The sequence below is a fragment of the Toxotes jaculatrix genome, chromosome 13, assembly GCF_017976425.1.
Source record: "Toxotes jaculatrix isolate fToxJac2 chromosome 13, fToxJac2.pri, whole genome shotgun sequence".
In the NCBI taxonomy this organism is placed as follows: domain Eukaryota; kingdom Metazoa; phylum Chordata; class Actinopteri; family Toxotidae; genus Toxotes; species Toxotes jaculatrix.
The window spans coordinates 241063-523352 of NC_054406.1; the positions used below are offsets into that span (position 1 = coordinate 241063).

A 282290-nucleotide genomic window follows, 5' to 3' on the forward strand; every position below is an offset into this window, starting at 1 on the left:
GTTTTTGAGCTCGAAAAAAATTTTGACTTTTTTTGACCGAACAAAACGGCATACTATACTATGACGTTTTTTATGACTTTTTGAGGCCGAAAAATTTTTTGACTTTTTTTGACCGAAAAAAACGCCATACTATACTATGACGTTTTTTATGACTTTTTGAGGCCGAAAAATTTTTTGACTTTTTTTGACCGAAAAAAACGGCATACTATACTATGACGTTTTTTATGACTTTTTGAGGCCGAAAAAATTTTTGACTTTTTTTGCCCGAAAAAAACGGCATACTATACTATGACGTTTTTTATGAGTTTTTGAGCTCGAAAAAAATTTTGACTTTTTTTGCCCGAAAAAAACGCCATACTATACTATGACTTTTTTTTTGACTTTTTGAGGCCGAAAATTTTTTTGACTTTTTTTGCCCGAAAAAAACGGCATACTATACTATGACGTTTTTTATGACTTTTTGAGGCCGAAAAAAATTTTGACTTTTTTTGCCCGAAAAAAACGGCATACTATACTATGACTTTTTTTTTGACTTTTTGAGGCCGAAAAATTTTTTGACTTTTTTTGCCCGAAAAAAACGGCATACTATACTATGACGTTTTTTATGACTTTTTGAGGCCGAAAAATTTTTTGACTTTTTTTGCCCGAAAAAAACGGCATACTATACTATGACGTTTTTTATGACTTTTTGAGGCCGAAAAAATTTTTGACTTTTTTTGCCCGAAAAAAACGGCATACTATACTATGACGTTTTTTATGACTTTTTGAGGCCGAAAATTTTTTTGACTTTTTTTGCCCGAAAAAAACGGCATACTATACTATGACGTTTTTTATGACTTTTTGAGGCCGAAAAAAATTTTGACTTTTTTTGCCCGAAAAAAACGGCATACTATACTATGACGTTTTTTATGACTTTTTGAGGCCGAAAAAATTTTTGACTTTTTTTGCCCGAAAAAAACGGCATACTATACTATGACGTTTTTTATGACTTTTTGAGGCCGAAAATTTTTTTGACTTTTTTTGACCGAAAAAAACGCCATACTATACTATGACGTTTTTTATGACTTTTTGAGCTCGAAAAAATTTTTGACTTTTTTTGACCGAACAAAACGGCATACTATACTATGACGTTTTTTATGACTTTTTGAGGCCGAAAAATTTTTTGACTTTTTTTGACCGAAAAAAACGCCATACTATACTATGACGTTTTTTATGACTTTTTGAGGCCGAAAAATTTTTTGACTTTTTTTGACCGAAAAAAACGGCATACTATACTATGTCGTTTTTTATGAGTTTTTGAGCTCGAAAAAAATTTTGACTTTTTTTGCCCGAAAAAAACGCCATACTATACTATGACGTTTTTTATGACTTTTTGAGCTCGAAAAAAATTTTGAATTTTTTTGCCCGAAAAAAACGACATACTATACTATGACGTTTTTTATGAATTTTTGAGGCCGAAAAAAATTTTGACTTTTTTTGCCCGAAAAAAACGGCATACTATACTATGACGTTTTTTATGAGTTTTTGAGCTCGAAAAAAATTTTGACTTTTTTTGCCCGAAAAAAACGGCATACTATACTATGACGTTTTTTATGACTTTTTGAGGCCGAAAAAAATTTTGACTTTTTTTGCCCGAAAAAAACGGCATACTATACTATGACGTTTTTTATGACTTTTTGAGGCCGAAAAAAATTTTGACTTTTTTTGCCCGAAAAAAACGCCATACTATACTATGACGTTTTTTATGACTTTTTGAGGCCGAAAAAATTTTTGACTTTTTTTGCCCGAAAAAAACGGCATACTATACTATGACGTTTTTTATGACTTTTTGAGGCCGAAAAAAATTTTGACTTTTTTTGCCCGAAAAAAACGGCATACTATACTATGACGTTTTTTATGACTTTTTGAGGCCGAAAAAATTTTTGACTTTTTTTGCCCGAAAAAAACGCCATACTATACTATGACGTTTTTTATGACTTTTTGAGCTCGAAAAAATTTTTGACTTTTTTTGACCGAAAAAAACGGCATACTATACTATGACGTTTTTTATGACTTTTTGAGGCCGAAAAAATTTTTGACTTTTTTTGCCCGAAAAAAACGGCATACTATACTATGACGTTTTTTATGACTTTTTGAGGCCGAAAAAAATTTTGACTTTTTTTGCCCGAAAAAAACGCCATACTATACTATGACTTTTCTTTTGACTTTTTGAGGCGTAAAAAATTTTTTGATTTTTTTTGACCGAAAAAAACGGCATACTATACTATGACGTTTTTTATGAGTTTTTGAGCTCGAAAAAAATTTTGACTTTTTTTGCCCGAAAAAAACGCCATACTATACTATGACTTTTTTTTTGACTTTTTGAGGCCGAAAAATTTTTTGACTTTTTTTGCCCGAAAAAAACGGCATACTATACTATGACGTTTTTTATGACTTTTTGAGGCCGAAAAATTTTTTGACTTTTTTTGACCGAAAAAAACGGCATACTATACTATGACGTTTTTTATGACTTTTTGAGGCCGAAAAAATTTTTGACTTTTTTTGCCCGAAAAAAACGCCATACTATACTATGTTGTTTTTTATGAGTTTTTGAGCTCGAAAAAAATTTTGACTTTTTTTGCCCGAAAAAAACGGCATACTATACTATGACGTTTTTTATGACTTTTTGAGGCCGAAAAAAATTTTGACTTTTTTTGCCCGAAAAAAACGCCATACTATACTATGACGTTTTTTATGACTTTTTGAGGCCGAAAAAATTTTTGACTTTTTTTGCCCGAAAAAAACGCCATACTATACTATGACGTTTTTTATGACTTTTTGAGGCCGAAAAAATTTTTGACTTTTTTTGCCCGAAAAAAACGCCATACTATACTATGACGTTTTTTATGACTTTTTGAGCTCGAAAAAATTTTTGACTTTTTTTGACCGAAAAAAACGGCATACTATACTATGACGTTTTTTATGACTTTTTGAGGCCGAAAAAATTTTTGACTTTTTTTGCCCGAAAAAAACGGCATACTATACTATGACGTTTTTTATGACTTTTTGAGGCCGAAAAAAATTTTGACTTTTTTTGCCCGAAAAAAACGCCATACTATACTATGACGTTTTTTATGACTTTTTGAGGCCGAAAAATTTTTTGACTTTTTTTGACCGAAAAAAACGGCATACTATACTATGTCGTTTTTTATGAGTTTTTGAGCTCGAAAAAAATTTTGACTTTTTTTGCCCGAAAAAAACGGCATACTATACTATGACGTTTTTTATGACTTTTTGAGCTCGAAAAAAATTTTGACTTTTTTTGCCCGAAAAAAACGGCATACTATACTATGACGTTTTTTATGACTTTTTGAGGCCGAAAAAATTTTTGACTTTTTTTGCCCGAAAAAAACGGCATACTATACTATGACGTTTTTTATGACTTTTTGAGGCCGAAAATTTTTTTGACTTTTTTTGACCGAAAAAAACGCCATACTATACTATGTCGTTTTTTATGAGTTTTTGAGCTCGAAAAAAATTTTGACTTTTTTTGCCCGAAAAAAACGGCATACTATACTATGACGTTTTTTATGACTTTTTGAGCTCGAAAAAAATTTTGACTTTTTTTGCCCGAAAAAAACGGCATACTATACTATGACGTTTTTTATGACTTTTTGAGGCCGAAATTTTTTTTGACTTTTTTTGCCCGAAAAAAACGGCATACTATACTATGACGTTTTTTATGACTTTTTGAGGCCGAAAAAAATTTTGACTTTTTTTGCCCGAAAAAAACGGCATACTATACTATGACGTTTTTTATGACTTTTTGAGGCCGAAAAAATTTTTGACTTTTTTTGCCCGAAAAAAACGCCATACTATACTATGACGTTTTTTATGACTTTTTGAGGCCGAAAAAATTTTTGACTTTTTTTGACCGAAAAAAACGGCATACTATACTATGACGTTTTTTATGACTTTTTGAGGCCGAAAAAATTTTTGACTTTCTTTGACCGAAAAAAACGCCATACTATACTATGTCGTTTTTTATGAGTTTTTGAGCTCGAAAAAAATTTTGACTTTTTTTGCCCGAAAAAAACGGCATACTATACTATGACGTTTTTTATGACTTTTTGAGGCCGAAAAAAATTTTGACTTTTTTTGCCCGAAAAAAACGGCATACTATACTATGACGTTTTTTATGACTTTTTGAGGCGTAAAAAATTTTTGACTTTTTTTGCCCGAAAAAAACGCCATACTATACTATGACGTTTTTTATGACTTTTTGAGCTCGAAAAAATTTTTGACTTTTTTTGACCGAAAAAAACGGCATACTATACTATGACGTTTTTTATGACTTTTTGAGGCGTAAAAAATTTTTGACTTTTTTTGCCCGAAAAAAACGGCATACTATACTATGACGTTTTTTATGACTTTTTGAGGCCGAAAAAAATTTTGACTTTTTTTGCCCGAAAAAAACGGCATACTATACTATGACTTTTCTTTTGACTTTTTGAGGCGTAAAAAATTTTTTGATTTTTTTTGACCGAAAAAAACGGCATACTATACTATGGCGTTTTTTATGAGTTTTTGAGCTCGAAAAAAATTTTGACTTTTTTTGCCCGAAAAAAACGGCATATTATACTATGACGTTTTTTATGACTTTTTGAGCTCGAAAAAAATTTTGACTTTTTTTGCCCGAAAAAAACGGCATACTATACTATGACGTTTTTTATGACTTTTTGAGGCCGAAAATTTTTTTTGACTTTTTTTGCCCGAAAAAAACGGCATACTATACTATGGCGTTTTTTATGACTTTTTGAGGCCGAAAATTTTTTTGACTTTTTTTGCCCGAAAAAAACGGCATACTATACTATGTCGTTTTTTATGAGTTTTTGAGCTCGAAAAAAATTTTGACTTTTTTTGCCCGAAAAAAACGGCATACTATACTATGACGTTTTTTATGACTTTTTGAGCTCGAAAAAAATTTTGACTTTTTTTGCCCGAAAAAAACGGCATACTATACTATGACGTTTTTTATGACTTTTTGAGGCCGAAAAATTTTTTGACTTTTTTTGCCCGAAAAAAACGGCATACTATACTATGACGTTTTTTATGACTTTTTGAGGCCGAAAAATTTTTTGACTTTTTTTGACCGAAAAAAACGCCATACTATACTATGTCGTTTTTTATGAGTTTTTGAGCTCGAAAAAAATTTTGACTTTTTTTGCCCGAAAAAAACGGCATACTATACTATGACGTTTTTTATGACTTTTTGAGCTTGAAAAAAATTTTGACTTTTTTTGCCCGAAAAAAACGGCATACTATACTATGACGTTTTTTATGACTTTTTGAGGCCGAAAATTTTTTTGACTTTTTTTGCCCGAAAAAAACGGCATACTATACTATGACGTTTTTTATGACTTTTTGAGGCCGAAAAAAATTTTGACTTTTTTTGCCCGAAAAAAACGGCATACTATACTATGACGTTTTTTATGACTTTTTGAGGCCGAAAAAATTTTTGACTTTTTTTGCCCGAAAAAAACGGCATACTATACTATGACGTTTTTTATGACTTTTTGAGGCCGAAAATTTTTTTGACTTTTTTTGACCGAAAAAAACGCCATACTATACTATGACGTTTTTTATGACTTTTTGAGCTCGAAAAAATTTTTGACTTTTTTTGACCGAACAAAACGGCATACTATACTATGACGTTTTTTATGACTTTTTGAGGCCGAAAATTTTTTTGACTTTTTTTGACCGAAAAAAACGCCATACTATACTATGACGTTTTTTATGACTTTTTGAGGCCGAAAAATTTTTTGACTTTTTTTGACCGAAAAAAACGGCATACTATACTATGTCGTTTTTTATGAGTTTTTGAGCTCGAAAAAAATTTTGACTTTTTTTGCCCGAAAAAAACGGCATACTATACTATGGCGTTTTTTATGAGTTTTTGAGGCCGAAAATTTTTTTGACTTTTTTTGCCCGAAAAAAACGGCATACTATACTATGACGTTTTTTATGACTTTTTGAGGCCGAAAAAAATTTTGACTTTTTTTGCCCGAAAAAAACGGCATACTATACTATGACTTTTCTTTTGACTTTTTGAGGCGTAAAAAATTTTTTGATTTTTTTTGACCGAAAAAAACGGCATACTATACTATGACGTTTTTTATGAGTTTTTGAGCTCGAAAAAAATTTTGACTTTTTTTGCCCGAAAAAAACGCCATACTATACTATGACTTTTTTTTTGACTTTTTGAGGCCGAAAATTTTTTTGACTTTTTTTGCCCGAAAAAAACGGCATACTATACTATGACGTTTTTTATGACTTTTTGAGGCCGAAAAAAATTTTGACTTTTTTTGCCCGAAAAAAACGGCATACTATACTATGACTTTTTTTTTGACTTTTTGAGGCCGAAAAATTTTTTGACTTTTTTTGCCCGAAAAAAACGGCATACTATACTATGACGTTTTTTATGACTTTTTGAGGCCGAAAAATTTTTTGACTTTTTTTGCCCGAAAAAAACGGCATACTATACTATGACGTTTTTTATGACTTTTTGAGGCCGAAAAAATTTTTGACTTTTTTTGCCCGAAAAAAACGGCATACTATACTATGACGTTTTTTATGACTTTTTGAGGCCGAAAATTTTTTTGACTTTTTTTGCCCGAAAAAAACGGCATACTATACTATGACGTTTTTTATGACTTTTTGAGGCCGAAAAAAATTTTGACTTTTTTTGCCCGAAAAAAACGGCATACTATACTATGACGTTTTTTATGACTTTTTGAGGCCGAAAAAATTTTTGACTTTTTTTGCCCGAAAAAAACGGCATACTATACTATGACGTTTTTTATGACTTTTTGAGGCCGAAAATTTTTTTGACTTTTTTTGACCGAAAAAAACGCCATACTATACTATGACGTTTTTTATGACTTTTTGAGCTCGAAAAAATTTTTGACTTTTTTTGACCGAACAAAACGGCATACTATACTATGACGTTTTTTATGACTTTTTGAGGCCGAAAAATTTTTTGACTTTTTTTGACCGAAAAAAACGCCATACTATACTATGACGTTTTTTATGACTTTTTGAGGCCGAAAAATTTTTTGACTTTTTTTGACCGAAAAAAACGGCATACTATACTATGTCGTTTTTTATGAGTTTTTGAGCTCGAAAAAAATTTTGACTTTTTTTGCCCGAAAAAAACGCCATACTATACTATGACGTTTTTTATGACTTTTTGAGCTCGAAAAAAATTTTGAATTTTTTTGCCCGAAAAAAACGACATACTATACTATGACGTTTTTTATGAATTTTTGAGGCCGAAAAAAATTTTGACTTTTTTTGCCCGAAAAAAACGGCATACTATACTATGACGTTTTTTATGAGTTTTTGAGCTCGAAAAAAATTTTGACTTTTTTTGCCCGAAAAAAAACGGCATACTATACTATGACGTTTTTTATGACTTTTTGAGGCCGAAAAAAATTTTGACTTTTTTTGCCCGAAAAAAACGGCATACTATACTATGACGTTTTTTATGACTTTTTGAGGCCGAAAAAAATTTTGACTTTTTTTGCCCGAAAAAAACGCCATACTATACTATGACGTTTTTTATGACTTTTTGAGGCCGAAAAAATTTTTGACTTTTTTTGCCCGAAAAAAACGGCATACTATACTATGACGTTTTTTATGACTTTTTGAGGCCGAAAAAATTTTGACTTTTTTTGCCCGAAAAAAACGCCATACTATACTATGACGTTTTTTATGACTTTTTGAGCTCGAAAAAATTTTTGACTTTTTTTGACCGAAAAAAACGGCATACTATACTATGACGTTTTTTATGACTTTTTGAGGCCGAAAAAATTTTTGACTTTCTTTGACCGAAAAAAACGCCATACTATACTATGTTGTTTTTTATGAGTTTTTGAGCTCGAAAAAAATTTTGACTTTTTTTGCCCGAAAAAAACGGCATACTATACTATGACGTTTTTTATGACTTTTTGAGGCCGAAAAAAATTTTGACTTTTTTTGCCCGAAAAAAACGGCATACTATACTATGACGTTTTTTATGACTTTTTGAGGCCGAAAAAATTTTTGACTTTTTTTGCCCGAAAAAAACGGCATACTATACTATGACGTTTTTTATGACTTTTTGAGGCCGAAAAAAATTTTGACTTTTTTTGCCCGAAAAAAACGGCATACTATACTATGACGTTTTTTATGACTTTTTGAGGCCGAAAAAATTTTGACTTTTTTTGCCCGAAAAAAACGCCATACTATACTATGACGTTTTTTATGACTTTTTGAGGCCGAAAAAATTTTTGACTTTTTTTGACCGAAAAAAACGGCATACTATACTATGACGTTTTTTATGACTTTTTGAGGCCGAAAAAATTTTTGACTTTCTTTGACCGAAAAAAACGCCATACTATACTATGTTGTTTTTTATGAGTTTTTGAGCTCGAAAAAAATTTTGACTTTTTTTGCCCGAAAAAAACGGCATACTATACTATGACGTTTTTTATGACTTTTTGAGGCCGAAAAAAATTTTGACTTTTTTTGCCCGAAAAAAACGGCATACTATACTATGACGTTTTTTATGACTTTTTGAGGCCGAAAAAATTTTTGACTTTTTTTGCCCGAAAAAAACGCCATACTATACTATGACGTTTTTTATGACTTTTTGAGCTCGAAAAAATTTTTGACTTTTTTTGACCGAAAAAAACGGCATACTATACTATGACGTTTTTTATGACTTTTTGAGGCCGAAAAAATTTTTGACTTTTTTTGCCCGAAAAAAACGGCATACTATACTATGACGTTTTTTATGACTTTTTGAGGCCGAAAAAAATTTTGACTTTTTTTGCCCGAAAAAAACGCCATACTATACTATGACTTTTCTTTTGACTTTTTGAGGCGTAAAAAATTTTTTGATTTTTTTTGACCGAAAAAAACGGCATACTATACTATGACGTTTTTTATGAGTTTTTGAGCTCGAAAAAAATTTTGACTTTTTTTGCCCGAAAAAAACGCCATACTATACTATGACTTTTTTTTTGACTTTTTGAGGCCGAAAAATTTTTTGACTTTTTTTGCCCGAAAAAAACGGCATACTATACTATGACGTTTTTTATGACTTTTTGAGGCCGAAAAAAATTTTGACTTTTTTTGCCCGAAAAAAACGGCATACTATACTATGACGTTTTTTATGACTTTTTGAGGCCGAAAAAATTTTGACTTTTTTTGCCCGAAAAAAACGCCATACTATACTATGACGTTTTTTATGACTTTTTGAGCTCGAAAAAATTTTTGACTTTTTTTGACCGAAAAAAACGGCATACTATACTATGACGTTTTTTATGACTTTTTGAGGCCGAAAAAATTTTTGACTTTTTTTGCCCGAAAAAAACGGCATACTATACTATGACGTTTTTTATGACTTTTTGAGGCCGAAAAAAATTTTGACTTTTTTTGCCCGAAAAAAACGGCATACTATACTATGACTTTTCTTTTGACTTTTTGAGGCGTAAAAAATTTTTTGATTTTTTTTGACCGAAAAAAACGGCATACTATACTATGACGTTTTTTATGAGTTTTTGAGCTCGAAAAAAATTTTGACTTTTTTTGCCCGAAAAAAACGCCATACTATACTATGACTTTTTTTTTGACTTTTTGAGGCCGAAAAATTTTTTGACTTTTTTTGCCCGAAAAAAACGGCATACTATACTATGACGTTTTTTATGACTTTTTGAGGCCGAAAAATTTTTTGACTTTTTTTGACTGAAAAAAACGGCATACTATACTATGACGTTTTTTATGACTTTTTGAGGCCGAAAAAATTTTTGACTTTTTTTGCCCGAAAAAAACGGCATACTATACTATGACGTTTTTTATGACTTTTTGAGGCCGAAAATTTTTTTGACTTTTTTTGCCCGAAAAAAACGGCATACTATACTATGACGTTTTTTATGACTTTTTGAGGCCGAAAAAAATTTTGACTTTTTTTGCCCGAAAAAAACGGCATACTATACTATGACGTTTTTTATGACTTTTTGAGGCCGAAAAAATTTTTGACTTTTTTTGCCCGAAAAAAACGCCATACTATACTATGACGTTTTTTATGACTTTTTGAGGCCGAAAAAATTTTTGACTTTTTTTGCCCGAAAAAAACGGCATACTATACTATGACGTTTTTTATGACTTTTTGAGGCCGAAAAAATTTTTGACTTTTTTTGACAGAAAAAAACGCCATACTATACTATGACGTTTTTTATGACTTTTTGAGCTCGAAAAATTTTTTGACTTTTTTTGCCCGAAAAAAACGGCATACTATACTATGACGTTTTTTCTGACTTTTTGAGGCCGAAAAAATTTTTGACTGTTTTTGCCCGAAAAAAACGCCATACTATACTATGACTTTTTTTTTTACTTTTTGAGGCCGAAAAAAATTTTGACTTTTTTTGCCCGAAAAAAACGCCATACTATACTATGACGTTTTTTATGACTTTTTGCGGCCGAAAAAATTTTTGACTTTTTTTGCCCGAAAAAAACGGCATACTATACTATGACGTTTTTTATGAGTTTTTGAGGCCGAAAAAATTTTTGACTTTTTTTGCCAGAAAAAAACGCCATACTATACTATGACGTTTTTTATGACTTTTTGAGCTCGAAAAATTTTTTGACTTTTTTTGCCCGAAAAAAACGGCATACTATACTATGACGTTTTTTATGACTTTTTGAGCTCGAAAAAATTTTTGACTTTTTTTGACCGAACAAAACGGCATACTATACTATGTCGTTTTTTATGACTTTTTGAGGCCGAAAAATTTTTTGACTTTTTTTGACCGAAAAAAACGCCATACTATACTATGACGTTTTTTATGACTTTTTGAGGCCGAAAAATTTTTTGACTTTTTTTGACCGAAAAAAACGCCATACTATACTATGACGTTTTTTATGACTTTTTGAGGCCGAAAAATTTTTTGACTTTTTTTGACCGAAAAAAACGGCATACTATACTATGTCGTTTTTTATGAGTTTTTGAGCTCGAAAAAAATTTTGACTTTTTTTGCCCGAAAAAAACGGCATATTATACTATGACGTTTTTTATGACTTTTTGAGCTCGAAAAAAATTTTGACTTTTTTTGCCCGAAAAAAACGGCATACTATACTATGACGTTTTTTATGACTTTTTGAGGCCGAAAATTTTTTTGACTTTTTTTGCCCGAAAAAAACGGCATACTATACTATGACGTTTTTTATGACTTTTTGAGGCCGAAAATTTTTTTGACTTTTTTTGCCCGAAAAAAACGGCATACTATACTATGACGTTTTTTATGACTTTTTGAGGCCGAAAAAAATTTTGACTTTTTTTGCCCGAAAAAAACGGCATACTATACTATGACGTTTTTTATGACTTTTTGAGGCCGAAAAATTTTTTGACTTTTTTTGCCCGAAATTATCGGCATACTATACTATGACGTTTTTTATGACTTTTTGAGGCCAAAAATTTTTTTGACTTTTTTTGACCGAAAAAAACGCCATACTATACTATGACGTTTTTTATGACTTTTTGAGCTCGAAAAAATTTTTGACTTTTTTTGACCGAACAAAACGGCATACTATACTATGACGTTTTTTATGACTTTTTGAGGCCGAAAAATTTTTTGACTTTTTTTGACCGAAAAAAACGCCATACTATACTATGACGTTTTTTATGACTTTTTGAGGCCGAAAAAAATTTTGACTTTTTTTGACCGAAAAAAACGGCATACTATACTATGTCGTTTTTTATGAGTTTTTGAGCTCGAAAAAAATTTTGACTTTTTTTGCCCGAAAAAAACGGCATACTATACTATGACTTTTTTTTGACTTTTTGAGGCGTAAAAATTTTTTTGATTTTTTTTGACTGAAAAAAACGGCATACTATACTATGACGTTTTTTATGAGTTTTTGAGCTCGAAAAAAATTTTGACTTTTTTTGCCCGAAAAAAACGGCATACTATACTATGACGTTTTTTATGACTTTTTGAGGCCGAAAATTTTTTTGACTTTTTTTGACCGAAAAAAACGGCATACTATACTATGACGTTTTTTATGACTTTTTGAGGCCGAAAAAATTTTTGACTTTTTTTGACCGAAAAAAACGCCATACTATACTATGACGTTTTTTATGACTTTTTGAGGCCGAAAAAATTTTTGACTGTTTTTGACCGAAAAAAACGCCATACTATACTATGACGTTTTTTATGACTTTTTGAGGCCGAAAAAATTTTTGACTTTTTTTGACAGAAAAAAACGGCATACTATACTATGACGTTTTTTATGACTTTTTGAGCTCGAAAAATTTTTTGACTTTTTTTGCCCGAAAAAAACGGCATACTATACTATGACGTTTTTTCTGACTTTTTGAGGCCGAAAAATTTTTTGACTGTTTTTGCCCGAAAAAAACGCCATACTATACTATGACTTTTTTTTTTACTTTTTGAGGCGTAAAAAAAATTTTGATTTTTTTTGACCGAAAAAAACGGCATACTATACTATGACGTTTTTTATGACTTTTTGAGCTCGAAAAAAATTTTGACTTTTTTTGACCGAAAAAAACGGCATACTATACTATGACGTTTTTTATGACTTTTTGAGGCCGAAAATTTTTTTGACTTTTTTTGACCGAAAAAAACGCCATACTATACTATGTCGTTTTTTATGAGTTTTTGAGCTCGAAAAAATTTTTGACTTTTTTTGACCGAAAAAAACGCCATACTATACTATGACGTTTTTTATGAGTTTTTGAGGCCGAAAAAATTTTTGACTTTTTTTGACAGAAAAAAACGCCATACTATACTATGACTTTTTTTTTGACTTTTTGAGGCGTAAAAAAAATGTTGACTTTTTTTGCCCGAAAAAAACGGCATACTATACTATGACGTTTTTTATGACTTTTTGAGCTCGAAAAAAATTTTGACTTTTTTTGCCCGAAAAAAACGGCATACTATACTATGACGTTTTTTATGAGTTTTTGAGGCCGAAAAAATTTTTGACTTTTTTTGACCGAAAAAAACGCCATACTATACTATGACGTTTTTTATGACTTTTTGAGCTCGAAAAAAATTTTGACTTTTTTTGCCCGAAAAAAACGGCATACTATACTATGACGTTTTTTATGACTTTTTGAGGCCGAAAAATTTTTTGACTTTTTTTGACCAAAAAAAACGCCATACTATACTATGTCGTTTTTTATGAGTTTTTGAGCTCGAAAAAATTTTTGACTTTTTTTGACCGAAAAAAACGCCATACTATACTATGACGTTTTTTATGACTTTTTGAGGCCGAAAAAATTTTTGACTTTTTTTGACAGAAAAAAACGCCATACTATACTATGACTTTTTTTTTGACTTTTTGAGGCGTAAAAAAAATGTTGACTTTTTTTGCCCGAAAAAAACGGCATACTATACTATGACGTTTTTTATGACTTTTTGAGCTCGAAAAAAATTTTGACTTTTTTTGCCCGAAAAAAACGGCATACTATACTATGACGTTTTTTATGAGTTTTTGAGGCCGAAAAAATTTTTGACTTTTTTTGACCGAAAAAAACGGCATACTATACTATGACGTTTTTTATGACTTTTTGAGCTCGAAAAAAATTTTGACTTTTTTTGCCCGAAAAAAACGGCATACTATACTATGACGTTTTTTATGACTTTTTGAGGCCGAAAATTTTTTTGACTTTTTTTGACCGAAAAAAACGGCATACTATACTATGACGTTTTTTATGACTTTTTGAGGCCGAAAAAATTTTTGACTTTTTTTGCCCGAAAAAAACGCCATACTATACTATGACTTTTTTTTTTTACTTTTTGAGGCGTAAAAAAAATTTTGATTTTTTTTGACCGAAAAAAACGGCATACTATACTATGACGTTTTTTATGACTTTTTGAGCTCGAAAAAAATTTTGACTTTTTTTGACCGAAAAAAACGGCATACTATACTATGACGTTTTTTATGACTTTTTGAGGCCGAAAAAATTTTTGACTGTTTTTGCCCGAAAAAAACGCCATACTATACTATGACTTTTTTTTTTACTTTTTGAGGCCGAAAAAAATTTTGACTTTTTTTGCCCGAAAAAAAACGCCATACTATACTATGACGTTTTTTATGACTTTTTGCGGCCGAAAAAATTTTTGACTTTTTTTGCCCGAAAAAAACGGCATACTATACTATGACGTTTTTTATGAGTTTTTGAGGCCGAAAAAATTTTTGACTTTTTTTGCCAGAAAAAAACGCCATACTATACTATGACGTTTTTTATGACTTTTTGAGCTCGAAAAATTTTTTGACTTTTTTTGCCCGAAAAAAACGGCATACTATACTATGACGTTTTTTATGACTTTTTGAGCTCGAAAAATTTTTTGACTTTTTTTGACCGAACAAAACGGCATACTATACTATGTCGTTTTTTATGACTTTTTGAGGCCGAAAAATTTTTTGACTTTTTTTGACCGAAAAAAACGCCATACTATACTATGACGTTTTTTATGACTTTTTGAGGCCGAAAAATTTTTTGACTTTTTTTGACCGAAAAAAACGCCATACTATACTATGACGTTTTTTATGACTTTTTGAGGCCGAAAAATTTTTTGACTTTTTTTGACCGAAAAAAACGGCATACTATACTATGTCGTTTTTTATGAGTTTTTGAGCTCGAAAAAAATTTTGACTTTTTTTGCCCGAAAAAAACGGCATATTATACTATGACGTTTTTTATGACTTTTTGAGCTCGAAAAAAATTTTGACTTTTTTTGCCCGAAAAAAACGGCATACTATACTATGACGTTTTTTATGACTTTTTGAGGCCGAAAATTTTTTTGACTTTTTTTGCCCGAAAAAAACGGCATACTATACTATGACGTTTTTTATGACTTTTTGAGGCCGAAAATTTTTTTGACTTTTTTTGCCCGAAAAAAACGGCATACTATACTATGACGTTTTTTATGACTTTTTGAGGCCGAAAAAAATTTTGACTTTTTTTGCCCGAAAAAAACGGCATACTATACTATGACGTTTTTTATGACTTTTTGAGGCCGAAAAATTTTTTGACTTTTTTTGCCCGAAATTATCGGCATACTATACTATGACGTTTTTTATGACTTTTTGAGGCCAAAAATTTTTTTGACTTTTTTTGACCGAAAAAAACGCCATACTATACTATGACGTTTTTTATGACTTTTTGAGCTCGAAAAAATTTTTGACTTTTTTTGACCGAACAAAACGGCATACTATACTATGACGTTTTTTATGACTTTTTGAGCTCGAAAAATTTTTTGACTTTTTTTGCCCGAAAAAAACGGCATACTATACTATGACGTTTTTTCTGACTTTTTGAGGCCGAAAAAATTTTTGACTGTTTTTGCCTGAAAAAAACGCCATACTATACTATGACTTTTTTTTTTACTTTTTGAGGCGTAAAAAAAATTTTGATTTTTTTTGACCGAAAAAAACGGCATACTATACTATGACGTTTTTTATGACTTTTTGAGCTCGAAAAAAATTTTGACTTTTTTTGACCGAAAAAAACGGCATACTATACTATGACGTTTTTTATGACTTTTTGAGGCCGAAAAATTTTTTGACTTTTTTTGACCAAAAAAAACGCCATACTATACTATGTCGTTTTTTATGAGTTTTTGAGCTCGAAAAAATTTTTGACTTTTTTTGACCGAAAAAAACGCCATACTATACTATGACGTTTTTTATGACTTTTTGAGGCCGAAAAAATTTTTGACTTTTTTTGACAGAAAAAAACGCCATACTATACTATGACTTTTTTTTTGACTTTTTGAGGCGTAAAAAAAATGTTGACTTTTTTTGCCCGAAAAAAACGGCATACTATACTATGACGTTTTTTATGACTTTTTGAGCTCGAAAAAAATTTTGACTTTTTTTGCCCGAAAAAAACGGCATACTATACTATGACGTTTTTTATGAGTTTTTGAGGCCGAAAAAATTTTTGACTTTTTTTGACCGAAAAAAACGCCATACTATACTATGACGTTTTTTATGACTTTTTGAGCTCGAAAAAAATTTTGACTTTTTTTGCCCGAAAAAAACGGCATACTATACTATGACGTTTTTTATGACTTTTTGAGGCCGAAAAATTTTTTGACTTTTTTTGACCGAAAAAAACGCCATACTATACTATGTCGTTTTTTATGAGTTTTTGAGCTCGAAAAAATTTTTGACTTTTTTTGACCGAAAAAAACGGCATACTATACTATGACGTTTTTTATGACTTTTTGAGGCCGAAAAAATTTTTGACTTTTTTTGACAGAAAAAAACGCCATACTATACTATGACTTTTTTTTTGACTTTTTGAGGCGTAAAAAAAATGTTGACTTTTTTTGCCCGAAAAAAACGGCATACTATACTATGACGTTTTTTATGACTTTTTGAGGCCGAAAAAATTTTTGACTTTTTTTGCCCGAAAAAAACGGCATACTATACTATGACTTTTTTTTTTTACTTTTTGAGGCGTAAAAAAAATTTTGATTTTTTTTGACCGAAAAAAACGGCATACTATACTATGACGTTTTTTATGACTTTTTGAGGCCGAAAAAAATTTTGACTTTTTTTGACCGAAAAAAACGGCATACTATACTATGACGTTTTTTATGAGTTTTTGAGCTCGAAAAAAATTTTGACTTTTTTTGCCCGAAAAAAACGGCATACTATACTATGACGTTTTTTATGACTTTTTGAGGCCGAAAATTTTTTTGACTTTTTTTGACCGAAAAAAACGGCATACTATACTATGACGTTTTTTATGACTTTTTGAGGCCGAAAAAAATTTTGACTTTTTTTTACCGAAAAAAACGCCATACTATACTATGACGTTTTTTATGACTTTTTGAGGCCGAAAAAATTTTTGACTTTTTTTGACCGAAAAAAACGGCATACTATACTATGACGTTTTTTATGAGTTTTTGAGCTCGAAAAAAATTTTGACTTTTTTTGCCCGAAAAAAACGGCATACTATACTATGACGTTTTTTATGACTTTTTGAGGCCGAAAATTTTTTTGACTTTTTTTGACCGAAAAAAACGGCATACTATACTATGACGTTTTTTATGACTTTTTGAGGCCGAAAAAAATTTTGACTTTTTTTGACCGAAAAAAACGCCATACTATACTATGACGTTTTTTATGACTTTTTGAGGCCGAAAAAATTTTTGACTTTTTTTGACCGAAAAAAACGCCATACTATACTATGACGTTTTTTATGACTTTTTGAGCTCGAAAAATTTTTTGACTTTTTTTGCCCGAAAAAAACGGCATACTATACTATGACGTTTTTTATGACTTTTTGAGGCCGAAAAAATTTTTGACTTTTTTTGACCGAAAAAAACGCCATACTATACTATGACGTTTTTTATGACTTTTTGAGGCCGAAAAAATTTTTGACTTTTTTTGCCCGAAAAAAACGCCATACTATACTATGACTTTTTTTTTTTACTTTTTGAGGCGTAAAAAAAATTTTGATTTTTTTTGACCGAAAAAAACAGCATACTATACTATGACGTTTTTTATGACTTTTTGAGGCCGAAAAAATTTTTGACTTTTTTTGCCCGAAAAAAACGGCATACTATACTATGACGTTTTTTATGAGTTTTTGAGGCCGAAAAATTTTTTGACTTTTTTTGCCCGAAAAAAACGGCATACTATACTATGACGTTTTTTATGACTTTTTGAGGCCGAAAAAATTTTTGACTTTTTTTGACCGAAAAAAACGCCATACTATACTATGACGTTTTTTATGACTTTTTGAGCTCGAAAAAAATTTTGACTTTTTTTGCCCGAAAAAAACGCCATACTATACTATGACGTTTTTTATGACTTTTTGAGGCCGAAAAAAATTTTGACTTTTTTTGCCCGAAAAAAACGGCATACTATACTATGACGTTTTTTATGACTTTTTGAGGCCGAAAAAATTTTTGACTTTTTTTGACCGAAAAAAACGGCATACTATACTATGACGTTTTTTATGACTTTTTGAGGCCGAAAAAATTTTTGACTTTTTTTGCCCGAAAAAAACGGCATACTATACTATGACTTTTCTTTTGACTTTTTGAGGCGTAAAAAATTTTTTGATTTTTTTTGACCGAAAAAAACGGCATACTATACTATGACGTTTTTTATGAGTTTTTGAGCTCGAAAAAAATTTTGACTTTTTTTGCCCGAAAAAAACGCCATACTATACTATGACTTTTTTTTTGACTTTTTGAGGCGTAAAAAAAATGTTGACTTTTTTTGCCCGAAAAAAACGGCATACTATACTATGACGTTTTTTATGACTTTTTGAGCTCGAAAAAAATTTTGACTTTTTTTGCCCGAAAAAAACGGCATACTATACTATGACGTTTTTTATGACTTTTTGAGGCCGAAAAAATTTTTGACTTTTTTTGACCGAAAAAAACGGCATACTATACTATGACGTTTTTTATGACTTTTTGAGCTCGAAAAATTTTTTGACTTTTTTTGCCCGAAAAAAACGGCATACTATACTATGACGTTTTTTATGACTTTTTGAGCTCGGAAAAAATTTTGACTTTTTTTGCCCGAAAAAAACGGCATACTATACTATGACGTTTTTTATGAGTTTTTGAGGCCGAAAAAAATTTTGACTTTTTTTGCCCGAAAAAAACGCCATACTATACTATGACTTTTTTTTTGACTTTTTGAGGCGTAAAAAAAATGTTGACTTTTTTTGCCCGAAAAAAACGGCATACTATACTATGACGTTTTTTATGACTTTTTGAGCTCGAAAAAAATTTTGACTTTTTTTGCCCGAAAAAAACGGCATACTATACTATGACGTTTTTTATGACTTTTTGAGGCCGAAAAAATTTTTGACTTTTTTTGCCCGAAAAAAACGCCATACTATACTATGACGTTTTTTATGACTTTTTGAGGCCGAAAAAAATTTTGACTTTTTTTGCCCGAAAAAAACGGCATACTATACTATGACGTTTTTTATGACTTTTTGAGGCCGAAAAATTTTTTGACTTTTTTTGACCGAAAAAAACGGCATACTATACTATGACGTTTTTTATGACTTTTTGAGGCCGAAAAAATTTTTGACTTTTTTTGCCCGAAAAAAACGCCATACTATACTATGACTTTTTTTTTTTACTTTTTGAGGCGTAAAAAAAATTTTGATTTTTTTTGACCGAAAAAAACGGCATACTATACTATGACGTTTTTTATGACTTTTTGAGCTCGAAAAAAATTTTGACTTTTTTTGACCGAAAAAAACGGCATACTATACTATGACGTTTTTTATGACTTTTTGAGGCCGAAAAAATTTTTGACTTTTTTTGACCGAAAAAAACGCCATACTATACTATGACGTTTTTTATGACTTTTTGAGGCCGAAAATTTTTTTGACTTTTTTTGACCGAAAAAAAACGCCATACTATACTATGTCGTTTTTTATGACTTTTTGAGCTCGAAAAAAATTTTGACTTTTTTTGCCCGAAAAAAACGGCATACTATACTATGACGTTTTTTATGACTTTTTGAGGCCGAAAAATTTTTTGACTTTTTTTGACCGAAAAAAACGGCATACTATACTATGACGTTTTTTATGACTTTTTGAGGCCGAAAAATTTTTTGACTTTTTTTGACCGAAAAAAACGGCATACTATACTATGACGTTTTTTATGACTTTTTGAGGCCGAAAAAATTTTTGACTTTTTTTGCCCGAAAAAAACGCCATACTATACTATGACTTTTTTTTTTTACTTTTTGAGGCGTAAAAAAAATTTTGATTTTTTTTGCCCGAAAAAAAACGGCATACTATACTATGACGTTTTTTATGACTTTTTGAGGCCGAAAAAAATTTTGACTTTTTTTGACCGAAAAAAACGGCATACTATACTATGACGTTTTTTATGAGTTTTTGAGCTCGAAAAAAATTTTGACTTTTTTTGCCCGAAAAAAACGGCATACTATACTATGACGTTTTTTATGACTTTTTGAGGCCGAAAATTTTTTTGACTTTTTTTGACCGAAAAAAACGGCATACTATACTATGACGTTTTTTATGACTTTTTGAGGCCGAAAAAAATTTTGACTTTTTTTGACCGAAAAAAACGCCATACTATACTATGACGTTTTTTATGACTTTTTGAGGCCGAAAAAATTTTTGACTTTTTTTGACCGAAAAAAACGCCATACTATACTATGACGTTTTTTATGACTTTTTGAGGCCGAAAAAATTTTTGACTTTTTTTGACAGAAAAAAACGGCATACTATACTATGACGTTTTTTATGACTTTTTGAGCTCGAAAAATTTTTTGACTTTTTTTGCCCGAAAAAAACGGCATACTATACTATGACGTTTTTTATGACTTTTTGAGGCCGAAAAAATTTTTGACTTTTTTTGCCCGAAAAAAACGGCATACTATACTATGACTTTTTTTTTTTACTTTTTGAGGCGTAAAAAAAATTTTGATTTTTTTTGACCGAAAAAAACGGCATACTATACTATGACGTTTTTTATGACTTTTTGAGGCCGAAAAAAATTTTGACTTTTTTTGCCCGAAAAAAACGCCATACTATACTATGACTTTTTTTTTTTACTTTTTGAGGCGTAAAAAAATTTTTGATTTTTTTTGACCGAAAAAAACGGCATACTATACTATGACGTTTTTTATGACTTTTTGAGCTCGAAAAAAATTTTTACTTTTTTTGCCCGAAAAAAACGGCATACTATACTATGACGTTTTTTATGACTTTTTGAGGCCGAAAAAATTTTTGACTTTTTTTGACCGAAAAAAACGCCATACTATACTATGACGTTTTTTATGACTTTTTGAGGCCGAAAAAATTTTTGACTTTTTTTGCCCGAAAAAAACGCCATACTATACTATGACTTTTTTTTTTTACTTTTTGAGGCGTAAAAAAAATTTTGATTTTTTTTGACCGAAAAAAACAGCATACTATACTATGACGTTTTTTATGACTTTTTGAGGCCGAAAAAATTTTTGACTTTTTTTGCCCGAAAAAAACGCCATACTATACTATGACGTTTTTTATGACTTTTTGAGGCCGAAAAAATTTTTGACTTTTTTTGCCCGAAAAAAACGCCATACTATACTATGACTTTTTTTTTTTACTTTTTGAGGCGTAAAAAAAATTTTGATTTTTTTTGACCGAAAAAAACAGCATACTATACTATGACGTTTTTTATGACTTTTTGAGGCCGAAAAAATTTTTGACTTTTTTTGCCCGAAAAAAACGCCATACTATACTATGACGTTTTTTATGACTTTTTGAGGCCGAAAAAATTTTTGACTTTTTTTGACCGAAAAAAAACGGCATACTATACTATGTCGTTTTTTATGAGTTTTTGAGCTCGAAAAAAATTTTTACTTTTTTTGCCCGAAAAAAACGGCATACTATACTATGACGTTTTTTATGAGTTTTTGAGGCCGAAAAATTTTTTGACTTTTTTTGCCCGAAAAAAACGGCATACTATACTATGACGTTTTTTATGACTTTTTGAGGCCGAAAAAATTTTTGACTTTTTTTGCCCGAAAAAAACGGCATACTATACTATGACTTTTTTTTTTTACTTTTTGAGGCGTAAAAAAAATTTTGATTTTTTTTGACCGAAAAAAACGGCATACTATACTATGACGTTTTTTATGACTTTTTGAGGCCGAAAAAAATTTTGACTTTTTTTGCCCGAAAAAAACGCCATACTATACTATGACTTTTTTTTTTTACTTTTTGAGGGGTAAAAAAAATTTTTGATTTTTTTTGACCGAAAAAAACGGCATACTATACTATGACGTTTTTTATGACTTTTTGAGCTCGAAAAAAATTTTGACTTTTTTTGCCCGAAAAAAACGGCATACTATACTATGACGTTTTTTATGACTTTTTGAGGCCGAAAAAATTTTTGACTTTTTTTGACCGAAAAAAACGCCATACTATACTATGACGTTTTTTATGACTTTTTGAGGCCGAAAAAATTTTTGACTTTTTTTGCCCGAAAAAAACGCCATACTATACTATGACTTTTTTTTTTTACTTTTTGAGGCGTAAAAAAAATTTTGATTTTTTTTGACCGAAAAAAACAGCATACTATACTATGACGTTTTTTATGACTTTTTGAGGCCGAAAAAATTTTTGACTTTTTTTGCCCGAAAAAAACGGCATACTATACTATGACGTTTTTTATGACTTTTTGAGGCCGAAAAAATTTTTGACTTTTTTTGACCGAAAAAAACGCCATACTATACTATGACGTTTTTTTTTTACTTTTTGAGGCGTAAAAAAAATTTTGACTTTTTTTGCCCGAAAAAAACGCCATACTATACTATGACGTTTTTTATGAGTTTTTGAGGCCGAAAAAATTTTTGACTTTTTTTGCCCGAAAAAAACGGCATACTATACTATGACGTTTTTTATGACTTTTTGAGGCCGAAAAAATTTTTGACTTTTTTTGACCGAAAAAAACGCCATACTATACTATGACGTTTTTTATGACTTTTTGAGGCCGAAAAATTTTTTGACTTTTTTTGACCGAAAAAAACGGCATACTATACTATGACGTTTTTTATGACTTTTTGAGGCCGAAAAAAATTTTGACTTTTTTTGACCGAAAAAAACGCCATACTATACTATGACGTTTTTTATGACTTTTTGAGGCCGAAAAAATTTTTGACTGTTTTTGACCGAAAAAAACGCCATACTATACTATGACGTTTTTTATGACTTTTTGAGGCCGAAAAAATTTTTGACTTTTTTTGACAGAAAAAAACGGCATACTATACTATGACGTTTTTTATGACTTTTTGAGCTCGAAAAATTTTTTGACTTTTTTTGCCCGAAAAAAACGGCATACTATACTATGACGTTTTTTCTGACTTTTTGAGGCCGAAAAATTTTTTGACTGTTTTTGCCCGAAAAAAACGGCATACTATACTATGACGTTTTTTATGAGTTTTTGAGGCCGAAAAAATTTTTGACTTTTTTTGCCAGAAAAAAACGCCATACTATACTATGACGTTTTTTATGACTTTTTGAGCTCGAAAAATTTTTTGACTTTTTTTGCCCGAAAAAAACGGCATACTATACTATGACGTTTTTTATGACTTTTTGAGCTCGAAAAAATTTTTGACTTTTTTTGACCGAACAAAACGGCATACTATACTATGTCGTTTTTTATGACTTTTTGAGGCCGAAAAATTTTTTGACTTTTTTTGACCGAAAAAAACGCCATACTATACTATGACGTTTTTTATGACTTTTTGAGGCCGAAAAAATTTTTGACTTTTTTTGACAGAAAAAAACGGCATACTATACTATGACGTTTTTTATGACTTTTTGAGCTCGAAAAATTTTTTGACTTTTTTTGCCCGAAAAAAACGGCATACTATACTATGACGTTTTTTCTGACTTTTTGAGGCCGAAAAATTTTTTGACTGTTTTTGCCCGAAAAAAACGCCATACTATACTATGACTTTTTTTTTTACTTTTTGAGGCGTAAAAAAAATTTTGATTTTTTTTGACCGAAAAAAACGGCATACTATACTATGACGTTTTTTATGACTTTTTGAGCTCGAAAAAAATTTTGACTTTTTTTGACCGAAAAAAACGGCATACTATACTATGACGTTTTTTATGACTTTTTGAGGCCGAAAATTTTTTTGACTTTTTTTGACCGAAAAAAACGCCATACTATACTATGACGTTTTTTATGAGTTTTTGAGCTCGAAAAAAATTTTTACTTTTTTTGCCCGAAAAAAACGGCATACTATACTATGACGTTTTTTATGACTTTTTGAGGCCGAATAATTTTTTGACTTTTTTTGACCGAAAAAAAACGCCATACTATACTATGACGTTTTTTATGACTTTTTGAGGCCGAAAAAATTTTTGACTTTTTTTGACAGAAAAAAACGGCATACTATACTATGACGTTTTTTATGACTTTTTGAGCTCGAAAAATTTTTTGACTTTTTTTGCCCGAAAAAAACGGCATACTATACTATGACGTTTTTTCTGACTTTTTGAGGCCGAAAAAATTTTTGACTGTTTTTGCCTGAAAAAAACGCCATACTATACTATGACTTTTTTTTTTACTTTTTGAGGCGTAAAAAAAATTTTGATTTTTTTTGACCGAAAAAAACGGCATACTATACTATGACGTTTTTTATGACTTTTTGAGCTCGAAAAAAATTTTGACTTTTTTTGACCGAAAAAAACGGCATACTATACTATGACGTTTTTTATGACTTTTTGAGGCCGAAAAATTTTTTGACTTTTTTTGACCAAAAAAAACGCCATACTATACTATGTCGTTTTTTATGAGTTTTTGAGCTCGAAAAAATTTTTGACTTTTTTTGACCGAAAAAAACGCCATACTATACTATGACGTTTTTTATGACTTTTTGAGGCCGAAAAAATTTTTGACTTTTTTTGACAGAAAAAAACGCCATACTATACTATGACTTTTTTTTTGACTTTTTGAGGCGTAAAAAAAATGTTGACTTTTTTTGCCCGAAAAAAACGGCATACTATACTATGACGTTTTTTATGACTTTTTGAGCTCGAAAAAAATTTTGACTTTTTTTGCCCGAAAAAAACGGCATACTATACTATGACGTTTTTTATGAGTTTTTGAGGCCGAAAAAATTTTTGACTTTTTTTGACCGAAAAAAACGCCATACTATACTATGACGTTTTTTATGACTTTTTGAGCTCGAAAAAAATTTTGACTTTTTTTGCCCGAAAAAAACGGCATACTATACTATGACGTTTTTTATGACTTTTTGAGGCCGAAAAATTTTTTGACTTTTTTTGACCAAAAAAAACGCCATACTATACTATGTCGTTTTTTATGAGTTTTTGAGCTCGAAAAAATTTTTGACTTTTTTTGACCGAAAAAAACGCCATACTATACTATGACGTTTTTTATGACTTTTTGAGGCCGAAAAAATTTTTGACTTTTTTTGACAGAAAAAAACGCCATACTATACTATGACTTTTTTTATGACTTTTTGAGGCCGAAAAAATTTTTGACTTTTTTTGCCCGAAAAAAACGCCATACTATACTATGACTTTTTTTTTTTACTTTTTGAGGCGTAAAAAAAATTTTGATTTTTTTTGACCGAAAAAAACGGCATACTATACTATGACGTTTTTTATGACTTTTTGAGCTCGAAAAAAATTTTGACTTTTTTTGACCGAAAAAAACGGCATACTATACTATGACGTTTTTTATGACTTTTTGAGGCCGAAAAAATTTTTGACTGTTTTTGCCCGAAAAAAACGCCATACTATACTATGACTTTTTTTTTTACTTTTTGAGGCCGAAAAAAATTTTGACTTTTTTTGCCCGAAAAAAACGCCATACTATACTATGACGTTTTTTATGACTTTTTGCGGCCGAAAAAATTTTTGACTTTTTTTGCCCGAAAAAAACGGCATACTATACTATGACGTTTTTTATGAGTTTTTGAGGCCGAAAAAATTTTTGACTTTTTTTGCCAGAAAAAAAACGCCATACTATACTATGACGTTTTTTATGACTTTTTGAGCTCGAAAAATTTTTTGACTTTTTTTGCCCGAAAAAAACGGCATACTATACTATGACGTTTTTTATGACTTTTTGAGCTCGAAAAAATTTTTGACTTTTTTTGACCGAACAAAACGGCATACTATACTATGTCGTTTTTTATGACTTTTTGAGGCCGAAAAATTTTTTGACTTTTTTTGACCGAAAAAAACGCCATACTATACTATGACGTTTTTTATGACTTTTTGAGGCCGAAAAAATTTTTGACTTTTTTTGACAGAAAAAAACGGCATACTATACTATGACGTTTTTTATGACTTTTTGAGCTCGAAAAATTTTTTGACTTTTTTTGCCCGAAAAAAACGGCATACTATACTATGACGTTTTTTCTGACTTTTTGAGGCCGAAAAATTTTTTGACTGTTTTTGCCCGAAAAAAACGCCATACTATACTATGACTTTTTTTTTTACTTTTTGAGGCGTAAAAAAAATTTTGATTTTTTTTGACCGAAAAAAACGGCATACTATACTATGACGTTTTTTATGACTTTTTGAGCTCGAAAAAAATTTTGACTTTTTTTGACCGAAAAAAACGGCATACTATACTATGACGTTTTTTATGACTTTTTGAGGCCGAAAATTTTTTTGACTTTTTTTGACCGAAAAAAACGCCATACTATACTATGACGTTTTTTATGAGTTTTTGAGCTCGAAAAAAATTTTTACTTTTTTTGCCCGAAAAAAACGGCATACTATACTATGACGTTTTTTATGACTTTTTGAGGCCGAATAATTTTTTGACTTTTTTTGACCGAAAAAAACGCCATACTATACTATGACGTTTTTTATGACTTTTTGAGGCCGAAAAAATTTTTGACTTTTTTTGACAGAAAAAAACGGCATACTATACTATGACGTTTTTTATGACTTTTTGAGCTCGAAAAATTTTTTGACTTTTTTTGCCCGAAAAAAACGGCATACTATACTATGACGTTTTTTCTGACTTTTTGAGGCCGAAAAAATTTTTGACTGTTTTTGCCTGAAAAAAACGCCATACTATACTATGACTTTTTTTTTTACTTTTTGAGGCGTAAAAAAAATTTTGATTTTTTTTGACCGAAAAAAACGGCATACTATACTATGACGTTTTTTATGACTTTTTGAGCTCGAAAAAAATTTTGACTTTTTTTGACCGAAAAAAACGGCATACTATACTATGACGTTTTTTATGACTTTTTGAGGCCGAAAAATTTTTTGACTTTTTTTGACCAAAAAAAACGCCATACTATACTATGTCGTTTTTTATGAGTTTTTGAGCTCGAAAAAATTTTTGACTTTTTTTGACCGAAAAAAACGCCATACTATACTATGACGTTTTTTATGACTTTTTGAGGCCGAAAAAATTTTTGACTTTTTTTGACAGAAAAAAACGCCATACTATACTATGACTTTTTTTTTGACTTTTTGAGGCGTAAAAAAAATGTTGACTTTTTTTGCCCGAAAAAAACGGCATACTATACTATGACGTTTTTTATGACTTTTTGAGCTCGAAAAAAATTTTGACTTTTTTTGCCCGAAAAAAACGGCATACTATACTATGACGTTTTTTATGAGTTTTTGAGGCCGAAAAAATTTTTGACTTTTTTTGACCGAAAAAAACGCCATACTATACTATGACGTTTTTTATGACTTTTTGAGCTCGAAAAAAATTTTGACTTTTTTTGCCCGAAAAAAACGGCATACTATACTATGACGTTTTTTATGACTTTTTGAGGCCGAAAAATTTTTTGACTTTTTTTGACCAAAAAAAACGCCATACTATACTATGTCGTTTTTTATGAGTTTTTGAGCTCGAAAAAATTTTTGACTTTTTTTGACCGAAAAAAACGCCATACTATACTATGACGTTTTTTATGACTTTTTGAGGCCGAAAAAATTTTTGACTTTTTTTGACAGAAAAAAACGCCATACTATACTATGACTTTTTTTTTGACTTTTTGAGGCGTAAAAAAAATGTTGACTTTTTTTGCCCGAAAAAAACGGCATACTATACTATGACGTTTTTTATGACTTTTTGAGCTCGAAAAAAATTTTGACTTTTTTTGCCCGAAAAAAACGGCATACTATACTATGACGTTTTTTATGAGTTTTTGAGGCCGAAAAAATTTTTGACTTTTTTTGACCGAAAAAAACGGCATACTATACTATGACGTTTTTTATGACTTTTTGAGCTCGAAAAAAATTTTGACTTTTTTTGCCCGAAAAAAACGGCATACTATACTATGACGTTTTTTATGACTTTTTGAGGCCGAAAAATTTTTTGACTTTTTTTGACCGAAAAAAACGGCATACTATACTATGACGTTTTTTATGACTTTTTGAGGCCGAAAAAATTTTTGACTTTTTTTGCCCGAAAAAAACGCCATACTATACTATGACTTTTTTTTTTTACTTTTTGAGGCGTAAAAAAAATTTTGATTTTTTTTGACCGAAAAAAACGGCATACTATACTATGACGTTTTTTATGACTTTTTGAGCTCGAAAAAAATTTTGACTTTTTTTGACCGAAAAAAACGGCATACTATACTATGACGTTTTTTATGACTTTTTGAGGCCGAAAAAATTTTTGACTTTTTTTGACCGAAAAAAACGCCATACTATACTATGACGTTTTTTATGACTTTTTGAGGCCGAAAATTTTTTTGACTTTTTTTGACCGAAAAAAACGCCATACTATACTATGTCGTTTTTTATGACTTTTTGAGCTCGAAAAAAATTTTGACTTTTTTTGCCCGAAAAAAACGGCATACTATACTATGACGTTTTTTATGACTTTTTGAGGCCGAAAAATTTTTTGACTTTTTTTGACCGAAAAAAACGGCATACTATACTATGACGTTTTTTATGACTTTTTGAGGCCGAAAAATTTTTTGACTTTTTTTGACCGAAAAAAACGGCATACTATACTATGACGTTTTTTATGACTTTTTGAGGCCGAAAAAATTTTTGACTTTTTTTGCCCGAAAAAAACGCCATACTATACTATGACTTTTTTTTTTTACTTTTTGAGGCGTAAAAAAAATTTTGATTTTTTTTGCCCGAAAAAAACGGCATACTATACTATGACGTTTTTTATGACTTTTTGAGGCCGAAAAAAATTTTGACTTTTTTTGACCGAAAAAAACGGCATACTATACTATGACGTTTTTTATGAGTTTTTGAGCTCGAAAAAAATTTTGACTTTTTTTGCCCGAAAAAAACGGCATACTATACTATGACGTTTTTTATGACTTTTTGAGGCCGAAAATTTTTTTGACTTTTTTTGACCGAAAAAAACGGCATACTATACTATGACGTTTTTTATGACTTTTTGAGGCCGAAAAAAATTTTGACTTTTTTTGACCGAAAAAAACGCCATACTATACTATGACGTTTTTTATGACTTTTTGAGGCCGAAAAAATTTTTGACTTTTTTTGACCGAAAAAAACGCCATACTATACTATGACGTTTTTTATGACTTTTTGAGGCCGAAAAAATTTTTGACTTTTTTTGACAGAAAAAAACGGCATACTATACTATGACGTTTTTTATGACTTTTTGAGCTCGAAAAATTTTTTGACTTTTTTTGCCCGAAAAAAACGGCATACTATACTATGACGTTTTTTATGACTTTTTGAGGCCGAAAAAATTTTTGACTTTTTTTGCCCGAAAAAAACGGCATACTATACTATGACTTTTTTTTTTTACTTTTTGAGGCGTAAAAAAAATTTTGATTTTTTTTGACCGAAAAAAAACGGCATACTATACTATGACGTTTTTTATGACTTTTTGAGGCCGAAAAAAATTTTGACTTTTTTTGACCGAAAAAAACGGCATACTATACTATGACGTTTTTTATGAGTTTTTGAGCTCGAAAAAAATTTTGACTTTTTTTGCCCGAAAAAAACGGCATACTATACTATGACGTTTTTTATGACTTTTTGAGGCCGAAAATTTTTTTGACTTTTTTTGACCGAAAAAAACGGCATACTATACTATGACGTTTTTTATGACTTTTTGAGGCCGAAAAAAATTTTGACTTTTTTTTACCGAAAAAAACGCCATACTATACTATGACGTTTTTTATGACTTTTTGAGGCCGAAAAAATTTTTGACTTTTTTTGACCGAAAAAAACGGCATACTATACTATGACGTTTTTTATGAGTTTTTGAGCTCGAAAAAAATTTTGACTTTTTTTGCCCGAAAAAAACGGCATACTATACTATGACGTTTTTTATGACTTTTTGAGGCCGAAAATTTTTTTGACTTTTTTTGACCGAAAAAAACGGCATACTATACTATGACGTTTTTTATGACTTTTTGAGGCCGAAAAAAATTTTGACTTTTTTTGACCGAAAAAAACGCCATACTATACTATGACGTTTTTTATGACTTTTTGAGGCCGAAAAAATTTTTGACTTTTTTTGACCGAAAAAAACGCCATACTATACTATGACGTTTTTTATGACTTTTTGAGGCCGAAAAAATTTTTGACTTTTTTTGACAGAAAAAAACGGCATACTATACTATGACGTTTTTTATGACTTTTTGAGCTCGAAAAATTTTTTGACTTTTTTTGCCCGAAAAAAACGGCATACTATACTATGACGTTTTTTATGACTTTTTGAGGCCGAAAAAATTTTTGACTTTTTTTGCCCGAAAAAAACGGCATACTATACTATGACTTTTTTTTTTTACTTTTTGAGGCGTAAAAAAAATTTTGATTTTTTTTGACCGAAAAAAACGGCATACTATACTATGACGTTTTTTATGACTTTTTGAGGCCGAAAAAAATTTTGACTTTTTTTGCCCGAAAAAAACGCCATACTATACTATGACTTTTTTTTTTTACTTTTTGAGGCGTAAAAAAATTTTTGATTTTTTTTGACCGAAAAAAAACGGCATACTATACTATGACGTTTTTTATGACTTTTTGAGCTCGAAAAAAATTTTTACTTTTTTTGCCCGAAAAAAACGGCATACTATACTATGACGTTTTTTATGACTTTTTGAGGCCGAAAAAATTTTTGACTTTTTTTGACCGAAAAAAACGCCATACTATACTATGACGTTTTTTATGACTTTTTGAGGCCGAAAAAATTTTTGACTTTTTTTGCCCGAAAAAAACGCCATACTATACTATGACTTTTTTTTTTTACTTTTTGAGGCGTAAAAAAAATTTTGATTTTTTTTGACCGAAAAAAACAGCATACTATACTATGACGTTTTTTATGACTTTTTGAGGCCGAAAAAATTTTTGACTTTTTTTGCCCGAAAAAAACGGCATACTATACTATGACGTTTTTTATGACTTTTTGAGGCCGAAAAAATTTTTGACTTTTTTTGACCGAAAAAAACGCCATACTATACTATGACGTTTTTTATGACTTTTTGAGCTCGAAAAAAATTTTGACTTTTTTTGCCCGAAAAAAACGGCATACTATACTATGACTTTTTTTATGACTTTTTGAGGCCGAAAATTTTTTTGACTTTTTTTGCCCGAAAAAAACGGCATACTATACTATGACGTTTTTTATGACTTTTTGAGGCCGAAAAAATTTTTGACTTTTTTTGCCCGAAAAAAACGCCATACTATACTATGACGTTTTTTATGACTTTTTGAGGCCGAAAAATTTTTTGACTTTTTTTGCCCGAAAAAAACGCCATACTATACTATGACGTTTTTTATGACTTTTTGAGCTCGAAAAAAATTTTGACTTTTTTTGACCGAAAAAAACGGCATACTATACTATGACGTTTTTTATGACTTTTTGAGGCCGAAAAAAATTTTGACTTTTTTTGACCGAAAAAAACGCCATACTATACTATGACGTTTTTTATGACTTTTTGAGGCCGAAAAAATTTTTGACTTTTTTTGACCGAAAAAAACGCCATACTATACTATGACGTTTTTTATGACTTTTTGAGGCCGAAAAAATTTTTGACTTTTTTTGACAGAAAAAAACGGCATACTATACTATGACGTTTTTTATGACTTTTTGAGCTCGAAAAATTTTTTGACTTTTTTTGCCCGAAAAAAACGGCATACTATACTATGACGTTTTTTATGACTTTTTGAGGCCGAAAAAATTTTTGACTTTTTTTGCCCGAAAAAAACGGCATACTATACTATGACTTTTTTTTTTTACTTTTTGAGGCGTAAAAAAAATTTTGATTTTTTTTGACCGAAAAAAACGGCATACTATACTATGACGTTTTTTATGACTTTTTGAGGCCGAAAAAAATTTTGACTTTTTTTGACCGAAAAAAACGGCATACTATACTATGACGTTTTTTATGAGTTTTTGAGCTCGAAAAAAATTTTGACTTTTTTTGCCCGAAAAAAACGGCATACTATACTATGACGTTTTTTATGACTTTTTGAGGCCGAAAATTTTTTTGACTTTTTTTGACCGAAAAAAACGGCATACTATACTATGACGTTTTTTATGACTTTTTGAGGCCGAAAAAAATTTTGACTTTTTTTTACCGAAAAAAACGCCATACTATACTATGACGTTTTTTATGACTTTTTGAGGCCGAAAAAATTTTTGACTTTTTTTGACCGAAAAAAACGGCATACTATACTATGACGTTTTTTATGAGTTTTTGAGCTCGAAAAAAATTTTGACTTTTTTTGCCCGAAAAAAACGGCATACTATACTATGACGTTTTTTATGACTTTTTGAGGCCGAAAATTTTTTTGACTTTTTTTGACCGAAAAAAACGGCATACTATACTATGACGTTTTTTATGACTTTTTGAGGCCGAAAAAAATTTTGACTTTTTTTGACCGAAAAAAACGCCATACTATACTATGACGTTTTTTATGACTTTTTGAGGCCGAAAAAATTTTTGACTTTTTTTGACCGAAAAAAACGCCATACTATACTATGACGTTTTTTATGACTTTTTGAGGCCGAGAAAATTTTTGACTTTTTTTGACAGAAAAAAACGCCATACTATACTATGACGTTTTTTATGACTTTTTGAGGCCGAAAAAATTTTTGACTTTTTTTGCCCGAAAAAAACGCCATACTATACTATGACTTTTTTTTTTTACTTTTTGAGGCGTAAAAAAAATTTTGATTTTTTTTGACCGAAAAAAACGGCATACTATACTATGACGTTTTTTATGACTTTTTGAGGCCGAAAAAATTTTTGACTTTTTTTGCCCGAAAAAAACGCCATACTATACTATGACGTTTTTTATGAGTTTTTGAGCTCGAAAAAAATTTTGACTTTTTTTGCCCGAAAAAAACGCCATACTATACTATGACGTTTTTTATGACTTTTTGAGGCCGAAAAAATTTTTGACTTTTTTTGCCCGAAAAAAACGCCATACTATACTATGACTTTTTTTTTGACTTTTTGAGGCGTAAAAAAAATGTTGACTTTTTTTGCCCGAAAAAAACGGCATACTATACTATGACGTTTTTTATGACTTTTTGAGCTCGAAAAAAATTTTGACTTTTTTTGCCCGAAAAAAACGGCATACTATACTATGACGTTTTTTATGACTTTTTGAGGCCGAAAAAATTTTTGACTTTTTTTGACCGAAAAAAACGGCATACTATACTATGACGTTTTTTATGACTTTTTGAGCTCGAAAAATTTTTTGACTTTTTTTGCCCGAAAAAAACGGCATACTATACTATGACGTTTTTTATGACTTTTTGAGCTCGGAAAAAATTTTGACTTTTTTTGCCCGAAAAAAACGGCATACTATACTATGACGTTTTTTATGAGTTTTTGAGGCCGAAAAAAATTTTGACTTTTTTTGCCCGAAAAAAACGCCATACTATACTATGACTTTTTTTTTGACTTTTTGAGGCGTAAAAAAAATGTTGACTTTTTTTGCCCGAAAAAAACGGCATACTATACTATGACGTTTTTTATGACTTTTTGAGCTCGAAAAAAATTTTGACTTTTTTTGCCCGAAAAAAACGGCATACTATACTATGACGTTTTTTATGACTTTTTGAGGCCGAAAAAATTTTTGACTTTTTTTGCCCGAAAAAAACGCCATACTATACTATGACGTTTTTTATGACTTTTTGAGGCCGAAAAATTTTTTGACTTTTTTTGCCCGAAAAAAACGGCATACTATACTATGACGTTTTTTATGACTTTTTGAGGCCGAAAAAAATTTTGACTTTTTTTGCCCGAAAAAAACGGCATACTATACTATGACGTTTTTTATGACTTTTTGAGCTCGAAAAAAATTTTGAATTTTTTTGCCCGAAAAAAACGGCATACTATACTATGACGTTTTTTATGAATTTTTGAGGCCGAAAAAATTTTTGACTTTTTTTGCCCGAAAAAAACGGCATACTATACTATGACGTTTTTTATGACTTTTTGAGGCCGAAAAAATTTTTGACTTTTTTTGCCCGAAAAAAACGGCATACTATACTATGACGTTTTTTATGACTTTTTGAGGCCGAAAAAATTTTTGACTTTTTTTGACCGAAAAAAACGCCATACTATACTATGACGTTTTTTATGACTTTTTGAGCTCGAAAAAAATTTTGACTTTTTTTGCCCGAAAAAAACGGCATACTATACTATGACTTTTTTTATGACTTTTTGAGGCCGAAAATTTTTTTGACTTTTTTTGCCCGAAAAAAACGGCATACTATACTATGACGTTTTTTATGACTTTTTGAGGCCGAAAAAATTTTTGACTTTTTTTGCCCGAAAAAAACGCCATACTATACTATGACGTTTTTTATGACTTTTTGAGGCCGAAAAATTTTTTGACTTTTTTTGCCCGAAAAAAACGCCATACTATACTATGACGTTTTTTATGACTTTTTGAGCTCGAAAAAAATTTTGACTTTTTTTGACCGAAAAAAACGGCATACTATACTATGACGTTTTTTATGACTTTTTGAGGCCGAAAAAAATTTTGACTTTTTTTGACCGAAAAAAACGCCATACTATACTATGACGTTTTTTATGACTTTTTGAGGCCGAAAAAATTTTTGACTTTTTTTGACCGAAAAAAACGCCATACTATACTATGACGTTTTTTATGACTTTTTGAGGCCGAAAAAATTTTTGACTTTTTTTGACAGAAAAAAACGGCATACTATACTATGACGTTTTTTATGACTTTTTGAGCTCGAAAAATTTTTTGACTTTTTTTGCCCGAAAAAAACGGCATACTATACTATGACGTTTTTTATGACTTTTTGAGGCCGAAAAAATTTTTGACTTTTTTTGCCCGAAAAAAACGGCATACTATACTATGACTTTTTTTTTTTACTTTTTGAGGCGTAAAAAAAATTTTGATTTTTTTTGACCGAAAAAAACGGCATACTATACTATGACGTTTTTTATGACTTTTTGAGGCCGAAAAAAATTTTGACTTTTTTTGACCGAAAAAAACGGCATACTATACTATGACGTTTTTTATGAGTTTTTGAGCTCGAAAAAAATTTTGACTTTTTTTGCCCGAAAAAAACGGCATACTATACTATGACGTTTTTTATGACTTTTTGAGGCCGAAAATTTTTTTGACTTTTTTTGACCGAAAAAAACGGCATACTATACTATGACGTTTTTTATGACTTTTTGAGGCCGAAAAAAATTTTGACTTTTTTTTACCGAAAAAAACGCCATACTATACTATGACGTTTTTTATGACTTTTTGAGGCCGAAAAAATTTTTGACTTTTTTTGACCGAAAAAAACGGCATACTATACTATGACGTTTTTTATGAGTTTTTGAGCTCGAAAAAAATTTTGACTTTTTTTGCCCGAAAAAAACGGCATACTATACTATGACGTTTTTTATGACTTTTTGAGGCCGAAAATTTTTTTGACTTTTTTTGACCGAAAAAAACGGCATACTATACTATGACGTTTTTTATGACTTTTTGAGGCCGAAAAAAATTTTGACTTTTTTTGACCGAAAAAAACGCCATACTATACTATGACGTTTTTTATGACTTTTTGAGGCCGAAAAAATTTTTGACTTTTTTTGACCGAAAAAAACGCCATACTATACTATGACGTTTTTTATGACTTTTTGAGGCCGAGAAAATTTTTGACTTTTTTTGACAGAAAAAAACGCCATACTATACTATGACGTTTTTTATGACTTTTTGAGGCCGAAAAAATTTTTGACTTTTTTTGCCCGAAAAAAACGCCATACTATACTATGACTTTTTTTTTTTACTTTTTGAGGCGTAAAAAAAATTTTGATTTTTTTTGACCGAAAAAAACGGCATACTATACTATGACGTTTTTTATGACTTTTTGAGGCTGAAAAAATTTTTGACTTTTTTTGCCCGAAAAAAACGCCATACTATACTATGACGTTTTTTATGAGTTTTTGAGCTCGAAAAAAATTTTGACTTTTTTTGCCCGAAAAAAACGCCATACTATACTATGACGTTTTTTATGACTTTTTGAGGCCGAAAAAATTTTTGACTTTTTTTGCCCGAAAAAAACGCCATACTATACTATGACTTTTTTTTTGACTTTTTGAGGCGTAAAAAAAATGTTGACTTTTTTTGCCCGAAAAAAAACGGCATACTATACTATGACGTTTTTTATGAGTTTTTGAGGCCGAAAAAAATTTTGACTTTTTTTGCCCGAAAAAAACGCCATACTATACTATGACTTTTTTTTTGACTTTTTGAGGCGTAAAAAAAATGTTGACTTTTTTTGCCCGAAAAAAACGGCATACTATACTATGACGTTTTTTATGACTTTTTGAGCTCGAAAAAAATTTTGACTTTTTTTGCCCGAAAAAAACGGCATACTATACTATGACGTTTTTTATGACTTTTTGAGGCCGAAAAAATTTTTGACTTTTTTTGCCCGAAAAAAACGCCATACTATACTATGACGTTTTTTATGACTTTTTGAGGCCGAAAAATTTTTTGACTTTTTTTGCCCGAAAAAAACGGCATACTATACTATGACGTTTTTTATGACTTTTTGAGGCCGAAAAAAATTTTGACTTTTTTTGCCCGAAAAAAACGGCATACTATACTATGACGTTTTTTATGACTTTTTGAGCTCGAAAAAAATTTTGAATTTTTTTGCCCGAAAAAAACGGCATACTATACTATGACGTTTTTTATGAATTTTTGAGGCCGAAAAAATTTTTGACTTTTTTTGCCCGAAAAAAACGGCATACTATACTATGACGTTTTTTATGACTTTTTGAGGCCGAAAAAATTTTTGACTTTTTTTGCCCGAAAAAAACGGCATACTATACTATGACGTTTTTTATGACTTTTTGAGGCCGAAGAAATTTTTGACTTTTTTTGCCCGAAAAAAACGGCATACTATACTATGACGTTTTTTATGAGTTTTTGAGGCCGAAAAAAATTTTGACTTTTTTTGCCTGAAAAAAACGGCATACTATACTATGACGTTTTTTATGACTTTTTGAGCTCGAAAAATTTTTTGACTTTTTTTGTCCGAAAAAAACGGCATACTATACTATGACGTTTTTTATGACTTTTTGAGGCCGAAAAAATTTTTGACTTTTTTTGCCCGAAAAAAACGCCATACTATACTATGACGTTTTTTATGACTTTTTGAGGCCGAAAAATTTTTTGACTTTTTTTGCCCGAAAAAAACGGCATACTATACTATGACGTTTTTTATGACTTTTTGAGGCCGAAAAAAATTTTGACTTTTTTTGCCCGAAAAAAACGGCATACTATACTATGACGTTTTTTATGACTTTTTGAGCTCGAAAAAAATTTTGAATTTTTTTGCCCGAAAAAAACGGCATACTATACTATGACGTTTTTTATGAATTTTTGAGGCCGAAAAAATTTTTGACTTTTTTTGCCCGAAAAAAACGGCATACTATACTATGACGTTTTTTATGACTTTTTGAGGCCGAAAAAATTTTTGACTTTTTTTGCCCGAAAAAAACGGCATACTATACTATGACGTTTTTTATGACTTTTTGAGGCCGAAGAAATTTTTGACTTTTTTTGCCCGAAAAAAACGGCATACTATACTATGACGTTTTTTATGAGTATTTGAGGCCGAAAAAAATTTTGACTTTTTTTGCCCGAAAAAAACGGCATACTATACTATGACGTTTTTTATGACTTTTTGAGCTCGAAAATTTTTTTGACTTTTTTTGTCCGAAAAAAACAGCATACTATACTATGACGTTTTTTATGACTTTTTGAGGCCGAAAAAATTTTTGACTTTTTTTGACCGAAAAAAACGGCATACTATACTATGACGTTTTTTATGAGTTTTTGAGCTCGGAAAAAATTTTGACTTTTTTTGCCCGAAAAAAACGGCATACTATACTATGACGTTTTTTATGACTTTTTGAGGCCGAAAAAAATTTTGACTTTTTGAGGCCGAAAAAAATTTTGACTTTTTTTGCCCGAAAAAAACGGCATACTATACTATGACGTTTTTTATGACTTTTTGAGGCCGAAAAAATTTTTGACTTTTTTTGTCCGAAAAAAACGGCATACTATACTATGACGTTTTTTATGACTTTTTGAGCTCGGAAAAAATTTTGACTTTTTTTGCCCGAAAAAAACGGCATACTATACTATGACGTTTTTTATGACTTTTTGAGGCCGAAAAAAATTTTGACTTTTTTTGCCCGAAAAAAACGCCATACTATACTATGACGTTTTTTATGAGTTTTTGAGGCCGAAAAAATTTTTGACTTTTTTTGTCCGAAAAAAACGGCATACTATACTATGACGTTTTTTATGACTTTTTGAGCTCGAAAAAAAATTTGAATTTTTTTGCCCGAAAAAAACGGCATACTATACTATGACGTTTTTTATGAGTTTTTGAGGCCGAAGAAATTTTTGACTTTTTTTGCCCGAAAAAAACGGCATACTATACTATGACGTTTTTTATGACTTTTTGAGCTCGGAAAAAATTTTGACTTTTTTTGCCCGAAAAAAACGCCATACTATACTATGACGTTTTTTATGACTTTTTGAGCTCGAAAAATTTTTTGACTTTTTTTGCCCGAAAAAAACGGCATACTATACTATGACGTTTTTTATGAGTTTTTGAGGCCGAAAAAAATTTTGACTTTTTTTGCCCGAAAAAAACGCCATACTATACTATGACGTTTTTTATGACTTTTTGAGGCCGAAAAAATTTTTGACTTTTTTTGACAGAAAAAAACGGCATACTATACTATGACGTTTTTTATGACTTTTTGAGCTCGAAAAATTTTTTGACTTTTTTTGCCCGAAAAAAACGGCATACTATACTATGACGTTTTTTATGACTTTTTGAGGCCGAAAAAATTTTTGACTTTTTTTGCCCGAAAAAAACGGCATACTATACTATGACTTTTTTTTTTTACTTTTTGAGGCGTAAAAAAAATTTTGATTTTTTTTGACCGAAAAAAACGGCATACTATACTATGACGTTTTTTATGACTTTTTGAGGCCGAAAAAAATTTTGACTTTTTTTGACCGAAAAAAACGCCATACTATACTATGACGTTTTTTTTTTACTTTTTGAGGCGTAAAAAAAATTTTGACTTTTTTTGCCCGAAAAAAACGCCATACTATACTATGACGTTTTTTATGAGTTTTTGAGGCCGAAAAAATTTTTGACTTTTTTTGCCCGAAAAAAACGGCATACTATACTATGACGTTTTTTTTTTTACTTTTTGAGGCGTAAAAAAATTTTTGATTTTTTTTGACCGAAAAAAACGGCATACTATACTATGACGTTTTTTATGACTTTTTGAGCTCGAAAAAAATTTTGACTTTTTTTGCCCGAAAAAAACGGCATACTATACTATGACGTTTTTTATGACTTTTTGAGGCCGAAAAAATTTTTGACTTTTTTTGACCGAAAAAAACGCCATACTATACTATGACGTTTTTTATGACTTTTTGAGGCCGAAAAAATTTTTGACTTTTTTTGCCCGAAAAAAACGCCATACTATACTATGACTTTTTTTTTTTACTTTTTGAGGCGTAAAAAAAATTTTGATTTTTTTTGACCGAAAAAAACAGCATACTATACTATGACGTTTTTTATGACTTTTTGAGGCCGAAAAAATTTTTGACTTTTTTTGCCCGAAAAAAACGCCATACTATACTATGACGTTTTTTATGACTTTTTGAGGCCGAAAAAATTTTTGACTTTTTTTGACCGAAAAAAACGGCATACTATACTATGTCGTTTTTTATGAGTTTTTGAGCTCGAAAAAAATTTTTACTTTTTTTGCCCGAAAAAAACGGCATACTATACTATGACGTTTTTTATGAGTTTTTGAGGCCGAAAAATTTTTTGACTTTTTTTGCCCGAAAAAAACGGCATACTATACTATGACGTTTTTTATGACTTTTTGAGGCCGAAAAAATTTTTGACTTTTTTTGCCCGAAAAAAACGGCATACTATACTATGACTTTTTTTTTTTACTTTTTGAGGCGTAAAAAAAATTTTGATTTTTTTTGACCGAAAAAAACGGCATACTATACTATGACGTTTTTTATGACTTTTTGAGGCCGAAAAAAATTTTGACTTTTTTTGCCCGAAAAAAACGCCATACTATACTATGACTTTTTTTTTTTACTTTTTGAGGCGTAAAAAAATTTTTGATTTTTTTTGACCGAAAAAAACGGCATACTATACTATGACGTTTTTTATGACTTTTTGAGCTCGAAAAAAATTTTGACTTTTTTTGCCCGAAAAAAACGGCATACTATACTATGACGTTTTTTATGACTTTTTGAGGCCGAAAAAATTTTTGACTTTTTTTGACCGAAAAAAACGCCATACTATACTATGACGTTTTTTATGACTTTTTGAGGCCGAAAAAATTTTTGACTTTTTTTGCCCGAAAAAAACGCCATACTATACTATGACTTTTTTTTTTTACTTTTTGAGGCGTAAAAAAAATTTTGATTTTTTTTGACCGAAAAAAACAGCATACTATACTATGACGTTTTTTATGACTTTTTGAGGCCGAAAAAATTTTTGACTTTTTTTGCCCGAAAAAAACGGCATACTATACTATGACGTTTTTTATGACTTTTTGAGGCCGAAAAAATTTTTGACTTTTTTTGACCGAAAAAAACGCCATACTATACTATGACGTTTTTTTTTTACTTTTTGAGGCGTAAAAAAAATTTTGACTTTTTTTGCCCGAAAAAAACGCCATACTATACTATGACGTTTTTTATGAGTTTTTGAGGCCGAAAAAAATTTTGACTTTTTTTGCCCGAAAAAAACGGCATACTATACTATGACGTTTTTTATGACTTTTTGAGGCCGAAAAAATTTTTGACTTTTTTTGACCGAAAAAAACGGCATACTATACTATGTCGTTTTTTATGAGTTTTTGAGCTCGAAAAAAATTTTTACTTTTTTTGCCCGAAAAAAACGGCATACTATACTATGACGTTTTTTATGAGTTTTTGAGGCCGAAAAATTTTTTGACTTTTTTTGCCCGAAAAAAACGGCATACTATACTATGACGTTTTTTATGACTTTTTGAGGCCGAAAAAATTTTTGACTTTTTTTGCCCGAAAAAAACGGCATACTATACTATGACTTTTTTTTTTTACTTTTTGAGGCGTAAAAAAAATTTTGATTTTTTTTGACCGAAAAAAACGGCATACTATACTATGACGTTTTTTATGACTTTTTGAGGCCGAAAAAAATTTTGACTTTTTTTGCCCGAAAAAAACGCCATACTATACTATGACTTTTTTTTTTTACTTTTTGAGGCGTAAAAAAATTTTTGATTTTTTTTGACCGAAAAAAACGGCATACTATACTATGACGTTTTTTATGACTTTTTGAGCTCGAAAAAAATTTTGACTTTTTTTGCCCGAAAAAAACGGCATACTATACTATGACGTTTTTTATGACTTTTTGAGGCCGAAAAAATTTTTGACTTTTTTTGACCGAAAAAAACGCCATACTATACTATGACGTTTTTTATGACTTTTTGAGGCCGAAAAAATTTTTGACTTTTTTTGCCCGAAAAAAACGCCATACTATACTATGACTTTTTTTTTTTACTTTTTGAGGCGTAAAAAAAATTTTGATTTTTTTTGACCGAAAAAAACAGCATACTATACTATGACGTTTTTTATGACTTTTTGAGGCCGAAAAAATTTTTGACTTTTTTTGCCCGAAAAAAACGGCATACTATACTATGACGTTTTTTATGACTTTTTGAGGCCGAAAAAATTTTTGACTTTTTTTGACCGAAAAAAACGCCATACTATACTATGACGTTTTTTTTTTACTTTTTGAGGCGTAAAAAAAATTTTGACTTTTTTTGCCCGAAAAAAACGCCATACTATACTATGACGTTTTTTATGAGTTTTTGAGGCCGAAAAAATTTTTGACTTTTTTTGCCCGAAAAAAACGGCATACTATACTATGACGTTTTTTATGACTTTTTGAGGCCGAAAAAATTTTTGACTTTTTTTGACCGAAAAAAACGCCATACTATACTATGACGTTTTTTATGACTTTTTGAGGCCGAAAATTTTTTTGACTTTTTTTGACCGAAAAAAACGGCATACTATACTATGACGTTTTTTATGACTTTTTGAGGCCGAAAAAAATTTTGACTTTTTTTGCCCGAAAAAAACGCCATACTATACTATGACGTTTTTTATGACTTTTTGAGGCCGAAAAATTTTTTGACTTTTTTTGACCGAAAAAAACGGCATACTATACTATGACGTTTTTTATGACTTTTTGAGGCCGAAAAATTTTTTGACTTTTTTTGACCGAAAAAAACGGCATACTATACTATGTCGTTTTTTATGAGTTTTTGAGCTCGAAAAAAATTTTTACTTTTTTTGCCCGAAAAAAACGGCATACTATACTATGACGTTTTTTATGAGTTTTTGAGGCCGAAAAATTTTTTGACTTTTTTTGCCCGAAAAAAACGGCATACTATACTATGACGTTTTTTATGACTTTTTGAGGCCGAAAAAATTTTTGACTTTTTTTGACCGAAAAAAACGCCATACTATACTATGACGTTTTTTATGACTTTTTGAGGCCGAAAAAATTTTTGACTTTTTTTGACCGAAAAAAACGGCATACTATACTATGACGTTTTTTATGACTTTTTGAGCTCGGAAAAAATTTTGACTTTTTTTGCCCGAAAAAAACGGCATACTATACTATGACGTTTTTTATGACTTTTTGAGGCCGAAAAAAATTTTGACTTTTTTTGCCCGAAAAAAACGCCATACTATACTATGACGTTTTTTATGACTTTTTGAGCTCGAAAAATTTTTTGACTTTTTTTGCCCGAAAAAAACGGCATACTATACTATGACGTTTTTTATGAGTTTTTGAGGCCGAAAAAAATTTTGACTTTTTTTGCCCGAAAAAAACGGCATACTATACTATGACGTTTTTTATGACTTTTTGAGCTCGAAAAAAATTTTGAATTTTTTTGCCCGAAAAAAACGGCATACTATACTATGACGTTTTTTATGAATTTTTGAGGCCGAAAAAATTTTTGACTTTTTTTGCCCGAAAAAAACGGCATACTATACTATGACGTTTTTTATGACTTTTTGAGGCCGAAAAAATTTTTGACTTTTTTTGCCCGAAAAAAACGGCATACTATACTATGACGTTTTTTATGACTTTTTGAGGCCGAAGAAATTTTTGACTTTTTTTGCCCGAAAAAAACGGCATACTATACTATGACGTTTTTTATGAGTTTTTGAGGCCGAAAAAAATTTTGACTTTTTTTGCCCGAAAAAAACGGCATACTATACTATGACGTTTTTTATGACTTTTTGAGCTCGAAAAATTTTTTGACTTTTTTTGTCCGAAAAAAACGGCATACTATACTATGACGTTTTTTATGACTTTTTGAGGCCGAAAAAATTTTTGACTTTTTTTGACCGAAAAAAACGGCATACTATACTATGACGTTTTTTATGAGTTTTTGAGCTCGGAAAAAATTTTGACTTTTTTTGCCCGAAAAAAACGGCATACTATACTATGACGTTTTTTATGACTTTTTGAGGCCGAAAAAAATTTTGACTTTTTGAGGCCGAAAAAAATTTTGACTTTTTTTGCCCGAAAAAAACGGCATACTATACTATGACGTTTTTTATGACTTTTTGAGGCCGAAAAAATTTTTGACTTTTTTTGTCCGAAAAAAACGGCATACTATACTATGACGTTTTTTATGACTTTTTGAGCTCGGAAAAAATTTTGACTTTTTTTGCCCGAAAAAAACGGCATACTATACTATGACGTTTTTTATGACTTTTTGAGGCCGTAAAAAATTTTGACTTTTTTTGCCCGAAAAAAACGCCATACTATACTATGACGTTTTTTATGAGTTTTTGAGGCCGAAAAAATTTTTGACTTTTTTTGTCCGAAAAAAACGGCATACTATACTATGACGTTTTTTATGACTTTTTGAACTCGAAAAAAAATTTGAATTTTTTTGCCCGAAAAAAACGGCATACTATACTATGACGTTTTTTATGAGTTTTTGAGGCCGAAGAAATTTTTGACTTTTTTTGCCCGAAAAAAACGGCATACTATACTATGACGTTTTTTATGAGTTTTTGAGGCCGAAAAAAATTTTGACTTTTTTTGCCCGAAAAAAACGGCATACTATACTATGACGTTTTTTATGACTTTTTGAGCTCGAAAAAAATTTTGAATTTTTTTGCCCGAAAAAAACGGCATACTATACTATGACGTTTTTTATGAATTTTTGAGGCCGAAAAAATTTTTGACTTTTTTTGCCCGAAAAAAACGGCATACTATACTATGACGTTTTTTATGACTTTTTGAGGCCGAAAAAATTTTTGACTTTTTTTGCCCGAAAAAAACGGCATACTATACTATGACGTTTTTTATGACTTTTTGAGGCCGAAGAAATTTTTGACTTTTTTTGCCCGAAAAAAACGGCATACTATACTATGACGTTTTTTATGAGTTTTTGAGGCCGAAAAAAATTTTGACTTTTTTTGCCCGAAAAAAACGGCATACTATACTATGACGTTTTTTATGACTTTTTGAGCTCGAAAAATTTTTTGACTTTTTTTGTCCGAAAAAAACGGCATACTATACTATGACGTTTTTTATGACTTTTTGAGGCCGAAAAAATTTTTGACTTTTTTTGACCGAAAAAAACGGCATACTATACTATGACGTTTTTTATGAGTTTTTGAGCTCGGAAAAAATTTTGACTTTTTTTGCCCGAAAAAAACGGCATACTATACTATGACGTTTTTTATGACTTTTTGAGGCCGAAAAAAATTTTGACTTTTTGAGGCCGAAAAAAATTTTGACTTTTTTTGCCCGAAAAAAACGGCATACTATACTATGACGTTTTTTATGACTTTTTGAGGCCGAAAAAATTTTTGACTTTTTTTGTCCGAAAAAAACGGCATACTATACTATGACGTGTTTTATGACTTTTTGAGGCCGAAAAAATTTTTGACTTTTTTTGTCCGAAAAAAACGGCATACTATACTATGACGTTTTTTATGACTTTTTGAGGCGTAAAAAAATTTTGACTTTTTTTGCCCGAAAAAAACGCCATACTATACTATGACTTTTTTTTTGACTTTTTGAGGCGTAAAAAAAATGTTGACTTTTTTTGCCCGAAAAAAACGGCATACTATACTATGACGTTTTTTATGACTTTTTGAGGCCGAAAAAAATTTTGACTTTTTTTGCCCGAAAAAAACGGCATACTATACTATGACGTTTTTTATGACTTTTTGAGGCCGAAAAAATTTTTGACTTTTTTTGCCCGAAAAAAACGCCATACTATACTATGACGTTTTTTATGACTTTTTGAGGCCGAAAAAATTTTTGACTTTTTTTGCCCGAAAAAAACGGCATACTATACTATGACGTTTTTTATGACTTTTTGAGGCCGAAAAAATTTTTGACTTTTTTTGACCGAAAAAAACGCCATACTATACTATGACGTTTTTTATGACTTTTTGAGCTCGAAAAATTTTTTGACTTTTTTTGCCCGAAAAAAACGGCATACTATACTATGACGTTTTTTATGAGTTTTTGAGGCCGAAAAAAATTTTGACTTTTTTTGCCCGAAAAAAACGGCATACTATACTATGACGTTTTTTATGACTTTTTGAGCTCGAAAAAAATTTTGAATTTTTTTGCCCGAAAAAAACGGCATACTATACTATGACGTTTTTTATGAATTTTTGAGGCCGAAAAAATTTTTGACTTTTTTTGCCCGAAAAAAACGGCATACTATACTATGACGTTTTTTATGACTTTTTGAGGCCGAAAAAATTTTTGACTTTTTTTGCCCGAAAAAAACGGCATACTATACTATGACGTTTTTTATGACTTTTTGAGGCCGAAGAAATTTTTGACTTTTTTTGCCCGAAAAAAACGGCATACTATACTATGACGTTTTTTATGACTTTTTGAGGCCGAAGAAATTTTTGACTTTTTTTGCCCGAAAAAAACGGCATACTATACTATGACGTTTTTTATGAGTTTTTGAGGCCGAAAAAAATTTTGACTTTTTTTGCCCGAAAAAAACGGCATACTATACTATGACGTTTTTTATGACTTTTTGAGCTCGAAAAATTTTTTGACTTTTTTTGTCCGAAAAAAACGGCATACTATACTATGACGTTTTTTATGACTTTTTGAGGCCGAAAAAATTTTTGACTTTTTTTGACCGAAAAAAACGGCATACTATACTATGACGTTTTTTATGAGTTTTTGAGCTCGGAAAAAATTTTGACTTTTTTTGCCCGAAAAAAACGGCATACTATACTATGACGTTTTTTCTGACTTTTTGAGGCCGAAAAAAATTTTGACTTTTTGAGGCCGAAAAAAATTTTGACTTTTTTTGCCCGAAAAAAACGGCATACTATACTATGACGTTTTTTATGACTTTTTGAGGCCGAAAAAATTTTTGACTTTTTTTGTCCGAAAAAAACGGCATACTATACTATGACGTTTTTTATGACTTTTTGAGGCCGAAAAAATTTTTGACTTTTTTTGCCCGAAAAAAACGGCATACTATACTATGACGTTTTTTATGACTTTTTGAGGCCGAAGAAATTTTTGACTTTTTTTGCCCGAAAAAAACGGCATACTATACTATGACGTTTTTTATGAGTTTTTGAGGCCGAAAAAAATTTTGACTTTTTTTGCCCGAAAAAAACGGCATACTATACTATGACGTTTTTTATGACTTTTTGAGCTCGAAAAATTTTTTGACTTTTTTTGTCCGAAAAAAACGGCATACTATACTATGACGTTTTTTATGACTTTTTGAGGCCGAAAAAATTTTTGACTTTTTTTGACCGAAAAAAACGGCATACTATACTATGACGTTTTTTATGAGTTTTTGAGCTCGGAAAAAATTTTGACTTTTTTTGCCCGAAAAAAACGGCATACTATACTATGACGTTTTTTATGACTTTTTGAGGCCGAAAAAAATTTTGACTTTTTGAGGCCGAAAAAAATTTTGACTTTTTTTGCCCGAAAAAAACGGCATACTATACTATGACGTTTTTTATGACTTTTTGAGGCCGAAAAAATTTTTGACTTTTTTTGTCCGAAAAAAACGGCATACTATACTATGACGTGTTTTATGACTTTTTGAGGCCGAAAAAATTTTTGACTTTTTTTGTCCGAAAAAAACGGCATACTATACTATGACGTTTTTTATGACTTTTTGAGGCGTAAAAAAATTTTGACTTTTTTTGCCCGAAAAAAACGCCATACTATACTATGACTTTTTTTTTGACTTTTTGAGGCGTAAAAAAAATGTTGACTTTTTTTGCCCGAAAAAAACGGCATACTATACTATGACGTTTTTTATGACTTTTTGAGGCCGAAAAAAATTTTGACTTTTTTTGCCCGAAAAAAACGGCATACTATACTATGACGTTTTTTATGACTTTTTGAGGCCGAAAAAATTTTTGACTTTTTTTGCCCGAAAAAAACGCCATACTATACTATGACGTTTTTTATGACTTTTTGAGGCCGAAAAATTTTTTGACTTTTTTTGCCCGAAAAAAACGGCATACTATACTATGACGTTTTTTATGACTTTTTGAGGCCGAAAAAATTTTTGACTTTTTTTGACCGAAAAAAACGCCATACTATACTATGACGTTTTTTATGACTTTTTGAGCTCGAAAAATTTTTTGACTTTTTTTGCCCGAAAAAAACGGCATACTATACTATGACGTTTTTTATGAGTTTTTGAGGCCGAAAAAAATTTTGACTTTTTTTGCCCGAAAAAAACGGCATACTATACTATGACGTTTTTTATGACTTTTTGAGCTCGAAAAAAATTTTGAATTTTTTTGCCCGAAAAAAACGGCATACTATACTATGACGTTTTTTATGAATTTTTGAGGCCGAAAAAATTTTTGACTTTTTTTGCCCGAAAAAAACGGCATACTATACTATGACGTTTTTTATGACTTTTTGAGGCCGAAAAAATTTTTGACTTTTTTTGTCCGAAAAAAACGGCATACTATACTATGACGTTTTTTATGACTTTTTGAGCTCGGAAAAAATTTTGACTTTTTTTGCCCGAAAAAAACGGCATACTATACTATGACGTTTTTTATGACTTTTTGAGGCCGAAAAAATTTTTGACTTTTTTTGCCCGAAAAAAACGGCATACTATACTATGACGTTTTTTATGACTTTTTGAGGCCGAAGAAATTTTTGACTTTTTTTGCCCGAAAAAAACGGCATACTATACTATGACGTTTTTTATGAGTTTTTGAGGCCGAAAAATTTTTTGACTTTTTTTGTCCGAAAAAAACGGCATACTATACTATGACGTTTTTTATGACTTTTTGAGGCCGAAAAAATTTTTGACTTTTTTTGACCGAAAAAAACGGCATACTATACTATGACGTTTTTTATGAGTTTTTGAGCTCGGAAAAAATTTTGACTTTTTTTGCCCGAAAAAAACGGCATACTATACTATGACGTTTTTTCTGACTTTTTGAGGCCGAAAAAAATTTTGACTTTTTGAGGCCGAAAAAAATTTTGACTTTTTTTGCCCGAAAAAAACGGCATACTATACTATGACGTTTTTTATGACTTTTTGAGGCCGAAAAAATTTTTGACTTTTTTTGTCCGAAAAAAACGGCATACTATACTATGACGTTTTTTATGACTTTTTGAGCTCGGAAAAAATTTTGACTTTTTTTGCCCGAAAAAAACGGCATACTATACTATGACGTTTTTTATGACTTTTTGAGGCCGAAAAAAATTTTGAATTTTTTTGCCCGAAAAAAACGGCATACTATACTATGACGTTTTTTATGAATTTTTGAGCTCGGAAAAAATTTTGACTTTTTTTGCCCGAAAAAAACGGCATACTATACTATGACGTTTTTTATGACTTTTTGAGGCCGAAAAAAATTTTGAATTTTTTTGCCCGAAAAAAACGGCATACTATACTATGACGTTTTTTATGAATTTTTGAGGCCGAAAAAATTTTTGACTTTTTTTGCCCGAAAAAAACGGCATACTATACTATGACGTTTTTTATGACTTTTTGAGGCCGAAAAAATTTTTGACTTTTTTTGCCCGAAAAAAACGGCATACTATACTATGACGTTTTTTATGACTTTTTGAGGCCGAAGAAATTTTTGACTTTTTTTGCCCGAAAAAAACGGCATACTATACTATGACGTTTTTTATGACTTTTTGAGGCCGAAAAAATTTTTGACTTTTTTTGCCCGAAAAAAACGGCATACTATACTATGACGTTTTTTATGACTTTTTGAGGCCGAAGAAATTTTTGACTTTTTTTGCCCGAAAAAAACGGCATACTATACTATGACGTTTTTTATGAGTTTTTGAGGCCGAAAAATTTTTTGACTTTTTTTGTCCGAAAAAAACGGCATACTATACTATGACGTTTTTTATGACTTTTTGAGGCCGAAAAAATTTTTGACTTTTTTTGACCGAAAAAAACGGCATACTATACTATGACGTTTTTTATGAGTTTTTGAGCTCGGAAAAAATTTTGACTTTTTTTGCCCGAAAAAAACGGCATACTATACTATGACGTTTTTTCTGACTTATTGAGGCCGAAAAAAATTTTGACTTTTTGAGGCCGAAAAAAATTTTGACTTTTTTTGCCCGAAAAAAACGGCATACTATACTATGACGTTTTTTATGACTTTTTGAGGCCGAAAAAATTTTTGACTTTTTTTGTCCGAAAAAAACGGCATACTATACTATGACGTTTTTTATGACTTTTTGAGCTCGGAAAAAATTTTGACTTTTTTTGCCCGAAAAAAACGGCATACTATACTATGACGTTTTTTATGACTTTTTGAGGCCGAAAAAATTTTTGACTTTTTTTGCCCGAAAAAAACGGCATACTATACTATGACGTTTTTTATGACTTTTTGAGGCCGAAGAAATTTTTGACTTTTTTTGCCCGAAAAAAACGGCATACTATACTATGACGTTTTTTATGAGTTTTTGAGGCCGAAAAAAATTTTGACTTTTTTTGCCCGAAAAAAACGGCATACTATACTATGACGTTTTTTATGACTTTTTGAGGCCGAAAAAAATTTTGACTTTTTTTGCCCGAAAAAAACGGCATACTATACTATGACGTTTTTTATGAGTTTTTGAGGCCGAAAAAAATTTTGACTTTTTTTGCCCGAAAAAAACGCCATACTATACTATGACGTTTTTTATGAGTTTTTGAGGCCGAAAAAATTTTTGACTTTTTTTGTCCGAAAAAAACGGCATACTATACTATGACGTTTTTTATGACTTTTTGAGCTCGAAAAAAAATTTGAATTTTTTTGCCCGAAAAAAACGCCATACTATACTATGACTTTTTTTTTGACTTTTTGAGGCGTAAAAAAGATGTTGACTTTTTTTGCCCGAAAAAAACGGCATACTATACTATGACGTTTTTTATGACTTTTTGAGCTCGAAAAAAATTTTGACTTTTTTTGCCCGAAAAAAACGGCATACTATACTATGACGTTTTTTATGACTTTTTGAGGCCGAAAAAATTTTTGACTTTTTTTGCCCGAAAAAAACGCCATACTATACTATGACGTTTTTTATGACTTTTTGAGGCCGAAAAATTTTTTGACTTTTTTTGCCCGAAAAAAACGGCATACTATACTATGACGTTTTTTATGACTTTTTGAGGCCGAAAAAATTTTTGACTTTTTTTGCCCGAAAAAAACGGCATACTATACTATGACGTTTTTTATGACTTTTTGAGGCCGAAAAAATTTTTGACTTTTTTTGCCCGAAAAAAACGGCATACTATACTATGACGTTTTTTATGAGTTTTTGAGGCCGAAAAATTTTTTGACTTTTTTTGCCCGAAAAAAACGGCATACTATACTATGACGTTTTTTATGACTTTTTGAGCTCGAAAAATTTTTTGACTTTTTTTGTCCGAAAAAAACGGCATACTATACTATGACGTTTTTTATGACTTTTTGAGGCCGAAAAAATTTTTGACTTTTTTTGACCGAAAAAAACGGCATACTATACTATGACGTTTTTTATGAGTTTTTGAGCTCGGAAAAAATTTTGACTTTTTTTGCCCGAAAAAAACGGCATACTATACTATGACGTTTTTTCTGACTTTTTGAGGCCGAAAAAAATTTTGACTTTTTGAGGCCGAAAAAAATTGTGACTTTTTTTGCCCGAAAAAAACGGCATACTATACTATGACGTTTTTTATGACTTTTTGAGGCCGAAAAAATTTTTGACTTTTTTTGTCCGAAAAAAACGGCATACTATACTATGACGTTTTTTATGACTTTTTGAGCTCGGAAAAAATTTTGACTTTTTTTGCCCGAAAAAAACGGCATACTATACTATGACGTTTTTTATGACTTTTTGAGGCCGAAAAAAATTTTGAATTTTTTTGCCCGAAAAAAACGGCATACTATACTATGACGTTTTTTATGAATTTTTGAGGCCGAAAAAATTTTTGACTTTTTTTGCCCGAAAAAAACGGCATACTATACTATGACGTTTTTTATGACTTTTTGAGGCCGAAAAAATTTTTGACTTTTTTTGCCCGAAAAAAACGGCATACTATACTATGACGTTTTTTATGACTTTTTGAGGCCGAAGAAATTTTTGACTTTTTTTGCCCGAAAAAAACGGCATACTATACTATGACGTTTTTTATGAGTTTTTGAGGCCGAAAAATTTTTTGACTTTTTTTGTCCGAAAAAAACGGCATACTATACTATGACGTTTTTTATGACTTTTTGAGGCCGAAAAAATTTTTGACTTTTTTTGACCGAAAAAAACGGCATACTATACTATGACGTTTTTTATGAGTTTTTGAGCTCGGAAAAAATTTTGACTTTTTTTGCCCGAAAAAAACGGCATACTATACTATGACGTTTTTTCTGACTTTTTGAGGCCGAAAAAAATTTTGACTTTTTGAGGCCGAAAAAAATTTTGACTTTTTTTGCCCGAAAAAAACGGCATACTATACTATGACGTTTTTTATGACTTTTTGAGGCCGAAAAAATTTTTGACTTTTTTTGTCCGAAAAAAACGGCATACTATACTATGACGTTTTTTATGACTTTTTGAGCTCGGAAAAAATTTTGACTTTTTTTGCCCGAAAAAAACGGCATACTATACTATGACGTTTTTTATGACTTTTTGAGGCCGAAAAAATTTTTGACTTTTTTTGCCCGAAAAAAACGGCATACTATACTATGACGTTTTTTATGACTTTTTGAGGCCGAAGAAATTTTTGACTTTTTTTGCCCGAAAAAAACGGCATACTATACTATGACGTTTTTTATGAGTTTTTGAGGCCGAAAAAAATTTTGACTTTTTTTGCCCGAAAAAAACGGCATACTATACTATGACGTTTTTTATGACTTTTTGAGGCCGAAAAAAATTTTGACTTTTTTTGCCCGAAAAAAACGGCATACTATACTATGACGTTTTTTATGAGTTTTTGAGGCCGAAAAAAATTTTGACTTTTTTTGCCCGAAAAAAACGCCATACTATACTATGACGTTTTTTATGAGTTTTTGAGGCCGAAAAAATTTTTGACTTTTTTTGTCCGAAAAAAACGGCATACTATACTATGACGTTTTTTATGACTTTTTGAGCTCGAAAAAAAATTTGAATTTTTTTGCCCGAAAAAAACGCCATACTATACTATGACTTTTTTTTTGACTTTTTGAGGCGTAAAAAAAATGTTGACTTTTTTTGCCCGAAAAAAACGGCATACTATACTATGACGTTTTTTATGACTTTTTGAGCTCGAAAAAAATTTTGACTTTTTTTGCCCGAAAAAAACGGCATACTATACTATGACGTTTTTTATGACTTTTTGAGGCCGAAAAAATTTTTGACTTTTTTTGCCCGAAAAAAACGGCATACTATACTATGACGTTTTTTATGACTTTTTGAGGCCGAAAAAATTTTTGACTTTTTTTGCCCGAAAAAAACGGCATACTATACTATGACGTTTTTTATGACTTTTTGAGGCCGAAAAAATTTTTGACTTTTTTTGCCCGAAAAAAACGGCATACTATACTATGACGTTTTTTATGAGTTTTTGAGGCCGAAAAATTTTTTGACTTTTTTTGCCCGAAAAAAACGGCATACTATACTATGACGTTTTTTATGACTTTTTGAGCTCGAAAAATTTTTTGACTTTTTTTGTCCGAAAAAAACGGCATACTATACTATGACGTTTTTTATGACTTTTTGAGGCCGAAAAAATTTTTGACTTTTTTTGACCGAAAAAAACGGCATACTATACTATGACGTTTTTTATGAGTTTTTGAGCTCGGAAAAAATTTTGACTTTTTTTGCCCGAAAAAAACGGCATACTATACTATGACGTTTTTTCTGACTTTTTGAGGCCGAAAAAAATTTTGACTTTTTGAGGCCGAAAAAAATTGTGACTTTTTTTGCCCGAAAAAAACGGCATACTATACTATGACGTTTTTTATGACTTTTTGAGGCCGAAAAAATTTTTGACTTTTTTTGTCCGAAAAAAACGGCATACTATACTATGACGTTTTTTATGACTTTTTGAGCTCGGAAAAAATTTTGACTTTTTTTGCCCGAAAAAAACGGCATACTATACTATGACGTTTTTTATGACTTTTTGAGGCCGAAAAAAATTTTGAATTTTTTTGCCCGAAAAAAACGGCATACTATACTATGACGTTTTTTATGAATTTTTGAGGCCGAAAAAATTTTTGACTTTTTTTGCCCGAAAAAAACGGCATACTATACTATGACGTTTTTTATGACTTTTTGAGGCCGAAAAAATTTTTGACTTTTTTTGCCCGAAAAAAACGGCATACTATACTATGACGTTTTTTATGACTTTTTGAGGCCGAAGAAATTTTTGACTTTTTTTGCCCGAAAAAAACGGCATACTATACTATGACGTTTTTTATGAGTTTTTGAGGCCGAAAAAAATTTTGACTTTTTTTGCCCGAAAAAAACGGCATACTATACTATGACGTTTTTTATGACTTTTTGAGGCCGAAAAAAATTTTGACTTTTTGAGGCCGAAAAAAATTTTGACTTTTTTTGCCCGAAAAAAACGGCATACTATACTATGACGTTTTTTATGAGTTTTTGAGGCCGAAAAAAATTTTGACTTTTTTTGCCCGAAAAAAACGCCATACTATACTATGACGTTTTTTATGAGTTTTTGAGGCCGAAAAAATTTTTGACTTTTTTTGTCCGAAAAAAACGGCATACTATACTATGACGTTTTTTATGACTTTTTGAGCTCGAAAAAAAATTTGAATTTTTTTGCCCGAAAAAAACGCCATACTATACTATGACTTTTTTTTTGACTTTTTGAGGCGTAAAAAAAATGTTGACTTTTTTTGCCCGAAAAAAACGGCATACTATACTATGACGTTTTTTATGACTTTTTGAGCTCGAAAAAAATTTTGACTTTTTTTGCCCGAAAAAAACGGCATACTATACTATGACGTTTTTTATGACTTTTTGAGGCCGAAAAATTTTTTGACTTTTTTTGCCCGAAAAAAACGGCATACTATACTATGACGTTTTTTATGACTTTTTGAGCTCGAAAAAAAATTTGAATTTTTTTGCCCGAAAAAAACGCCATACTATACTATGACTTTTTTTTTGACTTTTTGAGGCGTAAAAAAAATGTTGACTTTTTTTGCCCGAAAAAAACGGCATACTATACTATGACGTTTTTTATGACTTTTTGAGCTCGAAAAAAATTTTGACTTTTTTTGCCCGAAAAAAACGGCATACTATACTATGACGTTTTTTATGACTTTTTGAGGCCGAAAAAATTTTTGACTTTTTTTGCCCGAAAAAAACGGCATACTATACTATGACGTTTTTTATGACTTTTTGAGGCCGAAAAAATTTTTGACTTTTTTTGCCCGAAAAAAACGGCATACTATACTATGACGTTTTTTATGACTTTTTGAGGCCGAAAAAATTTTTGACTTTTTTTGCCCGAAAAAAACGGCATACTATACTATGACGTTTTTTATGAGTTTTTGAGGCCGAAAAATTTTTTGACTTTTTTTGCCCGAAAAAAACGGCATACTATACTATGACGTTTTTTATGACTTTTTGAGCTCGAAAAATTTTTTGACTTTTTTTGTCCGAAAAAAACGGCATACTATACTATGACGTTTTTTATGACTTTTTGAGGCCGAAAAAATTTTTGAATTTTTTTGACCGAAAAAAACGGCATACTATACTATGACGTTTTTTATGAGTTTTTGAGCTCGGAAAAAATTTTGACTTTTTTTGCCCGAAAAAAACGGCATACTATACTATGACGTTTTTTCTGACTTTTTGAGGCCGAAAAAAATTTTGACTTTTTGAGGCCGAAAAAAATTGTGACTTTTTTTGCCCGAAAAAAACGGCATACTATACTATGACGTTTTTTATGACTTTTTGAGGCCGAAAAAATTTTTGACTTTTTTTGTCCGAAAAAAACGGCATACTATACTATGACGTTTTTTATGACTTTTTGAGCTCGGAAAAAATTTTGACTTTTTTTGCCCGAAAAAAACGGCATACTATACTATGACGTTTTTTATGACTTTTTGAGGCCGAAAAAAATTTTGAATTTTTTTGCCCGAAAAAAACGGCATACTATACTATGACGTTTTTTATGAATTTTTGAGGCCGAAAAAATTTTTGACTTTTTTTGCCCGAAAAAAACGGCATACTATACTATGACGTTTTTTATGACTTTTTGAGGCCGAAAAAATTTTTGACTTTTTTTGCCCGAAAAAAACGGCATACTATACTATGACGTTTTTTATGACTTTTTGAGGCCGAAGAAATTTTTGACTTTTTTTGCCCGAAAAAAACGGCATACTATACTATGACGTTTTTTATGAGTTTTTGAGGCCGAAAAAAATTTTGACTTTTTTTGCCCGAAAAAAACGGCATACTATACTATGACGTTTTTTATGACTTTTTGAGGCCGAAAAAAATTTTGACTTTTTGAGGCCGAAAAAAATTTTGACTTTTTTTGCCCGAAAAAAACGGCATACTATACTATGACGTTTTTTATGAGTTTTTGAGGCCGAAAAAAATTTTGACTTTTTTTGCCCGAAAAAAACGCCATACTATACTATGACGTTTTTTATGAGTTTTTGAGGCCGAAAAAATTTTTGACTTTTTTTGTCCGAAAAAAACGGCATACTATACTATGACGTTTTTTATGACTTTTTGAGCTCGAAAAAAAATTTGAATTTTTTTGCCCGAAAAAAACGCCATACTATACTATGACTTTTTTTTTGACTTTTTGAGGCGTAAAAAAAATGTTGACTTTTTTTGCCCGAAAAAAACGGCATACTATACTATGACGTTTTTTATGACTTTTTGAGCTCGAAAAAAATTTTGACTTTTTTTGCCCGAAAAAAACGGCATACTATACTATGACGTTTTTTATGACTTTTTGAGGCCGAAAAATTTTTTGACTTTTTTTGCCCGAAAAAAACGGCATACTATACTATGACGTTTTTTATGACTTTTTGAGGCCGAAAAAATTTTTGACTTTTTTTGCCCGAAAAAAACGGCATACTATACTATGACGTTTTTTATGACTTTTTGAGGCCGAAAAAATTTTTGACTTTTTTTGCCCGAAAAAAACGGCATACTATACTATGACGTTTTTTATGAGTTTTTGAGGCCGAAAAATTTTTTGACTTTTTTTGCCCGAAAAAAACGGCATACTATACTATGACGTTTTTTATGACTTTTTGAGCTCGAAAAATTTTTTGACTTTTTTTGTCCGAAAAAAACGGCATACTATACTATGACGTTTTTTATGACTTTTTGAGGCCGAAAAAATTTTTGACTTTTTTTGACCGAAAAAAACGGCATACTATACTATGACGTTTTTTATGAGTTTTTGAGCTCGGAAAAAATTTTGACTTTTTTTGCCCGAAAAAAACGGCATACTATACTATGACGTTTTTTCTGACTTTTTGAGGCCGAAAAAAATTTTGACTTTTTGAGGCCGAAAAAAATTGTGACTTTTTTTGCCCGAAAAAAACGGCATACTATACTATGACGTTTTTTATGACTTTTTGAGGCCGAAAAAATTTTTGACTTTTTTTGTCCGAAAAAAACGGCATACTATACTATGACGTTTTTTATGACTTTTTGAGCTCGGAAAAAATTTTGACTTTTTTTGCCCGAAAAAAACGGCATACTATACTATGACGTTTTTTATGACTTTTTGAGGCCGAAAAAAATTTTGAATTTTTTTGCCCGAAAAAAACGGCATACTATACTATGACGTTTTTTATGAATTTTTGAGGCCGAAAAAATTTTTGACTTTTTTTGCCCGAAAAAAACGGCATACTATACTATGACGTTTTTTATGACTTTTTGAGGCCGAAAAAATTTTTGACTTTTTTTGCCCGAAAAAAACGGCATACTATACTATGACGTTTTTTATGACTTTTTGAGGCCGAAGAAATTTTTGACTTTTTTTGCCCGAAAAAAACGGCATACTATACTATGACGTTTTTTATGAGTTTTTGAGGCCGAAAAAAATTTTGACTTTTTTTGCCCGAAAAAAACGGCATACTATACTATGACGTTTTTTATGACTTTTTGAGGCCGAAAAAAATTTTGACTTTTTGAGGCCGAAAAAAATTTTGACTTTTTTTGCCCGAAAAAAACGGCATACTATACTATGACGTTTTTTATGACTTTTTGAGGCCGAAAAAAATTTTGACTTTTTGAGGCCGAAAAAAATTTTGACTTTTTTTGCCCGAAAAAAACGGCATACTATACTATGACGTTTTTTATGAGTTTTTGAGGCCGAAAAAAATTTTGACTTTTTTTGCCCGAAAAAAACGCCATACTATACTATGACTTTTTTTTTGACTTTTTGAGGCGTAAAAAAAATGTTGACTTTTTTTGCCCGAAAAAAACGGCATACTATACTATGACGTTTTTTATGACTTTTTGAGCTCGAAAAAAATTTTGACTTTTTTTGCCCGAAAAAAACGGCATACTATACTATGACGTTTTTTATGACTTTTTGAGGCCGAAAAAATTTTTGACTTTTTTTGCCCGAAAAAAACGCCATACTATACTATGACGTTTTTTATGACTTTTTGAGGCCGAAAAATTTTTTGACTTTTTTTGCCCGAAAAAAACGGCATACTATACTATGACGTTTTTTATGACTTTTTGAGGCCGAAAAAATTTTTGACTTTTTTTGACCGAAAAAAACGCCATACTATACTATGACGTTTTTTATGACTTTTTGAGCTCGAAAAATTTTTTGACTTTTTTTGCCCGAAAAAAACGGCATACTATACTATGACGTTTTTTATGAGTTTTTGAGGCCGAAAAAAATTTTGACTTTTTTTGCCCGAAAAAAACGGCATACTATACTATGACGTTTTTTATGACTTTTTGAGCTCGAAAAAAATTTTGAATTTTTTTGCCCGAAAAAAACGGCATACTATACTATGACGTTTTTTATGAGTTTTTGAGGCCGAAAAAAATTTTGACTTTTTTTGCCCGAAAAAAACGGCATACTATACTATGACGTTTTTTATGACTTTTTGAGCTCGAAAAAAATTTTGAATTTTTTTGCCCGAAAAAAACGGCATACTATACTATGACGTTTTTTATGAATTTTTGAGGCCGAAAAAATTTTTGACTTTTTTTGCCCGAAAAAAACGGCATACTATACTATGACGTTTTTTATGACTTTTTGAGGCCGAAAAATTTTTTGACTTTTTTTGACCGAAAAAAACGCCATACTATACTATGTCGTTTTTTATGAGTTTTTGAGCTCGAAAAAAATTTTGACTTTTTTTGCCCGAAAAAAACGGCATACTATACTATGACGTTTTTTATGACTTTTTGAGGCCGAAAAAATTTTTGACTTTTTTTGACCGAAAAAAACGCCATACTATACTATGACGTTTTTTATGACTTTTTGAGCTCGAAAAAAATTTTGACTTTTTTTGCCCGAAAAAAACGGCATACTATACTATGACGTTTTTTATGACTTTTTGAGGCCGAAAAATTTTTTGACTTTTTTTGACCGAAAAAAACGGCATACTATACTATGACGTTTTTTATGACTTTTTGAGGCCGAAAAAATTTTTGACTGTTTTTGCCCGAAAAAAACGCCATACTATACTATGACGTTTTTTATGACTTTTTGAGGCCGAAAAAATTTTTGACTTTTTTTGCCCGAAAAAAACGGCATACTATACTATGACGTTTTTTCTGACTTTTTGAGGCCGAAAAAAATTTTGACTGTTTTTGCCCGAAAAAAACGCCATACTATACTATGACTTTTTTTTTTACTTTTTGAGGCGTAAAAAAAATTTTGATTTTTTTTGACCGAAAAAAACGGCATACTATACTATGACGTTTTTTATGAGTTTTTGAGGCCGAAAAAAATTTTGACTTTTTTTGCCCGAAAAAAACGCCATACTATACTATGACTTTTTTTTTGACTTTTTGAGGCGTAAAAAAAATGTTGACTTTTTTTGCCCGAAAAAAACGGCATACTATACTATGACGTTTTTTATGACTTTTTGAGCTCGAAAAAAATTTTGACTTTTTTTGCCCGAAAAAAACGGCATACTATACTATGACGTTTTTTATGACTTTTTGAGGCCGAAAAAATTTTTGACTTTTTTTGCCCGAAAAAAACGCCATACTATACTATGACGTTTTTTATGACTTTTTGAGGCCGAAAAATTTTTTGACTTTTTTTGCCCGAAAAAAACGGCATACTATACTATGACGTTTTTTATGACTTTTTGAGGCCGAAAAAATTTTTGACTTTTTTTGACCGAAAAAAACGCCATACTATACTATGACGTTTTTTATGACTTTTTGAGCTCGAAAAATTTTTTGACTTTTTTTGCCCGAAAAAAACGGCATACTATACTATGACGTTTTTTATGAGTTTTTGAGGCCGAAAAAAATTTTGACTTTTTGAGGCCGAAAAAAATTTTGACTTTTTTTGCCCGAAAAAAACGGCATACTATACTATGACGTTTTTTATGAGTTTTTGAGGCCGAAAAAAATTTTGACTTTTTTTGCCCGAAAAAAACGCCATACTATACTATGACGTTTTTTATGAGTTTTTGAGGCCGAAAAAATTTTTGACTTTTTTTGTCCGAAAAAAACGGCATACTATACTATGACGTTTTTTATGACTTTTTGAGCTCGAAAAAAAATTTGAATTTTTTTGCCCGAAAAAAACGCCATACTATACTATGACTTTTTTTTTGACTTTTTGAGGCGTAAAAAAAATGTTGACTTTTTTTGCCCGAAAAAAACGGCATACTATACTATGACGTTTTTTATGACTTTTTGAGCTCGAAAAAAATTTTGACTTTTTTTGCCCGAAAAAAACGGCATACTATACTATGACGTTTTTTATGACTTTTTGAGGCCGAAAAAATTTTTGACTTTTTTTGCCCGAAAAAAACGGCATACTATACTATGACGTTTTTTATGACTTTTTGAGCTCGAAAAAAATTTTGACTTTTTTTGCCCGAAAAAAACGGCATACTATACTATGACGTTTTTTATGACTTTTTGAGGCCGAAAAAATTTTTGACTTTTTTTGCCCGAAAAAAACGCCATACTATACTATGACGTTTTTTATGACTTTTTGAGGCCGAAAAATTTTTTGACTTTTTTTGCCCGAAAAAAACGCCATACTATACTATGACGTTTTTTATGACTTTTTGAGGCCGAAAAAATTTTTGACTTTTTTTGCCCGAAAAAAACGGCATACTATACTATGACGTTTTTTATGACTTTTTGAGGCCGAAAAATTTTTTGACTTTTTTTGCCCGAAAAAAACGGCATACTATACTATGACGTTTTTTATGAGTTTTTGAGGCCGAAAAATTTTTTGACTTTTTTTGCCCGAAAAAAACGGCATACTATACTATGACGTTTTTTATGACTTTTTGAGCTCGAAAAATTTTTTGACTTTTTTTGTCCGAAAAAAACGGCATACTATACTATGACGTTTTTTATGACTTTTTGAGGCCGAAAAAATTTTTGACTTTTTTTGACCGAAAAAAACGGCATACTATACTATGACGTTTTTTATGAGTTTTTGAGCTCGGAAAAAATTTTGACTTTTTTTGCCCGAAAAAAACGGCATACTATACTATGACGTTTTTTCTGACTTTTTGAGGCCGAAAAAAATTTTGACTTTTTGAGGCCGAAAAAAATTGTGACTTTTTTTGCCCGAAAAAAACGGCATACTATACTATGATGTTTTTTATGACTTTTTGAGGCCGAAAAAATTTTTGACTTTTTTTGTCCGAAAAAAACGGCATACTATACTATGACGTTTTTTATGACTTTTTGAGCTCGGAAAAAATTTTGACTTTTTTTGCCCGAAAAAAACGGCATACTATACTATGACGTTTTTTATGACTTTTTGAGGCCGAAAAAAATTTTGAATTTTTTTGCCCGAAAAAAACGGCATACTATACTATGACGTTTTTTATGAATTTTTGAGGCCGAAAAAATTTTTGACTTTTTTTGCCCGAAAAAAACGGCATACTATACTATGACGTTTTTTATGACTTTTTGAGGCCGAAAAAATTTTTGACTTTTTTTGCCCGAAAAAAACGGCATACTATACTATGACGTTTTTTATGACTTTTTGAGGCCGAAGAAATTTTTGACTTTTTTTGCCCGAAAAAAACGGCATACTATACTATGACGTTTTTTATGAGTTTTTGAGGCCGAAAAAAATTTTGACTTTTTTTGCCCGAAAAAAACGGCATACTATACTATGACGTTTTTTATGACTTTTTGAGGCCGAAAAAAATTTTGACTTTTTGAGGCCGAAAAAAATTTTGACTTTTTTTGCCCGAAAAAAACGGCATACTATACTATGACTTTTTTTTTGACTTTTTGAGGCGTAAAAAAAATGTTGACTTTTTTTGCCCGAAAAAAACGGCATACTATACTATGACGTTTTTTATGACTTTTTGAGCTCGAAAAAAATTTTGACTTTTTTTGCCCGAAAAAAACGGCATACTATACTATGACGTTTTTTATGACTTTTTGAGGCCGAAAAAATTTTTGACTTTTTTTGCCCGAAAAAAACGCCATACTATACTATGACGTTTTTTATGACTTTTTGAGGCCGAAAAATTTTTTGACTTTTTTTGCCCGAAAAAAAACGGCATACTATACTATGACGTTTTTTATGACTTTTTGAGGCCGAAAAAATTTTTGACTTTTTTTGACCGAAAAAAACGCCATACTATACTATGACGTTTTTTATGACTTTTTGAGCTCGAAAAATTTTTTGACTTTTTTTGCCCGAAAAAAACGGCATACTATACTATGACGTTTTTTATGAGTTTTTGAGGCCGAAAAAAATTTTGACTTTTTTTGCCCGAAAAAAACGGCATACTATACTATGACGTTTTTTATGACTTTTTGAGCTCGAAAAAAATTTTGAATTTTTTTGCCCGAAAAAAACGCCATACTATACTATGACGTTTTTTATGACTTTTTGAGCTCGAAAAATTTTTTGACTTTTTTTGCCCGAAAAAAACGGCATACTATACTATGACGTTTTTTATGAGTTTTTGAGGCCGAAAAAAATTTTGACTTTTTTTGCCCGAAAAAAACGGCATACTATACTATGACGTTTTTTATGACTTTTTGAGCTCGAAAAAAATTTTGAATTTTTTTGCCCGAAAAAAACGGCATACTATACTATGACGTTTTTTATGAATTTTTGAGGCCGAAAAAATTTTTGACTTTTTTTGCCCGAAAAAAACGGCATACTATACTATGACGTTTTTTATGACTTTTTGAGGCCGAAAAAATTTTTGACTTTTTTTGCCCGAAAAAAACGGCATACTATACTATGACGTTTTTTATGACTTTTTGAGCTCGAAAAATTTTTTGACTTTTTTTGTCCGAAAAAAACGGCATACTATACTATGACGTTTTTTATGACTTTTTGAGGCCGAAAAAATTTTTGACTTTTTTTGACCGAAAAAAACGGCATACTATACTATGACGTTTTTTATGAGTTTTTGAGCTCGGAAAAAATTTTGACTTTTTTTGCCCGAAAAAAACGGCATACTATACTATGACGTTTTTTCTGACTTTTTGAGGCCGAAAAAAATTTTGACTTTTTGAGGCCGAAAAAAATTTTGACTTTTTTTGCCCGAAAAAAACGGCATACTATACTATGACGTTTTTTATGAGTTTTTGAGGCCGAAAAAATTTTTGACTTTTTTTGCCCGAAAAAAACGCCATACTATACTATGACTTTTTTTTTGACTTTTTGAGGCGTAAAAAAACTGTTGACTTTTTTTGCCCGAAAAAAACGGCATACTATACTATGACGTTTTTTATGACTTTTTGAGCTCGAAAAAAATTTTGACTTTTTTTGCCCGAAAAAAACGGCATACTATACTATGACGTTTTTTATGACTTTTTGAGGCCGAAAAAATTTTTGACTTTTTTTGCCCGAAAAAAACGGCATACTATACTATGACGTTTTTTATGACTTTTTGAGGCCGAAAAATTTTTTGACTTTTTTTGCCCGAAAAAAACGGCATACTATACTATGACGTTTTTTATGACTTTTTGAGGCCGAAAAAATTTTTGACTTTTTTTGACCGAAAAAAACGCCATACTATACTATGACGTTTTTTATGACTTTTTGAGCTCGAAAAATTTTTTGACTTTTTTTGCCCGAAAAAAACGGCATACTATACTATGACGTTTTTTATGACTTTTTGAGGCCGAAAAAAATTTTGACTTTTTTTGCCCGAAAAAAACGCCATACTATACTATGACGTGTTTTATGAGTTTTTGAGGCCGAAAAAATTTTTGACTTTTTTTGTCCGAAAAAAACGGCATACTATACTATGACGTTTTTTATGACTTTTTGAGCTCGAAAAAAATTTTGAATTTTTTTGCCCGAAAAAAACGGCATACTATACTATGACGTTTTTTATGAGTTTTTGAGCTCGAAAAAAATTTTGACTTTTTTTGCCCGAAAAAAACGCCATACTATACTATGACTTTTTTTTTGACTTTTTGAGGCCGAAAAAATTTTTGACTTTTTTTGCCCGAAAAAAACGCCATACTATACTATGACGTTTTTTATGACTTTTTGAGGCCGAAAAAATTTTTGACTTTTTTTGACCGAAAAAAACGGCATACTATACTATGACGTTTTTTATGAGTTTTTGAGCTCGGAAAAAATTTTGACTTTTTTTGCCCGAAAAAAACGGCATACTATACTATGACGTTTTTTATGACTTTTTGAGGCCGAAAAAAATTTTGACTTTTTGAGGCCGAAAAAAATTTTGACTTTTTTTGCCCGAAAAAAACGGCATACTATACTATGACGTTTTTTATGAGTTTTTGAGGCCGAAAAAAATTTTGACTTTTTTTGCCCGAAAAAAACGGCATACTATACTATGACGTTTTTTATGACTTTTTGAGCTCGAAAAAAATTTTGAATTTTTTTGCCCGAAAAAAACGCCATACTATACTATGACGTTTTTTATGACTTTTTGAGCTCGAAAAATTTTTTGACTTTTTTTGCCCGAAAAAAACGGCATACTATACTATGACGTTTTTTATGAGTTTTTGAGGCCGAAAAAAATTTTGACTTTTTTTGCCCGAAAAAAACGGCATACTATACTATGACGTTTTTTATGACTTTTTGAGCTCGAAAAAAATTTTGAATTTTTTTGCCCGAAAAAAACGGCATACTATACTATGACGTTTTTTATGAATTTTTGAGGCCGAAAAAATTTTTGACTTTTTTTGCCCGAAAAAAACGGCATACTATACTATGACGTTTTTTATGACTTTTTGAGGCCGAAAAAATTTTTGACTTTTTTTGCCCGAAAAAAACGGCATACTATACTATGACGTTTTTTATGACTTTTTGAGCTCGAAAAATTTTTTGACTTTTTTTGTCCGAAAAAAACGGCATACTATACTATGACGTTTTTTATGACTTTTTGAGGCCGAAAAAATTTTTGACTTTTTTTGACCGAAAAAAACGGCATACTATACTATGACGTTTTTTATGAGTTTTTGAGCTCGGAAAAAATTTTGACTTTTTTTGCCCGAAAAAAACGGCATACTATACTATGACGTTTTTTCTGACTTTTTGAGGCCGAAAAAAATTTTGACTTTTTGAGGCCGAAAAAAATTTTGACTTTTTTTGCCCGAAAAAAACGGCATACTATACTATGACGTTTTTTATGAGTTTTTGAGGCCGAAAAAATTTTTGACTTTTTTTGCCCGAAAAAAACGCCATACTATACTATGACTTTTTTTTTGACTTTTTGAGGCGTAAAAAAACTGTTGACTTTTTTTGCCCGAAAAAAACGGCATACTATACTATGACGTTTTTTATGACTTTTTGAGCTCGAAAAAAATTTTGACTTTTTTTGCCCGAAAAAAACGGCATACTATACTATGACGTTTTTTATGACTTTTTGAGGCCGAAAAAATTTTTGACTTTTTTTGCCCGAAAAAAACGGCATACTATACTATGACGTTTTTTATGACTTTTTGAGGCCGAAAAATTTTTTGACTTTTTTTGCCCGAAAAAAACGGCATACTATACTATGACGTTTTTTATGACTTTTTGAGGCCGAAAAAATTTTTGACTTTTTTTGACCGAAAAAAACGCCATACTATACTATGACGTTTTTTATGACTTTTTGAGCTCGAAAAATTTTTTGACTTTTTTTGCCCGAAAAAAACGGCATACTATACTATGACGTTTTTTATGACTTTTTGAGGCCGAAAAAAATTTTGACTTTTTTTGCCCGAAAAAAACGCCATACTATACTATGACGTGTTTTATGAGTTTTTGAGGCCGAAAAAATTTTTGACTTTTTTTGTCCGAAAAAAACGGCATACTATACTATGACGTTTTTTATGACTTTTTGAGCTCGAAAAAAATTTTGAATTTTTTTGCCCGAAAAAAACGGCATACTATACTATGACGTTTTTTATGAGTTTTTGAGCTCGAAAAAAATTTTGACTTTTTTTGCCCGAAAAAAAACGCCATACTATACTATGACTTTTTTTTTGACTTTTTGAGGCCGAAAAAATTTTTGACTTTTTTTGCCCGAAAAAAACGCCATACTATACTATGACGTTTTTTATGACTTTTTGAGGCCGAAAAAATTTTTGACTTTTTTTGACCGAAAAAAACGGCATACTATACTATGACGTTTTTTATGAGTTTTTGAGCTCGGAAAAAATTTTGACTTTTTTTGCCCGAAAAAAACGGCATACTATACTATGACGTTTTTTATGACTTTTTGAGGCCGAAAAAAATTTTGACTTTTTGAGGCCGAAAAAAATTTTGACTTTTTTTGCCCGAAAAAAACGGCATACTATACTATGACGTTTTTTATGAGTTTTTGAGGCCGAAAAAAATTTTGACTTTTTTTGCCCGAAAAAAACGGCATACTATACTATGACGTTTTTTATGACTTTTTGAGCTCGAAAAAAATTTTGAATTTTTTTGCCCGAAAAAAACGCCATACTATACTATGACGTTTTTTATGACTTTTTGAGCTCGAAAAATTTTTTGACTTTTTTTGCCCGAAAAAAACGGCATACTATACTATGACGTTTTTTATGAGTTTTTGAGGCCGAAAAAAATTTTGACTTTTTTTGCCCGAAAAAAACGGCATACTATACTATGACGTTTTTTATGACTTTTTGAGCTCGAAAAAAATTTTGAATTTTTTTGCCCGAAAAAAACGGCATACTATACTATGACGTTTTTTATGAATTTTTGAGGCCGAAAAAATTTTTGACTTTTTTTGCCCGAAAAAAACGGCATACTATACTATGACGTTTTTTATGACTTTTTGAGGCCGAAAAAATTTTTGACTTTTTTTGCCCGAAAAAAACGGCATACTATACTATGACGTTTTTTATGACTTTTTGAGCTCGAAAAATTTTTTGACTTTTTTTGTCCGAAAAAAACGGCATACTATACTATGACGTTTTTTATGACTTTTTGAGGCCGAAAAAATTTTTGACTTTTTTTGACCGAAAAAAACGGCATACTATACTATGACGTTTTTTATGAGTTTTTGAGCTCGGAAAAAATTTTGACTTTTTTTGCCCGAAAAAAACGGCATACTATACTATGACGTTTTTTCTGACTTTTTGAGGCCGAAAAAAATTTTGACTTTTTGAGGCCGAAAAAAATTTTGACTTTTTTTGCCCGAAAAAAACGGCATACTATACTATGACGTTTTTTATGAGTTTTTGAGGCCGAAAAAATTTTTGACTTTTTTTGCCCGAAAAAAACGCCATACTATACTATGACTTTTTTTTTGACTTTTTGAGGCGTAAAAAAACTGTTGACTTTTTTTGCCCGAAAAAAACGGCATACTATACTATGACGTTTTTTATGACTTTTTGAGCTCGAAAAAAATTTTGACTTTTTTTGCCCGAAAAAAACGGCATACTATACTATGACGTTTTTTATGACTTTTTGAGGCCGAAAAAATTTTTGACTTTTTTTGCCCGAAAAAAACGGCATACTATACTATGACGTTTTTTATGACTTTTTGAGGCCGAAAAATTTTTTGACTTTTTTTGCCCGAAAAAAACGGCATACTATACTATGACGTTTTTTATGACTTTTTGAGGCCGAAAAAATTTTTGACTTTTTTTGACCGAAAAAAACGCCATACTATACTATGACGTTTTTTATGACTTTTTGAGCTCGAAAAATTTTTTGACTTTTTTTGCCCGAAAAAAACGGCATACTATACTATGACGTTTTTTATGACTTTTTGAGGCCGAAAAAAATTTTGACTTTTTTTGCCCGAAAAAAACGCCATACTATACTATGACGTGTTTTATGAGTTTTTGAGGCCGAAAAAATTTTTGACTTTTTTTGTCCGAAAAAAACGGCATACTATACTATGACGTTTTTTATGACTTTTTGAGCTCGAAAAAAATTTTGAATTTTTTTGCCCGAAAAAAACGGCATACTATACTATGACGTTTTTTATGAGTTTTTGAGCTCGAAAAAAATTTTGACTTTTTTTGCCCGAAAAAAACGCCATACTATACTATGACTTTTTTTTTGACTTTTTGAGGCCGAAAAAATTTTTGACTTTTTTTGCCCGAAAAAAACGCCATACTATACTATGACGTTTTTTATGACTTTTTGAGGCCGAAAAAATTTTTGACTTTTTTTGACCGAAAAAAACGGCATACTATACTATGACGTTTTTTATGAGTTTTTGAGCTCGGAAAAAATTTTGACTTTTTTTGCCCGAAAAAAACGGCATACTATACTATGACGTTTTTTATGACTTTTTGAGGCCGAAAAAAATTTTGACTTTTTGAGGCCGAAAAAAATTTTGACTTTTTTTGCCCGAAAAAAACGGCATACTATACTATGACGTTTTTTATGAGTTTTTGAGGCCGAAAAAATTTTTGACTTTTTTTGCCCGAAAAAAACGCCATACTATACTATGACTTTTTTTTTTACTTTTTGAGGCGTAAAAAAACTGTTGACTTTTTTTGCCCGAAAAAAAGGGCATACTATACTATGACGTTTTTTATGACTTTTTGAGCTCGAAAAAAATTTTGACTTTTTTTGCCCGAAAAAAACGGCATACTATACTATGACGTTTTTTATGACTTTTTGAGGCCGAAAAAATTTTTGACTTTTTTTGCCCGAAAAAAACGGCATACTATACTATGACGTTTTTTATGACTTTTTGAGGCCGAAAAATTTTTTGACTTTTTTTGCCCGAAAAAAACGGCATACTATACTATGACGTTTTTTATGACTTTTTGAGGCCGAAAAAATTTTTGACTTTTTTTGACCGAAAAAAACGCCATACTATACTATGACGTTTTTTATGACTTTTTGAGCTCGAAAAATTTTTTGACTTTTTTTGCCCGAAAAAAACGGCATACTATACTATGACGTTTTTTATGAGTTTTTGAGGCCGAAAAAAATTTTGACTTTTTTTGCCCGAAAAAAACGGCATACTATACTATGACGTTTTTTATGACTTTTTGAGCTCGAAAAAAATTTTGAATTTTTTTGCCCGAAAAAAACGGCATACTATACTATGACGTTTTTTATGAATTTTTGAGGCCGAAAAAATTTTTGACTTTTTTTGCCCGAAAAAAACGGCATACTATACTATGACGTTTTTTATGACTTTTTGAGGCCGAAAAAATTTTTGACTTTTTTTGCCCGAAAAAAACGGCATACTATACTATGACGTTTTTTATGACTTTTTGAGCTCGAAAAATTTTTTGACTTTTTTTGTCCGAAAAAAACGGCATACTATACTATGACGTTTTTTATGACTTTTTGAGGCCGAAAAAATTTTTGACTTTTTTTGTCCGAAAAAAACGGCATACTATACTATGACGTTTTTTATGAGTTTTTGAGCTCGGAAAAAATTTTGACTTTTTTTGCCCGAAAAAAACGGCATACTATACTATGACGTTTTTTATGACTTTTTGAGGCCGAAAAAAATTTTGACTTTTTGAGGCCGAAAAAAATTTTGACTTTTTTTGCCCGAAAAAAACGGCATACTATACTATGACGTTTTTTATGAGTTTTTGAGGCCGAAAAAATTTTTGACTTTTTTTGCCCGAAAAAAACGCCATACTATACTATGACTTTTTTTTTGACTTTTTGAGGCGTAAAAAAACTGTTGACTTTTTTTGCCCGAAAAAAACGGCATACTATACTATGACGTTTTTTATGACTTTTTGAGCTCGAAAAAAATTTTGACTTTTTTTGCCCGAAAAAAACGGCATACTATACTATGACGTTTTTTATGACTTTTTGAGGCCGAAAAAATTTTTGACTTTTTTTGCCCGAAAAAAACGGCATACTATACTATGACGTTTTTTATGACTTTTTGAGGCCGAAAAATTTTTTGACTTTTTTTGCCCGAAAAAAACGGCATACTATACTATGACGTTTTTTATGACTTTTTGAGGCCGAAAAAAATTTTGACTTTTTTTGCCCGAAAAAAACGCCATACTATACTATGACGTGTTTTATGAGTTTTTGAGGCCGAAAAAATTTTTGACTTTTTTTGTCCGAAAAAAACGGCATACTATACTATGACGTTTTTTATGACTTTTTGAGCTCGAAAAAAATTTTGAATTTTTTTGCCCGAAAAAAACGGCATACTATACTATGACGTTTTTTATGAGTTTTTGAGCTCGAAAAAAATTTTGACTTTTTTTGCCCGAAAAAAACGCCATACTATACTATGACTTTTTTTTTGACTTTTTGAGGCCGAAAAAATTTTTGACTTTTTTTGCCCGAAAAAAACGCCATACTATACTATGACGTTTTTTATGAGTTTTTGAGCTCGAAAAAAATTTTGACTTTTTTTGCCCGAAAAAAACGCCATACTATACTATGACGTTTTTTATGACTTTTTGAGGCCGAAAAAATTTTTGACTTTTTTTGCCCGAAAAAAACGCCATACTATACTATGACTTTTTTTTTGACTTATTGAGGCGTAAAAAAAATGTTGACTTTTTTTGCCCGAAAAAAACGGCATACTATACTATGACGTTTTTTATGACTTTTTGAGGCCGAAGAAATTTTTGACTTTTTTTGCCCGAAAAAAACGGCATACTATACTATGACGTTTTTTATGAGTTTTTGAGGCCGAAAAAAATTTTGACTTTTTTTGCCCGAAAAAAACGGCATACTATACTATGACGTTTTTTATGACTTTTTGAGCTCGAAAAATTTTTTGACTTTTTTTGTCCGAAAAAAACGGCATACTATACTATGACGTTTTTTATGACTTTTTGAGGCCGAAAAAATTTTTGACTTTTTTTGACCGAAAAAAACGGCATACTATACTATGACGTTTTTTATGAGTTTTTGAGCTCGGAAAAAATTTTGACTTTTTTTGCCCGAAAAAAACGGCATACTATACTATGACGTTTTTTATGACTTTTTGAGGCCGAAAAAAATGTTGACTTTTTTTGCCCGAAAAAAACGGCATACTATACTATGACGTTTTTTATGACTTTTTGAGCTCGGAAAAAATTTTGACTTTTTTTGCCCGAAAAAAACGCCATACTATACTATGACGTTTTTTATGACTTTTTGAGGCCGAAAAAAATTTTGACTTTTTTTGCCCGAAAAAAACGGCATACTATACTATGACGTTTTTTATGACTTTTTGAGGCCGAAAAAAATTTTGACTTTTTTTGCCCGAAAAAAACGCCATACTATACTATGACGTTTTTTATGAGTTTTTGAGCTCGGAAAAAATTTTGACTTTTTTTGCCCGAAAAAAACGGCATACTATACTATGACGTTTTTTATGACTTTTTGAGGCCGAAAAATTTTTTGACTTTTTTTGCCCGAAAAAAACGCCATACTATACTATGACGTTTTTTATGACTTTTTGAGGCCGAAAAAATTTTTGACTTTTTTTGCCCGAAAAAAACGGCATACTATACTATGACGTTTTTTATGACTTTTTGAGGCCGAAAAAATTTTTGACTTTTTTTGTCCGAAAAAAACGGCATACTATACTATGACGTTTTTTATGACTTTTTGAGGCCGAAAAAATTTTTGACTTTTTTTGACCGAAAAAAACGGCATACTATACTATGACGTTTTTTATGAGTTTTTGAGCTCGGAAAAAATTTTGACTTTTTTTGCCCGAAAAAAACGGCATACTATACTATGACGTTTTTTATGACTTTTTGAGGCCGAAAAAAATTTTGACTTTTTGAGGCCGAAAAAAATTTTGACTTTTTTTGCCCGAAAAAAACGGCATACTATACTATGACGTTTTTTATGAGTTTTTGAGGCCGAAAAAATTTTTGACTTTTTTTGCCCGAAAAAAACGCCATACTATACTATGACTTTTTTTTTGACTTTTTGAGGCGTAAAAAAACTGTTGACTTTTTTTGCCCGAAAAAAACGGCATACTATACTATGACGTTTTTTATGACTTTTTGAGCTCGAAAAAAATTTTGACTTTTTTTGCCCGAAAAAAACGGCATACTATACTATGACGTTTTTTATGACTTTTTGAGGCCGAAAAAATTTTTGACTTTTTTTGCCCGAAAAAAACGGCATACTATACTATGACGTTTTTTATGACTTTTTGAGGCCGAAAAATTTTTTGACTTTTTTTGCCCGAAAAAAACGGCATACTATACTATGACGTTTTTTATGACTTTTTGAGGCCGAAAAAAATTTTGACTTTTTTTGCCCGAAAAAAACGCCATACTATACTATGACGTGTTTTATGAGTTTTTGAGGCCGAAAAAATTTTTGACTTTTTTTGTCCGAAAAAAACGGCATACTATACTATGACGTTTTTTATGACTTTTTGAGCTCGAAAAAAATTTTGAATTTTTTTGCCCGAAAAAAACGGCATACTATACTATGACGTTTTTTATGAGTTTTTGAGCTCGAAAAAAATTTTGACTTTTTTTGCCCGAAAAAAACGCCATACTATACTATGACTTTTTTTTTGACTTTTTGAGGCGTAAAAAAACTGTTGACTTTTTTTGCCCGAAAAAAACGGCATACTATACTATGACGTTTTTTATGACTTTTTGAGCTCGAAAAAAATTTTGACTTTTTTTGCCCGAAAAAAACGCCATACTATACTATGACTTTTTTTTTGACTTTTTGAGGCCGAAAAAATTTTTGACTTTTTTTGCCCGAAAAAAACGCCATACTATACTATGACGTTTTTTATGAGTTTTTGAGCTCGAAAAAAATTTTGACTTTTTTTGCCCGAAAAAAACGGCATACTATACTATGACGTTTTTTATGACTTTTTGAGGCCGAAAAAATTTTTGACTTTTTTTGCCCGAAAAAAACGCCATACTATACTATGACTTTTTTTTTGACTTTTTGAGGCGTAAAAAAAATGTTGACTTTTTTTGCCCGAAAAAAACGGCATACTATACTATGACGTTTTTTTATGACTTTTTGAGCTCGGAAAAAATTTTGACTTTTTTTGCCCGAAAAAAACGGCATACTATACTATGACGTTTTTTATGACTTTTTGAGGCCGAAAAAAATTTTGACTTTTTTTGCCCGAAAAAAACGCCATACTATACTATGACGTGTTTTATGAGTTTTTGAGGCCGAAAAAATTTTTGACTTTTTTTGTCCGAAAAAAACGGCATACTATACTATGACGTTTTTTATGACTTTTTGAGCTCGAAAAAAATTTTGAATTTTTTTGCCCGAAAAAAACGGCATACTATACTATGACGTTTTTTATGAGTTTTTGAGCTCGAAAAAAATTTTGACTTTTTTTGCCCGAAAAAAACGCCATACTATACTATGACTTTTTTTTTGAGTTTTTGAGGCCGAAAAAATTTTTGACTTTTTTTGCCCGAAAAAAACGCCATACTATACTATGACGTTTTTTATGAGTTTTTGAGCTCGAAAAAAATTTTGACTTTTTTTGCCCGAAAAAAACGCCATACTATACTATGACGTTTTTTATGACTTTTTGAGGCCGAAAAAATTTTTGACTTTTTTTGCCCGAAAAAAACGCCATACTATACTATGACTTTTTTTTTGACTTATTGAGGCGTAAAAAAAATGTTGACTTTTTTTGCCCGAAAAAAACGGCATACTATACTATGACGTTTTTTATGACTTTTTGAGGCCGAAGAAATTTTTGACTTTTTTTGCCCGAAAAAAACGGCATACTATACTATGACGTTTTTTATGAGTTTTTGAGGCCGAAAAAAATTTTGACTTTTTTTGCCCGAAAAAAACGGCATACTATACTATGACGTTTTTTATGACTTTTTGAGCTCGAAAAATTTTTTGACTTTTTTTGTCCGAAAAAAACGGCATACTATACTATGACGTTTTTTATGACTTTTTGAGGCCGAAAAAATTTTTGACTTTTTTTGACCGAAAAAAACGGCATACTATACTATGACGTTTTTTATGAGTTTTTGAGCTCGGAAAAAATTTTGACTTTTTTTGCCCGAAAAAAACGCCATACTATACTATGACTTTTTTTTTGACTTTTTGAGGCCGAAAAAATTTTTGACTTTTTTTGCCCGAAAAAAACGCCATACTATACTATGACGTTTTTTATGAGTTTTTGAGCTCGAAAAAAATTTTGACTTTTTTTGCCCGAAAAAAACGCCATACTATACTATGACGTTTTTTATGACTTTTTGAGGCCGAAAAAATTTTTGACTTTTTTTGCCCGAAAAAAACGCCATACTATACTATGACTTTTTTTTTGACTTATTGAGGCGTAAAAAAAATGTTGACTTTTTTTGCCCGAAAAAAACGGCATACTATACTATGACGTTTTTTATGACTTTTTGAGGCCGAAGAAATTTTTGACTTTTTTTGCCCGAAAAAAACGGCATACTATACTATGACGTTTTTTATGAGTTTTTGAGGCCGAAAAAAATTTTGACTTTTTTTGCCCGAAAAAAACGGCATACTATACTATGACGTTTTTTATGACTTTTTGAGCTCGAAAAATTTTTTGACTTTTTTTGTCCGAAAAAAACGGCATACTATACTATGACGTTTTTTATGACTTTTTGAGGCCGAAAAAATTTTTGACTTTTTTTGACCGAAAAAAACGGCATACTATACTATGACGTTTTTTATGAGTTTTTGAGCTCGGAAAAAATTTTGACTTTTTTTGCCCGAAAAAAACGGCATACTATACTATGACGTTTTTTATGACTTTTTGAGGCCGAAAAAAATTTTGACTTTTTTTGCCCGAAAAAAACGGCATACTATACTATGACGTTTTTTATGACTTTTTGAGGCCGAAAAAATTTTTGACTTTTTTTGTCCGAAAAAAACGGCATACTATACTATGACGTTTTTTATGACTTTTTGAGCTCGGAAAAAATTTTGACTTTTTTTGCCCGAAAAAAACGGCATACTATACTATGACGTTTTTTATGACTTTTTGAGGCCGAAAAAAATTTTGACTTTTTTTGCCCGAAAAAAACGGCATACTATACTATGACGTTTTTTATGAGTTTTTGAGGCGTAAAAAAATTTTGACTTTTTTTGCCCGAAAAAAACGCCATACTATACTATGACGTTTTTTATGAGTTTTTGAGCTCGGAAAAAATTTTGACTTTTTTTGCCCGAAAAAAACGGCATACTATACTATGACGTTTTTTATGACTTTTTGAGGCCGAAAAATTTTTTGACTTTTTTTGCCCGAAAAAAACGGCATACTATACTATGACGTTTTTTATGAGTTTTTGAGGCCGAAAAAATTTTTGACTTTTTTTGACCGAAAAAAACGCCATACTATACTATGACGTTTTTTATGACTTTTTGAGCTCGAAAAATTTTTTGACTTTTTTTGCCCGAAAAAAACGGCATACTATACTATGACGTTTTTTATGACTTTTTGAGGCCGAAAAAAATTTTGACTTTTTTTGCCCGAAAAAAACGCCATACTATACTATGACGTTTTTTATGACTTTTTGAGGCCGAAAAAAATTTTGACTTTTTTTGCCCGAAAAAAACGCCATACTATACTATGACGTTTTTTATGAGTTTTTGAGCTCGGAAAAAATTTTGACTTTTTTTGCCCGAAAAAAACGGCATACTATACTATGACGTTTTTTATGACTTTTTGAGGCCGAAAATTTTTTTGACTTTTTTTGCCCGAAAAAAACGGCATACTATACTATGACGTTTTTTATGACTTTTTGAGGCCGAAAAAAATTTTGACTTTTTTTGCCCGAAAAAAACGGCATACTATACTATGACGTTTTTTATGACTTTTTGAGGCCGAAAAAAATTTTGACTTTTTTTGCCCGAAAAAAACGCCATACTATACTATGACGTTTTTTATGAGTTTTTGAGCTCGGAAAAAATTTTGACTTTTTTTGCCCGAAAAAAACGGCATACTATACTATGACGTTTTTTATGACTTTTTGAGGCCGAAAAATTTTTTGACTTTTTTTGCCCGAAAAAAACGGCATACTATACTATGACGTTTTTTATGACTTTTTGAGGCCGAAAAAATTTTTGACTTTTTTTGACCGAAAAAAACGCCATACTATACTATGACGTTTTTTATGACTTTTTGAGCTCGAAAAATTTTTTGACTTTTTTTGCCCGAAAAAAACGGCATACTATACTATGACGTTTTTTATGACTTTTTGAGGCCGAAAAAAATTTTGACTTTTTTTGCCCGAAAAAAACGCCATACTATACTATGACGTTTTTTATGACTTTTTGAGGCCGAAAAAAATTTTGACTTTTTTTGCCCGAAAAAAACGCCATACTATACTATGACGTTTTTTATGAGTTTTTGAGCTCGGAAAAAATTTTGACTTTTTTTGCCCGAAAAAAACGGCATACTATACTATGACGTTTTTTATGACTTTTTGAGGCCGAAAAATTTTTTGACTTTTTTTGCCCGAAAAAAACGGCATACTATACTATGACGTTTTTTATGACTTTTTGAGGCCGAAAAAATTTTTGACTTTTTTTGACCGAAAAAAACGCCATACTATACTATGACGTTTTTTATGACTTTTTGAGCTCGAAAAATTTTTTGACTTTTTTTGCCCGAAAAAAACGGCATACTATACTATGACGTTTTTTATGACTTTTTGAGGCCGAAAAAAATTTTGACTTTTTTTGCCCGAAAAAAACGCCATACTATACTATGACGTTTTTTATGACTTTTTGAGGCCGAAAAATTTTTTGACTTTTTTTGACCGAAAAAAACGCCATACTATACTATGAAGTTTTTTATGACTTTTTGAGGCCGAAAAAATTTTTGACTTTTTTTGTCCGAAAAAAACGGCATACTATACTATGACGTTTTTTATGACTTTTTGAGCTCGAAAAAAATTTTGACTTTTTTTGCCCGAAAAAAACGGCATACTATACTATGACGTTTTTTATGACTTTTTGAGGCCGAAAAAAATTTTGACTTTTTTTGACCGAAAAAAACGCCATACTATACTATGACGTTTTTTATGAGTTTTTGAGCTCGAAAAATTTTTTGACTTTTTTTGCCCGAAAAAAACGGCATACTATACTATGACGTTTTTTATGACTTTTTGAGGCCGAAAACAATTTTGACTGTTTTTGCCCGAAAAAAACGCCATACTATACTATGACTTTTTTTTTTACTTTTTGAGGCGTAAAAAAAATTTTGATTTTTTTTGACCGAAAAAAACGGCATACTATACTATGACGTTTTTTATGACTTTTTGAGGCCGAAAAATTTTTTGACTTTTTTTGTCCGAAAAAAACGGCATACTATACTATGACGTTTTTTATGACTTTTTGAGGCCGAAAAAATTTTTGACTTTTTTTGACCGAAAAAAACGGCATACTATACTATGACGTTTTTTATGAGTTTTTGAGCTCGGAAAAAATTTTGACTTTTTTTGCCCGAAAAAAACGGCATACTATACTATGACGTTTTTTATGACTTTTTGAGGCCGAAAAAAATTTTGACTTTTTGAGGCCGAAAAAAATTTTGACTTTTTTTGCCCGAAAAAAACGGCATACTATACTATGACGTTTTTTATGAGTTTTTGAGGCCGAAAAAATTTTTGACTTTTTTTGCCCGAAAAAAACGCCATACTATACTATGACTTTTTTTTTGACTTTTTGAGGCGTAAAAAAACTGTTGACTTTTTTTGCCCGAAAAAAACGGCATACTATACTATGACGTTTTTTATGACTTTTTGAGCTCGAAAAAAATTTTGACTTTTTTTGCCCGAAAAAAACGGCATACTATACTATGACGTTTTTTATGACTTTTTGAGGCCGAAAAAATTTTTGACTTTTTTTGCCCGAAAAAAACGGCATACTATACTATGACGTTTTTTATGACTTTTTGAGGCCGAAAAATTTTTTGACTTTTTTTGCCCGAAAAAAACGGCATACTATACTATGACGTTTTTTATGACTTTTTGAGGCCGAAAAAAATTTTGACTTTTTTTGCCCGAAAAAAACGCCATACTATACTATGACGTGTTTTATGAGTTTTTGAGGCCGAAAAAATTTTTGACTTTTTTTGTCCGAAAAAAACGGCATACTATACTATGACGTTTTTTATGACTTTTTGAGCTCGAAAAAAATTTTGAATTTTTTTGCCCGAAAAAAACGGCATACTATACTATGACGTTTTTTATGAGTTTTTGAGCTCGAAAAAAATTTTGACTTTTTTTGCCCGAAAAAAACGCCATACTATACTATGACTTTTTTTTTGACTTTTTGAGGCGTAAAAAAACTGTTGACTTTTTTTGCCCGAAAAAAACGGCATACTATACTATGACGTTTTTTATGACTTTTTGAGCTCGAAAAAAATTTTGACTTTTTTTGCCCGAAAAAAACGCCATACTATACTATGACTTTTTTTTTGACTTTTTGAGGCCGAAAAAATTTTTGACTTTTTTTGCCCGAAAAAAACGCCATACTATACTATGACGTTTTTTATGAGTTTTTGAGCTCGAAAAAAATTTTGACTTTTTTTGCCCGAAAAAAACGGCATACTATACTATGACGTTTTTTATGACTTTTTGAGGCCGAAAAAATTTTTGACTTTTTTTGCCCGAAAAAAACGCCATACTATACTATGACTTTTTTTTTGACTTTTTGAGGCGTAAAAAAAATGTTGACTTTTTTTGCCCGAAAAAAACGGCATACTATACTATGACGTTTTTTTATGACTTTTTGAGCTCGGAAAAAATTTTGACTTTTTTTGCCCGAAAAAAACGGCATACTATACTATGACGTTTTTTATGACTTTTTGAGGCCGAAAAAAATTTTGACTTTTTTTGCCCGAAAAAAACGCCATACTATACTATGACGTGTTTTATGAGTTTTTGAGGCCGAAAAAATTTTTGACTTTTTTTGTCCGAAAAAAACGGCATACTATACTATGACGTTTTTTATGACTTTTTGAGCTCGAAAAAAATTTTGAATTTTTTTGCCCGAAAAAAACGGCATACTATACTATGACGTTTTTTATGAGTTTTTGAGCTCGAAAAAAATTTTGACTTTTTTTGCCCGAAAAAAACGCCATACTATACTATGACTTTTTTTTTGAGTTTTTGAGGCCGAAAAAATTTTTGACTTTTTTTGCCCGAAAAAAACGCCATACTATACTATGACGTTTTTTATGAGTTTTTGAGCTCGAAAAAAATTTTGACTTTTTTTGCCCGAAAAAAACGCCATACTATACTATGACGTTTTTTATGACTTTTTGAGGCCGAAAAAATTTTTGACTTTTTTTGCCCGAAAAAAACGCCATACTATACTATGACTTTTTTTTTGACTTATTGAGGCGTAAAAAAAATGTTGACTTTTTTTGCCCGAAAAAAACGGCATACTATACTATGACGTTTTTTATGACTTTTTGAGGCCGAAGAAATTTTTGACTTTTTTTGCCCGAAAAAAACGGCATACTATACTATGACGTTTTTTATGAGTTTTTGAGGCCGAAAAAAATTTTGACTTTTTTTGCCCGAAAAAAACGGCATACTATACTATGACGTTTTTTATGACTTTTTGAGCTCGAAAAATTTTTTGACTTTTTTTGTCCGAAAAAAACGGCATACTATACTATGACGTTTTTTATGACTTTTTGAGGCCGAAAAAATTTTTGACTTTTTTTGACCGAAAAAAACGGCATACTATACTATGACGTTTTTTATGAGTTTTTGAGCTCGGAAAAAATTTTGACTTTTTTTGCCCGAAAAAAACGCCATACTATACTATGACTTTTTTTTTGACTTTTTGAGGCCGAAAAAATTTTTGACTTTTTTTGCCCGAAAAAAACGCCATACTATACTATGACGTTTTTTATGAGTTTTTGAGCTCGAAAAAAATTTTGACTTTTTTTGCCCGAAAAAAACGCCATACTATACTATGACGTTTTTTATGACTTTTTGAGGCCGAAAAAATTTTTGACTTTTTTTGCCCGAAAAAAACGCCATACTATACTATGACTTTTTTTTTGACTTATTGAGGCGTAAAAAAAATGTTGACTTTTTTTGCCCGAAAAAAACGGCATACTATACTATGACGTTTTTTATGACTTTTTGAGGCCGAAGAAATTTTTGACTTTTTTTGCCCGAAAAAAACGGCATACTATACTATGACGTTTTTTATGAGTTTTTGAGGCCGAAAAAAATTTTGACTTTTTTTGCCCGAAAAAAACGGCATACTATACTATGACGTTTTTTATGACTTTTTGAGCTCGAAAAATTTTTTGACTTTTTTTGTCCGAAAAAAACGGCATACTATACTATGACGTTTTTTATGACTTTTTGAGGCCGAAAAAATTTTTGACTTTTTTTGACCGAAAAAAACGGCATACTATACTATGACGTTTTTTATGAGTTTTTGAGCTCGGAAAAAATTTTGACTTTTTTTGCCCGAAAAAAACGGCATACTATACTATGACGTTTTTTATGACTTTTTGAGGCCGAAAAAAATTTTGACTTTTTTTGCCCGAAAAAAACGGCATACTATACTATGACGTTTTTTATGACTTTTTGAGGCCGAAAAAATTTTTGACTTTTTTTGTCCGAAAAAAACGGCATACTATACTATGACGTTTTTTATGACTTTTTGAGCTCGGAAAAAATTTTGACTTTTTTTGCCCGAAAAAAACGGCATACTATACTATGACGTTTTTTATGACTTTTTGAGGCCGAAAAAAATTTTGACTTTTTTTGCCCGAAAAAAACGGCATACTATACTATGACGTTTTTTATGAGTTTTTGAGGCGTAAAAAAATTTTGACTTTTTTTGCCCGAAAAAAACGCCATACTATACTATGACGTTTTTTATGAGTTTTTGAGCTCGGAAAAAATTTTGACTTTTTTTGCCCGAAAAAAACGGCATACTATACTATGACGTTTTTTATGACTTTTTGAGGCCGAAAAATTTTTTGACTTTTTTTGCCCGAAAAAAACGGCATACTATACTATGACGTTTTTTATGAGTTTTTGAGGCCGAAAAAATTTTTGACTTTTTTTGACCGAAAAAAACGCCATACTATACTATGACGTTTTTTATGACTTTTTGAGCTCGAAAAATTTTTTGACTTTTTTTGCCCGAAAAAAACGGCATACTATACTATGACGTTTTTTATGACTTTTTGAGGCCGAAAAAAATTTTGACTTTTTTTGCCCGAAAAAAACGCCATACTATACTATGACGTTTTTTATGACTTTTTGAGGCCGAAAAAAATTTTGACTTTTTTTGCCCGAAAAAAACGCCATACTATACTATGACGTTTTTTATGAGTTTTTGAGCTCGGAAAAAATTTTGACTTTTTTTGCCCGAAAAAAACGGCATACTATACTATGACGTTTTTTATGACTTTTTGAGGCCGAAAATTTTTTTGACTTTTTTTGCCCGAAAAAAACGGCATACTATACTATGACGTTTTTTATGACTTTTTGAGGCCGAAAAAAATTTTGACTTTTTTTGCCCGAAAAAAACGGCATACTATACTATGACGTTTTTTATGACTTTTTGAGGCCGAAAAAAATTTTGACTTTTTTTGCCCGAAAAAAACGCCATACTATACTATGACGTTTTTTATGAGTTTTTGAGCTCGGAAAAAATTTTGACTTTTTTTGCCCGAAAAAAACGGCATACTATACTATGACGTTTTTTATGACTTTTTGAGGCCGAAAAATTTTTTGACTTTTTTTGCCCGAAAAAAACGGCATACTATACTATGACGTTTTTTATGACTTTTTGAGGCCGAAAAAATTTTTGACTTTTTTTGACCGAAAAAAACGCCATACTATACTATGACGTTTTTTATGACTTTTTGAGCTCGAAAAATTTTTTGACTTTTTTTGCCCGAAAAAAACGGCATACTATACTATGACGTTTTTTATGACTTTTTGAGGCCGAAAAAAATTTTGACTTTTTTTGCCCGAAAAAAACGCCATACTATACTATGACGTTTTTTATGACTTTTTGAGGCCGAAAAAAATTTTGACTTTTTTTGCCCGAAAAAAACGCCATACTATACTATGACGTTTTTTATGAGTTTTTGAGCTCGGAAAAAATTTTGACTTTTTTTGCCCGAAAAAAACGGCATACTATACTATGACGTTTTTTATGACTTTTTGAGGCCGAAAAATTTTTTGACTTTTTTTGCCCGAAAAAAACGGCATACTATACTATGACGTTTTTTATGACTTTTTGAGGCCGAAAAAATTTTTGACTTTTTTTGACCGAAAAAAACGCCATACTATACTATGACGTTTTTTATGACTTTTTGAGGCCGAAAAAATTTTTGACTTTTTTTGTCCGAAAAAAACGGCATACTATACTATGACGTTTTTTATGACTTTTTGAGCTCGAAAAAAATTTTGACTTTTTTTGCCCGAAAAAAACGGCATACTATACTATGACGTTTTTTATGACTTTTTGAGGCCGAAAAATTTTTTGACTTTTTTTGACCGAAAAAAACGCCATACTATACTATGTCGTTTTTTATGACTTTTTGAGCTCGAAAAAAATTTTGACTTTTTTTGCCCGAAAAAAACGGCATACTATACTATGACGTTTTTTATGACTTTTTGAGGCCGAAAAATTTTTTGACTTTTTTTGCCCGAAAAAAACGGCATACTATACTATGACGTTTTTTATGACTTTTTGAGGCCGAAAAATTTTTTGACTTTTTTTGACCGAAAAAAACGGCATACTATACTATGACGTTTTTTATGACTTTTTGAGGCCGAAAAAAATTTTGACTTTTTTTGCCCGAAAAAAACGGCATACTATACTATGACGTTTTTTATGACTTTTTGAGGCCGAAAAAAATTTTGACTGTTTTTGCCCGAAAAAAACGGCATACTATACTATGACGTTTTTTATGACTTTTTGAGGCCGAAAAAATTTTTGACTTTTTTTGTCCGAAAAAAACGGCATACTATACTATGACGTTTTTTATGACTTTTTGAGGCCGAAAAATTTTTTGACTTTTTTTGACCGAAAAAAACGCCATACTATACTATGTCGTTTTTTATGACTTTTTGAGCTCGAAAAAAATTTTGACTTTTTTTGCCCGAAAAAAACGGCATACTATACTATGACGTTTTTTATGAGTTTTTGAGGCCGAAAAATTTTTTGACTTTTTTTGCCCGAAAAAAACGGCATACTATACTATGACGTTTTTTATGACTTTTTGAGGCCGAAAAATTTTTTGACTTTTTTTGCCCGAAAAAAACGGCATACTATACTATGACGTTTTTTATGACTTTTTGAGGCCGAAAAAATTTTTGACTTTTTTTGCCCGAAAAAAACGCCATACTATACTATGACGTTTTTTATGACTTTTTGAGGCCGAAAAAATTTTTGACTTTTTTTGTCCGAAAAAAACGGCATACTATACTATGACGTTTTTTATGACTTTTTGAGCTCGAAAAAAATTTTGACTTTTTTTGCCCGAAAAAAACGGCATACTATACTATGACGTTTTTTATGACTTTTTGAGGCCGAAAAAAATTTTGACTTTTTTTGACCGAAAAAAACGCCATACTATACTATGACGTTTTTTATGAGTTTTTGAGCTCGAAAAATTTTTTGACTTTTTTTGCCCGAAAAAAACGGCATACTATACTATGACGTTTTTTATGACTTTTTGAGGCCGAAAACAATTTTGACTGTTTTTGCCCGAAAAAAACGCCATACTATACTATGACTTTTTTTTTTACTTTTTGAGGCGTAAAAAAAATTTTGATTTTTTTTGACCGAAAAAAACGGCATACTATACTATGACGTTTTTTATGACTTTTTGAGGCCGAAAAATTTTTTGACTTTTTTTGACCGAAAAAAACGCCATACTATACTATGACGTTTTTTATGACTTTTTGAGGCCGAAAAAATTTTTGACTTTTTTTGACCGAAAAAAACGGCATACTATACTATGACGTTTTTTATGAGTTTTTGAGGCCGAAAAAAATTTTGACTTTTTTTGCCCGAAAAAAACGGCATACTATACTATGACGTTTTTTATGAGTTTTTGAGGCCGAAAAAATTTTTGACTTTTTTTGTCCGAAAAAAACGGCATACTATACTATGACGTTTTTTATGACTTTTTGAGGCCGAAAAAATTTTTGACTTTTTTTGCCCGAAAAAAACGGCATACTATACTATGACGTTTTTTATGACTTTTTGAGGCCGAAAAAAATTTTGACTTTTTTTGCCCGAAAAAAACGGCATACTATACTATGACTTTTTTTTTGACTTTTTGAGGCGTAAAAAATTTTTTGACTTTTTTTGACCGAAAAAAACGCCATACTATACTATGACGTTTTTTATGACTTTTTGAGGCCGAAAAAAATTTTGACTTTTTTTGCCCGAAAAAAACGGCATACTATACTATGACGTTTTTTATGACTTTTTGAGCTCGAAAAAAATTTTGAATTTTTTTGCCCGAAAAAAACGGCATACTATACTATGACGTTTTTTATGACTTTTTGAGGCCGAAAAAAATTTTGACTTTTTTTGCCCGAAAAAAACGCCATACTATACTATGACGTTTTTTATGACTTTTTGAGGCCGAAAAATTTTTTGACTTTTTTTGACCGAAAAAAACGGCATACTATACTATGACGTTTTTTATGAGTTTTTGAGCTCGGAAAAAATTTTGACTTTTTTTGCCCGAAAAAAACGGCATACTATACTATGACGTTTTTTATGACTTTTTGAGGCCGAAAAAAATTTTGACTTTTTTTGCCCGAAAAAAACGGCATACTATACTATGACGTTTTTTATGACTTTTTGAGGCCGAAAAAATTTTTGACTTTTTTTGTCCGAAAAAAACGGCATACTATACTATGACGTTTTTTATGACTTTTTGAGCTCGAAAAAAATTTTGACTTTTTTTGCCCGAAAAAAACGGCATACTATACTATGACGTTTTTTATGACTTTTTGAGGCCGAAAAATTTTTTGACTTTTTTTGACCGAAAAAAACGCCATACTATACTATGTCGTTTTTTATGACTTTTTGAGCTCGAAAAAAATTTTGACTTTTTTTGCCCGAAAAAAACGGCATACTATACTATGACGTTTTTTATGAGTTTTTGAGGCCGAAAAATTTTTTGACTTTTTTTGCCCGAAAAAAACGGCATACTATACTATGACGTTTTTTATGACTTTTTGAGGCCGAAAAATTTTTTGACTTTTTTTGCCCGAAAAAAACGGCATACTATACTATGACGTTTTTTATGACTTTTTGAGGCCGAAAAATTTTTTGACTTTTTTTGCCCGAAAAAAACGCCATACTATACTATGACGTTTTTTATGACTTTTTGAGGCGTAAAAAATTTTTGACTTTTTTTGTCCGAAAAAAACGGCATACTATACTATGACGTTTTTTATGACTTTTTGAGCTCGAAAAAAATTTTGACTTTTTTTGCCCGAAAAAAACGGCATACTATACTATGACGTTTTTTATGACTTTTTGAGGCCGAAAAAAATTTTGACTTTTTTTGACCGAAAAAAACGGCATACTATACTATGACGTTTTTTATGAGTTTTTGAGCTCGAAAAATTTTTTGACTTTTTTTGCCCGAAAAAAACGGCATACTATACTATGACGTTTTTTATGAGTTTTTGAGGCCGAAAACAATTTTGACTGTTTTTGCCCGAAAAAAACGCCATACTATACTATGACTTTTTTTTTTACTTTTTGAGGCGTAAAAAAAATTTTGATTTTTTTTGACCGAAAAAAACGGCATACTATACTATGACGTTTTTTATGACTTTTTGAGGCCGAAAAATTTTTTGACTTTTTTTGACCGAAAAAAACGCCATACTATACTATGTCGTTTTTTATGAGTTTTTGAGGCCGAAAAAAATTTTGACTTTTTTTGCCCGAAAAAAAACGGCATACTATACTATGACGTTTTTTATGACTTTTTGAGGCCGAAAAATTTTTTGACTTTTTTTGCCCGAAAAAAACGGCATACTATACTATGACGTTTTTTATGACTTTTTGAGGCCGAAAAAATTTTTGACTTTTTTTGACCGAAAAAAACGGCATACTATACTATGACGTTTTTTATGACTTTTTGAGGCCGAAAAAAATTTTGACTTTTTTTGCCCGAAAAAAACGGCATACTATACTATGACGTTTTTTATGACTTTTTGAGGCCGAAAAATTTTTTGACTTTTTTTGCCCGAAAAAAACGGCATACTATACTATGACGTTTTTTATGACTTTTTGAGGCCGAAAAAATTTTTGACTTTTTTTGACCGAAAAAAACGGCATACTATACTATGACGTTTTTTATGACTTTTTGAGCCCGAAAAAAATTTTGACTTTTTTTGCCCGAAAAAAACGGCATACTATACTATGACGTTTTTTATGACTTTTTGAGCCCGAAAAAAATTTTGACTTTTTTTGCCCGATTTTGACGCCTTACTATACTATGACCATTTGTATGACATTTTGACGTCAAAAAAGAACATTTTTTTGGCCTGTTTTCTAGTCTTTGTAGCTTTATATTATGCTACACACAGATAGCCCCTACTGGGGGAGAAGACATGTCTTCTTTACATGTGTATTTCTCTGTATATCTGGAGAGCAGATGAAAGTAGGGCTGTTGGAAAGAAAAGATATTGGAGGAATTGGTGCAGGTGAGCCATAAATCTCTGTTTATGTGAGTCTGCCATGTGAGCTATATAATGGAAATACATACATTTTATATAGATGTGTTGACATGGAGTTGTCATGACAAGCTGTGTAGATTTAGGACTTTGTGTGGATCTTACATCATCAATTTATTAGCTGGGCACTGAAGGGAATTGAACCCCACCCTAGTGTACTAGGTGTACCATAACCAGTGCCTTTTGCTTTTTGAAGTGATGTAAAGTTAAAGCAAAACCTTCATTTCAACAGCATTTCTTAAATATTGTGTTTTCAACATATCTAGTTAGAAAGATATGGCATTCGTGGAAATGCTGTTGTAATGAAGAAAACCTTATTGTGAATAATGTATATGACATATGTAGGTATTACTGCTATAGAATCAAAGCATGGATTTATGACATATAATCTATAATGTGTTATGTATCTTTGCGTTATGTCTGTGGGTAAGTGGTGATGTACATTATTGTATGTGATTTGAAATAGTTTTTAATTGTTGAGAAAGTAGAGAAAGCAAAGGATTTGGACATGTAAAGAGAACATAAACTAAAAAATGCACCAGAGCTCTGTTGTGCTCCAGCAATAAAAACACAGTATATATAAAAATATATGTTCAGAAAAACTGGTAAAAAAGAGACTTTAACATATCTGTTCTGCTTCATATCTCAACTACACCAAAGCTAGAACTGTTTAAACGTGTTTTAATACCTGTGTACATCAACAAGCCACAACCATTGGAAAACTGCTTTTAATCACTAAAACATTCTCAGCCTCCATCCACACACTCGGATTCACATATAACACACTGTCCATCAAACCAAATTACATTTTATCTGCACAGATAATTCATCGTACAATGCAAATCAACATCTGTGCTGCCAAAATAAACCCCATCTCACCAAAAACCAACACACTCTACAAATTATACAAAGCTTTAACTATTACCAAATCATCCAGGGGGTGTGGCACAGACATCATTCATCAATCACCACTGAAGACACCACTGAACCAAACAACCAGTCCCAGTTAACTGAAGTCCTGCCTCCCTACATTGAATCATGAAATGTGTATGGTTCAAATACAATTTAGAAAAACGTCAATGTTTAGAAAAACGTCTCCATTAACCTGCTTCATCAACGTCTCTCATCCTGAACACGGACTGTGAGTTATCCTCTGACAAACTTCATGACATTTCTTAACGTGCAACTTTCTTGTAACCACATCACACATGTAGTCACATAAACACAACTCACTCAAAGTACAAATGTCCAATAAACTTTTTCATATATATATCCACAAATACCAGGACACATTTAACCAAACAGATTCTTAACGTGGCTGAAAATAACCATTGAAATCTAAAGTCATTTACAAATAACACATTGTCCATTAAACCACATTACATGTGACATGATCTTCACACTCTCAATTCATTTATATGCTCATATGGTGATGCACTGACAGTGCCCCCTGCTGGGAGGGGGCCATGTCTTTTCTGTTGCTGTATGCTGCTGTGCTTCTCTGGGGAGAAGAGCAGCAGAAAGGAGAGGACACACGAGGACTCTGACCCGCCCATCGCTGCTTGCAGCTTTAATTTTCTTTTGTTCTTGTATGTTTGTAAAATAAAGTTCGCTCACAGTTAGCAGGTGGCAGGTGATGGGCTGGATGTGTGGGACGGTGATGGTTCTGCATCACTGGTTTCACATGAGGATCCAGGGATGGATTCACTGCAGCCGCAGACTTCATGAAAGAAACTGTTGGTCTGATGAACGATTCTGAGGCTGAGACCTGAGGAGCTGCTGACTGTGCTTCCGGCTCGACAGGCTCGTCCCCTGCAGCAGCCGGCTGACCGTGGTGATCAGGTCTCAGGGACTCAGGATCCTCCGGACCTCAAACTTGTGTCAGACCGAGGAGAAACTTTTACAGATACGTCGCTCCCAGTCCCGGAGAGTTCCCAAATGTGCTACATACTACACGCTAACACCTAAAAACTAAGCTACGCTAAGCTAAGCTCCTGGGGGGTCTGCTGCCTGACATCTGAGACCAGCTGCCAAAGTTAAGGTGATGAAGCTGATGATGATGATGAAGGGTTTTCTGTGTAGCTCTGCAGGAAGTGGTCCAGACTGAAGACCGTCCCCCAGCCGATGGCAGGGTCCATACTGATGAAGTCATCCAGGTTCATATGACTCTCTGAGGAGGAAACACATCATACAGCATTCTATAGTCACTCAACTCAACAATCTCCATCTCATATTTATTTATGTATGTATGTATATTTTATTTTTTACAGCAGTTATTTTCTATTTTCTTAGTTTAGTCTCTTAGTTCTTCTACTGTTGGAATCGTGCTTATTTAATCTTGTTCTGGCCATATTGGTCTCTTACTTATATTTTACTTTCACTTACTGTACTGTACCCCTGCTGTTGCTAAATGCAATTTCCCCACTGAGGGACTAATAAAGGATTCTCTTATCTTATCACAGCACGATGTTATCGTCAGGTCACACATCATAAGACATGCTGAGGTAACAGAAGGTGTCATGTGACCTGGGGTGTGTATGGGGGAGTAGGGTGGGGGGGGCATCTTCCAGGATCCATCAGAATTCTTCATGTGGGATCGATCAGAAGCAAAGTTCAACAGGAAGCTGTCAGCAGGTACAACACGCAACTTCCTGTTAGAGGAGAGACAGGGAGGCTGGGTTACCTCTGGTATAAAGGTGGGTGATGCGTGCGTGGTGTCCAGGTGTGTTACCTGTGGTACTCAGGTCTGATGCTGCGGTCTGAGCGTAGGGCCTGGGCGGCGTACAGTTTCAGGCTGCAGGGAAACGACAGCTCCGAGTCCAGATCATAAACCAGAGAGTCTGACGGACCGCACACCTGCAGCAGGATCACGTGGTAGTCCTGAAACATATGATGATGTCATTAGTGATGTCACTATTGTTATTATTCCATGAAACGTCTGTGACATCACTAATATTATCAAAAACACAGTGACATCACAGACCCAGATCACAGGCTGGTTTCTCTGTCCAGACTTCTGTTTCCACAGAGGAACCTGACGGGGAACAGACAGAGAACATCACAGATATTTCAGAGAACCTAACAGGTGTTTGGGTGTACTGTAGAACGCGGCACAGACGTTCTAGCACTTTCACGTTCTCACCATTCTGTTCTCATTCGAGAGGAAAACCACAAACAGCTGTTCCAGTGGTGCGGTTCTCTCCTTTCTCACAAACTCACAGAGTTTCCAAACATTTTCTTCACTGCAAAACAAGCACAAATGACAGAACGTCAAACAGTCAGACACCAGTGGAACCAGTGGAACCAGTGAATAAAACCTGTGTTGAACATGCTGAGCAGCACGTGGTCTATAAATGAGATGCTCAGCAGAAGAACAGGGTTCTAGCTGTCAGCAGACAGAATGCAGGTTCCATCAAGTGACTAACCTACAGACTCCGCCTACTGATGATGTCACAGACATCAGCAGCCCAAACAGAACCTGGTGTTCTGTGTGAGGATGTGAAGGTTCTGTTGGTTCTGTTGATAAAGACAGAACCAACCTCTGACCTCAGCTAATCAATCGACAAACAAACAAACAAACAAACAAACGACAGTGAAACCTGCTGTAACATAATAAACATAAACAAAAATGAATGAGTTAGAAAAATGAATTCAGTGTTTGAAAAGCTGTCCGCCATGTTTCTCTGCTCCACGCGGACACAGAAGATTGTTGTTGTTTACTGTGTGTTGTTTGTGTGATTCTAACTGATCTGTTGCTATCAATAACGATCAGTAAAGTCGGCTGATCACTGATCGATGACCGATCAGCTGATGATTGTTGATAAATGACAACCAGCTCCGGATCGCGGATCTTTACCAGTAACAGCTGGTGTACACGCAGTTTTCCCGGGTCAGCGCGGTTCCACCTTCAGGCTTCATGTCGACGTGTTACACTGAAAACGCTCCGCCGGAATAAGCACATGACGTCGCTTCCAGTGAGCTTTCAAATTAAAAGCGTGCGAATACGAACTTGATTGTCTTGTTAGGTTTCGTTGCTCAGTGCGGTGACTTCCTGTCAAGCTACTGAAATCAAACACGTTCGAAGCGGAAACTTCAAAATAAAAGTCTGATGCAAATGAAGGTGCAGTAAAAACGAACCTGAGTTTCCGGAAGGTTCGCGCGAGAAACCTCAGGTGAAAACACTCAGAGGGGAAAAGACGGAATGAATGAAATCACTTGTTATAGATGAACTTTTTTTTTTTTTTTATTATACTATTCTTTCATTTTTTGTTTCACTTCACTTATTTTAGAAACATTTTAGAAACACTTTCTCTCACTGCTCTCTGAGCAATGTTCTTCTTTTCTCCATTTTCAGTTGGAAGTTTGTAACAAAAGAATTTCCCTACGGGGATAAATAAAGTTTTTCTGATTCGGATTCTGACCTGGACAGCAGCAGGCGTCCTAAAGTCTTCATCTCTGATCATAAATCATATGAAATTATTTCAAACAGCACAAACACTTAAAGTTTGTTTCTGATAAACTGATTATTTCCTATCAAACACTGTGATGAGCTGATAATTAGAAACTCGTTAGAGCCATCAGCTGTCACATGTTCACCCGCCTCACGTCACCTGATGGACACCAAACCAATCCGATTGGAGCGTGTGCTCAGAATCTTGATGACACTGTGGTAACAACACACAACTGATGATGCACAAAAACAAACAAACAGATCAGAACATTTGAGTTTAATTAAAAACAAAGACAAAAAAACAGTTTTCAGGTTAAAGATGAAAAAGGTCAAACAGCATAATTTCTACAACAGCCTGTATCCTAGCAACCTCGTCACTGGCTCATTAGCTGGTTGGTTGCCGGGGCGGTTGCTAAGTGAAGAGGCGGATGGTGGTGTCGGCTCCTGAGGAGAAGATCCAGGGCTGCGTGGGGTGAAAAGTCACATCCAGAACACCAAGGTCATGAGTGATCACGTGACCTCTGAGGACCTTCACGGGAACAATCAACGGGTTCTGCAGCAGGTCACTGGAGAACAGGTGTGGGTGGGGTTAGTGTTTATATGTTTTTCACTGTGTGTATCTTATTTATGTGTGTAGCGTGTGTGCATTACTTGTAAACAGTCCCGTGACAGACGATCACTGATCCATCGTCGGACGCTGACGCAAACAATGGGTAAACTCTGTGATAGGCCACGCCCCTCACCGCCTTCTTATGGTGTCTGTAGACAGGAAGTGATCAGTACTACCAATATGATCAATACTATCTGTACGACAACACAGTAGTAACAATCAAATCCTAATCAATACCCCTGACACAGCCATTAATTTACGACCAAATCTGTGATGTGTCGATTCCTCCTCTGGACCAATAACAGGTGAGAGTGAGTCTGAGTGACAGGTGTGAGTCTGAGTGACAGGTGTGAGTCTGAGTGACAGGTACGTACCGTAACATCTTGTATGGTTTGGTTGAAAGGTCGAGGTCAAACCAGCTCAGCCTGCAGTCATAACTCCCACAGATCACATGATCACCTGCACACAGAATCCAGGTGAGACAAAGGCTCCGCCCCTCAGCGGTGATGTCACATAATTAATGAGCAATTATATTTTGTGACTGATCGTTTGGTGTCGTGGTGAATCGGTGGACCTGGTTACCTGCAGGATGAACGGCCATGCTGGAGATCCACTTGGAGTTGGCCTGAAGCTTTTTGGTCATTTCCTGTTTGACCAGGTTGTAGATGCGGACAGAGCGCTGGGTGGCCACAAAGAAGTAGGGCCGGATGGGGTGGAAGGATACGGACTGAACCAGACCTTTGTTCCTCCTGAAGGGGTTCTGGCTCCGCCTCCGGCTCAGCTGGTGGATGAAAACCTGCAGGTGGCTTGAGTGGTCTGGCATCACCGATGCCAGGTAGTCTCCTTTGGCGTGCCACGCCACCTGGTGAACTGTCTGAGGATCGATGCAGATCAGTTAATTCAGCCCAGGTATTGATCAGGATTCAATAATCAATCGTTTTTTTCTCACTTTGGGATGTTGTATTTTGAGGCGGATCCCCTGGTTTAGCTCCTCCTCCTCGGCCTCGCTCCAGACGACAGATCCCGCCCCCTCACTCGACTCTGCCTCCTGCTGACCCGAGAGGAGTCGCTCTGACGATGAAACGATCTGTCTGTCTGCCAGAGAGGGAGACAGGATCAACACCAGCGAGTCCCTGAAACAGAACGAGGTTCAGGCGTTAGCTGAGAGAAAGACTCAACACGTAGCTCCAAGTTTGGAAAATAATCCTCAACTTTCCGGCAGAAGTTTTCTGATCTTTGCCAGAGAGAAACTGCTGCATCCACCTGAAACCTCAGACTGTGAAACTCAGCAAGCCGCCCTGTAACCTGATCTTTACCTGCTCACCGTGTGATCGCCCAGGTTCCACCTGAGGCTGTGAGGAGCTGCACCACTTTCTGACTCAAAGTGATGCTGGGTTTGAAACCAGATTTGCTTTTCTGATCCTGCAGACACGATGACGATGTTGTTCCGTCTCTTCTTCTTTTCTTTGCTACCTGCTGAGCTGGTGCTGGATCTTGTGGCGTCCTCGTCCAGCTGGGATTTCCACAGGCTTCGACTCTGACGCTTTTCAGATGATGGAGTTCATTTCCTGGGCCATCATGGGTCCTTCATCAGCTCGATGTTCTCATAGCTGGTAGCCTGTGCTCCAGCGGGTGGTGAGAATGGCAGAGCAGGTCCTGGTCTGTGCGGGGTTTCCTGTATGCAGCGCAGCTGTTCGTGACATCCTCTCGAGACGGGCCACAGCTGGAGACAGCATGCTTTTGTCTCCCCTTTGTTCTGTTGTCCACAGTGTGAACCTGAGACAGCGTGTTTTCAGTTTCTGTCCTGGAACCTCGTCAGCAAAGTCCACTGAGCTGTGGTGACGATGGTTATGTGTTCACGTGTGTCTGCATGGCTGAGTCATACTAATCACACACATACATACACGTCTACTTTTAGCAAATAATCACACACATATGTGCGTGTGTGGACAGACAGGTAGACACACAGACAGACAGGTAAGAACACAGACGTGTGGAAAGGTCCTTACAGGGCAACAGCCAGCAGACAGATCGACGGGTTTGGGTTCCAGGCAACATTTTTCACAGCTCCGCCCACCTGAACTGTCTTCATACAGCGTGACGAACACACCTCCCAGAACCGCACGGAGCCGTCATCACTACCTGCACAGGTACACACACAAAACCCGATGGAGAGGAGGCGACTACAACTCCCAGCATGCATTCCTGTTCCGTCAGAGACGAAGCTAAGGCGAAGCTACCTGTCCAAACAACCTGCTGATGTTCTCACACAGGTGTTGAGGTGGAGCACGTTTTGGACGATAGGTGAGTTACCTGAAGCGAGCCACTGTCCTGATGGAGACACGCTGATAGACCGGACCAGACCACTGTGACCCCGGTACACCTGCACAGACACGGTAACACATTACTGAGGAGTGTGTGTACACTAAGGTACATCTATCTCCGTGACAACGCTGTGAGGACAGTTCGAATTTGAAGGTTCAGACTTTGTTTCCAGGTGTAGGTGAGCCCCTCCCCCCACACCTCTCTGATGTCAGTGATTGGTCAGCTGTGTGGAGGTGAGACAGGTGAGTGTCTGTGAATGTCCTCAGGAGAGACTGAACATCAGTCAAAGGTTTTATGATGTGAGGCCTGAGTCGAGGACTTAGACCAGGAAATGAAAGGTGAGTTTTCTCAGAGGCCGGTGAGGTGACGTCAGTGTGGGAGGAAGAAGCTGAGATGTGGATTTGTCCTGTGGAAATGTCTCAGGTGGGAAAAAACAGACAGGGAAGTTGATTCTTTAGTTAAAGAATTTCAGAAAGATAAAAAGGTTTTTGTACCAGAGCCTGTGTGGAAGGAAACGGCTGCAGGTCTCTGGGTTTGGGAAGTTTGGGGATCAGATCCTCTGGATTCACGTTCACCTGCAGACAGACAGGGAGAGAGACAGGGAGACAGACGGAGAGAGACAGGGAGACAGACAGGAAGACAGACAGGAAGACAGACGGAGAGAGACGGGGAGACAGACGGGGAGAGAGACAGGGAGAGAGACGGGGAGACAGACAGGGGGACAGACATGTTATTGATCACCTCCACAGACAGTCCTGAGCTCTGATTGGCTGCAGAGGGTTTCATTGATATCTGATGTATCAGGTGATCTTCAAAGGTGACTGCAGTGCTACCTGCTGGTTGAACGAGTAAACCGACGGTCCTTACCCTCATCTTCCTCTGCCGGGGACACAGGTAAAGGTCGAGACAGCGCTCAAACCTCTCGTGGATGAAACGAGGAAACGCAGGAACCTGACGCAGACTCGAGAACTTCATGGGAACAAATGGCAGCTTCCCATCCGAGGGATCCTGCTGCTCCCACAGAGCTCGCTGAGTCAGACAGGTGGAGACAGACAAAGAGATGGGGTGGTTCAGAGTTTTATCTATTCTATAACCTGGTAAGTTTAACAGGTCAACACGTGAGGTACCTCCTCATCTGTGAACAGGTACTCAGGTGGGGGATTGTAGGACTCCTGGTGACCAGGTAGAGGGATTTTGGGGGCAGGCAGGTGCATTCTGTGTTTGGCCAGAATAGAGGAGTCCTCATTGGCCCAGAGGTCATAGTAATGTCCCCTACTGTCGTCCTCCACCCTCCGAGGTTTGATCCAACCCATCTTTATTGCATGAACCAGTTTAGACACCTGCAGACAGGTGAGAAAGGGAGAGACAGACAGGTGTACAGCGTGTTGAATTTTTACAGTGAAGAAGCTGCAGCATCTTGGAGTTTGTTTGTTTTACCTTTTCCTTCTCGATGAGTGACGGGATGAAACTGCGTTTGTCTGCAGGTCTGTTCGTGACCGGGTGAAGCATCACGTCGTTACTGAAAAACTCCACTGAGGGCTGAGGAGCAGGAGGAGATGGAGGCGGAGTCAGTGTCAGTGTTTGCATGGAGACACAGGTGTCCGGAGACACTGGAGACCTGTGTCTCTGTCCGCCGGTCAAACAGGCTAAAAACATGAATCCGTACTCGCCTTTAACAATACAAACTATAACAACTGGTGTAAAACAGCAGCTTCACGCTTCACAGTTGGACACACATGAACAGGTGTCCAGGTGTGTCAGTCCTGTCCAGCAGGGACAGGTTAATAAAGGTTCGCCTGAGAGTCTGGGCAGATGTGCAAAGACACACAGGTGAGTGGACAGCATACCTGGTACTCGTTGAAGTTGACGTCCCCAAACTGTCCTCTCTGCAGACGATTGACCAGCTCAACCTGTTCGTCGGACAGGACGATGTCACTTCCTGTCTGCTTGTCGTGGACCGTTCGCCTGTAGACAGAACACTTTTAGCTGAGAACAGATGGTTAACGTTCTCTCTTTAAACCAATGGGGGAGCTAGCGTCATGCTAGCAAGCTCACCAGTAGTCCGGGTTCTCCATTTTGTCCAGGAAGTCGTCGAGTTCATCCTTGTTCCTGATTGGTTTGTAGATCTTCTTTCCGTCCAGATTGTAGCCAATGTGAGGGAAGTCTCTGTACCACTCCATGGGAATGTTCCCCACAGTGTTCCTGATGTCCTGCAGAACCAGTATCACAGGAGACAGAACAACAAAGACCAGCCGATGATTTAACATCAGAGACAGAACAGTTTGACAGACAGGTTGTTACCCTGACCCTGAAGAATACATGTTAACCCAACAGAACATCTGAGAACCCAGAGGAACCTGAGGAACACAGCAGTCCTCTGAAATAAAAGTTGGATTGGCCTCACCTCTTCATCTGAAGAGTCGCGTTCGTACTCATCTTCATTTTTTTCTCCTCCTTCTGTCACGGCCTCCTCCGTCTTCTTTTTTTCCTCTGTCTGCAGGTAGAACAGAACACAGGTGACGTTCTACAGGAGAACACTGATAACAGCAGCAGCTTCCTAAAAAGTGAGTCACAACCAGCCAATCAGCTGTCAGGTTCAACTCTACCTGCTCAGTCTGCTCTGACTCCACCTTCACATAATCATCATCACTGTTATCTGATAAGTCTTCATCTTCATCATCCTCACTGTCACTCCCAGAATCCTCCAGTCCTGAGTAGACACTGTCCTCGCTGTCCGACAGATCGTCCTCCTCCTCCTCCTCTTCCTCAGCAGGTTTGTTGTTGAAGTCGAAGATCTAAACAACAAACAGAGTCAGATTTAAATGACTGAACACCACACCAGACTCAATTCAAAAATCTGCTTATTTTAGCAGCGCTTCCCGGATCAGACCTTGTTTCAAATTAACATAAAATACTTTTTAAAAATGTGAGCAAAGGTGTATGTGTGTATACATGAAACCACCGACCTTCTGATCAGTGGATGACCTCCTCTGGTCCAATGTGACCATCAGTGTGTAAGTATATGTGTGTTAAAAGCCTCAGAGTAGAAAGGGCTGTATTAATGTGTGTGTGAATGAGTGAATGAATGTGACTTGTAGTGTAAAAGACTTGAGTGCTCAAAAAGACTAGAAAAGTCCTATATAACTGCAGTGCATTTACCATATATACACATACACAGATATAAATATAAGGACACGTTTGTCTAAGCTTAGTATCCACAGGAGGAAAGACTGTCAGTAACAATAAATACCAACAAATAAATCCAACTGAAGTCTGAATGGAGTTTGGTGTGAGTCTCAGTCTCAGCCGTGCCTGCTAGCTGTGCTCAGAGAGAGAATGTCCTGATTCGGAATGGAGATTGGTATGAGCCTTTGACTGCACGCTGAAGACTAAATAGCAGTTAAATGTATACTGTGTTCGGCGTTGTGTGTTCTCAGTTAATAACATTAATGATCCCAGTATAACGTTACAAAGACTTAGCTAGGATTAGTCTTTTTATTTCCAGGATAATCGACCTCACATGCTGCCCCGTTTCACTCAGAACTCCATTTAAAATCTGATCATTTTTACCGGCTCTGCTTCTGTTGAACGTTTATGAATTCCTCATGGTTTTAGCTGGACTCAGTCTGACCTCCCCTTCAGTTCGGCTCCGCGCTCAGAACATTTACACCATCAGTTACTCTGTTTTCACGATCTCCCCCTCGAGCTGTTGGATAGCAGCGTGTTTTGGTGTACCTTCCTCCCGTTAGCATGCTAGCATGCACCTAGTCGCTAGTTCCTCACCATTTCTCCAAGTTTACCCACTAAACCCAGTCCACCACCAGTATGTCTGCGTCTCACCTGGTCCTGCTCCTCTTCCTCCTCCTCTTTAATCCTCTTCTTCGCTGTTTTCTCTCGGACTTTCTTCATTTTTTCTCCCTGCTCGCTCCTCCGCATGTTTCCACTGCTCCCCTCCATTAAACCACGTGGGTCAAAGGTCATACGTCTCATCATGAGGGCTTACTGTTGGTTGGCGCCATCTGCTGGTTATTACCATGGTCACCGCTGTGAACGTAAAATTAGTATCAATTTGCGTGTGCGTGTGTGTGTGTGTGTGTGTGCTCAGGTGTGTTGGACCGTGGGAAACTGAGGAAAGTGAAAACATGACGTCAGAAGTTATGGCCTCGTGCCATGAGATGAATACATCTGCATCTCCACAAATGAGAACACGTGCGTTTAAATAATTCGATTTACAAAATGAAACTCGTATATTTTAAAGATCCATCGCATCCGGAGTGAAATATTTCACGTCTTTATTTGTTTTCATTTGGATTTTTACAGCTCAGAAACCGTGAGCAGTGCAGCTGCAGTCAGCTCAGTTCAGTGTTATTTATCCAGCTCCTCCACAGTCAGAGAGCCAGAGTCTGACCCCAGATCAGCAGACACAGCTCCCTGTGAACCCGGCTCATATGGGGGATCCTCCTGCTGAGGGCCGGGCCGGGCCGGGCTGGGTGAGCAGAGGAAGAGGAGGAAGATAGGACAGCTGGGAATGGAGGAGAGGAGGAGAAGGACATGCAGCAAATAGAACATGATACACACAGGAAGTGGACGATGTTAGAGGGACAGCATTCAGATCCCAGAACAGTTCGTGGATACTGCCCACTGCGCAGACACGTCCAAACGACGTCTTTTCGACGTCGTCTTTGCACGTCCAATTTTGGTCCCCTGAAGGTGCAGACTGTGACGCAAGAAGACGTCTTTTTTCCGACGTCTACCGAACGTCCAGTATTGACGTCCACAAGACCCCTGAATAAGGGCTAATTGTAGTCCAAATGTGGTCGTTGTGGACATTTTTTCTACGTCAAATTTAAACTCATGTTAGACATCGTTTTTATTCTGCTTCTAGACTCTGTGCACGGCTGTAGTCCCACTTCAGAAGGCGGCACACTGTTCCAATTCATTTTCCTACAGCTTCATTTGATTGTCTCAGCAGCAGGTGACAACTGGAAACGCACAAAGGTGAGATGCATTTCCAGTTTAAACCTGCTGCCGAGCCAACGAAGCTACAGGAAAATTAACTGGTACAGGAAACGGGTCCTCCACCTTTTGGAAACACATGGGACTACAGTTATACACAGAGGTTTACAATAAATCACAATTCAACCCCGACTTATTTATTTCCATTTTTATTTTTGTCAGTCACTGGCACAAACATGTCACTAATAAAGCTTTTCTGTTGAATTTCCTGCCAACTACCAGTAAAAACAAGGAACATGAATTTCATGGCTTGCATGTGGACATTGCTTCAGTGTTCATCAGTTGAAGCAAACATGCTTTACTTTTGATTGTCTGCCAAAACTAAATGAAAGTGATAGCCAATAACTACCAGTAATAGAAAAATGCAAATAAATAAATATAAAAATAATAAAATAAATTACACAGCCCACCTTGTTTGGGTCTGTATCACAACAAATAAACATACACATACAACAACAGAAACTTAAAACAATAAAAATTAAAGTGTTAAACAATGTGTTCTGAGGTAAAATCCAACCAGAACCAATTATACTGAAAACAGAAAAGAAGACAATGCACAAAAGCTGGGACAACATTCTCCACAATGGATAATCAGTCCTGAGTGACTGCTGTGTATCGTGTATCCTCCACCTCCACTTCTTTGCGGTCCTTTGCTTCATCCTCTGTCCTCTGTGTCATCAAATTTCATTAATCCAACTGCACGAGCAGAAAAAGAAAACTTATTAGAAATATGTAAAGGAAATCTGCAGTCATGCTGTACTGCTCTCACCACGTGTACCCTTACGCTAAAATACGGTGACTACATAAATACACAATTTACATTAAACAACAGGACATTACGCAAAATGTAATGCGGCTAGCAAACAAACTCCACTAAACAATGCTAACAACACAACACAACACAACACAACACAACACAACAAACATACCACTTTGAAAACTACACACACACAATACTTACAGACTGTACGTTCCCTGGCTGAAACGTGTGCAACCACATTCAACTTTACGAGCTAATCTCTGTGTTACTGACCGAACTCACTGACTGAAGAAACGGAGCGGAGCGGAATTGGAACATTAACAGAAAGAGCGCTCACTCTGTCGCCGTTTCCAAAAACTAAGAAAAGTACAGAACACTCACTCTGATACAATTTCCATGAACCAAAGGAAAATACACATTTTACATTTTTATACTTTCAACACTTTTAACTTATGAACTTTAAATATTACTTTTAACCTTTAAAGACAGTACACGTACACCAAGTCCCCATGTTTGCTTACAAAAATATGTTATCTTCGTGGCTCGCTAGCATGTAAAAAGCATGTTCCCCACCGTGAGAGAGCCGCTAGATATAAAGTTCGCAGCTTGTTCTTTTCGCTAGCTTAGCGAATTTAGCTTAGGCTACGTTGTTTACGTTAATCCTTCAGCTAACGTGAATATTTTTAGGCACAGTCGTTTTAAAGTAATTCCAATTCCATTTAAACTATGGCCAATGTTTAGCTAACGTTAGCTGATACGATGACATGCAATGCCAATTGTAGCCACAGCAGTTTTAGGTAGTTTAAAACAACAAAGCCAGAACAGCTAACACTATAAATACATACATGAACATAAAATGAACAAACACGACCAACTTACTTTCGGCTTAGTGGAAAACGGTGGTTTTGATGTACGCTGAACGGAGCCGAGCGGCCACTTACTTCCACAGAGATAAAACCAGAGACGGAGAGACAGACGGTTGATGAAATTCGAAGAATCGCGCCAAAAGCTCGGCGTGTTGCCTCGGCCAATCAGGGTGCCGTTTACTGGTTGGCTTATGACGACATACTGCCTCAGCCAATCAGAGTGGCGTTAACTGGTTGAAATCATAAGTTATAAAATCAAGTCTCCTAAACCATGAAATTATTTTCTGAAGCCTAATTTTCAACAAGTTGCATTTCCAAGTAAATATATGAATAAAAACATAAACAAATAAATAATTACTAACAATGTTTAACCACAAATAATCTATAATCGTATTCCTTAATCATGTTGATAACAACAATGTTGATATTTGTCATTAAAAAAATTACATTCATTAATAATGTCAATTTCCTGCACCTGTCTCAGACGTCCACGTGACGTCCAAAAAAGTTACCTAGTCCGACGTTCACATGTTGAACTGCATATTGACGTCCAAGTGGAGTCGTGGTTAGACCTAGTTTCGGACCTAGTTTGTACGTCGTGTAAATGTCCAGAACTGGTCATAGACCAACGGACGCAATATAGACACAATCTGCACGTCCATCAGACGTCTAATGTTTAGTGGGATGAAATAAAAGTCGCCTCTGGCCCTGTGTCCTCACACAGCATGACAGGACCTGTGTGAGACAGGACCTCAGACCCAGACAGATATTTGCAACCAGGCACTGACGGCACGACTCCAGACCCCACCTGAGGCGGCTGATAGTGTCGGCTGGACAGAGACAGATTTCCATTTATAAGCTGGATACTTATCACAGGACTGAAGACAAAGACAGGATTCTAAGACGAGCAGGGGACTTCGGTCCGGTTTGAACGGTCTCTGTAGGGGAATCATTTACCTGCTCTGAATGTGGTGGAAAACGTGTCCATCTGAAGACACGAATCCACAGAGGGACAACATTCAGCTGCTGCTTTTGTTGTGAAAGAGTCTGTGGAAGGACGACCTCAGTGTCTCACAGTCCTGATGCAGGAGAAAAACCTTCAGCTGCTCAGTGTGGGACAAACATCTGAACTATGGGACAGGGTCCACGCACGGCAGAGACACTCACAACAACCCTCACAGACAGTCAGAGGGGCGCGTACAGCCAGATCACCAAACCGAAGACTTTCATAAACATGTGACTGAAATCAGTGATGATGATTGGACGGAGATCAGGGAACCACAGTGTTTGTTTGTTTGTTTGTTTGTTTGTTTGAGACGAGCGACAGATTCCTCAGGAAACATCAAAGATGAGCCAGGTGTGATTCACCTTCAGCTGCATGTGAGGGAACCATGTGACTCTGTGACGTTCATCATGGGAGGAAGAACGGCCGCGGGGTCGAGAGGTCGACGCCAGAGCTGCTTCTGAGTGTGAGGCTGGAATTCTGATGTGTCAGTTGCCTATTGGAGGAGATCAGTGTGATGTCATCCTCTGATCATGTGACCGTTAAACCCGACTAAGAGGATTACCGCGTCTGCTCTTCAGTCTGGTTTCCTTTTCCCTGCTGCTGTTTTCGTTCAGATGAAGCTGAAAGTGTTTGTGCTGCTCGTCTGCTGCGTCCGTCTGCAGAGCGTCCGCTGCAGCCTGCCCGACGTCGCACCTGCAACACCTCCGCTGCAGGTAGGACCACGCCATGCTGGGAAAAACTGAAACCATGAACTGAAGCCGATCAGTAGCACAAACTACGCGTTCATGTTGTAGTCACAGACCTCCATCAATCCACTTTGTTTTTAGCATTAATGCTAATGAGGCGTCCCGCCGCTGCTTCCTGTTCTCTGACCTCTGAGCCGCCTGACCTCTGACCCCAGTGCATTCTAATATTGATTATGTACCAAATCCAATATTGGAATGACCTCATTTTTCATCTCACGTACTGTTTCAGTCACATTTGTGTCAGACTCGTGGTTTCCTGTCACAGCCTCTGCAACACAGGCAGACCTCTTCAGAACCTTCAGAACCTTCAGACCCCTCAGAACCTGCAGAACCTTCAGACCCCTCAGAACCTTCAGTGGCGGAAAAGTTGCCACCTGACGTGTTTGTCACTTCCTTCCTGTTCTTTCTGTCAGGTGAGCGCGTCAGTGAACTCCTACTCAGACATCCTCAGCTTTCTGGCGAAGAACAGGTTCAGCCGACTTCCTGGACTCTGCGGACGCCTGAAGAGACGCAGAGTCACCGTCCTGGTAAAACCTCTTCTCTGAGACAGTGGGTTGGGTTAGTGATGGCGGGGACGGTCAGATCTGCGTGCAGTGAAGTGCAGGGTTCCAGGTGACGACCACCTGCAGACAGGAAGACCACCTGTCCAAAGGCATCTGTGCACAGTAATACTCTGACTCTGTGTCTCTGTCTGTCTCTCTGTCTCTGTCTCAGTGTAACCTGGAGAAGTTCTGTTGGTGGGGGCGGCGTCAGAAGGATCAGTCGGGTCAGGTGTGCCGTTGTCCACGGGGCTCCAGGTGTTTGCATTTCTTTGTCCACAGTCTCTGAACCAGAAGCTTCACCTGTAAAACATGAAATCGACTCAGCGTCACAAAACTTTGTCTGATGTTTTTCCTTCTGACGACAGATTTTATCTGAATAAACATTGAAATAAAGACAGGAAGTCCCTCCTCTGTGCTGCTGCTACAACAATGTTTAAACACACTGGTTATGTTTAGTTTTATGATTTGTTGTCTTCACATGTGAAACTGCTGAGGACAGAAGCTGAACATTTATTCTACTGACTGAACCTTTAAACACACACCGTCGGTCCCGCGGCCTCCTCAGCAGACGGACTCATCCCTGTTGTCATGGAGAAGAGCTGCAGAAATACAAACAAAAGTAATGATGAATGAACAGGAAACATAAACAAACAGAGGAACGTGTCATGTGCAGCAGCGGCCACCGCGCGGCGCTGCACACAGGATCTGATGACGTAGGCGTCTGTGTCCGTCCAACGTTGACTTCTCCAACACAGCAGACCGACAGGAAGTGACGCACTTCGACCTTCAAAGTAAATGGGATTTTATCACATTCGTAAACAAGCAGAAACAGCAGTCACCAAGAAATATATATTCTCACACATCACGTGATTCAGTTCTGTTCACAGTCACTGTGTACTCTTCATATATTTTGACCTACGTTTGTTGTGGTAGCATTTCCGGTGTTCATAACACTTCACATCTGTGGAATAGCAATTCTACAGACGTGAGAAGATGCTGTTATTCTGAAGAAGCCATGGCGGAAGTGTTACTTGTGTTAGTTGACGCTAACCTGTTGGTCTCAGGCCGCGGACAGATTCGGTAACAAACGGTGGTTCCGATCCTCAGATCTCCGTTATTCCAGAGCTTTAACGGTCAAACTGTGTCTTCCCGCCGGTTATAAACCCCAGTCTCTTCCTCTCGGTCCCCGCGCTACTTTTAAAATGGCGGCTTTTTCGGTGGATTACGGTGAGTGTTCAGAGCTGGAGCTAACGTTAGCATGTCTCAGCAGGTAAACACGGTGGTAGCGAGCTAACTGTTCTATGAGAAAATTCTTCTCTCAGGTTGGTACGAAGCCCTGTTAGCCTCTGAGCTAACCGGCTAACGCCAGCTCTTTGTTTTGAGTCTGTGTAAAAGGGGGGATTGAATCAAAGGTTTCTGAATTTATAATCGTTATTAATCGATTATGTGCTGTCAGCTGACTCACAGTTTATCATCTGTCAGTAACTTAATAAAGTCTACAGATCACAGCTACAAGCTAAAGGAAACAGGATGAGTCAGGCGTCAGAAAATAAATTAGCATCGAGCTAAGTGTGTAAATAGGCCGGTGAGGCAGCAGCTCGAACATGAGACGTGGTCGTGTTGGATCGACTCACCTTCAGCGAACCGAACCTCTGGGCTTCGGGCTGATGGTTTATGAAGACGTGAGATTAACAGTTTTCATTAAACCATGAAAACTTCCGCTGTTGTTTGAGTTATAACGACAGAAATGAAAGCTGGACCAAACAAACCTGAAAGATCGATCGATCAACTGATCAATTGTCTGATTGATCTGTCTGCCTTTCAGGTTTCAGCAGCCTGGAGCCTTAGAACAAATCACTCGATCAGTTCGGCCGAGTCACCATGTAAACGGACGGACAGGAAACCAGCGGTGAGTCGGCAGTGAACAGGTCCAGAACCAGTCAGAACCCAGGATCAGAGTCAGGGTGGCCGTGGCGTCGTCCCGGTGGAGGAGCAGGCTGATGGAGAGTGACTGCCGGATCCCCGTGGCATGTTGTCGGCCTCGAGTCCTTGTCCTCCACGCTCTGTTCTGGGGCCTCGTCTCTCTTAGGTGAGTCTGTGGGTCAAGATCTTTCCCTCAGCAGCTGGTGGAGACCAAATACAGAGCACAGAGAAGACGACAGAAACTCGAACTGTCCAAAATCACAATTCTGTGTTGTTATGTTTCAGAGTGTTTGGAGCTGCTCTGCTGAGTGAGGAGAAGACCACAGGTGATAACGACCAATCAGATTTAACCAAAAATAAAACAGTAAAATGAAAATGTCTCAAACAGCAGCACGGTCTCCTGGGAAATGCATCACCTGGCTTTCAATGAATTTAAAACTGTGATGCTGCTGTTTTCAGAAAGCTGTGCTTAACCTTAGTTTGACCTCTGACCTCTGATCCTCTGCAGCAGTTAAACCTGTGGTCGCCCCCTGCTGGCTGCTGGAGGAGTTCGTCGTGACGACAGTGTGTTCGCAGTGTAACGCCTTCCAGACTGTAAGTGTTTAAAATGAAGTTTGAAGATTTGAAGTTGGGGAGACGGGCAGATATCAGAGTGTCCTCGAACGCACCAGCAGAGAGTTTGTGGTTGGTTTCATCTGTGTCGCTCTGTAAAGTGATGGATGTGCGTTTGTTGTGTTTCAGAAGTCGTGGTCGGCCTGTGGACAGACGGGATACGTGGAGAGAGTCAACTGTACCAAATCAAACAGGGACGAGTACAAGAGGTCAGACTGAGAGACGTCGTGAGACACAAAGTCAAAATCCAGGGTTATAAAACCCAAACGCAGCACCACATTATGAGGTCACTGTGTCCCCTCGAGCCGTAACGAAGGACGTCCTTTAGTATTTAACTTGTTTCAGATCAGGTCAGCCCATCGTTAAAGAGTAAAAGAATGAACGTTTGAAATCACGTCCGTCCTCAGATCTAACGTTCACACTGATCCAGTTCAGTTCTGAAACATTCGGATTCTTTTCTGTGTCAGTTTGCAAACCTTTGTTTTATGAACATGGTTATTAATGCTGTGATGTGGCTCCTCCCCCACAGCTGTCGCTCCACAGTGATGGAGGAGCATCTCTTCTGGAAGTTCGAGGCGGCCATGTTGACTCTGATGATTTTCTTCGGCATCCTGGTGGTCGCGCGTCAGCGGTGGCTGGACCGCCTCGCATCAGAGAAGGTCCGCCGACAAATTGAGTCCATCTAGGAAGCCGGAGACAACACGACCAGACCTGAATCGCAGGTGGAGCGTAAACTGATCTGGATTCACAGTTTGGACTGAAGACACAGTGGATCAGGGAATTTTTGTTGTTTTCAGAAACATGATGAGGAGAGAGCACGTGGAAGCAGAAAACCAGCGGCGGGCGGAACTTCGGTTCCTTCTTTCATCTTCACTCATGAAAATTCAGAAGTTCAATTCTCCATCAACGTTTCTGACTCCAGTTTTGGTGATTTTGAATTTCTCAGACGAACTGAAGTAGTTTTCCTTCAGCAGCCGAAGCCATGAAAACCCCCAGACCTAGGAACCTGAGAACAGGACCGAGCTCAGGACGTGGACGTAAATCTTAAATCTCTGCTCAGTTAAAGAAGCAGAAAATCTTTATGGAGAATTGAACTTTTGAAATCAAAACACATGAAGGAACAAAATGAAACATTTAAAAACTAAACCTGGACCAGCTCAGACCTGGTCCACAGTTTAAATCCTTCCTCAGTATTTTGTGTTTGGTCGGACGGTTCTGAATCTGATTGGTCGACCTCATCACTTGCTGAGCTCTGATTGGTCTGAAATCTGAGGCCAAACAGTCAGACGTGTTTATTCCAAGTCACCAGAGACTTGATTGGTCGGAACAAATGTGAGGCCTGGGCTCAGAGAGTCGGTCGCCGATGAAGTCGTGCTGAGGATGTTCAGATGATTTTATTGTTCATTTCAGGGTTTGACTGTAAATATGTTTGTTTTTGTTTTTCTGTGAAGTTTCTGACAAAATAAACTGTTGAGAAACTGAGAGCGAGCGACAGCCTGAATCATCCTGACGCTTCGTCTGAGTCTCAAACCATCTGGACTTTCACACGTTTTAAATCTTTATTGAAGTAAAACTTTTCCTACATTTAAACAGAAGCAGGAACGAAATGTTTCAGCAGATCTGATCCACTCGTATAAAACAGGTTCAGATTGTGCAGGATGTCAAACAGCTGATTTCGATGTGAGAGTAAAGCAGGTTAAACAACATCAGTGTGAGTTTAAAGCTCGTGTCCACCTGTCCTTCAAAAACCAAACGCGGACTTTAAGACGAGCGTCCTCACTGAGCTCGGAGCTCAAGGTCGACCTCCAGCTCAGGAGCAGATGCTCCCAGCTCTCTGATTGGCCCTCGGCAGCTCTGGTGTTGGTCAGATTTAAGAATTAAACTCTGTGTGAGCTGTTTCTCTGTCGCCTGAATTTAATGATTAAAATGTCACAAAACACCTTCAATGAGTCAACTAATCAATAATGAAAACATAATTTCAGCCCTGCCAATCAATATGTCTCTCAGAAGTCTCTCTTGATTGGCTGACTGGGCTGCAAGAGGTGGGTCTTCAGAAGAGTGCTGTCATCTGTCCATCAGCAGATATTAAATCAAATATTCAGTGACTTTGAGTCAAAGCTGATGAACAGTGTAAATTAATCAATATTAAATATCAATATCACTTTGATCAAAACATAAGCTTCAACACGTAGAAACTGAACAGGCAGAGAAAATTAAAAATCTTAAAATACCCTTGGTCCCGATTGGTTGACCGTACCATCTCTGTCGTCTCATTGGCTGGGACCCAGTCGTCAGTTGATTGGCTCGTAGGCTGTCGTCGAGTCCGCCGCGCTCTTACGTATGCAGACCCAGAGCCCGCCCAGCAGCAGGAGGAGCACGGGAGCTCCCAGACCGACCGCCATGATGGTGACAACCAGCGGAGAGAAAGAGTCAACAGGAGGAGAGCCGACGCCCACCAACACCGTCCTGAAGAGGAAACGCATCACGAAGAACCGTAAGAATTCATGACACGTTTAAAGAGAACTGATCAGAGTCCAGAAACAGGCGACGGACCAGCTGAGGAACTTGGTGCTGTTGTAGAACGGTTCTCCTGCGAGGCCAAAGCTCACGTTGACTCCAAACACATCCGGTTGTGAGAAAAAACCTTGGATCAGACCAGACGATGCCGCGGTCGCCTCGCCGTTCTGAGCCCGGGGATCGGAGTGACGGCACGGCGTGGCATCCTCCAAAGCTGGATGAGGCTGGCGGTACGCCACTGGCTTCCACTGCACAAAACCCAGAACATCAGAGCTGCCGTTCGCCGATGAAATCCACCGAGACACCTGAGAGGTCAGTACGGACAATGGACACGTGGTTCTCAGACAGGTTACAGGTAACCCCACCCACCCCAGAGTCCAAATGTCTGTTCAGGAAATATTGCAGAATTAACGTTTTCCTGTTGAATTATTGATTACCTTGAATATTGACGGCGTGTACTCGTCATCGATGGATTGATGGACCTCCAATCTGCTCCAAGGGTAAGCCCCTCCTACTGCCTGCAGCTCCAATAAGAACCTGGAATGAGCTGCCCGTGGCAACACACCATCAAGCCACACCCCCAGTTGGGAGGAGTCAGCTGTGTGCTTGAGGCGGGGCCAAAACTGATCACGCCCCTCCGAGTCAAAAAACGACAACTGGCAGCAACAAAGGAAAAGAGAAATATGAATGTTAGAGGACAGAGTGCCGATAGATAATCAATGATTTGTCTCAGTATTTTCATGTTGATTAAAGGGTCAGTTCACTCAAATCAATAAAAGACAGACACTGGACACTGATGGTATTTGGCCTTTAAAGGGACAGAGTCTGACCAAAGGTGGATCAGAGCCACTGACCAGTCACTGGCCTTCTGCTGATGATATTGTGTGCTGATGTCACTGGTTTCTCTTCATGACTCAGCAAATTTCTGCCTTATATTTACATTAAACTTTAATATTGAATGAAAATAACAATAAACCACACTGGGTCACGTCAGAGGTCAGAGGTCACCGTGACGACAGGTGGTCAGTGTAGGTATATCATGACATCAGACCTGCAGGCACAGCGACCCGTTGGTGAAGTTTGTGGGGGATCCACAGAGAAGAGGGATCGGATCCGATTGGTTGAGACGAGACCAGGTGAAGTTCCGCAGCTCGTACGGAGGGAAAAGGTCAGAGGTCGGATCAGCCGTGTCGTTAACGTCGTCATACTCAAACAACTGAAAGAAGGAGGCAAGATTTATTCAGTGACAACGTCAAAGCTGCTTTGATTCTGATTCATTGAAACTGCGAGCCCCAGATGATCCTCAGCGTGTTAGCGTTCGTGTTTCAGATTTTATTTCATTCATCTGTCTGTTGATTTAAGGTGGACAGACTGATTTAAGGTGGATGTTTCTGACCCTGCTGAAGACAACGGCGGTGCTGTACAGGATGTTGCTCTCTGGCTCCACCATCAGGCTGTCGCTGGTGTTACGAGCCAGAAACAGAGGCCAGTTCACCTGAGAGAGAAAACAGAACATCAGGAGCACATCTGCATTTAAAGATATCCAGCAGCACCAACACTGACTCTGAGCTCAGAGACAAAACACTGATCACAGATCCACCATGTGGCTGCTGTCAGACAGAAGGTCCATGAACGCCACACTGAGCGTACAGCTAAAGGCTGGGTCGCTCAGCACAAAGTGTCTGTCAGGATGGAAAACACTCAAATCTGCTGGAAATGTTTTTCATTTATTCTATTTAAACTTTTTTCTCTTTTTTATTTTCTCATTTCCAACAGTGAGCTGCAGCACGAGGCATGTTACACAATAACACAGGAAACAATAAACAAGAATCGCCATACTGAAACATTCGCGTTGGCTCGCACAACAAGGAGACAAATCAGAAGCAGGTGCACTGATGGGAGAGCGTCGATGGTAAAGAGCTGCTGAAGGTTTATCGGACTCTAACCCTCTGAGGAGGGACGACCGCAGGACGCGAGGACAGACGTCTGACTCTGAGCCACTTCCTGTCAAAGCTGTGGCAAAAACATGGAACTGAGATGAAATCTGACCTTGACAGTAGAAGAAGAGGAGTTGGTGTGGACGAGCAGCAGCGTCGGCGCCCCCAGGCTACAGAAAAGGAAGTGCAGCGTATCATTGTCTCCTACGGCTCTCACATGCAGCAGGTCGCCTCCCGGGGGCGCTGTGGACAAACCGGGGTTCAACTCTGTGGACAACTGAAGTTCAAAAAAACCATCAATCAATAATCAGGGATCAAAGGCGGATGCTGATTGGCTGATCAGTGATTCCTTTTCTCCTTTAACTGACAAAACAAACGTATCACGTCTGCGTCAGTTTCCTCCGGAAAACACACAAATAAAAGTAAAGAATAAATCAAACATTTTCTTTTTTCTTTCATCAAACAGAGTGAACGTCAAACTGAAACTAAACTGCTGAGTATAGCAGAGTGTGCTGCACCGCGGAATCCATTTCCTCTTCTACCATTTTCCCGTTAAGTTTCTGAAGTATCGTTCAGTGAACATCTGTCTTTGACCGGAAGCTGAGAGAATTAGTTGAATCATTTAACAGCTCTAAAGACTTGGATGTTTGTCTGAAACTAACAAAGTTAAACTACACGGACAAACACAGAGGAGTGAAAACAATCTGCTTTAAACTGAGCAGAAGAATCAAACACCGCAGTTTTCCCGCTGAACGGACGGCGGCTTTTAATTTGGAAGCTTGAGTGTCTGAGCTGAAGGGAACTTTACCGCCGTCACTTCCTCTCTCGTTGTCTCACCTTCCTCTGCTTCGTTTCTGCTCCGCTCATCAAACTCTGACACGAAGTAAAGACAGAAAACACAAAGATCACACAGCGAACCCCGCCGCTCCACCGAGCCGCCATCTTTGTTGTGACCGAACCGCGGAGTCACATGATCTAGGTCGTCATATGTCAGCTGACCGCCGAGAAGCCCCGCCCCGTCTCGATCTTTTTTTAAACGATAAAACCGGCTCGCGACAAACGAAACGTAACGTGAGAACTTTTGATACAAAGATGCAATAAACAAATAAACATCTATAAAAACACATCAGACCGCAGGTGACGTCACCTGTCCATGTGACCTCAGGTCAGCAGCAGATCACGTGACACTGGGTTTTCCCAGCAGATCGTTTTATTGTGAAAGACGATGTTTCAGGCTGTTCCGGTCTGAACGAGCTGTCAATCAAACAGATCGAATTAAAGCTCTCCACACAGGAAGGTTCTCCTTCCACACTCTTTCAAATTAAAGCTGCAGCTCTTTATTCTTCAGACTTCTCCGTCCTCATCTGTTTGTATGTTCCTGGCTTTTATCAGGTGAAATGATTAGTTTATTGCGTTCACTGTTCCGTCAGCTCAGTTTAAATAAAGTGAAATGATTCTCACCTCTCGGGGTGAAGCGCCACAGCGTCCTGCTGCGTCACGTCTCACGCTCAGCTCTGATACTGCCACAGTTTGTCCAGCAGGTGCCAGGTGGACAGTTCAGCTTCAGGTGAGTGTGACAGGTGAGCAGAAGACGTCAGGAGCGAGAAAGAGTCAGAGCAGATCAGAAACAGGTTTCGAACTCTGACTTTATTGACAGTTACTTTAAGTTTCAGTGAGTCGTCTGGTCCCACACACACACAAACAAACACACACATCCTGTCGGAGTGATCTGGATCTGGACTGACGTGGACCTACTCGGCTCCCTGTCCTCCCATTTGCTCTTCTTTGTCTTTCTTCTTGTGACCGGAGACGATGTCATCGATACGCAGCAACAAGATGGCCGTCTGAAAAACAGGATCAAAGCCCACGTCCCAGTCAGTCCCTCAGTACTGACCAGCATCAGTAGTGATCAACATCAGATTTTTGTCCTGACCTCGACTGCGGTCTTGTAGGTCTGAGCTTTGACGGCGAGCGGCTCCCAGATCCCCAGAGACGACATGTCAGACAGACAGCCGGTCTCTCCGTCCACGCCCCAGCACACACTGTTGTCCTGAGTGTGTTTGGCCTGAAAACAGAGACACGGGATCAAACCATCAACGATCAATCAACGAGCAGCAGAATGTTACTGACGTCAGGACCCGGATCTTCACCGTACCCTCAGAGAGGTCAGAACTCGGATGGTGGAGGCTCCGCAGTTCTGGATCAGGGTTCGGGGGATGACCTCCAAAGCCTGGGCGACAGCGCGGTATGGCCACTGTTCGATGCCGGTCAGAGCGCGGGAACGCTCCGTCAGACGCTTCGAAACCGCCATCTCCACGGCACCGCCGCCCGGCAACAGGAAGGGGTCCAGCAGCACGTTCCGACACACCTGCATGGCGTCCTGCAGGTTCCTCTCCACCTCCTGCGGATCGGACAGACTGTGTGAGACTGTGCGACAGAACACCACACCTGAGAGCTGAACCAGGTGATGAGGCGGCCGCTCTGTTCGCCTGTGACCAATGAAAACATCAGTAATAAGAATCGGGTCTCACAGCCAGGATCTCCTTGCTGGCTCCTCTCAGCAGGATGGTGCAGGCTTTAGGATCTTTACACTCGGTGACGAAGGTGAAATACTCATCACCGATCTTCTTCACCTCAAAGAGCCCCGCCCCCGTACCAACGTCTTCCTCACGCAGCTCGTCGGTCCGGCTGACAATACGAGCCCCGCACGCCCTGAGAGAGAGAGAGAGAGAGAGGGGGTGGGGGGGGGGGGGGGGGAGAGGGGGAGGGGGAGAGAGAGAGTGAACAGTGGGGCCCCCGGTGGGATAGGGTACCAGAGGCAGCACTGGATCTGCGATACAGGACGGGTTCTGTCTCCTGTTCTATGCTGAGAGTTGTCCTCTGAAGGGGACAGAGAGGTTTTAATAATGAGCAGCGACCACAGTCTCGAGTCTTCAGACAGGAAACAGCTGTGGAACTGAGCAGGAAGTCAGTCCACTGAGAACCGACCTGCAGGCGCCACCTGGTGCACACAGCGTGGCTGCACATGACAGACCTACAGCGTGAGATCATATCCTGCAGAGTTCTGATTGGCTGAGAGGAGACAACATGAGTAGCAGTAACAGATCGGTTTACCTGGCGATGCGGTTGTTGTCGGTCTTCCTCACGCGGCGGATGGCGGTAATGTTTGCCTTCACCAGGTAGTGCTGAGCCAGATCTGCAGACAAACACAGCTGACTGTTGTTTTCTGAGACAGAGTTTCATTCATTCAGAGTCTGGTGTGGACAGGTTCGTCTGCAGGTCTCTGCTGAGCTCTGAAAAGCTGTTTGTGATACCTGAGACACCTGAGCGCTTCACACTCCACATCACACTCACACACCGCCATCGACACGCAGACCGGAGCAGCCGGTTATCTACCACCGACCTTCTGATTGGTGGGCGACCTGCTCTATACCTGTGATACAGGTGTGTGTAAAGTACCTGAGATGCCTTTCTCAGTGAAGACCAGGTCTGGTTTGAGACGGATGATGTCCTCGCAGATCTGCTGGATGTATTCCTCCTCCATCTGCAGGATCCTGGCAAAGTCCTCCTCCTTGCTGATCTCAATGTCCGTCTGAAAACACGGGGTCATCATAGGACACGTGTGACGGACGGGTACAGCAGAGTGTGTCTCTCCGTGTCAGACTGTGAATAGTGTTGTGTATAGTGTTGATGTGTTCAGGACCTGGCTCTCTCCCTTCTTGTACTCCAGAGAACAGTCCAGCAGGACAATTCGAGGGTCTTTGATCATCCGTCTCATCCTGGGGTGGGTTACGTCTTTGTTGACCATCACTCCTCTCAGGACGCACGAGTCCTCGATGATCCCACCTGGAACCTGAACATGACACAGGTATTAAGGGAGGAGGAGGATCTACAGAGACTGTGTCTGCTCAGAGGTGTCGTTCATAAAAACATGAATAATATCGATTTATCTGAAAACACCAGTTAGATGATGTGAGCTGTTAAACTTTAGATCTCTCGTCTAAATCTCAGTTAGTAAATGATTTGATAATTGATCAGCAGATTGATTCTGTCTGAGACCTGGCTGCAGAAGGAAGAATATGTCAGTCTAAATGAGTCTAATGCTGTCTCTCTGTCTTTGTCCACTTCCTGTGTGTATCATGTTCTATATGCTGCATGTCCTTCTCCTCCTCTCCTCCATTCCCAGCTGTCCTATCTTCCTCCTCTCACCCAGCTCGGCCCTCAGCAGGAGGGTCCCCCATATGAGCCGGGTTCACAGGGAGCTGTGTCTGCTGATCTGGGGACAGACTCTGGCTCTCTGACTGTGGACAGAGCTGTATAAATAACACTGAACTGATAAACCCCCAGAGGAAACTGCAGCAGAAGGTCCTGAAGACCTGAAGTCCTCCGAGTCGTACCTTCTCCACCTTGGCGTACTTCTTGATGTCGATCTCTTTGCGGCCATTATCGTCCAACTCCACGGTTCGGACAGCGTCCAGAGCGATGCTGCAGGCCAGTTCAGACCAGCGACTCAGAGCTTTGGTGTTGATGGCAGAGTGGACAATCTTGAGCATCATGGAGCGGTCTGCCGTGTCCACAGGGGTGCTGGGGGGGTAAAGGTCAGTCAGTAACCACACTAATACTATCTCAGCAATGTACTCTGTCTGTCTGGGTCAGTGGTGAAACACCAGTCTGTGATATTTGTATCCGAATACTTTTTCTGCTGTTTTCTGAGTCTGTCCTACGGCCTGTCCGTCTGTGTGGATCGGTTCTGGCCTTTAAGCCATCGTAACATCATCTGCTGCACTGGGACCCTTCGAGCTCTGATCACAGATCTATGGTCCTGAACTCCTTCAGCTCGAAACACCACCAACAAACAGAGTCCCTGTGCTCCAGCTTCAGACCCTGACCCCCCCCATCGAGTGTACCTGATCTCCTTCAGCGTCTCCAGCATGTCCTCCAGGGCCTGTCTGTAGGCGCTGATGATGACGGTCGGATGCATCTGCTGCTCCAGAAACTGCTCTGCTACAGACAACATCTCCCCAGCTACAGACAGACAGAGACAGGACTCAGGTATGAAGACAGACTCAGGACAGATTCTGATGGGACCTTTCTGCAGATTCAGTTTCAGCTGAACCTGATGTAAAGGTGGGAAACATATGGTCCGTGTTCCTGATAAGAACATGGAGCAGGTGACCTGTTTGTGCTGGACCTGACTGGAAACCCCAGCTGCTCTGAAGGTCCAGGCTCAGGTTTTCATTGACGTGTCTCACCCAGTATGATGACGGACGTGGTCCCGTCTCCCACCTCCTCATCCTGCGTGCGGCTGATCTCTATCATGGACTTGGCTGCAGGATGCTGAACCTGGATCTGTTACCATGGAAACACAGCCTGTATGTAACACAGTATCTGAAACAACACCAACACCTCGTGCAGAAGTTCAGAGATTTTCCCAGCAGCTCCTGCTTCCCTCACCTCTCTGAGGATGGCGTTTCCATCGTTGGTCATCACGATTCCTCCTGTGGGGTCGAGCAACATCTACACACACAAACACACAAACAGGAAATAACGATGCTGAGCTGAAGAATCGTGAACTGCAGCCTCATCGTTTGACCTGAGGCAGCTGCTCAGAAACAAACTGGGTCTGATTCTTTTACTGTGCAGCAGCAACAATTACTAACTGTGCTGCGTTTACTGAGGTTTCTAATTCTGTGGGAGTCAGATAACCTGAGGCTTCACTTCATCACTTTATTAATATCAGATGTTTGTTTGCTCTGCTTCCTGCGTCGAATGGACGATGAGGATGTCTCACCTTCATCATGGCCCGAGGGCCAAGGCAGGTCCTGATCACATCTGCGATGGTCTGAAACACAAACAGTTTGTCACAGACCTGACTGGTCAACAGCTCTGTCACACAGCCGCTCGTATCTTTGTCTTCTGGGGTGTGTCTCCTGGCCGTGTCTCAGCCAGAGAATCTAATTATTCAGGGACTCGATGGTTTCCCCTTCACACAAAAACAACTCACGCTATACCTGAAAAGACATTCTGTCCATCAGGTAAACAAAACACCACAAACAACGAGCATCTACTGAAAGACAGAGGGGTGCGGGGTGAGGTTCTGTGTCTCAGTCCTCACTGTTTGGACCAGCTCAACCAAAGCACGATTATTATGATAAAACAAATGATGCTGGAATTTAAAAGAAGCCAAAGATTAGAGGAAAGTCTGAAAACAGATCAAATCTTTTCATGCTTCTGAAAACATCAGATTTATCCTGTGACCCTTTGGGGGCCCCGACCCGCAGGCTGAAAACCACTGGTTTACCTTTGCAGCATTGATGTTTCCAGTCTGGACTTTACGTCCTGACTCTCTCTTCACGTTCTGGTCTGCAGAGGAAGAAACAGAGACGGAAATAAATTTTAGCACGCAACAATGTAGATTCACCACAGGATGCTTTTATTTTGAAAAACTACATTCATTGAGGAGACCAGGTTCGTGAGAGAAACCAGAACCTAAAGAGAATTTCTCTCCGCACTGACAGTGAAGATGTTCAGAGGCTGTAAATCACATCAGTCACAGTTCGCCTGCTGTTTGTTTGCAGCTGACAAAAGACGCCGGTCTTTTATCAGCCGTAACATCCGGTCACTTAAACGAGCAGACGGAAACAATGAAAACTAACGTTTGAACTGAATCCGGATTAAGACTAGATCGGGTTGTGATGATTCGGATCAGTGAGGGTGTGGCTGCTTTATCCCGTTATTGTCTCTTAGTCGACATTAGCGGCTAACGCACTGACGGAAGTTTCTATTAGCCGAAGGTTTCATCTTTAAACTGTTAATCGAGCACACAGACGTTAAGCGGTTGGGCTAGCTAACTGCTCGCCAGCTAACTGTCTGTTCACGCTGAGTAACGGGGACATATTAGCTTCATTAGCTTAGCTTAGCATCTAGCAGCGTCTACACACTCTAACGATGCGCTAACGAAGCTAACAGCTAGACCGGCTAGCACACCGGTGGAAGCACGTGCTACGTCGGGCCACTGCGACGATGAACAGCCCCAAACCAAAGACGGTACCGACACAGAGCAACCTCCGTGTCCGAGCAAACATTTTAAAGCTGTAAAGTTTAAAGTGTGAACGTGTTGGAGACACTTACTGAGCACTAACACCTGCTGGCCGATCATTCTGACAGCGCAAGCCGGACAACAGCCGCCTGGAAGGTTCTGGGAGGCACGAGGCGAGGGAGGGCTCAACCCACGCGGGCGGGACTATTCCACAGACTTGACCAATCAGCGACATGATCACTATGATAGACCGGTGTTTTCACCAATAGAGTCAATGAGCGGAAAGCGTTGAAGCGATTACTAGGAAACGAAGCTCAGCCTTTTATGGTGAAATCCAACAAGACTTCATTTAAAATTTTCATGATTGTACGACAATAACAGTGTGAGCTGGGAGTTGGGTTTTTTGTAAATTTCTTATATATCTAAAATGTTAATATTAATACATCCTTATTACCTGTTTGTGAAGGACAACAATATATAAAATCAACAGTATTTTTCATGGAAGTACTACTTTGAAGTACTACTAAAAACGCACATATCAAAATCAACTATTTTTCCAGCGAGACTTGGTAATGTATTTTAAACTATATTGTATATTTTGAATGACAGAGGACAGAAAACCACGGGTTTCTTTTGGGAACAAGCAGAATGGTGGTGGATTTGAAGAATAATCTTTTGTTAGTTTTCTCATAAATGTGGAACAAATATCACAAACAGCTGATTTTAGCTGCTGCTTCATCTGGTCCTATGTGAAGTTAGATAACTAAACAACACAGTTTGGCATCAGTTTTATTTTTCTTAAACCTCAGCTCCTCCTCAGTGTAAACAGTAAAATAAACAGTAATAAGGCTCAGAACAGATGTTTGCATCAGGAAACATCCATCAGTTTGTCACAAAACAAAGATGTTCAGCGAAAGTTCAAAGGAAGAAATCTGTAGTTCAAAAACACAAAATATAAAATCCACAGATCATGATATCAATAAATAAGTTCAACTTTATGGGGACACAAGATGAAAATAAATGAAATTCAGTGCATGTAATTTGTAGTTGCTAAGAACTACATGCATGTAGTGACCGGACAGGAAGTTTTATTTTGAAATTAATCAAACCGCAGTTAATCATACCTCCTGTATTTCACCGTGAACTCTGAAGCTTCAGACTTTTCCAACAACACAAAGTTGATTTCACGTTGTGGTGCAACGCTTCCACCTGCTCTCGTCCGTCTCCAGCAGCAGGTTTGACTTTCTGTCTTTGGGTTTTGGACAAAACATTTGAAGATGTCACTTTTGTTTTTACCTACAAACGTTTTATAAAGAAGTCACATCGAAGACGTTTTATTAATGTTGGACCAAATTTCTTTTTGACTCTTATTTTATTCTGTTTGACTAAATTGAAATTTGTCTGAAGTTTTTGTTTTGGTGCTAAACTCCAATAAACAAACTAAATAAATAAATAATGAATCAGCTGACAGTCACATGATAGCAGGCAGTCTGGTGATGTCATGCATGACATCATGATGGACAGGTGTTTCTGTGGTAACGGGAATCTGGTTGGACTCAGTATCTTGTTAAACCAGCAGCTGTCCTTTCACCACCTCCTGTCTCTGGTTCAGGTCCAGATTCAGGTCCAGGTGTGTCAGCAGGATCAGGACTCTTGTGTGGTCGTCCCCCTGCATGTGTGTTGTCTTGGAAACCAGCTGGTTGCGTCCCTGTAGTCAGACCTGACTGGTGGATGTGTCAGAGTTCATCCTTGGAGCCGCTGGACACCAGACTGTGACTCACCTCGCGCTTCAGGAACTTCAGGAAGTCTTTGAGCACTCGACCCCCCTGAGGACACAGAAGAGACATTATCTGATTGACTGAACCCTGCCCCCCCCCCCCTTTACCAAATAAGACTAGAGTTGGAAAAAAAGCAGTTTTACTGTAACACTCAGAAGCAGCGTGTCACCTCGTATCGGATGGGCTCGTCTTTTTTTCCCACTGGAGCAAAATAAATGGTCGGATACCTGAGGACAGAACCGAGGGAGTTAAAGAGACAAAGACCTGACTCTGAACGTCAGTCCTGGTTTAAAGTCTCCACACAGAAGGCGCTCACCCCTGTACGTCGTATCCCAGTGGGACGTCGTTGTCCACAGCGTTCATCTTGGCGACAACGATGTTTGGATCATCAAACAGCTGAGAGAGTGACAGAGAGGGAGAGGTTCAAAATCCACAGCAGGACCGATGAGACCAGAACCAGCTGAGTCCACAAAAAGTGTCCCACAAAACCAAAAGGACCGCACACACAGACCACAGACACAAAGTAAAACACGTTTCCTGGCCCTGAACAGTCACCCCAACCCCAACCCCCCCCCCCCCCCCACCCCCCACAGCCCACTGGTGTATGCGCTAACTGGTGACGACGATGACGATGTTCATACCGTGTCGGCCAGCTCTCTGTAGACCGGCTCCAGTTTCTTGCAGTGTGGACAGGACGGAGAGTAAAACTGGATCAGAACGTCTTTATTCGGATCATTAACGATGTCATCAAAAGTCTCAGCAACAACCACCTGCAGGTCAGAGGTCACAGACAGGAGCCAGATGTCACAGACAGGGGCCAGATGTCACAGACAGGGGCCAGATGTCACAGACAGGGGTCAGAGGTCACAGACAGTGGTCAGACATGTCTGAATGCAGGCAGAATGAGCACGGTCAGTCCGTCTCACCTTGACAGGGGCGGAGTTGGTCTCAGGGACGGGTTCAGACTTGACGTAACGTTTGAGTCGTCCTGTGAAGTAATCGTCTAAAAACCTCTCCAAGGACTGACCGTCCCTCCTGAAACACATACAGACGGCGTCACTGTAACCTGATTGGCTCAGCATGTATGAGGTCACACAGGTGAGCAGAGAGACACAGACGTTTTAAATACTTCATATATTTAGAGACATAAACGGATATAAGACGCTGGATTCCGGCCTGGTCGGGCCGGTACGTACGTGAACTCCTCTCTCATGGTGAACTTGTGGCCCAGTTTGGTCCGGATCGTGACGAATGGAAGCTCTCCTCCGTCTGACGTCCCCAAACCAAAGTCCTCCTCCAGCTCAGACAGGAAGTCCTTCTTATTGGCGACTGAGAACATCAGGCCCCGCCCGGCGTATTTTGACGCCAGTTTCATCACCCTGGTAATCAGACACAGGGGGCGGGGCTTAAATGGACCTGTCCTCAGGTAACAGAAAGGCTGTCTGTACATCAACTGTAGGTGTTTACCTGTTCCTCCAGTAGTTGGAGCCCCTGGTGTTGCGATGGTAGTCCAGGTCATAGTACGCTGTCAGCAGGTCACGAACTCTCAGGCGATCTCTGTTCTCCAAAGTCATGTGAGGACACAGACCGTAACTGCAGACAGGCAGAGACAGACAGACAGACAGTTTGTCCTGGGTGTCCAAGCTCATCTGATCAAACTCTGACTGCAGTGAAGTGAAGCAGGAAACTTACATGTGATCTCTGATGAAGCGTCTCAGAGATCCGATGGTCAGGTAGTCTCTGAAGACGACGACGCTGTCCTCAAACTTATTGTCCAGTCTGGGAGGTCTGAACAACAACACGCTCCTAAGGGAGTGAGAGACGTTCGTTACACTCAAACTCTGAACCGCTGACGTTCGCTGCTTCCTGTCTGCTTCCTGTCTGCTTCCTGTCTGCCTCTGCGATCACCTGACGTACATGTGGAACAGCTCAGTGAACGAAATGCCCATGTGGACTCATTCATTCTAAACTACAGCAGAGGTCAGACAGGTGAGACAGGTAAGGCTGCAGGTGAGTACAGGTCGTTAAACTCACTCAGACTCCGCTCCGTATTTCTCCCCCAGCTTCAGATCAGTGGCGTGAGCGAATCTGAACTGTTCTCTCAGCAGACCCGCAGCTTTCAGAAACTCTGCCAGACGAGAGCTGTCTGCACCTGAAAACACACCTGAGACGCAGAGACACAGGTTGGACCAGGTCATGTGACATAAGGTCAGTAACAACACACAGGAGGGTTCAGCATCTCGAGGGCTGGAGGACCCGGGGGTCGAACCTCCGACCTCCTGATCAGCTGACGAGCCGCTCTGCCACTGAGCCACACGCAGGACGTGTTCAGTGATGTCATGTGTGATGTCATGATGCTGTAACATCACAATGTAAAGCAGCAACATAAATGATATAACGTGACCAGTAAAGTCACGTCCATGAACGTATGTAGCGCCGTACGAACACATGCAGGCGCAGTAAAGTCGCATGCTCCTGAACACGCAGCGTCTCACCTACGATACTGGCATCATAGTGGTTGATGAAGGTCTGGAGGTCTTCCTCGGTCTCCAGGTGAACCGAGTCTGGGCCGGTCTGCTTCTTCATGTAGTGATAGATCCCATCTGAACACACACACGTTTACACACTGTCAAACCGTGTGTGTATTTATTTTATTTCTGTGTGTGTGTGTGTGTGTTTACCTGCGGTCCGAGGTCCATCGTAGAGGGCGGAGTCTCTGCCATTCCTGAAGATCTTCAGAGTGGGATAACCTGAGACCCCGAAACGACCACAGGTCTCTGAGTGAGCGGTACAGTCCACCTGAAACAGGTGAGACGGACAAGTGTGTCTGCAGGTGAAGTCATTAAACTGACACTGTGTTCGCACGCACTTCATAACAGTAATGATGATGATGATGATGATGATGAAGATGAAGATGAAGTTACCTTTGCTAACTGGACGGTTCCCTTCAGTCTGGTCGCTGCTTTTTCAAACTCTGGAGCCAGTTTCTTACAGTGACCACACCTGAGAGGAAGAGGGGGAGAGAGGAGGAGAGAGGGAGGGCAGAGGGGTGAGAGGGGGAGAGAGGGAGGGCAGAGGGGTGAGAGGAGGGCAGAGGGGTGAGAGGGGGAGAGAGGGAGGGCAGAGAGGTGAGAGGAGGGCAGAGGGGTGAGAGGAGGGCAGAGGGAGGGCAGAGGGGTGAGAGGGGGAGAGAGGGAGGGCAGAGGGGTGAGAGGAGGAGGGAGGGCAGAGGGGTGAGAGGGGGAGAGAGGGAGGGCAGAGGGGTGAGAGGGGGAGAGAGGGAGGGCAGAGGGGGACAGTCAGTCCGCCATCACCTACATCACAACAGAAGCGCGTTCAAAACTGTCTTCATGAGCTAGCGATGCTAATGCTAACAGCCCCTCCGTTACCATGGAGCGTAGAATTTCACCAGCATGGTCTCGTGCTCCGTTGCAAGGTAGTCAAAGTCCGCGTCCCCGAGCTCGAGCACGTCTTTGCGCAAGGAGACCGCGGCGGGAAAACAGGACAACAGCGCCAACGTGACGGCGGGAAGGAGGTGGACAGTGGCCGCCATGATGGAGAGAAAAGATGAATGAATTCAGATGAAAAAGAATATACCGGAGACGGTGACCGTTACAGACCGAGGAGACGCTCCTCATCACACCGAGGGTCAAGGCAGACGAAAGCACCAGCGTTTCCGGTCAGTACTTCCAAACTAAAGTCCTTATTTGTAACCTAAGTTGCGTATTATGAAGACTAAGATTGAAACAGTAATACACCTTTAAAGATGAGCTCGAGCTCCGTGTAGCTGCTCCTCACACACCTGAGACATTAGATGGTTTCATTCCGGCCCACAGGTAATATTTAGGGCTTTCATTTTGAAGGTCAGATCGTTGCATTTCCGGACCTAATCTGTCTAAGTGAAGCTAACTTGACCAATCTCTTCGATGTCACCGTCTAATTGGTCCAATAACCTGTCAATCACAACGCAATCGCTCTCAGTCAGGTTTCTACGTCACAGGTTTACCACCTTTCCTTTTTAGTCACTGTGAAGGGGTGAATATTAATGCAATCACTTGTTTTACATGATGTTTGTAGTTAATGGACATTACTGTACTTTCATAAACACACTGAACAAAAATCACTGAAACATTAGAGAAACAGTTTTTATTAAATCAGTGGATTCAGTCGTATTCAATATGAACACACACACATTTTCTACAAAACCCTCAGAACATCGCTGCATCCTTCACTAACTCCAAGGCCGCTAGGTATCATGGGAGCGATCAGGTGGGTTAACCTTGATGCATCTTGGGAAGACTAAACTTTTCAACAAAAAAAAAAAAAAAAAAAGTCAGATTCAGAAGCTGCAGAAGAAAAAACAGATGTTTTACTTTTTAGTGCAAAATGTTTGAGGCATTTTAAAAGAAAATAAACTCAAGTAACAAAATGTGTTGAAACGACGGATCAGCTGATCGATCGCAGCAGAATCATCCGGACACCTGTGTGCAGGTGTTGTCTGTAACAGCTGTGTAATGTGTGTGACTTTCACACTCAGTCCAGTTTTAGTGTTTAGAATTTTCACTGTCTGATTAAAAACGTGGACTAATCTCAGTTCGTGGGCAGAATCCTGAATTCTGTCCTCACCGATCAGCAGGTGGAGCGAGAAGGACCGGACCTCTGTCAGCCAATGAGCACAGAGTCTCAGACCACGTCCACATGAAGCTGGTCTCGTTAGAACAGAGACCTTCCCGACCTCTGGTCCTCCGACGTCCTCTGTGATCCTTCGGTTTAAAGTGGACGTACCTGAACTCGGCAGAGCGGCTGATCATCACGTACAGATGTCAGCACCAGATGTTCTGTCGTTGAACTGAAAAGATTTACCTGTCTTCCTGTTGTCCAGGTGTTTGACAGGACAGAGCTCTGCTGAAACCACCTGGAGACGCCACCGGTGTGGACGCAGATTGGATTCAACAGTGTTAAGGTTTTGATGGCTTCGTGTGGGCGTGGTCTGAGGTGTTCACACCTGTAACAGGTAGATTTTCAGGCTGCAAATCTTCACTGTACCTCTTCAGACTTCAGCTGTCTCACAAACCCCGCCCCTGGCACGCCCTCAGTGGGTGGAGTTCCTTCAAAGCTCCGACTCAGAGAAACAAGATCCAGAAGCAGAACTGAAACAAAATCCAGGGTCCATGTCTTTTGGACAGGATCCTTGTGGAGACAGTTCCAGACACTCATCAAAAGACACATACAGTCAAATGTCTTCAGGCTGAGTTAGGACGGTGCCTCACACCTAGAACAGCTGCTGAACAGTAACTGAACTGTGTTCCAGACAGAACAACTGAGGCCGGTTCTGCAGCGTGTTCTACTGAATCCTGTTTGTGTGAATGAAGCGTGTGACTCCATTACAGGCTGATCTGGATCAGACTCTTTGGTCCAGCGCTTAGTCGGGGGCTACCTCCTGACTGCTGATTGGCTGGCACTCTGAGGAACAGGAAGTGGACTTCTGAGATGAAGACTGGAATAGATTTATCAGGTCGTGGAAACGAAGACTCACCTGGAGGAAACAGAGAAAGGTGACGTCCTCACTTCTGCTTTGAAAACAACAGGTGCAGAGCTCAGGCTACTACCTGGACACTGAAGCCCTGCCCTCTCTCACCTGTTGGGTGGTCTTGTTTCCCAGGTGGGCAGACACCTGTCTGAATGTTTTCCTGTTGGCTCCTCTCTGCTGACAGGCCGTCAGGATGGCGCGGTCTGCCTCCCTGAAACAGGAACAGGAAGTGTCATGTGGTTTGCTGTGATGTTTTTTAGAATCTTATTTTAATTTAAGACGTTTTTGTGATTTATCCTCGATGTGTCCTTGGCAGTTTGACGCTGTCGGCGGGCCCGTCCTGCTCCGAGGGAACCGCTCTCAGATCCTCAGTGTGTTTGTGTGTGTGTTCTCACCGAGTCCAGATGACGACCTTCTCTCCTGTGGAGGTCATCGAGATGTTTTTGGCACACACCGCTCGTTCTTCCTCTTCCTCTCTGTCACTTCCTGTCCCACTCTCGTCAGACATCTGATGGTCGGAACCCGTCCTGTTCTTCTGGAAAGCGGAGTCCACCTTTGTGGTCTCGGAGCTGGTTGCTATAGGAGACGTGCGGGAGTGAAGCTGGTGGAAGAACTGGTGCAGGTCGGGGTGGTGTGCGAGGAGAGACGAGATCTGACGAGAAAAATCAGGACAAATAAACTTCACTCGTTTAAAAACTGATGATCAGCTGATTTCTGAGGGATCAAGGCTCATCGTCTACCTTGTCCATGTCCTCAGGTGGGGGGGTGGGGCTTCCCTGCAGCACCGACACCACCTGTTGGTAGAGAGAGGAACTTTCTCCCAGACTCCGTCCCAGTCGCCGTAGAAACCGACGGCTGCGTTCAAACAGTTGTTGCTCCCACAGCTGGCAGAGAAAAACAAACGGCAGCAGAGGAGTTTACACAGGTGCAGGCCGTACCTGTGTGATGTCAGAGCGATGTCACTCACCAGTCCACAGCGGCGGGCCTGTCCTCGGCTCAGGAAGGCGGCGAAGTCTCTCAGCAGCTGAGGCCAGGGCTGCAGCAAACAGCTCAGTCTGTCATACAGGAGCTCCGGGGCCCCAGAGGCCCCCAGGGGCCCCTCTGCTGAAAACTGATCCAACACCTGCAGCAGCTGCTCAGAGAGGCCCGGAGACACCTGCACCACTTCCAACACCTGCGCAGGAAACAGGAAGTACAAACAAAAACATGATAATGGTGCTGCAAATGACAGTAGACCAATCAGGACGCAGGAAGTCCCCCTGATGTGTTCAGGTACGGACGCCATCCTCACAGGTTCTGATCCAGGATCAGGTGGGTTTTATGTCTGAGCCGCTCTGCTTTTACCCTGTGGAGATAATCCTGAGCGAACGCCACTTCCTCCGCCTCCCTCCGGTCATCTTCATCCTCCTCCTCCTCAGTTCCCTCTGACGACAGCTTCTCCTTCACAAAGACACAAAATGAGTTTCAGCTCAGCTGATGTTCATCGTCCCCTGATCAATGAACGGCTTCGTCTATAAAACAGAATAACACTGAGAAGTTTTGGATCAATCTTCAGCTTATTATTGATTCACATGAGTTGTTGTGACCAACAGTGAAAAAGTGACAGGACGTTTTCAGGCGACTGACGGAGAGGACGGGGTGACCGACCTGCAGCTGGAGGACGGACGCTCTGGATTCATCTGAAGACGTCTCGCCATCATCACCATCGCTTTCTCCTTCTGCTGCTCTGGATGGTGTCAGCGTCACTTCCTGTTCACTCTCTGACCCCACCTCTTCGGGGTCGACCATGTCATCGTCATGGGTGACACTTCCTGCAGTGCTGGACGATGATTCAGACAGGACCAGGAGGACCTCGCTCTCCTCCTCCTCTTGTTCTTCCTCCTTTCTCTCCTCATTTATCCTGATGATGTCATCAACCACCTCCACCTGAGAAGGGGTGGGGCCTTCAGGAGGAGGAGGAGGAGGAGGAGTCAGTGCCTCTTTGTCACTCCTCATTCCTCCTCTGTTCAGGGCGGGTTTCTCTTTCTCAGGAGGTGAAGAAGACGACCTCCTCTTCCTCCCCTTCCTCCTCAGGACGACAAGGGTCTGATAGTGGCGTCTGATTTGCTCTGTGGTTGTCATGGAGACAGTGGAGGGAATGATGATGTCAGCGGGGTTGTCAGTCCTGGTCAGGGGGAGTCGGTGGAGGAGGACTCGTGGAGGTCTGAGAGCTTGGGGGCAGCAGGTTTTGTGACTTGGAGGAGGTGGGGGGTGGGAGGAGGGGTCAACCTGTCCATCAGACAGAGGGGAGGAGTCAGCAGGTGGAAGGGGGAGGGGCTGTTGTAGCAGGACAAAGCCAATGCGTCTGAAGTCAAGCTGTTTGGGGAGGCGGGGGGCGTATCTTGTCCCGGGAGGGAAGCTGTAGGTGTTGGAGGCGGAGCGGAGGAAGGTCAGGTGACTCTGACGAGGTCGACTCCACCTGCAGGGGGGTGGGGCCTCGGGGGCCGAGCCAGGTGGGGCATTATAGCATTTAATGGTCGGGTAGATGACAGGAAGACTCCTCTGTGGGGGGGGGGGGTAAATTGTTCAGGTGACAGGTGCTGAGTAACAAACAAACATCCATCAGTGCAAACCTACAACCAGCCGACCCACAATCCTCTGCTCCACGCTCACGCAGAGATTCTCTCCCTAGGTTTGAAAAAGCAGAAACTACAAACGCTCACACAGCCACAGTCGGCCAGTAGGTGGCAATAAAAGCCTGGTCCAGAAACCTCATGTCCTCATATGTTCTCTACGTCTTACATGTCCACACCACACACATAAACCAGAGCTCCTAAAAACCTGCACTCCAGGAGACAGTTACAGATATTGATCTGATATTGATCCGATATCAAATGTACACACACGTTACTGACATCAGCCTATCACCCACCACCAGCCAGAGAGGCATGACGCTCTCCTGTCTCTCCACCGGCGGCCGTTGCTCTGCCGGATCAGCAGGACGGCAGGCCACGGGCATCGGCCACAGCACGCGCTGGTACCTGAACGCCTGTGGAGGACGGACACAGGTGAGCGCCTGCAGATCCCACAGAGACCTGTACTGAGACCAGCTGTACGAGCGCGTCGCCGCTCCATTACCTTGACAATGTTGTCAGGGGAACCGGGTCTGCAGCACTGCAGAATTCTGCGTCGGACCTGGACCAGAGTCTTCCTCAGCAGGAACTGAGACACCAGCTTAGTTGGGTCACATGACCCTTCCATGTTCCTGAGACCCAGAACCAGGAGGCTGAAAACACACACACACGGTCAAAACACAAGTTTCAACCAGTAGTTTGAGGTGCGTGTGTGTGCGTGTTTACCAGTCCTCAGCTGCAGTGAACGCAGCCGTCCTGCGGGGGCAGTACAGATCTGGGTCAAGGCTGACACAGGGCAGCAGCTCTGGGTAGAGGAAGACCGGACGAGTGGCAAAGAGCCAGGCCAGTTCAGCTGGCATCATGGGATAACAACGCACTGGACACACAGAGACACACAGAGACACAGAGACAGACACACACACAGGTCATCAGCCTTTATGAGAAACGTTCAACATGTTCCCTGTTTGTCAGAACACGGACGCCTGATCACGATCGTCCTCCTGCTCTCACACGTCCATCTGCCTGGTTTTTATCTGTCTAACAGAGACATCCCATGATTCCCAGGCACCGGTGGACTCACTGTGTCCTCTGGCGTCAGGTGGGTGGTGTTGTGGCTGGTAGCTGATGGGAGTCTGTCGCAGCTCCTCCAGCAGCTGCAGCGCCCCCTGCAGGTTGGCAGATCTGAAGACACTGCAGAAACCAGGACGAGCCGAGGACATGAGCAGCTCGGCTCTTTGAGCCAGCACGTCCAACTCAAACTGTCAAAGCAGGACGAAAAAGACAGAGAGACGTGTGTTAGGTCAGTTTACAGGTTTCGATCAAACCTGCGGTGTGCTGGTGTCGCCGTGTGTTACCAGGAACTGTCTGGTGGTCTCGGCCTCGTTGTGTAGTTTGGCCACAGGTGAACTCAGCAGGTGAATCTGGGTCAACAGCTGGATGTGCTGAGGGACAGACAGCGTGTCATGAGGTGCAGATGTTCATCTGAGAGACACCAACCTGCTGCAGCACACGTGAACTTTCACAAATGAACTTTCACACGTGAACGTCCTGCTGTGAGCGGTGTGTGTGTGTGTGTGTCGTGTTCAGCCGTGTTGTGTGTACAGGTGTGTGTATGTACCTGTTGTAGCTGCAGCTGCAGTCTGGTCTTCTGCTGTGCGTCCAGTTTCAGTGTGTACGGCTCAGGACAGAGTGTGTGTGTCTGCCGTCTCTTCCTAATCAGAGCCAGCTGCTGCTTCACTGTACGCAGCTCTGTGATTGGTCCATCCTCCGCCTCATCGTCTGCGAGCGCTCTGTGATGTAAACACACAGAGTCAGAGTGTGTGTGTGTCATGATGTCAGTGAGTGTCCTCACAAAGATGTGTGTGTGTGTGTGTTTTGTTACACACGTGCTGTGCTGCTCCTCAGGTGTGTGTGTCTGAACAGTGTGTGTTTCCTCCGGCGGCTCTTCCTCTTCCTCGTGGCCTTCATCATCCACTTCCTGTCCCACAAGGTCTTCTTTTAACTGACACACACACACAGGTGTTGTGAGTGACATGTGGTCATGTGACAGAGTGAAGACGAATCAGGCTGCTGGGTGTGAGGACACTCACCGTTTCAAACAGCTCCTCCATCAGCTCGTTCACCTCCTTCTCTGGACGACAAACAGAAGGAGGTCAGTTCATCTGGTGACCAATCAGAGCACAGAGTTGTTCCCTGTCACTGAACCCAGAGCCCCCCCCCCCCCCTCAGTCTGAGGGACATTCAGCCTGTCTGAGGGACATTCAGTCTGAGGGACATTCAGTCTGTCTGAGGGACATTCAGCCTGTCTGAGGGACATTCAGTCTGTCTGAGGGACATTCAGCCTGTCTGAGGAACATTCAGTCTGAGGGACATTCTGTCTGAGGGACATTCAGCCTGTCTGAGGGACATTCAGTCTGTCTGAGGAACATTCAGTCTGAGGGACATTCTGTCTGAGGGACATTCAGCCTGTCTGAGGGACATTCAGTCTGTCTGAGGGACATTCAGCCTGAGGGACATTCAGCCTGTCTGAGGGACATTCAGTCTGAGGGACATTCAGCCTGTCTGAGGGACATTCAGTCTGTCTGAGGGACATTCAGCCTGTCTGAGGGACATTCTGTCTGAGGGACATTCAGTCTGTCTGAGGGACATTCAGCCTGTCTGAGGGACATTCAGTCTGAGGGACATTCAGTCTGAGGGACATTCAGTCTGTCTGAGGGACATTCAGCCTGTCTGAGGGACATTCAGTCTGAGGGACATTCTGTCTGAGGGACATTCAGCCTGTCTGAGGGACATTCAGTCTGTCTGAGGGACATTCAGCCTGTCTGAGGAACATTCAGTCTGAGGGACATTCTGTCTGAGGGACATTCAGCCTGTCTGAGGGACATTCAGTCTGTCTGAGGAACATTCAGTCTGAGGGACATTCTGTCTGAGGGACATTCAGCCTGTCTGAGGGACATTCAGTCTGTCTGAGGGACATTCAGCCTGAGGGACATTCAGCCTGTCTGAGGGACATTCAGCCTGAGGGACATTCAGCCTGTCTGAGGGACATTCAGTCTGTCTGAGGGACATTCAGCCTGTCTGAGGGACATTCAGCCTGTCTGAGGGACATTCAGCCTGTCTGAGGGACATTCAGTCTGAGGGACATTCAGTCTGAGGGACATTCAGTCTGTCTGAGGGACATTCAGCCTGTCTGAGGGACATTCAGTCTGAGGGACATTCTGTCTGAGGGACATTCAGCCTGTCTGAGGGACATTCAGTCTGAGGGACATTCAGTCTGTCTGAGGGACATTCAGCCTGTCTGAGGGACATTCAGTCTGTCTGAGGGACATTCAGCCTGTCTGAGGGACATTCAGTCTGAGGGACATTCAGTCTGTCTGAGGGACATTCAGCCTGTCTGAGGGACATTCAGTCTGAGGGACATTCTGTCTGAGGGACATTCAGCCTGTCTGAGGGACATTCAGTCTGAGGGACATTCAGTCTGTCTGAGGGACATTCAGCCTGTCTGAGGGACATTCAGTCTGAGGGACATTCTGTCTGAGGGACATTCAGCCTGTCTGAGGGACATTCAGCCTGAGGGACATTCAGCCTGTCTGAGGGACATTCAGTCTGTCTGAGGGACATTCAGTCTGTCTGAGGGACATTCTGTCTGCAGTTTCCTGTTCTCAGTCACAGTTTCACTCCTACATTAATAAATAAAATCATTATCAAAGTTATTTGTTAAATTTTCAGTGTGTGTGTGTGCGCATGTGTGTGTGTGTACTGACTGGTGATGCGGACAGCCTTGTCGTCACGGTAATCCTCCAAGTCAGGTTCATCGATATCAGCCAGGAAGTTATACTCTGGATCATCTTCATCATCACACTCCTCTGAGAAAGAGAGAGATTTTTACAGAGAGACACACGCACGCACACACACGCACACACACACACACCTGTCCTCACCTTCATTGTCCATGTCTGAGCTCATCAGGCCTCTCAGCCAATCAGTCCACTCCCTGTCCTCGTGGGCGGAGCTGGGTTCATACATGTCAGGTGTGATATCAGGAGCTTGGAGCTCCGCCTCCAGCCGGCCCAGCGGGACATCACGAAGAGGACGTTTAGACCGAGTCCGGTACGCCATCAGACCCACCTCGTTCTCGGACTCTGACAGAGGCTGATGGGGACAGACAGAAGCTCTGAGCGTCTCTGATGCTCGTCCTTCCTGCTGTCCATTTAAAGACAGGCTGAACCTGGAAGCTGCTGCTTTTCTCTGATTCTGAACTGAGGACGTATGAAGCTGCTTCAGATCTGCTGTGTCTCTGACAGGTGTTACCTGGTAGGGCTCCATGCACACGGCCAGCTCCTCCTCCACAGCATGAAGTTTCTCCAGAAAGGTGCTGTCAGTCACTGCTTTGGGGGTCGGGGCTTTGGGAGGGGGGGGGGGACCCATTGAGATAGACCCCACCCTCAAATTCCTGGATCGGCTTCGAGAAGTCTGCAGGGGACGGAGAGATCAGCCAATCAAAACAAAGAGGAGGCGGAGTTTGACAGTTGAGGAGACCAGCATCCTCACTGACCACATTCACTGTACAGACAGGACAGGTGTGGACCTGTCCGTCCTACCTGCCAGGGGCTGGAGCTGTCTTCCTCCGCTCTGTTCAGTCGACTTCCTCTGGGAGACGAAGCCGTGCTCTCCATGTCGCTCTCCTGGAACGTCTACACGCCAATAATCAATAACCACTTCACATCAGCCATCGACACATCTACATACACTGTTTCATTAGTGTGAACGTGCAGCCAATCAGAGCAGAGTCTCACGTCTTCAGCCGTCTCCTCGTCCTCTTCCTCATCAGGACGGTACTCTTCATCAGAGGAGTCTTCCTCAGCCAGAGGGATGTCCACGAACTGAGGAGCCTGAACACAGAGAGGGCGGAGTGTCACCTGTACAGGTGTGTTCACTGACACGTGTTCATCTCAGACACATTTTATCTTTCTGGTTTTAGATTAGATGAAAATCGTTTTTAAGAAAACTGGAAACTTTCTCAGATATTGATCTGTTACCTGGCTGAGGGGGCGGAGCTGAGCAGCCTGACACCCTCTGCTCAGTGACCCTGACCAGTTCTGTATCACCCTCACTTCCTGTGACTACTTCATCATAAGAGTCAACTTTGTTTGTGTTTCTCCAGTTAAATGCTTTTAATGTGAAGCTGCAGCAGCAGGAAATGTTTGTTTTCATTAGCAGTAACTTCACGCAGCATTTACAGCAGACGCAGCTGATCATCAGTGGGTGTTACCTCCCTCTGTGTGGCCCCGCCCCCTCGCTGTGAGCTCACATTTATCTCATGAACGTGGAACCATCCAGCAGTTTGGGTCTGAGAGGCAGACTCGCTCTCCCTGTGGCTAAAAACCTGCCTCTGTGATGAAGCTGCTAGAGGCTAGAGCAGGGGTGGGCAAACTGTTCCACAAAGGGCCGGTGTGGCTGCAGGTTTTTGTTCCAACCAAGCAGCAGCACACCAGACTGGACTCATTTAATCAACTGATCTCAGTCTTCAGACAGTTGATTGGTCAAACTGTGTGCTCTTCACTGGTTGGAACAAAAACCTGCAGCCACAGCGGCCCTTTGTGGAACAGTTTGCCCACCCCTGGGCTAGAGGCTAGACTGCCGGGGGACTTCCCATCATGCACCGGGCTCCTCTCTCTCACTCTGTCTGCTCTCATTCATATCCCATTAAGACATGTTACTAACTGAGCTTCTTCTCTTTCCTGTGGTTCTGTTCTTTCTCTCCTCTCTTCTTCTGCTGTCGCTCTCTGCAGGTTCATCTGCTGCTGTGGATCAGCTGCCGCCATTACTCTCATTCATTATTATTATTATTCCTTCTATCAGTCTGACATCATTAGTTCTTTTACTGTTGTTGTTTGCATTCATATTAGTCCTGTTACTAAAGAGTATGACCTTATGACCTTTTGACCTTTACCTTGTTGATGTCACTGGTTTTCTTGATGGGAGAAATGTTCCAGGCTGGAATCACCTGACAGGTAAAAAAGAACATCAGAAACAGAAAGTAGACGTTACGCAGATGTTACGCAGATGTTACGCAGACGTTGTGTCTCACCACTCCTTTCTCCACCACTTCTTTAAACTTGGATCGAGTCATTTTCGGCTCCTGAAGAAACAAAAACACATCGATCATTGAAAACAGATCAATACCTGCAGGTAGGAGAAAATGTTAATGAGCTTCAGCCCTGCGCTCTGATTGGACAACAGACTCACAAATGGCGGGACGGCCTCGGTCTCGTTGATGGCGGCTTTCATCATGGCCACCACGTGTTCGTTAGTGATCACTTCCTGTAGGTCAGAGGTCAGATTTACTTCCACAACACTGAGTGACAACAATCATTTATCATTTATTATTAAACTGTTTTTAAAGTGAATCCTGTCACCGACCACAACAAACATGAAAGCCGCCGTTCGTAAGCCAGCGCTCAGACAGCACAAACTTTATTTAAATGCTACAAAGCTAATGTTAGCATTAGCAGCACCAGTGCAGAAGAAACGTTTGAGTTCAGCATCAAACTTCATCCCTTCGCTCTCAGAGCTTCTACTGATGTTAGCATGCTAACCAACAGCCAACCCGTCCAGTCTGCCCTCAGACCAGCTGGAAACTGCACTACCTGTGCTGTAAATGAGTCTCCAGGTGTGTTAAGGTGTGTCTGAGAGGGAGGACGAACTCACGTGGATGATGTTTCTGACGTTCACTGTGGTCAGGTTGTGTTGTTTGGACTTTGTCTCTAATGATTGGTCCAGGAGTCTGTCAATCTCCAACTCTGCTCCCGCCTCCTCTTCTTCGCTGTCTGAGGCCCCGCCCCCCTGCTCCTCCTCCTCGGTCAGTTTGGCCCTCCTCTTCCTCACTGCTCTCCTCCTCGCAGCCTTCGCCTCCACCTGACTGTCCTCTGACAAACACATACAGACTGACCTCAGATTGCTGCTATGTACGAGCCGCCCCGAGTCCCTGTCAGGTGAACAGGTTTCAGGCCGGTGGAGACCCTGGATCTGCTGGCTGTGAGACGTGAGGCTGGGCGGGGGGCGCAGTGTGTGTGTATGTGTGTGTGTTACCCATGGTGATGACGAGGCTGGAGTCGGTGGTATCTTCCTCCACCAGCAGATAGCCTTCCTCCTCCTCTGGCTGCAAAGCATCATGGGAGAGGGGCTGAGGAGCGGATGGAGGCGGTCTGAGGGACCGGGCGGAGGAGACGACAACAGGCGGCAGTGTGGACGGGCTGAGTCTGACGCGTTTGCGGACCGGGGTCATTGTGGAGAACCATGACCTCTGACCTCTGTGGACACATCAAGTCATTTTCTGAACTTTACACTGATCGATGATGAAACATCCTGAGGGTCTGAGACGCTGTGCTGGGTCAGACCCTGAACATCATCACAGCACCGGCACAGAATCCACCTCAGACCTCAGACCAAAACAAACATTTCGAGAGAATTCTGGGAAATTTCAGCGGCCAGGTTACATATGTTAGAAACTGACTGTTGTTGTTTGTATCATAAACAAACATTATTGTTGTTATTTGTATCGTCACGACCGACAGCTGCAGATAACTGACGAAACACAACATTTCACATTTAAAAACGTGTCCGTTAGCTTCTGTTAGCTCCTCAGACCCGGGTCACCGTGCGTTCAGCCCGGTAAACCGGGTCTCCTGCCCGGGACCAGGACTGTCTCTGCCTGCTGTCCTGCGGTCCTGCGCCGCTAACATGCTCACAGCTAACGTGCTAACACTCCGCCAGCCTACCAGCAGCTTACGTTAGCCTGAGGACGCGGTCCCTAGCCGGTCCGACTCCCAGTCCAACGGCCGGTGTACTGCCGGTTTTACACGGTTTAACGGTAACGTCCAACGCAGACTCACTTACCCGCCACAACGACCCGACGCTTCCGTTGTCCAATAAACTACATTTCCGGGTGTGCGTCGTTCCGTAACTGTGACGTCATCAAGAGCAGCGACGTGACAGCGCGTTCAAATATTAAATAAACTCTGGAAAATTACACGATTAATGAAGGTAAAACAAACCGGAAACAGGTTTAATTGAACTGAGGTAAAATCCGCCCGGGGACAGGACATCACCCCTGTCCACACTGAAGCCTGGAGGAACAGGTCTGTGTTGAGACCGAGCTCTGTGCTGCTCACACACGTGATGAGACACGTCAGAGCGTGTTACCTGGCTTCCAACCACACGTTCACATCTCACGTCCTCTTCCATCAGCTCCATCTCCTCTAAGACACTGGGATCCAGGTACTGTGGACAGCCAACACCCAGAGACAGACTGTGGTGCTGAGGTGGACACCACCAGGTCCCCTCGGCTTCTGTCCACGGTCCACTAGATCTGTGAGTCTCTGAGAAACTGGTCCAAAGACCGGCATGTGGTGAGGACTGCCGGACACAGGTGAGGTCAGCTCTTCAGGTCACAACGCGCTTTTACACTCCCACAGGACAGGGAGGACAGGTGGTCCAGATGTTTGTCACATGTAAAACCACGTGATAGCTAAACTATCACTGAGAATGATGACTGCTTTTAACTCATCTGATATGATGAAGGTCAGAAACTTTCAGCCATTAAAACACACGAAGCTTCATTCAAATCATTTATTCAGAACCTTCCAATAAAATCTAAAACCCGGAGCCTGTCCCGGTCCTGGCACCGGGACAGGCTCCGGTCCGCCTGCCACATCAGCGGGTCACGGTCTTCATAGCCCCGGGACTCAGAGCCTTCAGAGCGGCTGCAGGTCTCTTAAGCTCCTTCATCACCTGCAGACCGAGAGCTTTAACTGGCCGCAGACAGACGCGGGACCTGCCGGGACCGGGACCGGGACCTGGAGGAGGATGAGGAGCAGGTGGCGGTGGAGAGTCCGCCGGATCCTGAGGCTCGGCGTCTGTGACCGTCACAGTCAGCGGTTTGTTTCGGTGAAACAAGGACTCCCGCCGGCGCGTGCACGGGCTCGAGGCCAGCACTGCGCGGAAGCCGTAAGGCGTGGTCACCTTCTCCACGTGCGGCAGCGACATGGCCGCACGCGTCGTCAGGTCCGTGTCCGCGGACTCCGCCGCCGCGCCGCGTCGGGGGGCTCTGATCCGCGGCGGCAGGCGGAGCAGGAACCGGGGGGAGGCCGCGGGGCTGTGCGAGACCTCCGGGGAACCGCTTCCAGGACTGTCCTCATCACGGTCCGACAGCAGTCTGGTCCGGTCCGGGGAGCTCCGGTGAGCCCGCGGGGAGAGCACGCGGAGCGGACTGCGGGACGGGATGAGAAAGTCTGGGATCCGCTCCGGAGTCAGAAGCAGACTCCGCAGAGACGATCCGGATTTAACGGCAGACATGTCTGAAGCTGCAGAGAGAGAGAAGAGGTTCAGACGCGCACCTGTCCTTCAGGTGGATCAGAGAACCAACCAGTCTGAACGGGATCCGGTGTGACTGGAGATAAAAACTTCTGGATCAGAGAGACCACTTACCTGAGTGCGAGTGTCACCTTGTCTGAAGCAGACTCCGTGTCCTGGTTTATATAGGCAGCTGCAGCAGGTGTGTCCAATCAGGCTGATCATACATCAGTCCTCCAAAGTCCTGAGGCCCGGACCACAGAGCGAGTCCAGCACACCTTACCTGGTGAGGACCACGCTGAATCTGGTTCATGGCCCTGCATCAGGGTTAGGGTGGGGGTGCTACCCCCCGTCACCGGGCAGCACTGAACCTGCTCAGGTCTGAGGCACGGTGCAGATCCAGGAGTCCTGGTCTGACCCAGGCCGCTTCGCCTCAGTGCCGGTGAGCGTGTGGTGGCCAGCTGAGTCAGTGATCCGGTCTGAGGGCTCAGAGGATCAACACACACAGCACAGCTGTGTGTGTGTGTGTACTTATACAGTACCATACTAAATTAAAGTAAGTAGAATAAAACTTAAGGCCTGATGCTGAGCTGCTGATTCACCTGAGGAACAAAAACTTCAGCTTCATTCTGATCCAAATGTGAGGACATGGGACAGTGGGCGGAGCCTGTGGACACCATGGTTAAGATCTACCTGCTGTCAGAGAACACCAAGGCGTCCACAAGCTCTGTGAGAGCACCTGCCACCTTCTGACCCCGCGTGCTGACTCAGGTTCTCTGCGTCGCTCACATCACACAGAAACACAGCTGTTGCCCTGAGTTACGGCGCCAACCTCACATCCTGCTGCGAGCTACAGAGACTCGACCAACACAGGAGCACGTTTCACATGTGTGTGTACACGTGTTACAGGTCACGCTCTCTGTGGTGTGTGACACAAAGACACACCTGTACGGTGTCTTCATGCTGAGCCAGGTGAGCTGGTCATTTTAAGGTTCTCAGTGATTTTCAAAGTAAAGGTGATTTTTAAATAGTTTTCCCTCTGAACGCTGTGGATACATCGCAGTATATTATGGGATGGTGGCAGTTATGGCAGAGGTATCGCCTGGATCACCTGGCTCACCTGGCTCTGGAGGAAACAGCAAACAGGAGGATTTACCTGTGTTTCTTTAGTCGGAATATTTTACCAATTCATTTATTTCTATTTCACCAAACTGAACAGAAACTGCACCAAACCACACGGGTCAGAACCTGACGTGGTCCATGTCTGCCCCGCCCCTCCCCCCGCCTCCCCTCTCCCCTCTCCCCCAGCAAAACACAGGTGACAGCCTGAGACAAAGATCAGTTTTTATATGAGGAATTCATCCGATAAGACGAGGTGCTTTTACTGCAGCAAGACAAACAGGAAGGAGCTGCTAAAAACTGCAGGAAGTCAGGACCCTCCATAATAAGAGTTCAAAGCCCCCCCACCCGCCCCATGAAAAAAAACAAAAAAATAAACAAACGACCGCACTCATCTTCCTCATTGTCTCTATCATCATCGTCATCATCAGGTTCCCTGTATTAAAATCAATCATCTCACTCCCAGAGTTTGTGGTTTCCTCCTCCCAGTGCATCATGGGAGTTAAACCGCACGGTGACCTTTCACCTGGTCAGTCCTCATCTCCATGGAAACAGCATCAGTCTCAGAGCCCCACCCCCCTGCTGCAGTCAGTGTGTGTCATTGGAGGGGGGCGGGGCCTCCTCCAGTGGTCAGATCGCTGGTTGGCTGGTGGTCTCAGCGGCAGCCGCCGTGTGACGGGTCAGAGGATCAGTCCGTCAGTCGCTGTCGGACCCAACAGCTGACGAGCCTTTCCTCTTCCTCTTGGGAGCTTTGGGCTTCGAGTCTTCCTCTTCCTGAAACACGGAGACGAACGATAAAACTAAATGTGAAATGAAGCAACAAAGGAACGGTTCCACACTCTCACACATGAACACACAAACATAACACGGTTCCACAGGAACCTCAGATCAGCTGTGGGCAGCTTCAGACCCGGAGCAGGCAGCTCTGCTGCTTCAGGGCTGATCTGGGGTCAGACTCTCAGTCTCTGCAAAGCACTTAAGAACATGATGGTGGAGACCAAGGTGTGGGACAGGTGGAGCAGAGGGACAGGCCTGTCCTGTGTCAAACTGTCTCAGGGCGGGGATTAGCCCGGGCTGTCTTCAGCAGGAAGGACAACTGCTAGACTGAGAATATTGTTGGACAATGGAGGGGAAGCTCCTGAACCCGACCGGCTTGTCCTCCGTACAGGAGGCAGAGATGGAAGACTTATCCCTCTGGACATATCTGACGCACGTCCAACTGAGAGGACACGCCAGAGCAAATACAGAAAATTCTAAAAGCATCACATAGCTCATGTATCCGAGGCTCCTGCTGCACAACACGCAACTTCCACCGAGACCAGGACCTGGACAGTGGCAGCCAGAGGAATGTTTCAGGCCGGGATCGAACCTGCGACGTGCACAGTACGTACCGAGGCGCTGCTGGAGCCGCTTTCCTCCTCGTTGTTGGTGGGCGGAGCCGCTCCTTTCCTGGAGCGAGGCGACGAGGCCGGAGCTTTACGACGAGACTTAGGAGGCTTCGACTGAGAGTCCTCGTACTCCTCCGCCAGGGCGAAAAGGTCACTGAACCTGCAGGAGGAGGAAGTGATCTCATCAGCACCTGTATGATGTCATCAGTGTGTGTGTGTGTGTGTGTGTGTGTGTGTGTGTGTGTGCGCGCACCTCATCTTGTGTGCTTCGTCACAGCTGGCCTGAACGTGCTGCAGAGCCTGAAGGATCGGAGTCTGAGTGAAGACTGACAGAGACACAACCGGTCAGTTACCCGCTGAGACATCATCAACAATCCGTCCCTACCTGTCTGTGCTGCTTACAGTTGTTCTTGGTGTTGCTCAGACTCAGTCTCAGGTTGTCCATGTGCTCCAAGATCTGTTCCAGGGTCAGCTGAGCCAGTTTACTGCTGGAACTGCGAAGACTGAACACAGAGAACCGCTTTTTATTCTCAGTCAGGAAACTGTCCAACCTGAGCCAGGGCTGGTCCTCCTGCCCTCTGTCCCTGTCCTCACCTCTCTGTCTCTGCCCTCCCCTCTGTCCCTGCCTGTCCTCACCTCTGTCTCTTGCGGGGCTGGTTGTTGTTCTTGATCAGCTGGGCCTTGATGTGTTCTCCCAGCGTGTCGTCGTATTTGGACGCCCAGTGTCTCAGGATGCTGGTGGTGAACTGGTCCTCGGGGTGACAGGGGCGGCTGAGGACCATCTTCACCATCTCCTCACTCGGTCTGGGACACACACAGACAGACATCAACGGGGAATTGAAAGCAGTGATCTGAAGTGGACAGAAACCTTTCTGAGGTGACGTGTCGTCCTCTGAGTCTTACTTTTCTCTGCGGAGCTGCAGCAGCAGACAGGACAAGGCCTCTGGGTGTTCTGGAGACACACAAACACACAAATCAGTTGTTTGTGTCTCAATAAGAAATCAGAAGCTTCACTCCGAGCCCAGAGGACTCGTCCATCAATCCGTCCACGAGACAAGAGTCGGTCCTCACCTTTGTATTTCAGGTGCTGCAGGATGGGAATGATGGTTTCCAGTGGGATACTGTGAGCCAGAAACAGCTGCCACGTACTGTACTGCTCAAAGGTCTCCCAGTCCAGAGACTGGACTGTTCACAGAGGGGAGGGGGAGGAGGGGGGGGGGGGGGAGGAGGAGAGGGAGGGGGGAGGAGGAGAGGGAGGAGGGGGGGGGAGGAGGAGGGGGAGGGAGGAGGAGGAGAGGGAGGAGGAAGACATGCAGTCAGCTGATGTCAGACACCTACACACTGAACTCTGCTGTGTGTGTGTGTGTGTGTGTGTGTGTGTTGCTCACTGAGGATGTTGAGCACTGAATCTTTCCTGAACATCACCAGGTTTCCCATCATCACATGACACATCAGCTCCTGTAACTACACACACACACACACACACACACACACACACACAGTGATATATCTGTCATGAGAATATTTATTGATATTTGATATTTAAATATTTCACTGCACTAAGTTTCTGACAGTTTCATCGATGTTAATCAGAGACACTGAGGATTTATGATGTCGTCACATGACATCATCATTTTGTCTCACATTTGTAAGTGAGACATTTGTTTTGTACAACAGGCAGGTGTAGGACCAGCATGCACCTGGGGCCTCGTGTACTAACGGTGCACATGCATCAAACTGCTGCGTACGCCATGTTCCACGCACACGACGCCATGTTGGTCTGTGCAGGTTAATCACAGACCACTCGTCCGTGACTCACCTGTGTGGAGTCGATGACAGCGACAATCATGTTGAGCAGCTCACCGCTTCGCAGCGTTTCATCTGGAAACTGACGGAAACAAACAGGTTCAGGTGACGTTAATGCCTGACAGCAGAGTGTGTGTGCGTGTGTGTGGGTGCGTGTGTGTGTGCACCTCAGAGTATATGGAGGGGGTGAGGTAGCAGAGCAGCCGGACATCGTCCTCCTGGCACGCCTTCATGTCCATCATCAGACAGGTGTGCAGGTCACCGAGAGCCGTCGCCTGAGCGAAAGACTCGTACAGCATCATCTTACCATTCGCCGCTTTACTGTAACACAACATACACACACACATTTTAACGTGTTCACCGCTCGCCGTCCGTCCTGCTCGCCGTCTCTGATACAGGTGGCTCACCTGGCTTTGAGGTAGTAGAGCAGGTGGTATCCGATCTTGGGTTGTTTCTGGTACAGTTCGGCCAACATGTCGAGAAGAACCGAGAACCCGCTGTTATCCTCCTGCATGGTGACCAGGTTCCTGAAGATCAGACAGACGGGTTTACACACCGACTCCTCCAGGGACCTGAGAGAGAGGGACAGAGCAAGACAGTGAGACAGACAGACACACAGATGGACGGACACAGACAGACAAACCGTTACGGACAGTCTTACTCCTCAGTGATCTCCTCTGGCAGGACGTCTCCTCTGAAATGATCCTTAAACAGTTCAGCCAGACAGGAAGCCAGAGCGGACATCTGCTCTGTGTCAAAGTCATCCTGGAACACGAGGACATGAGAGGACATGAGAGGACCCAGCAGAACACCACAGAACAGAGGACGAGAACGTGCAGAGGAGAACTCACCTCCAGGATCAGATCCACGATCTCCTGCATCACCTCACACTGAGTCTCTGTGTCGCTGAGGACAGAAGACGCCATCGTTATTAGATGTTCATCAGTAAACGATCAATAACGCCAGCGTGAGCTCCGCTGGGCGGGCTGATCTGAGGACCTGAAGGAGGACTGCAGGGTCTCACCTCGTTTTCTGCAGCTGCAGCACCTTCTCCTTCATGGTGTCGTCTAATTGGTCCAGCCAGGGTGTGATGTCAGCAGGCTCCTCCATCACGGCCTCTTTGATTGGATGGAACCTGAATTCCCGTTTCTTTCCTGCGCAGTAATTGGTTGAGAGGCAGTGTGATGTAATGGAGTGAGGTTTCCTCAGTGAACAGGTAAACGTGAGGGTTTCACCTGCAGCAGGTAGGCCACCCACACCTGGACTGGAACCTGCAGCTTCAGATGGCTCTGTCAAACTGGTTTGTTCCACTTTTAACTGGTTCTTTATTAAACTGGTGAGTAACTTAATCTGGTTTGACCTGATCCAGATTAAACTTTCATTAAAATCACTTCTCCTTCCGGTTTCACCTTGAACAAACCAGTTTGATCTGGTTCATCCCAGTCTCACCTTTGTTATTGATCTCCTCCTCGTCATCACTGAAGGCGGCCTCTGTGTTGTCATAGCAACCCTCCTCCTTGTCCAGGACGTGGTTATCCATGTCCAAAGAAGCAGCCTCCTCCATTTTCACTGCAGGACAGAGACGTTTGTTCCTGAGCTGCTTTTAATTTATACAAGTTAAACGTGCATTAAAGGACATGAATGGTGTGTGTGTAAGTGCGTGTGTGTGTGTGCGAGTGTCACCTTCAGTCGGGGGCGACGGCGAGCTGCAGAACTCTGGGAATCTCTCTCTGAGCATCGATCGAAGCTCTCGGTCCAACTTTGGGTTATCGAACAGGGGAGCGAGGTGACTGAGAGACACAGCGACAGATCAGTGATCACTAATCATTAATCAATACATCATGAACCAGTGCAGTGAACACGGTGTCTGCTTCTTACGCCAGCACTCTCTTCTCCATGATGAAGGTGAGCGAGTTGAAGACGCCCTGACGGACCTGAGACTCCAACGGAGGAAAGAAATGAGGGATGATCTGAGGAGGGAAGGAAAGGAAGGAAAGCAACAAGGAGGAAAGGAAGAGAGAAAAAGGCAGGATAGAGGGAAGGAAAGAGAGGAAGAGACAGCACAGTCGCTTATTTCACTCTCACTGTAGAAATGATTTTGTCCTGTCAGTTCTCACACGAGGCTCTGCTGTGTGTGTGTGTGTGTGTGTGTGTGTGTGTGTGTGTTACCCTGCACATGAAGTCCAGCAGCGTGGCGGTGATGGCAGGATGAGGCTTCATGGAGTGATGCATCACCAGGATGGCAGGCTCTGACAGAGCAGGACAGAACACAGGTGATCAGACTCTGACTCTGTGCTCAGGGTTAAAGGGCCGGTGAACACCTGTCCACAGCATGAACAGGAGGACACACCTGTCCACAGCATGAACAGGTGTCTCCTCCTGTTCACACCTGACGTTTCAAATATCCAGTCTGAACAAACTCAAGTGAACACGTCATTTGTTCAAATGAATTCAAGCACCACCCTCACTGTGTGCTGTAAAAGAGTGCCCTCTGCTGGACGGAGGCTGGATGTGTTTTTCACCTGCTGCTAACACACAGGTGAGCACAGGTAACATGTTCACTGTGACATACATTCAGTTTATGTGAAGTTAATATTCATTCAAACAGAAACACAGTGTGTGTGTGTGTGTATAGGCATCAACATTCACTGGGAACTATTCAGCCAGAGATGAATGAATGAATGAGTGAGTGAGTGAGTCACCTATGTTCATGATGCTGTCTTTCTCTGGGTTGAAGAACAGCCAATCATAGAAGAGCGCCAGCTTGGCGTTGGAGGCAGCCACATTTGACTGAAGAGACACATCAATCAATCGATTAGTTATTGATTTGAACTGATTGCAACATTCAGTTGACAGTCCGAGGCCTCCTACCGTGCAGGTGGTGAGCAGCCAGCCAATGATCGCCCAGCGAGGCAGGATGTCCGAGCTCAATACCTCATTGGACGGATGGACCACTCCACAGATGTAGCGAATCAGATCGCAGCGCAGTGATTGGCTCTCTGCTGTGGACAGGTACTGTCTCTGAAACCAGTCCTGATATCGCTTCTGCTGCCCGAAACGCACCTGAGCACACAGGTGAAGTACAGTGAGAGCGTGTACCTGCACGCCTGACATCAAACACGTCACAGTTACAACTCAGTGAGACGGTCCAGACAGAGTTCACGCACCCGGTCTGACCTCTGACCTGCTCTGACCTCTGACCCAGTGGAAACAGTCTGAATAATCCCTGTGGACTCAGAACGTCTGCTTTTAACTGAATGAATTCACGCAGCGATCATTATCTGCAGCGCTGCAGAAACAGTGTGTGCCATCTAAACCACATCAGACTGCTGGGTTTGCTGGGTTTACTGGGTTTACTGGGTTCGCTGGTGGACCCTTCCAGTCCACTGAGGTCTAGTCATGTGGACACAGAAGCTGTAAGTCGGCCTTTACCCTGGACGTCATGAACAGCAGCTTGGTCTCCATGTCCGGTGTGAGTCGACAGGCCAGAAACTTTCTGGAGGTCCGAGCCGTCAGCAGCTGGAGGACACCTGAAACACACATGAACACACCATGACTGCACTGACAGGCGTGTCAGACAGCAGCTGATTTATTTCTGTGGTCGGTGCTGAGCGTGGCAGATTATCAGCTGTAGATAGTTAACGTTCCCCGTGAAGCTTCAGTCTGCTGGTTAACGAGCTCTGACTCTGCCAAAGACGGTTTGTGAGTGAAGACTCCTCACTCTGTCACGTCTCTCTGTGTCTCTGTGGTTGGACAGAGTGGAGCTTCTTCTCCTGATCAGCTGATCACAGCTCGTTAAACACAGCAGACTCACTCTTCAGCTTTTCACGGATCAGATCCACACGTGGAGCCGGTTAGGCTCAGAGTTCTGGATCAGGAGCTCCAGGATCTGGATCTCTGGGTCTGTATAAATAAAACTGAGGTGAAACTCAAACTTCAGTTCTAACTTCAGTTACTGACACACGATGGAAGACGAACTTCATCAGATCCAGACTCACTAAAATGTTGCTGACCTGGCCTAAACTGGACCCACATGTTCTCAGAGTGTCACTGTTCCTGATTCACTGCTTCAGACACAAACTGAGCCACAGCTGGATTAAACTACGTCATATGACCTTCAATAAAACCTGCGACCGTCAAACCAGCACATGTGAATGGGTTTTACCGGTGAACTGGGGACTGAGGACTTGTGGGCTGTGCAGCAGGTCTCTCCACAGCAGCTCCATCTCCGGGATCCGAGCGACGTTCTGCAGCAGACGAACCAGATCTCTGCCGATGATCAGACACTCCATGAACTACAGACGCAGAGACAGGGTTATCAGGGTAACCACCAGGGATACAGACAGCTGACGTCCCTCCTTCCCTGTCCCCTCCTTACCTTCTCCCTCAGCATACTGAGGCAGAAGTCCACCTCTTTCTGGCGGAGAGGCAGCAGGTTTGGCGCTCCGTGGTCAACAATCAGGCGGAGGTAGGTGTACACTGACATCGCTATGAGCATCCCGCTCTTCAATACCCACTCCCTGCAGAGACAGGATATATTCAGCTGCTTCACAATAAAAGCCCTCCAGCTGCTTCACAGTACAGTACTCTCTTGTTTACACTCAGAGCGTGGCGCAGTCTAATTTACCAGATGAAACAGACGGAGACGGAAACGTACTTTTGCTCCAGCAGGATGTCCAGGACGCTTTCAGCCAGCCACAGGTTCTTCGTGGAGATATCTCCACCTGAACATGAACACGATAAAAGCCCAGCATTACTCCGACCGATTCACAGCCGATACTTAACAGCATGAAACTGAACCGTGTGTGAATGACAGCGTCTCACCTGCGATCTGTTTCAGCAGCGTCATGACGACGCCGTCGGCTCCCATCACCCCACTCTTCACCAGCTCTCTGACCAGCCACACCAGCTGCACACACATCAGCTTCATCAGTATCACATTACACTCAACCTCAGTCTGCAGAGGATTTATCCAGGTGAGAGCGCGCCCACAGGTTTCCACCTGTCCCTGTGTGTGTGTGTACCTGTGTGTGTGTGTCCCTGTGTGTGTGCACCTGTGTGTGTGTGTACCTGTGTGTGTGTGTCCCTGTGTGTGTGTGTGTCCCTGTGTGTGTGTGTCCCTGTGTGTGTGTGTACCTGTGTGTGTGTGTGTACCTGTGTGTGTGTGTCCCTGTGTGTGTGTGTCCCTGTGTGTGTGTGTCCCTGTGTGTGTGCACCTGTGTGTGTGTGTACCTGTGTGTGTGTGTCCCTGTGTGTGTGTGTACCTGTGTGTGTGTGCCTGTGTGTGTGTGTACCTGTGTGCCTGTGTGTGTGTGTCCCTGTGTGTGTGTGTGTACCTGTGTGTGTGTGTCCCTGTGTGTGTGTGTCCCTGTGTGTGTGTGTACCTGTGTGTGTGTGTGTCCCTGTGTGTGTGTGTCCCTGTGTGTGTGTGTCCCTGTGTGTGTGTGTCCCTGTGTGTGTGCACCTGTGTGTGTGTGTACCTGTGTGTGTGTGTCCCTGTGTGTGTGTGTACCTGTGTGTGTGTGTGTCCCTGTGTGTGTGTGTCCCTGTGTGTGTGTGTCCCTGTGTGTGTGCACCTGTGTGTGTGTGCACCTGTGTGTGTGTGTACCTGTGTGTGTGTGTACCTGTGTGTGTGTGTACCTGTGTGTGTGTGTACCTGTGTGTGCCTGTGTGTGTGTGCCTGTGTGTGTGTGTGTACCTGTGTGTGTGTGTGTACCTGTGTGTGTGTGTACCTGTGTGTGTGTGTGTACCTGTGTGTGTGTGTGTCCCTGTGTGTGTGTGTCCCTGTGTGTGTGCACCTGTGTGTGTGTGTCCCTGTGTGTGTGTGTACCTGTGTGTGTGTGTGTGTACCTGTGTGTGTGTGTCCCTGTGTGTGTGTCCCTGTGTGTGTGTGTCCCTGTGTGTGTGTGTCCCTGTTGGTGTGTACCTGTGTGTGTGTGTGCCTGTGTGTGTGTGTGCCTGTGTGTGTGTACCTGTGTGTGTGTGTACCTGTGTGTGTGTGTCCCTGTGTGTGTGTGTACCTGTGTGTGTGCACCTGGAGTTTGTTTACCTGAGTTCTTGGGACGTCCTGCAGTTTGAGGAACTTCTCCATCAGGATCTGGTTGATCTTCACCAGGACCACGTTCATTCCGTCTCTGTTGACCAGTGTCAGGTCTCTGTAACACTGCCCCCGCCCCACACACAGTGATGTCAGAGTGATGTCAGAGTGATGTCATACATTAATAATGATGATGCAGTGGTGTCTCACCCTCTGAGCTTGGGCTGGCTCTGTGAGGACCAGAGTGAACAGACCCAGACACACCTCTTCATGCTGCTGCTGACCTTTACATACCTGAGGGACAGGTACACAGGAACTTAGACTAAAAAATAAAATAATAGCACTTTGGTACTGCAGTACCAGTGGTTTCCATGGAGACAGTGTAGTATGTTTATAATTAATTAATTCTCAGCTAATAAAATATAAGAAGGACGCAGGACCTGAGCATACAAACAGTACAGTGATACTGCAGTATTAGCTGTGTTAGCATTAGCAGTACAGCGTGTACTTCTTACGTTAGCAGTGAGTGCGTCGTTGGCCTCTCTCTCTGACAGCCCATTGGTCAACGACTGGACGATCCCAGCACAACGCTCCAGTCTCTGCGCACACACACACACAGACACACACACACAGGCACACACACACACACAATAACACACACACACACACACAGGCACACACACACACACACAGGCACACACACAATAACACACACACACACACACAATAACACACAGACACACACACACACACACACAGGCACACACACAATAACACACACACACACACACAATAACACACACACACACAGACACACACACACACACACACACACACACAGTGCTTCGTTAGATGCTGACAGACCCTCAGAAAATAAAACACATTCATGCGTCACACAGGTGTACCTCTCTTACAAGTCTCACTACTTTTGACATGTGAGACACAACCACGGCGCATGCGCACCTGTCACTTTTCATCCATATGTTTACGTAGGGTTAGCATGCTAGGCTAGGTCAGGTGTGACTTTAAACCAACGCCGTGACGTCTTTCAGTGGTCAGTCACACTCGAGCCACCTCACCTGTCTCACACCACAGGAGTAAACCTGCAACACCGTGTTCACACATGAGTCTGTGTGGCCGTGCTATGCTAACGCTGCTAGCCCACTGCTAGCCGTGCTAACTAGCCTAGCCTGGGTGATAAAATGGTTCCATGTCTTTGTTTAAAAACAAACTCTCTTCAAACTCCTCATTTCCGCCTGTAAACTGCCTATAACCGGAGCTATCCCGGGTTATATCGGCCCTCTGAGTCGTTAGCCCAGGTCAGCCTACCTCCTCCAGTTCGTCTTTAGCGTCCAGCGGGGTGGACACCAGTAGCCGGCCCTGCGGCTTCGCCTTCGCCGGTGCAGGCTCCATCTGCTCCCGCCGCGCCTCGCCGGGCCCCGCGGAGCTGAGAGGGGCTGGAGTGCCTGTTCAGAGGGGTTGTAAGTGTTTGTGTCGGTGTACCGGAGAGTGTGGTGCTACCGTCAGTGTCGCAGCCTGCGTGTGACACGGTCCAGTCGGTAAATGTGTGTTTATAAAACTTATTTCGGGGCAGCGGCGACTCTCAGTCCCGCGCTGAGACTCTGTCCGAGAACAGCAACATAACGGACATCCGCACAGACCGACCGGAGGGACGGGGGCGGGGCGACAAGCCTGCTGACCAATCATGTTACTGAGGCTTCTGAGTGATGTGAGTGAGGACCAGTGACACGAGAGAAGTTCTGGAGCCAATCCCCGGCCCGCTGTACCTTTCAGAGCTGGTTCATCAGACCTGTTATCAGAGCCCAGGTTTGGATCAGTCCGGGCCGAGTCCAGGACTTTATCATTTTATCAAACTAACACAAACAAACAAACAAACAGCTATTGAACGATTATCAGTTTGTTTCGACCCAAATGTCCCATGAGAGCGTTTTGTTTATTTTCACTTCGAGGTGTTAAAGTATAAACCCGCTCACCAGCTTCATACATTTACATGAACGCTGGTAATAAAAGATTTAACTGTCAGCTGAGTGGTTTTACTCCACACTGTCCTCCAAGTTTACACGTTCGGGTTCTGGCCTCAGCTTCGGTCTGCTCAGGCCCACTGTCCTGTGAAGACCTCCAGCTCAGTGGCCCCCACACCTTTCCTGTTACAGCTCCTTTGAAATGAGATTATGAAGAATATGATGTTCATGTTTCCTTTAATCTGTGTCAGGAACATGTATGTCAGACTGTGATCAAACTCTGTAGGCCCAGGTTAGAGAAAGGACAGAACAAACATATTCAGGCCAAACTCCTGTTTGACCATTAAACTGCTGCGGATTCCTGAGACACCATATGTTTGTAGTTAGTACAGGGAAAATATAAACTGGTACATTTCCAATAAAGTAATTTAAATTCATTTCCAGTCAGTTTGCAGCAGATCAGCAGAAAACGTGCTGGAAATTATTCAGAAAAGATTTTGACTTTGACTAATACAAAGTTTCATCGCAGCCTGGAGTTTACAGTGTTAACATTAATGACACAGATAAGAAAACACACCGTTTATTTTGTATTTACACAACTAACCTCACATGATTTATCTGTACAGTGAAACATTTGTCTGTTTTCTGTGCAGTTTGTTTTTGGGTGAAACGATTCTCTGTACACGAAGTTCAAACTGTCACTTTAAACAACGTCAGCGTTAAATGTCCAGTCGGAGACGAGTAGGTTGATACCAGAGTGTCCTCTCCTCCATCAGTTGGCGGTGGCAGTGGGGTCGTCCTCCCCCAGCAGCCAGTACGTCCTCATGCGTCCTTTCCCCTTCACCTCGATCTCTCCTCTGAGCTGCAGCTGGAAGCAGCTGGACTCCTGCAGAACCTGACGAGTCGCCTCCGACACATGAATCTTCAGAGCTGCAGAGACACAACACGGATGTCAGATCAGCAGAGATGTGAGAAGCAGAGGGTCGTCTCCTGCCTGAGAGACAGACGGGAGAAGGACGGAGACCTGATGGCATCACACATGCAACATGTCAAACCTCTGACACCTGAGAAGACAAAGAACTGAAGGGACATGTATTTTTCCCTCTTTTTCGTAGCGATCTGTTGTAAGAAATTTATCCATCTTATTTTTATTCTTGGAAATGAACATGTCAGCGTTGCTGCTCTCAGAGGAGGAACCCCGCTGTGGTGTTTCCTGTCTCTGTCTGAATCACATGGTTAAGGCATACACACACACACACACACACACACACACACACACACACACACACACACACACACACACACAGTGTGTGTGTTACCCTCTCCGTTGGACTCCATGCGTGACGCTGTGTTGACTGTGTCTCCAAACAAACAGTACCTGGGCATCTTCAGCCCAACCACCCCTGCACACACTGGACCTGAACACACACACAAAACAAAGCAGTCATTTTACTGTATTTTTAGTGAATCATGTCACACACACACACACACACACACACACACACACAGACCACTGTGTATGCCGATGCGCAGCCGGAGCTGCTGGTTGGGTCGGTGTCGGATCCTGAAGCTCTTGACGGCATCCAGCAGGGCCAGAGACATCCGGGCCACCTCCCGACCGTGGAGTTTACCGTTTCTGACCGGCAGACCCGACACCACCATGTAGGCGTCCCCGATGGTCTCCACCTGAGGACAGAGATCAAAGTCTTCCAACGTGGACTCTGACTCTGAACTTAAGATCTCAGAAAACGTGGATTTCTTGAGGGGTGGGGCTCAGATCAGTACCCACAAAGCAGATCTGCTGTTTTGCTGTTTATGATTTGTTTATTTGTAAATAAGACGCAGACAAACATCGAGTGTGTGGCTGTGATTTTCAGTGACTGCGTGAAGTGTTGAGTGTGGAGGCAGGAGGAGCCACGACGGCACTGACCAAGCTTTTACCTTATACACATCAAAGTTGTCAATGATGGCGTCAAAGCAGGTGTAGAGGTCGTTCAACAAGTTCACAACCTGGAGACGGAAAAATCAACACAAACACAACAACTGAATCTACCACTTAAACCTCCACGTACTGAAAAAGTCTCTCTGTGGTGAACATGTCCCACCACTAGATGGAGCCCTTGTAGTTCCAGGTGTTTGGCACATGTTACCATAGAAACCCTGATGACACGACTCCACTGGGCTGTACTGACCTGCAGCGGCGTGCTCTCAGCAGACAGAGCCGTGAAACCCACGATGTCGCTGAAGTAAATGGTGACGGAGTCGAAAGCTTCGGCCTGAACCGTCTCACCTCGTTTGAGCTGTTCCGCCACTGAACTGGGACACAGACAGAGGGAGTATCTGACGCAGTACGGTTACTGTGCTGGTGTCTGGCACAGCAGAAGGAGTATGAAGTATCTGATGCAGTGTTACTGCAGTATAGTTACTGTGGTAGTATCTGGTAGAGCAGGGCCTCAGCCTTTGCTTTCTCCTCGTGGTACGCCTGCGTTCTTTCCTCCACCAGCTCCTCCAGGTTGTTGGCGTACTGCTCCATCCGAGACAGAAGGTTGTCCAGGATGTTCGAGCCATAACCTCTGAACAGACAGACAGGAGGACAGACAGGTGGACAGACAGGAAGACAGACAGGAGGACAGACAGGTGGACAGACAGGAAGACAGACAGGAGGACAGACAGGAAGACAGACAGGAAGACAGACAGGAGGACAGATGGGTGGAAGGGATGATCAGTGTTAGATTTGCAGCAGAGCTCCTGAAGATAATCACCCCCCAACACACACACACACACACACCTGTGTTGTTTCTTCAGCAGCATCTTAATGGTGCTGAAGTCGGGGCGCTCGCTCGGGTCCTCGCTCCAGCAGCGCTGCATCAGGACTCCAAGCTCCTCGCTGTGACTGTGGAAGCAGAGGGAGGGACGGAGGGAGGGGACACCACCCTGAAGCACCACCTGGACGATCTCTGGGGGGGTCACACAGGGACATCATTTTACATTTTAATTCATGAAGAACTGTCTGTATACAACGAACTGCTTATTTTAAATAAATATTTTCAATAAATATTTTTGTCACTTCCTTTAACAGAAAACTCAGATCCAGATAAACAGGACCTGACTGAAGGAGAACTGTTCAGTGATTGGTCGGTTGTGTGCAGGTGAGAAAGTACGTGGAGTTTGAATTTCTCTTTTTTTCCCTCTGTTGTCACTTTTCATCTGAGCAGCTGAGCTCCACAAGGAGGACGTCTCCAGAGAGACTGAAGACGTGAGGAGTCATCTCCATGTTTAAACCACATCGCTGTAGTGTTGTGACCTCTGACCTTTAGGAGTGAGTGTGTGTGTGTCCAGGTAGAAAACTCCTCTCAGCAGAGCCACTTCCTGCAGGATGATGCCGAAGCTGTAAACGTCTCCTCTCTGAGTCCCACGGGGGAGGGGGCACTCCGACCTCAGCAGCTCTGGAGCTGTCCACAGTTTACCTGGTGGGGAAGTGGAGGGGTGGGGGGGTGAGGGGGGGTTTTACAGGAAAATTCACCTGTCGGTTCATTTCCTCTGAACACATGTTGAACCGTGTTTAATTCCATTTCAGCCACGCCCACACTGATGATGTCACAAAGGTAGAAGTGCTTGTAAGTGATGGTAGTGTTGTGGCAGCAGTTTTGACGTGTGTGTGTGTGTGTTCATGTTTTCATACGTGCGTAGTAAGCGTGTGTGTCCTCATGGCAGCTGGTGGTCCGCAGACTTTCCAGACCGTAGTCGGTGATCTTCAGGACAAAGCGACTGTCCACCACACAGTTAGACGACTTCAGGTTACCATGGGAGACGATGACGCTGTTGTGGAGGAACACCATGCCCTAAACATAAAACACAGATAAATCAATAAACACTGAACTGAATATCAGACACCCTGTCCCAGACCCTGTCCCCTGTTTGACTGACAGATGATCTCTGAGAGAGGACTGCAGCGTTTCATCTGACAGATGATTATTACTGCACAGATTTGGATGCTGTTTGCATATGTTCATACATCAATATTTATACTGTGCCCCCTGGTGGCCACCTGTAAAAGTAAAGTCAGAAGCTGTTCTCTATAAGCTCCGCCCACCATCATTCAGCCCTGCCCTCCGCCTCTGCGACAGTTTGTTACCTCGACGATGTCACTGATGAGAGAGTATCTGAACATCCAGTCCAGAGTGATGCTGTCGCTCTCCATCAGGTCCTGAAAGATAAACACACACACACAGGTTGGTCTGTGTACTTTTGGGAGGACCATCACTGACTTTACGCATTCCCTGGGTCCTCATGAAGATAGCAATGCAAGCACACACTCACCTACAGCTCTGTGTGTGAGTGAGAGTGTGTGAGTGTGTCAGTGTGTGTGTGTGTGTGTACGTTGTACACAGAGCTGCTTCTTTTTTTCAGTCCTATTTTAAGCTGCAGTAAAATTATTTGAATCCACGATAACTGAACACAGCTGCTGCTCTCTGAAGGAGGAAGCAACAAACTCGTTCCAGCCTCCTCTGAAATAACAGTAATTGACTGAAACTCAGCATAATTAAATGACCACAGAAAACACACATCAGTGATGGAAAGTAACTGGAGGTACTGCACTTAAGTGGAATTTTGAGGCACTTGTACTTTACTTGAGTAATGCTAATGTTAGCTGAACAAATTCTGCAGAGAAACACTACTTTTTACTCTACTACATTTACCTGACTGCTGTAGTTGCAGAAGTTCATTTCCAGACACAGCAAAATATATGAGCTTAGAAAATATGATGCATTGTCGTAGATTAAAGCACCAACAGTATATGAAGTAGTTAACATTACCTCCTCCTCAATGACCTACACCAAGAAAATGTTGCTCATACGTCAAAGCATTAGCAATAAAAGTTTATTATAATAAAATAGTATTATAATATAGATATTGATGTAACATTACATGATGTTCGGTTTCACGTATTTTATCTGTATTTTGTCGTATGTGCTATAGTCTACTCTTTGTATGTTCACTGTTTTACATGTCATGTTGTTGGTAAACCAAAGTAAATTTTCCACTCTGGTGTACAGTACAGTTGTTCTCTATAACACTGTACTCAAGCAGCGGAGTATTTTTACATTTATGTAATTTCTCTCTTAGAGCTAATCACTGCCACTAACAGGTTTTACTGTCATTAGATGATCACATTTTGAGTGAAGGTGAGGATCCAGCTGTATCTACTTTCAGTCTGAGGACAGCTGTATGTCCACACTGGGCGGCTGTGATAACGTCTTCCTCCTCTCAGAGCACAAATAATTCAAACCACTGCTGCTCTCTGTTAAACTGACACTGTGAGATCCAGTGGTCATCTGGCTTCAACCCAAGCCCCACGCCGCCCACATCAACCTACAGCAGGCTGACATGCGTTCTCACGTTGCTAGGTTACCATGCCAGAAGGTTGCTAGGTTACAGTGCTGACAGATAAGTATAACTGAGAGGTAGAGAGAACATCTGATGTATGAAAAAATATTAGAGGACTGCAGCAAAGATACATGGAGCTAACAGACAGCTGATAAAGGGGACATACTGATTAATACAGGGAGTACAGCAGGTGCACAGAGGGGTATAAAGGGTTGATGGGGGTACACGCGGGGTTTAAAGTGGGATGTAGCAGGTGGAGAAACCTGTGGTCTAAGTCACTGAGCCCAGTCCCACCACATGCATGCAGCATGCGCTCATGTACACTCCCAACAGCAGGCGAGCTGAGAAGGCTGGTAAAGATGCTGAGAGGGCCGAGTGCACATTCTTACGTATGAAACATCCAATCAGATTTATTTACTTATTAATCGAAGGCGCCGGGACACTGTTCCAGATGGAGGATGGAGAATAAAAAAGGTTGAAAGAGGAGTAGAGAGTGCTGACAAACAACTGTTGACAGGCAGGTACAGAGAGGCTGATGGGAATACAGGGTCCGTGGAGTTGGCTGTGTCGTACCTGTAGACTGCCTCTGGGACAGTACTCTGTGATGATGCACATATTTGGCGAGTCGATGCAGGCGCCAATGAAGCGGGTCAGGTGCTCATTCTGAACATCACGCATCTGCAGGAACACAAGGGCTGCTGGTTCAAATCCCACCAAAACCACCGGCATTCCACATGCAAGGTCAGCACGTACATAAGTAAATACTTTTGCAGGCAGGTCTGTGGGAGGTCAGCAGGTATAAATCCCACCAAGACCATCAACATACAAACAAGGTACTGATGCCTCCAGAAGGAGGTATACAGGTAGGATGGTAGGTCAGTGGGTGGATCTGTTGGTAGGTGCACTGTCTGCTAAAACACCTGGACACCCCTGGAGCCTCTGCCAGAATTCTCTTTATTGATTTTAAAGAACTGCTTTTAGCTTCCTCATCAAAGGAGAGAAGGAAGGCGGAGTCTTTCAGTCGCCTCGGCTTCAGTCGGCACGAGTGCTGTTAACAGAAACTCACAGCCGTTTGTAAACGAAAGCACCTGCTGTGTGACTCCTGTAACTACGAGTCCTCCTGTGTTTTGTAAAACTCTGTATGTCCTGATTGTTTGTGTGATGCATGCACCTAGGACAAGAATTTCCTCCTTTATGGAGACACTCAGCAGTCACACATGTAAATCAGCCATTCAGTTGGTTGGTATGTAGAAAGCTTTCTTACATGTTTCAGTTCAAACAGAACCTTCCTGGTCAGTTCAATACGTTTCTTGTTGATAAACTTGATGGCTGCCAGGTTTCCCTGCAGGAGACAAAATCAACAAGATTACTCATCACACCATCATGTCACGTCACCCCCGTACAACTGCTGCATGTGACATCAGGCGCAGTAAGATGTCAGACCTTGTAGTATCCAGTTTTTGTGTAGATCTGGATGTTTCCCTCCATGGTCATCAGGGAGCCAAAGTTGGATCCTTTCTGTGGAGAAACAAAATGAGCTCATTTTAATGAGTGCGGTCAGTTAGTGGAAACCATTTTAACTGAGTTGTGTGTGAGTTGTTGTCTTTTGTCACCAGAGACATGGTGAGTCGGCTGCAGGCTCTCCTCAGGACTTTATCCAGGTTGCTCATCTGGACATTGTCCCAGGAAACTCTCCACAGCTGAGCTGCCAGCTCGCTCTCCAGCTTCAACTTCCTGTTCAACAGACACGAAGATAGGTGTGTGCGTGTGTGTGTGGTGTGTGTGTGTTGTGTGTGTGTGTGCATGTGTTTGTGTGTGTGTGTATGTGTGTTGAAAAGAAGTGGGGGAGGGGGAAAAGAGAGAAAGGTGAGGGAAAGGATAATCAAGAAAGTGATGGGTGAGTTGAACAGTGAGACAGAAGCAGAGACAGACAGAGAGACAGAGGGGACTGTTCCTGTCCAGACCACGTCCACTAAATGAATAAAAACCTGTCTGCAGACCCCTCACATCCTGGACACATACTGTTTAAACTCCTCCCCTCCGGCAGGTGTTACAGAACACTGTTCGCCAAAACCAGGTGATGCGAGGTCAGTGTCTTTGCCCGGGCTGTTGCTCTGATGAACGTTTGATTTTTTTTCCACTAACTCATTTCCTCATTTCAGCATTTTTTTGCACGACAACCTGCACAGACTTTTCAACGGTCTGAATATATTTATGTATGTAGTTGCACGAACCATTCAGACTGACCCACTGACTATTGTTACTCGTTCTGTTGGTTGTTTCTGAACTGCCGGGGTCCTGTGCACAAACTAGGCCAAAAAAACTGATCCTGATTCTGATCCTGATCCTGATCCTGATTCTGATCCTGATTCTTATCCTGATCCTGATTCTGATTCTGATCCTGAGCCTGAGCCTGAGCCTGATCTTGATCCTGATTCTGATCCTGATTCTGATCCTGAGTCTGATCCTGATCCTGATTCTGATCCTGATTTCTACCATACAAAACTGATCCCACACAAACAGCTGAATCTGCAGCTCAGTTTATTAACATTCATGAGCAGAAAGCACCAAACTAACTAAACACCAGCTCTGTAATGGTTAGGTTTATGGAGCACTAATCGCTCTGTGTATGATTTTAATAAACAATAACCATCAGTACTTTGGTTCATATACGTCAGGACAGGAATGAGAATTTCTCCAACACGACACAGAAGCTCAGGTTCTCTTTGAAGAAAGGTTCCCCTGTTTTGTACCGTAAAGCAGTGCAGCCGATTTCCAGTTAACTGCAGTTTAGTTAGCTGTGTCAACTTGTTGATGATTTAATGACAGACAATGTTACAGAGCAGTTTGAACAAATTTTATCTACACAGAGCAACAGATGCACAAATGGTTATTTCATGATTTTAGCCTCTAAGATGATGATTTTATTTCAGTCTGGTGTCTGCTAAAGTCCTGAGTGTCCAAATGTTTTGAAAATTAGGAACTGGCTTAGAGGTCCAGGACTGGTTTTATAAATCCAGGACTTCTGGTGCAGTGGGTGAGGTTGGGGGCGGGGCTTCATACTGGTCGTTACTGTCAAGTGTCGTAGGAAAAGCGGAATATGCGACTGAAGACAGACAACAAAGTCTGGAGGTAAAGTTTTCACCAGTGATTGTCAGACTCACTGAATTTTTTCCAGCTTGCGTTAAGTAAAATGATGGAAATGAAATAAAAGAAGAATCCAGCTTCAAACTGAGCCAGAGCAGATTTGAACTCGTTATCTTGCTTCGACACACGAGGATTCAAAGACACCTTCATCCAGCTGTTTAACAGAGAGGAGGAAGAGAGAAGAGACGGAGGAATGGAGAGTGGAAAATAAAACAGTCAGAGCCTTTTTATCCCTCTCTTTATCTACACATCCATCCATCCTTCATTTTGGGCCTCGCTGTGATCTCTCTATTATGACAGAGAGAGACAGATTAGAAAGACAAGAAGAGAGGAGAGATGAGGAAAGAGGGATGAAGGAATAAATGACAGAAAAGAGAAAAAATAAAAAGAAGAGAGAGGGAGAGGTGCTGTGAGCGCTCAAACCACCACAAAGTGTGTGTGTGTGCTCTTGTACATCTATCTTTGTGGGGACTATTTCAGTTTTAGACCTTGGGGACATTTGGTCTGGTCCCCACTTCGGGTCAGACCTTCAGAAAACTGTTTTTAAGAGTCCTCACAAGTATAGAAGTACAAACATGCATCAGTGTGTGTCTCACCTGTAGATGAAGACAGTCACTGTAACGATGATGACAAAGACGAAGCACATCACTATGGCAACCATCTGATGCATCGAAACGGTACCTGGACAGGAGAAGGGGAAAGAAGAGGACATTAGAATGGACAGAAACAGTTTGTAAAGTGGGGACAGTTTGTAAAGTGAGGACTCGTTACAGTTTTTGGACATTTTTGAACATGAAGATATTTAAAGAAAGTCCGGACACATTTGGAAAATGAGGACGTTTGATCCTCACTTCCTCGGGGGGATGTGGGAGGGTTCAGACAAACGCGATGATGTGACTGAGGATCGTTACAGTGACAAAGCACCTGTGTCTACAGGTGTGTGTGATCGTACGTGAAAGGCAGGCCGGTTTGTCGTTCTTGAAGCCACACTCCGGGATGTCTGGAGGTGGAGATCCACCTGGCCACTGGAAGCTCCGCCCACTCTGCATGACCAGCTGTTTCGTGCTACTGTTGTACACACTCACCACCTGAAGCGACACACAACAGAAGAACGGTAACACCTGGCCGGAGCCAGCCTGCACCTGTCCAGTAGTTTAACTTCTCAGCTGGCTGAAATGATTCGCAGCTGTACTGCGGTGCACTGTGACATCACTGTGGGCGTGGTTACAGGTGAAACAGAACACACCTGCAACCACATCCAACCACACCTGTGAGTAACGCCCTGTGATCAGAGGAGAACCAGACTCTTTAAGGTTCCTGCAGGTGTGTCACATCACGGTGATGACATCACGAGTCAAGGTGTTTTTACCTGAAACTCTCCGGAGTCCACGTCCATCATGTCCCATAAGGCAAAGTCCATCTGTCTGTCTCCAAACTCGTCCATCTCCACCACACCCATCACTCCTACAGACCGACACATGATAAAGGTTTTTATTTATGTTCAGTTTGTTTTCATTTACTTTTCTTTCACCTGTAAATTATTGTGCTTTTCAATTTTAATTCAACATTTTTCACAGAAAAAAAAATCCTCCAAGAAAAGAACGAGTTTAAGAAAACAAACGCACACACACACACACACACACACACACACACACACACAGTCGGTTCACCTCACATACCAGTGTCTGATACTGTATGTGTGTGTTTTTATATTTATGTGTGTATGTGTATCTGTGTGTGTGTGTGTGTGTGTATCTGTGTGTGTGTGCTGGTTTACACTGGCCGTCAGCAGTTGTTATTGGTCCTAACAAACCTCCATGTGTTTGATTGGACCTTTTCTCTCTGACTCTAACTTCGGTGCTTGTGCTGCTGTAACACCTGAATTTCCTCTGACGATCAATAAAAGCTGATTTGACCTGAGCTGAAAAATGAATCAGCAGATTAATCAATAATAAAAATAATCCTGAGCTGCAGCTGCAGAGTGAATCGGGTTTGATGGGATGAAGCGTCCTTTGCCTCTCTCCTCTTTCCTCACGTCCTCGTCCGTGTGTTTTTCTTTACTTGTCGTTCTCTCCATCACTCACTCTTGTTTACTGCCGTCCATCCATCCGTCCATCCATCCGTCCATCCCCCCCTGACGCACATGCCCAGTGATTAATGACCACTGGCTGTGTTTCAGAGTGTGTGTGCTGTTGGATGAAAGCAGTACAATCTAATATAGAGCCGACACAGCAGCCTGTTTATCGGCTCCATCGCTGCACTCGCTCGTCCCAGTGTCTATTTTCTCTCGTGCTGTCCTCCTCTCTCTTATTTGTCTCTCATTAACCCAACAAAGACCAGAAGCACAGATGTTTGACAGCTGCTGTGGTTCGTGTTTAACCCCGCCCCCAAAAAACATGATGTGTGACACATTTTTGACACGTTAAAGACTCGTACAGCTACAATCTGTGAAGTAAATATCGTTCAGCGGTCGACTGCATCACAGTGTCATCAGCGTTGGAGTGATGTCACCAGTGATGTCATCAAAGGGTCGTGTCTCAATTCACAGTTCAAAATAAATGGAGGAATCTCTCATCCAGAAACTTCCACGCCGCTGAGGCTGAGACAATAAACTGGAGAAACAATCAATAACTTATTGGAAAAGTCACTGATCAGGAGCTGCATCAATCAGAAGATCAATACCAGGTTATAGAGAGAGCAGCTACTGAGCCCTGTTTAGAGCTAACTGAGGTTAAAAGGTGGCTTAGTTTGAGTTTGGCTGGCTTATCATTACACTTTGACCTTTGACCCTGCTCTATGTAAGGATGGTGACATCAGTTTCCCGCAGCAGGAAACAAAACTTTTTCCTTCACAATAAGACGTCTCTGAGGTCACGGGGTGAACAGACACAGCAACGAATCACTGACAGAGCTGATATTTGAATTTTTAGGCTGATCTCTCTCCATAAACGTCAGGTGTTTAATTATAACATCAGCATCAGGGTTACAAAAGGTCAATGACCTCAGCATCCTCAGCTCTGAAGCCAATCCTGTTTTATCTGATACTGAAATAAAATTAAATTTAACAGGGTTTTTATTCTGAAGTTTGTAGTATTTCCTGTTTATTTCCTGTCTGTGGAAAACATCAGATGGAAGCGTCAGCGTGTTTTGTGTCGTGTTGTTGTGAAGTGATTCTCAGCTGTGTCTGATCTCATTAGTCGGTCGCCTCCAGCTGAGCCCGACTGTCAGCGTGTCACTTCCTGTGATGGATGGCCACTTCCTGTATCCATTTGTTTTCCACACCTGGACCCCACATCCCTGCTGAACATGAATCAGAGTCTGCGTCTCCACTCTGTTTGACACCTGTGTCTATGAGGGGACGACCAACAGTAACAGAGCAGGAGGACGTGTCTTGACAGACAGACGGGGTGATTTATGAAGTCCTGATTAAAATGAAGACCATGTCCTGCTGACTGAAAGTGACACCTTCAGTTGGATGAGTCTGTTTCCTGTAACACTGGACTAGGGATTTATCTCCTGTCCTGTTTTGTCCTTAATGTCCTTTCCCGGACTGTTGTCTTTCATGTTTTTTCCTGCATGTCATTGTTATTTTAGGGGGCATTTTGTCTTCATCTGTCTTCTTGTCGTCTTTATTTGGAGACTTGTCCCTCTTGTCCTGTCTGGTATTTGTTGTCCCGGCCTCCCTCTCAGTGTCTCAGTGTTTGCTCAGTTTTACAGCTGCAGTCTGCTCTGTATTTTTCCGTCCACGTCTCGTCTGTTTGTCTTCAAAATGTTTCACAAACTAAAACAACAGAAAAGTTATTTTCTTAAAAGCCACACGACTGATTTCATGTTTAAAACAACATGTGTCTGATGGATGGAGACGTTTTTACGGTCGATAAACCTCAGGTCACTTCAAACTGCTCTGGTGATGAATCACAGTCCGTCTCCGTCCTGATTGTTTTTCTTTCTTTGTCTGGTTTTTCACATGGACGTTTAACCCAAACCTGACTCACCCTCATCAGCTGCTGTTTGACTTTTCAGGTCAGAAATGTTAATGTGACTGCTGGAGCCAAACAAACTGCTGGACCTCAGTTTTTATCTGGTTCATTTTAAAAGGAAAAGGACTCTGATTGGTCCAAAAGCTGCCACAGATAACGTGTGGTCAGGTTCCCTCCAAAAGCGGACACCTGTTCTTGTACCCTAATATAAACCCCGCCTCCCTAACCAAGGGTTGGCTTTGCTGTTCTTTGGAAACGTGACAGGTCGTAACTACACCTGGCTGCAAGAGGCACAGATGCTCCTTCAGCCAGATGTGCATGTAAGCTAAGAGAGGATGAGTGACAGGTGACGTGTCAGATGACAGGTGAGGAGCCCGAACACTCAGCTGCTAATACATTTGCTGTGATCACCCTTGTGTTGAATCTGTCTTTGTGTTTTTCACGTCATGTGGTCATGAAGCTTTTTCCTGAAACTGTTTCTTTGACAGATGAAAGACGACTTCCTGTCTCTTCCTGTTCTGAGCTGAAAACAACGCAGAGCTTCAGCTGCACTGACGAAAGCGTCTCCATATAATTAGGATCTCTGTGCTTTGGGCTCCTGATTTGCTCAGACTGCATGTTTAAAACTCCAGGTCCATTTCCAGAACACGATGAGGGTCTGGTCCTCAGGTCTGGTCCTGTTGTAATGGTCTGAGAGGACGTGGACCTGAGTGAACCCTGGATACTGGGTTCTATGAGACCAGACTGGAGGACAACAGCTGGGGTCAGAGGTGAAGACCTGATTCAACTTGCACAATAAAAAACACAACAAATCATCTGAGACATGAAGTTTGCTGTTTCCAGGGAGAAACCAGCTTCTCTCTCAGCTCCACCAATCAATCACTCATCTATTAACTAATTAACTATGACCGACCAATCAGGAGCCTCCGTGCCCTGTGAGGTCACCATGAGAACGAGAGGCTGGTGTTTCCTTCCTATTGTTTCTCACACACACACACACATTCTCACGGCCGTGAGTGTGTCAGCCGGGAGTTAGTGTGTTAGCATAGCGCTGCAGAGTAAATGTGTACCAGCTGGCTGTGATACTGGGAACACTGGGAATATGAAGACAGGACTTCTGGGACCAAAACCACCAACGAGGATGGGAAAACACAGTGAGCGTCCCGACTGGACGCTCGGTCCCAACATCATCCAAACACTTCCCAAACTCCGCTGACACACGTCTGTGAAGACGCAGACCCAGGACCTGGTTAGCTTAGGTTAGCTTAGCTTAAAGACTGGAAACAGCTAGCCCAGCTCCGTCCAGTAAACCTTCCCTCTGAACAGAATAACTGTGGACACACAGCAGCTGTCTCACTGCAGGACCTCAGAAGTCCTGATGCCCTCAGCTGGTTCTCAGTCGGACTTGTTGTGGTACTCAGTACTTTATCAGCAGCACCGTCACGCTGTGGGTTTCTTGCAGCTGTCACTGAGATATTTATGTTCTTTGCGGTTTTCCGATGAATATTTTTTGATATTTTCTCATGCAGCTCTGCACTGTGATTGGCAGCTGAGCTGACTGTTCCCACCAGAACAGACGCATGAGAAACATCTGTCTGTACAAACATCTGTCCTCACCTGGGAATGTCCTGTTCCACATCCTCCTGGTCACCACGTCCTCTTTAGGCCTCCGAACTTGTCCCAGTCCTGGTCCTGGTTCTCTGTGCTCGCTCAGAGTCTCATTCAGAGCCTGGGAGTAGAGCATCACTCCATCGTGGAAACCTCCAGCTATCAGGTTATACTGCGACAGAGAGACATCGGAGTCGAGCTTTGACTTTCTGATCGATCGGCTCCTGCACGTTAAAGCGTCTGTGGCTCTGAGCCCGTTAGCTCCAGCTGAAGACGTCCGTCTTTAAAAACAGCTCATGAATACAGAGTTTTTAAAACAGAGTTTTAAGTGAGTCTAACAGTGTGAAAGCAACGTGTCTCCGATCTGAACCTTAATGTTACAGAATCACAGTGAGTGTGTTTGGTACCAGAGAGTCTTCGATGGTGAAGTTGAACATTTTCTTCGCGTCGCTCTTCAGAGTTTCAACAAACTGAAGATATTCTGGATTCTGAGGCTCCAGGTAGGTCAGCACCTTCACGCTCTGCCACACACACACACACACACACACACACACACACACACACACACACACACACACACACACACACACACACACACACACAGGCTGTGGCAACATGTTTCTCGTGCTGCTTCACTTCCACGTTCTAAGTCTAACACGAAATGTTCACAAACTCAAATGTTATTTCTGACGCTCTAACAATCTGTTCCCTTTGAATTATGGGTATTCCTGAATAACGGAGCCCGTTTTGTCGTTTATGTAGTCAAATCTCTGAAAACATGTTTTCACCCCAAACTGAGGAATTCACAGAAAGACTCTCACCCTGAAGGCGCGCTGGGCCGCGTGGTCGTCCTGGTCTCCTCTGTACCAGGGTCTGACGGGACCCCGTCCCCGCAGACCCTCAGCAAACAGATCAATGAAGAAGAAGACGTACTCCTCTAACGCCACCCCTTCCTTCCAGAACTGGACCATCAGAGTCCTCAGGATGTCCCAGGAGCAGCACAGGTACACCACTGAAGAAGAAGAAGAAGAACAACCGGTCATTCTAATTCATAAGAGACGAAGAGACAGAGAAAGAAAAATTCTTTGTCCTGTAGGAGGAAAGGAAGAGAGGAAAGAACAGCAAGGAAGGAAATGAGGAGGAGACAGTTTGAATTGAATGAAAATATTATTTTTTGTTTCTGACTTTCCTCCCTCCCTTCTTCTTTTTCTTTATCTGTTCAGTCTTTAAATTTTCTGAAATATTCCAACAGCGTAGACGAATTCTGAAAAGACAGGCAGAGATGTGAGAGACCCTCCCAGTGTCCCTCTCTGAGGTCGACCGTCCCTGACTGATGACCTCACTGCTTGGCTGGTCAGTAACCGTGGTGATTATCACTGTCCCTGCAGGACGCTATGGACCGTGATAATCACCGGTTAAACCTGGGAATCACGATGATGTGTATCATCTGAAAAATGAAGATGAAGTGCAGCCATTTTTTTATATTTGTCTATCAGTCAAATTAAGATTCCAGTCCCAGCGGTCCTCTCTCCCTCCTCTTCCTCCTTTCACCCAGCCCGGCCATCAGCAGGAGGGTCCCCTGTTTCTGGGTGCTGATCTGGGGTCAGACTCTGGGTCTCTGATTGTGGGAGGAGCTGGATAAATAACACTGAAATTAAATCTGGGATGAGAAAAGATTCAAACATCCTGCCCTGCTCTCCCAAAACACTTAGGCATCGCCTCAGCTGAAAGGAGGAATAAATACATAACCCTCCTGAAAAACTGCCCCCCCCCCACCCCCTCAGTCCTTTCCATACACTCCCTGAGGTGTGCTTAATAAAGGGGACAGTCAGTGTTTCACATGAGAAAACAAGAAATCCTGGGATTTTTTCTGCAGCGTCTTTGTGTTTTTAATGAAACCAGAAAAACAGAACATGAATAACTGATACTGTAATTTATACACACACACACACGTACTTATATCTTTGTCAGGACACTCATTAACATAATGCCTAACCCCAAACCTGATTCTAACCTGAACCCTCAGTCAGGAAGTGAGGACCAGGCAAAATGTCCTCACTCTGTAAGGTCTATGCTTCTTTGGTCCTCACAAAGATAGATGTACAAGTACACGCACACACACACCAACTGCTCCTGTCATCCTCTAACTGAGGCCATCTGTTGCCGCCAGCAACGCCTGCTGGTACTGAAGTAATTACCTTAGTGTGTGTGTGTGTGATTTAATCAGCAGTCTCTCTCTCATGTCATGGTCACCATGATATCACTGTATCACCTTATACGCCAACTATACTTGTGGGGTCAGACAGCTTTGTGAAGGAACGAACAAGGAACCATCTTAGAACGCAGAATCCGGTTCTCCTCAACGCATCCATCAAAACGGGGAGAACGTGGAACCTTCTCTAACTTAAAGGGTCGACCTGGGAGTCCAACCTCTCTATGGGAAGATGCAGTAAGATCAGTTCATCAACAACTCAGCTCAACTCACCTGTCTGTACCTGACTGTACCTGTCTGTACCTGTCTGTAAGTGACTGTACCTGTCTGTACCTGTCTGTACCTGTCTGTGCCTGTCTGTACCTGACTGTGCCTGTCTGTACCTGACTGTACCTGACTGTAAGTGACTGTACCTGTCTGTAAGTGACTGTACCTGTCTGTACCTGTCTGTACCTGTCTGTAAGTGACTGTACCTGACTCTACCTGTCTGTAAGTGACTGTACCTGTCTGTAAGTGACTGTACCTGTCTGTACCTGACTGTACCTGACTGTAAGTGACTGTACCTGTCTGTAAGTGACTGTACCTGTCTGTACCTGACTGTACCTGTCTGTACCTGTCTGTAAGTGACTGTACCTGACTCTACCTGTCTGTAAGTGACTGTACCTGTCTGTACCTTTCTGTACCTGGCTGTACCTGTCTGTACCTGACTCTACCTGTCTGTACCTGTCTGTACCCGTCTAGCTGACTGTACTGATGTGTGAACATCTGCAGAGTCCAAAGCTCCACACAGCAGCTCTGATGTTAAACTGCAGAAGAACGACTGGTTTAATAAATAAAAAACCAGAGGTCACACTGTTCTCTACAGGAGGATGACCATAGACTGTGACTGAAAGCTCACTTCACGTTAGCTGCTGAGATGAGCCCTCCGTTCTCACGTGTCTAAAAACAGACATTACTTTAATAAAGTGACAGGTCTGAGTCTGACTCAGAATCTCCACCATCACCACTGGCTGCTGTGAAATGCATTCTGGGATACTTGTCAGATCCTGAAACAGGAGAAGCGAGACCTTTTCAGGTCATCAGAATCTGAATGTGAGCAGTGATTGGCTGCAACTGATGTTTCACAAGATCCAGAAGAGATGAAGGGACTACAGCTCTACGAGTTCTGGATGACGTCTATGAGTGACTCACTTATTTCCAAGATGGCGGCGAGTGTAGATGCAGCGGCTCGGTACTCTCAGCTTTTTGTTTGGTTTTGTGTATGGTGTCAGACTAAATCTGTCTGACGCACTAATACAGTATGGTAGGAACAAGTGCTTGGACATCGGGAGACAGTACGAACGTTATAAGACCAGCCCAGCGGAGTTATGACCGCCAGTACAAGCTACTGGTCACTGAAGAAGAAAGGGAGGGAAGAGGGAGAAAGGAGGGAAGGAAAAACAAAGCAGTGTCAGAGTGAAAGCAGCTGAAACGACTGACCTCTGCCGTTCTCTCGGATCTCCTGGACCACGGACTTGTAGTTAATGTTGTCGGACTCAATGGCATGGTCTTGGATGGCGATGCTGCGGTTGCCGAGCAGAGTGTAGAGTCCCTCCACAGCGAAATAGCAGGGCCTGTCATCGTTGGCATCCTTGTTGTCGGTGAAGACGAGCATGGCGTGCTGCCGCCAGCCAAACGTCTCCTGGATCTTGATGCCAAACTCACCCAGCTTCTTATGGGTGGGGCCTGTGTTGGTGACCGCCGCGTAGTGCTCGAAACCAATGGCACGGGCGCCAGCTGTCACCATGGGAACCTCCCAGTGTGTGGTGAAGCGTGCAACAGGAGAGGAGGAATAGTCGCAGCCAGGGCCAATAAAGGCCCAGGGGTCATGGGACAGCTTCAGGTCGACAGCAACCAGCGGCGCCATGGAGTCCGAGCAGAAGCCGTCGCGGTTCTCTGAGCTGCCATAAACCAGCCTGAGCTTCAGGCCCGGCAGCAACCAGGGGTCCAAGTTCACCCGCCGTACCGCCTGGTGGAGAGCTGGAGCCACGCGAGGCCACGCCCACGCATAGTCTGTGTTAGTCAAAGGCAAGATGGCTGCCAGAGTCACTTCCTGAAGATTCTCTGTGGTGGTGTTGTTAGCAGAGAGAGAAGACTGAAAGAGGAGGAAGAGGGGAACGAGGAACTGGGGACATGGCCACCTGGACAACATGATGACAAGGAGTCCAACACCCTGTCAGACGAGCTGCAGGGAAAAACAGACCACAAACACAACTAAGGATAAAACACAGTGTGTCCTCTGGATAAAACAGTCTGTCCTCTGGATAAAACTGGGGGCAAACCTTTCCTCTGGTTTCACAATCAAACTTTTTCTTTTTTCAGGAGAGTTACAAAAACCTGGATCCCCTTCAGGAGCTGGTGGAATTTCTGGGATCTAGGCCAACATGTTCATGTGGGCTCCAGCAACTGTTGTCCATTAGCTCCATATGGGCCCCATGTGTGTTTGTGGGGCCAGAGAGGGCCACAAATATGGCACTAATGTCCATAATTGTGCTCCAAGTGGGATATTTGCCAATTTAATAATGGTCACATAGTGTAAGATTTCTGTGGAGGATCACGACTGTCTGCATCATGTGGAGTGAGTGAACCAATGAGAAGAGAGTTGAGCTGTAAGCGTAAAGCATCCGTGACGGCCACCTTGGCCGCGCGGGTCTGATGCTCAGACTCTGGGACTTTACATTCTACAGTTCAACACATCGCGTTTCCACAAAAGCAACAAATTTAATTCAGTTAATAAAATTACAATGGAGACCAACACACCTGAGCATCATGTCGAGAAATATAATTATTCAATCGTTAAAAATATCACTAAAGAATTAAATGAACAGAAAAGTTCAGAATATTTGGTTTGAGCTCAAACTATTCAGCCTGTCCCCTGGATAAAACTGTGTCACTACAACATGTGTTCAGGTTAAACTGCAGTCTGTCTCCTGGACACAAAAGCCTGTCATTAAAACATATTATCCTCTGGCTAAAAATCTGTGTGCTCCCACTAAGAGTCCATCTGTCCTCTGACTAAAATTCAGCCTGTCCTGGGGCTAAAGCGTCCTCAGGATAAAACACTGTGCCCTGGTTGAATCGTAAAAACATCTTCATCATTCAGATTGTTTGTGTTTTGTTTATTCTGTTTTTCAGTGGATTTCTCTGATATTTGCTATGGATTTTCATTCCCCGACGTGAAGCTTGCGAGAGTTTTTCACATTCTCTGATTTTTAGAGCTAATATCCGATATTTTTCACCAACAACAACAAAAAAAACTAGTGAGTAAGAAAACAAACAGATTTTGCATTTTCCTTCATTACGTGTTGGATGAAAGGTTCAGATTCCCAAAAAAATCCTGTGTATAAAACACCAACAGGACACACACTCACATACTAACGCAGCAACTGTAACTGTGTGTTACTCTGTGTGTGTGTGTGTGTGAGCCTCAGTCCATCACGACAGTCGATGGCTCACAGAGGCAGTCACTAACTACAGCACAAGAGTGTTACAGGAGCGTGACAACAGGAAGTGTGTCAGAAAGTGAGGACCAGGCGAAATGTCCTCACTTTCCCCACAATGTCCTCACAAAGGTCTACACTATGATGGGTCCTCACAAAGACGGATCGACCTGTACACACACCACAGTTCCACACAGATGGATCCTTCTGATTTCTGCATAGTTAAACTTCCCTTCCTGCTAAATTAATGATCTCCACCATCAGCCAATCACTGATCAATACCCTCCCTCGATCAATACTATATACACTGGCTGTAAAGTGATCAGTTAATTTCCTGGTGACTGACTAATCGATTGACTAACGGATGCACCGACCTGCGCTGATCCTCCACCGGGACTTTTGGATCTGAGCGATCAGGGTCCGATCCGGGCGCTTCCAGGTGGACTCGGTGAATGTTTCGGGTCTTTACCTGCTCAGCTTCAGTCCGTCGCTTCCAGCAGCTTCGGAGGAAAAAAAGAAGAAGAAGCGGGCGGATGTTAACACGGCCACAAACCGAACAGAAGACAAAATAAGGCCGGGATCTGTCCAGGTACACGCCGGAGACTCACCGGGAAGCTCGAGCCAAGCTGCTCCCCGTCTGTCCCGGTAACTGGTCAAAAAGAGAAAGAAAACGGACTCAGACGTCGCGGTAACGATCCAGGTTCACTGCCGGTCCCGCAGCTCCTGCCTGACCGTCCGCACGCCGAGAGGCACCGGTGGGCACGCGCACACGGGCGCGCACAGGGGGTGTAGAGGGCACGAGGGCAGTGCTGATAATGTGGACTATCCGCGTGCGCGGAGTGAATCACAGTGATCAGTGGTTGTGTTATCGATCATGTTTGTTTCATGGTCGCGGTGCGTTTGCGGCGCGTTGTGTTGTTTTCTCCTGAATGTTTTCATTTCATTTCCTCTTCTATTGTTCTGAGTTTTTTTTCTTCCTTCCAATTAGAGCTGCTGACTGTGCGCGTGCGTGTGTGCGCGTGCGATCTTAGGGAAAATCACTGTCGTAAAGTAAAAACGCTTCTGCATTGTTCACGTGTTAATGTTTAATGATGTGACTGTTCATTAAACCTGCAGCCGCGGCGTGCACGCGCGCAGTTATCAAACTGATGAAAGTTTCTCAATGAAGTTCTTAATGTTTCGACTCTGACGTCACACACATATAATAAATACATAATATAAGTCATGACACAAGAATCTGCGTGTGTGTGTATTCATGAAGTTAACACACACACACACACACACACACACGACCCAATGAGTGTATGTGTGTTTTAACAGGATACACCCGGTCAACCAGGAAATCACTTAGTAACACACAAACACAAACTCTCCCTCTTTGTACCTCTTCCTGGAAATGATCACCACCCACCTATATACACACACACACACACGCACACACACACACACACGCATACACACACGCGCGCACACACAGACACACACGCACACACACACTCACCCTCTCTTCCTCCCACACTCTCCTGTTAATGAAAATTCTCTTGATGCCTCTGGTCTGATGGTAAATGTTGCATTTGAACGCACCACGCAGACTCGTCACACTCGTTCTTAAAAACAAACGAACAAACAAACTGACCAGTAGGCTTCACTGAGTCTGGTTAAAGTGGGAGGATCTGCAGTGATGTCACTGATAAGCCCCGCCCCTCTACCTGCAGTCCTGATTAGTGGGCGGAGTCGGTGGTAAAATGAAGACCTGTCAGTTCATGGTTGCATCCTGATTAGATATAAACAACCTGAGAATTAGCCAATCAGAGGCTTCCCTCAGACTGACTGCCAATCAGCTGCTGATGTGAGCCGACTGCACCCACCTGACGTATGTACGAGGTGCGACGTCCACCTGCAGAATCACACTTCCATTGAACAGAAATCATATGAAGAACGTTTCAGAACATTTTGATCAGTTCAACAACCAAGTTTCATTTGTATTTAGTGGCCTTCTCTCTCTCCCTCTCTCTCTTTCTCTCTGTCTCTCTCTCCCGTTGATAACGTACATATGATTTTGTTTTTGAAACAGGAAGTAGACCCAGGACGCTTCCCTGAAGTACTCCACAGGTCATTAAAGACAGGAAACTGTGCTGCTGTAAATATCTAAAACCTCCTGAATACTTCGGGTCCATTCTGGGTCACGTGAGTTCACTGCTGTTCTTTCCTCACAGAGATGAAATGTCATCTGAACCATGGGACTCTGGAGAAAACCCGAACATCAAAAAAACCAGTCCAGCTGCTGAACTGGTCCGGTTCAGACCACATCCCTTTAACATCCTGCAGGTTCCAAGTAATGTCCCGCGTCATCTGAAGCCCACTGTGCTGCTCTGAAGGTCGTCCTCTCAGTCCCTGCATATGGGCTTGGTCTCTCTGTGTGACCAGTCGTCAGGTGGCAGACCAGGTGCTCCCTCCTGGTGAAGGTCCTCCTACAGAGTCCGCAGTGGTGCGGTCTGTCCCCGCTGTGGACCTTTAGGTGTCTCTCCAGACTCTCCTTCCTGCTTAAGTCTTGACCGCAGAACCTGCAGCGGTACGGTTTCTCTCCGGTGTGGACCCGTTTGTGGATCTCCATCCTCCTGATGGAGCTGTACTTCTTCCCGCACACGTCACAGGTGCTGCCCAGTTCTATGTGGGACCGTAGGTGGTCTCTGAGGGCCTCAGTTGACTCCAGACAGTCCCCGCAGGCCCCACACTGGCTCTCGGGCTCCTTGCAGTGGTTCTCAGCGTGCCGCACCAGGTTCCCCTGTGTGTAAAAGCAGCTTCCGCAGACTCTGCACCTGAAGGACTTGGCAGGACTCTCGAAGGGGGCCCTCTGTCTGCGGAGGCCGCAGGACATCTGGTCCCGGTCCGCAGCTGTATTTCGTCTGATGTGTTTCCTCAGAGTTCGCCTTGAGCTGAACTCTCGGCCACAGCTGCTGCAGACCAGCAGCTCCTGGTCGACAGGAGGCCGAGTTCTCTGGAGACCTGGTTCAGACTGAGCATCATTGCTGTCCTCAGTAGATGACTCCGAGTGGACAGCGGAGACCCTGTTGGTGTCTGGAGGACGGCACATCCTTCCAGGTTCTGGTCTCTGGTTGGACAAAGAACTTGCTTTGTCATCACTGCTCCCCATCAGCCAATCAGCACTCGTAGTGAGCTTGGTGTCGGTGTCCTCAGGTCCTGAAGCTCCGCCCTCCTCCTGTTTAATGTGCAGACTGAATCTCCGCCCCTTCACCTGTTGCTCTTCTTCTGTGGTGGAAACCAGGAGAACACCTGGAGGACAGAAACAAGATCCCAGGTGAAAATCACGATGAAGGAAAACCGGCTTCGGCCATGAGAGTCCAGAGAGTCCTGATCACCTGATCACCAGAGCAGAACAGAACAGAACAGAACAGAACAGAACAGAACAGAACAGAGCAGAACAGAACAGAGCAGAACAGAGCAGAGCAGAACAGAACAGAACAGAGCAGAGCAGAGCAGAGCAGAACAGAACAGAGCAGAGCAGAGCAGAGCAGAGCAGAGCAGAGCAGAGCAGAGCAGAACAGAACAGAGCAGAACAGAGCAGAGCAGAGCAGAACAGAACAGAGCAGAGCAGAACAGAGCAGAGCAGAGCAGAGCAGAACAGAGCAGAACAGAGCAGAGCAGAGCAGAACAGAGCAGAACAGAACAGAACAGAACAGAACAGAACAGAGCAGAGCAGAGCAGAACAGAGCAGAGCAGAGCAGAACAGAACAGAACAGAACAGAACAGAGCAGAGCAGAGCAGAGCAGAACAGAACAGAGCAGAGCAGAGCAGAGCAGAGCAGAGCAGAGCAGAGCAGAACAGAGCAGAACAGAACAGAGCAGACTTCATTGTCACTGAACACTGTCTAATGAAGTCACAGTGGCCCCTCCCTCTCAGGTGCTAAATACAAAAAGAAATAAAAATGTCTATAAAGCTCTGGTTGCTATGACGACATACCTCAGCTATTGTACCAACCTTCCTGACTGAAGCTGATCTCTGCTTTGACTGCAGCCTCCAGCATCATGTGACCATCGCCCACTTCCTGTTTGACACTGAACGCCTCCTGTTTCTCTTTAGCAGATCGAGGCCCCGCCTCCTCCTTGAAGGAGTGGATCTGATTGGACAAGGAACTCAGGTCTTCTCCAGGTCTGTCCCTCAGCAAGTCAGGACTTGTGTCAGCGTCCTCAGGTCCGGAAGGCCCGCCCTCCTCTTGTTTAATGTGCAGACTGAAGCCCCGCCCCCTCACCTGCTGCTCATCATGTGTGGTGGAAACCAGCAGAACACCTGGAGAATGAAAACAGCATCATCATGGTTGTCTCTTCACTTTCAGGTGAATGGGACAGTGGACCCCACTGTGTGTGTGTGTGTGTGTGTGTGCGTGGGTGTGTGTGTAGGTGTGTAGGTGTGTGTAGGTGTGTGTGTGTGTGTGTGTGTGTGTGTGTGTGTGTGCGTGGGTGTGTGTGTGGGTGTGTGTGGGTGTGTGTGTGTGTGTGTGTGTGCGTGGGTGTGTGTGTGTGTGTGTGTGGGTGTGTGTGTGTGGGTGTGTATAAACATCAGGCATTTTACTCATATTTTACTTTTACTGATACTTTCTACACTTCAGTGCTTTTACTGATGTGGGACTTTGAGTTCAGGACCTGAGACATTTGTCCTTCAGTCCACTGACCGTTAGACTGGTCTAAGCTTTAGATTAACACTGGTTTAATGGTTTCCAGTTCAGTTGAACCTCAGTTTGTATGAACCGCAGCAGCGACATCTGGCGGGAAAAAAACGCCACGTCACACTCAGCGGACATTCATCACACAAACAGAAGTCTGTCCACCGACCTGCCGGTCTGTCCCCCGGTCGTCCTGCGGTCTCCAGCTGTCTACTCTGTCGGTCCACCTCCGCCTTCAACTGAAAACCTCGCGCTCATATTCGATGATCGTTCTGGCAAAACGCCGGAAAATGTGGTCGGTGACGGCGGAGAGCTGCTGGTCCACGAGCCCCCGCAGCGTGTCGAGCTTCAGCATGTCGGTACCGACCGAGCAGTGTCCGGGACACCGGGACACGGGGCAGCTGGAGGTTTAATGTCGGACCGAACACAGTAAAGTTCGACACTCTGAGACCGCGGCAGGCAGGAAGTCTTCACAATAAAAGCACCCTGAGAACGTAATCTAAATCAATTTTGTGGTCGCAGCGTCACCTGTGATCAAAACACATGAGAAAAGTTTGCGTTTTTTTTCACGGTCTGGTGAAAGAAAATCGCGTCCGATGCTCAGAAAGTTAAACTTCAACAACAAGCTGCTGATTTTCATCTGTGACTTTAACCGCGTGAGATTCACAGACCTGAGGAAGGTGTGACAGGTGAACTTTACCTGTCACACCGTGAAGTCATGTGACTGTGAGGCCTGTCACGTGACTTCACAGGCTCACTGCGTGTGATAGGGTGATCTCTCTCTTACCTGGAATGCTTCAGGTGATCTCAGGGACTAACTGAAGTATCGTTGGAATAATTTAAGGACTTCAGGAACTCATTCAAAGACCACTGCAAGTTATTCAAGGACCTCACCCACAGGACATTTTGAATAAGTCAGGAACTCATTCAAGGATTTCAGGGACTAAGTGAAAGGTCTCTGAGACATTTCAAGGAACCCAGGAACCAGTTCATGAACCCTGAGTGATTTGCAAAACACCTGTTTGTCCCTGGAACATTTCAGGGTCCTTGAATCATTAAACATCAGTTTATTTGTTCTTTAAAAATCTTTATGAAATTGTTTAATTAATTAAAATCTTTGTTTGGAGGCAGAACAGACTATTTTTTACAATGTGTGAAAAACTTTCTTGAACATCATCATTAACTTCACTGCTGTAAAAAATGTCAGTACAGAAAAATGTTGGTTTGTAAATGATCTGAAATCAAAAATCTACAAAAACATTAAACATTTCTGTGAAACTGTCAAACACGATTTCAAACTTAAAAACCAATCAGTTTAATTTGGGTTTGTGATTCTGGATTTTGCTTTAGAATCAGTGTCTGAAGACGACTGAAGGATAATCGCAGCAGATTTCTGTTCCTCAACAAACCCAGCTGCTGGTCTGTCAGTTCACCAGTTTGTAAAACCAGTATGGTGACTGGTCTGTATGAACTCTACAGCTGCATGAACTCTGGCTGCAGACACTCGTCCCTCCTGACCGACTCTCTGGTTCGGACGTCCAGGTGGACCTTCATGTGGATGTCTCTGGAGCGTTTCTCCTGGTAGCTCTTCCCACAGACCTTGCAGCTGTAGGGTTTCTCTCCGGTGTGGGTCAGCAGGTGTTTCTTCAGGTCGTTCTTGGTGACAAAGGCCTTCCAGCACAGGTGGCAGCTGAACGCTCGCTCCTTCCTGTGGAAACGGATGTGGGTCTCCAGGTATCCTTTGGTACTGAAGCTCTTGTTGCAGAGGCTGCAGCTGAACGGTTTCTCCCCGGTGTGAGTCAGCATATGGGCGTTCAGCCCTCCCACCTGCCTGAAGGCTTTCCCGCAAACACGGCACTGAAACGGCTTCTCGCCTGTGTGGATCCTCTTGTGGACTTCCAGGACGTGGACTGACGCCAGGCTCTTCCCACAGGTCTCACAGGAGACCCGTTGTGGCGGTTTGTCCCCAGTGTGGTTCCTGATGTGCGTTGTCAGAGCACCGTTGTCGATGAACGTCTTCCCACAGAACTCGCAGATGTACGGTCTCTCCCCACTATGGATCCTCTTGTGGCGCCGCAAGGCACCAGGCCGTGGGAAGGACTTACCACAGACACTGCAGTGGTACGGTTTGACACCGGTGTGACTGCGCATGTGAGTCTCGATGTTCTGGTAGGTTTTGCCACAGATGTGACAGATTTTACCGGCGTCTCTGTGAGTCTGCAGGTGCTCGGTCAGAGTCTCTGCCGGTGGGAAGTTTTCACCACAGACGCCACAGACCGACTCGGCTGTGTGAGTCTTTGCGTGTTTCCTCAAACTGCCTTTACTCTGGAAAGACTCCCTGCAGACTTTACAGCAGTGAGACATCTGAGTCGACGTCTTGGTGTTCTCTTGGACAGTTGGACTTTCCTCCGTCTTAGGCTTCAGGTTCTGAGAGTCCGCCGGTGGCTCAGGGTCCTCGTCATCGTGAATCTCCCACGAGTGACTTCTGCTGTGAGTCTTCAGGGCGCTGCTCTCGATGAAGGTCTTCCCACAGCGCTGGCAGGTGTACGGTCGCTCCCCGCTGTGGATTTTCTTGTGGCGCCTCAAAGCTCCAGGTCGAGGAAAACGTTTGTTGCAAACGCTGCAGCGGTAGGGTTTGATCCCCGTGTGGCTTCGCATGTGTGTCTCCATGTTCTGGAAACTCTTCCCACAGACACTGCAGGTGCCGCTGGTCTCTCTGTGCGACTGCAGGTGAGTCAGCAGACTTTCAGGTGAGTCTACCTGCTGTCCACAGACACCGCAGACACCCTGAGCGTCCCTGCTGTGCGTCTCAGCGTGTTTCCTCAGGAAGCCTTGGCTGTGGAAGGAATCACCGCAGACTCTGCAGCAGAGCGAGGCCGACTGAGATGACTTCAGTCCTGAGATTTGTCTTTTATCGCTCTTTGGTTTCAGCGTCTCCGTCTGATCACGCTCGTTGTCCTCACTCTGGTCTCCACCGTCCTTTTCATGGGTCCTCAGGTGCTGCTGCAGCGCTTGGTTTTGGGTGAAGGTCAGTCCACAGACTGGGCAGATGTCGGGGGTGCTCTTGCTGTGGATCTTCTTGTGCCTCCTCAGCGCTCCGGGCCGGGGGAAACTCTTGTTGCAGATGTCGCAGCTGAACGGTTTGACTCCTGTGTGACTCCTCATGTGAGTCTCCATGTTCTGAAACGTTTTGCCACAGATCTCACATGTCCCGCCGCCGGTTTCCCTATGAGATCTGAGATGGTCCAGCAAACTGTCTGAGGACTCGACATGTTCTCCACAGACTCCACAGAGACGCTCAGAGTTGTCTGCGTGGGTTTCCACGTGTTTCACCAGATTTCCTCTGTGGCGGAAAGTTTTTCGACAGATGACGCAGCGGCAAGTCGCCGGCTGGCCTGACGACGACGCCTGCTGTCTCCTGCTGCTGGACTGCTGTCTTCCCTCAGTCCTGTTTGTGTCTTTAATAAGGGAGCCTTCATCGCTGCCCCTCCAGTCGTCGTCGCTGTTGTTGCTTTCTGCTGCAGAAACGTCTGAGGAGGTGGAGCTCGGCAGGGCTGTGGTGGTGTGGGCGGAGTCGACCTCTGACAGCGGGTTTTTGTCGGTGCCGATCATCCTCAGAGTGGACGAGCTGACCGAGTCTGAAAGGAAAAAAATATTAAACATGAAGATGAATCAGTTCTGTCCGTTCTTTCAGCTACAGGAGAGAGAGAATCTGGACTCTGAGATCAGAACCTCTCCACTGGAAGAATCAGAATCAGAATCAGAATAACTTTATTTATCCCCGTAGGGAAATTCTTACTGATACTTAACTCCCAGTTGAAAATGAAGAAAAGAGGAAAATTGCACAGTGTGTGGTAAGAGAAAAAATGTCTAGAATAAGTGAAGTGAAAACAAAATAAAAGTATAGTATAATGAAAATCAAGTAAAAAGTAGTGTAAGATGGAGATATTATCATAAACCCATAAAGATCAGAAGACATTAAAATGAGTGTTTTCCTTCTGTTCTCACCACTGAACACTCTCATTCACTAAAGTGACCTCTGAGATTCATCGTGAGCTTTCTGATAAGAAAATACACTCAGTGCCCGATCGGATCAGAGAGCTACTCATCGCTAAAAGTCACACTAATGAAAAACCATAAATCCTACAGAAAAAGTAAACACATTGTGAGTAACAGGACAAGTGTGGCTACAACGTTGGAAAGTTTCACTGCTGCAGAGTAAAATTTGTGGCCGTAGTCGTCGTGTAAAGAAAAAAGTTTTTTTAAAGCCTCTCCACTCTGAGCTCCCACTCTAGCCTGGAACATTCCGCAATACACACTCATTGTAAACCCTGAATTTTTCCAAAATCACTCATGATCAATAAAGACTCACAGTTCAAAAACTACACAACTTAGGACAAAGTTGAATACACAAGACCTGTGTCTACGTAGTTTGAATGGCGTTTCTAGGTGAAAGTGTGCGAGAGCAGGAGAGGTTTGAAAAAGGGGGAATATTTTTTTTTTGTTTTTAATTTTCCAATTCATTCTCTATGGGAAAGAGTCCGATCGAGCCGCGCGCTCTGAGCATCATTTGTGACTGTGCGCTGAGCGGTGAGGGAGGAGGAGGAGGAGAAGGAGGAGGAGGAGGAAGAGAAGGAGGAGGAAGAGAAGGAGGAGAAGGAGGAGGAGGAGAAGGAGGAGAAGAAGGAGGAAGAGAAGGAGGAGAAGGAGGAGGAGAAGGAGGAGGAGGAGAAGAAGGAGGAAGAGAAGGAGGAGGAGAAGGAGGAAGAGAAGGAGGAGAAGGAGGAGGAGGAGAAGGAGGAGAAGAAGGAGGAAGAGAAGGAGGAGAAGGAGGAGGAGAAGGAGGAGGAGGAGAAGAAGGAGGAAGAGAAGGAGGAGGAGAAGGAGGAAGAGAAGGAGGAGAAGGAGGAGGAGGAGGAGGAGGAAGAGAAGGAGGAGGAGAAGGAGGAAGAGAAGGAGGAGGAGAAGGAGGAGAAGAAGGAGGAAGAGAAGGAGGAGAAGGAGGAGGAGAAGGAGGAGGAGGAGAAGAAGGAGGAGGAGAAGGAGGAGGAAGAGAAGGAGGAAGAGAAGGAGGAGGAAGAGAAGAAGAAGAAGAAGCTGTGCTAGAGTCAACCGTGTGCACGCGAAGCAATGCACCACTAATAAACGCTGAAGAAAAATCTGCTGGCTGATTGGCTGACCTCTGGTTACCTAGCAACAGTCGGAGCGGTGATGTGGCTCCAATATGGCGCCGGTCTGCAGAACTCACCTGTCCTGTTCAGTCGGACCACCGGGCTCAGCACCGCCTCCAGCAGCCGGCTTTGCCGCTCCAGCTGCCGCCGGTACTCCTCCACTTCCCGCTCCAGCAGCCCCGCGATCCGCTCCGCCGCCGCCGCCAGCCGCTCGGTGAGGAGCAGCCGGAGCAGGGGGCCCGCCGACGATCCGCACCCGCCGCTGCGCTTCTCCAGGAGCCCCAGGACCTCCTCTCCGACCCGCCTCAGCTGCTCCGACACCGACTCCGACAGGGCGCGGAGCCCGCGGCGCAGCGGGGTCTCAGCGAGAGCCATCCCGGTACAGAGCTCCGTCCACCGGCCAACAGGAAGGAAAACAACCGCGGTCTGTTCCGGGTGATCGGGTTCACACCGAGAGAGACGGATCCTGACCCCTGGTGGAGCGGAGGACTAACTACACTGCTGATACCGAGCACTTCCTTTCCTCATTTATTAGTGTCAGTGGAGGAGTGAAGAGTGTGAACTATTACTGATAATAACAGTGATAATAACAATGATAATAACAGTGATAATAATAATGATAATGAAGCAAACTGTTACTCGGTGGTGGAAAGTTTTTAAAGTTGTGAGTCTCAGTGAGTCAGTGATGATCAACGTACGTAGAAGCTTTATCAGGAAAAATAGACAAAGAGTTTAAGGAAAAATAAAAATCTAAGAAAAAGATTAATGACAGTGATGGAGAGCGAGTGTGTACGGAGAACCAGAGCAGGCTGCGAAACATACGTGTAACTCACGTGGAGCTGTGAGGTTTCTGGGCGACTGAGTGATAACTGACAAGTCAACAGAGACGTCATTTACAGGGGACACGTCAGGGGACACGTCAGGGGTCTAGGCTTGCGATGGTTATGCTCTCACGCTGCAGGACCAGGAATGTGAAGCGCTGGGTGAATCTGACCTGAAACTGAAGGTTCAGGTCAGGAAACCTTTCCCCTGACAGTTGTTTAAACAACTTACAGAAGAAACACGAAATAACAGGTGAACTACAGGAAACAGACAGTGGGCAGGTGAGGTGACGTCAGGTGTATTCAACATCATATGTATCAAAGGCAAAGGAAGTAAAAACACTAACTCATAAAGTTAAAGAATCAAAGACTGTAAATCAGAGGTGTCCAAACTGTCCCACAGGGACGTGTGGCTGCAGGTTTCTGTTCCAACCAATGAAGTGGACACAGTTTGACCAATCAGCTGTCTGAAAACTGAGATCAGCTGATTAAATGAGTCCAGTCTGGTGTGATGCTGACTGGTTGGAACAAAAACCTGCAGCCACATGTCCCTCTGTGGGACAGTTTGGACACGTCTGCTGTAAATAAAACACACAGGCTTTAAGTGTGATACCACTCTGAGCCACTAGGGGCAGTATCCACAGAACCTCAGTCAGAGAGCCATCCATGTTTTCCACAGGTCGTTCTGTTGTTCTTCAGCTACTATAGTTTCTGCTTCATCGTCATGACGTGTTCTTCAGTTGTAGGAGCAGACTGAGGAAACGTCTCGAGTCAGAGACATAAAGCATACAGCGTCTGAAGGATCAGCAGCTGCATGCTGATCCTGAACCTGTCCCTTCCACTGTCCGTCCACCGGAAACTCTGAGCTCTGATTCTGACACTCTGTCATTTCACACATCAAACGATTCATCAGAAAATATTCTGCAGATTTACGACAATAACCATACGTTGTTGTTCTGTTGGTTCCTGATGCTGAGGAACGTCTGGTTTCAGTGGCTGTGCTGATTTTACAGGACCTCAGCTTCCCATCAGACACGTCTGTGCCGCGAAGACCAGAACTGTGGACTCAGCACCAGGAACAGAACCCAGTGCACGTTCTGCACATTGGTCAGATCTGAGGTTCCTCGGTTCTGTGTCCTCTGAGCAGGACGCAGCTGATGCTCGTTTTCATTATCAACCAATCGTTTAATGTATGAAATGTTAATAAATAGTAACAAATGACAAACGTTTTCTCAGTCGGACACAACAAAGACGTCACAGTCCAAAACTTTAAGACACTTGAACTTGAATGAACTGTCAGATATAACTTAGAAATCTTCATATTTCAGAAACTGAAGGAAGCAATTTTTTTGTTTTTTTCCACAATCCATGACTGAAACGATGAATCGACGAATCGCTGCAGGTCTAGAACAGGTCCGAGGGCCGAGGCTCAGGGCTCGGGGCCGAGGGTCGAGGGTCGCGGGCCGGTGCATTCTCAGTGAAGTAGTCTGGAACTGAGTCCAGCTCTAACAGTCATCAGTCTCTAAAACCAGTCCTCTACAGCTGAAGAAATCCTGAGTAGAAGCCGTCCGTCCTCTGCTGCTGTGAAGCCTGATCCGGCTCCGTCCCGGTCTCATCGCTCTCTGCCGTGTGGAGTTTCAGGTGTCCATTCAGTGACCTTTTGGCCTGAAAGCTCTTCCCACAAATCCTGCAGCTGTACGGTTTCTCTCCGGTGTGGATCAGTATGTGTCTCTTCAGGTCCACGTCCTGCATGAAACCTTTTCCGCAGACCTGACAGAGGAAGCGTCTCTCTTTGTTGTGGAAGCGGACGTGAGTGTCCAGAGTCTGTTTCTGGGTGAAGCCCTTCCCACAGAGGCTGCAGGAGAACGCCCTCTCCCCGGTGTGTATCTTCAGGTGCGTCTTCAGGTTCCCGCTCTGGTTAAAAGCCTTCCCACAGAAGCGGCAGGTGTATGGTTTCTCACCGGTGTGGATCCTCATGTGCATCTGCAGCGCCGCGTGAGCTGGGAAGCATTTCCCACAGATGTCGCAGGTGTTGCCGACCTCACGGTGGGAGCGTAGGTGAGCGGCGAGGCTGGTGGGAGACTCATAGTGGTGTCCACAGAGTCCACAGCAGCAGTCTGGGTCCTGCAGGTGAGTCTCCACGTGTTTAACTAACAAGGTTTTCCTGTCGAAGGTGTCCCCGCACACTTTGCAGGTGTACGCCGGTGTCGAGCTGCGGTATCTCTTTGGCTTATGAGCGGCATCGGTTTGATGAGTCATCATGTGTCGTCGCAGGCTGTGTTGCTTCCTGAACTCCTGGCCGCAGACGCTACAGGCCTGCGCCACCTCGCTGCTGTGCTCCTGCATGTGTCGCTCTAAAGACGTCAAGTGACAGAAGGCCCGGGTGCACTCTTTACACTGGAAGGGTTTCTCTGCGGCGTGGACACGCGTGTGGGACGTCAGGTTTCCCTTCTGGCTGAACTTCTTGCCGCAGACGTCGCAGCTGTACGGTTTCTCTCCGGTGTGCAGCCGGGCGTGCAGCTCCTGTGCCAGGATGGACTGGAAGATCTTCCCGCAGAAGGAGCAGGTTTTACTCCTCTCCTGGTGTGTTTGCAGATGAGCCATCAGGCCGTCGGCCGAGTCTAAACGCTCGCCGCAGAAGCCACAGCGACAGTCCGGGTCTTTGGCACAGACTTGCAGGACGTGTTTGAGCAGGAAACCTTTCCCCTGCAGAGCTCGTCCACACACCTGACAGCTGAAACTCTGAGCCGGAGTCGACCGCTTCCGTTTGTTTCTGATGCCGAGCAGCGGCCGGCCTCTTTTCTTTTTCCTCGGGGATCTGAGAGTCTGATTCTGTTCGTTCCAGTCGCTGTCCGGATCGCTGTGGACGGCCGAGCTGCTCGGCGAGACGGGCGGGTTGTACGTTGGAGAGGGGCAGCGAGGTGTCGGAGGGCGGGAAGCGTCGCTGCCGACGTGTTCAGACTGAGTCTGGTTCGGGTCTGCAGGGTCTGAAGGCCGGAGGTTCGTCTGGGTCACGTTTACTGACTGCAGCAGATCTGAGGAGAGAGAACACGTGATCAGCTGACGCCGCGTATTAGCTCACGCTAAGAATGAAACTTAACTGTGTCTCTTTGTTCAGAGTCAGGAGTCACATGATCACATCACTGGCAGTGACGAGGTGTCAGCTGATGTAGTTTACCTGAGCTCAGTCTGACACCCACTGTCACAGCTTCACTCATGTTTCAGTTTAGCTGCTCGTCTCATTGAGCCAGTGTGAGAACACGTCAGTGACTCCACCTGCAGCCTCCACCTGTGATGTGGAATCAGCTGGATGCTAAACGTGTCTGGGATCAGTTCTGTGGATTTATGGACTAACTGAGCAGACTGTGGATCTGATTTAATGTTAAATGACCCTGAAGAAGAAACGTTAGCTAAACTTTATTTATTTTTAGTTTCTGAACAGTGACACATTGGTCCTGTGGAGTCCACTTACAGTGACACAGAGCAGAAAATCATCACATCACAGAAACCTGATGTTTAACTGAAGAACATTTTTAAACTCAGGATCAATTTTCTACTTTTACTTCACTTTGACCAGAGCTTTTATTTTGAAGCTGGACGGAAGCGTGAGTCGCCGTGTGTGCTGCGTCCGGCTCCGGTGAGCAGGGACTGACCTGCTCTGTGCAGCCGGACTTCGGGCTTCAGCACGGCATCGAGCAGCCTCCTCTGGCGGCAGATCTCCCGCTCTGACCGCTCCACTCTGCCTTCGTACTCCGCCACGGTTTCCTCCAACAGACCGATGATCTCCTCCGCCGCCGCCGTTAGCCGCTCGGTGAGCAGCGCTCTCAGCGCCGGGATTTCAGCCGTTTCTCCTCCTTTCTCCACCTGCAGCAGAAAGTCTTCGGCGGCGGCGCTGATCCGCTCGTGTACCGACACCCGCAGCAGCCGCACGGCGCACATCTTCCTCCTGCTCTGCGCACTTTGAGCCTTCCAGCGAACAAAGGCAGCCAGCGGGGAGGTAAACACACGCACCGACTTCCGCGTCGACGACAGTTCGCCGAGAGGAGAGCGAAGCGAAGAGCGCGCACAGCGACCTCTGCTGGACTGGAGGAGAAAGGCGGAAACTACAGACGCTTCTATTACAAGAGCGCGCGAGATTTTACTGACGTGATGACAGCAACAACACGTGACCCAGGTGTTTACATGGAGCCACATCTGGCACAGCAGCTGCTGTGGCGGGAACTCGTTCTTTGACGTTCTACAGTTTAAGATCACGTGTTTTTACCACTAACAAGTGTTTAGCATCATGTGCATCAACACCCAGCTCTACCCTGATTACGGAGCTGGTCATAAGGCAGCTCTGCCTGTCAGACTGAACACAGGGCAAAGAGTCTCACACACGTTCTGAAGTTTTACCTCTAAAATAAAAGTTTGCACAGAATCACACTGATGTTTTATTTGTATGTGATTAAATGTTGTTAGTGTTGATTTGTTTAAACTGTTTGTGAGAATAAAAACCTGCCGTGAAACAACCTGAGGAGACTCACAGCACACGATCAGCAGCTGCTGAAATTATTCTCTGTACAACAGTTAGTAAAAAGCACATTACGTGTGTTTCAGTCACAACAAAGCAAACAGGTTTCTGTCTGTCCTCCGCTCGGTTCAGAGCTCTTCCTCAGGTCCTGCAGCTGTCTGTCCGACCCGTCCACGTCCTGCAGACCACAGACCGTGTGTGTGAAGCCTCTCAGACCTGCAGCAGGTCCAGTCCAGGTCGTCCATGACGAAGGCCGAGCTGCTGCTGTGATCGAGCTCTGGGGGACAGAGACACTGGTACAAACCCACAGTACGTTCTGTGGATGTTACACCACATTTTATATTCTACATTATCAATCAATGTATTATTGATCAGTTCGATCACTGAGTGCAGTGAATAATCAGCATCCTTCGATGACACGAGTCTGAGAAGCTTGATGGACAGCGGCTTGCGTGGCTGCGTCCTGCTCCACGTCCCAGACTCAGAGGCTTCGTGTTCGCTCCTGAGTGACGGAACGTCACGACGCGTTCAGCGGTTCCATGGTGTCGACTTCACTTTGTAGCTTTCCTGAACACGCGTGTGCAGACTGGGTCACCTGACCGTCTGCTGCGTGCAGCTTCATGTGTCTCTTCAGATGTCCCGTCACCGTGAAGCGTTTGCTGCACACGGAGCAGCTGAAGGGTTTCTCTCCCGTGTGGATCCTCATGTGGATCTTCAGGCTCCCCTTCTGGGCACAGCTCTTACCGCAGATGTTGCAGCTGAACGGTTTCTCCCCCGTGTGGACTCGCATGTGTTTGGTCAAGTCTCCTTTCTCAGCACAGCACTTTCCGCAGAAGGGGCAGCTGAAGGGTTTCTCCCCCGTGTGGACCCTCATGTGTTTCTTCAGGTCTGTTTTCTGAGCACATCCTTTCCCACAGACAGAGCAGCTGAAGGGTTTTTCCCCCGTGTGGTACTTCATGTGTCTGTTCAGGTGTTCTTTGACGTGAAAGCTTTTGTTACACACAGAGCAGGTGAACGGTTTCTCTCCTGTGTGGATCCTCATGTGTCTGGTCATGTTTCCCCGCCCGCTGAAGTTCTTCCCACAGAACAAGCAGCTGTACGGCTGCTCTCCCGTGTGACACCTCATGTGTGCCGTTAACGACCCGCTGTCTTTAAACGATTTCTCACAGCCTGTGCAGGGAAACGGCCTCTCACCTGTGTGGTCTCTGATGTGTCGGTTTAAATTTCCCTTCAGGCTGAATCTTTTCCCACAGTAGGAGCAGGGAAAGGGTCGCTCCTTCACCGAAGATCCCACGTCTGTCTCAGCGGCTTCGCGGTTTCTAACAGCCTCTGTACCTGACGCAGCGTCGTTGGACTGTGTCCAATCACAATCACTGTCCTCAGTTTCAGTAGAGTCCAGAGAATTATCATCACTGACCGGCTGCAAATGTCTGTCTGGCTCTGAGGTCCTGGCTGGTCCAGGTCCTGGTCCTCCACAGGTCTCCTCAGTGTGGCTCTGATGGAGCTGTGAGGACTGAGGCTTGTCTTCATCGTCCTCAGTCTTCACAGGGACAGGACTGAATGTGGACCTGCTGATTTCAGCCTCCTCCAGGTCCTGAAGCTGCTCTCCCTCCTGACTGCTCCACAGCTCCTCCTCTTCCTCTTTGATGTGGGGGGGCTCTGGGTCCTCCTGGTCCGGGCTGGGGCTCCTCTGCTCGGAGGGACACTCCTCTGTCCTCACCAACAGCTGCTGGACATCTGCAGGACACACTGAAACACACACAGACACACACATTGTGGGAAACCTTTCTATTCCAGGCCCCTGTGGACGTGAAGCTGTAAAGAACTAAATAAGCAGAGGTGTCAGGTGTCTCCTGCTGATTCTGTCCAATGAGACGCCAGGATTTACCGACGCGCTCATTATTACAGGTCATCAAACTTGGAATCCATGTTTTTAAAACTGCAACCAGAAGAAATTCACCTGAAATACAGAACAGTGTGTCGGCAGCCAGCGGGACGGCGGCTCACCCTCAGCCCTGTGTAGGCAGAGGACATGTACGGCTGTCTGGTCAAACTGGACCAGAGTTTGGTTGAGGGATGGAGACGGTGCACATGAAGCTCAAAATCAAATGTAAAATAAATCAACCCTGTTCTGCTCTGAGGACGAGCACGCTAAAGCCTGACTCAGCCTTAAAGCAAAACCCGGGACAAAAGAAGCCCACGAAGGTGCCAGGTCTCTGTCCTCTGGACTGTGGCTGAGCAGTCAGAGGACAGAGACCTGAAAGACAACAAGCTGCTGCTTTCTAACATCCGTCCTCACGTTTTACAGACTGATGGAAAAATAAGCGCATGAACTGATGGTGATGACGTAATGAGCAACTATTGGTTGGTTGGTTGGTTAGAATGTAAAAACTACAGCTCCCATGAGGCTTTGCTGGCGCAGCTTATTCTAAGACCTGTGGAAGTCATAGCTGTTTAACACTGTTGTTATTTTCACTTTGTTTAAATAAACTTTGTCCTGTTTTTCTGTCTCTTCGTTTGTGTTCATTCATCTCAGTAAGCTTCATGCTAGCTGGGCCGATGCTAGCTAACATTAGCATGTGCTGCGTCCGGCTCCGGTGAGCAGGGACTGACCTGCTCTGTGCAGCCGGACTTCGGGCTTCAGCACGGCATCGAGCAGCCTCCTCTGGCGGCAGATCTCCCGCTCTGACCGCTCCACTCTGCCTTCGTACTCCGCCACGGTTTCCTCCAACAGACCGATGATCTCCTCCGCCGCCGCCGTTAGCCGCTCGGTGAGCAGCGCTCTCAGCGCCGGGATTTCAGCCGTTTCTCCTCCTTTCTCCACCTGCAGCAGAAAGTCTTCGGCGGCGGCGCTGATCCGCTCGTGTACCGACACCCGCAGCAGCCGCACGGCGCACATCTTCCTCCTGCTCTGCGCACTTTGAGCCTTCCAGCGAACAAAGGCAGCCAGCGGGGAGGTAAACACACGCACCGACTTCCGCGTCGACGACAGTTCGCCGAGAGGAGAGCGAAGCGAAGAGCGCGCACAGCGACCTCTGCTGGACTGGAGGAGAAAGACGGAAACTACAGACGCTTCTGAAGGAGCTCAGACAGACAGAGGAGGAGGAGGAGGAGGGGGAACTGCTCACACCTCTGACTGAGAAACACTCAGGATCAGGATCAAACAGCAAAAGACACAGAAGAACTGATTCTAATCACTGAGTCACCAGGTGCTGCTGTGGAGGAGCAGAGGGTTTACTGTGTGTGTGATGTCATCCTCACTGGCCTCTGAACTTCCTGTCCATCCGTCAGTTTGTGAGGAAACTGAACACAAAACACGGAACTTTCTGAAATTATGGGATGTATCACTGAGACTGACTGCCATGTTTCTGCAGCTGTTTCATTTTCATCTTTCCTGTCTTCCTCTCTGTCCTCTCTGCTCCCTGTCCACATGAACTTGATGAATAAAGTTGATTCTGATTGAACTTAGCTCATTAATAAACGTATTGAACTGAAATGATGCTTTGAAAAGACAAACATCGTCACAGAGCTGCTGTTCTGCATCACACCGGGGTGGACAGGTGTCCCTGATACCTGTCCCACCACTCACACATACGTCCACAGCTTAGCTAATCGCTGCAGGTGGTCGATCAGTGATTGGTTAAGTGATCTGGATCACCTGACAGTGTCACGGCTCCGGGTCTCACTGAACTCAACCTCTTTAGGTTTTGGACAGAATGAGACGTGAAGACGTCAGTTTTCACCATTTCATATGAAGACAAGTGCCTGCAGATCAAGTGAAAACACTGAGGACAAGTTTCTCTGACACGTTTTTTAAAGCGTCTTCAGACTGAAACAGATGAAACAGAAAATATTTGGTTTCTCTCAAAGATCAATGAACGGACTGATCAGAACCGATCATCAGAATCAACAGAACAAAAATGACTGGCAAGCAGCCGCCCATCAGATCAGAGTAAAGAAACCAGCAGGAAGTCCAACAGAAAATAAAACGTTTTTATTTTAAGACTCATTTCGTCACATTACATCACTGAGGTCTTTGTTAAATACTTTTGATTTGAAAAACGAAAGGAAGTGATGATAAAACTTAACGAACGGCAGAAGCAGGTCACGTGGAGCTGAGCAAATGAAGTGATGACGTCTGAATTCATCCCTCACAGCTGCTCTCAGACCCGGCGGCAGACTGATGGTGTTTGTCACCTGGTGACAGAGACAGGAAACAGGTGAGACAGCGTCTGTCTTCTCTCAGGCTGCTCCGCTGAAGCTGTGATGGACGAGTCTCTAACAATGAAACATCAGCGCTGCCGCCTGAGAGAGCAAACGGAAAACCAACACTTCCTGTCCCGCACCAGGGGACAAATCCCACCATTGGTCTCCTGTCAGGTCCCGACGAAGCGGCGAGGAACAGCATTGATTCCACCTGTAAACCCTGTAAACTGGTCCAAACGCCTCCGGAGCATGTGATGCAGCAGCGCGAGGTTTGTGTTCGACCAGTCAGAAATGTTCAGCTCTGCAGCCTCCAGCCGGACATTGACCCCTCAGCATGGACTGGTTGGAGGTCAGCAACTGATTCTGCTCCCTGGTTCTCGCATTGGAAAAGTTCCATCAATGGAAATCAACTAGTTTTTGGGACTATTCAGTAGAAAAGAAGCTTCACAGACCAGTGACACATGAAAACGAGGGTGATGTGACGCCGCTTCCGTTGAGTCCACCTGCTGCGGTCCGTCACAGCTGGATGAAGTCAGTGTGGACTACTTCCTGTCGCTTCAGGTTCGGCGTCACAGCTGAATCTTTGGCTGCTCGTTCTCCGGTGTGGACCTTCATGTGGGAGTCCACCGAGCGTTTTTCCTGGTACCGCTTCCCGCAGACCCGGCAGCTGTAGGGTTTCTCCCCAGTGTGTGTCAGCATGTGTCTCTTCAGGTCAATCTTCTGAACGAAGCCTTTGCTGCATAGCTGGCAGCCGAACGGTTTCTCCTTCTTGTGGAACCTCTCGTGCGTCTCCAGCGAGATCTTCTGGCGAAACCTCTTCCCACAGAGGCTGCAGATGAACGGCTTCTCGCCCGTGTGGATCCTCATGTGTGAGTCCAGGTTGCCGATCTGTCGGAAGTTCTTCCCGCACACCCTGCAGGTGTATGGTTTCTCCCCCGTGTGGATCCTCTTGTGAACGTCCAGATGCTGGCTCATGGTGAACTTCTTGCCGCAGACGTCGCAGGAGTAAATCCTCGGCTTCCCGCCCGTGTGGCTCTTGATGTGTCTCTTCAGGACGGTGTTTTCGATGAAAGTCTTCCCACAGAACTCGCAGATGTACGGCCTCTCGCCGGCATGCAGCTTCAAGTGTCGCTCCAGAGAACCTTTCCTGGGGAAGTCCTTACCACAGTCTTTGCACCTGAAGGGTTTCTGGCCGGTGTGCGTTCTCATGTGGATCTCCATGTCCCTGAAGCTGATGCCACAGATGTCGCAGATCCTGCTGCTTTCTCTGTGGCTCTGGATGTGGATCTGCAGACTCTCTGAGGAGTCTGACTGCTCTCCACAGACGCCACAGCGACATTCAGGATCATTCAAATGAGTCTCTGCGTGCCGCACAAAGTTACCTTTATTGTGAAAGGCGTTCCCGCAGACCGTGCAGCAGTGGGAAGGAGTCAGACTCGGTTTCCTGCGTCGGTTCCTGGCGGCAGGCTGGTCGTCTGGCTCGTGGCTCCGTACGTGTCGCCTCAGCTCGGCGCTCTTTGCGAATCCTTTCCTGCAGACTTTGCAGCTGAATGGCGTCTGTCCGTCGTGCGCCTTCATGTGTCGCTCCAGAGAGCCGGTGTGGCTGAACTCTTTGCAGCAGACAGTGCACCTGAAAGGCTTCTCCGCCGTGTGGATCCTCATGTGCGTCACCATGTTGCCCTTCTGGTTGAAGCCTTTTCTGCAGATGTGGCAGCTGAAGGGTTTCTCTCCGGTGTGCAGCCTCAGGTGCGTCTCCTGCGCTCGGATCGAGGGGAACTTCTTGCCGCAGACATCGCAGGTCCTGCTGAGGTCGCGGTGAGTTTGAAGGTGAAGCTTCAGACGGTCACTGGACTCCAAACGCTCACCGCACAGACCGCACAAACACTCGGCTTCCTTCAAGTGTTTCTCCACATGTTTCATCAAAAAGCCTTTCCTGTCAAAGGATTTCCCGCACACCCTGCAGCAGTGAGATGTCGCCTCCTCATCATCATCATCCTCCTCCTCCTCCTCCTCCGTCGGATCCTCAGCAGAGGCCAGCTGGTGTTCTGGTTCAGCGACGGTCTCTGGTCTGGAGGAAGAGCCGGGGAGAGGCTCCTTCGGTCGGTCGTCCACAGAGACGTCCGGCTTCAGATGTTTTTCATCAGAGAGACTCCTGACACCGACCGACAGACACAACTCTGCAGAGGAAACAGTAAAATCAGATCATTAAATGTCGTCAGGTCTCAGACTTTGCTCTCAGGGTTTGGGCTGCAACTAACTCATATTTTCCACAGGACAGAACGAATCACTGTCACACTGACTGCACAGACACAGAGGTCCTGTTCAGACCTGGTGTCAACCTGCATCATCTCCACTCACCTGTGATCAAATCACACCTCTGCTTAGATCTGTGACCAGATCACATCAGAACACATCACTCACACTTCACTCCTCACAAGAAAGAAGCTGAACCAAAGAATCATGATGATGATAAAATGTCTCAACACAAGCAACTGAAAAAATCTGAAACTGGAGAAATTACGATTTAAAGTAGAAACTGATCACAGAATAATTCAAAAGCTACTCTCCTTCAGGTTGTGATGTGACGTGACGTCAGTGATGAACCTAAATCTGCTTCTTCCACCAGAACAAAGCTTCAGTCTGATGAAAGCTGAAACCATCGAAGCTTCAGGATGAAAATGTTTCCAATCAACCTGATTCTTAAATCCTCTGTTTTTTGAACACAGTTTGGTGTGACTCATTGTTTCCCGCTGCTTCTCCTGTTCTGTGTAAACACACTGTGACTATACAACTCAAATCAAAGTCAATATGAAGTGAAACAACAAAACAAACCGGATCTGTCTGTGTAACGTGCTGCTGTGCCTCCTCGGACTGAAGAGAACCGTGTGATGCGGTTGAAAGCTTTACACTAAATGCACCGTGGTGTGTGTCCTCAGCCTGCTGCTGAATGTCTGTGTCCGGACTCTAACCTGTCCTTTCTGGTCCTGGTCTCGGACTCTGCCCGTGCCCCTCCGGGTCTCTGTCGGCCGCCCTGGTGGCTCTGAACGCGGTGAAGATCTCCTCCACGGCCGCGGTGACCCGCTCCGTCACCAGCTCCTTCAGCTCCTCCAGGTCCGCCTGTCCGCGCTCCTTCAGCAGCCACACGATGTGGTCCGCGACCGCCGTGAGCTGCTGGTCGATCACGGCTCTCAGGCTCCGGGTCTCGGAGGCTTTGGACCGTTTTTTGGACATTTTGATGGAACAAAGACCAGGATGTAAACAATGCGAGGGCACTTCCGGGATCCCCAACCCAGCGTCTCTGCGTAAGACAGAGACGTCGACGTCGCCTGCGCACAGATGTTACGTCATCTGCTGCGTCCGAGGGAACGTGGCTGCTCTGACGCTCCCTCCGATGCTCCCTCTGAAGCTTCCTCCGATGCTTCCTCGTGGCTCATTAACTTCCATTAAACCCACATTTTTAACCTCACTGCATCACAGTATGAACCCATGCATTCTGTAATATGTGTGTGAATCACACACACACACACACACACCTTTCTGGAGCTTTCAGTCGTATTAAAACTTTGTCGTTGGAAGCAGCAGTTTGACAAAAACCACCTCACCACAACCTGCTCCGTCCTCTGGGGAAGATCATGTGATTTGACTGAAAGCTTCAGAGCAGCTCCAGTTGGACCGGTTTCAGTCCCAGAGCTCCCAGTTCTCTCGTCACCCTCCGAGGCTCTAAAGCTAAATATGAGACGTGTTGCATGTTTTCTGTTTCAGGAGAATCAGGAAAAAAATTGAGGACGAGCTTCATCTGAAAACTTTTATTAGAAATCAGAAGCTTCCAACAGAAAACCCTCCACTTAACTCGAGTTCAGGTCCCTGAACGCACCATGAGACCGTGATGGATTCAGTCATGTTAGCTAACACAAAGGCTGAATGAGAAAAGGAGCATCAACATGTCACAGAGTATCTCAAACTGTCGTCACTGTTCTTGTAGAATATTATGACGTCTTCTCTTTTTTCTCTTAAAAAAAAACAAGTTAACACGTTTTTCCTACAAATGTGAACTTTATTCCCAGAAATTTGAAGAAATTATTTTGAGAATAAAGTTTTTGAAATTTATGACTTTTTAGATCCTTTGTCTGAATTGCACTGTATTTTCTTTGAAGACAAAATATTTTTTTTCTCAAACTCTGACTTAATATTTTTTTCTTTGCCTGCGTATTTTGACCTTTGTTTGTCCGACTTTGTTCTCGTGATATTCATTCACATCAAAGTGTCTCTGCTTTTTCTTGTGAATTATGAAAATTAAAATAATTAAATAAAAAAAAAAAACCTGAGAAAAAATCAACCATGAGACAAACCCACTGTTTATAAAGATGATCAGAATCACTCTGTAGGAATGACACACTAAACTGCCACAGTACGACTGGACAGGGAACGGACCAGAACTTTAAGTCTTCCTCGTCCTCTTAGTCCCCTTCACACTCACAGGGTTCTGGTTTTTCCTCCGGAGGTGACGCCTGTGTTTCTTGTTCCTCACCTGTAGAAAAGTCTTCTGGTCTTTGTGGACTCTGGTGTTCGTGTCAGTGTCTGAGTGTTGGTATAACCGTCGCTCTCCGCTCTGGGTCTCGGTCTGGTCTCCTGGGTCCCTCCTCCTCCCAGTGGACCAATGAGTCTGCATGTGAAGCCTCAGACCATCAGTGGTCTCAAACTGTTCACCACACAAACCACAGACCTGCTCTGGATCCTGCAGGTGACCTTCAACGTGTCTGAAAAGAAACCTGTGAGCTTTAAAAGTCCGGCTGCAGACCCTGCAGCTGAGTCCTCCTGGTCTGCGCTTCGTCTTTGGTTTCAGTCTGTTCGGAGCAGGACTGGGCTCGGCAGAGTCTTTGCTGTAGTCGTCGCTGTCTTCAGTCTCTGAAGACAACACCAGCTGGACGTCCTGATCTGGATCTGCTGACCCTGGGTCTACCTGAGCAGCCCTGGCAGCTGGCAGGTCCACGTCCTCACCTGGCCTCACGGCACACCTGGGATTATAGGTGAACTTGATGATCTCAGCTTCATCCAGATCTTGAAGGTGTTCTCCTTCTTGGTCCGGGTCCGGGTCCCGGTCTTGCTGCTCAGGACACACCTCGTCTTTACTTAGCACGAGCTGCTGGGTGAAAGCATCTGCGGGAACACAAACATCAAAGATCACCTGTAAACTTCAGGAAGGTTTTAGACGCAGAGACAGGTGTGAACCGGGCGGACTCTCAGGTGTGCGCTCACCCGCGGACGGCACCTCCATGAGCGGTTTGTGGAGCGTGCAGAGCAGCGCGTGCTGGCGGGAGATGACCTCCTGACACAGAGCCGCTTCCTCTTCATATTTAACGATCGTTTTTTCAAACGCGGCCCAAATCTCTTCGACCGCTGCGTTCAGCCGCTGACTGACGAAGACACGGAGCTTCTGGACCCGGGACATGTCCTCACGGAAAGCCGGGGCAGAGCGGGGACAGAACCACGAACTGCTGCTAACAGCTAACGATGCTAACACAGTGTTTGTTCCGGTAGCAACGGCACTTCCGGTGTCCTTCAGAATAAAAGTCATCATTTATATTTATCATTTATTAAAACCTCAGGCTGAGTCCAGAGTTTAAAATTCAGATCCAGGCTTTATAATTTATGCCTCAGGTGTGAAAACCAATGATAAAACGAATTAATTATATTTTTAAATATCGTGTTTTCTTCTGTCTTCCTTTGATTTGACTTTGCAGTTTATGGTTTCCTCACTTTTCTTCTTCTCTGCCTCTTTTATCTTCTCATCTTCCTGTAAATTCTTTTAAAAAGTTCTGTAGAAATAACAGAAGAAAGTTTCCTCCTTTGCTTTACAGAAATTCTTTTTATTGAACCAAAGTCAGAGCATTTCACCGTCAGCTGGAATCAGTCGCTCACAGTTCAACCAGCACTCAGGTTAAATAAATATCAGACGGAAACCTTCCTCCTCACTGGGACGTTTCTGACGTCTCTGCTTCATCTTTCATTTCTTTTTCTTCACACACATCTTTCTCCTGAAAAACAAACAAACATTTAATGTGCAGTTAAATCTGCGTCTGACGCACAGCGAGCTCACTGATCACTGTGAAACACAGTCGTGAGGTGGAGTTTGTCGTCATCACACCTGGTGCTTTTGTGGCTGGTGAGTTTTTTGTTCCTGACAATATGAAATAAAGAAGAAAAGGAAGGAAAAAGCACCTGGTTTTCCTGCTCCTCCCGCTCCCTCCTCCTCCTCAGCTCCGTCTCCACCACGCTGTAGAAGTCCTTCTCAGCTCTGACGATCAGCTGATCAGGACTCTCCTCTCCCTCCTCTCGACCTCCCTCCTCCTCTCTGCTCTGCTCCGATCGACTCCTCTCCTTCAGACGAATCTCTCTCTGTCGAGCTTCCAGGATCTTCTCCCGCTTCGTCTCACGCTCAAACATCTGGAAATGACAGTTTTCAGGTTATGACCACAATGACATCACCATCAAAACAGGAGGAAACTCGACGGACCAACACCACCTGCGACACAGTTCACGAGTCACATGACCATGAACATTTCAGTAGGAAGTGATTTCTGAAAATAAAGAGCTGAATGATGAAACTCAGCAGGCTCGTGTTCTGTGCCGTTTACCTTCGTCTACAGAACGAGCAGACAAGCTCGCACATCTACTGACACCTTCAGGCGTCCGTCGGTCATGTGACCCTGACCTCACACGTTGTACCGGTGCGTTTACATCCACTGCTCTTAAGGGAAGCAAAGACTATTTTTCTTCCTGATAATCATTTTGGCTGTAAAAAGCCAGATAATAGTCCACAGACCAAAGTGATGTCTTCAAACGTCTTGTTATGTCCGACAGTTTAATGTCGTGTGACAGAGAAAAGCATCAAATTCAAATGCATCGAGCTGATGTCCATTTTTATGCAGATGATGCTGTTGTATACTCCACTGGCCTTTGTCTTCATCTGACCGTTACAAACTTACAGAGGGAATTAAACATGTCTCTGCAGGTGTATCTGCAGGTGTATCTGCAGGTGTCTGAGAGTCTCTTACAGCAGCCAGCAGACTCTTCTCATTCTTCTGGAGGGTGGACAGTCCGGGGCAGATCTCCAGCAGTGTGGCCGCCCCCTGCTGAGAGCCGCATGCGACCAAACGGCCATTATCCTGAACACGAAGGCTGTACAGAGCCTCGTCACACACCTGCGGAGAGAAAGATAACAGACAACATCAGCGACATTAAGAGCAGACAACAACAACAGTTTGTTTTTTAGAAGCGACAGAACACCTTGAGACTGAGCGTAGGATCATTCTGTTTGAACAGGATGTCCCAGACATCCAACACACCGTCCATTTTTACAGTGAAGAAGACAGAGGGTCTGACTGGACTCCAGCAGGCGTCCGTCAGATACGACATCTGATATCTGAAGAAACAAAACACAGGGATTTAACTCTGCTCTGAGTGTGAGCCTGACTGAGCAGGATGCTGGAACAGGGTGGAGGGCTGGATTCCTACTTCGTCCACATGATGGCTGACTCCTTGATGTCCTCAGACCAGATTCGGGCCGTCCAGTCCCCCACGGTGAGGAAGTTTTTGGGGAAGAAGGGGTTCCTCTGCAAGGCATAGACGGGTCCGTGGTGACCGTCGTAGGTACAAACAATCTTCTCAGACGGAGTCTTTGCCTTCCTGTTGCAGGAGATGACCACGCCCTGCTCTGTCCCCACCATGAACTTAGTTGGCTGCAGAGACATAGGGGACAGAAACACAGCGATCTGCTGTTAGCATCGTGGATCAAGTGGAAGTGTTTGGGAGTGGGATTTTCTGCACCGACAAACCCGGAATGTTCAGTCTGGTTCAGACCAGAATCACACAGCAGGTAAAGGCCTTGAAACTTGGTGTTTCTTGAGTTTCCTGTTTTGCAGAATGATGGACAGAAACTCACCATGGTCGCCTCAAACTCCAGAGAGATGGCTCCTAAAGCTCGATCCAGGTTCCCCTCCCTGCCCGGGTCCAGAACCAGACGTTCTGTGGGCTCGTTCAACTTACGAACATCCCACCATAGAACCTGACGGAGAGGAGACAGGACACTTTTAATTTAACATGAGTTATTTTAAAGGTTCATGTCCCTGTTTGTAATGAGGAGCAGTTCCCTGGTCCTGTTTAGTCTTCCTCCGCCTGATATAACGATTCGCACAATCATCAGTCAACCTGTCCATCAGTGGAGGCAGAGAAAGCTTCTGTCCCGGTTTTGGACTGCAGCCAGATGATCTTGTAGACTGGATCTCTGTGACTCTGCTCCACAGAGGAAAGCTCCACCGGCTGGCTTCCTCTCCGGGTGTCCCAGTACGCTAAAACAAACACACCCACATCTTTATAAACCTCGGCACAGACAGAAAATCACCCATCGGTCGGTCTGGACCTGAACACACCGATCTGTCCATTGTAGCTGCCTCCCACCAGAGTGTGGGAGTCTTTGGGATTATAGTCCAGACAGACGAGCGGAGATGCCGGCTTCAGAGTCAGCTCTGGTCTGTTCGGGTTCTCTGAAACATAGAACATCAATCTGTGAACAGACAGGACTGTGTGCTGGTTTTAAATCCAGCTGCTGCCTGTCTGTGTGTGTGTGTGTGTGTGTGTGTGTGTGTGTGTGTGTGTGTGTCTGACCCACCGATGTCCCAGATGTAGGAGTCCAGGCTCATGTCTTTGGAGGTTTTTTGGAACTCGAGGCAGGAGTAGGCAGCCGCCAGCTTCCTGCCGCTGTCAGGATGCCACGACAGACAGGTGACGGTACGTTTCAGCTCATTCGGATCTCTGCAGACACGCGGGAGAGGAAGTACAACTGTAATCAATCACAGAGATCAATCAGTCGACGCCTGCCGATCGCTTTGCTGTCAGCTGTACCTGAAGACGCTGATGGTCTTGGCGGACGGCGGCTCCTGACTTTGCTCCACCTCCTCCTCATCCTCGAAGTACTCCTGGTAGATGTCCACGGCGTTGTTCTGCCTGATGCAGTGCTCCATGACCTGGATCACATGGTGACATCACATGGTGGCATCACAGACTGATCAGCTGACAGACAGAAGTTTACTCCACATAAAGCTAAAACTCAGCAGCAGCGACAGGAAACGGAGAACACGGAACCTGAAAGCAGATTAATCACAAAGCGAACGAGGTTCCTGCGTCAGAGAAGTGATGTGGACTGATGTGGATCTTACGCTGCCCAGCTCCAGGATGCTGTTGATGTAGCTCTCGTCTTTCTCCACCTTCTTCCTGAAGCGGATGGTTTGTTCCATCTCCTCGGGGTTGATGTCTTTGGGCCACCCCCCCTCCACGTGGTTTATCCCAGAGCTGTCGGACTCGAAGCGCTCTGAGTTCACCTGAACACGCGAACATGTTATAAATCACACGGCTTTAATTCATCGCTTTTAAAGCAACATTCAGCCACAGAACGTTGCTTCAGTTGTTCACCTGCAGAAATACAAATGTCTCATCCTTTCATGTGTAAACTCTGTTTTCTGTTTGTCACTGAGCTCAGACGGAGGTGTCAGAATATTAGGAACACCTGGATCTGAATCACAGTCCAGAACGACGTCACACTGATGTTGTTTTAGTTAATGTTGTTAATTCTATTCTCTGTTATTCTAGAAAACACCACGGTGACACTTATGAACACATTAAACATCATCACATCATCACACAGAACCAAAGGCCCGGCATGAAGCTTTGGCCCCGGGGCCTCTAACGTGTTGGACCACTCTGTGATGTTAGCAACCTGATCCTGATCCAAGCTCAGTTAACTGTTAACCGTGATGACGTATTAGCAGGTAAATCCCACCTGGTGCTCGGACATGTCCCGGCAGGCCTGCAGGGCCTGGTCTCTCGTGGCTTTCTGGATGAACTGCAGACCCAGATCCGGGTCCGGGAGGACGTCCACCAGCAGCTCAGCAGGCCGGTCAGAGAAGAGACACTGGCGGCCAAACTCACCGCGGAGCTTCGTGTAAAAGTGAACGATCTCCATCCCGCCGGTGCGTCACCGTGTAGAGCTGCCGTTACCGCGGCGCTGCCGTTACCGGAGAACTGCCGTTACCGGAGAACTGCCGTTACCGCGGAGCTGCCGTTACCGGAGAACTGCCGTTACCGCTCAGCAAACTTCTCCGTCTGATCCGGGGAACAGCGGCGCTGTTCGCTGTATCCCAGCAACTGGGTGAAGGCGGGAGAGTTTACCGTATCCGAGCAACAGTGCTTTTTTTTTTTTTTTTTTTTTTTTCAAAAATAACTTTATTAGTCAACAGAGACGGGAACAGTAACAGACTCAGTTAGCTTACTGAGCTAACAGCTGTTGTTAGCTAGCTTGCGAAACGTTTTATTTCTGCTTTTGTCTGTCTGTCTATCTGTCTGTCTGTCTCTCTGTCTGTCTGTCTTGTCTCTCTCTGTCTGTCTGTCTGTCTGTCTGTCTGTCTGTCTTGTCTCTCTGTCTGTCTCTCTGTCTGTCTGTCTTGTCTCTCTCTGTCTGTCTGCCTGTCTCTGTCTGTCTCTCTGTCTGTCTGCCTGTCTTGTCTCTCTGTCTGTCTGTCTGTCTGTCTGTCTGTCTGTCTGTCTGTCTCTCTCTGTCTGTCTCTCTGTCTCCCTGTCTGTCTGTCTGTCTGTCTGTCTTGTCTCTCTCTGTCTGTCTGTCTGTCTCTCTCTGTCTGTCTCTCTGTCTCCCTGTCTGTCTGTCTGTCTTGTCTCTCTGTCTGTCTGTCTGTCTGTCTGTCTGTCTCCCTGTCTGTCTGTCAGACTTTTGGTCTTTTACGTTTCGGATGTGACTCAAATGTCAAATGAAGATTCTGGATTAAACAGATGAAGAAAATCTCGCGCGCTGTCAGACACAGCGTTTCCAGACTTTTCAGATTGAATAAAATAAAAGTTTAAAAACCTGCACTCCAACTTTAGGTTCACGATAAATCTGAGATTAAATCTGAGATTATCAGCATCAGTTTGTGTTTGTCAGCAGCAAAACGTGTTAAATCACAGAGAAACAAAGATTATATCCCTGCTTTTTTTTTTTAACATTTATTTTACTTTATTGTAAGAAGAGTCACGTGACATGAGAACAGGGAAAATATCCCACAGCACAAAACCAAAATGATTCAAAATGAACAAATGAATGAATAAATCAGTGCATATACTTACACATTCACTGAAATTCAACATGTATTAACTGATAAAAAATAAAACGCACCACCTGAACATCCTGTCAGCAAAGCCAGTTTCTCTCTGACCGGAAATGAATCTTTTTTTTTTAAATCAAACTGCAGGAATAACAGCACAGTGAAAGGTTCTGGTTCAGTCACAGATGTGAGCGGTCCTCCCTCTGTCAGAGTCACTCATCAAAAAGTTTCAACTCCCTCAGCAGCGTCTGTAGTTTCCGTCTTTCTCCTCCAGTCCAGCAGAGGCCGCTGTTCGCGCTCTGCGCTTCAAATCAAATCAGGCTTTATTGTCACTTTGCTGTACATACAGCTGCAGTGAGACAGCGTTTCCTGAGACCAGGACAGTGAAGGTCAAAACAGAGAAATAAAAGTTGTAATAATAAATCATAAATAAGTACGAAGAAAACAAACACACTCAAATCCCTGCAAACAGCCCCCCTCCCCCTGCCCCTGCCCCTGACCTTACCCCCCGGTGCAGGATGGTCAGTGATGTCCATAGCAGCAGCAGGAAGCTGTTGATGAGTCTGCTCCGATTGAAACACCTGTGGAGAGCGTGTGAGGAGTCCTAACTCTGCACAGAGCTCTGCTCCTGCAGCGGATCCTGTCCCCCTGACTCTTCTCTGTCCGCTTTCCTGCAGCTGGACGCTGTCCACCGCGCCTCTGTGGAAGGTCCTGAGGACGCTGGTGGGGACAGAAGCTGTTTCCTCCAGCTGTTGTTCCTCCAGCTGTTGTTCTTCCAGCTCAGGTCCTGTGAGGTCTGCTCTCCGAGGAACCTGATGTTCTCCACTCACTCCACGGGGCGGCCGCTGATGCTGAGGGGAGCGTGCTCAGGCTGAGTCCTCCGGAAGTCGCTGCTCATTTCCTGAGCCTTGTCCGCGTTCAGCAGCAGGTTGTTCAGTCTGCACCAGCTGATCCACTTCCTCCCCGTACACCGATTCGTCGTTTCCCCGGATGAGTCCCGCCGCTGTGGGGTTTGTGTTCGCTCTCCTCTCGGCGAACTGTCGTCGAAGTCGGTGCGTGTGTTTACCTCCCCGCTGGCTGCCTTTGTTCGCTGGAAGGCTCAAAGTGCGCAGAGCAGGAGGAAGATGTGCGCCGTGCGGCTGCTGCGGGTGTCGGTACACGAGCGGATCAGCGCCGCCGCAGAAGACTTTCTGCTGCAGGTGGAGAAAGGAGGAGAAACGGCTGAAATCCCGGCGCTGAGAGCGCTGCTCACCGAGCGGCTAACGGCGGCGGCGGAGGAGATCATCGGTCTGTTGGAGGAAACCGTGGCGGAGTACGAAGGCAGAGTGGAGCGGTCAGAGCGGGAGATCTGCCGCCAGAGGAGGCTGCTCGATGCCGTGCTGAAGCCCGAAGTCCGGCTGCACAGAGCAGGTCAGTCCCTGCTCACCGGAGCCGGAAACACCCGAGCGATGCCGAGGTCGGAACGCGGCTGATGTTGAGCAGCTGTTTGTGAGCTGCTGCTGAATGTTCACAGGAATCACATCATCAAAGATATTTACCGGTGTACCGGCCCCGCACACACTCACACACACTCACAGACACACACACACACACACACACACACTCACAGACACACACACACACACACACACACACTCACACACACACACACACACACACACACTCACAGACACACACACACACACAGACACACACACACACACACTCACAGACACACACACACACACAGACACACACACACACACACACTCACAGACACACACACACACACACACAGACACACACACACACACACACACACACACTCACAGACACACACACACACACACACACTCACAGACACACACACACACAGACACACTCACAGACACACTCACAGACACAGACACACACACACACACACACACAGACACACACACACAGACACACACACACTCACAGACACACACACACACACACACACACACACACACACACACACACACTCACAGACACACACACACACACTCACAGACACACACACACACAGACACACACACACACACACACACACACACACACACACTCACAGACACACACACACACAGACACACTCACAGACACACACACACACACAGACACACACACACACACACACACACACAGACACACACACACACACACATACACACACACACACACACACTCACACACACACACACACATACACACACACACACACACTCACAGACACACACACACACACTCACAGACACACACACACACACACATACACACACACACACACACTCACTATAGCAGGGGTGGGCAAACTGTTCCACAAAGGGCCGCTGTGGCTGCAGGTTTTTGTTCCAACCAATGAAGAGCACACAGTTTGACCAATCAACTGTCTGAAGACTGAGATCAGTTGATTAAATGAGTCCAGTCTGGTGTGCTGCTGCTTGGTTGGAACAAAAACCTGCAGCCACACCGGCCCTTTGTGGAACAGGTTTGACACCTCTGGTCTATAGCTTCAGCTCTGTCCTCTCTGTCCTCTCTGTCCTCAGCTGGATCTCAGGACTGAACATTATAATATTTATTTACAGAAAACAGGTAAACAACAGTGAGTCTAACTAATCTAATTCATCAGTTTACAGAAATGTGATTTAGATTTATGCTGATTAATCGTTGCAGACAGTTTATGGTCCCAGGCTCTGAGGCGTCTCTGGTTCTGGACCGTGGGTCGGAGCGATCACACAGGGACAGAATTGTTCCAGATTGTTCTGTCTGTACTTCAATGACCTGCTGGGGAACCTTAGTCCGGTCTGCGGGACAGGAGCTCGGGGGACGGGTCAGGACAGTCAGCGGACGTTGAGCTCATTAACACAGATAAAACACAGACTGACTGACAGACCAGGACGGGGACTTTAAAGTGGGACTCACACGTTGGCCTGGTGCCACTGCAGGAGGTTCGTCTCCAGAGAGCGTCCAGCTTTGGTTGAGCTCTGTTGACTCACAGTTTATGAGTGATCGTCCATTTTGTCCACTGTTGCTGTAACTCACTGAGAAAACATCACACATAGCTTCACGACTCAGGTGACGTCACCTGAGGACGTTTATCAGACTCACAGATGAAGAGACTCGTGTGCAGTTGTACCTCCAGCTACTGTTAACAGACTTTAAGTCCTCTCTGCTCTCCCCTGCAGACGTCCAACAGCCACCTGTGAACAAAGACAAGCTCCCTCCTGAGCAGGGGGACTGGAGTCTGGACCAGGACCAGCAGGAGGTCCAGACCCCAACCCCACATCAAAGAGGAGGAGGAGGAGGAGCTGTGGAGCAGTCAGGAGGGAGAGCAGCTTCAGGGCCTGGAGGAGGCTGAAATCAGCAGGTCCACATTCAGTCCTGTCCCTGTGAAGACTGAGGACAATGAAGAGAAGCCTCAGTCCTCACAGCTCCATCAGAGCCACACTGAGGAGACCTGTGGAGGACCTGGACCAGCCAGGTCCTCAGACCCAGACAGACATTTGGAACCAATTAGTGATGATAATTCTCTGGACTCAGCTGAACCTGAGACTGAGGACTGGAGCGAGACCAGGACGCGTTCAGGTTTAAAAAAGAACAGGAACGTCCCCGGCAGCGGTGTGAGGCGTGGAGCTGGGGAGAAACCGTTCAGCTGCTCTGAGTGTGGGAAAACATTCAGCTACAGTTACCTCCGGCAGAGACACGTGAGGACTCACACCGGAGAGAGAAACCGTTCAGCTGCTCCGTCTGTCAGAAACATTTCAGATTTAGAGGAGGCGTTGTGAGACACATGAAAGTCCATGTGAGAGAAACCAGTCAGCTGCAGTGACTGTCCACGGACGTCCAGAGTCCGACGTCTTAAACGTGAAAACCGGACCCGAGTGATTCCCAGAGACGGGAGAAACCATTGTGCTGCTCCGCTTGGAGCCACTCAGTTGTTCAGGTTGTTGGACACAATCAGCAGAGATGTGGCAAAGAGGACGTAGATAAATGAACTTGAGTGGTCTCACCTGTCTCACCACCACGGTGATCAGCTGAGGCTGTGGAGCATCTTAGAGACAACACGTGAAGCGTCCGATCAGCTGTTTGTGAAACTGTGGTCAGTGATGGAGGAAGGCGTCTCTGTGCTGATTGGTCGTTGCTGTGTCAGGTGACATTTCTCCTCAGATCCTGCAGAGTGTGAGATTTTTACTCCTCAGTTTAAACACATTACACATGAAAACGTCCACACACTGTCTCTGTCTTACTGTCCATCGCAGCTGCAGCAGTAGACTGGAGGAGCAACCACACAGTGACTCTGACTCACCAAGAACCCAGAACACTTCAGCCATGTCACATGTCACATGTCACATGTCACATGTCACATGTCACATGTCACAGTCTCGCAATCAGGACCAGAGCAATGATTTCACTGGAATCAGTGTTGACATGAAGTCACAGTTTTACATGATGTCTGTTTGTCTGTAATTCACAGTGTCCCCTGCAGACGTCCAGCAGCTGTTGGTGAGGACAGAGGAGTGTCCCCCCGAGCAGAGGAGCCCCAGCCCAGATCAGGAGGACCCAGAGCCCCCCCACATCAAAGAGGAGGAGGAGGAGCTGTGGAGCAGTCAGGAGGGAGAGCAGCTTCAGGGCCTGGAGGAGGCTGAAATCAGCACGTCCACATTCAGTCCTGTCCCTGTGAAGACTGAGGACGATGAAGAGAAGCCTCAGTCCTCACAGCTCCATCAGAGCCACGCTGAGGAGACCTGTGGAGGACCTGGACCAGCCAGGACCTCAGACCCAGTTATTGATTACAAGGCTTCAGAATTTTCTGTTGCGGAGATTGAAGTGAATTGTGATGATTGGGAGGAAACCAGTGAACCTCAGACAGGAAGTGATGTGAGGTGTCTTTCTCCTGACTGTGGCAAAACATTCACAACAAACAGATTTCTGGAGACACACATGAAAATGCACAGAGGAGAGAAACCGTTTCACTGCTCGGTGTGTGGAAAGAAATACAGGAAAAAGGGATATTTGATCCAACACATGGCCGCGCACAGAGGGGAGCGACCACGGTCAGGAGCCGAGCAGCAGCGTGTCACAGCGGCGAGCGCTCGGAGCTGCGATGCTCGGAGCTTCTCTGAGTGTGAGAAAAGATTCTGTTACAGTCACCGTCTGAGGAAAGACACGGCAGCTCACCCCGAACAGAACCTGTTCAGCTGCTCGGTCTGTGGCAGGAGATTCACACAGAGGGGGTATCTGACCCAACACATGACACGCCACACGGGAAAGCCACGCTTCCGCTGCTGTGTCTGTAACAGGAAGTTTGCTTGGCGTCATGAGCTCAAAAACCACAAATGTTCGTGGCAGCGGAGTGAGAGCGAGGAGGCGGAGCCTACATCCAGCCGCTCAGCTGAAGTGATGGAGGCCGGAGCTGAGACTGACGACAAGACTTCAGACTCGTCTGAACCTGAGACTGAGGTCAGAGCTGATGAGTCCGGTCTGAGTTCTGTCGGTAACGATGGAAGAAGCAGCGACAGGAAGTCGTTCGTCTGTTCGACGTGTGGTAAAACATTCTGCGGTGAGGAAAACCTGAAGGTGCACATGAGAACTCACACAGGAGAGAAACCGTTTCACTGCACATTTTGTGATCAAGGGTTTACACAGAGAGGAAATCTGACACACCGTGTGGACGTCCACACCGAGGACAAACGCTTCCTTTACTGTGTTTGTGGCAAAAGGTTTGCTTGGCGTTATAACCTGAAAGACCATCAGTGTGATGGTGAGTCCTCACAGCTGCGTCACAGTCCGGCTGAGGGGAACGCAGAGACCGAGCCTTCAGCCAAAACCGCCGCAGCCTCAAACTCTTCCAAACCTCCGACCGACGTCAGAGACGATCAGTCGACTTTAAACTCTGGACACAGTAATGAAGGCGTAAGCGGTGATGCTGAGAGACCGTTCGGCTGCTCTCAGTGCGGCAAAAGATTTCGACGCAAGAAAAATCTGCAGGAACATTTGAGAATCCACACGGGAGAGAAACCTTACGGCTGCTCGGTGTGTATGAAATATTTTTCATGCAGCGGATCTTTAAGAAAACACCTGAGGATCCACACAGGAGAGAAACCGTTCAGCTGCTCGGTGTGTGGGAACCGTTTCACCGAGAGTGGACACCTGAAGGTGCACATGAGAACGCACACGGGGGAGAAACCATTCAGCTGCTCAGTGTGTGGGAGAAGCTTCACCTGGAGGCAAAGCTTCAACAATCACATGAAATCTCACAGAGACAGTGGAGACACCGCGTGACTGTGCAGAGCTGCTGCCGCCGCCGCCGCCACTCTGTGGCTCAGACTCTTCCTTTCACTGTTGTGCCTTATTCAGCTCAGAGAAGTTAAAGTGACATGGAGATGTGTCCTAAAATGTCCTGAAGACAAATGACAGCTCAGCTCACAGCACTGAGACACATCGTGGTCGTGGGACACGGCAGCCGAGCAACAGCGTTGCCAGATTGTTGCTTCGATGTAGAGACGGGGGGACGTGGACGAACTTGTCCAACATGCACCTGAACGCTGCTGCGTCCATTTAGAAACCAAGAATAATGTTACAGAGACGGAACTGACAATAACAGATGAAGGTGTTTTAACCCACTGACACACACACACACACACACACACACACACACACACACACACACACACACACACTGTGTGATGACACATCACCCGATATTCACATGTGATGATGGAAGCAGGTTCGTCTCCACGTCCCACGACGTGTCAGACGCTGTCGGACGTCTTCAGCTGCAATCAATCGAAGTTGAATGTGATCAGACAGAATTAAGTGTTCAGAACAAATGAGCACGTTTCTAACGTCTCATTGGTCAAAGCACCGCGCTGTGTCAAAGCTTTCATTGTTTAATAAACTCATTTTACTTTGATGGAATGGAATTTGTTCGTTGTTTATTTGATGGTTGGTCATTATCTCCATCACAGAGACACCTGAAGACAGAGACAGAGACACCTGCAGATAGGTACAGAGACAGAGAGACCAGAGAGAGACAGGCACAGGACGACGGGACAGAGAGGACACAGAGTTAATGACATGGATTAAAGGCTGATAAATGTGAGAGTGGGTCTGAGGAGAGACAGAGAGGAGAGGAGAGGTGCGCAGAGGATCATGGGAAGTCCCCAGCAGCCTCGGCCTATAGCACGGGGACGGGGAAACCCACGTAGGCTCAGAGAGAAACCGCGTCCGGCGGAACCGGAAGCGGAACCGACGGTGCTGAACAGAAAACTACAAACAGAATGACTGAGTGAGCTCCGCTGGTTAAAGCTGAGAAGTTAAACACATTGAATGTTTGTGTGAAGCGAGAAGAAACGTGAACATGAGAACCGCACACTCAGCACCTCGAAGAGGACTTTATTTTGAAACTTGTCCCCGGAAGTGATGTTAGTACTTTAGCCGTTGTAGCGATGCCCGCGGTTAGCGGTGCCAGTCCGTTAGCTAGATCCAAATAACACAAGAACCCCGCCACCTGCGCCGCCCTCCGCACGGAGCGATGGAGCGGCGTCGTAAAGTTCGGGACGTGGCTCTGAAACCGGAACCGAAGCCGCGAGGAGAAGGTTTGTTCTCTGCTGCACGCGATCACCGCTCTGCTAATGCTGCTAAGCTAACGTTAGCTAAACCATTCCCGTTCAGCTCGCGAGGAATAAGATCCGGGACATTAGCGTCCTGATGCCTGTTTGAGTGAGAGACAGCGGAGACAGTGTCAGGTCTGAGGGACAGAGTCTGTCTCCGCTCCTCCTCCTCAGTCAGCTGATCACTGCAAACAGCTTTGATTCAAAATCACGTTGATTGATTTCATCACGAACGTTTCACCAGAGACAGAGACAATAACACAACTGACACACAGACATGTAGCTGGACTGCTCAGTTCATGTGGACGCACAGAGACAGACAGAGACGCACAGAGACACACGGACAAAAACTGGTGTCATCACGCTGGTGTTCGTGGGTTTGTGCTGATAACTCTGTGTGTGTGTGTGTTTCAGCTTTACCCTCAGATATCCTCAAAGTGATCGTTGGCGAGGACGAGCTGCAGCAGAGGAGCCCCAGCCCGGACCAGGAGGACGCAGAGCCCCCACACATCAAAGAGGAGGAGGAGGAGCTGTGGAGCAGTCAGGAGGGAGAGCAGCTTCAGGGCCTGGAGGAGGCTGAAATCAGCAGGTCCACATTCAGTCCTGTCCCTGTGAAGACTGAGGACGATGAAGAGAAGCCTCAGTCCTCACAGCTCCATCACACGCAGCAGGAGGCGCAGCAGGAGGCGGAGCCTTCAGGCTGCGGCTCTGCTGAACTGATCAAACCAGAAGCTGATGCAGAATCTGAAGCTTCCACGAACTCAGACACACATTTACAACCCGGTGCTGAAGACAAAGCTTCAGACTCCTCAGACACTGAGGTCAGTGACGGAGACTGGGAGGACACCAGGGAACCTGAGGCAGGTGTGAAGCCTCTGAGGAACAGCAGAGTCACTGTCATTGACTTTAACTGTAACACCGTGGAGAGGTCGTTCAGCTGCTCCGAGTGCGGCCAGAGGTTTGGTCGGAAGCCACATCTGAACGCACACATGAGGATTCACACGGGAGAGAAACCGTTCAGCTGCTCCTTCTGCGGCAAGAGATTTTCTCAGAAGGGAAACTCGGTGAGTCACATGAGGCTTCACACAGGAGAGAAACCCTTCAGCTGCTCCGTCTGCAAGAAGCGTTTTAGGTACAGTGGAGATGTGAGCAGGCACATGAGAATTCACACGGGCAAGAAGAAAAGCAGCGGCACCGACACGGGCTCAGAACCCACCAGAACCTCAGGTCCACACAGGCGTGTTCCACCGAGCGCCGACGATCAAACCCCAGAACCCGAGGCCGACGCCGCTGATGATGGTTGGAGGGAAAGCGGCGAACCTCTGTCACATTTAAACTCCCAGAGAAACGAGGACGTGTCTGCAGGTGAAACAAGATGCAGCAGCGACAAAGAGTCATTCAGCTGCTCGGAGTGCGGGAGAACGTTCTGCCGCAAGGACCATCTGATGAGCCACATGAGAACGCACACGGGAGAGAAACCGTTCAGCTGCTCGGTGTGTCAGAAGCGTTTCAGCTGCAGTGGCAACATTTTGGCACACATGAGAATCCACACGGGAGAGAAACCGTTTCAGTGCTCGTTCTGCAGCAAAAGCTTCAGCCAGAAAGGAACTTTACAGCTGCACATGAGAATCCACACCGGGGAGAAACCCTTCAGCTGCCCGTTCTGTGACAAAAGATTTGCCCATAAAAGACGGATGACGCTGCACATGTCCGTCCACACGGAGGAGAAACGCTTCAGCTGCAGCGTCTGTGACAAAAGATTCACTTGGTATACACAACTCAAAACACACAAGTGCGTCGGAGGGTCCTCGCAGCTTCGCCAGAGCCAGACTGAGAAGAAGGTTCCTGCCAAGGAATCGTTCAGCTGCTCCGAGTGTGGGAAGACGTTCAGCCTGAAGGGCAACCTGAAGACACACATGAGAATCCACACTGGAGAGAAACCGTTCAGCTGCTCGGTGTGTGGGAAAAGCTTCAAACAAAACGTGCATCTGACCGAGCACATGACGATTCACACCGGAGAGAAACTCTACAAATGCAGCGTCTGTGGAAAAGGATTCAATAAGAAGCTGCTGGTGAAGAATCACACGTGTGTTTGATCCTCGCACTCGGCTCAGTCACAGTCTGAACTCCGTGCTGAGCGATATGTGTCTTTTTGGACATGTGGGACTTGGTGTCGAGACAGAGAGTGTCCCTGGCTCTGGAAATAAAGTCCATAAAGATTTGAATCCTCACGGTGAAGTTTAATAACTACTGAAAAGTTACTGTTGAAATCAAAATACTGCTGTTGGACTGTGAGACAACCTGTCTCACAGTGTCTCAGTTTATGTCAACTAACCACAGACGCTCCACTGTCCAGCGGTCCACGACGTTAGTTCCTCCAAACGTTTGAACCTGATCAAACACTCGTGTTGAATTTAATGTTCTTCCTCTCTGAGCTGCAGCTGAGGAGCCGACTCAGCTGTTATTTTATTCTTTAAATAAAGACACGTGGACACACACGGACTCTTCTGCCGGGTTTGTGTGTTTGTGTGTTTGCTCTTTATTAAAGTTCCGATGTTACAGGTAACGCTGCCGCTGCAAACGTCTCTGATAAAAAGCCAGAAACCGTTTTTTCTTTGTTTCCACCCACGAGTCGACGTTTCAGCCTGAAGCTGCTCGTTTTTACTCCGAGACACACACAGACAGACACACACAGACACACACACACAGACAGACACACACACACAGACACACACAGACAGACACACACACACACACACACACAGACAGACACATACACACACACACACAGACAGACACACACAGACACACACAGACACACAGACAGACACACACACACAGACAGACACACACACACAGACAGACACACACAGACACACACACACAGACAGACACACACACACACAGACACACACACAGACACACAGACACACACACACACACAGACAGACACACACAGACACACACACAGACACACACACACACACACACACACAGACAGACACACACACACACACACAGACACACACACACAGACAGACACACAGACACACACACAGACAGACACACACACACACACACACACACACACAGACAGACACACACACACACACACACACACACACACACAGACACACTGAAGAAATGTGGTGAACGTTGAAAGTCAACGTTATTGTTCTGATTATTACCAGAAGAAGAAGAAGAAGAGGGAGATACGATAAAAATGTCTAAACCCTGTTGATCTGAACGGAAACACACGAGCTTCAGACTGAAGGTAAAAGAAGTTTAAAAACGCTGAAACTTTTATTCTGAAGACCAGGAGTGTAGCGGAAGTTGTGTTGTGTTACCGGGTCATGGGGGGTTCATCCCTGGGGGGGAGGCACCCTGTGAGTCTCCGAGCCACAGAAGCTGGGACCGGATGTGATCCGGGTCCGAATAACGGTTTTCTCCTGCGACTCTGTGAAAATGTCCGGACTCCGGGACCTGAAAGACTCGCTCAGGCGGCGGCTGCTGTCCGCGGTCCGCCACGATCTGTTCGGACATTTCGAGAGGACAGTGTCCGACTATGAGAAGGAGCTGGACAGGAGCCGGAAACTGCTGGACATGGTCTCAAATACCGACTCAAAGCGGCGAGGAGCAGGTGAACTTTCTGTTCTGCTGCTGGGACAGGGAGGAGGTGCTAAGCTAGCTTTAGCATCAGGATCGACACACAGCTCGTTAGCAGGAGCAGCAGCAGGAGCAGCAGCAGGAGCAGCAGCAGGAGCTAGCTGCTCCTGCTGCTGCTCCTGCTGCTGCTCCTGTAAACTGTGCTGTGTTTTACTGACATGTTGCTCTGTGAAGCTGCGGATTCTGGTGGAGAAGTTTCCGTCAGCGGCTTTGGTTTTAGCCGGTGGGTTTAAAGACTACAAATACTACATTACCCATGATCCTCAGCAGCTGTTGCTATGCTGTGTTGTACCCGTGCCGTCCGGGCCGATGTCACAGAGCTCCCGTGTATCTGAGCAGATTTTTATATATGAATGAATGAATGAGATTTTATTCATTCACATCTTTGTTCATGTGGAAACATGATAAACAACAACAACAACAATTTACACGCAGAACGCAGAAAAATCACTGTCGTATGAAGCTGTAACATAAAGTCAAGGTTTTCCTCTGTGTGTCTCCGTGTCTCCATGTGTCCTGCAGACGTCCAGCAGCAGTTGGTGAGGAAAGACGAGAGTCCCTCTGAGCGGCGGGACAGGAGTCCCCGACTGGACCAGGAGGACCCAGAGCCCCTACACATCAAAGAGGAAGAGGAGGAGCTCTGTCTCACTCAGAGACCAGCAGGAGCTGATGGAGGGAACTGTGGAGGATCAGAATCCAGCACAAACCCAGATTCAGACCGACGTTCAAGAGCAGACGCTCGCGACAAGGCTTCGGACTGTGAGAGCGGGGACAGCGATAGAGACTGGGAGGATCCTCACAGAAAGTTTCGTTGCTCCAAATGTGGTAAAACGTGTTCACAGAGGGGGAATTTGAACATACACATGAGAACTCACACAGGAGAAAAACCCTTCAGCTGTTCTGTGTGTGGGAAAAGGTTTACGCAGAAAGTTGGTCTGCACTACCACCTGAAAATCCACACAGGAGAGAAACCATTCAGCTGCTCCGTGTGTGGGAAAAGCTTCAGACAGAAAGGACCTTTGAAATACCACATGCTGACCCACACAGGGGTGAAACCATTCAGCTGCAGCGTCTGTAATAAAAGATTCAGGTGGTCGTCTCAGATCAGAGTCCATAAGTGTGTCGACGAGTCACCACAGCATCACCGTGGCAAACGTGAGAAACCGCTGAGCTGCTCCGAGTGCGACGAGACGTTTCCCAACAATTCGCTCCTGAAGATTCACACGAGGATTCACAAAGGAAAGAAGCTGCTCACCTGCTCAGTTTGTGGTTTACAGCGACAGTTCAGTTCCCAGATGGAGATACACATGAGAAGCCACACAGGGGAGAGACCGTACAGCTGCTCTATCTGTGGGAAAAAGTTTACACAGCGGGGGATCATGATGCAGCACATGGCGATCCACTCAGGGGTGAAACCGTTCGGCTGCAGCGACTGTGGGAGAAGATTCTTTTGGCACTTTCAGATCAAAAAACACAAGTGTGCCGGCAGGTCACAGCCAATCAGAGTCCACTTCACTGCAGAGGACTGTGGACGATCAGGACTGAGCAGGACCCTCGATCCAGATAAACGCTTCAAACTAGATCTGAATAAAAAGACTGAAGCGTTTGATGAAAGCGACGACACTGTTGACATCGAGTTTTGGAAAGATGTCAGACAGCATCAGTCCGGTCTGACGTATCAGAGGAAAAGAAAAGTCTGTGCAGATGATGGAAATAATCCTGGAAAGAAAGCGATGAACTGCTCTGATGGCGACGCGACAACTGGATCTAAGGACGAGGAAAGTGACGACGGACAAAGACAAAGACCGCCGGCTTCAACTGAGTCCAAACACGAAGACGTCTCTGTGAGAGACGCTGCGTTTGACTCTGACGGGAAACCATTCGTGTCCTCTGAGGGTCAGAAAGCAGCTGAGGTCAGTCACACGCTTCAGACGCACCTGAGGTGTCGCACAGGAGAGAAACCATTCAGCTGCTTCTTCTGCGGGAAAGGATTCACCACAGGTGGGAATCTGACGAGACACGTGTCCGTGCACACGGGAGAGAAACTACTCAGCTGCATCATCTGTGAGCAAAGCTTCGCCGCGGAGTCAGAGTGTTTCAGTCACACGTGTGTCGGTGCACCGCCGCACATCACTGCCAGCAAAGCGTTCAGCTGCTCTCAGTGCGGAAAAGCATTTGTCCGTAAGCATCAACTGCAGGTTCACACGCGGCTTCACTGCGGAGTGAAACCGCTCGGCCGCTCCGCGTGCGGTGAAAGATTCGCCAAGCGTGAAAGTTTTCACGTGACGTGTCACGCAGGGCAGAAGTCTCTCCGCTGTTCGGTTTGTAAAACGGGTTTTGGTGACAGAGAGTCGCTGATTCAGCACATGAGAATCCACACGAGACAAACGCAGTTCAGCTGCTCCGTCTGTGGAAAGGAGTTTGCGTGGAGAAGATATTTGACCAAACACATGGAAGTCCACGCAAAGGAGAGACTCAGGAGCTGCGGCGTCTGTGACCGAGGACTCTCCCATCAAACCCACACTGAGGACAGCACAGAGGCAGAGTCTCCAGCAGTTGATGGAGAGGACCGTGGAGGACCGGGGACAACCAGGACCTCAGCTCCAGACAGACATTTACAACCAGGTAGGGACGACCAGACTCTGGACTCCTGCGAACCTGAGACTGATGATGATGGTTTTTGGAAAGAGAGCAGGAAACGTGAGTCAAGTTCAAACTGTGTAAAGGACGAAATGTGTGAACGTGAAATGAGGAGCAACGCTGAGTCGGATTCTAACGCTCCGAGCGCTGACCGGGGTTTTTGGACAGACAACAGGAAACTGGTGTCACGTTTAAAACCTGTGAGACCTGATGAAGTGTCTCAGAGTGTCTCCACAGACTGCAGTCAAACTACAGGAGAGAAACTGATGAGTGGCTCCACAAGTGGTGAACAGTTTCCACAAAGAGAAGGTCTGAGCCAGCACTGGGCCCTTCACACAGGGGCCCTTCACACAGGGGCCCTTCACACAGGGGCCCTTCACACAGGGGCCCACAGGGAGGCGAAGCAGGAGGACCCAGAGCCCCCACTTATTAAAGAGGAATGGGACGAGCTTCAGGGCCTGGAGGAGGCTGAAATCAGCAGGTCCACATTCAGTCGTGTCCCTGTGAAGACTGAGGACGATGAAGACAAGCCTCAGTCCTCACAGCTCCATCAGAGCCACACTGAGGAGACCTGTGGAGGACCAGGACCTGGACCAGCCAGGACCTCAGACCCAGACCGACGTTTACAATCAGATTCTGATGAAAAGACTTCAGACTCTTCTGAACCTGAAACTGACGACAGTGATTTTTGGAAGGAGAGCAGGAAACCTCAGTCAGACTTAGGCTCGTTAACCATTAATGAATCAGCTGACGGCGATGTGGATCGCGGTTCTGGAAAGATCCGCTTCAGCTGCTCTGATGAAAAGGCGTCTGAGTCCCTCGGACCTGAGAGCGACGACAGTGTGGACAGTGACTTTTGGAAGGAAAGCAGAAAACCTCAGCTCAGTCCAAACTCGGTGAAAAGCAGCGACGCCTCTGAAAGTGACGTGAGGTGTAACGGCGTGAGGAAACCGTACGGCTGCTCTGAGTGTGGGAAACGATTTCTGTACGTTTGCCACATGAAGGCTCACATGAGACGACACTCGGTGGAGACGCCATTCTTCTGTTCTGTCTGTGGACAGAAATGTCTTTACAGATCCCACCTGAAGATTCACATGAGAACTCACACGGGAGAGAAACCCTTCGTCTGCCCAGTGTGTGGGAAGAAATACGCTCACAAGGCCAGCATGCAGTCTCACATGTCCGTCCACACCGTGGACAAACAGTACAGCTGCACTGTGTGTGACCGAAGCTTCGCCTGGTTCACAGAGCTGAAGTATCATCAGTGTGTCGGCGAGTCCTCCTCCTCCTTTCAGAATAAGTGACAGGAAGTGATGCTGCTTAGTGATGGATTTCAACATTAAAGCAACAGGAAAAGTTAAATTTGAGTTTCTTACAATGACTTTTATTTAATGAAAAAGTTTTTCTGCTTTCAGTTACAGCTGAAAACTTAAAGTCAAATTATCATCATTGTCATTGAAGTTATTATAATTTGTAAGAAAAGTTTGCTTCCTGTTGGTTCCACTGAGAGTAAAGCTGAAACTTGAAACATGAAAGTTGTGTGTTTTCATCTTTAAAGCTGTTCTTGATGAACTTACTGTTTCTGTCCACTGTCTTCAGTGGACAGGGTTGTTTGGGGGGTGGACAGATGGGGGGGGGGGGGGGGGGGGGGCGATATGGCTCAGTGCAGGTTTCACATCATGATCATGATGCAAGACTGAAAATAAGAAGACAACAGGACCGAGCTCAGTGCATCATGAGGACAGGACGTCCTCCGGTGGTTAACGACAGCTGCTGCAGCATCAGAGTCCACAGTGGACGGACTGTGTCCTGCAGGACTGGACAGTGAATCCATGATTAGTTTGGTGTGAGATTTCAACAGGAAACAAGGCTTTGAATTCAGAGGTTGATTTAACAAAGATAAACTACAGGAAAATATGTGATATATAACATGAAGCTTCGTGATGTGATGACTGATTTTCAATGTGACTAAAAACTTCAGTTTCTGTGTCAGCAAAGTGAAAAAGTCTCTAATTTAACATGTGTTTAGTCATAATCCTGAAAATCAGAGTCAGAGAAATAATAATCTGATCATCTAACAACAGGAAACACCGACACCTGCAACATCTCTGAAATACGGTTCAATCTGGGACTTTTATTTAGAAAGCCGGAAATGAGCTGGCACCGGAATCGTGTAGCGTCACCGTGGCTAACTTTACAGCGTCGCTCTGTCACGGTGTCTCGGCTTCTTCTCTGTGGACAGGTTGTCTCCGCACAGAGAGCCGCCAGAGCCTCTGAGTGTCTGCACGAACCGGACGAAAGGACTCTGAGCTCCGCGCCCTCTGCTCCCACAGAGCTACGGAAGTTAGCTTAGCATGTTAGCTGGAGACGGACTGAGGGGACACCGCGGGTCAGAGAGACCGTGAGACGGAGACACCGTGAGTCTCCGTGTCTGCGGTCCACAGGATGAGAGCGCTGGAGAAGCAGCGGCTAACCGCAGCCGGTGCAGCGGCAGCAGCGCGGCTGACCTCTGACCTTTCCGGTAACCGCGCGGAGTTTCACCGATGAAACTGTTTCTCACCTTTGCTTTGCTTAGTGACATTTGAGCTTTTATTGTGAAGAAGCCAGCGTGTGTGTAACCTGACACCTGCTGAAGCAAAATAAAAGTCTGAACCGTTTCAGAGTCACAGCGACGAACGATCCTCACATACACGATTAATCATCACTGATCACTGATTAATCATCACTGATCAATGATTAATCATCACTGATCAATGATCAATATCAGTCAAATATCCGTCTGATCTTTCCAGGATACATTTAGTAATTCACTGTTGATCTGAAAACCGTTTTTCACAGTGTCTGTCTCTATGTGTCTCTGTGTCCTGCAGACGTCCAGCAGCTGTTGGTGAGGACAGAGGAGTGTCCCCCCGAGCAGAGGAGCCCCAGCCCGGACCAGGAGGACCCAGAGCCCCCCCACATCAAAGAGGAAGAGGAGGAGCTGTGGAGCAGTCAGGAGGGAGAGCAGCTTCAGGACCTGGAGGAGGCTGAAATCAGCAGGTCCACATTCAGTCCTGTCCCTGTGAAGACTGAGGACGATGAAGAGAAGCCTCAGTCCTCACAGCTCCATCAGAGCCACACTGAGGAGACCTGTGGAGGACCAGGACCAGCCAGGACCTCAGACCCAGACAGACATTTACACCCAGACACTGATGTAAAGACCTCAGAGTCTTCTGAGACAGACATCAGCGACGATGACTGGACAAAGACCAGGGAACCTCAGTCCGGTCTAAACCCTGTGAAGAACAACGTGCGTCAAACAGACAAGGACTCGCTGACCTGCTCTGAGTGCGGGAAAACATTTGTCCACAAGACAAATCTGAAGAGACACGTGAAGTGTCACACAGGAGAGAAACCGTTCAGCTGCTCCTTCTGTCAGAAAGATTTCAGCCGGAGAGAACACCTGATCGCTCACATCCGCTGTCACTCAGGAGAGAAACCGTTCAGCTGTTCGCTCTGCGACACGCGCTTCCGTCACGGCTGGTCGTTGGACAAACACATGAGAGTCCACAGCGGGGAGAAACCGTTTGGCTGCTCCGTGTGCAGCAGACGGTTCAGGCAGCGCTCGGACTTGGTCGCACACGTTCGAATTCACACAGGAGAGAAACCGTTTTCCTGCTCAGTGTGTCAGAGCAGCTTCACTCAGCGTCACACTTTGGTTCAGCACATGAGAACACACACCGGGGCCAAACCGTTCAGCTGCTCCGTCTGTGGTAAGACGTTCTCACGGAAGGGACATATGACGAGACACATGACGGCACACACCGGGGAGAAACCGTTCAGCTGCGGCGTCTGTGGCAGAAGATTCACCTGGCAGTCGCAGTTTAAACGACACGAGTGTCCTGCTGAGAGCAGCGGCAGGAAGACGACGAGTCAGCATTAAAGCAACAGGAAACTGCTCCTGTGTACGTGTGTCGCACAATAAACGGTCCCTGAGAAACTAGTTCTGATGTCCTGTCTTCTTTTGATCAAATCAAATCAAAGAACTTTATTTGTCCCCTGGGGGACAATTCAAGGCACGTGAGCAGTTCACACAATAAGCATAGAATACTCTGACGGTGCTGTGACAGCAGGTGTGAGCACTGACAGTCTGCACAGAGCAGAGGACTGTGAGACCAGATCAGGTCCACAGAGTCTGATTCACTCAGATTTTTTCTAAACGTCGATGACAAGTGAAAAAAGTGACTTTTGATTTGAAGCTTCGTTCACTGTCTCACAGCAACACCTGAGGACAGACCTGAACCTGTCCACACGTGTCCACAGAGTCAGCATTGGACATGTTGCTTCTCTGGTTAAACAGACACACTCAGCTTTATTCTTGTTTTAGTTTTTTATTTTGCTGAATAATTTCACAGCTTGTTTTATTCTGAAATGTCAGTTGGAGAAACAGCAGCTGTCCCGAGGGTGTAGGTCCATTCCATCAGGTCAACACGAGACGGACGAAGCGTCTCAGCTTTGGTCTCAGCAATAATCAGTCACTGAGTTTAATAAACAACTCTTCTGTTAAACCGTCCCCGGGGACAAAAAAAGTTCTGTGAATGTGAATCTGAGTAAAGTTGGAACGTGCTTGTGTTAGTTTCATCACAGTTTAATCAACGTTTGGTTTTGTCACTCACCCCCGCCCCCCCCCCCACCACCACAAACAAACAAACAAACAAACAAACAAACAAACAAACAAACAAACAAACAAACAAACAAACAAACAAACAGACGTTTGCATGTCCAGTCAAACTGGCTCCATGTTAAATGTAACAGCAGTGGACCCAGAGTCTGAGTCCATTCACTGAACCTTAATGAAGCTCAACGAGCAGCATCGCTAACATCACGTCAGCCAATAGGAGACGAGACACGTGCTACCGTCCGGTCACCTGATGCTTCAGCGCTTTGCAGCTCAGCGTCTCATCGGTTCGACTCTTCACCTGCGACTGTCGGCTGAATCCTCCGCCACAGACGCTGCAGCTGCGCGGTTTCTCCTCCGTGTGGACAGACGTGTCCTGCTTCAGGTTTATGAGTGAAGCTTTTTCCACACAGGGAACAGCTGCAGGGTTTCCCTCGTGTGGATTCTCATGTGTCTCACGACGTGGTCACTGCGAGTGAAATGTTTCTGACAGAACGAGCAGCTGAACGGTTTCTCTCCCGTGTGAATCCTCGTGGATCTGCAAAAGTCTCCTCTGGCGAAATCTTCTACCACACTGAGAGCAGCTGAACGGTTTCTCATCAGTGTCAGACCCCACATCACTCAGAGACGGGTCAGCTGACGTCAGAGGCTCTGAGGTCTTTACATCAGTGTCTGGGTCTGAGGTCCTGGCTGGTCCAGGTCCTCCACAGGTCTCCTCAGCGTGGCTCTGATGGAGCTGTGAGGACTGAGGCTTGTCTTCATTGTCCTCAGTCTTCACAGGGACAGGACTGAATGTGGACCTGCTGATTTCAGCCTCCTCCAGGCCCTGAAGCTGCTCTCCCTCCTGACTGCTCCACAGCTCCTCCTCCTCCTCCTCTTTGATGTGGGGGGGCTCTGGGTCCTCCTGGTCCGGGCTGGGGCTCCTCTGCTCGGGGGGACACTCCTCTGTCCTCACCAACAACTGCTGGACGTCTGCAGGACACAGAGACACACACATTGTGGAAAACAGTGACACGGTAAAACAGCTGCTGCTGCATCAGTACAGACTGCCTGCGTCATTACGTCAGTGCGTACGTAGCTGCTGATTATCAGTACAAACTGAGTGAGAGAAGAAGATGTAAAGGGATCGAACCTGTTCTGTGTAACCGGATCTGGGGGCTGAAAACAGCGTCCAGCAGTTTCCGCTGTCGCTCGTTTTCCCGCTCGTACTCCGCGATGGTTCTTTCAAACAGAACGAATATGTCCTCTGCGGCCGCCGTAAGCCGCTGCTCCACCAGCGCTCTCAGCATCTGGACCTTAGACATGTTCACACGATGACGGCGACAAGCACACAGACTCACGGTCTCTGTAACCCGCGGTGTCCCCTCAGTCTGTCTCCAGCTAACAAGCTAAGCTAACTTCCGTAGCTCTGTAGGATTCGGTTCCGGTTCATGCTGCCGTGCGGAGACACCGTGACAGAGCGACGCTGTAAAGTTAGCCACGGTGACGCTACACGATTCCGGTGCCAGCTCATTTCCGGCTTTCTAAATAAAAGTCCCAGATTGAACCGTATTTCAGAGATGTTCCAGGTGTCGGTGTTTCCTGTTGTTACACACAAAGCAAATGATTCCTCTGACACTGGTTTTCAGGATTATGACTAAAGTTTAAATTAAAAACTTGAAAATGTTCAGATGCTGAGTGTTGGTACGAGCAGGAAGCCTGAAGCTGGTGGAGAAGACTGTGGAGGACCAGAACCAGCTCAGAGGTCAGAGGTCAGAGCCCAGAGCTCAGGCTGACACTTCTCCTCCTGTCATTTTAATCTGGGAGTGAACTGAACTTGACTTCAGAGTGAAAACGCAGGAAGTTGAAGTGTTTGCTCTGACACCGACTCACAGGAACCTCCACCTGCACAGAAGCTGATTTTTATGACAAAACTAAGAACGTTGTTTTTGCATAGATTTGATTTTATTATCTTCATAAAGATCCTTTAAATCATCAAACCTTTTGTATTTTATCCTCTTCTACTCACAGTAATCGAACTCTGAGTATTCCAGCAGTTACTGTGTGAAATGAAGCATCAGACTGATCGTCACGCTGATTTAATCTGACCTGAACAAACCGAGGAAAGAAGGACTCGGAGTCGAAAGCAGTTTCCGGATGAACGTTTATTTTCCGTGGATTCGTCTCAGCAGGACACACCGACGCCACCTGTACAAACACTTCCTGTCAACATGAGATCCACTTTCATTATTTACTGACTATGAAACATCAGGGCTGGTAAACACAGGTGCACACAGGTGCACCTGTCTGTCAGCTGACTGAGCAGGAAGTTTCCCAGCAGCTCCAGCACTGGTTCCCAGCTGAACCAGCAGCTCTGCAGCTTCAGCTGCTGCAGCTGCTCTCACCAACACACTTGTGGCTTTTGACCTGCGACTGCCACGTGAATCTTTTGTCACAGACGCTGCAGCTGAACTGTTTCTGTCCCGTGTGAACGGAGAAGTGATAAGTCAGATTCGCCTTCTGAGAAAAACTTTTATCACACACAGGGCAACTGTAGGGTTTCTCTCCTGTGTGGACGGTCATGTGTTTCTTCAGACCTCCCTTCTGTGTGAAGCTTTTCTCACAGTATAAGCAGCTAAACGGTTTCTCCCCGGTGTGGATCCTCATGTGGTTCACCAAAGCGCTGCGCACGGCGAAGCTCGTGTCACAAAACGAGCAGCTGAACGGCTTCTCTCCCGAGTGACACCTCATGTGACGGATCAAGTTTGGCCTCTGGGAAAATCTCTTCCCACAGACGGAGCAGCTGTACGGTTTCTCTCCGGTGTGGAACCTCGTGTGTCTCCGCAGACTGTCCTTACGGCCAAACTTTCTGCCACATTCACAGCAGATAAATGACTTTTTGGCCGGATTACATTTGACGTCACTCACGGGGACGTTAGCATTCAGAGACATTAAACCCAGCTGACGTCCCCCCGTCTCCTTACAATCCTCATCACTGACCTCAGTCTCTGCTTCAGAGGAGTCTGAAGCCTTGTCTTCACTAAGTGGCTGCAAATGTCTGTCTGGGTCTGAGGTCCTGGCTGGTCCAGGTCCTCCACAGGTCTCCTCAGTGTGGCTCTGATGGAGCTGTGAGGACTGAGGCTTCTCTTCATCGTCCTCAGTCTTCACAGGGACAGGACTGAATGTGGACCTGCTGATTTCAGCCTCCTCCAGGCCCTGAAGCTGCTCTCCCTCCTGACTGCTCCACAGCTCCTCCTCCTCCTCTTTGATGTGGGGGGGCTCTGGGTCCTCCTGATCCGGGCTGGGGCTCCTCTGCTCGGGGGGACACTCTTCTGTCCTCACCAACAGCTGCTGGACGTCTGCAGGACACAGAGACACACACACTGTGTAGTAAGAGCTTAGTTAATGGAGCAAGTGCAGGTTTTATCGTTAAACTTCAGACGAGTTTAAAAGTCGACGCAAACATCAGTGAGTCGAATATTCTGACCAACAAACACCGACACATCTGTACGTGTCAGCAGGCTGTCTGACATGTTAACGTCATGAAGTGACAGCAGCTCGTTCACCTGTGACGCTGCTGTCACAGAGCGTTACCTCAGTCACACAGACCCCACCTTCATGCTAACGTCAGCACAGCTGGAAACAGCTGGAAACAGCTGTTCGAACACAGGAGGTTCCGCTCTGTGATTTAAATCTAACACTGTGTTGGATCAACGTGTGTCAGCGACGCCTGAGAGGCTGGCTGTGCAGAGGAGGGTCAACGCTAACCCCAGGTGGACAGGTGGACAGGTGGAACTCAGAGAATCACGTCACTATGAATCATGAACGCGTGGACCTGCTGGTCCTGGTCCTGCTGCCTCTCAGACGTTGTTACACCTGGATCAGGTGAGGCTGGTGCCGTGAGGCTGCGGTGCCCGCGGCCTGTGAAGCTGAGGCTCGTTAGCAGGAACTAGCTGCGGCTAACAGCTGTGTGTGGGCGGTTAGGCTAACGTTAGCTTAGCACGGAGCGGAGCAGCTAACGCGTTTCCGGCGGGAGAGAGAAAACAAACCTCGCTGCTTTACTTCAGCGGTTAAAACCACGTCCAGCATCCTGCGGTGGCGGCGGTTCAGCTCCTCCTCGTACTCCGTTATTGTTTTCTCGAACTGTCCCAGTATCTCGTCCACGGCCGCGCTGAGCCGCTGGCTGACGAACAGCTTCAGACTCCGGAGCCTGGACATGTTCACGGACCCGGTCCACAAACCGAACCTGTCCTCTCCGCTGTGGACTGAACGACAGGTCGTCTGCTCGCTGCTCGCTGCTCGCTGCTCGACACGCGACACGACGAGAGCCACGACTTCCGGGTCACGTTTCAAAAGAAAAGCCCTGCTGCTGACGGGCCTGGAGCGGGTTTTTAAACCTGAATAAATAAAAAAGTAAAGCTGTGAAAAGACAGTTTTCATTTTTATTCAATGAAAGGATTTTAAAAAAAAATCAGCACACGTCACTGACAGTTGTCCTCGCGGTGGCCCCGCCCCTCGCTGCTGCCTGCAGCTCCCACCAAACTCCATACAGAAAATCACCTTTTCTAACACTTTGATCTTCAGTGTGAGAGAACGATCCGCAGCAGTGAGAGCACCTGAATCTTCATCACTGCAGCTGATAAAGGAGCCTTCGCACAGATGACTGACACCGATCAAACACTAACATCATGCAGGAACCGGATGTGAACGATGTAACATCTTAACCGCTCTTTTCTCACTGTCTCTGTGACTTTAGCTGTTTTCACACATGAACTCTGGACATTGTTCTGACAGGAGAATGATGCTGATGCTGATGAATCTCCATTAACGAGATAAACCACGGTGTGATGGCTGCTGCCTGAAACCTGCAGCTCCGGCGCTAACGTGTGTTCAGGATCCCGCTGTTCTCGGTGAAGCTGCAGATATTTTTACATCACATGAAAAACATTTCATCAGCTGAAAACCAGTGAGTGCACACTGAGAAATGATGCAGCATCAAAACACCTGCTTCGCTCTGTCAGAGCGCGCGTGTGCGTGTGTGCGTGTGCGTGTGTTAGATGCTGTAATTATCGAGTCTTATCTCTGTGTGCTGGACGCTCGGAGCTAAATGCCATCCTGTCTCCTGTCTCCTGTCTCTGCCGTACTCCTGGATAATCTCTGTCTGTCTGTCTGACGCAGGAATTAAAGGTTCAGACGCATCTCTCCTCTGATTGGACGGCGGCTCTGAGCACAGCTGGAGGTTCGGCAGGTACAGAACACACCAGAGCAGCGGACTGGGTCAGTGATTGGTTTGGTGAAGCTGTTCAGTCCGGATGTGCTTCAGTCTGAACCGTCGCATCAAATCAGTTTATTTTCACCAAAATAAAAGATGAAAAGCTGAAACATCTGCACAGATGTTCGGTTCTGACGCAGAAATGAATGTGATGTCTGTCACACTGAGGTTTCCTCTGAGCTCAGACCCAAAGCCTGACACCTGATCAGCAGGTCCCAGACCCGGGCGCCGCCGGAGCCCAGCACCAGAGAAAGAAACCAGTCATTACAGCCACAGTCCAAACACCAATGATTCATCTGTCTGTCAGTAAAGCCAGAGGACTCTCTGCGCTGTCCACGGCATCATTGTTAATAAAGGTTGATGAGAAGCTGCTGCTGTCGAGTCGTTTTAAAGTAAAGAGGCCTCAGGGCTGATCAGCGTGACTGGGGGTCTGATCAGGGAGGACTGATCGATCGGGGATGATTGATTGTTATTCTTAGATCAGCACTGTTACAGGAAACTGCTCCTGATGAGACGCCACGAAGGACGTTTCCAGAAAATCAGATGTTTTCAGTTTCCACCGACACCTCACACGTTTGTTACTAAAGGTGCGTGAGAGTCGGTGTTGTCAGGTTTGGTAAAAGCATGAACGTCACATCCTGTTTTACCTCAAACTGTCTGAGTTACAGAGTCAAACTCAACTAATCTTTGTTCACAGCTGAATTTTAAGAGCGCGATCAGAAACCGGATTGGTAGATAAGAAACTGCCGTCGCACGTTTACCTGAGGAGGAGAATCGCCTGCCAGACTGAGCGCGGGGCAGAAGGAATGACAGGTCAGCGGAGGCGGGAAACTTTATGAACAATCTTTATTTAAAAAAAATAAATGAATCTGAGGAACAGACTGAAACTGTGAAACCAAGACAGAAACATGCAGAGACAGCCAGGTGTGACAGGTGTGACAGGTGTGTGTGTGTGTGTGTGTGTGTGTGTGTCAGTAGCAGCGCAGGAAGAAGGTGTTGCAGGCCGTTCCTCTCAGACAGTCGCACAGTCGGCCGATTCGAGGTCCGTGTTTCATCGCACATCGTTCACCAACATCACACTGTGAGGGGCGGGGGGGTGAGAGAGGAGGGGGGGGGGTGAGAGGGGAGGGGGGTGAGAGAGGGAGAGAGAGACGGGGGAGGGGGTGAAGTTCGGGGTGAGCTGCTGAACTCAACACTGTACAAACATCATGTGTTGACATCAGTGTGTCCTCTGACTGTTGTTGTGTGTGTTGTTCGTTCTCCGTGTGACCGTGAACGCTCATTACGATCCATACTCAGCAGCGGTGTGAGAACACAGCGGTCACAGCGCCCTCTAGTGGCCGCAATCAGGTGACATAACGACGGCTGGACGGACGGACCGGTCTCTGGTCCGGAGTCCGGAGTCCAGAGACCGGAGACCAGGGACCGGAGACCAGGGACCGGAGACCGCTCTTCGTTTCCAGTCAGCGTTTCATTATGTGTTTACACTGTAAAAATCACGTGTGTGAAAGTCAAACGCTGTTTCCTGCTGTGTGAGGTGTGACGACACCGACAGGTGAGATCACAGGTGAACACGTGCTTATTATCAGCAGGGACTGGTTGGCTTTTGATTGACAGCTGTCAGTCATGTTCTCACCCGTGGGATGACGCTGGCTTTCTTCTCCACAGACAGACCGGCCCTGCTGTCAGCTTCATCCAGGAAACCCTGCAGCGCTTCAGCCTGAGGAACACAGCACAGTGAGGAACACACACTCTGACTCACACAGGTGAGAGGACAGGTGTGCTTTTCCTGAGTCACACTTTGATAGATTCATCTCTGCTGTTTGATTCTAACAGCCCTGAGCAGCGTCTGCAGGCTTTCCTCTCAGGCTGCTTCAGACGGTAAACGCTGCTGTGACTCTGGACACGTTCCTGATTCACAGATGTTTTATTCCCTCAGGCTCCAGCTGAATGCAGCCTGAAAGAAATACCTGCAGACAGTGCTCAGGGCTGAGAGAACGCGTGTCAGAAACTCCGACTGATTGAAAGCAGATATTTTATTTTGGAGGGTTAAACATTATTTTTCTGTCTTTAATCCGCTTTAATTATAAGTAAAAATAAAAACATACAATGCGCTTTTTTAAAAAAACAGTTCTTTTGTAATTTTAATCTGAAAACATTTTTCTCTTCATCAGTTCAGTCTGAAGAAAAACATGAACATTAATTGGCTGATTTTAAAGCTTAAAGCAGTCAATCATCCTGTCCCGCCTTCGTTCTCATCCTTCGTGATGATTCAGTTTAATTCCATCCAGTTAGAAAATCTCTGATGATCTTCACTATTTCAGATTTCTCCATCGTGCACCATGAAAGTTATTTAATGTTTAAAATTATTGTTTAAAAAAAATGAAATTTCTTCATTAAATGTTCTTTAATTAGCTTTTTTTTCATTTGCTGCAGCAAATTTAATTAATGCAGAAAAAAAATCTGGATTTGATCTTTGAGTTTTAATTATTTCTGATAACATCATTTATCTGAGATTAAATCATTTCCCATCAACTTAATGATTAGAACGGAATTAACGAGTCATGATCTGATCAGAGAACAGTGTTTGATCGTCTTCGTTTTTCATTTGAACATTTCTGTTCTGTTAAATTCATCTTCACTAAACATCACAACATTTTTCAATCTGTTCAAAGTCTGAAAACATTTTTCTTAATAAGTTAATTATGATTGAATTTGCTCTAACTTTACCATCAGTTACTGCTTCAATGATTAACACATTTTCAACCTTCATTAGTTTTGATTTACTCTTTGATGTTTCCTTTACATTTTACCCCGAACCTTTTTACCCCAAACCTTTTATCACCATCATTGTTTTTAACTGAATCACAGTTTTAGAGCTTGAATGAATGAGACACTTGTCTCTGGAGAGACTCACCAGGTCTCTGGTTGTGAGTCCGAGGACCGGCTCGTCCGGCGCGGAGGGCAGCTGGCTGTCAGCTGACCTTTGACCCTGACAGAGTGATGTCAGCACGGACAGACAGACGGACAGGTAGACCACGGCTCGCACGCTCTCCATCACCAGAATTAAGTTTAAAAAACCTAAAAAAAAAGCACAGAAAAAACGCAAATGTTGAACAATTTTAAAACAACGTTAAAATCATAAAAAATTGAATGAAGTTCTGTTGGATGGATGAGAACTCACGTCTAACTTCAACAGAAATAATTTAAGATCCTGCAGAAATATTCAGTTTCTTCCTTTCTTCTTCTGTGGTGTCTGATTTCAGCTCCAGAGTGGTGGGTGTTGTTCCAGCAGCTTGGCTTTCGTCGTCCTCCTCCTCTCTGTCCTGTATTTATAGCGTCTGCTCCTCCTGCTGCGTGATGTCTCTGCTGACAGACGCCCGCTCTCTCATTATTCATGTATGCAGCACATCAGATAAAACGTGTGGATGGTGCCGCGGTGATTGATGATGTGTGTGTGTGGTTAATATTGAACAGGTCGATACCAAATGTTTACACGCAAACACCCCGAGGACCCGAGCGTTGTTGTTCAGAGGTCAAAGGTCAGACTGTGACTCACTGCTGAGGGAGCAGAGACACTGAGCGAGACGATCCTTTCATTACTGTGATGGTGGACAACAGACAGAGGAAAGATGGCCGCCGCGCCCTCTGTGCTCGTGCCGCTCTGATCCTCTGTACAGCAGGTTTGTAGTCAGTGTGTCGTGGGTCACACGCTCGCGGCCTCAGACTGACGGCGGCGCTCTGCGAGGGTCAGCCCGTCACTCTGAGGTCAGCGTGGAAAACCCTCCTGAGGTTCGTTACCTGTGTCTGATTTTCACCCTCATCATCAGCTTCAGTCTCCACCTGCTGATCAAACTGCAGCTGCCTCCTGCCCCAGGTCAGAGGTCAGAGGTCAGGAGCTCTGAGGATTCCTTCTTTCTGTTTGATTTGAATGTTGTTTGTTGATGAATCTCCCATCATGCTCTTCACCTGGAGGCAGCAGCTGACCTCAGACTGGACTGTGTTTAATGATGACGCAGGAGGAAACCGTTTTGCCCTTTTCCTTGTCTGATTTGCTCGGTGAGGCGACCTGCAGCTCGACCGGCTCCGTCTCTGCTGCTTCATCTCTGCTCTCATTAACGGCTAAATGTCAAACCGCTGCTGCCACTTCACCAAACACGGCTCTGATCCCACCGTTACACAAACCACGGCAACAACATCAGCACCTTCATTATTCAAATGTCATTCGATCTTTTCAGGTGCAGCAGGAAGGCAAAGGAGCCGGGAATCAAACCGGCGACCCAGAGTGACCACTGACTACTGAGCCGCCTCGCCACCTTCACCTGGGACCTCTGTCCTTTTCCTGAGGGAGACTTTTCCTGCTGTTTGTTCCTGATTCAGTGTTTGACCCTGAATGATTCAGTGTTTAATCTGAGCCGGAGCGACGGCAGCTGAAGATGAATCTGCAGTCGACAGTCGAGGCTGAAGCCGACGCCTCGCTGACGGCGTTTATTCAGAAACACCAGCGAAGAAGATGGAGGGCGAGGTCATCGTCCGCCGCCGCCTTCACCGAACCTTCAGAAGAAAAATGAGCCTGAACGTGAATGAACAGAGAACACCTGTAACACCACTGACGGGGGGCGTGGCCACGCCTTTGAGACGTTTGATCTTCCAATCAGTTAATAAATCAGTTAAGATTTACTCAAAGAATGAATCAATAACAGATCACATGATCGACTGAAAACAGCTGTGTGTGTTGTGTGTGTGTGTGTGTGTGTGTGTGTATTGTTCGTGTTCATGAGACGTTTGTCAGGTTTTAAAGTTTCGACCTGATTCAGTGAATCAGTTTCTATGAGTCACGTTCGTACGATGTGTCTCAACAACCATGTGTGTGTGTGTGTGTGAGTGTGTGTGAGTGTGTGTGTGTGAGTGTGTGTGAGTGTGTGTGTGTGTGTGTGTGTGAGTGTGTGTGTAACGTAGCCTCCTGCTGTTCATCATGTTTTTATCGTCTCCATCAGAGTTCGTCAGTGAAGAAACTGCTGAAAACTCAGTGTGTGTTTCAGTGTGTGTGTGTTTCCATTAACAGTGTGTGACAGAGTTGTGTTGATGTGTCTCTGTTATCAGCTGACAGCAGAGTTTCACTGAAGGTCACAGACTGAGACCAAACACACACACACACACACACACACCTTTCATCCCGCAGGTGTGTGTGTGTGTGTGTGTGCTGCAGCTCCAGCTCAGGTTTAAACTGTTAACAGTGTTTGAACTGCAGCTGAATCTGACGATGATGAAGATGATGATGGTGATGGCAGAGAAACAGCATGAAGCTGATTTAAATTTTGGTTTTGAAGCTTTGTTGTAAACGCTTCAGTCTTTAACGTGTTGTTTGTTATTTTTCTGTGAAAGTCTCTTTTCTTTTCCTGTCAAACGTTTTTGCTGACTCATCTTTATCCAATCCGTGGGCGCCATTTTGAAAGGAGAGCGGTTTAACGTTAAAAACAGAAAGAAGACGACACGCTTCGTGAGACTCGACGCGTCCTCCCGTTTGTTCACGAGATAAAAAGCAGAATAAAAATCTGTCGTTCGGGTTTCGGACGTCGTGTCGTGCAGATTCATCCGGGCCTGAAATAACCACGGAGCCCGAGGCCTCCGTCATCTCCTCGTCTCAGTGTTCACGGACTCTCACTGTGAGTCTGTGACACTGATGGACTCGTCCCTCGTTAACCGACACCTCCGATCACGATCAAACCGCCGTCACACGCCGACGTCCAGAAATAAACCCGGAACACGAACCCTCGGGGTTTCCTGCCGACACCGAGGGCTCACACGTACCCCAACATCTGATCTATACACACAGTTATACACAACACCCGATCTATACACTCTGTTATACACAACACCCGATCTATACACTCTGTTATACACAACACCCGATCTATACACTCTGTTATACACAACACCCGATCTATACACAACACCTGATCTATACACACTGTTATACACAACACCTGATCTATACACACAGTTATACACAACACCCGATCTATACACTCTGTTATACACAACACCCGATCTATACACACAGTTATACACAACACCTGATCTATACACACAGTTATACACAACACCCGATCTATACACTCTGTTATACACAACACCTGATCTATACACACAGTTATACACAACACCCGATCTATACACTCTGTTATACACAACACCTGATCTATACACACAGTTATACACAACACCCGATCTATACACTCTGTTATACACAACACCCGATCTATACACTCTGTTATACACAACACCCGATCTATACACTCTGTTATACACAACACCTGATCTATACACACAGTTATACACAACACCCGATCTATACACTCTGTTATACACAACACCTGATCTATACACACAGTTATACACAACACCCGATCTATACACTCTGTTATACACAACACCCGATCTATACAAAACACCTGATCTATACACACAGTTATACACAACACCCGATCTATACACTCTGTTATACACAACACCCGATCTATACACAACACCTGATCTATACACACTGTTATACACAACACCTGATCTATACACACAGTTATACACAACACCCGATCTATACACTCTGTTATACACAACACCCGATCTATACACAACACCTGATCTATACACACAGTTATACACAACACCCGATCTATACACTCTGTTATACACAACACCTGATCTATACACACAGTTATACACAACACCCGATCTATACACTCTGTTATACACAACACCCGATCTATACACTCTGTTATACACAACACCTGATCTATACACACAGTTATACACAACACCCGATCTATACACTCTGTTATACACAACACCTGATCTATACACACAGTTATACACAACACCCGATCTATACACTCTGTTATACACAACACCTGATCTATACACACTGTTATACACAACACCTGATCTATACACAACATCTGATCTATACACACAGTTATACACAACACCCGATCTATACACAACACCTGATCTATACACAACACCCGATCTATACACACAGTTATACACAACACCTGATCTATACACACAGTTATACACAACACCCGATCTATACACTCTGTTATACACAACACCTGATCTATACACACTGTTATACACAACACCTGATCTATACACAACATCTGATCTATACACACAGTTATACACAACACCCGATCTATACACAACACCTGATCTATACACAACACCCGATCTATACACACAGTTATACACAACACCTGATCTATACACACAGTTATACACAACACCCGATCTATACACTCTGTTATACACAACACCTGATCTATACACACTGTTATACACAACACCTGATCTATACACAACATCTGATCTATACACACAGTTATACACAACACCCGATCTATACACAACACCTGATCTATACACAACACCCGATCTATACACACAGTTATACACAACACCCGATCTATACACACAGTTATACACAACACCTGATCTATACACACAGTTATACACAACACCTGATCTATACACAACACCTGATCTATACACACTGTTATACACAACACCTGATCTATACACACTGTTATACACAACACCTGATCTATACACACTGTTATACACAACACCTGATCTATACACAACACCTGATCTATACACAACACCTGATCTATACACACTGTTATACACAACACCTGATCTATACACAACACCTGATCTATACACAACACCCGATCTATACACACAGTTATACACAACACCTGATCTATACACACAGTTATACACAACACCCGATCTATACACACAGTTATACACAACACCCGATCTATACACACAGTTATACACAACACCCGATCTATACACACAGTTATACACAACACCTGATCTATACACTCTGTTATTCAACCGTCAAAATACCTCAGCAAAGCTGCTGCTGCTGTGTGTGTGTGTGTGTGTGTGTGTGTGTGTGTGTGTGTGTGTGTGCTGAGCAGTAACCATTAAAAAAATCAAATCGATGCTTTTCATAACTTTTTAGAAGCTTTATTGAAAAATACAAATATTAAAGAAAAAGCACAGAAATCTGCTGCAGATTCTTCTGAACGCCATCGTTTCTGTTCCCATAATTCATTTCTGTTATTTACTGTAAAACTTTAACTTTCAGATTTTTCTGCTCAGGAAAACATTTGTTTTCCAGTGGAAACAGGACACTCCACTGTGTGTGTCAGTGTGTGTGTGACAGTGTGTGTGACAGTTTCAACCATTTAAACACCAAATCCAAATGTTTGTTTCCTCTGTTCAATTATTCTAATTTTTCCATGAAGTTTCTTTCTCGCGGCTTCAGAACAAAGTGTAACAGACAGAAAACATCGAGCCGTGAACAGAAAGTGCAGCTGTTTGATTCTCAGAGGGTTAGGGAGGAGTTTAGACGGTTGGACTGAATTCTCTGTTTCTTCTCACTAAAAGAAAAAAGGAAGTTTTCATCCTCATCAGACTGAAAAATCAAACCCCCGGTTTCCTGGTGATGTGCTGCCCCCTGCTGGTTTGGAGTGTGAAATCAACAGTCGGCCGGTCCGAGCCGTCAGTCACAGAACTTTACAACCTGAGGCCCGAGTCCAGATTCTACAATGTTCATTATTTGACATTTTACATGATTTATATATAAATCTGTCTCTGACACATCATCATTCTGATTTCTGTGAAATTTATTCTGACGACCTGATTATTATTATTATTATTATTATTAATATTAATATTAATATTAATATTAATATTAATATTAATATTAATATTAATATTAATATTATTACGCTGCCTCCTGGAAACCGACTGGTTGTCAGGCTGCTGGTGTTGGTGTTCTGGCTCGGCTCGGCTCGGCTCAGGTCCGGCCCGTCGGGTTTTCCACGGGCCTGTCTCAGACCTGAGTTGAGTTGTTTCTCCAAAGTTCAAATTAAAAAGTGAAAAACTGTGAAACGTGAAGTTTGTAAAAGAAAAAACGGAGGTGCTGATAAAGGTTTGTGATTGGCTGAGCTCCACCAGGTCTCACGCCGAGGCGACGGACAGGTATTTTTGGGCGGACTTTCTGCTGAGGTCAAAGGTTGCAAAGGTGACAGTGACCCCTCCCACCTCAGATCAGGTGACCCACGCTGGTTTCTGCAGGATCAAACGCACCCAACTGGAAAACAGTAGGAAACAAAGCCAGCGAACGATGAGACGAGGGAACAGAGCGACGCTGCCGTGAACACGCGCAGCGTCCGGACGGTTCCCTCCACAGGCCGAGGAGTCGGGCACTTTGACCTCTGACCTCTGGATTCATCAGACTGTGATAGACTGCGATAGTTCAACATTCAGCGGATAATACTGCTGTCCTTCCTCCACCACATCACGTGACTGACCCCTGACCTTCCTCCAACACCACCACCTGCACTGGTTTGTCGTGTGTGTGTCTGACCTGCTGAGTGTGTGTCTGGTCTCATAGTGTGTGTTGTAGCTGCTGCAGGTTCAGGTTGATCAGGATTATCAGAGTCCAGATGAGCGTCCTGATTTCCTGTGGACAGAAAACACATCATCAGGTCTGATCAGGTAATACACACTGACACTGATGGTGTGTGTGTGTGTGTGTGTGTGTGTGTGTGTGTGTAAAAACTGTAATTCACTTATTTATTTATGATCAATCATTTACTCACTGAAACACAGATGTTCTGGAAACAGCTGCAGAACATCTGGACCTGAATGTATTAATGCTACTGTTCTGATGAAAGTGTGTGTTTCACAACACGTCTGTGGAGTTTTTCATGACAACAACAGGATTTACTTTCCTCTGTCGAACCACAGAACCATGGAGGACCAGGTGGACAAAATAACAGGAACACATGAAAAACACAGAACTGTCCTTTAATGCAAATCACATTTTGTAAAATGTGTGAAAACTCATTTCTTCTCATTCATTTTTAAGTCAAAACGCTCTGATTTTATAGAATTTGAAAATTTTTATTTCACATCGTTACTTTTTATTTGACCACTTTCATTTTTTTTAAAGTAAATGATGTTTTTCATAAAACAAAATAAAAACAGACTTTTGAAATAAAAATCTAAAACTCTTACCATGAAAATGTGAAATATTTTATACTTAGACTGGCGTTTAAATCACAGACCTGCTCTGCTTCACTTTGATCCTTTCATCTTGTATTTCACTTTTTTCTGTTTCAAAGCTTCGATTTAAAGATATAAGGAGTGTGTTGGTTGATGCTGGCAGAGATCAGCTTCACACACACACACACACACACACACACACACACACACACACACACACACACTGGGGTAACACAAACCACCTGCTCTCAGCTGTAATGTGTTGAATCAGCGGTTTTATAAATAATCTCTGTAGAAAATATTTTTCATCTTCAGCTTTTCACACTAAGAAAATAAGAAGCTGCAGCTCTGTCTTCAGTTCAGCTGGAGTTTAAGTTTAAGTTTAACTCGGGTTTAAACCTGATTTGTTAAACTCCATTCGTGTCTCATCAGAGGCTGCAGGTTAAACTGAACCTGAGGTTTAGTCTGAACCAGTCTGAGGTCAACATGCCACTGTATAATCTCTGGTTTACAGGCTGGTTAAACTGAGGTCTAACTCAGGTTTAACTCAAACCTGGTTTAACTTAAATATATCTGAGGTCAGAGGGAGGTTTAACTTAAACAGCTCAGGTTATTCAGCCAGTCTGTCATTCTTACCAGAGAAACAGGAAGTGATGTAGAATTAGGAACATTGGCCCTGCCCCTCTCTGTGGTGTCATGGGTTGTTTCCATGGTAACATCTTCCCCCTGCCATCCTCCCATGTCCTCCTCTTCATCTTGGTCAATGAATTGTTTGCTGAACTTCTCTAGATCGTCGCTGCTGGCGTTACCTGAAATAACAAACTTCTATATTTAGAAAGTATAAATTATATTAAAAGACAAGAACACATGTATTTAATTTTAAATTTAATTAATTTAATTTTAAACAATATTTTATTGCTTTTACATTAACAAACAATCATGTATGTGGGTTACATCAACACATTCTGCGATCAGAGCCATGTCAGAGAAAGAGATTTAACGATTATTTTCATTTTGGATTTTTATTTTTTGATGAATGTTCAGTTTGTGAAACACTGAGTTGTTTTCAGTTCACAGTGAAATACGATGAAAAAGGAACAACTCTGCTGTGATTATTATTATTATCAGTTATTATTTTTATGGTTAAGTTTGTGAGTAAAAGTGAAGATTTGTTTACACCTGTTGAACACCTGTGGCTCACTTACTGTAGAAGCTGTACTCGAAGGTGGCGTTGTAGTCGGAGTCGTAGTCCGGAGCAGGAGTGAAGCTGTGGTCCTGAGCCTGAGACACTGCAAACACAACACACTGATGTTCACGTCCAACAGAGAGGACAGCATGTGACAACACAACAGACACACTCTCCAACATCCAGCCGTCAGCCGCGGTGTCACGTCACAGAAAGTCAGTCAGCATCAAAACACAGGATTCTCCCTGTGAATATACCTTTAGATAGCAAGCTAACATCTAGGTTTGTTACGTCTGTGGTTAGTAAATAAATTCAAGATAATCTCTAACCAGAAGCTGTAGATTTATCTGATTCAAACAGGAAACTTCAGGGATACACTCTGAACATGCTAAAAGTCAGTTAGCTTGCCAGCTAGCGTTAGCATAACTTGGCTGAACTAAACTGTTGAGTTTGACTGATTCTCTGCTGCTTTAGCAGCTGCTGAGTTTGTGTTGAGCTGCTTTTCTGCCTTGTTTTCAGCTTGTTTCGGGTTTTTCCACCTCTGTGAACATGAAAGACATTTTTCCGTCATCGTTCATCTGCACCATCTGCCTTCAATACACACGGGGGAGTGTTTCTGGTGTCGGCAGGTCTGGGAGCGTTCTGGCTCCAGTGCTGGTCTCTGCATGTTTCCACTTCATTGTTGTAGTGGAAGTTAAAGTCAGTGTGTGTGTGTGTGTCTCAGTGTCTTCATCTCTCCATCCTCAGCTGGATAAATGTCTTTTCGTGACATCACTTCACCTTTGGCCGTTTTTTGTTAAAACTGGATCAGACATGAACCGTGAGGTCATGTGACAGCAGGAACAGCAGCGGCTCTGGGACTGTCCCACTGTACTGGTCCACTCCCAGTAGGAAACTGGTCTGAGTGAAAGTCATTTGAAAGCTTCAGCTTCTTCAGCAGCTGATGGACATGACTCTGGGACGTCCTCCACCTGTGCACGTTCCCGCTCAGTCAGACTCACAACATGATGCACCATGACACAGTTCCACACACACACACACCCACACACACACCCACACACACACACTTCATCTGGTTTTATATTTAACTCACACAAAGTAAAAAAACAGATATAAACTGCAGGTGAGCCCTGGAACAACTTCCTGCTGCTGCTTCTTCTGTTTCCTGTGTGCATGTGCATGCACACACACACACACACGCACGCATGCACGCACACACACACGCATTCACACACACACACACACACATGCATGCACACACACACACACACGCACGCATTCACACACACACACACACACATGCATGCACACACGCACACACACGCATGCACGCACACACTGGGCTGATGGGAACTGAGGGGGCGGGCTGTTAATTGTTACAGAGCAGGGAGTGTGTCATCACTAACATACTGTCAATCACATCAGAGGAGAAAATGAAAACCAGGTGACACACACACACATCACCTGTCAATCAAAGTGTGTGGGCGGGAGATATGATCCTGTCTTCTCTGGAGGTAGAGAAAGGAAAGGTGAAGGAAAGAAGGAAACAAAGGAAAAAAGGTAGGACAGAAAAAGGATTGAAGAAAGGAAAGAAAAACATAATGAAGGAGGAGGAGAAATGAGGGAAGTTAAGGACAGAAGAGAGGGAGGGAAAAAGGAAAGAAAGAAAAGAAGAAACGAAAGAAGGGAAAGAGGAAGAAGAGAGGGAACAAAGTGAGGAAAGGACAGAGGAGAGTAAAAGGAAGTTAAGAAAATGAAAGCGGTGGGGGGTCCAGTAACAGAGCGGGGGCGTTTGTTGGCAAAGTCATATGATCCAACTTTATAAAAAACAGCTGCTCAACACACACACACATGGACAGACACACACACACACACACACACACACACACACACACACACACGGACACACACGGACACACACACACACACACACACACACACACACACACACACACACACACACACACGCACACACACACACACGGACACAATTGAAGATGAATTAAATTCAGAGCAGTGCTGAGTTCAGGGACAGCAGTTTGTTCTGTAAAAAACAGCTGTTTCAGAAAAACACATTTCATCAGCTGGTTTCAAACGAAGCGGAGGAAAATTCACACACAGTTACAAACAGTTCGGTCTTTCATCAAAGAGTTTGTCCGTCTTCTCAGAGTGAATCTGATTTTTCTACGTTTTAAAAGAAAAAGCAGGAGGAAGATTAGATTTCCAACACTACAGTTCTTCTACGGGTGATCGGCCGTGTTCACCCAGGACGTCAGAGCTAAACCCAAAAATACTGATCGGAGAACAAAGTTTTCAAACTTTAGCAACACAACACAACATCATGAGACAAGGTGCTGTGTCAGCTGATCAGGTACATGCAAACACATTCCTGATGCTTCGCTGTTTGGTCAGAAACACAACCTCTTGTTTCGCACTTACGCTGATGACGCCCAGATTTATCTGCATACAGCCTGAAGTCCACAACAGACCTACCGACCTCAGGAGCTGTCTTCAGGACAGACAGTCCTGTCCTTCATGAACTCGTTCCTCAGGCTGGACTCTCACCAGAACCTGAAGCATTTTTGTTGAAACATCCAAACGAACCTGACACCGGCTCTGACAGAACGGTCTGCAGTCAAAAAAAAAAATACATCAAAAACATTTTTGTAATAACGTGTTTGGACGTTTCTTGAAAAGATGCGTCTCTAAAAACACCTGGGCGTCCTGTACCTGAGGCCCTGCAGGACATCAGCAGCTACAGCAGCGATGAATCATGTGAGAACATTTCAGTTATCGCACTGAAGAAAATACATTTTCTACAAAATCACCAATCAACAACACAACTGCAGAACATGGGTCACTGCACAACTCCATGGCTATCAACACACACAGCATGTACACACTTCATTTCACAACACAGACAGAGGAGGATCTGCAGCATGAAAGGGGAGTATCCATGTCTACACACACACACACACACACACACACACTGAGAGAACAGGAAGTTAAACAGCTGCAACAGACGTTGATCACATGAACAAGATGTCAGACACACACACATATACACACACACACACACACACACACACACACACACACACACACACACACACAGTGTTTCAGACTCACCAGCAGTCAGCAGCAGGATCACTGAGGCTCCACTCAGATAAACACACAGGAAACTGACACTGGACATGATTCAGGTACAGAGAGAGAGAGTGAGTGAGTGAGTGAGTGAGTGAGTGAGTGAGACAAAGAGATGTGATGTCCTGATCGACTGAGCTCTGAATGAACACGGAGCAAAAAGGGGAGGAGAGAGGGAGAGAGGAGGGAGGTGTGAGAGAGTGAGGGGGGGGAGGAGGGGGGGGGGGGGGGGTTGGAGGGGGGCTGTTCTGGTTTTCCTGCCAAGTTTGTTCCCATTTGCCAAACATGAGCAGAGAGAGAGAGAGAGAGAGAGAGAGAGAGAGAGAGAGAGAGAGAGAGACTGCACAACAGAAAGTGAGTTTTTAAAATGAGTCCATGTGAGCAGAGACCAAAGATCTGCACCTGAACCCACAGGGATCAGAGGAGTGCCGTCTCCTTCAGTCCTGCACCAGGTCCCAGGTCTGCTGCTGAAGTTCAGGGTCTGTTCCCACACCCAGACCACAGGACGGTCCTGTCCCAGCACACGGAGCCCGGAGGACAGGCTGCAGAGAGCTGCTCCCACCAGGGATCCAGTATCTTTCCTGTTTCACAGCTGGCTGTGAAACAATAGAGTCTGGATTCTATTTTCAGTCTTTACTGCTCACAATAGAGTTCGCAAGGAAATAAACCTCATAGTGACATCATCAATGATGTCAGCCACGACCAAATATGGACGATCGTCCTGAGGAAACGTGAACAAATCTTCATGAGTCAGTTCCCATCAGAATCACAGACAAACAGTTAGTGGGACTAAATGGGAGGACAGGGGACAGGGGGACAATGGGAGGACAGGGGACAGGGGGACGATGGGAGGACAGGGATGGCGTTCAGGACTCCCTGCAGAGATGAAGGTTCAGTTTGTTGCTGAATTGATTCGTGTTGATTGAATAAAACCTTTATTCGTCCGTCAGAAACGTTTCCTTCCGGAGGGAATGGGACGAATTCTGCAGCTGTGTCGTCACAGCTGGAGACTCGGTCCATAACAACGACCACCGGCATTAGCATTACCTCTGACTTGGAACTAGCATTAGCATAGTCAGTGGTGTCCCAGCATGCCGTGTGCTGGTGTGAACAGAGACGTCTGATGAAGGACAGAAGATTTAACTGAGCTGAAAGTGAATCAAACTGATTTTACTCTGAAAAAAGTTTTTATTTTACAGCTGCAGAAATAAAACGAGGCCAAACTGTAACAGACGTCGTGCGTCTGTGTTTTTACTTCGTGTTACGTTCACAGAAGTTAAAGCTGTTTACAGATAAAACCTTCAGTCGATCCTCAGACGTGAAGATTTGCTGCTTTTCTTTCATGAATCTGATCATAAACTGAATATTTCTGTTTGAACTGAAGTGATGACTCATCAATAACTGGCAGATTAATCAATAATGAAAATGATCATTGGACCAAATGGACAAATTGGCCATTTTCTGACTGGAATGAAATTTGAATTGGTGGAAAACTGATGGAAACAGAGACAGAAACCGGTAAACTGATCAGTGAAACAAACACGAATCCTGAAACCGTTAACAAGCTGAGAACCGGTGACCTGTCGGGGCCCCGGGGCCCCCGGGCTCTATGATGTGATGTGACCTGGAGTTTTATGGTTTCTACTCTGTGGTTCTTCTTCTTCTTCTACTTCAAATCAAACTGCAGCTCAACGTGAACCAAGTGAAGAGTTTTTACGTTTCAGACCGAGCTCTGATCTGTGAGCTGCTGCTGACTCAGAGATTAAACCTCCAAATCTCCAGTAATCACCGTCCTGGTTCAGTCCAACCTCCTGAGCTGAAGCCAAAACACCCACACGCTCTCCTCCAGAACTGATCTGGGATCTGATTTATTCCATTTTCATTCAGTTGGTGTTTAATCTGAACAAACCTCTGACCTGTTTGAAAGTGGCTGCTGGTTTAATCTGATTTAATCCAGGTCTCACACCAGATTACAGTCTGAACTGAAGCCGTCCTCATGTCCGTCCTGTTTTCTTCCATGAACTTTATTAACTGTTGTCTTTGAGACTCCTCAGACTTCCTCCCTGTGGACGTCTCTGTAGAGGACAAACAATCATGTTTGCATAAATGTGGAAGAGGCATTTTGTTTTGTAGACAGTGTTTACTGCAGGTGAGACTTACCTGTCTCTGCTCTGAGGGAAAGCTCAGACTTGTATGAGCTGGTCTGGTATTTGGTCTCCACAGGAAACTGACTTCCTGTTAATAAAAAGTTAGTAAGTTCCCGCTCACCAAGAAACAAATACTGGACGCTTTACCAGAGCAAAGGACAAACGGAAAAGACACAGAAGACAAAGAGGACAAATGATGAGGCTTTTTCTGAAGTCACTAAAAGTCCCAATTCACATGCTGAAATGCATCGTGGGAAACAGATGCAGAAATGAGTGGTTCAGCAGGTACAGTAAATCCTGTGATTAAACTCCTTCAGGTTCAGACATGAAGACGGTAAACTGAAGCTTCACACACTGTTTTCACATGAAACACACACACACACCACAGAGACGTGTGTGTGTGTGTGTGTGTGTGTGTGTGTGTGTGTGAACATCCTGTCTGTTAAAACCAAAAACCATCTGGAGACAGATGGAGCTTTTCCTCTCAACACGACACAACAGACAGACAGAAGAACGAGAGAACGAAGAATTCATTAAAATCACAGCTCAGAGCACGTGAACACTAAAGAACCCAAAACCCAAACCTGCTACAACAACATGAAGAACAGTTCAGAGAGATTCCTCTAAAACCATGTGGAGCATACAGTGTAATCCATTACAACACACTGACACTTCACGATTCACTGATTTATCTCTTAAATCGTATTTAAATGTTGTTGGTGAGAAAGGCATTCACACGTTGATGACATTAGCAAATGTTTAGCCTAGCTTAGCACAGAGAGAACCAGCACTGCTGCTAACGTAGCAGACACTAACCGAGTCCAACTATAACGGCTGACAAAGCTATTACTGGTACTTTATTTAGTTTAGTTATATTTTCTGTACTTGACTATTCAGTGAAAGTCTTGTTGCATTTCACAGCTTTGTATGTTTGTATATTTGTGAAGAACTTCATCACTGTTCTTCTGAAAGTTGCTACAGAAATAAAGTTCAGTATTTGTTAGCCTTTCTGGACCTCGAGGCTAGCTGTGAGCTAGCTGTGATCTATGTGGACCTAGGAGTTAATTTAGCTGAAGGCTTTATTTCAAATGTTACACTTTGTTAGCTTTAGCCAGACAGGTGTGCTATCTGATTTACCTGTTCTGTGTTTCAGTGACCAGGAGCAGGAGGAGAGATTAGCATCTGTTAGTACTGGAGCTATCTGTCCTGGAACCATGCTGCTGTTCTCAGGTTTGATCTCAGGCTAAATTTAAACAGAGGACAGAGGAGGTCAGACCGTCCTAAAAGCCTTCCCATCATGCATCTCCCAGCTGATCAAGGCTGTCCTTGGGGGGTCGCTGACTTGTTCCAGGGCAAGCTGGGAAAGTTGTGGTGTTCTCATGGTTTCTATATTTCACAGTGACAGCGGGGACGCTTAACGCAGCTCAGGACAGCGTGAGAGACTGTGTGTGTGAGAGAGACACGTGCTGGTTTTACGTGCAGAGTGGGGACCGTATGTGTGTTGGCTGTATACTGAAACTCACATGAACTGCTGTTGGCCCTGTTTCCTCTCTCAGGTGTTTATGTTCATATGACATCAGACAGACTGTAAATACAAGCGGCTGCTGGAGAAAGAGCTGGAAGTATAAACAGCAGGAATCATACATTTCTGAGTTTTCACTGATTTTTGTCCCAGTGGATGAAAAGATGAACATGAACATATTCTTGTTGTTATCAGTGTGAACACACTCCTACAATCGTGGGAAATCCATGATGATGGGCCAGACCTCGGCTAAGGAGGCTGAGGAATGACGGCTCAGTCTCCTCACGACAACCACGTTTTTGTTTTTTTAATTTTCCACGATTCCACGTTGCTGAAGTTTCTCAGATTTTGAGCAGAGTGACTCCTCCCACCAATAAATCATGAATCAAACTGAGGTCCCAGAAAACTGGATCAGACCCGGACCTGGAGTGGACCTCCGACTGCCTGAAGCTTGATGAGGGAAAATGAACTTCGAGGATTTTAGAATCTGATCGGCTGAAAACATGACGTTAAACAACGTGGAAACTTTCTGAATGAACTGTGTTTGTTCCGGTGTGTTTCAGGAACATTGGCCGGTACGTCAGTAAATCACCTGACTTAATATGAGTTTGATGTTCCTCATAAACTGGACGCTGGTCTGAGTCTGCACGTCGTCTCTTTATTTTACTACAAAATATCACAGTAATTCATGTTCCAGTATAAAAAAGTAACAGAAACAGTTTATTTACAAAGCACAGAGCAGTAAAACTTCCGTCTGACCGTGGATCAGAGAAAGAGCAGTTTGTCTTTAACCTGAAACACACCTGCAAACAAAGCAACCAGCATCAATCAGACTGTCAACATGTCTGAACATCTGTCCAACAGCAGAATTTACTTCTTTTATTATAGTGAGTGTCTCGTGTGTCATGTTTCTGTATTTACATGTTATAAATAAATTTTGTTGTTATTTATTCCTGCAGATACATCCAAATAAAAGGAACTTTTAAAAAATGCTCATTCTTTAAGTTCTATTGGCAGAAAACAAACCACTGAATAAACTGTCAGATCAGCTGACAGCTGGCTGTAAGAGGTCAGTCTGACAGGGCTGATGAATCCAGACACTGATCTCAGAGCTGCTGCTGAACCACGGTGTCCTGGGCCTGTGACTGACCTGCTGTCTGAGCACGAAGGCCGAGAGACGAGGGAGTCTCTGCCTCTGTGGATGAGTCCTGTGGACGTCACGGGTTCGATCCTGGGCAGAAGAAGAACGTGGATCAGTCGTCCTGGAGGCCGTGGAAAGACTCCTGATCACTGTCACCGCCAAACACAGACAAGTTGTCTTTATCCTCCAGCTCCAGCTGCTCCCTGCTCTCCATCTTCTCCTGCTTCTCCTCCTCCATCACCAGCAGCAGCTCCAGCTCTGCACCTGGTCCTGGTCTTGTTCCTGGTCCCGGTCCTGGTGCCTCCAGGGGCTGGATGAGAGTGTCAGTCAGAGCTCTGATCATCCTCGCGGCCTCCTGTCGATCGTCCGCCTGCTGCAGGTCACACGCCGAGCTGAACGACCTGAGGAGTTACCATGGCAACGCACACTGTCATTAATACAGAAAGTGCAGAAGAAGCAACGCCGTCACATCACAGGTGGATGTGATCAGATCAGTATTCTGTTCTGACGACACACCTGCTTTCATCACAGCTCACAGCTCACAGCTCACAGCACACCTGAACATACAAACACTGCATCACAAATGAGGTAAATCCAGGTGTTCAGACCTGCGCAGGACGTTGGTCTCTGAGTTCAGAGTGGACGACACTTCACTGAGCCAGCACGCCAGAGTCAGCGCCAGCTGATCCAGACTCAGACCATCCAAACCCCCCTGGGACACCAGCTGAGTCCACCGGGCCTGGAGGAGGACAGTCGATATATCACTACATCGGTCCGTCATAATCAGTCAGACAGACAGACGCAGACAGGTGAGCCAGGTGAGAGTACCTGCAGGAAGTCCCTGAGCACTGGCCTCACGCAGACATCGAGCGGCTGCAGACGACAGCAGCATCCGGACGGGATGAAGACCACGTCTGTGGAGACGGAGGACAGACTGTCTCTGAACTGGTCTGTCAGGTGACCTCGATGTACGTCCACCATGAGGACAGACCGGCTGTCACACCCAGAGTCCAGTACATGGGGGTGCCACACCTGCACAGGTAGAGGGAGGAGACGGCTAAACATGACGTCGTGTGACCTCAGAGCCGACCTCAGACAGATTTCAAAATAAGAGCAGGGTCACAACAGGCTGAGCGAAGATTTGTGTGTGTGTGTGTGTGTGTGAGGTTCACGGCTGATCCGTTTCTTACACTGACCTTGTTGATCCAGATCTGCAGACGCTCCTGGTCAGTGAACCCTTCCTGTCGAGCCTCCAGCAGGACGTTATCGGGGAACCCTTGGGGAACGTGGGATGGAGTTCCTCTGAAGAACAGCAGGGGGGTCAGGAGGGTCCCATCAGACAGAGCAGAGAGGACCACGTCAAACAGAGGCGTGTCTTCAGAGGAACCGAGCAGCTGGAAGGCCGACAGGTTCTGGTTGGTGAATCTGTCCGAGTCGATGAAGATGGAGAACTCATCCATGGAGCCCACGCAGCCAGGAGGCAGACCTTTACTCTGGATATGAAGCAGGAACAGTCCAGGTTAAAGAACCCCGATGAACCTGTCAGAGCTTTCACAAATTATTACCATTTACTGAAGATTCATTTCCAGTTTAATGCATTAATGTAAACATAAAGGAAGTGAACGTCCACAGGATCGTCTCAGCCTCAGAGCACAGTATTTACACCGCCCTGCTGAACAGCTGCTCCTGCTCTGCTCCGTCTTCTCCCAACACACGTGGAATCTGTCCAGGTGTTTGCAGACGCCTGGAACAAACCTGCGATCGAATTCTTTTCCATTAACCGATGAATAACTGACCTGTGAGTGAAGCGACTGTGTGAACGAGCGAACGTTCTCCCTGACGTTCCTTGGCAGCACGATTCTGTTGGTGGCGGTGACGGTGGTCTGCAGACTGAGGTCGTGTCTCAGCATGAAGTCCACGGTCCAGATGTACTGGTCCATCAGCTGACTGTCCTCTCCCAGGGCTCCCCTGGACGCCTGCAGCAGGGAGTCTTCTCTCACCGTCAGCTGCTGCTCTCTCTGGATCAACAGCCACTCAGCCAGCTTCTCTGTCCTCCAGGGCCACTTCCTGTCCCGCAGCCCGCGCTCCTGCTGCTGAGTCCAGCACTGGATCACCGCAGGAGACCTCTGGTACCGCAGAGAGGCCTGAAAGAGGCCGTGACACAGGGAGGAGAGGACCACAGAGAGCTGGGAGACCGACAGAGGCTGAGGCAGAGAAATGGGGAGAGGGGGAGGAAGGAAGGAAGGGATGGATGGATGGATGGATGGATGAAAGAGAGAAACAGAAATGTTCTCAGAGGAGATAGGGCGACCACACTGACGTGGGAATAAACATTACACTGAGGTTACCATGTGAGCGGCCTCTCAGCCTCACTGTGGTGAACACAGGACAGCACAGTCCTCCTCACCTGTTCAGGTTGTGGGCGTGGCCCCAGGAACTTAATGGTCATGGCAGGTGGAGAAGAGAGAGAGGAGGGGGAGGTGAGGGGTTTGACCGACAGCTGGGTGGAGGTCTGACCGGAGGGGAGGAGGTGGATGGGGATGAAGGCACCGCACCCCCGACCACCTGGTGATGTAACACTGTGAAGGGGGGAGGGGGGACAAATGTCTGAGCTGATCTCTGATCAGATTTGATTTTGTTGAAACAATCAATAACTGCACAGGAAGTGATGTAAGGAATGAGAGGGAGGAGAAGAAGAAAAGGAGAAGGTGTCATCAGGCATGGCTGAAAGCTCAGGAAAGCAGCTGAGTGAGTTCTGATCCTGATTCCTCTGATCCTGACTCGTCTGATCCTGACTCGTCTGATCCTGATTCCTCTGATCCTGACTCGTCTGATCCTGACTCGTCTGATCCTGATTCCTCTGATCCTGACTCGTCTGATCCTGATTCCTCTGATCCTGACTCGTCTGATCCTGACTCGTCTGATCCTGATTCCTCTGATCCTGACTCGTCTGATCCTGATTCCTCTGATCCTGACTCGTCTGATCCTGACTCGTCTGATCCTGACTCGTCTGATCCTGATTCGTCTGATCCTGACTCGTCTGATCCTGACTCGTCTGATCCTGACTCGTCTGATCCTGATTCCTCTGATCCTGACTCGTCTGATCCTGATTCCTCTGATCCTGATTCGTCTGATCCTGACTCGTCTGATCCTGACTCGTCTGATCCTGATTCCTCTGATCCTGATTCCTCTGATCCTGATTCCTCTGATCCTGACTCGTCTGATCCTGACTCGTCTGATCCTGATTCCTCTGATCCTCAGTAAAAGCTGTGGTATCCAGCCCTGTCACACACGAACTCAAACACCTCTGTGAACATCTTTACCTGCTGCCCTTTCACATTAAAACTTCCTGCAGCTGAACTTTCACTGAAAAAGAGCTGGTGTTTACTGATGATTAGTTTAAGCTCAGTGTGTGTGTGTGTGTGTGTGTGTTTACCTGTGAGAGTCGTGTGTTGGCTGTGCTGCGTTTACTCCCCCCTCTGAAACAACAGACACAGTTTGGTCAGCACTGAAGTGATGAACGTGTGAGTGTCACACACACACAGCCACACTGTGTGTGTGTGTGTGTTACCTGTGTGTGTTTTGCAGTAATGGTTAGGTCTCTCTGTCAGGTGATTGGCCATCACGTCTCCTCTGCAGGTGGACAGTGCACATGACACACACTTCAACATCTGTGACAACCTGGAACACACACACACACACACACACACACACACACACACACACAGCTTCATTCAGTGATCTAAAGCACACACTCAGTGCAGTTACAGTGAGCAGTGTGACAGCAGAGGCGCGTTACCGTGGCTCCGACTGGAAGATGCTCTGGTACTGAGGGTTCTTCCTGCAGGTCGCATGGTTACTATGACGACATCCAGAGACACATCAACACACAACCAACAGTTTGTTCAAGGCCAGAGACACAGAAGACGTCATGTGAGGTCACGATATTATAAGAAACTCAATGACACAGCTAACAACTGCTGACAGGTGCAGACCTACTTGATCATGTGGTTGGCATAGGACGTGGAGCAGCAGGTGATGAACCTGCAGAGGGAGCAGTGGACCAGAGACGGGAAGTGGGTCCTGAAGTCCCGAACTAAAGACAGACACTCCACACAGCGCTGGGGAGGGTGAGAGACACTGGCTGTCGCACTGAGACAGAGAGAGGGAGACACAGTGAAGGACGTCCAGAGGCTTTCACGGCCTGGTTTCTCAGGACTAATAAAACAGCTCTGCAGTTAAATCTGAGAAATCAGACTGTGACTGATCTGCATCTGAATCAGACTCAGTCCAGGACTGACACACCTGAGGCTGGACAACAGCTCTCCCAGACTCTCCACCTTCCTCTTAGGTGCCTCCTGTGGGGGTGGAGGTGGGTCAACATCCACCACCTGAAACACAGAAGAAGAAAACACAACCTCACCCAAAACAACTCATTTCATCTGCAGCTGGTTGTTTTACAGGACTGTGTCAGTCCACAGATCTGTCCATCGGCCATCGCCTCAGCCTCTCACGGAGACAGAGACTCCCTCTGAGCTCAGGCGACCAGAGGCACCACCTCACCACACATCGCCTCGTAAGAACTCTGCACTGGAACACCCTCAAACGTGGAACTTAATGGTCCATAACCACACATCAAACCATGTGACCAGGTGTGTCAGCGCTGCCCCCCCCCCCCCCCCCGGTCATGTGACTTCTGAACCTGTTGTGCACCTGCTCTGAACAGACTTGCCTTGCATGGGACGACCGCTTTCTTTGCTGCTTCAGTGTCAGATCCTCCAACCACTGAGTAAGTCCTCACAGTCACCTGCAGACACACACACACACACACACACACAGTTAAACATGGCCTCTGCTGTGTCTTCACAGTGTCTTCTCACAGGGACACTGGGCTGGGCTGCACCTTGGTTCCAGGTTTGAGTCCGGTGAGCTGAGGAGGTCTGATGTGGGTCCTGTGATGCAGCAGTTTGTGCTCGACGCGGTCTTTAACGTACAGGAAGTGCAGACGACACCTGTCGCAGCCGAACACATGCTTCTTCTGAAAACACATTAACACACACGCGTGACGTGAAAACCAGCTCCATTCTGTGGCTCCTGCTTCTCCTTCACCACGGTCTGACATGTCACTGAGCAAAAACTGACCAATCAAGGAAAACTGAAAAGAACCAATGAAAATGAAGTGAAGCAGGCGGTGAATACAGCACAGGAAGTGGCAGAGACTGTCACCTGAGCTGACTGACACGGGTCACCTGAGCTGACTGACACGGGTCACCTGAGCTGACTGACACGGGTCACCTGAGCTGACTGACACGGGTCACCTGAGCTGACTGACACGGGTCACCTGAGCTGACTGACATGTTACAGGTGTTCCTCCTTGAACTAGCCTCGGTGCTGTGAATACCTGGTGCCGGGCGAAGTGTTGCTGGTAGCAGGTGTTACTGCGCAGGACTCGCAGACAGTACTGGCACAGCAGGTGTTTGGTGTCAGCGTGAGCGTCCTGAAAGTGGGACCAGACGTCCGAGTAGAACGACGATCTGAAGTCACACACCTGCAGCACAGGTACACGTGACACGTTCAGTTTTCACATACAGAAACACACTGTTGGTGAAGATGTGAGCGGTTGTCTCCGCCCTGGTTTCACACCTGGCACACGTAGGGCATCTCTCCGGGTTTGTGAGTGTACTTCATGTGCCAGAGGAAAGTCGGTTCACTGCCGAACTCCAGCTCACAGATCCGACACGTCGCTACACAGAGAACACAAACACACACACCTGATACAACAACTGGACCTCAAACGGTCTGTGTGTGCGTGTGTGCGTGTCTGTGTGTGTGTGCGTGTGTGTGTGTGCGTGTGTGTGCGTGTGTGTGTGTGTCTGTGTGTGTGTGTGTGCGTGTGTGTGTGTGTGCGTGTGTGTGCGTGCGTGCGTGTGTCTGTGTGTGTGTCTGTGTGCGTGTCTGTGTGTGTCTGTGTGTGTGTGTGCGTGCGTGTGTGTGTCTGTGTGCGTGTCTGTGTGCGTGTCTGTGTGCGTGTCTGTGTGTGTGCGTGCGTGTGTGTGCGTGTCTGTGTGTGTGCGTGCGCATACTACAGACCTGTGGACTCGTACTGACTGTGAACAGCCTCCAGGTGGCACTGCAGTTTGAACGGGGACAGGAAGTGACGGAAACAGTGCGGACATGAAGACACAGTGTCTCCGTCCTCCATCGAGACATGTTGCCGCATGTGACACATCAACCTGAGACAGACACACAAGGACCAGTTCTTATTCTGTTGCAATACACTGTGCAGTGATTCTGAGTTGTTACATTCTGTCCATAAAGTTGGTCAAGTTCAAATTAAAGCAGCAGACCCAGGATTTCACTCACGCGTCAAAACATTCACCAAAACATCACAATTCCAGCGCTCCCGTCCTGACCCGCCAAAATAAAACCATGAATACAAACATCAAACTACATTCTGTTAAAGAAAGAACCATCCAAACATGAACGCAGCTTAAAATGAAAGGAAATTAAAACTGACATGAAAGTTCTGTTGGATCTACAATAGTTTTTCTGTGGTGTTGCTGAGTCTCGCTGAAACATGAGCAGATGAAGCCAAAGAGCCAACTGTCACTCATCAGTCAGTAAGTGGACCAGAATATTTACTGACTCACTGCTGCAGCTCTTGTGTCTTTATCACACACTAACATACACTGTGGTCCAGGCTGCATTTCATTTTGTGTTCCTAATAAACTGGACACAGGAACTGAAGCTCACTGTGCTGCAGGCAGTGTCCCTCAGGCAGATCATGCTGTGGTGTTTGTGCGTGTACGTGTGTGAGTCTCACTCGATGTTGTTGCGTAGCGTCGTGGGACAGTGGATGCAGCGGTACGGTCCCGTAAACTTTCTGTCCAGCACGCTGGGTTTGACGGAGCTTCGCCCGGGCCCCGAGCCGTAGTAAAAGTCCTCCACCAGTATCACCAGTTTGCCATGGGGAGGGTCAGAGGGAGGTTCGGACTGGTCCTGCTGGGGGCTGCTGATGTTGGAGGAGGAGGAGGCGGGGGCGGGGCTGCTGAACTGGCCTGACAGGAAGTCATCAGACAATCTGCGAGTCTTCTGAAGAGGAGAGACGACTTTAGACTGAAGGAGACGCACAGGAAGGACGGCTGAATAGATCTACAGCGTCAGCAGAACAAACTCACAGCAGGGAGTCCAGGTCGGGTCCTGGGCTCTTTACTGACACTCTGAGGGTCTCTGGACGTTCTGGAGGTCTTGTTCTTGTCTCTGCTCTTCCTGCGGGATTTTTTCTTCTTCTTCTTCTTCAGTTTCTTCAGACTCTGAGCGATTGCAGGGCTGCACAGCTGAGGGAGGAGGAAGAGGGGGGTAAAAAGAGGAGGAGGAGGAGGTTGTGGGGGTGTGGGGTCTGGTCCTTTTACACAAAGTAAATGTTCTCAGACTTTAAAGGGCTGAACTCTCCTTTATCACTTAAGTGCTCCAAACACTTTCCTCGGGTTTTATTCAGGACCTTTGGCACAGCCCAGAAATTCAATACCTTTACTGCAGAAACACACTGAGTCATTGCCACAGGATCAGGTCTGTGAGCAACACAAAGCAGGTTTGATAAGCTACAGTAACACTGACTGTCTCTGTGTATCTCAGGTCAGAGTTCCCATCGTCTCTCTACTGCGATAAAAAGGTAATCAGACATGTTTGCACTTACACACATGAATCCTCTGAGTTCTGTGATGAGCTTGTACTGAGACACACAGATGAGACAGTTGGGAGGAGAGACAGGCCCCAGCTGACCTGGGGGGAGACAGAGAACACACCTGGTTCATCTCTGCAGTAGATGGAGAAGACGAAGCATGTCTGGTCTTCTGTATGTGAAAAACAACACGAGCAGTAACTGTGATCTTTCTTCAGCCTCTCAAATGTAAACAGATTCATTATTTAGAAGAGTCTGCTGACAACCAGCCCAATGAAGAAAGAAAACACTGTACGGAGTGATTTACACGCTGTGTGTGTGTGTGTGTGTGTGTGTGTGTGCGCGCGCGTGCGTGTGTGTGTGTGCGTGTGTGCGTGTGTGTGAGTTGGTTGGTGAGTTTGGTTTTTCAGAGCGGTACACCTGGAACACCAGGTGATAAAGGCTGATCCTGCACAAACACCCGGCTTCAGTCACATCGGTCAAACCTTTGCGCAGCAGCTTGTGAGGAGCAGCAGGTCTGCTGCTGCTGGGGGACGTCCCGGTCCTCTGTGATGCTGGTGAGGCGAGGGGCAGGGTGGGTGGGGCAGGGGCAGAGGGCGGAGTCTTCGGGTCTGTCAGAGTTCGGTTGGATTTGAAGTTCACATTGTGGTCGATCAAAACCTTCTGAGCTGCTTCACCTGAGACCACACCTGGACCACAGACAGACACAGTCAGGAAACCATGAGCCTTCTTTAAACTACATCAGACTGGCTGAGGCGCATACCTGTGATGATGGGGGTGGGGCCAGCCTCAGGTTCAGGTGGAGCAGCAGCAGCAGGTTTTGGAGCTGCAGATGTGTTTGAGGCGACGGCGGTGGCGGTGGCGGTCAGGGAGGCGGTGGTGTTGATGTGGTGAGTTCCTGCAGGACTTTGGACTGTCACAGTGATGGGGATCTGAACTGTGGTGAAGCCGCTGGCTGCACCTCCAGGATGAGAGCGCAGCTTCAGCTGCACACCTCCACCTGATCATAATAACATCATAACACATTCACTCACTGCTCTTTATTCTCATTAACATCCTGTTCACCAGCCACTGACGAGACGCAGAGTCTGACTGTAATGAAGTGTACATGTGTATACAACTTTTTAACAACAGGATATTTTAAAGTGCTTCACATTTAACCTGCGGTAATATAAAACTACACTAAACTACACAGCAAACATTTGGCATTAGTTTTACTTAAAAGGACTGAAACAATTATTCAATATCAAAACAGCTGCAGTTCATTGACTAATCGGCTCACTGACAAATTGCTGCAGTTGAAACAGGCGTCAGTAGTGAGCTGGAAGACCTCAGCTTAGAAAGCTGAACTGTACTGACCTCCAGGCAGCAGAGGGACCAGTCGACCATTCACCATGAAGCCCAGAGGACCACCTGAGGACTGAACACACACACACACACACACACACATGTATGTCAGATCAAAAGCAACGTGGTTTGTCCACTGAGACCTGCTTCAGCTAACGCCTGTTCCCTTCTGTGAGGTGAATAAAGGTAAATACCTTCCACCTCACGCCCTCAGATCAGAGCTGTCAGGAGTTACCTTCACTGTGTGGTTTACTGTGGAGGGGCTGCAGCTGTTCACTGGCTGGACTGGAATGGGAATGATCCTGAGTGGTGGGGGGTCCGTCTCCTCCTCCATCGGACTGACACCAGCCTCCAGACCTGCAGAGACAGAGTCATGGTTCTGAGTCTGGTTCACTTCAGCTCTGATCAGATACTTCCTCATATAAAGCATCATCCTGTCATTTTATACTGGTTTTTTCAGTGGAAACCAGTCGGGATGATAAGACCTCAAGAGAATGGATTTGTTAACTTTAACATCACATTTTTATCCTTTTTCACAGCAATATTTCCAAATATTATCATTAATTCATCATAGAACCCGACCTGGATAAACAACAGGCAGAGGGTGAATGGACATCAGAGGTCTGGATCAATGTTGCAGCCAGTTTTTGCCAAAATCACAGACAAAAACATTCTATGTATAACTGTTTACTGCAGGTTGGAGAAAATGAGAGCTGTGTACATAAAGGTTAAAACTTTTTAAAACCTTTTAAGGCCTTGTTTTTTGAGGAAACTGAATTCAGGTCTTCCTAAGATGTGTCTAAATTTCAACTCTTCACCTTCATCTGTCTCTGGTGACGGAGGCCAAACCTCCTGCTCCTCTTCATCACACTCCATCAGCAGGTCAGCACCACAAGCTGCTCGCTGCACCTCCATCGTCACCTCCTCGCCTGCGCAGGGGGAACACCTGTTGTGAACACATCAGCATGAGCTCTCTTACATTACCTGCCATCAGAATCAGCACAGGTTCACATGTGATATACATTATCACAGTATAGTTGGGCTTATTTACTGTGTTAGCCGTGGATTTGACATAAAGAGACTTCGAGTTTCTGCAGCATTCACTGAGTTTAATTTGACTTTTAAAAAAACCTTTATACACCACTCAGACTGTGACTGTGATACTGGTCTCATCATCACACTGTCAACATATGAATAATATGATGTGAACACCAGTCAGGATGTTGTGCATGAACTTACTAACATTTCTATTTGTGTCGCTGCTTCTGCATGTAACAGTTACAGCTGGAGTTATTACAGAGGCTGATCTTATTCTCTTTAATGCTGTTAAACATGACTATTTTCATTAGCAGACAATATATAACTGTCATTAATAAATGTAAGCAGGCAGAATGTACAGGCACATTTGACATTTGATTATTTCATGGATAAACTTCACTTTTGTCTTTACATAAACATTCAGATGAATGTTAGCTCACAGTCAGTCATGCTAGCTGGGATACTATGAACCTCAGTGAGCTTTCTGTCCCTGTTTTGACTGAAATAAGATTAAAATAAGATGACAGCTGATAACTTGTGTGTTTAAAAGATGTTTTCACTAGATTATTAATCTGAAACCTGACCGCAGACTAAATAACTGCTAACAGAAATCAAAAGGATAAACTAAAAAGCTTAGCAAGCTCGGCTAACATTGTAATGAAAGCACAAACAGGCAAACAGGGTAAATATCTACTATATCACTTCACTGACTCTACACTGCTGATCCAAACATGTTACAAACAAACTGAGAGTGTTGTATTTAACTGTAGTGATGCTGGGCTACACGGACCAGCCGCCCCCCACACCACCCTCCACAGAGAATTTAGCATTCAGCTATAAATGCTAACAGGCTAGCATAGCAGCTAACTCTGTGACTTCAATAACTCTGCATGATAACCGCACAAAAACTGCAGCACGCACTCGCTTACCTTATCCGGGGCGTTTATATGTTAAACAAAAACTTATTCCATAAAAATTCCACTTTTAGACAAAGTCTTTGCAAAAATAATCAGTGAATGGGTGATCTCCTCAGACATGAGCTGTTAGCCGTTCAGCGTGTACTAAGGACGGGCTACCACTATATCCCTCCGCCGCGTCCCCGCCTCCAACGAGGATACGGTCTTGGACGGACGCGGAGGGATATCTGCTTGTGAAGGCATAATATCCGTTTTCATTAAGTTTTAAAACAAGAATATTTCAAATTTGCGCCAGTCATCCTCTGACATTTACCTGTCACAGGAACAATGCGACTTCAACTCAATAAAACCACCACCAGCAGTGTCCATCGTCCAGTGTCCATCGTTGGGTTGAACTGAACCAGAGGTCTGCATGCCAGTACTGGTTCGCAGGCTAACGTGACAAAACTTTTTAAATTCGTCCCCTCCACATACACCGATAACTTAAACCGTAAAAGAGGAAGTAAATGCGAACACCGCGCCGGTTCCTGTACCGTGCTCAGTGTTCTGGATGCGGACTGTGAGCGGTCAAGAAGGCTAGTGTTAGCTCACTGGTTAATGCTAGCTAACAGGCTAATGTTAGCTGAGAATCTTATTAAAGTTGCTGTTGATTAATTAATGCCGCTAAAGTTCCAACAAAAAACAATTTCACCGAAACACCAAGCTACAATAATATTATTTAAGCCTACGAATGCATGATAGCTGTAGTTGATGTTTATAAAAAATATTAGTTGCTGATATGTAAACTTGTCACTGTGATGCTAGTTAGCTGCCTCTAGCTAACTTTGTGTTAGCTTAATCCTGCTCCAAATGAAAGAAGATCATTAAAGTAGAGATATAACTGAACACAGTTGTATTTATGGCTGTTATATTTTGACAGCTGTAGTTACTGGTTCATTTGCAGATTGGATACATATCATAAAATAGCTTATAAAACAAGATGCATTGCTGTACATTAACTATAAAGTGAAGTTGCTCCAGTGTGACTGAATGCTAACTGAACATTGGAACCTGCATGAAGGAGGATTTGCTGCAGAGCTGAGGATCAGACTGATTAAGTTTGAGCTGGTTTTTCCTCATAAACTGAAAACTGAGTGAAAATCGACTACAACATTAAAATATTGTCAATAATGATAATAACAATAAAACTTCCAGGAGCCACCCTTCTGCATAGTGCGTTCATTTATACACATAGTGACGCTTTCTACGTAGTGACGCAGTGCCCTGCGTGTCGCGTAATGACGTCACAGACCCGGAAGGCCGCCTGCAGCTTGTTGTTGTCGCAGCTCAGGTGATTGTTGTCCTGAACGGTCAGAAACCCTCTCTCTCGGTTACGGGCGGTAACACAGCTGCAGCTGCCGTTTGTTTGTTTGTTTTTGTTTGTGTTTGTCGCCATCATGAACGTGACGCTCGCGGTGAAGCAGTACATCTCTAAGATGGTGGAGAGCAGCGGGCCCGGGATGAAGGTGCTGCTGATGGACAGAGAGACGGTGAGAGTCCTGGTGGTTTCTGTACAGCCTGTGACCGGATTCACAGATAATCTACACAGACTGAGTGTGACTCACATGACGTGTGTAATGTGTGTGTGTGTGTTACAGACCAGCATAGTGAGTGTGGTGTACACTCAGTCTGAGATCCTGCAGAAGGAGGTTTACCTGTTTGAGAGGATTGACTCTCAGAACAGAGACAGCATGAAACACTTGAAGGCCATCTGCTTCCTCAGACCCACCAAGGTACGTCCCTGCTGTCCCACGTCCTCTCTGTGTGATAATAACGTTCATATTGGTCCTGTCTCTGGAGCTGTCATGAAATCTTTTATGTGTTTTCTGCAGGAGAATGTAGAACAGCTGATCCAGGAGCTGAGGAGACCAAAGTACAGCGTCTACTTCATCTGTAAGTTAGTTATTGTAGTTTCTTTTCTTCAAAACACATCCTTCTCCTCAGAGTCCAGACTCAGTCAGACCTGAACCCACAAATATGAAACATGTCACACTGAAAATACGATTCAGACATCTCTGATGTCCGTCCTGCAGAACTTCACTCAGAAACCTGCTGTTTTTAAGTTCCCTTCAGTATCACAGTGATCCAGTGAGAGGTGTCTGTTCATCCATGTGTTCACTGTAAACAGGAGCTGATCACAGCGGATTCATCTGCTGTTACTGGGACACTTCACCAAAATCACACAAAACACTGAAACCTGAGCTTGACTGTGCTGCTCTAAGCTTCAGGAACACATTATAAAGACTGGCAGATAAAGTCCTCCACTCTGGCTTTTTAGAAATTGTATTCAATGTTTAATCCTTGTCTGACTGCAGTGTGTGTGTGTGTGTTTCAGACTTCAGTAATGTGATCAGTAAGAGTGAGGTCAAAGCTCTGGCTGAAGCTGATGAGCAGGAGGTGGTGGCTGAAGTCCAGGTGAGTCTCAGGTGGTACCAGTGTGAAACAGAGTCCAGACACGTTGACATGTTGGACTCATCATCAGTTCATCATTCAGACACGAAGCCATGTTTAACAGGTGTGTGTGTGTGCGTGTGTGTGTGTGTGCGTGTGCAGGAGTTTTATGGAGATTTCATCGCGGTGAATCCTCACCTGTTCTCCCTGAACCTGCAGGGCGTGGCCAGGGTAAGAACCAGGACCCGTCTCTGTTCATTGTTCAGGCTGATTCTGTCTGGACGAGTGGAACATGGCGTCTCTGTAGCAGCATGTGGACACTGGACTCTTTATGTGGGGTCAACAAAGACAACAAAACAAAAGAAAACCAGTTCTAAATATGAACTTTGACCTCTGTTGAACAGAGGTCAAAGTTTTGAAGTCAACGTTTGAAAGACACAGCCGAGACAGATCAGAGGGACGATCCTCTTCCTGTCCTCTGTGTCTCTTTATATAAATCTGTGTATGTATATGTCTGTCAGGGTCGGAGCTGGGAGCCCTCCATGTTGTCCCGCTGCACTCAGGGTCTGACCTCCGTCCTCCTCGCCCTGAAGAAGTGTCCGATGATTCGCTACCAGCTGTCCTCGGACATGTCCAAACGTCTGGCCGAGAGCGTGAAGGTTTCCACTGCACCGACACTCATCACTCGTTGTCTCAGTGTCTAACGGGACAGGATCTAAGTACATTTAGTCAAGTACTATAATTCAGTCCAGTTGTGAGGTTCTGTACTTTACTTCAGTGTCTCTCAGTGTCTCTCTTCGCCTTCAGGACGTTTCAGGGACATTGTGTCTTTTACTACTCTACATTTATCTAACAGCGTTAGCTCACATTTTGTTGGCAGGACATTTCTCTGAGCAGGAAGTTCTCTGAGCGAGTCCTTCCAGTCTGATTGGTGTGTCTGCAGTAATGATGCTTCATCAGATCGGCTCAGTGTCCACTTTTCTTCTCTGTTCTCGTTAACGTCTCCCTCTGACCTCCATCGCTGTCGTCAGCAAATCATCACGAAGGAGTACGAGCTGTTTGACTTCAGGAAGACTGAAGTTCCTCCTCTGCTGCTGATCCTCGACCGGAGCGACGACGCCATCACGCCTCTTCTCAACCAGGTGACCAATCACAGCGCTCCACACCGTGACATCATCAGGCTCATTCACGGAGAACAGGAGTTTCCTCTTGTTATTAACTCAGCGGACGTTTTCTTCTTCTTCTACTTCTCTGTTGATGACGTGTGTGTGTGTGTGTGTGTGACACAGGTACAGTTTATACTTTACAGCCTGAGGCACCTTTCACATCACATGTATTTCCTTCATTAAAATGTCCCTCTGTCCTGTAGTGGACCTACCAGGCCATGGTCCACGAGCTGCTGGGTCTAAATAACAACAGGATTGACCTGTCCAGAGTCCCGGGGATCAGCAAAGACCTGAGAGAAGTGGTCCTGTCTGCAGAGAATGACGAGTTCTACGCCAACGTGAGTCTGAGGACGCAGAAACCGGAAGTGACGGGTTTTATCTGGGAGCACTGGGAGCACTGGGGCCTCAGGTCCTGTCCCAGCTGTTCCCAGCTGTAAGCAGCTGGATCTGGATCAGTGCAGCACACAGAGGAGTGTGTGTTTTCCACAGACCTGACCTTTACTGTCACAGCTTCAAAAATCCACACACCAAAACGTCTCAAAGCACAAAGTTTAGATGAAAAGTTTTTATTATTATTATTTTCTCTTTAACTTATAAAGGTGTGTGTGTGTGTGTGTGTGTGTGTGTGTGTGTGTGTCCTAGAACCTGTACCTGAACTTTGGAGAGATCGGCACCAACATAAAGAACCTGATGGAGGATTTCCAGAAGAAGAAACCTAAAGGACAACAGAAGCTGGAGTCCATCTCGGACATGAAGGTCAGAGACAGCCGGGGGGTCTGAGAGGGTCCTGGTCCACAGACCAAGGGGACAGTCCGGTCTCATGTCCTAATGAGGCACATAGATCATTTCTGACGCTCCGTGTTCAGAACTCTGGACTGACTCATGGATTCACACCTGAAATGACACGTTTCTATGACGTCACATGGTTCAAGTAGTAAAACGCTCTCAAAGTAAAATCTTCATACTTAACTTTACAACATTTCACCTTTGAGACGGTGGCTCTGTGTCTTAAAGGGACAGTCCAGCTGTTTTCGTGTCCTCGGGTGTCTGACCCGTCTCCCGTCTGTCCTCTCTGCAGGCGTTTGTAGACAACTACCCTCAGTTTAAGAAGATGTCGGGCACCGTGTCCAAACACGTGACGGTGGTGGGGGAGCTGTCTCGGCTGGTGTCGGAGCGTCAGCTGATGGAGGTGTCAGAGGTGGAGCAGGAGCTGGCCTGTCAGAACGACCACTCCAGTGCTCAGCAGGTAACAGCCTGGATTCACCTGCACGGCCACAGAGCGTGTCCTCCACAGGAGACGAAGAGCTGCTGCGTGTCAACACGTCACTGTTTCGGACATTTCAGAGATTAAATGAAGATGATTATTGATGATGAAGATGATTCTTAGGTGCAGCACAGTGTTGTAACCTGTCCAGCAGGTGTGTTTTAGCTCAGGTAAACCCACCTGTGGGACTGAGGTGGAGCGGCTCCAGGTGCGTTCTGGTCCCAAAGCTTCATGTCTCTGTGTCTTTATTCGTCGTTCTGACTCTGTGGGCGTGTGTCTCCTGTGTTTCAGAGTGTTCGGCGTCTCCTGCAGAACCCTCGTCTCTCGGAGCTGGACGCCGTCCGCCTCGTCATGCTCTACGCTTTGAGATACGAGCGTCACAGCAGCAGCATCCTCCCGTCTCTAATGGACGAGTTGAGCAGGAGAGGCGTGTCTGAACGGCATCGCAGGGTAATGATGTCACCAACAGTGCTCAGCTGTGATTGGTTAAGCTCTCAGTTTGAAGACTTGTGAACGAACAACTGATCCAGGAATCAAAGATAAAACCTGTAACTCGTTAAAGCTCGAATGTGAAAGCTACGCTGCTGAAACGCTCACTGTTCCAGCAGAACATGTAGAACATGTAGTTCTCACGTTTAACCCAGTGAGAAGAGCAGTAAACTGATCCAGTGTCAGTCTCTGGACCAGCAGGTTCACAGCAGGAGACACGTTGGTCCATCTCCACTTCCTTTACACGGCTGAGTCCTGTGGTCTGGATGAAGTGAACATGTCCACATGTCCCCCTGTCTCACATGGTTCAGTCTGGGTGACGTGTTTGAACGTGTCCCCTGTCTCACATGGTTCAGTCTGGGTGACGTGTTTGATTGTGTCCCCTGTCTCACATGGTTCAGTCTGGGTGACGTGTTTGAACGTGTCCCCTGTCTCACATGGTTCAGTCTGGGTGACGTGTTTGAACGTGTCCCCTGTCTCAGATGGTTCAGGCTGTGGTGGAGTACGGAGGGAAGAGAATCAGAGGAAGTGACCTCATCACACCGACAGATGCCGTCGCCATCACCAAACAGTTCTTCAAAGGACTTAAGGTGCAAACACACACACACACATTACAGCCTAGCAACCACGGTCACCGTAGTAACCACCTCATGACAACCAGCTGTAACTGTGTGTGTGTGTTCAGGGTGTGGAGAACGTGTACACTCAGCATCAGCCTCTGCTTCACGACACTCTGGATCAGCTGATTAAAGGTCGCCTCAAAGACAGTCAGTTTCCATACCTGGGAGCCAGCAGCCTCAGAGACAGGTAACACACACCTGAGAGACAGGTAACACACACACACAGCTGAGAGACAGGTAACACACACAGCTGAGAGACAGGTAACACACACACACCTGAGAGACAGGTAACACACACACAGCTGAGAGACAGGTAACACACACAGCTGAGAGACAGGTAACACACACACACCTGAGAGACAGGTAACACACACAGCTGAGAGACAGGTAACACACACAGCTGAGAGACAGGTAACACACACACACAGCTGAGAGACAGGTAACACACACACACAGCTGAGAGACAGGTAACACACACACAGCTGAGAGACAGGTAACACACACACACCTGAGAGACAGGTAACACACACACCTGAGAGACAGGTAACACACACAGCTGAGAGACAGGTAACACACACACCTGAGAGACAGGTAACACACACACCTGAGAGACAGGTAACACACACACACCGTGACCTTCTCACCTGTGACACTGTAAAGTTCATGTGTGTGTGTGCATGTGTGTGTTTCAGGCCTCAGGACATTATCGTGTTTCTGATTGGTGGAGCCACGTATGAAGAAGCTCTGACGGTTTATAACCTGAACCGCAGCACACCTGGAGTCCGCATCGTCCTGGGAGGAAGCAGCATCCACAACACCAAGAGGTCTCACACACACAGACACACACACACGCACGCACACAGACACACACACACACGCACAGACACACACACATGCACGCACACAGACGCACAGAAACACACACACGCACACAGACACACAGACACGCACACAGACACACACACGCACAGACACACACACGCACGCACACAGACACACAGACACGCACACAGACACACACACACACACGCACACAGACACACACACACACACGCACACAGACACACACACACACACACGCACACAGACACACACACACACACGCACACAGACACACACACACACACACGCACACAGACACACACACACACACAGAAACAGAACTTTCACTGTATCTTAGTAAAATAGTCTTTGATGCTTCGGAGCAGCAGCTGAAACTGAACGCTCCTCTGTCTCCTTCTCTCCTAGTTTCTTGGAGGACGTGATGTTGGCGACGGGTCACAGCGGCGACAGATCACAGGCCAGTGGTCGTCATGGCAACAGGCGCTGAAAAGCACACGGACAGGCCTGTGAAGAGCTCGCTGGATTAAAAACAACATTCCCAACATTTTGTGTCCCTGTTTGTCTTCGTGTGAAGGAGAAGTCCAAACTTTCTCAGAAGCTTCTGTTTCAGTTTCTTTGTCCTCCCTGTTTACACACACCAGTGGGTCAGATTATTAGGAACACCCCAGAATCTAACACAGTGCAGTACAACACCATCACTGACTCTGAGCTGAGTGATAAAACACTGAAGTACAAACACAAGCCCAACATCAGGACACTGTGTCCTAATGAGGTGAGACACTGAGTGTATGTGGACTCAGACAGACAGACAGCTGAGTCTGTGTGAGTCGTCTGTGCTGAAGCTCCCTCCATCAGTGGCTGTTTGCACGTGTGTTTGAGTGGAATGTCCCTTTTATGTGTCTGAATGTTTGAACAACAATAAAACAGAAATGTGACCGAACGCCGTCATGTGATCCATCAGTGATCTGACATTTTAAATCCGTTCATCTTTACCTGCTGTTCCTGGATCAGGTGTGACAGAGGGAAACCTGCCGTCTCAGCGTCTCAGACAGAAACACCTGCAGGGAGCGACGGGAGGAGGGAAGCCCAGTGAGAGACAAGCATCAATGGGACATGAATGAGTACAGATGGAGAGGGAGACAAACCTGTTGCATTGTGGGAAGTCCCCCGGTGGTCTAGGCCTACAGCAGCATGACCAGGGGACAGTTAGGGCCTGATAAAGGGTTGAGCATGCAGCCTGTTGCATGTTCCATGTCACACTGTGAACAAACACACATCTAAAGGGAAAAGTGTCTCTGCCTCTGGACCAGAGTCCACGTAAAACCATAACGACCAAGCAGAACATCGGTGAGGTCAGGGAGAGCGCACACACACACACACTGAACACTGTGTGTGATCAACAAACTGATTCAGACTCTGAAAACACATCAGTCTGAACTATGAGATCAGAAATCTGAATTTTAATCATTAACATCAAAATAATGAAGAAACGAATTCTGTTTCATGAAAAGTCCAAACGGAGACAATCACATCTGAAGTTAAACTCATTCATTTTCACTGACACACACACACACACACACACACACACACACACAGAGTAGGTGTGTGTGTGTGTCAGTAGATGGCGCTCTCGGGCTCTTTTTACGGAATATAGGCTACCGTGCGCGTCCGCGTGTCAGGGGGCGTGCACGCGCGTGTTGAGAGGGAGCATCTGCCTTTTCTCTCTCTCTCTCTCTCTCTCTCTCTCTCTCTCACACACACACACACACACACACGCACCGGGTGGATGCTGCCTCGGTTCAGACAACAGCCGCAGAGCTGAAGCAGCGGAACCACCGGCCACGGACACACCGACACCAGCACCAGGATCTAACGGGCACCGAGCTACCGGCGGCCGGGCTGCACCTCTCCCCGGTCGGTGTGATTCTCGTGAGAGCCGCGGCGGACTGAGGCGGGAGGATGAAGAAAAGCAGCCAGAGCAGGCGGGTAGGACTCAGGCTCGTGTCCGTTCACGGTTCCGTTCATGTTTTCATCTTCATCCTTCAGCACCGACTCAGTTCTCATCACTCATTCATCCATCATCTATTCACAACTGCCCTGTAAAAAGATATGTGATCATCATTCAGGAGTCGGCGCTGACTCAGATCACAGACACACAACAGACACACAACATACTCCACTCACTGAGAGCGTGAACCGAGAAAATCCTCCGCTGATGTTCCTGTAATATTCACAAAGAGCACAGAGCACTGTTCATTCTTCATCATCATCATCATCATCATCATCGATGAGCATCACTGATCACTTCCTGTTGAATTATTCATTGAAACTTCCCTGAATCCGTCATTTTATCAGGGACTGATCAGGATTTAATCCTGAAAAACACCTGGACAGCGTCTGAGTCTGATGTCCTGTTGTTTCCGTCTGAGGAGACATGGGTCCGAGCCGTTTGAGACAAACTGAGATGGATCAGGATTCTTCTGGAAAGTGGATGTTCTCACCGGTGGTTCTCAGAGAACAGCAGGAGATCTGAGCTGTTCACGTCCTGCGTCCTGCTGCTGGAGCAGCGTCAGGAGGAAAACCCTGATCGGACCCTGTTTCTGTGTTCCAGTCCAATTCTGAGGATCTGAAACCAGAAAGAACCACGTGTCATCCTGACCACGATCTGTCTGAACAGGTGCTAACCTGTCCATCGGCTGCCTGTCTCTGCCTCAGCCTTTTGTTACGCCCGGATTCTGGTTCTGAGGCTCTGGTTCTGTTTCCTCTTCATGTTTCTTCTTCTCTGTTTCCTCCATAGAGTTGACGTTTGTCTCCTCGTTCCGTTTCGCTTTGTCTTCCTGTTTTGTTTTTATTTCTCTAACAAACTCTAGAATTTTCTTTTTTCTTTCCTCCCTTCCTTCCCTCCGTCCGTGAACAGGATGCCACAAACTGTCCTCAGCAGTTTGATCCTTTACTCAAATATCAGAACGATTCTCTTGAAGTTTGAATTTTCAGGTATTTATTTCGGAGACGTCCTGATGGACGTGTGGTTCTGATGTCGGCCGAGTGGCTGCAGCATCGCAGGTTTGATTCTGGTCGTTTCCTGTTGTTAACGTCACTGTAAACCATCTGAAAAAGGACAGAACCATTTCTGTGAGAAACCTGGACTTTGGATGGTAGATCTGGCTGTCCTGGTGGGTTCTGCTGGGCCCTCAGACGTTTCTATCAAACTGGTTGTTTGGGTGTTTTAAGGGTCTTTGCTGGTTTCTGTAGTCCCTCTCTGACCCCTGCTGTTGTGTGTTTCAGGGCGTTCAGGACTCAGGTCAGCCGGTGGCCCAGCAACCGGAGAAGTTCGGCTGGATCAGGAAGTTCTGCGGTCGAGGGATCTTCAGAGAACTGTGGAGGAACCGATATGTGGTGCTGAGAGGAGACCACCTCTACATCTCTGACAAGGAGGTGAGTCCTCATCCAGGACTGAGCTTAAACCAGTTTAACCAGTTTAAACTCAGTCAGCCTCTGTCCACAGGTCAGGGAGTGGAGTTCTCCTAGCTGAAGGTCAGGCCTGTAGTGGTCTTGGTCCCTGGCAGGTGTTTACCTGGAGACCACCAGGACAACCTGCTCTGTGTCCCTTACACCTGCCACATCTGTAAACAGCTGTGACAGCATGGCCATGATGAAGAATGACGTCCAGCTCAGAACAGAAACCAGAGATAGACTGACCTGGTCTTGGACTGGCTGTCCACAGGTGGAAGCTTTCAGAAACGTTCTGGAATCTTCTGCATCACCAAACCAAAAGGTTCTGGATCTAAAACAAAGACGAAAAAAGACCTGAGGTTTGGATGTTTGCAAATGTTCACGAGAGAAACTGAAACTGGAACATTTTTTACTTATTTGCCTAAAAAATGACTGAAATTATTGATCCGTTATAAAACTCACATGCCAGTTAACTTCCTGTCCTGAGATTTTCTGGCTGTGATAAGGTCACGTTCAGTCAGTCAGTCTGTGATTCTCCTGGTTCTAACTCAGCGTTTGGCCTGATGGAGACAGATGTTATCAGCCGGCTGTCTCACTCCCCAGATGTTGCTGTGAAGTGGTTTTGCTGTTGAAGTGAAGAGTGTGAGGAAGAGGAGAGCTTCCTGTTCCCGTGCTGCTCAGGTGCAGCAGGTCTGACACAGCGAGACGCCCGGTCACCTCACAGGACGTGTCAGCTGATGTCCCACATTCAGACTTAAACCATCACTGGACGTCTCCCACTAACCAACCCTGAGTCCTCCACCATCACCATGAACACACACACACACACCATCCTGCTGCCACAAACACTCACTACAGCACCAACTGTGGATTCATCCACCTCTGAAAATAGTTTATATATTTCCTCCTGTGTGATGATGCTGGTCCTCACAAAGATAGATGTACAAGTACACATTTACACACACACGGCTGCTAGCTGAACAGTTAGCACGTGTTGTTGAATCAAACACACAGCTGAGCCCGAAGCTACACACACACACACTGACTGTGCAGCTGATTGGTTGAGCTGGATGCTGCTGTGTGATGTCAGCAGACGATTGAATCTGATTATTTACTAAAGAGAAGGATGAAGAGAGGACGGATGTCCACAGGACATCACTGTCTCCGTCACAGGAAACTTGGTCTAAATCTGTGAGCAGCTACTTGTCCTGTGTTTCGGGGGCAGGTGGGTGGGGGTGGGGCAGGTTTTCTTCTTCTGTGGTCATGCCTGGTGAAGGTGATCCATCACATAACGTCAGGTTACAGAGGTTCAGAGCAGACGGGTTTAAAAAGCTGCAGCTGCTGAGCAGATGTTTCATTTCTGTGTTGTTGACCCACAGGAAGTTTTCAGGACGCAGACTCAGATTTCAGATTATTGCTGAGGCCCTGAACGCCTCCCCGAGGACAGGTGCAGCAGGTGTGGTCGAATGCTGAGGTGCTGAGTGTTCACGCTGATGCTGCAGCTCTGCATTATACAACAGTTAGTTATGTAAGTGGAGACCGTGGGACGCTGACTCAGACACTGACACTCAGACCATCACAGCGAGTGCTTCATAAAGTTTCAGTTTCTAACCTGAACAGTTTGGACAGACGTGTCGTCAAAGCTCGAGAATAAAGAGAAAACACTTTACAGGCGACGGAGCCGACGTTTAGCAGCTGCTTACTCAACAGGTTCCTCCGCCATCTTCGTGTTTAGGAGAAGTTAGAGCACGTCCTCCAGGTGGCGCTACTGTTTCATCCTCTCCTTGGACTGAGGGCAGACTGGATGGGCTGGCTAGTTGGTTAGCATGCTAGTTGGTTAGCATGCTAACATCAGTCGAAGAAAAGACAGAAATAAAAGAAAACAGTAAACATTAGTGTTGATTTCCACAGCGGACACAGATCTGAGAGCTAAGGGATGCTAACGCTACAAGACTAATGCTAACCTTAGCTCTGTAGCATTAGCAAAACTATAGATGTAGCACATGAAGCTGAGGAAACAGGTGGACACGTTGTTCTGTTTCGGAAATCAGACTCAGCAGTTTACAGCTGAAATACTGTCACATTCATTTAACAGGTTTTGTGTCTGTTTCATGGATTCTGATTTTATTTCTGTTGTTTCTCAGTTTCTGTCCAATGAACTGAACTGAGCAGAATAATGACCCACAACTGTGTGTCTGTATGTGTGTGTGTGTGTCTGAATTTTTCCTGTAATTCTATTTTTTTCATCATTAGTCGTCTTGTTTCTGTATTTCAGCAGAAACACTGACCCAGAACATTTTAATACACCAGCAGCCTGAGGGAGGCTTCACAGTGTGTGTGTGTGTGTGTGTGAGTGTGTGTGTGTGTGAGAGTGAGTGTGTGAGTGTGTGAGTGAGTGTGTGTGTGTGTGTGAGAGTGAGTGTGTGAGTGTGTGTGAGTGTGTGAGTGAGTGTGTGAGTGTGTGAGTGAGTGTGTGTGTGTGTGTGAGTGTGTGAGTGAGTGTGTGTCCATGGACTTTAAATCCATCTGTTCCTCCTCGTGTCGTCCCTGTCTGCAGTAACGTTAAACACTCACTTCCTGCTTCCTCCTCTCTGAATCTAGTTTTCAGACCATGATGCAGCGTCATGATGCGTCAGCGTTAACGTGAACTGACGCCATTGCATCGTTAAAGCGTAACGAATGAACGGCTTTAATGATCAGAGGTGGTGGAGTGTGTGTCGATCACAGACGAACGTCATCCATGTGAAAGTTCAGGCTCCAAACACTCAACTGAGCCACAGCAAATTAGCTTCAGTCCAACGGCTTCTTCTTCTTCTGCTGCTGTTTTAAAACAGCAGTGATGTCATCGGTTTACACTCACTCACATCAGCTGATCCATCGCTGCCTTTTTATGATTTTTTAGTTTCTAACTTTTTTTAATCTTAATATTAAAGTATTGATTGATCGATTGATTGAGGTCTTCTGATAATTACAGAATCAAAGACTGAAGCTGCTTTTGTCTGTTTGTCTTTGAAACTCAGAACTCGTTTCATAGAAGTGCACATCCTGTCCAGAGCTTTACAGGAAGTGATGTCGGATTTGTAAAGATAATTGTCCAAACTGTCCAGGCACCAAATCTGAAGTGAATGTGTGAGATCTGAGGTTGTGTAAATGTGAGTGTTGGTTTTCATTTGTGTCACCAGGTGAAGGACGAGCGGAAAGCGCAGGAAGTGTTCGACCTGGCTGATTACGAGCGTTCGGAGGAGCTGAGGAAAGCGAAGAGTCGCAGCAAGAAAAACCACAGTCGCTTCACTGTGCTGCGCTGCAGGCAGCCGGGAAATACCGTGAGTCACACGCCACGTTTCCACTGTTACTGTCATGTGATCGACAGGTGAGCTTGTTAACTGAAGATGTTCATTCTCAGCGTCTCAGGTAACTGAAAAAAATTTCAGGAAAGTTGAATAACTGAGCTTTGATTCATCGTCTTTAGGACTGAATTCCAATAACCACTGAATCTCCTCTGAGCCAAAAACAACGAGCTTTGATCCAGAAACATCACATTTGTCCTGAACTGTAAAGTTGGTTTCTGAAACAGTGTGAGGCGGGAGAAGCCGACGCAGAGTCAGGCTTCATCCTCTCATGTCCGTCCTCTGTGCTCAGAGATTACACTGCGCCTACACCCCCACCCTCATCCATACCGCCATGTAATTGGTGGATTTCCTCCTAAATCCATCTCAGGATTGGTGGATGAGCTTTAATGTCACCCACCCACCCCGTCTCAGCTGCCGTGATTGGCTGAGCTGCTGTTTCTCCTCTGAAAAGGTTTAATCTGCAGAATCCCATTAGTCCGTCAGAGGACGAGCTACAGCAGAATAATCTCTCCTGCAGTTCACTACAGCCGCCGTACAGGGCTGAAGTCAAAAAGTTTACAGCATAAAATCAAAATGATGACGACTACCCCAGAAATACTGCGATGTTGTTTGACCTCTGACCCTGACACTGATCATACTCAGCTAAACATGACACTCCAGCTAAACAGGACTCCATGACCACATCAGTAACCTGTGGGATCTGATGTTTTCCAGCAGCTTGAAACTCACTGAGCAGTAATAAAAATTCAGTTTTTGCATCAGTTCAGAGGTTTGTCTGAATTCTGCTCGACAGAACGCCGCCACCGTCCGTCTGTCCAGCTGATGTCATTAAAATAAAGTGTTTGGCCTTTTTGCAGGTTCCCAACCTCGTGTTTCTTGCAGTGAGTCCTGAGGAAAAGGAATCATGGGTCAATGCCCTCAATGTGGCGATCATCAAAGCCAAGAACAGAGTTTTAGACGAGGTACTGGTGACTTTTCAGCTGACTTCCAGACTTCAATGAACCTTAATCATCCTATTAAAGAATTCAACACCTTCTTGAAAGTGACCTTACTAATTACAGACCAAAGAGTCAGTGCACCTTCTTAATAAACCCTGATAATCTACATGTGATTTAAGAGGTGTGTTGTTCCTCACATTTCAGAGAGCATTGTAGTCAGTTTCTGTGTTTCTGTCCAGGTGACCATTGAGGAGGACAGCGCACTGGTTCATCCCACCAGAGACCGAGCAAAGATTCCTCATGGCCGCCGGCTGCCGACCAGAGGACACCTCATGGCCGTGGTACTGGGATCTCTTGTTAACTTCCTCCCAGTTTAACCTTTCCTGCCTGTTTTTCTTAATCAAAACCCTTTGATAGAAGACATTATCCCAAATTTCCCCAAGGGACCTCCCAAAGGGATCAATAAAGTATATTCTATCTATTAACATCATTATCTTTAATAAGATCCTGTTGTCACTCACCAAAGGCATCCACCTCCGCCCATGGCATGTTGACCCTCGACTTGGTCGCTGAGGAGGACGGTTTCTCCCCAGACTACGATGGCGATTCTCAGGAATCCTGGGAGAACAGCTTCCGGGTCGACCTCCAGCAGGGGGTTTCCTGTGGTCAGGTGGCGGTTGTAGGATCTCAGGGGGTTGGTGGTCGTCAGCGGGCTGGCACTGACGTCTCAAAGCTCAGGGTGACCTCCAAGGAGCCCAAGGTGAAGACTGGCAGTCTGCCCAGGGGGAGTGAGCGGTCCTGGGGAAAACAGTCCCACCTGGAGGCTTCCAGGGTCCACAAGAACCAGCAGGTGCAGGTGGGTAAACTAACACTCTGATCCTCGTAGATCAAAACATCTGCTCCACTGATCATTACTTGTTTTCTTATTCTGTTAACATACAGGATAATTTCATGAATGAATCAGTTAGTGGGGCTGAGACTGACCCACATACCTAAAAACATACATCTGCACAAGTCTCAGTCTGCAACTGGGACCTGAAGACCTCGTCTGACAGGTGCCAGCTGCCAAGTGTGAAACCCAAAGTTCCAGATTCAGTTTCTGATTCATTTCATCCCTTATTGAGTATTAGCTGAGAACCTGAGCCAAATTTGATGTTTTTTTTTTTTACTTTTTCAGAAAAATATAGATTATCAGTTTCTTACTGATGTCCATGATTGTTTCAGTGTGGAGACGAGAGATTTTGACGGCAGTAGAAGTTTTTAATCTGTGTCATTAAATGTGCTCAAGCTAAAACCAAAAGAAAAACACTGAGATGTGGGTAGAAGTCAGTTGTCTTTCTTAGTCTAAACCAGATTACAGTGCCTGCCGGTGAAGCAGACTTCAACCGAGTGTTTCACTTCAGGTCCTCCAGGCTCAGTCTCGAACACCACAGCCCGGGAAAAGGTTCAGCATGCAGGGCCGGAGTCGCTGTGCCTCCATGGATGAAGTCCTCTCCTCCAGGTAAACAAACACCTCGGAGACAAAATGAAATCTATCTCAACTCACCTTATCCATCCCCGATAACAATAAAGTTAGCAATCTCTGACATTTTGCTCACCTTGGATTCATGTTGACAAAGAAATATAAAAAGCACAGTATAGATCCATATAATGGATATTGCAGTATAATCCATCCATCCATCCGAGGCTTGTCTCAGTCTGGGTCAATCACTGGGTCAGTCACTGGGTCAGTCACTGGGTCAATCGATTTATCAATCAGCAGCAAATTTCAAGTCTGAGAAAATCAATTTTAAGAAAATGAACTGAACCTAGAAGGAAAAAAACAAGGAATGGAAAGTAAATGTTCAGATAATGGTTCAAAATGTTCAACCACTAAAAAGTCAAAAGTCAAGGTTAAATTCTTTGTTCAAGAACGAACCTCCACACTTAGTAAATCCACTGATATGTTGCTTTAAAGTTCATAAAAATTCTATATTCTATAAAAATTCTGAATCCAGAATTCGTCCTCATCCCATCGATCTGTCTTCCCTCTGTCCCATTTCCGTCTCCTCTTCCTTCAGACCGGCGATGATTCGTTCGGAGTTGCGGTCTGCTCTTCGGCGTTGTCCGACTGATGAGGAGGCGGGGGACGGGGCTTCAGTGCAGCCGGTTGGTCAGCTGCAGAGCCTTATCGCCCAGAGGATGCAGAGAGCTCAGGAGCTGCTGGAGGAGATGAGACTGCAGGTCCGACTGCTTTGGCCATGAGTCTTATTGACTCAGTGGTTGATCTTTATTTGACAGGAGCAAACTTTATGACCCAGAAGGTAAAATGGAACACAATAAAGACCAGTACTGTGTGTTGTGACTGACAGGAGTTGCAGAAAGCCAAAGCAGAGAGGGAACGCGGAGGCAGCTCACCTTACCTTAAGGGCATCGACTCCCCTCGACTCCATCACCTCAGGGGCTCAGAGTCTCCTCACTCCAGGTCAGTTTAATCACCTTCACTAACATTTAATAAGATGTCAACATCCTAAAGTGTTGTCTTATAGTCTGCAGTTTGTCCCCAAATCAAATCAAGAAAAGGTCTTTGGAATCTGAACTGTCCTGTGGTCTGTTTGTCCAGGACTCCAAACCTCTCTTACCGTTTATTTTTGGGGAACAGTGCATTGCTTAAAGTTGGTATTGACATTAAAAGACCAGAGGAAACTCATTAGCTTCAATCATCTGGCAACCAGGAATATCTACAATTAATTTCATGGAACTTTAATTCAAGCTGAAGGTCCCGTTAAAGGGAAAGGGCAAAGAGTGTCCAAAATGGTTCACGCTGTCTCAGATCAGATACAGTCCTTATCCATTTTGTTCACATTGTAGATCCACTGAGTTTGAACGATGCTTGTCGGCACAGTATGAGTTTATAAAGATGGAGAAACACAAAGTTCAAAAGGGCTGTAGGAGAAAATTACCCAGGAAATATTTGAAAACTGCACGGTGATGCCTAACAGGACCAAAGTTTAACTGATGGTGGTTGTGATCCTCAGCAGGTCATCTGGATCTCCAAGGAGCAGGAGCAGCGACTCTCCTCGCCTCAGGGGAAAAGACTCTCCTCGACTGAGAGGGAGAGAGTCTCCTCGATCCAAAGCCAAGAAGAGTCGCTCCAAAGGGAATGACTCGCCTCGCTCCAGAGGATCCCACTCCCCTGCCACGAAAGCAAATGACTCTCCTCGACTGAAAGATTCATCTTGTCTGACGGCCACCGACTCTCCACAATCAAAGAGCTCCGACACAGTCTGTTCACCAAAACTCAAGGGATCGTCCAGCTCCTCCGGTCCCAACAAGGACGACTCTCCTTTACAGAAGTCACCCAAATCCCCTCCATCCGTCAGAGGATCTGAATCCTCTCAGGTTAAAGGATCTGATTCATCACAAGGCAGCGAAACTGACTCCCTTCGTCTGGGGAGCAGCAAAGAGTCACCCTGTCCGAGTCAGAAGAACTCCCCAAGTCTCTCCGGATCCTTTGAGTCCTCTCAGCCCAAAACCCCCGACAAACACCGCCTGTCCCCACCTCTGCCAGCCTCACCTCCCTCTCTGCTGTCAGGCGAGGACCTGGAGGTGGAGAGGAGGCGTGCTGAGGCAGAGCGCCTCCTGGAGGAGGCCGTGTCATCGTGGAAGGAGGCGCAGGAAGTGCTGCAGGAAGTAAAGGAGCTGCAGAGCCAGACGCTGAGGCGACAGCGTAGGAGGACCTACGAAAAGATGACATCGACAGCGGCGGCGGCGGCTGGGTTGCCCACGACGACTGCAGCAGCAGATGAGGACGACACACCTGCCTCACCAACATCACCTGAGGACGAGGATGAGTCTGAGACACCTTAACGAGGATTTTTTCTTACAAATATTTATTGAATTTCTCAGTGAAAGTGGCAGCGGTTCTAACTCTAACCCTACGCACAAAAAGCTGAAAGGATTTTATTTCTATCCCTCAAATGTTTTCATCTTTTAACGTGCGGATGGTGGGATGCACATGAACACATAAGTAAATGTGGATTAATTTGAAACCAGCAATCTACAGTTCTTCCCAGGAGGTTTAATGACTTTAATCCTCCACAGTGCACTAGACTGTCACCAGTCAGACGCCCTCTTACTTCTGCTGCCCCTTTTATTCCACAGAGTCTCTTTGTGTGACAGATGTGTCACATTTAATTGGAGTAAATACAGTTTTAATGGAGAGGCTCCTGCTTCACCTCCTCTAATGGTGCTGAACGTTTTTCTTTTTCGCTGAACGTGAAGTGAAAATCCTCTCTGTTCATTTCAAAGACAAGTTTTTTTCTTTTCTGTGTCTTTGAGACACAAAAGACCGTCTGTCATTCAAAGACGTTTTTTCCAAACAAAGATGTCAAACTTTTTACAGTGGGAATCTTTTTCAATGACAGCACTGAAGAGCACTATGTTTACTGCGGGCACAGTGGGGGGAGGCTGGGGTCGGGGGCTGGGGGGGGTTTGCTGTACATTTCTTCTTTTTAGAGTAAGGATACACCGAAAACTGATGCTGATTAGTAAGAATATAAATATGTTACCCGATTTCTTTGCTAATATATTATGTCTTTTGTGACATTTCTGTTAAAATGAACTTAGAACTTCTCAGTCTCTGATTTAGCTGCGGCTCCTTATTTCCCTCCCACAATGTACTTTCAGTCACTGCTGAGATTTTCTCATCAACAGTGAGTTTTGTGAAGCTAAAACAAAAATCAGGGAGTTAAATATTTTACATCATGAAGAGAGAATAAGCAATAACACGAGTATGATAGAGAGACAATGTCTTCTATGAGACTGTTCTCATTTCTCAGTTCTGTCCCAGAACAGGGAGCACGGCTGGATTAACCCGATCAGGAACGAGCTGCTGGGCTTCTGAGCTCCTGTCCCTCCCTCTCTCAGTACTATGGAGTTTTTCTCTGCAAGCTCGTGGACTTGGCTTCAGATTTACTGAGGTGAAATGTCTTAACATGCAACATGAAAGCTTCTTGGACAGGAACACATCCCAAGATTAAATCACAAAGCACAGCCCACCTCAGAGCTGGCAGGTGTGTGTTAGCACTGACAAAGTTTGAATTGAATCAGCACAGTGAGAATCCGACTGATCCGACTGCTGGGGGAGAAAACAACATCGATTTTGAGCGTTGGAAAAAAACATAAATATATTTTTGATTAGGATCCTTTTTAAAACTGTTTAGAGAATTGTGAGCTACATATTTACAGCTGAAATATGAACTTGACAAAAGAACATGTAACGTTTACATCTCATAGAAACAAACGATGAAAACTTTATGTCGCAGACACGAACAGACGTAATTTACATGTTCCAAACATAAGCCATGAAATGTGTCAGACATATGTGATGAAACTCACACGTCATTACAGAAATACAAAGTACTATCTTCAGTACAGTAAGAAATATCTATAGTTCACACTTAGCTCTGAAACCACTATTTATTGCATACTGGCTTAAAATAAATCGCTGTTTATGGAATGAATAAATAAATAAATCTGTACTGGTTCGATAAAGAGACTCACAAATAACTGATATTTTAATCAATAATTGAAATCATTGTTAGCTGCTTCATAAAAACATGCACGTTTATTTAAGGCTTAATACGTTCCAGAAATGTGGACGACAAAAAGAGCTGCTGACGTTTCAACCACCTTCATACTGGTCAGATACTGGCTGACAGGCGCCGGTGAATAATTAGTCTGTCTCTGTTTTAAGGTCACATTTTGTGTTGGTACAGTAACGATAAAGATTCACAGTAATTTCTCTCTGTTCTGAGTTTCTGTTTGTTTCTGTCACATCACAGTTTTTAATAGGTTTTTCTCTTTTTGCACAAATTTCCATGAATTCAAAGTGAGTTTGTAGACGGAGGCACTGACACTGTAAGAGGTGAAAACATGGATTCATTGTTCTGTGAGTGATGTTGGTGAAAAGATGTCAGTTCTTTATTTTTATTTATTTTAAAGTTTATGCATATTTGAAAGTTTTCATATGCAGAGGATACGCTGTATAATTTAACATCGTGCTGTTCACTTTGTCCAAATATGAACGTGAAGTTATTTTAAATGTTTTCTTTCTTGCTTATTTTAATTAACTATAGATTTATATGTTGATGTTTTTGAATGATGTTACTATATTACTATACTATATACAACAATGCATTTGTGAGTAAACAGCACCAAAAAACACTGTTCATTTCCTGTTTGAGCATCCAGACCTCGTCTTCACTTCCAAAATAAAAGAAGCTAAAGAAACTGCTGGTGGGACGTTATTATTATTTCCACTGATCCGTCATTCACAGTGATTTCATCCCAGATGGAGTCTGTCGTTTTCCATTTCAACATACTTTCTGAATCAAGGTAAAGTGACAGGTGGCTTCATCTCACCTCACTGGCTGAATCTTTCCCTGTGTGAATAAACTCCTGAAGACCAAATGTTGGTTTCTCAAACTTCCATCTCTCATGAACAAATAGCATTTAAATCTGGTGGATCAAACACACAGATGTGAAAAGGTTCAACTTTAAATCGTACTCTTCAAACTCAGAGTAAAAGTAAAGAGAACAGGAAGCTGATGTTAGCCATGCTAACGAAGCCACAGCTTTGTTCCTGCTAAATAATCTGAGGTGCGTCTGATCTGTTAGCTCTGTTTCATACTTGACTCAGTCACATGTAGATAAAAACTGTGTTTTAGTCGAAGCAGCTACAGAACAAGGAAGAACACCTGACGACTGAAACCAGCCTACAGATATCAAGCTAGGCCAGTTAGTCGCACATGAACACATGAACATCTACTGCTGGCATTTGTTTTAGTTACCCAGCACTAACCAGCACTAACCAGCACTAACCAGCATTAACCAGCATTAACCAGCACTAACCAGCATTAACCAGCACTAACCAGCACTAACCAGTACTAACCAGCATTAACCAGCACTAACCAGCACTAACCAGTACTAACCAGCATTAACCAGCACTAACCAGCACTAACCAGCATTAACCAGCACTAACCAGCACTAACCAGCATTAACCAGCACTAACCAGCACTAACCAGCATTAACCAGCACTAACCAGCACTAACCAGCATTAAACCTTATTTGCTTTTCTTTCCCTAAACTTCTTCCTACTGTGGCGCGTTCAGACTGTGGAGACACTGAAGCATAAAGTGAACTGTGAAATTTTAAAATGGTTGTGATTTAAAAGGTCCTCACAAAGATAGATGTGCACGCGAACACACACACACACACACAGAGTGTTGGTGTGTGTGTGTTGTAGAGGTGGAGCTGTGTAATGGAGCGATGCTGTTAGTCCTGCCCTACATCTGCTCTGCTCTTCATTACAGCTCACTGACCTGTGTGTGTGTGTGTGAATGCATGTATGGGCATTTCTTGATGACTAATCTGCTGCTGTTTGCGTGTCGCTGCATCTGAAAACCAGATCCACCTTAAAGGAACAGTCTGACTATTTAACATCAGGTTCATCTCTCCAGTCTTTAGCTTAGCACAAAGACTGGAGGCAGAGGGAAACTGCTAGCCTAGCTGCACGCCTGACGAGGACCCGCTGAGTCCTATTTGAACACTGAGCCTCTTCTTCTATGGTTTTTACTGTAGGATCAAACTGAAAGCAGCAGATCCCTCACTTCAGTGAGATATAGATACTTCAACAGGATCTGAGTCCTTGTTCCAGATATCTAGGCTCTGCTTCACAGACTGTGATCATGCACTGACAGCTTATTTGTTTGTGTGTAATACTTTATGAACTCCTGTAACAGGGGCCTCGGGCCCCAGAGTTAAAATCTCCAGCCAGGATCTGCAGCTCATATTTATGACTGTTCTGAGCGACTCCATCATTGGAAACGCTCGTCTCAGAGTAAAGCAGCAGTGAGATGAACGTTAGCCCTGTAAAAACAACAACAAACGTGATCCTGAGACAAGACATGAAACAATCTGAAACTGAGCGTTACACACCTCACAGGTCACAGCACATCTTCACCTGTGGGTTCATCCGTCTGCAGCAGGTGAAGATCAGACTCCAAACTAATGAACTACATTTATCTTCTGAGGTTTCCGTGTGTGTGTGTGTGTGTGTGTGTGTGAACTGGGTTATTTACTGAGATAAAACAGCAGAGTCTGATTCATGTTCACATCAGAGTCCAATAAATTATTTACACTGACGCTGTCTGATGCTTCTCACTGCAGAGGGTGGGGGTGGGGGGTGAGAGGGTGAGGGTGGGGTGGGGTACATTTTTTATTAACAAACATTATTGGTACATCTATCTTTGTGAGGACGCTGACATCGATGTACCAGCACACACACTCTCTCTCAGAGGTGTGAACCAGGTCAGTGTTACAGCTCATTCTCATTTAAAACAGGAGGATTGTGGAGGAGGTGAGTGTGTGTTAGCGTGAGTGTGTTAGTGTGTAATCATGTGTGTGTGTTGGGGGATGGTATCTGTGCTCATTGTGACTCAGCCCTGCAGCGTCTGTTCAAAGCCTCGCCCTCCTTCTTTCCTCTCCTCCATCCTCCTCTCCTTTCCTTCTTTCCTCTCCTCCATCCTCCTCTCTTTTTTCCTTCCTGTCCTCCATGCTACTCTCTTTTCCTTTCCTCCTCTCCTTTCCTTCTTTCCTCTCCTCCACCCTGACCTCACCAGTGCTGGAGAACCACGACCTCCTCTGTCAGGCTGCAGCGTGTCCCTCTGATCGTGGAAACTTCCCTGAGATCACTTTGTTATGATTTGATGCTACAGAAATAAAACTGACTTGAGACACAAGTGTCGGATCAACCCACCAGTCAGTGGGACTTCGTAAACCAGCAACGTCCACAGTAAATGCAGATCAGGTCTTGAACTTGCAGTCAGTGGAGTCAGTGGTGTCCTGAGCTGAGCAGACACTGTCAGCGATCCTGCTGAGGGATAGTGAGGGACGGTTGTTGTGTTTAAAGACATTTTCTTGGGCCAGTCGCTCTCCTTCTGTCACTCTTTGCAGATGATGTGGTTCTGTTTATCAGCAGCTCCGAGTCTGTGGTTCTCTGCTGGAAAACGCTGACTGGCTCCGTCTGGTTTGGGAACGAGTTGCTGCCTCAGGTGAGGGAGTTTACGTGTTTGGGGGGAATTCAAGGGGCTGAAATAAGTTTCCTCCATAAGTTGGTCAGGCTCAGCTGAAGAGACAAGGTGAGGAGCTCAGACATCCAGACGGCGCGAGGGGCAGAGAGTTGCTGCTCCTCTCCGTGGTTCAGTTATCTGATCAGGATCCTCCTGGGCCCCTTCCTTTGGAGGGTTTACAGGCACCAACTGATCGGAGACCCCGTGGTAGACCCAGAACACGCTGAGACTCTGCATCTCATCTGGCCTGGGAACGCCTCAGGATCCCACCGGAGGAACGGGAGGGACGTCTGGACTATCTTGCTTGACCTGCGACCACAGAGCCCCGACTCCGGATCAGCAGCAGTGGATGGATGGAGGTTACATTCCATTCCCCGATGTGGATCTGGTTCTGCAGCTCTCATAGCAACAGCACTAAAAATATTCCATGTTTATTATCAACACACACTGAGAGGGAGAAGACAGTGACATCATCAGCAACCACACACAGACAACCAGTGAGGTCAGAGTGATGTCATCGACCCATCCTGCTCATCGTGTGCGTGTTATAAAAAGAACATGACAGCCAAAGGCTTTTAGTTTGGAGAGTGTAAATATTTCAGAGGAGCTAACACACGATGGCAGGACGGCATGCTAACATGCCAACACACACACACACACACACACACACACACATGTTGGTCTATCTTTGTGAGGACCCTCCTTGACATAAAACACTCCTTTGCCCTGAACCCTGACCTAAACCAGAGTCTCACCTGATCTTTCTCCTCAGCATCTACCATCTGATTCATTTCTATTAAACTGATCACAATCAGAAATCAATCAGAAATCATCAGAGGTGACTCTGGAGCAGTGATGGCAACACGCAGCACTTCCTGTTCATGTTACTGCCTTGTTTGCTTTCCTTGCTGACTTGCCTCCTAACAGGAGGAAACATTGAAGGATTTACACGTGACACCTGAACACACATGTTGTATGTTTCCAGAGAAAAGCAGAGAAGCAGGTCCTTTACTTCAGACCTGACGCGTCTGAAAAACTCTGAGCTGGTTCCATCGTTTCACGTTTCAACATCACAGCACAGAAAATGTAAAACTCAAACAGAAGAAGAAGAGTTTGGTGCATTGAAATCAGAATCAGCAGAAAGACGACAGCGCCACCTGCAGGACAAACTCTGAACACGCAGGAACCTCAGGCTCTTATTTTTGTGGCATCGTCACTGAGAGGAAGCAGGAAATAATCATGAAGCTCACAAAAATAAAAGTCTCACTTGTTTTTATAAACTCACTTCACAAATTTGATCCCGTTTTCTTCCAGTTGTTCATTTCAGAGTTTTTCTGTCTCTCAGCTGAACGTACAGAGCGACTTCTTTCTCTAACAATGACTTTATGTGATTTACAGGAAGATGACAAAAATTTCCATAACATTGTCCTGTTTGCTCCATTTTTTTTTACTTCCTAACCTCCATCCTCTCTCCTTCCTCTTCCATCTCTTCTCCACAGCTCCTCTCATCTCCCAGCCTCCTGTATTTTCTCCTCTCTCTTTTTCATCCCTCCCTTCTCCTCCCATCCTCTTTCCTCTCCTTTCTCATCCTCTTTCTGCTGTCATTCATTTTTTAAAGATCTAATTAATTTGGTCTCTTTTCCATTTTTGCTTTTATTTTTTTCTCTCTACGTTTGATTTGATCTCTTTTCTTGTCCTCCCCCTTTTCTCTTTCCCTCTGTCCATTAGAAGAAGTGTCTCATATTTTATTGATGTTTATCAGCATATGGAGGCCGAGTCCTTACAAAGTGTGTGTGTGTGTTTGTTTACAGGCTGAACTGAGACTCATGCCGCCCTGCAGCATTATGAGCTCACATTACACTTTGCTCTTTTCAGTTACTTTTTCAGTTTTTAGCTTCAGTTCATTTTTCACTTTTATTTTATTAAAACAATCAAGTTGATCAATTAATTAGTCAACTGCCAAAATAAATCTCCGACTATCTTCATCAATTGTTTGTAATTTTTCAAGCAAAAATAAAAAATTGTTTTTTCATTACACACTGAGAATTTTCACGTGTTCTTTCTCCCACAGTTACAACTCCACAAACTCGATTTTTTATCCCTGATACTGTTTCTTTTGTTCTTTTCAACATTAATTCACTTGTCCTCTTATTCACTGTAATCAACCAAATAATCTCATGTCCGTAAAGCACAGCTCTATAAGCACCTGATAAAAAATTTTAAGAATTAAAAATGAGCCTGTGATAAGCTCTAGTTTTTTCCCATGTTTGTGCCTGTTGTATTTCATGGGACTTGGAAAGTCGAAACTCTTCGTATGTTGTCAGGCTTGTGAACAAACAAGAATACTGAGACTTAAAGATTTAAAGTCTCAAACATTGATGTGACAGGAGATTTTATTGTTATCACCTCCCCAACGTTGTTCTTTCAACACAAACACTGATTTTAATTAATCTGATTCTGACTGTTAGGAGGCTCGTACTCACCTTCTGAACAGAAACATGCTGACATGTTCAGGTGTCTGCAGGTGAGACTTCTGTTCCTGGTCCAGACATCCAGGAGGAGTCCTGGTTTAGGTCGGTTATCTATATTTTGTCCAATTTGTTTGGGCATTTGTGGATTTTTCCTAAATTTTAGAAAATAAAGAGCAGATGAATTCAGGTATTTGCAGGTGTTTAGGAAACAGAATTTAAACATTCAAAACATTGGAAAACAGTTTAAAGCAAAGAAAAAAGTTCCTCTCAAATTATTTTGAAAAAACTTGTTTTCCTTTTAAATATTTTTATTGAAAACCCCTCAGTATTGTTTCGGTTACATCACACAAAAATTCAAAGTTTTTCCCCACAGACGGGAAGATGGAGGGAAACTAACAGCTGACAGGAGTGAGCTGGGGTCAAAGGTCAAAGGCGTGGGTCAACTATCACCTCGCTGCAGAAAACAAAAACATTTGTAAAATTATTTGTCATTAACAAAATAAAAACAAACCTGAAAATGAGCTGAGAGTCTATTTACAATATTGCCTTAAAAACCAGTTAAAACCAACCTCAGCAGGCCTCACAGACGTGACCTTTGACCTTTACACTCTTAAAAACAACACATCACGTCAAACACATCCTTATGCCTGGTGCATGTTAAATTTGACAACAGACCACGAGGTCGGGGTCGGGACCTGGACCTGATCCCCTGCTGGCTTCCCACCCAAAACTCCAACGCGTGACTAACAATTAACAATTAATCTGCCAGTTATTTTTTCAATTAATTGATTTCAGGAAACTTTCAGATCTTAAAACATGATAAAAGTTGTCTGCTGCCTCAGTCCAACATCTCCAGCCTCAAAGCCTGAGTCAGCGAGTTTCTGTTTGTGTCTGAAACCAGACGTGGACGTATTTAAAGTGACGCTGATTTTAAGAGTGTAAACGAGAGAAGAGCTAAAGTTTACAGCAGTTCAGATAAAAGTCAGAGCTGTGCAGAGTCAAGAACAAACCTGACTCACCAGGAGAAAAATGAGGAAGTGGAAAAAAGATTTTTTCTAAAGGTTTTGGACGTTTCCTGGACTCTGTCTGTGTGATTGTCCTGTTATTTAATTCCATCCTGGTCAGGTTTGTTCCTGTTTAATAAAGCAGGAGAAAGTAGACAGTAAAAAGCAGCTGCTCACGTGGCTGCAGATTCCCACGCAGAGCAGCGACACCTGAAACACACGCAACAGGTGTGTCCTGTTTCAGACTCCGCCTCCTTCAAACAGCTCAACTAGACGGAAAAAGTCTGGAAGACACAGCTATTATATCTTTTCGTCCTCCATATCCCATAATCCACTGCACACCTGCCGCTGTAACGGTGTGTTCAGGTGACTTCTGCCAGTGCGTAGAGTTAGAGGCTGACCAGACGAACAGGTGTAAGTGAATTCAGGAAGTGAATGACTCCAAACAGGAAGCCGAGAACCATCAGAGCGACACATGAACCTGCTGCGCTGAGTCAGGACTGGTTCCTGTGACAAACCTCAAACAGAATGGTTCCTGTTTTAACTGAACCCTGAACCTGAACCTGATCCTGATCCTGATCTGGGTTTACAACCAAAGGATCAGACTGAACCTACACAACATTCAAGACATCAGTTCTCTGAACTTTTCTTCAAATGTTTGTTTAGTTTGCCACTGTAGTCTGAGAGCACCTGAACACACCGCACATTTCTGTCAGGTTTAGTTCAAAGAGTGAGTCCTTTTTAGGAGGCGGAGCCTGAAGTGTGACACAGCGGCGGTGGTCTGAACATCACGGGGGGACGGTCAGTTTGAACATGAGCCGCTCGGTTTTACATCAACCTAAAAACATCGACAGCTGCTGACTGGGGACAAAGACAGGTCGCTGTTAACTTCAGAAAACAAACACAGAACTAATAATTCCTCCCACCCGCCCCCTAACTTCCCTGTAGAGTCCCTACAATAAATCAAACACACACTGGAAATATTAATACGATCTACGTGGACCTGAGCGACAGCAGTTCTGCATATGTTGGACTGTGAGACGGGCAGAGACAGCAGAGGCAATGTGAGCACTATTCGTCCAGTTCAGGGAAAGTTTATCGGACTCAAACGAGACGGAGAACGAAGATCCTCAAACACCCAGCGTGGCAGGTGGAGACGGACACGTGTGATGTCCCTGATTGGGTGTTGGACACACTGAGGTCCTGAAGAGTCCAGAGACTGATATGGTTGAAGAAAGAACTGGGCTCTGATCCTGAAGGACACGGCCTATCTTTAAAAGGTGGATTTGGCTGGATGGTGGTTTGAAGCTCAGAAACTCAAAGAAAAACGAAGCGTTCAGCTGAAGGCTCAGAAACGCAGGTCGAGAAACAAAGGTCTCATCTCCGGACGGCTGCAGACTCTGGTGGATTTGAGGCTAAGCTGTGGAGGTTTGGGACGAGAGTTTCAGGTCGCAGAAAGCAAACGAAGACCAGCGCAGACTACAAGGTTTTCATGAACATGACGTCGCCAGGTCGACACGATTATTCCACCCGGAGAAAACCCACAGCTACTACAAACACACACGACTGTGTTCAGCTTTCAGCTGCAGGTGTGACAGGTTCTGCACAGGTGGGACTCAGGCTGCGTTCACAGCCGATCCGTCAGGTCTCGTTAAATCAAACTCTGCTGCGTTTATTCTTTATTTGAATTTCTTTGGGTGTGGACCAAATAACGGAGACCCTCCTTTACCGGTGGTCTCAGTCCAGTTCGGCGTGGACTCTGGTGGTTTGTTTGCTACGTCAGTTTAAAAACACAAACTCCAGTTCAATCACCTGCCGTTCATAAAGCGACCTGATCTGAACTTTAGCCTCAATTTATACAAAATCATCAGGTAACCGTGGTAACGCACATGTGCAGCAGCACCTGAGCGGAGGAATCAGTCAGAAACGAGATCAGTTAAAAGAAGCTGCGTGTTCGTGTTTTTGTCTCTGGGAC

The 282290-nt window shown here is 42.9% G+C and overlaps 23 protein-coding genes, 1 long non-coding RNA gene and 1 pseudogene across 33 annotated transcripts in view; 6 read left to right on the forward strand and 19 right to left on the reverse strand.

The window, feature by feature from the left end:
• Positions 1 to 87397: 87397 nt before the first annotated feature.
• Positions 87398 to 90760, reverse strand: wdyhv1 (WDYHV motif containing 1). 2 transcript variants are annotated; one of them, XM_041052586.1, is made up of 7 exons: positions 90679 to 90760; positions 89965 to 90064; positions 89806 to 89856; positions 89554 to 89702; positions 89349 to 89473; positions 88840 to 88992; positions 87398 to 88798 (listed from the first exon to the last, which is right to left on the reverse strand). In XM_041052586.1, the coding sequence occupies exons 1-6, from the start codon at positions 90738 to 90740 to the stop codon at positions 88859 to 88861; spliced, it is 621 nt and encodes a 206-aa protein (XP_040908520.1). In that variant the 5' UTR covers positions 90741 to 90760; the 3' UTR covers positions 87398 to 88798; positions 88840 to 88858. The 2 variants fall into 2 exon arrangements, with proteins under 2 accessions (XP_040908520.1, XP_040908519.1); XM_041052585.1 differs by having other exon boundaries at positions 87402 to 88992.
• Positions 90761 to 91534: 774 nt separating this feature from the next.
• On the reverse strand, positions 91535 to 98171 carry bop1 (BOP1 ribosomal biogenesis factor). The gene is made up of 16 exons (XM_041054025.1): positions 98048 to 98171; positions 96814 to 97002; positions 96612 to 96701; positions 96263 to 96417; positions 96055 to 96172; positions 95645 to 95746; positions 95335 to 95547; positions 95075 to 95236; positions 94702 to 94782; positions 94196 to 94265; positions 93892 to 94024; positions 92832 to 93015; positions 92465 to 92756; positions 92257 to 92341; positions 91924 to 92031; positions 91535 to 91838 (listed from the first exon to the last, which is right to left on the reverse strand). Exons 1-16 carry the CDS (start codon positions 98162 to 98164, stop codon positions 91685 to 91687), a joined length of 2253 nt encoding a protein of 750 aa, XP_040909959.1. The 5' UTR covers positions 98165 to 98171; the 3' UTR covers positions 91535 to 91684.
• A 5996-nt stretch (positions 98172 to 104167) lies between these two features.
• Positions 104168 to 107160, forward strand: jtb (jumping translocation breakpoint). 2 transcript variants are annotated; one of them, XM_041054030.1, is made up of 6 exons: positions 104168 to 104370; positions 104969 to 105232; positions 105352 to 105392; positions 105575 to 105660; positions 105808 to 105887; positions 106208 to 107160. In XM_041054030.1, exons 2-6 carry the CDS (start codon positions 105144 to 105146, stop codon positions 106362 to 106364), a joined length of 453 nt encoding a protein of 150 aa, XP_040909964.1. In that variant the 5' UTR covers positions 104168 to 104370; positions 104969 to 105143; the 3' UTR covers positions 106365 to 107160. The 2 variants fall into 2 exon arrangements, with proteins under 2 accessions (XP_040909964.1, XP_040909965.1); XM_041054031.1 differs by having other exon boundaries at positions 105578 to 105660.
• A 112-nt stretch (positions 107161 to 107272) lies between these two features.
• On the reverse strand, positions 107273 to 111113 carry LOC121192365 (glycosylated lysosomal membrane protein). The gene is made up of 7 exons (XM_041054028.1): positions 110970 to 111113; positions 110245 to 110409; positions 109592 to 109690; positions 109247 to 109411; positions 108633 to 108851; positions 108232 to 108500; positions 107273 to 108144 (listed from the first exon to the last, which is right to left on the reverse strand). The coding sequence occupies exons 1-7, from the start codon at positions 111072 to 111074 to the stop codon at positions 107970 to 107972; spliced, it is 1197 nt and encodes a 398-aa protein (XP_040909962.1). The 5' UTR covers positions 111075 to 111113; the 3' UTR covers positions 107273 to 107969.
• Positions 111114 to 111760: 647 nt separating this feature from the next.
• cct3 (chaperonin containing TCP1, subunit 3 (gamma)) lies at positions 111761 to 117350 on the reverse strand. Its single transcript, XM_041054026.1, has 14 exons — positions 117264 to 117350; positions 116434 to 116495; positions 115924 to 115974; positions 115587 to 115649; positions 115385 to 115481; positions 115040 to 115157; positions 114530 to 114716; positions 113836 to 113985; positions 113592 to 113724; positions 113247 to 113328; positions 112664 to 112844; positions 112288 to 112533; positions 112066 to 112197; positions 111761 to 111976 (listed from the first exon to the last, which is right to left on the reverse strand). Exons 1-14 carry the CDS (start codon positions 117289 to 117291, stop codon positions 111884 to 111886), a joined length of 1623 nt encoding a protein of 540 aa, XP_040909960.1. The 5' UTR covers positions 117292 to 117350; the 3' UTR covers positions 111761 to 111883.
• A 611-nt stretch (positions 117351 to 117961) lies between these two features.
• On the reverse strand, positions 117962 to 122580 carry LOC121192364 (protein disulfide-isomerase A3-like). The gene is made up of 13 exons (XM_041054027.1): positions 122339 to 122580; positions 121874 to 121952; positions 121631 to 121748; positions 121445 to 121552; positions 120984 to 121113; positions 120642 to 120755; positions 120417 to 120542; positions 120146 to 120328; positions 119876 to 119984; positions 119591 to 119719; positions 119266 to 119345; positions 119119 to 119176; positions 117962 to 118997 (listed from the first exon to the last, which is right to left on the reverse strand). Exons 1-13 carry the CDS (start codon positions 122500 to 122502, stop codon positions 118908 to 118910), a joined length of 1488 nt encoding a protein of 495 aa, XP_040909961.1. The 5' UTR covers positions 122503 to 122580; the 3' UTR covers positions 117962 to 118907.
• A 531-nt stretch (positions 122581 to 123111) lies between these two features.
• On the reverse strand, positions 123112 to 135043 carry gon4la (gon-4 like a). Of its 5 annotated transcripts, none has more exons than XM_041053888.1 (26): positions 134991 to 135043; positions 134184 to 134404; positions 133803 to 134020; positions 133341 to 133415; positions 133183 to 133233; positions 133045 to 133098; positions 131888 to 131983; positions 131693 to 131785; positions 131403 to 131564; positions 131033 to 131243; positions 130856 to 130957; positions 129182 to 129222; positions 128978 to 129093; positions 128710 to 128881; positions 128447 to 128533; positions 128173 to 128350; positions 127818 to 127968; positions 127597 to 127744; positions 127391 to 127507; positions 126127 to 127020; positions 125824 to 125919; positions 125447 to 125653; positions 125220 to 125363; positions 124875 to 125131; positions 124588 to 124690; positions 123112 to 124485 (listed from the first exon to the last, which is right to left on the reverse strand). In XM_041053888.1, exons 2-26 carry the CDS (start codon positions 134377 to 134379, stop codon positions 124372 to 124374), a joined length of 4083 nt encoding a protein of 1360 aa, XP_040909822.1. In that variant the 5' UTR covers positions 134380 to 134404; positions 134991 to 135043; the 3' UTR covers positions 123112 to 124371. The 5 variants fall into 5 exon arrangements, 4 of the variants coding, with proteins under 4 accessions (XP_040909822.1, XP_040909821.1, XP_040909823.1 ...); XM_041053887.1 differs by having other exon boundaries at positions 134884 to 135008; XM_041053889.1 differs by having other exon boundaries at positions 134873 to 135008.
• Positions 135044 to 135750: 707 nt separating this feature from the next.
• On the reverse strand, positions 135751 to 136636 carry LOC121192217 (C2 calcium-dependent domain-containing protein 4C-like). Its single transcript, XM_041053803.1, has 2 exons — positions 136581 to 136636; positions 135751 to 136456 (listed from the first exon to the last, which is right to left on the reverse strand). Exon 2 carries the CDS (start codon positions 136446 to 136448, stop codon positions 135807 to 135809), a length of 642 nt encoding a protein of 213 aa, XP_040909737.1. The 5' UTR covers positions 136449 to 136456; positions 136581 to 136636; the 3' UTR covers positions 135751 to 135806.
• Positions 136637 to 137775: 1139 nt separating this feature from the next.
• On the reverse strand, positions 137776 to 148445 carry ints3 (integrator complex subunit 3). The gene is made up of 29 exons (XM_041054093.1): positions 148125 to 148445; positions 147311 to 147394; positions 147006 to 147089; positions 146808 to 146921; positions 145583 to 145667; positions 145416 to 145482; positions 145137 to 145278; positions 144924 to 145053; positions 144191 to 144288; positions 143630 to 143821; positions 143461 to 143548; positions 142928 to 143007; positions 142637 to 142728; positions 142442 to 142548; positions 142208 to 142327; positions 141783 to 141912; positions 141610 to 141664; positions 141420 to 141523; positions 141166 to 141330; positions 140926 to 141079; positions 140772 to 140840; positions 140341 to 140416; positions 140024 to 140137; positions 139856 to 139904; positions 139589 to 139756; positions 139355 to 139455; positions 139206 to 139278; positions 138956 to 139112; positions 137776 to 138338 (listed from the first exon to the last, which is right to left on the reverse strand). The coding sequence occupies exons 1-29, from the start codon at positions 148206 to 148208 to the stop codon at positions 138261 to 138263; spliced, it is 3060 nt and encodes a 1019-aa protein (XP_040910027.1). The 5' UTR covers positions 148209 to 148445; the 3' UTR covers positions 137776 to 138260.
• Positions 148446 to 149343: 898 nt separating this feature from the next.
• Positions 149344 to 169504, reverse strand: npr1a (natriuretic peptide receptor 1a). 2 transcript variants are annotated; one of them, XM_041053656.1, is made up of 23 exons: positions 169199 to 169503; positions 168965 to 169090; positions 166591 to 167335; positions 163721 to 163911; positions 163307 to 163420; positions 162909 to 163071; positions 158682 to 158776; positions 158265 to 158400; positions 157909 to 157993; positions 155779 to 155899; positions 155609 to 155683; positions 155430 to 155507; positions 154739 to 154843; positions 152913 to 152984; positions 152460 to 152619; positions 152089 to 152244; positions 151566 to 151734; positions 151204 to 151350; positions 150970 to 151093; positions 150719 to 150787; positions 150289 to 150463; positions 150097 to 150195; positions 149344 to 149707 (listed from the first exon to the last, which is right to left on the reverse strand). In XM_041053656.1, exons 3-23 carry the CDS (start codon positions 167300 to 167302, stop codon positions 149550 to 149552), a joined length of 3204 nt encoding a protein of 1067 aa, XP_040909590.1. In that variant the 5' UTR covers positions 167303 to 167335; positions 168965 to 169090; positions 169199 to 169503; the 3' UTR covers positions 149344 to 149549. The 2 variants fall into 2 exon arrangements, with proteins under 2 accessions (XP_040909590.1, XP_040909591.1); XM_041053657.1 differs by having other exon boundaries at positions 169060 to 169504.
• Positions 169505 to 170493: 989 nt separating this feature from the next.
• LOC121192123 lies at positions 170494 to 173626 on the reverse strand (annotated as a pseudogene).
• A 726-nt stretch (positions 173627 to 174352) lies between these two features.
• LOC121191655 (zinc finger protein 678-like) lies at positions 174353 to 178833 on the reverse strand. The gene is made up of 2 exons (XM_041052926.1): positions 178520 to 178833; positions 174353 to 176909 (listed from the first exon to the last, which is right to left on the reverse strand). The coding sequence occupies exons 1-2, from the start codon at positions 178815 to 178817 to the stop codon at positions 174745 to 174747; spliced, it is 2463 nt and encodes an 820-aa protein (XP_040908860.1). The 5' UTR covers positions 178818 to 178833; the 3' UTR covers positions 174353 to 174744.
• A 287-nt stretch (positions 178834 to 179120) lies between these two features.
• On the reverse strand, positions 179121 to 184112 carry LOC121192124 (zinc finger protein 2-like). Its single transcript, XM_041053689.1, has 3 exons — positions 183993 to 184112; positions 182917 to 183346; positions 179121 to 182298 (listed from the first exon to the last, which is right to left on the reverse strand). Exons 1-3 carry the CDS (start codon positions 184110 to 184112, stop codon positions 180800 to 180802), a joined length of 2049 nt encoding a protein of 682 aa, XP_040909623.1. The 3' UTR covers positions 179121 to 180799.
• On the reverse strand, positions 183353 to 191263 carry LOC121192125. The gene is made up of 6 exons (XM_041053690.1): positions 190952 to 191263; positions 188503 to 190159; positions 187435 to 187541; positions 187015 to 187079; positions 186390 to 186819; positions 183353 to 185525 (listed from the first exon to the last, which is right to left on the reverse strand). The coding sequence occupies exons 1-6, from the start codon at positions 191211 to 191213 to the stop codon at positions 184294 to 184296; spliced, it is 3753 nt and encodes a 1250-aa protein (XP_040909624.1). The 5' UTR covers positions 191214 to 191263; the 3' UTR covers positions 183353 to 184293.
• Positions 191264 to 192276: 1013 nt separating this feature from the next.
• Positions 192277 to 193504, reverse strand: LOC121191658 (transcriptional repressor CTCF-like). The gene is made up of 2 exons (XM_041052930.1): positions 193239 to 193504; positions 192277 to 193139 (listed from the first exon to the last, which is right to left on the reverse strand). The coding sequence occupies exons 1-2, from the start codon at positions 193429 to 193431 to the stop codon at positions 192421 to 192423; spliced, it is 912 nt and encodes a 303-aa protein (XP_040908864.1). The 5' UTR covers positions 193432 to 193504; the 3' UTR covers positions 192277 to 192420.
• A 389-nt stretch (positions 193505 to 193893) lies between these two features.
• Positions 193894 to 198000, reverse strand: dnai2b (dynein, axonemal, intermediate chain 2b). The gene is made up of 12 exons (XM_041052927.1): positions 197818 to 198000; positions 197198 to 197359; positions 196884 to 197005; positions 196651 to 196793; positions 196412 to 196525; positions 196191 to 196330; positions 195925 to 196047; positions 195498 to 195721; positions 195270 to 195405; positions 195038 to 195184; positions 194202 to 194426; positions 193894 to 194017 (listed from the first exon to the last, which is right to left on the reverse strand). The coding sequence occupies exons 1-12, from the start codon at positions 197998 to 198000 to the stop codon at positions 193952 to 193954; spliced, it is 1785 nt and encodes a 594-aa protein (XP_040908861.1). The 3' UTR covers positions 193894 to 193951.
• A 1935-nt stretch (positions 198001 to 199935) lies between these two features.
• Positions 199936 to 214560, forward strand: LOC121192130 (zinc finger protein Xfin-like). Its single transcript, XM_041053697.1, has 5 exons — positions 199936 to 200542; positions 207160 to 208831; positions 209294 to 209307; positions 210137 to 210385; positions 210934 to 214560. Exons 1-5 carry the CDS (start codon positions 200257 to 200259, stop codon positions 214353 to 214355), a joined length of 5643 nt encoding a protein of 1880 aa, XP_040909631.1. The 5' UTR covers positions 199936 to 200256; the 3' UTR covers positions 214356 to 214560.
• A 677-nt stretch (positions 214561 to 215237) lies between these two features.
• LOC121191657 (gastrula zinc finger protein XlCGF17.1-like) lies at positions 215238 to 217044 on the forward strand. The gene is made up of 2 exons (XM_041052928.1): positions 215238 to 215572; positions 215922 to 217044. Exons 1-2 carry the CDS (start codon positions 215497 to 215499, stop codon positions 216971 to 216973), a joined length of 1128 nt encoding a protein of 375 aa, XP_040908862.1. The 5' UTR covers positions 215238 to 215496; the 3' UTR covers positions 216974 to 217044.
• Positions 217045 to 217420: 376 nt separating this feature from the next.
• LOC121192131 (zinc finger and SCAN domain-containing protein 21-like) lies at positions 217421 to 222061 on the reverse strand. Its single transcript, XM_041053698.1, is given in 6 exon segments — positions 217421 to 218237; positions 218239 to 218680; positions 218841 to 219096; positions 219581 to 219603; positions 220075 to 221046; positions 221737 to 222061. Coding segments are annotated over 6 exon segments (2004 nt in total). The 5' UTR covers positions 221906 to 222061; the 3' UTR covers positions 217421 to 218095.
• A 155-nt stretch (positions 222062 to 222216) lies between these two features.
• LOC121192440 lies at positions 222217 to 223267 on the forward strand. Its single transcript, XR_005895193.1, has 3 exons — positions 222217 to 222399; positions 222482 to 222653; positions 222866 to 223267. It is a non-coding gene; the product is annotated as an uncharacterized LOC121192440 (long non-coding RNA).
• A 639-nt stretch (positions 223268 to 223906) lies between these two features.
• On the reverse strand, positions 223907 to 227709 carry cart4 (cocaine- and amphetamine-regulated transcript 4). The gene is made up of 4 exons (XM_041054130.1): positions 226144 to 227709; positions 225877 to 226040; positions 224596 to 224679; positions 223907 to 224038 (listed from the first exon to the last, which is right to left on the reverse strand). The coding sequence occupies exons 2-4, from the start codon at positions 226015 to 226017 to the stop codon at positions 223931 to 223933; spliced, it is 333 nt and encodes a 110-aa protein (XP_040910064.1). The 5' UTR covers positions 226018 to 226040; positions 226144 to 227709; the 3' UTR covers positions 223907 to 223930.
• Positions 227710 to 230864: 3155 nt separating this feature from the next.
• si:ch211-191i18.2 (uncharacterized protein LOC564095 homolog) lies at positions 230865 to 237509 on the reverse strand. The gene is made up of 5 exons (XM_041054129.1): positions 237367 to 237509; positions 234257 to 234340; positions 233688 to 233860; positions 232411 to 232506; positions 230865 to 232134 (listed from the first exon to the last, which is right to left on the reverse strand). The coding sequence occupies exons 1-4, from the start codon at positions 237431 to 237433 to the stop codon at positions 232432 to 232434; spliced, it is 399 nt and encodes a 132-aa protein (XP_040910063.1). The 5' UTR covers positions 237434 to 237509; the 3' UTR covers positions 230865 to 232134; positions 232411 to 232431.
• Positions 237510 to 254466: 16957 nt separating this feature from the next.
• Positions 254467 to 260926, forward strand: vps45 (vacuolar protein sorting 45 homolog). Its single transcript, XM_041054118.1, has 15 exons — positions 254467 to 254703; positions 254812 to 254946; positions 255046 to 255106; positions 255549 to 255628; positions 255767 to 255835; positions 256126 to 256263; positions 256636 to 256746; positions 256974 to 257108; positions 257413 to 257526; positions 257849 to 258016; positions 258326 to 258484; positions 259006 to 259113; positions 259209 to 259330; positions 259836 to 259967; positions 260392 to 260926. Exons 1-15 carry the CDS (start codon positions 254611 to 254613, stop codon positions 260471 to 260473), a joined length of 1707 nt encoding a protein of 568 aa, XP_040910052.1. The 5' UTR covers positions 254467 to 254610; the 3' UTR covers positions 260474 to 260926.
• Positions 260927 to 261945: 1019 nt separating this feature from the next.
• plekho1a (pleckstrin homology domain containing, family O member 1a) lies at positions 261946 to 271576 on the forward strand. Its single transcript, XM_041053766.1, has 10 exons — positions 261946 to 261972; positions 263272 to 263421; positions 266622 to 266762; positions 267647 to 267751; positions 267967 to 268068; positions 268254 to 268583; positions 269131 to 269228; positions 269788 to 269950; positions 270079 to 270191; positions 270745 to 271576. The coding sequence occupies exons 1-10, from the start codon at positions 261946 to 261948 to the stop codon at positions 271574 to 271576; spliced, it is 2061 nt and encodes a 686-aa protein (XP_040909700.1).
• An 8009-nt stretch (positions 271577 to 279585) lies between these two features.
• Positions 279586 to 282290, reverse strand: part of anp32e (acidic (leucine-rich) nuclear phosphoprotein 32 family, member E) — a 9326-nt gene continuing 6621 nt past the window's right edge. For all 3 annotated transcript variants that reach the window (XM_041052917.1, XM_041052916.1, XM_041052915.1), the window contains exon 7: positions 279586 to 282290. This exon is cut by the window's right edge and continues 730 nt beyond it. The gene's annotated coding sequence lies outside the window, so the exon portion shown is untranslated.

Coding starts and splice junctions, on each gene's coding strand:
- gon4la (XM_041053888.1), bottom strand. CDS start 134,379: ATGACCCCGGTCCGCAAACGCGTCAGACTCAGCCCGTCCACACTGCCG. Junction 133,234..133,340: donor CCGAGGCCGTCCCGCCATTT/GTGAGTCTGTTG, acceptor TTGTTTCTTCAG/GAGCCGAAAATGACTCGATC. Junction 131,786..131,887: donor ACGAGGAGACGGCTGAAGAC/GTGAGACTCTGC, acceptor ATTGGCGTGTAG/ACGTTCCAGGAGAGCGACAT.
- si:ch211-191i18.2 (XM_041054129.1), bottom strand. CDS start 237,433: ATGTCCAGTGTCAGTTTCCTGTGTGTTTATCTGAGTGGAGCCTCAGTG. Junction 234,341..237,366: donor GATCCTGCTGCTGACTGCTG/GTGAGTCTGAAA, acceptor TTGTGTTTGCAG/TGTCTCAGGCTCAGGACCAC. Junction 232,507..233,687: donor CATCACTTCCTGTTTCTCTG/GTAAGAATGACA, acceptor TTCTGTCCACAG/GAAATCAGGACGCTCATCTG.
- LOC121191657 (XM_041052928.1), top strand. CDS start 215,497: ATGAGAGCGCTGGAGAAGCAGCGGCTAACCGCAGCCGGTGCAGCGGCA. Junction 215,573..215,921: donor GCTGACCTCTGACCTTTCCG/GTAACCGCGCGG, acceptor TGTGTCCTGCAG/ACGTCCAGCAGCTGTTGGTG.
- LOC121192217 (XM_041053803.1), bottom strand. CDS start 136,448: ATGTCTGCCGTTAAATCCGGATCGTCTCTGCGGAGTCTGCTTCTGACT.
- vps45 (XM_041054118.1), top strand. CDS start 254,611: ATGAACGTGACGCTCGCGGTGAAGCAGTACATCTCTAAGATGGTGGAG. Junction 255,836..256,125: donor ACCTGCAGGGCGTGGCCAGG/GTAAGAACCAGG, acceptor TATGTCTGTCAG/GGTCGGAGCTGGGAGCCCTC. Junction 256,264..256,635: donor GTCTGGCCGAGAGCGTGAAG/GTTTCCACTGCA, acceptor CGCTGTCGTCAG/CAAATCATCACGAAGGAGTA.
- jtb (XM_041054030.1), top strand. CDS start 105,144: ATGGAGAGTGACTGCCGGATCCCCGTGGCATGTTGTCGGCCTCGAGTC. Junction 105,233..105,351: donor TGGGGCCTCGTCTCTCTTAG/GTGAGTCTGTGG, acceptor GTTATGTTTCAG/AGTGTTTGGAGCTGCTCTGC. Junction 105,888..106,207: donor AACAGGGACGAGTACAAGAG/GTCAGACTGAGA, acceptor CCTCCCCCACAG/CTGTCGCTCCACAGTGATGG.
- plekho1a (XM_041053766.1), top strand. CDS start 261,946: ATGAAGAAAAGCAGCCAGAGCAGGCGG. Junction 267,752..267,966: donor AGAACAGAGTTTTAGACGAG/GTACTGGTGACT, acceptor GTTTCTGTCCAG/GTGACCATTGAGGAGGACAG. Junction 270,192..270,744: donor TCAGAGTCTCCTCACTCCAG/GTCAGTTTAATC, acceptor TGTGATCCTCAG/CAGGTCATCTGGATCTCCAA.
- LOC121192365 (XM_041054028.1), bottom strand. CDS start 111,074: ATGGCGGCTCGGTGGAGCGGCGGGGTTCGCTGTGTGATCTTTGTGTTT. Junction 109,691..110,244: donor CCTCTTCTTCTACTGTCAAG/GTCAGATTTCAT, acceptor TTTCTCTCTCAG/GTGAACTGGCCTCTGTTTCT. Junction 108,501..108,632: donor ACACGCCGTCAATATTCAAG/GTAATCAATAAT, acceptor CTGACCTCTCAG/GTGTCTCGGTGGATTTCATC.
- LOC121192130 (XM_041053697.1), top strand. CDS start 200,257: ATGTGCGCCGTGCGGCTGCTGCGGGTGTCGGTACACGAGCGGATCAGC. Junction 200,543..207,159: donor AGTCCGGCTGCACAGAGCAG/GTCAGTCCCTGC, acceptor TGTGTGTTTCAG/CTTTACCCTCAGATATCCTC. Junction 210,386..210,933: donor CTCAAAGCGGCGAGGAGCAG/GTGAACTTTCTG, acceptor TGTGTCCTGCAG/ACGTCCAGCAGCAGTTGGTG.
- dnai2b (XM_041052927.1), bottom strand. CDS start 198,000: ATGGAGATCGTTCACTTTTACACGAAGCTCCGCGGTGAGTTTGGCCGC. Junction 196,526..196,650: donor CTCCTACATCTGGGACATCG/GTGGGTCAGACA, acceptor TCTATGTTTCAG/AGAACCCGAACAGACCAGAG. Junction 195,185..195,269: donor ATCCTACGCTCAGTCTCAAG/GTGTTCTGTCGC, acceptor TTCTCTCCGCAG/GTGTGTGACGAGGCTCTGTA.
- LOC121192364 (XM_041054027.1), bottom strand. CDS start 122,502: ATGGCGGCCACTGTCCACCTCCTTCCCGCCGTCACGTTGGCGCTGTTG. Junction 121,553..121,630: donor CGATGGACCTCGGACCGCAG/GTAAACACACAC, acceptor GTGTGTGTTCAG/ATGGGATCTATCACTACATG. Junction 121,114..121,444: donor CTATGATGCCAGTATCGTAG/GTGAGACGCTGC, acceptor TCTGCGTCTCAG/GTGTGTTTTCAGGTGCAGAC.
- wdyhv1 (XM_041052586.1), bottom strand. CDS start 90,740: ATGAAGCCTGAAGGTGGAACCGCGCTGACCCGGGAAAACTGCGTGTAC. Junction 89,703..89,805: donor GAAACCAGCCTGTGATCTGG/GTCTGTGATGTC, acceptor CATATGTTTCAG/GACTACCACGTGATCCTGCT. Junction 89,474..89,553: donor ATCAGACCTGAGTACCACAG/GTAACACACCTG, acceptor CTCCTCTAACAG/GAAGTTGCGTGTTGTACCTG.
- LOC121191658 (XM_041052930.1), bottom strand. CDS start 193,431: ATGTCCCGGGTCCAGAAGCTCCGTGTCTTCGTCAGTCAGCGGCTGAAC. Junction 193,140..193,238: donor CATGGAGGTGCCGTCCGCGG/GTGAGCGCACAC, acceptor GTGTTCCCGCAG/ATGCTTTCACCCAGCAGCTC.
- ints3 (XM_041054093.1), bottom strand. CDS start 148,208: ATGGAGCCTGCACCGGCGAAGGCGAAGCCGCAGGGCCGGCTACTGGTG. Junction 141,665..141,782: donor CTGCAGCTGCAGAAAACGAG/GTGAGACCCTGC, acceptor TTCTGTCCTCAG/CGACACAGAGACTCAGTGTG. Junction 141,524..141,609: donor TCGTGGATCTGATCCTGGAG/GTGAGTTCTCCT, acceptor CTCGTGTTCCAG/GATGACTTTGACACAGAGCA.
- LOC121192125 (XM_041053690.1), bottom strand. CDS start 191,213: ATGTCCAAAAAACGGTCCAAAGCCTCCGAGACCCGGAGCCTGAGAGCC. Junction 187,542..188,502: donor CACACTGACTTCATCCAGCT/GTGACGGACCGC, acceptor CTTGATCTGCAG/GCACTTGTCTTCATATGAAA. Junction 187,080..187,434: donor CGGAGCCGTGACACTGTCAG/GTGATCCAGATC, acceptor TTTTGTGTTCAG/TTTCCTCACAAACTGACGGA.
- cart4 (XM_041054130.1), bottom strand. CDS start 226,017: ATGGAGAGCGTGCGAGCCGTGGTCTACCTGTCCGTCTGTCTGTCCGTG. Junction 224,680..225,876: donor GACTCACAACCAGAGACCTG/GTGAGTCTCTCC, acceptor TGTGTTCCTCAG/GCTGAAGCGCTGCAGGGTTT. Junction 224,039..224,595: donor AAGCCAGCGTCATCCCACGG/GTGAGAACATGA, acceptor CGCCCCTCACAG/TGTGATGTTGGTGAACGATG.
- cct3 (XM_041054026.1), bottom strand. CDS start 117,291: ATGATCGGCCAGCAGGTGTTAGTGCTCA. Junction 115,650..115,923: donor GCCCTCGGGCCATGATGAAG/GTGAGACATCCT, acceptor TTGTGTGTGTAG/ATGTTGCTCGACCCCACAGG. Junction 111,977..112,065: donor CCTACAAGACCGCAGTCGAG/GTCAGGACAAAA, acceptor CCTGTTTTTCAG/ACGGCCATCTTGTTGCTGCG.
- LOC121191655 (XM_041052926.1), bottom strand. CDS start 178,817: ATGGCTCTCGCTGAGACCCCGCTGCGCCGCGGGCTCCGCGCCCTGTCG. Junction 176,910..178,519: donor GGTCCGACTGAACAGGACAG/GTGAGTTCTGCA, acceptor TTTTCCTTTCAG/ACTCGGTCAGCTCGTCCACT.
- LOC121192124 (XM_041053689.1), bottom strand. CDS start 184,112: ATGTGGTGTAACATCCACAGAACGTACTGTGGGTTTGTACCAGTGTCT. Junction 183,347..183,992: donor CTGGACTGGACCTGCTGCAG/GTCTGAGAGGCT, acceptor TTTCTCCTCCAG/TCCAGCAGAGGTCGCTGTGC. Junction 182,299..182,916: donor AGTCCGGCTGCACAGAGCAG/GTCAGTCCCTGC, acceptor CTCTCTCCTCAG/ATCTGCTGCAGTCAGTAAAC.
- bop1 (XM_041054025.1), bottom strand. CDS start 98,164: ATGGAGGGGAGCAGTGGAAACATGCGGAGGAGCGAGCAGGGAGAAAAA. Junction 97,003..98,047: donor AGGAAGAGGAGCAGGACCAG/GTGAGACGCAGA, acceptor TTTGTTGTTTAG/ATCTTCGACTTCAACAACAA. Junction 95,548..95,644: donor CACTCATCGAGAAGGAAAAG/GTAAAACAAACA, acceptor ACCTGTCTGCAG/GTGTCTAAACTGGTTCATGC.
- npr1a (XM_041053657.1), bottom strand. CDS start 167,302: ATGTTGTCCAGGTGGCCATGTCCCCAGTTCCTCGTTCCCCTCTTCCTC. Junction 158,777..162,908: donor GTGGAACAGGACATTCCCAG/GTGAGGACAGAT, acceptor GTCGGTCTGTAG/GAGTGATGGGTGTGGTGGAG. Junction 155,508..155,608: donor CAAAAACTGGATACTACAAG/GTCTGACATCTT, acceptor TGTCTCCTGCAG/GGAAACCTGGCAGCCATCAA.